Here is a 254,302-nt window from a genome sequence, read left to right as displayed (position 1 = left end):
TCTAAACTGCAACAGCCTGTCGTATTTCCACACTTTCAGTTAAGCCTGGAATGCTACAAGCAGGGCTCAAATTATGGGGGAACACAGAGGCTTTTAGTGAAACTCACTAGCCCCTCTCTTGGCTACCCATGTTTTAGCCAAATCATGAGATGCACACACGTCTTGTAGTCTTCTAAAAACAGTTGCAGGGGCGGGCATCATAAAAGGTAAGGGAGCCAGCCAGCCTCTTCTGGCCCCTCTGCAATGCAAGCAGGATCTGTTACTTGCAATCCCCTCACCCCATGAGACTTGAAGTAACCAGGGCAATATCTACACAAATGGGCATTCTCCCATGGCATCTGAGTAGATCACATGGCCTCCAACCTCCAGCTCTTAGTGGAACACGCAAAAGTGAGAACTTGGTTGGCAACCTTCAGTCTCGAAAGACTATGGTATAAGCCGACAGCACCTGGTATTCCCAGGCGGTCTCCCATCCAAGTACTAACCAGGCTTGAGCAAAAGTGAGAAGAGCCCTGCTGAATCAGGCCAAAAGTCCACCTCGCCCAAGCATTCTGTTTCAGCAGTGGCCAACCAGTCTGATGCCTCTGAAAGCCCAAATTCATCTGGTATTTGATATTTGGAGGTTATTTATCTGGTATTTCGGTATTTGGAGGTTATTTATCTGGTATTTCGGTATTTGGCCAGCATCTGGTATTTGGAGGCAAATGCTACTGGAGAGGGAAATTCCTGATCATTGCTGCTGAAGTTCCATTATATCTTCTGCTGATTAGCCTTGGGTTTGCTCCTGGATGTCCACAGAGCAAACCCAAGACTGGTGCACCTTTCTCCCCTGGAGACTTGTTCAGCACCTGCTTCTGTTCCTGAAGAATGCTCTGGCCAGTGTCATGTGCATACCTCAGTTAGCTCCAGACTGTCTTGCACTTATGTGAGCTGGCCCTTGCAAAAGTGATCCCAGCCCAGAATATCACTGTCAGGCTGTTAACAAGGAGCATAATCCGTTGTATGCTGATGACCACCCAGTCCAGGTTTCTGTTCCCAGTTCACGGTGTGGGTTCCAAGATAACATCCAGAGCAGGAATTATTACTTCTTCTCTTACACTCTATTCATACTCAGCCTCCTTTGGAGGTGGATAGGAGAGAGCAGGAACTGCACTTCTGAATACAATGTGTGTGAAGATGGTATAAGTGTCAGGCAGTCAGCAGCACATAACACTCTTTGCCTTTGCTCAGGTGAGTGTAGTTTTGAAAACAAAGCAGCAGGATCACTTGCGGCTGTATCACATCCCTGTGGAAGCCACAGCAAAATATGTCTCCTGCTGACAGGGGCTTTTTTGATATCTTGAAACACTGCATGCTCCATCAGCCTTCACCCATATACCTGGCTAAGAAGAGCCTTCAGTACCTTAGTTATTGCATAATGACATCATGTTTGTTTGTGCTGCAATACAGGTTGATGAAAGAGAACTGGAAAGGAGAAGTTGAACATGCATTTTAAAATACATAACAGAGTTACAGTATAGGATGCGGGGGTGTTTTTTGTGAAGAAAAAATCTTGCTATAGCTGCTGGTCAACCTTTTTGCTTGTTTGTTGTGAGGACAACTGCTGATTTTTATTCCAGAACAGTCATCTGATGGTAGAGTGTAGATGATGTGTAGAACGATAACTGGGTATCTCTCTGTGTTGGGAGTTTTCTCAACCATGGCTAATAGCACTGTGAGGCTGGAAGAGGTTACATTTGGAGATTGGCACAAGGGAAAGGAGATCAATCCCACCCTCACCAATGGCCCCAACCTAAACTGCCCCCCCCCCACAACTGCTTTGGTGGAAAGAAAAAGCCCCTCTTCGTATATTATTCTCCCCACATTCACTGAACATGAGGGAACCTGGCCACATCCTTCACACCAATGCACCCCTTGGTCATGGCCTGTGGCCTCCTTGCATTCAGTGCTTGTCTGCAGAGGCAAACACTGAATATGGGGCCAGGAGTGTAGCAGGGGAGCATGTTAGTACACTGGGTGGGGGTGTAGCTAACTGGCAACTACCATTTCTCCCATGTATTCCTTATACATGGGCAGAGTCAAATCCAACAACACTTGTGTTCTTTGTAAGCCTCCTCACCATATATCTGCACTCCAGATTTAAACTGGTTTAAGCCATTTCTGCCTAACACTGCAGATATGCAACAGGGATCAAATGTGTACACCTGTGGGGTGGGCAGAGACGGGTTAACTGTCATTCACTTTCCTCAGAGAATCCTGGGATCTGTAGCTCTGGGGAATGGGGGACCATTAATCTCCAATATACAATTTTCAGCCCCTTCACTCAACCACAATAGTGTGAGTTCTGCACAGGAGTGACCAGAGCTCAATGGTAGAGCACATGGCTGCAAGGATTCCAGGTGGCAGTGCTGGGAAAGGGTCTGCTCTGAGACCTTGGGATCACTGCTGTCAGTTAGAGCAGGCCCTGGACCAATGGGTCAACTCACTGCAAGGCAGGCTTCTATGTTTCAGAAGCAGCCCTTCCCGCAACTTTAGGAAGTTTTCCCTTTAATAGTTAAGATCATGGTCAGTGCATCCAGAGTTTCAAGTTATAGGTCTTGGTGCCAGTAGAAGATCATGTGAACTGGATGTCTTTTCACACAATATGTTTATAAAGGCAACAGATATGCATTTTGCTGTCTTTATTTACACATCAAACCCACTCTTTAAAAAAAAAAAACCACCCTATCAGTTCTTGGCCATGACTTTTTTTTAAGAAGCTACCTAGTTTGCCAGCTGCAGACTTTTGGCCATGTGTTTCCTGCTGATAAGGAACAAGGACTTCACATTCTTACCAGCTGTAATTAGTTTAAGGATATGGTTGAAGAGGTGGTTTTGCCATAATTGTATTTTCGTTCAAAGCACTGTGACATCTGTGCAGTGACTCTTTGAAAACTCTTAGTTTGACAAAGGGGTGTACTAAGGAGGGACACAGCAAAGGTTTTACAAAATTCTGAACTGCAAGGAGAGTAGAACAAGAAAAAGGTTCCTGTCTCATAACACAGAGCTTGAGAGGGTCACCTGATCAAATTAATTAAGGGTAAATGCAAGTCGTACAAGGAAAAGTATTTCTTTGCACAGTGCATAATTCACTTGAGGAACTCATGACCACAAGAGTGATGGCTACTAGCTTTGATGGGTTTTTCAAAAGAATGACAAACCCATAGTGGATAAGTCAAACAATGGCTGTTGTTACCCTTGAGAGCTAAGGGCCAACCTAGGTGTTATGTGGGAAATCCATTAACAAATCTTCCTGTGTTTTTCTTATTTGCTTAAAAGTAGCTGTGAGGGGAGATTTGATTAGCACACAGTGCTGAGGTGCTGAAGTAAAGGGGTTTAACCCTTCCCCCATGCCACTTCTCCAACTTAACTCCTGCCCCCAAGCTACTACTAGCTTCAGAAGGAAAACTGATGGATACAGTATACCAGTGGTTCTTACTCCTTTAGCATCGGGACCCACTTTTTAGAATGAGAATCTGTCAGGACCTAACAAAAGTGATGTCATGACCGGAAGTGACATCATCAAATAGGAACATTTTAACAATCCTAGGCTGCAATCCTACCCACTCTTACCCAGGAGTAAGTCCCATTTACTATCATTGTTAAAAGCATCTTCATAGTAGCCTGTTAAATGTCCAGATCTGTGACATTTTTCCAAATGCAGTCACTTACCAGGGTAGCAGCAAGTCTAATATATTAAAAATAAAATATTGAAATGATTGGGGGCCCACCTGAAATTGGCTCGTGACCCACCTAGTGGGTCCAGACCCACAGTTTGAGAAACACTGCGTACTGTACCTGTCTTTTTTTCCCCCAGCAGCTAAGAGCAGTGGGGGGATGTCAATCAGAGAAACAGCATAGACTAGAGGAAGCACTGTAGGTTTTGGAAAATGGTTTAGGGCGCAATCCTAAACAAATTTCCAGCACTGAGGTAAGGGCAATGCAACTCTGAGGTAAGGGAACAAACATTGCCCTACCTTGAGGAGGCCTCCGTGACTGCCCCCCAACTGCAGGATGCAGCACATTCCCCACTGGCACAGCTATGCCAGTGTTGGAAAGTTGGTTAGGATTGTGCCCTTAATCCCACTTGGCCCATTGGTGAAGGGTGGTGGCTGCTATATTTTGAACCAGAATGAAGGCTCTGGAAAGAGAAACTTCACAATTTCCAGTTCCTCTTTTCTTCTTCGGTTGCAAAATGTTTGTTTTGTCAGAGCAGTTCAGTGCAAATGCTTCTCAAGGCAATCACTGACAACCAAGAATGATTTACAGAATGATTTGTATTTCTTTTGTCCAACTTTGGGGATGAATCCTTTGCCAATGGTAACTTGATTCATTGTTTTCCAGAATAACCTCCCAGCACCTCCTCCCTATTTAGGGCCCAATCCTATCCAACTTTCCAGCACCGGTGCAGCCACAATGCAGCCCTGAGGTAAGAGAACAAAGGTTCCTTTACCTTGAGGAGGCCTCTGTGACTGCCTCTCCACTACAGGATGCAGTGCACACCCCACTGGCACAGCAGCACCAGCACTGGAAAATTGGATAGGATTGGGCCCTCTGAAGCCTCTCAAAATCCCTGGTGCTTTTGCCACAGGCTGAAGAGACAGTCTGTAACAACCTGCTGCAGGGGATGGCAAAGTACTAATTCACCGCCTGTGTTTTCCTAAAAGCTTCCCAGTTCAACTGAGTTTAGGACAGTGGTGTTCCATTAATGTTCCAGGTTACTCTGAGTAGGGCCTCTGAGAGGAATTTTATTAGGGGGCACAAAGTTTCTTTTGGGCTCCTCCCTTTCACCACTGGATCATAATTTTATACAATCATTGGATCATACTTTCTACAAATTACGATATAAAAAATATGTAGGCTTCCACAAAATGTGAGTGCTAGTCTTTACACAATGTATATGCAAACTTTTTTTTTTTTTTTTGAGATTCCAGCAAATTTCACACACCCTTCTTTTGGCTCCTGGGCAGTGGCGTAGCTAAGGAGGTGCAGGGGGTAGCAACTACACTGGGCAACAAGCTTTAGGGGGGCAACAAGCTGAGCTTGATGCTAGTGGCCAAAATTGTGAAAACCTTGGCATGTACGAATAATGCCATCACATTATATATCATTGGAAAGGTAATTTAATGCAGAATGCAATGCGGCAAACCACATTAGAATATCTGCATACCATCAAAAGTTATGGCCAATTAACCAGAAAATGAAAACTCAACTGCCTTATGGAACAAAAACTCGATTTCTTTAACTCAAAACTGATCTATGAGACTGATTATCCTGAGAGCCAATGAGATGTTATTATCTCAGGGAATCAATAAGGTGTTAATATGAGTCAGCTCCCATTTCCATGTATCATAATACAGTTACCCCTGCTAACTGGGTAAAGAGGCACTTTTTTCAAGTGGTGCTTTGATTATCTTTAGCAAGGGGAGAATAACTGTCCCTTTTTACTCCTGCATAGTGTCTCTAACCAATAAGGGGCACACTTTTTATTTATTTACTTAATTAAATTTGATTTTGTTGTGGGGGGGCTAACAAAATCTGACCCCAGGTAGCAGATACATGCCTTAGCTCCCCCCCCCCCCAGTGGCTGGGGGAGGTTGCAGAGCAAGTGGGTGGCAAGCTGCTGGGGGAGGAGGCGAGTTTTCCCCCCAATATTCACATTTTAAAACCCGGGTATGAAGTCACTTCTGGTTGTGACATCACTTCTGGGACGTTGAGCTCAGCATCAGGCTACAAAATCATTAGCGATGCCACTGCTCCTGGGCCCCCATTTTGTTCCTGGGCCCAGGTATGATGTACCCCCTGAACCTCCCCTCATAGGCCCTGGGGAGACTGGAAAATGAAAGATCCCAAGACATTTTTGGGGCCCCCTCTTTTGGCTCCTGGGCCCCTTTTAAAACCCTGGTACAATTACCCCCTGCATCCCCCTCTCATGGGCCCTGACTGAGATTCCTTTGAAATTTATCAGGGGATCCTTACTGAGAAGCTCAGTAACAGCAGACAATCTCTCCTGCAAATACAGGATAAATTCTGTAAATTGGGTTACATCAGTCCCAGGCTTTTTTCCTAACTCTGCACCACCCACCCTGCCTGCAAACAGTTTCTGCTGTGTCAAACAGTGCACTGCTAGGTAAATCTATTCAGAAGTAAATCTCAGAAGCTCAGTGGGTCTGTTCACAGGTATACATAGGGATGCAGCTTGATAGCCCAATCCTATGCATGTTTACTCAGAAGTAAATCTCACTGTAATCAAGTAGGGCTTGATTAGAGATGGCAGAGAAATTATATGAGTTCTTTGCATCTGTCTTCACGGCAGAAGACCTCGGGCAGATACCGCTGCCCGAACGGCCCCTCCTAACCGAGGAGTTAAGTCAGATAGAGGTTAAAAGAGAGGATGTTTCAGACCTCATTGATAAATTAAAGATCAATAAGTCACCGGGCCCTGATGGCATACACCCAAGGGTTATTAAGGAATTGAAGAATGAAGTTGCAGATCTCTTGACTAAGGTATGCAACTTGTCCCTCAAAAGGGCCACGGTACCAGAAGATTGGAGGATAGCAAATGTCACGCCTATTTTTAAAAAGGGAAAGAGGGGGGACCCGGGAAACTATAGGCCGGTCAGCCTAACATCCATACCGGGTAAGATGGTGGAATGCCTCATCAAAGATAGGATCTCAAAACACATAGACGAACAGGCCTTGCTGAGGGAGAGTCAGCATGGCTTCTGTAAGGGTAAGTCTTGCCTCACGAACCTTATAGAATTCTTTGAAAAGGTCAACAGGCATGTGGATGCGGGAGAACCCGTGGACATTATATATCTGGACTTTCAGAAGGCGTTTGACACGGTCCCTCACCAAAGGCTACTGAAAAAACTCCACAGTCAGGGAATTAGAGGACAGGTCCTCTCGTGGATTGAGAACTGGTTGGAGGCCAGGAAGCAGAGAGTGGGTGTCAATGGGCAATTTTCACAATGGAGAGAGGTGAAAAGCGGTGTGCCCCAAGGATCTGTCCTGGGACCGGTGCTTTTCAACCTCTTCATAAATGACCTGGAGACAGGGTTGAGCAGTGAAGTGGCTAAGTTTGCAGACGACACCAAACTTTTCCAAGTGGTAAAGACCAGAAGTGATTGTGAGGAGCTCCAGAAGGATCTCTCCAGACTGGCAGAATGGGCAGCAAAATGGCAGATGCGCTTCAATGTCAGTAAGTGTAAAGTCATGCACATTGGGGCAAAAAATCAAAACTTTAGATATAGGCTGATGGGTTCTGAGCTGTCTGTGACAGATCAGGAGAGAGATCTTGGGGTGGTGGTGGACAGGTCGATGAAAGTGTCGACCCAATGTGCGGTGGCAGTGAAGAAGGCCAATTCTATGCTTGGGATCATTAGGAAGGGTATTGAGAACAAAACGGTTAGTATTATAATGCCGTTGTACAAATCGATGGTAAGGCCACACCTGGAGTATTGTGTCCAGTTCTGGTCGCCGCATCTCAAAAAAGACATAGTGGAAATGGAAAAGGTGCAAAAGAGAGCGACTAAGATGATTACGGGGCTGGGGCACCTTCCTTATGAGGAAAGGCTACGGCGTTTGGGCCTCTTCAGCCTAGAAAAGAGACGCTTGAGGGGGGACATGATTGAGACATACAAAATTATGCAGGGGATGGACAGAGTGGATAGGGAGATGCTCTTTACACTCTCACATAATACCAGAACCAGGGGACATCCACTAAAATTGAGTGTTGGGCGGGTTAGGACAGACAAAAGAAAATATTTCTTTACTCAGCGCATGGTCGGTCTGTGGAACTCCTTGCCACAGGATGTGTTGCTGGCGTCTAGCCTAGACGCCTTTAAAAGGGGATTGGACGAGTTTCTGGAGGAAAAATCCATTATGGGGTACAAGCCATGATGTATATGCGCAACCTCCTGATTTTAGGAATGGGTTAAGTCAGAATGCCAGATGTAGGGGAGAGCACCAGGATGAGGTCTCTTGTTATCTGGTGTGCTCCCTGGGGCATTTGGTGGGCCGCTGTGAGATACAGGAAGCTGGACTAGATGGGCCTATGGCCTGATCCAGTGGGGCTGTTCTTATGTTCTTATGGCTTATTCCTGGGTAAGTGTGCAGAGGATTACAACCTAAGACAAGGTACCTCCAGGATTCAACTGGAGTCTTGAGAATGCAGCCCCAGTGTTCAGGTGACTACTCAAAGCAATCCTGGAGATTTTAGCAGGGCTTCCTTGGCTTAATGGGGGTCACACTATGATGGAAAAACCCTGACCAGCTTCAGCCAGAGCTGGCAGCCATAAATCAGTCCACCCCTTTTCTGGTTGTGACTGTTCTGCTACATCATGACATGCATCCCATTTTTCTGAGTAATAAAAAAATTCCAGGATTTCCTCCCACATTAGAGACTTGTAGTGTCTTTGAAATATCTCAGGCAACCCTCTTTTCTCCCTGTCTAGTGAACAATTCCTGTTTGAAAAGCTCTCATCTTTGTGGTTCTGTATATAGCCCCACTGAGATCTTCAATGAGAATGCAATGGGGGGGGGGGGGATTGCAGCAAAACTCTTGAGTGGACAGAGCACCCATCTGTTAGATTCTTATAGCCCAATCCTATGCATGTCTGCTCAGAAGTAAGTTCCATTATAGTCAATGGGGCTTACTCCCAAGTAAGTGTGGCTAGGATTGCAGCCTTATTTTATTTCACATTTTTTTTACTGCCCTTCCTCCAAGCAGCTCAGGATGGTGTACATAGTGCCGCCCCTCCTTTTGTCCTCACAACAACCCTGTGGTGTAGGCAAGGCTGTGAGACAGTGACTGGTCCAAGGTCACCCAGGAAGCTTTCGGTTGAGCAGGATTTGAACCTGGATCTTCCAGGTCTAACTCGTGAACCAGCACCCCATCTTGTAGGCTCTGCTCAGCCCGCCTGCGGAGACAGAGGTGAGGGCTTGCCCTGCCACAGTGATGTTCCCCTCCCCTTTAGCGCATCCCGTGTATTAGCCCAGAACGTCGGAAACCGTCTACACGTGTCCCGGTTGGAGCGCTCCTCGCAGCTCTGCAGCCGCCCCTTGTCCAGGGCTCTCCAAAGGCTGCCCGGCCAGCAGCCGTGCCAGGCTCCTCCCTCCGCGCCAGCCCAGAGGGCAGCCCAGGGGGCCGGCAGGCAGGGGGCGGGCGGGGCGGCCGCCTTATCTCCCCGCGCGCGGACAGGCGCCGGGTAGCCGCAATCTGGCAGCCTCCCCGGAGCAGCCCCTCCATGGCCATGCGCCAGCCCGGACGCCTCCTGCTGCTGCTGCTCGGCGTGGGCGCCGCCGCTGCCGGCATCTACCTCCAGGAGGGGCACAGCTGCCACCGGCCGCGCCTGCCCAGGCCCCCCCCGCTCAGGTGAGACCGAGGCGGCCAGGCGCGCGGGGCTGCCCTGCTGCGCCTTTACGCGCCTGCCCTGCGCACCCACCTGCGCGCCAGGGAAGGCAGCCAGGCTGGAGGCCCCCGGCTCTGCCCCGCCCCGCCCCTTGCGAGAGACGGCCCGCAGCGCCCGGGCAGCCTCCTCCCAGGGAGCGCGCGCCCCACCGCAGGCAGGGGGCTCGCTCTTCTTCCTACGCGCCCGCAGGCAAGGGACATGTACTGGCGGGGAGGCAGGTGAGGCAGAGCCTCTCCACTGGAGCCCTTCGAAAAGCACCGACGCCTTCCGAGGCGCCCAGGCACCCACAACCCAGCGCTCTACACACTTCACACTCTCCATGCTCTGCGCGTGGGTTGCGGGCACTTGGGCGCCAAACACTGCAGCGGCGCTTTTAGAAGGAATACTATTTCTTTACTCAGCGTGTGGTTGGTCTGTGGAACTCCTTGCCACAGGATGTGGTGACGGCATCTGTCCTGGACGCCTTTAAAAGGGGATTGGACAAGTTTCTGGAGGAAAAATCCATTACTGGTTACAAGCCATGATGTGTATGAGCAACCTCCTGATTTTAGAAATGGGTTATGTCAGAATGCCAGATGCAAGGGAGGGCACCAGGATGCAGGTCTCTTGTTATCTGGTGTGCTCCCTGGGGCATTTGGTGGGCCGCTGTGAGATACAGGAAGCTGGACTAGATGGGCCTGTGGCCTGATCCAGTGGGGCTGTTCTGATGTTCTTACTGCAGTGGGGAGGCTCTGCCCCACCTTCCTCCCCATCCACTGCGCATCCCTGGCCCAGAGCGCATGGGCTGTGTTTGCTGGCACACTTCACACGGCAGTGGCACTTTTCACAGTGGGGAAGCTCTGCCTCACCTGCCTCTCCACCTACTGCACATCCCTAGCCTTCAGGCTTGGCATGGTGAGGCTGTCCTGTGAGGGCCTGTTGCCACTCCCCTGCCTGGGCCTCGGGCTTCTGGGCATGTGCCTCCCTTTCCCAGAGAATGGGCACTTCTGGCACTTCCTGACCATCTGGCCCTCCTGCACACTGTGCTTTATTCTACATCCGTTGCCCACTGAGGCGAATGCTTCATGCACCTGAGTGGGTACAGCACAATGTGTCTTTCAGGGACATGCGGTGGATGGGGAGGCCGGTGAGGCAGAGTCTCCCCACCAGAGTCCTTCAAAAAGCGCTGCTGCTGTGTGATGCGCCCAAGCACCCACAACCCATGTGCAGAGTGTATATGTTAAGATGTACAAAATTATGCAGGGAATGGATAGAACGATGTTCTTTTCCTTCTCCACACAACACCAGAACCAGGGGACATCCACTCAAATTGAGTGTTGGGAGAATTAGAACAGACAAAGAGAAATAGTTCTTTACCCAGTTTGTAATTAGTCTGTGGAACTCCTTGCCGCAGGATGTGGTGATGGCATCTGGACTAGATCCCTTTAAAAGGGAATTGGACACATTCCTGGAGATACAGGAAGCTGGACTAGAAGGGCCTTTGGCCTGATCCATCAGGGCTCTTCTTATGTTCTTATGTTGCTGCTGCTTTTTGAGAGACTCCAGTGGGGAGACCCTGCCTCACCCACTGCATGTCCCTGGTGTCTTTAGGGTGCTGAAGGATTCCTTGGGTTGTCCACAAAGAAGCTGCTTGCAGCTCTTGCTGCGCTCATGAGGCTTCAGAAGAAAGTTGGCTCTTAGGACATGTGGCTGCCAGCCAAGCAAGAGGGTTACATAAATCATTACGTGCACTGGAAGATTGTCATTTCTTCCCAGACAAGAGGGAAAAAAGTGCTAACTTGCTCTCCTTCCCTCACTTCCCCACAGAACATACCCTCGCCCTCATGAATATTTGGACATCTCTAAACTCCCCAAGAGCTGGGACTGGCGAAATATAGACGGTGTCAACTATGCAAGCACCACACGCAATCAGCACATCCCTCAGTACTGTGGATCCTGTTGGGCTCATGGCAGCACCAGTGCCTTAGCAGGTATAGTAACCCAGATGGTAACAATCACCTGTTGCTTGTTCCTGCACCTGCTGATTGGAAGTAGATTTCCATTGCATAGGTTAATTCCTAGCTGTTAGGGGCATGCAGAAAACCAAACAAGTGGGTTGGAATTATTTCCCTTGGCAAGCTTGGTTTTCTGTGGCACTTCTGCTGCTACCTTTTGGGCAGCAGGCAAAGACCTCTTTACTCTCCAGGCCTGCTGAGATTTTAATTGTACTACCATTTTCAACTGCTACATTAGCATTGTCATGGTACTGCTTTTTATGTTTTTACTTATAAACTGCCTTGATAAAGTTCTCGAAAGGCATTAGATACCTTTAAGGCATCCATTTCTACAACCAGGATAAATTATACCTATCCAGGAAGCTCAAAACCGACAAGAGATTCTTACGATTCCTGCTCCCACATTTGTGTTGGCTTCTTGAAGAAATACCTTTTAGTAAGAAGTGAGATTAATATGGGAGGTGTTTTGGTAAAGAAAAAATCTTGCGTAAGTGTGTGGTAACTGAGACACGGAAGAGGAAGTGATATACCAGCTGCACAGAGAGAATCAGAGCTTCCAGGTGTTACAGTGGTTCCTGGTTCCTCATGTCAGCCTTTGTCCCCTCACTTGGTGTCTGCTTTTTTTCAGCCCTAGGCTTTTCTTCTATGAATGTATTTATGTTACAGTATTTTTCCCGAAGCATTTCAAATTGAATTTATAGTATAAAAACATTACCACTTATCTGAACATCCTAATCTGGTCTATTTCTAATCCTAATCTATTATGAAAAACAGACGTTTTTGTTCAAGACCTTTTTTTAAACTTTTTAAACTTTCTCCGAGGTGGTGCAGCAGCCTGACACTGCGCCAGATTGCCTGGAAGTTGGGTTAGGATTCGGTCCAAGTGCCGGATCCTGGCTCCACTCCCTGCTTAGCCCTGGGCCACCCATGGGCTTGCTTGCCCTCCTCTCGCCCTGGAACGTCCCTGTTCTACCCTCCCAAAACCACCATGCCAGTCCAACACACCTGGTGTGAGTTCTCCTGTCTCAGGCAGGGATCTGGCGTGGGGAGGCCAGCAAGCGTCCTTGTGCTAACCTCCCTGACTCACAAGGAGGCACAAACATGCCTTATGGCACGTTTGTGACACTCCTGGGCCAGCCAAAGGGCTAGGATTGTGCTCTCAATGGATCTAAGCACATTTTAATATAAATAAGTCTACAAGTAAACAAAGGGCACAGTGCTATCTAGCACTTTCTAGCACTGATGTGGCTGTGCCAATGGGGCGTGTGCTGCATCCTGCTCTGGGAGGGGGCAGTCACAAAGGCCTCCTTAAGGTAAAGGAATGTTTATTCTCTTCAGGACTGCATTGTGGCTGCCTCAGCATTGGAAAGTTGGATAGGGTTGGTCCCAAAATGTTTAGATTACCTTCGAAAAGGAAATAGATACAAAATAGATACTTGTTTCAGTGACTGTGAAATGATTTAGTAAAAAAATATTGATTTTCTTTTTTGTTTAGAAAAATAAATTCAAAATGTCCATTGCCATGTGTATTTGACAAGTCTAGAGTAGGTTACTCTACAAGGGGTAATGCTTAAGGGTGGGGTCCAATTGGGAGCAATTTGTCCAATTGGTCCTGTTTGAGCAGGCCCTCTTTAGTCGATCTCATAGGGCAGGTGGAGGTGTGATGCATCTGGGCACAAATTCTGTCAAGGGAGGTAAAATGTTGGTGGAATTGCCAGTGCATTTATGATCCCCATTATGCAAGCTGTTTGGTTTCTTTCCCTCTCAGATCGTGTTAACATCAAGAGGAAGGGTGCTTGGCCCTCAGCCTACCTCTCTGTTCAGCATGTTCTTGACTGTGCCGATGCTGGGACTTGCCATGGAGGAGACCACATTGCTGTATGGAAGTATGCCCACGATCATGGCATCCCAGATGAGACCTGCAACAATTACCAAGCTAAAGATCAAAGTATGTAACTCTGTTTTGTTTGTTCTGCTTATTCCCTGACTTCTAGTGAAGGTTGATCTCCAAAGTGGGGGATCAGAGCAGCTACACATGCATAAAAGCTTGCAATCACTTAAAAAAAAAAAAAAAAGGTGTGGACAAAGGCTTTGAAGGACTCATCAAATGGTGGGAGGAAAGGGGTCATTTTAATTTGTATTTTTAAAATACAATGCTAAACTGTCAATGACTACAGCTGTTGAGAAGGTTGGGCCTAGATCAGTTGGATCAAAGCAGGTAATTTGAGGCTGGCATAATTGGGCAGTTGCCAAGACCTGGCTAAGGACCCACTGCAGCTGTCAACACAGGGTGCTGACATCTCTGCTAGGTTGTACTAAGGTGATTTAAGCTTCCATTGTTGCTCTGTAGCATTGGGCTTGGCATGATGGAAGCAAGTTTAATGACAGAAGTCTGCTTGGGGTTTATGGTGGTAATCTCATCTGCTTTGGGTTTATGGTGGCAGCTGTGCTGCTAAACTCTAGCCAGCTTTGGTTATGTGCAGTTCTGGGGAGTCTCATTTACTATACTATTAGACGGAAAGGTCTGGAGTATAATAATAATAATAATAATACAGGTATTTCTATACCGCCTTTCTTGGTCCTCAGATTTCTCTTCGGACTTTATTCAAGGCGGTTTACATAGGCAGGCAAAGTAAATCCCTGTAGGGATTTTTACAATTTGAAAGAAGGTTTCTACCTTTCAAGAAACCACAACATTCAGATGTTTCTTTCTTGATCTGGTCGCACATTCTGGCATCCATCCTCCCACGCTCAGAGCAGATGGAATAGCTCAGCTCAGCTTGTCAGCTGCTTCAAGGTCGCAGGGTGCCAGTGGCCTCGAACTGGTGACCTTCGGATGTTATTTTCAGGCAAATGGAGGCTCAACCCTCTAGACCAGACCTCCTGCCTTGTTGTATCCTGTTTTAGTGTGCAGATGTGTGACTTGGTGGCTTGCAGGGCTAACTCCAGGCTTTGGAATAGGGGCCAATGTGTCTGTTCCTGGCCCACAATTAAAGGAAATTAGAATGTAGAAGGACAGGGGATGTTGCTCAAGGTTAGATACTGGGAACAGCTAAAATGCAAATATTCACATGACAGGGAGGTTGTATGGGACTAGGGTTACATCATAGGCACAATCAGGAGGTTACATTGTGACATAAGCTGATAAAATGCAGATATTGATATAGGGAAACAAAGGAGGTTACATTTTATGGGGATAATACAGATAGGAGGTCACACAAATCAGAGTATCTTCTTCATTCCAGGGTGTGACTGCAGGGAACAGCACAGTCATAGGGTCTTGAGGCCTGACCAGAGTTCTCTGGGAATTTAGCCTGTGGCTCAGAAAGGCAGTGTCCTGGTGTCCATTTAATGTGTATGAATTCTGGGTGAAATAGTTTATCATGTTAGGCTAGCATCCATATATGTTGGCACACAAAGCTGGTGCTTGCTTGTCTTACCTGGCAGCAACATTTATATTGACATTTATGAGGACATGGCATAGGCATTAAAGGGAAATAATGATAAATGGTTGATCCGTAATATCTGGGGTGCTGCCTTAGAGCCCAATCCTATCCAATTTTCCAGCGCTGGTGCAGCCACAATGGGAGTCCATGGTTAGGGAAAAAACATTCCCTTATCTTGAGGAGGCCTCTGTCACTGCCTCCCCACCACAGGATGCAGCGCATGCTGCATTGGCACAGCTGCAGCAGCACTGGAAAACTGGATAGGATTGGGCCCTTCGTAGACAGGCCCTATTGCCCTTTGCCCCTTTCACCACTACTCCAAGATCTCTCTCCTCATCTGTCACAGACAGCTCAGAACCTGTTATTGTATTTGTGACATTTTATTTCTTGCTCCAATGTGCATCTTACACTTATGAAGTGCGTGTGTGCCATTTTGCTTTCCATTCCCCCAGTCTGGAGAGACCCTTCTGGAGCTCTTCATAAACTCTTATGGACTTCACCACACTGAAAAATTTAGAACGATCTACAGATTTGTCCACATCACTGCTTGTCCCCCAACTCCAGCTCATTTATGAACAAACTGAAAGCGCTGGTCCTGTGACTGATTTTGGGGGACACTTCACCTCTCTCCATTGTGAAAATTGCTCATTTACACTTACTCTCTGTTTCCTATTATTCAACCAGTTCCTAATCCGTATGAAGACCTGTCCTCTTATTCCCTTACTGTTGAGTTTTCTCAGGAGCCTTTGGGGAGGGACTGTATCAAATGCCTTCTGAAAGTCCAGATATATAATAGCAACAGGTTCACCCATGTCCACATGCCTGTTGACCTTTTCAAAGAACTCAAAAAGATTAATGAGGCAAAACCCTTGCCCTTATAGGAGCCATGTGGATTTTCTCTTGACAAAGCTTATTCTTCTGTATACGCTCCAAGATTTTATCCTTGATTAGCCTTTCCATCATCTTACTTTTCCTTCCTTTGCTGCAAAAATTCTGCTATAGCAGTAAATTACACATCAGCTATAGAAATGAGGGAGAATAACCTGCTCCCAGACACCAGCCAATCACCCTCAAACAGAAACATATGCACCCATTGTCAGAGTTGCAATTATGGTTTTGAATATTTAGAAAAGTTCCATTGGGGGTGGGGAGTTTAAGCCCATCAAAGTTGCATAAGCCAATCATAGCATTTAGCAAAGACCAGAATGTGAACTGACCTGCTCAGAAAACAAAGTGTTGCAAAAATGAATTTCCACTAGTTTTTGCCACAGGCTGAAAGGTAACTTTCCCATATCCCTGCTTGATTTTGTAGAGTGCAAGAAGTTTAACCAGTGTGGAACATGTGTTACTTTCGGTAAATGCCATATGATAAAAAACTACACCACCTGGAAAGTTGGGGATTACGGAAATGTCAGTGGACGAGAAAAAATGATGGCAGAAATCTATGCAAATGGTCCAATAAGGTAAGGAAATGCAGCAGTGAAGAGTTTAATAACCAGCAGAAACCTGTGAATGTTTGCAGAGTATTTCGAACATGTCACAGTATTACAATAAAAGGACAAGCTCAGCAGCATTGCTTGTGTGGGTTTGGACTTTGTCATGTCTACTTGAGACATTTTGTATTGGCAACCTTCAGTCTCGAAAGACTATGGTATCGCGCTCTGAAAGGTGGTTCTGGCACAGCGTCTAGTGTGGCTGAAAAGGCCAATCCAGGAGTGACAATCCCTTCCACACCGGGAGCAAGTGCAGTCTGTCCCTGGTCTGTCTCCCTGGCTATGGGCCTTCCTTCTTTGCCTCTTTGCCTCAGACTGTTGGCAAAGTGTCTCTTCAAACTGGGAAAGGCCATGCTGCACAGCCTGCCTCCAAGCGGGCCGCTCAGAGGCCAGGGTTTCTTAAACTAATTATTAAACTGGGCAGGAGGTCTGGTCTTAGAGGGTTGAGCCTCCATTTACCTGAAGATAACATCTGAAGGTCGCCAGTTCAAGGCCGGCACCGTGCGACCTTGAAGCAGCTGACAAGCTGAGCCGAGCTATTCCATCTGCTCTGAGCGTGGAAGGATGGAGGCCAGAATGTGAAGCCAGATCGGAATGAAACACCTGAATGTAGTGGTTCTTGAAAGAAAGAACCTTCTTTCAAATTGTAAAAATCCCTACGGGGATTTAATTTGCCTGCCTATGTAAACCGTCTTGAATAAAGTCTAAGGAGAAATCTGAGGACCAAGAAAGGCGGTATAGAAATACCTGTATTATTATTATTATTATTATTATTATTATTATTAAATAACTATTGTCATCTGAGAACTTCAGCCAAAATCCCATCCAGAACTGGAGGCTTTTAAGTTCACTGAGTCAGTAGGTTTAATTCTACGTTGGTTGTAAGGTAACAAGCCAGGAGCTCAAGTCCTTCCTGAAAGAGATCTTAAGAAAAGTTCTGACACAGGGAAACCTGTGTTTATCACCTGATCTTGTGAGTGGGTGAAGTGCTGATATTTACATACCAAGGCTGTTTGTAAAGTTGCCTGAAGAGGGTGGAGAGCTTCTGATCAAAGTGACAGGAAGGATGAATTTGCTCCTTCCTGCAACCATTTTCTCCTTTTGTCTTTGGCAATGTATCCTCAGGGCTTAGGGAGCTCAAAACTCTTATCATGGAGTTGATGTTTTCTAGAGTGAATGCTCAGAGCTATTAGCTTTTATCAGCAAGCTAAACAACATTTTTTTTAAAATTACATGTTTATACAGTTGTGGAATCATGGCCACTCCGAAGTTGGAAAACTACACTGGAGGACTTTATGCAGAATACCAATCCTCACCTGAAATAAACCACATCATCTCTGTTGCTGGCTGGGGGATAGAAAATGAAAATGAATACTGGATTGTTCGGAACTCCTGGGGCCAGCCGTGGGTAAGCAGGAAATGGAACAGCAGGTAGTGAGATGTGGTGCTTTTGAGCAGCAGTCTCCAAGCCACGGACTGCTGAGTAGCAAAAAAGCACTCCCTGTCCTGCACGGTACCTATCGTTCTGCATTACTGACTCTTTATCTTTTCAGCCTTGTCAGTAAGTCACACTGGGTATTTGCCTCTGCCCCGAAATCAGAGCGCAGAGTCTGCTGGGGCGATGAGTAAGTGGAAGTGACTGCCCGGTATGACTTTCTGACAAGATAGGCTGGAAAGAGGCAGCAGCATAGAACAGTAAGCACTGCGCAGGATGGGGAAGGCTTTTTCTAGTTGCTGGATCCAGCCTGTGTGCCTGGATTTGGTGCCTGCTACTTTTGATGAGTTCTGCTGGGTGAGGAGGTTGCGTTGCAAGATGTGAAGGTAGATTTTATTTCTCTAGGTAGTCTAGAACAGCGATTTTCAACTGCTGTGCCGTGGCACATTGGTATGCTGTGGGAGTTTGGAGAAGAGTGGTTGAAAATAGCTGAAAAACTCTTCTGTGGCTCTGTTTCTAGGACAAGTGTCTGTAGTAAAGAATCGTCTGTCCCTCTTCCACCACTGGCAGAGTAGCTGTCATTACTACAGACAGTTGCCCTAGAAACAGAGCCACAGAACCAAGAAGGGTCTTTCAGAAGCCAGAAGTGACATCATGAGAGGCGAAGACCATAGAGAAGATCATAGAGGTCAGTGTGCCAAGAGAAGAAAAGTATTGAAAATTACTGGTCTAAAAGAGCAATTTATATGTGGCTTGACCCTCTGAAAGAAGCCATGCACGCACGCAAACGTACTGCATTTTCCCAAATGGCCCTAAGGTAATAAGAACAGTCCTGCTGGATCAGGCCAAAGGCCCATCTAGTCCAGCTTCCTGTACCTCACAGTGGCCCACCAAATGCTACAGGGAGCACAAAAGGCAGCAAGACACAACCTGTGTCCTGTTGCCCTCCCCTGCATCTTGCATTCCGAGGTAGTCTACTTCTAAAATCAGGAGCTTGCACATACCTATCATGACTTGTAACCGTTGATAGACTTTTCCTCCAGAAATTTGTCCAGTCCCCTCTTAAAGGCATATAGACAAGATGCCATCACCACTTCCTGTGGCAAGGAGTTCCACAGACTAATTACACCCTAGGTGAATAAATCTTTTGTTTGTCCTAACTCTCCCAACGCTCAATTTGAGTGGATGTCCCCTAGTTCTGGTGTAATGTGAGAGGGAAAAGAGCATCTCTCTATCCACCCCCTGCATAATTTTGTATGTCTCAGTCATGTCCCCCATCAGGCGTCTCTTCTAGACTGAAGAACCCCAAATGCTGTAGCCTTTCCTCATAGGGAAGGTGCCCCAGCCTAGTAATCATTTTGGTTGCTTTCTTCTGTACTTTTTCCATTTCCACAATATTCTTTTTGAGATGTGGTGACCAGAACTGGACACAATACTCCAGGTGTGGCCTTACCATCGATTTGTACAATGGCATCATAATACTGTCTTATTCTCAATTCCTTTTCTAATAATCCCAAGCATGGAATTAGCCTTCTTCACTGCCACCGCACATGGGTTGGCACTTCTGAGTTTTCCACCAGCATCCCAAGGTCTCTTTCCTGATCCATCAGACAGCTCAGAACCCATTAGCCTATATGTAAAGTTTTGATTCTTTGTCCCAATGTGCATGACTTGACATTTACTTAAATTGAAACACATCTGCCATCTTGCTGCCCACTCTCCCATTTTGGAGAGATCCTTCTGGAGCTCTTCACAATTGCTTGTGGTCTTCACCACTCAGAAAAGTTTGGTGTCGTCTGCAAACTTGGCCATCTCGCTGCTCATCCCTGTCTCCAGGTCATTTATGAATAGGTTGAAAAACACCAGTCCCAGGACAGATCCTTTTCACCTCTTTCTACTGTGAAAGTTGGCCATTGACACCCACTCTCTACTTCCTGGTCCTCATCTAGTTCCTAATCCAGGAGAGGATTTCTTCTGATTCCCTTCTAATTCCCTGACTGTGGAGTTTCCTCATTAGCCTCTGATGAGGGACCATATGAAATGCCTTCTGAAAGGCTTATAACAAACTCCTTTAGGGCAGTTACGCATGTAGGCAAATGCATGTTTTCAACCCAGGACCAAAACATGAGCACTTCACCCTCACTGAAGTTTCTAGCCTGATTGCCACCTGACTGGGGTTTTTTTTTTTAAAGTTTCTGTTTGGCTTTCAAGCTCATTATGTTATGCCTATACCAATGCAACTTAATGTCTTGCAGGGGGAGAGTGGCTGGCTCAGAATTGTGACAAGTGCATACAAAGGAGGAAAAGGACAAGATTTCAATTTGGCCATTGAACAAGATTGTGCCTACGGAGATGCAATACTTCCCTGAGTCTACCATAGGGCTTTATTTGAATTCATGCATCTGAAATGAAAGGGATCTTCCAGCAGGAGTTTTCTTTGTCTGAAAGAAGATAGCTTTTCAATAGTGCACACCCACCAGTGGTTGATTATTATTAACGGTATTTATAAAGCACTTTTCAACAAAAAGTTCGCAAAGCGGTTTACAGAGAAAAATCAAATAACTAATGGCTCCCTGTCCCAAAAGGGCTCACAATCTAAAAAGATACAAATGGCATACTATGACATATTAGCACCAATAAGACAGTTGACTTTGGGCCCAGTCTTATCCAACTTTCCAGTGTCAATTCAGCCCCCAAATAAGGAACAAAATGTTACCTTACCTTGAAAAAGCTCTGTGACTTCCCCCCCCCCCCCGCAAGATGCAGCGCATGCCCCATTGGCACGGCTGCATCAGTGCTGGAAAGCTGGATAGGACTGGACCCTCAGTAACCCTTTGAATTTAAACTTGTCTGTGAAATCCTGGATAAAAGATAAGTATTGACTGTGTTGAAAGAAAGTACACTTTTTTTTTTGGCAAACATTTATTGATTATAACTAAATATTCAAAAATGGCTTTACAATTTACTTGAAAGTATGGGCCCTGATCCACTTGAAACTAGTCATGATTACCAAAAGTCATGATTTAAACACGATACTGGGAACAGGAAAAAAAACTTTGCACATGGCTTTCCATGCAGCTTGTGTCTAATTTAAGCCAGGGCACTCCAGCACAGGAGCTGGAACCTGGAGCATTATAAAGAATGGAGCAGAGCCTGTCCTTGGTTGATGACTGATTTGCAGTGCCAGTTTCTTGCCCTCTTTTTTGTGCTTTCAAAATATGATGCCTTATTAATGTCTGCCTCAATCAATCAGAGACAGAAGAGTTCTGAGACTGAAAGAATATGTTAGAGAAGGAAGGTGGTGCTAAGTTTTAGAGTGGGGGTGTAGCACATCCTTTTGGCTTTTACCTTTTTACCCTGAGATTTAAGAACCTGTCCTGGAGTCTGAAAAGGTGGTTTTTATCCTGAAAAAGGGTGTTTTTTATCCTGAAACTTCATATCAAATGCTTAGATGATGTGGTATTGGCAGACCAGGGACTTGAAACTCACACTAGTGCCATTCTGTTTACATGTGAAGCCAGCTATGTAGGATATAGTATGAGTAAGTTTTTCTTGAACACCCATTGCCAAATAGAGTCCAAATCCCAAAAATCCACTGAATTACTGTATTAATTGCTAGCCTTGTTTCTTTCAGTGGGATGGAGTCACAGCTAACTGTAAGTGAATGTGTTGGAAGGGTTCCAGAAAAGGTTTAAAGCAATGCTTCCCAAACTTTTTAGCACCAGGAACCACTTTTTAAAATGACATTTTATTTTATTTATTAATACATAAATTATTAATAATTGGGTCCTGTGGTCCTGAGGCTGCCAAATACATATAGATGTGTGCTAGACTCTCCCTGGAAATGAAGCTCATTGGCTATTCTCCCAAACCTTTACAGTCATTCCAGGTACCCAGAAGGCTTAACTGGAGAGCAAGATGTGCAGTTAGGAACTTCCATGCCACACAAAAGGCTGAAACTAGATTGACATGCCAATTATTAGGGAAAATAGGAAAATGTGACATTTTAATTTGGGGCTATGAAGACGACCTCATACCATAGGTTACCATCCTAGCTAATGATTTTCTTCTGTAAACCAGGCAAGGGTACTTGCAAAGTTTTTTCCCCAATGTTACACAACTCACCAAAAAACTGGCTTGCAGCCCAGTGGTGAGTCCCAACCCATAGTTTGGGAAACACTGGTGTAAAGGTTTCAAGCAGACCTGTTACAATTAACTTCAGAAATTAAAGTAAGATAGTGTTATATCCTAAGCATAGAAAATTATCCCAGAAATTCCTGCGTTTTTCAGTAACAATGTGGATGAGAACAGTTATCTTGACCTTTATCAACACTGCTATCTCCCAAATTACAGTGTATTGTTCTATTGGTATGAGTCATTTCAAATGGGAAAGGCCTGTGATGAAATCCTCAAGCCCCCCTGCTTCCCTTCACTAATTTCAGCCAAATTGCAGCCCACCCTCTAGCCTTTAAAACAGTGGTCAAGGAGGCCATTTCAAAACATGGTGGGTGGGATGGGATGTGTCCCCACAGTATCTCAATCACTATGCAGCAATAGCTGTTAATGTTTACCTTCTTTGTTGAAAGCACCTTTCCTAAGTTTCCTTTTCTTTCTGGCTGATGATTGGAACATAATAAAACAATAAAAATGAGAACTCACTCTACTTGTCTACATGCTATTCAGCATAGGAAACCAGGTGTGGTCTCTGGCACATACTAAGGAAACCCAAGGGCCTCAGGCAATTGTCAGTTATCACTCATGTATGTTCCAAGTACCTGACAGAGCTGGGCTCTGTGCCCCAGGAGCACCATAAGCTTTTACAGAATTGTTTGATTCCACACTTGGAATCAATGATGAATTTCTAAATTTAGCATTTAATTTATCAGGTAAATTTAGCTATCCGGTATCAAGCTAACCAGGTAAATTAAAAGGTAAATTTAGCTAATTTAATTTAGCATTCTAAATTTATCACCAGTGTTCTGGAAAAAGCAAAATAGCAACCTTTTCTGAACAAAAACAAACATGGGGTGATGCCACAAAACAGCTCAAGTTTCTGCTTACTGCCCCCCATCTCAGTGGCATAACTAGAAGGGGTGGTAAGCACTAAGTCTTGCAGGTAGCCCCTTGCCTTTGGAACTATTCTGGAGGGGGGGAGCAAAATGGAGGGGAAGGGCCCCTTGCACCCTGTGCTGAGGCTCCCTGCAAAACTTAGTGCTTTGTACCCCCTCTAGCTACGCCACTTCCCCATCTGAAAAACTTACTTTTAGCTTGTCAGGGAAGTGTTCATAGCAGGCAAAGAGGAAAATAACTTCTGTAATGCTTTATAAAGTAAAGAATGCATATTTGGAGTCAGTTTTGTGAGGAACTGAGCCTTTCCTAGTGGCTAGAGGCATTAGGTTTCAGAACATCTTCTGTTTTGCAGCTCCTCTTTTTTTGCAGCTCTAACTACTGCCATTAACTAGTCCCCATATCCTCCCTCACTAATCTCTTTTACAACCACTAGTTTACTTCTTGGACCACAAATTTCCAAGGCACTAAAGTCCTCTCTTTGAATCATGGCCACTGGAGACAAAGGGAAGCCTTGGGGATTCTCAGCCACTATCAGATGGCATCCTGGGTCTTCAAACAATGATGGCTTTAAAAGTTAGTGACACAGCTAACATGAATATTGTTCGGCATTAAGGGAGCACAGCAGTGTTTTGATAAAGAGCAAAAGGAGAAATGAAGAATTTCTCAACATTTTCTTTGCCTCCAGTTTCCAGGAAAAATGGCCTGGCTGAATTTCTCATAACCAGAAATCAGGGAGCTGGTTAAGTGCAAACGGGACACCCATCCCAGAAAGATGCTCTAAGGCAGCTTCTCTCAATGTTTGTTCCTCATGGTACCATTTTGCATGGTCCACCTATTGGACGTACCACCAGAAGTAACTGGAGATGATGTCACCACCAGTTACTTCCAGATTGGGAGGCCAAGATAGTAAGAGGCTCAGGACAGACAGCAGGGCTTCTTCAAGCATGCGAAAAGCACAAAGTGAAGCTGTGCCCATGGAGCCGAGCCTGTTTGTCGTGTTGTATTGCTGGTCTTGCTACCAGGTGTTGGGGTTCTGTTGGCAACCTTCAGTCTCGAAAGACTGGTATCGTGCTCTGAAAGGTGGTTCTGGAACAGCGTCTAGTGTGGCTGAAAAGGCCAATTCGGGAGTGACAATCCCTTCCACACTGGGAGCAAGTGCAGTCTGTCCCTGGTCTGTCTCCCTGGCTATGGGCCTTCCTTCTTTGCCTCTTAGCCTCAGACTGTTGGCCAAGTGTCTCTTCAAACTGGGAAAGGCCATGCTGCACAGCCTGCCTCCAAGTGGGCCGCTCAGAGGCCAGGGTTTCCCACTTGTTGAGGTCCACTCCTAAGGCCTCTTGCAGATGTCCTTGTATCGCAGCTGTGGTCTACCTGTAGGGCGCTTTCCTTGCACGAGTTCTCCATAGAGGAGATCCTTTGGGATCCGGCCATCATCCATTCTCACGACATGACCGAGCCAACGCAGGCATCTCTGTTTCAGTAGTGCATACATGCTAGGGATTCCAGCATGTTCCAGGACTGTGTTGTTTGGAACTTTGTCCTGCCAGGTGATGCCGAGTATGGTCGGAGGCAGCGCATGTGGAAAGCGTTCAGTTTCCTCTCCTGTTGTGAGCAAAGAGTCCATGACTTGCTGCAGTACAGAAGTGTACTCAGGACGAAAGCTCTCAGGAATCCCAATAGTACTACTGGACAGTGGTGTAGCTAGAGGGGGTGCCAAGCACTCAGATGGGCAGGGAGCGTCCCCGTGGTGTGCAAGGGGCCTCTCCCCCTCAGAGCCATTCCAGCTGGTGGGAGCAAAACGGAGGCGAATGCTCCCAGTCCCACCACCTGGAATGGCTTTAGCTACACCACTGCCACGGGACCCCACCTCAAGTACCACCACTGGTGCAAGTGCCCCTGGCTGAGAAACACAGATCTAGAGCAAGGAGCAGAACTCTCCAGACCCGAAGTGTGCGCAAGGGGCCTGCTCCTTGGTCGAAGAGCCCCATCTTCTGCATGCCTCCTCAGAAGTCAGTGCCCTTACAGCACACCTTACAGAGCCCAGGTCGGGGGGAGGCTGCTGAGCCCAGCCAGAGGCTGTGCACGGCCAGGCGCGAGGGCTGCCCCGCCGGCTAGCAGAGGCGTCCCCTGCCGCCTCGTGCCCGGGACTCCAGCCAACCCCCAGCCGCTGTTTCCGGCTCCTCCTCGCCGGGTGTGGGCCGGCAGTACTCCAGCAGGAGGCCGGCCCGCCGGGGCGCCGCAGACTCTCCTCGGCATGGCTGGGCGCTGGCTCGCCCTGCTCCTGCTGCCCCTGGGCGCTTGCCTGGCCGGCCTCCACTTCCAGGAAGGGCAGAGCTGCTTCAAGCCGCTGCCGCGCAAGCCTGCCGGGCTCAGGTAGGAGAGGGAGCCCCGCGCTGCTGAGGCGCCGGGAGGGGCGCTCCTCGCGTGGCTGCCAGATGCCGGCGAGCGGGGAGGCAGGCGAGGCTCTCCGGACTGCGCGCGCGCAATTACGCGCAGCCTCCTCAGCTGCCGCCAGGAGCAACGCAGCCCCCTGGGGCGGGAGTGCTGGGCTGTGGCAGGGGAAGCGTCTGGTCAGCTGCTGGGTGTGACAAGAGCCTCACCTGCTCAGGGGCAGGGACATGCAGTGGGTGGGGAGGCAGGTGAGGCAGAGCCTCACCACAGGAGTCCTTTGAGAAGCGCTGCCACTGTGCGAGGTGAGCAGGCACCCACAACCCATGCGCTCAGTGCCAGGAACATGTGGTGGGTGGGGTGGCAGGTGAGGCAGAGCCTCCTCACTGGAGTCCTTTGAGAAGCGCTGTCACTGTGCAAGGTGAGCAGGCACCCACAACCCACGCGCTCAGGGCCAGGGATGTGCAGTGGGTGGGGAAGCACCATGTGTGAGTTGTGTGTGCCTGCACACCTCACAGGGTGATGGTGCTTTTTGAAGGTCTCCAGTGGGGAGGCTCTGCTCACCTGCCTCCCCACCCATCGAACATCCCTACTGAGGGCTACGTGATGTGGTCAAAGGTTAGTGGAGGCGTGCAGATTAGTTTGCCAGCAGAAGGCCCCAAGTTCACTCTTGGGGCTGGGAGAGGCTCCTGCCTTGTTCTTTAGAAAGCTGTTCTCAGTCAGTCAGTGTGAGCAAGCTAGAGGGACTTGGGCCAGCGGCCCATATGAGACAGAGTCCATGCTGGGGAAGTTTCTAAAATGTACCTGTAAGAATAAAACGTAACGGGGCACTAGTTGGGGAACTGGGATTAGTTTATCTTCAGCTCTCTTAGGAATTGAGGGACAGGGTTATTTCTTCCCTTTCCCCACATCTTGTGATAAAGGAGAGCTTTAGGTTGCTGTCCTAGGCACACTTACCTTGGAGCAAGCCTCATTGTCTATAATGGGACTTACTTCTGAGTAGATGTGCATAGGATTGGACTCTTAATCCCATTTTGGGGATTATGTATATAGGAGCAGGGAGAGGGGTTGCTATGATTGAACTTACTAGAACAGATAGAAACCCTGCAGCAATCACATGACTTTTCAGAAGGAAGTTAATTCTAGCCAAGAAGAAAGTTAAACAATGTCTGCTAGATTGTAGTTTGAGCTTTTCTCCTCAGGCACAGGACAAAAGGGTAACTTGCTCTTTTCTCCCAGAACGTACCCTCGCCCTCATGAGTATTTGGACAGCTCTAAACTGCCCAAGAGCTGGGACTGGCGAAATATAGATGGGGTCAACTATGTGAGCACCACACGCAACCAGCACATCCCTCAGTACTGTGGATCCTGTTGGGCTCATGGCAGCACCAGTGCCTTAGCAGGTATGGGGATAGCCTTTGTGTGCTGCTGTTTGTCTGATACGTGGTAGTTGGAAGCCTGCTCCCGGTGCATGTGGAGGTTCTGTTCCTCTGGGGGTAAGCAGGCATCTATTGCTAAGTGTTACCTTCTTCTCTCTGCTTATTTTCCTGATTCGTATCAGAAGGAAGATGTCTGTGCTTGGGGCCAAACTAGACATAAGCTGGGAGTTCTGTGACTGAAGTTTCCTACACCTTTTTCAGAAAGCAGTTGGGGAGGGTAGTTTAGATTAAAGTCACAGCACGGGTTAACCTTTGCACCCACACTGATGTCCAAACTTTAATTGTCCCTAACAAAGCTTTATGCAGCAGAATTCTTGATTTTATACGGTTTTATTTCCACATCTGTTAGCAGCATCTGGGGGTAGGACTTGGGTCTGAATGGTATCACTGAGGAAAGGATTGGAGGCCCCCTTCCCCTGCGTTGTGGCCTTGATTCAAATCAGACTTCCCACTGACTACAGCTGCTTCTTGAAAAAGAGAACTATGTCAAGAGTTCTGGTTACACAACTCCCACATCACGTGCTGTTTGGCTGCGGTTGCTTCCTGACCTTGTGGCATTCCCTGACCCTCTGGTAGTCATGCAAGGACAACAGCTTGCAGGTTAACTGGAGCCAATGTACTCCTTATGCAAGAGAATTTTGGGAGTTACAAGATCTTTTAGTTGCCCCAGCCCAGATTTTTGAGTGACATCTCTTTCCTTTTTGGAATGCAGCCTGCAAGAAGACTGACCATGAAGAAAGCCTCCCCAGGCAGCATTAACAGCTATGCCCATTAGGGGAAATTACCTAATTACTCCAACTGTTAGCAAGTTTGGTGGATTAGTCACCCTACAGGCGGAATGGTATTCCTGTTTCAGTCAGCTAAAATGCTGTAGTTGATGTCTGAAGTGACAAGAGGCTGTAGGGAACCATTACTAATGTGCTAGTGAGGAGGAAGGGCTTCTGCACAGAGGGGATTGGGGTAAGGGGATGGACTGGTGCAATGGAGGTTCACAAGATCACAGATTTTATGAATTTTGTGGCTCATGTAGATAATCTAATTATTATTATTCTCCTTGTACTGGGGTGGATCCAGGGGGGCCATGGGTACGCCAGCAGGGAAAGGTGCCTGCCAGAATGGGGAGCAAAGTTAGGTGCCAGGGGAATGCCCACTGGGTAGAGCACCAATAGAGCAGAGTCAGAATGGGAGCCCAGGTCTACCTGCCCAGCAAACTTGGGCGTGGAAGCTGTAAATTCAAATAGGAGCCCAGGTCGATCTGTCTGGTTGACTTGGATTCTGGAATTAAGGTAATACTCATGCCCACCCCCCAGACACAAACACTGGATCTGCCCCATCCTTGTATGCATTGAGAATACTGCACTTTATTCCACATCATAACAAGTATTATTGACAGTATTTATCAACAGAGAAACTCAACCATAAACACCTGTTATGTTGGCTCTGCTGAAGAGGTGTATTGTTTTTTAAATCTCAGTGGGATGGTGAGGGGAGGAGGCTTTATATCCCTAAGCAACCTTACTGGACAAGTCTGACTCCAGACCAGTTTGGTTTGCTTCTGTTCAGCAGGTGCAAAGTTGAAATAGAAGATGTCTTCTCAGTTAATGAAACAGGGTAGTTTAACTGTGGAGTTGGGAGTTCTCAAAATGTAGCCCAGGCAGTTGTTAGGGAGGCACGAACTGCTTTTGCACATGACTTGCTTTTTTCCATTCCAAACTCAGATTGCCAGGGGATGTGAGACTTGCCTGTGACCATGTCAGGTCACGTGGTGGCCATCTGATGTGCAACCATCTCACTAATTTCTACTGATGCAGACACCATGAGTTTTAGTTAGTTTTGGTGAGGTTCTGTTCGGTTTTTATTGGCCTGGAGAGATTTTAGGAAATTAACATGTTGGTTTGGATCAAAGCCCTGCCTGGGTCGATATATTGTAGGAGGCTATGTAGAAATCTACCACTAGTGGTATTTTCAAATGTCGGTGATTATAAAAAATGTAATAATACTTAATGTGTTTTGAGTATGCAAAGTGCTTCAGAGTTTTAATTTGATGGGATTTTCAGATTTTGCCAAAAGTTGAGGCTGTGTTCTGCTAGCCTCTGTCTCTCTGTGTGGCTGTTGCCTCACAGTGTCCTTGGCCACAAAGGGAGTCTGAGCCTCCAGGTGCTGGAGTGGCTTCTGGGTCCTAACTTTCTGCTGTCTGTCCCAGTCATGGCGGCTATTCAGCCATAGGCATCATTTAACCAAAATGGTTTACATCAATCAGATGTTGGCTGCCTTGCAGCCAAACAATATGTTTCACTGGGGATCTGTGACTGGATGCCACAGCTTTTTAAATTTCTACTTAAAAATAATTCTGTGTTTGTGGGTGTGTTCCAAACAGATTTGGAGCAGTAGGGATGACATGTTAATATAATAATAATAATAATAATATACAGTATTTATATACCGCCTTTCTTGGTCTTTATTCAAGACTTTATTCAAGGCGGTTTACATAGGCAGGCTTATTAAATCCACGCAGGGATTTTTACAAATTGAAAGAAGGTTCTCTCTTTCAAGAACCACCACATTCAAGATGTTACACTCCGATCTGGTTTAACATTCTGGCCTCCATCCTCCCACGCTCCGAGCAGATGGAACAGCTCAGCTGCAGCTTGCCAGCTGCTTCAAGGTCACACGGTGCCGGTGGCCTCGAACTGGCGACCTTGTGGATGTTAATCTTCAGGCAAATGGAGGCTCTACCCTCTAGACCAGACCTCCTGCCCATGTTAACCTTTTCTCTTCCTGTTTTCTCAGTCACATATACCCTGAAACTACTGCTTGCTCTACTGCAAGACACACCCACCCCACAGGGTTGTACCCATAGGGGGAATCTGACTGGGGCTGGTATTTTTTACAGATATATCAGGACTTTTTATGAATGTTCAGATTTATTTATTTTTTTAAGAACAGTACTTCCTTATATGGAAGTATGAGGAAAATTACACAGGCAGCTTTTCAGTTTGATGTAATTTTGTGCCTACCCTCTAATATTCTGGCCAACTAAAGCAAAGGTGTTGGGATAAATGACAAGAGCTAGGCCTCAATTTTCAAATGTTAAAAAAAAATCAAGTTTATCATTTAATGCAATGATTTCAATCATATTAGGCTACCTGTATCTATAGTTGCTCTGCAATGATTCAGTGTGCCCTATCACAAAATGTCTAGATGGGGGTCTCACCTGCCAGCAAGTTTGCTGTTGTAGTCCAGTTTGGCTCCCCCTTCCCCAGAGACCTGGCTCAAGTAAAAATGAAGTGTTGGCCAGTGGCATAGCTAAGGGGGTGCAGCGGATAGCAGTTGCACCAGGCATCAAGCTTTAGGGGGGCAACAAGCTGAGCTTGACACTAGTGACCAAAATTGTGAAACTCTTGGTATGTATGAATAATACCATCATGTTATATATCACTGGAAAGGTAATTTAATGCAGAATGCAATGAAACTAATTGCATTGGAGTATCTGTATTCTATCAAAAGTTATGGCCAATTAACCAGAAAATGAAAATACAACTGCCTTATGGAAAAAAGTGGATTTTCTTAACTGATTGTTAACTGAGACTGATTGTTCTGAGAGCCAGTAACATGTTATGTTATTGACATGTTATCATGATAAAGCATGAAACCAATAAGATGTTAATATGTCAGCTCTCATTTCCATCTATCATAATACAGTTACCCCTGCTAACTAGGTAAAAAGGCACTTTTTAAAAGTGGTGCCCCTCTTTATATTTAGCAGGGGGAGAATAATCATCCCTCTTCACCCCAGCACAGTGTGTTGAACCAATCAGGGACACACTTTTCATTTATTTACTTAATTAAATCTGATTTTCTCTGGGAGAGGCTACAAATCTTCGAGGACCCCAGATAGCAGATAGATGCCTTAGCTATACCACTGAGGCAGCAGAGCAAGTGGGTGGTGAGCTGCTGGGGGGAAGAGGTGGGTTCCTCCCAGTTTTCAATTTTTAAAAAGCCCGGATGTGACGTTACTTCTGGTTGCGACATCACTTCCAGGGCAACATTTTGAGCTTGGCACTGGGCTACACGATCATTAGCTATGTCACCGGTGTTGGCAGTTCCAATTAGCCTCTGTAGCGTAGAGTTTGACCCTCAGGATGCTAAAGGCCCCAGCTGACGTTTGATATCAACTGCTTGTGTCCCTCCGTCTTGCAGATCGCATCAATATAAAAAGGAAAGGTGTCTGGCCCTCTGCTTACCTCTCTGTTCAGAATGTAATTGACTGTGCTGATGCTGGGTCCTGTGAAGGAGGGGACGATAGTGGTGTCTGGCGATATGCCCATGAGCATGGGATCCCAGATGAAACCTGCAACAACTACCAAGCTAAAGATCAAGGTATGCAAGACTAAAACACAAAGGCTTATTCTGCTGCGTCCTGCATGACACCAGTTGTAAAGAAAGCAAATAAATGCAAACAGTAATGCTTTCACACTAAACTTTCAAATAAATTCAAAAGTTAACTGGTCTGCTAGCTCACTAGTGTAAGGCCTGTGTTGGTTAGTTGTAGCACCTGTGTGGTTGCCTGGAGTACATTCTTGTGCTCAACAGGTAACCAAGTGAGTGGATATTCACAAGCCTTCTTAAAAGCAAGCTTCAAGCTTGTGGGATCTGCTTTTTTCTTAAAGCAAAACCCTACAGTCCACTAGCCAGAGCCAGATGGATAGAGCTAGATGCAAGCCCTAGTTAGATCATTGTTCTGCTTTGAGGGGGGTGTTAAACCATGAAAACTGGAGTGGATTTATGAAGCTGAGTCTTGAGCCAGCGATAGATAAAAGCAGACAACCAGCTGTAAAACGTGGTTTACCTATTGCACATGGAAGCTCAAACCATGGTGTGAATTCTTAACTATGGTTAGCTCCAACAATGGTCTTGCAATCATTGTCACAGTTATCCTTACAACAGTCCTAGTAAGGTTGTCCATTATTCATCTCCATATTGTAGATGTGGGCAGGCCAGGACCAGCTTTGGTGGGAAGACCTTTATAAGTACATTTTGGGGTTCCACAACCTCTGGAAGGCCCTGGACACCCCCAATGCTGTGAGATTTGCTTCAGAGCTGCAGGGTACAGAGGAAGGAGGAAGCATTTGGCTGAACATTTTCTACTCTTTCTCTTCTCTGGAAGCCAGTGCAACTGCTGGCCAGGGTGCCAGCAGCTGTGGGGTGAAGGGTAGAAAGAAAGGTCTACCATAGCTACCTGGCTGCCTGGGAAGTGGTGGGGGGAAGTAACTAGGAATGCAACAAGCTGCAGTGTGAGCCAGTGGGGTGTACATGCACCAAACTTGCTGGTGCCCCACAGTCCTGTGAAACCTGGTACTTCCCTGCCTTAGATCACCTAATAGTGAGTTAGTGGCAGAGATGAAATTCAAACTGGAGAGTTCTCAGTTCATGCTTCTAGCTACTAGTCCACATCAGGTCTTGTGCAAGGATGCTTCAGATCATTATTTTTGCTGCAAGATGAATACTAGACTGTGACAAACAACATCTGCTGATCCTTGCAGCCTGTCAGAAGTTTAACCAGTGTGGAACATGTGTTACTTTTGGACAATGTCACGTGATAAAGAACTACACTCTCTGGAAAGTTGGCGACTATGGTTCTGTCAGTGGGCGAGAAAAAATGATGGCAGAAATCTATGCAAATGGTCCTATCAGGTAAAAAGCATAAGGTCGTATCAGTGAAATTGATTGCACTTTCTAAAAAAAAGATTTTTTAAAAAATAACGCCAAGGAACAACCCAGAATAATATTAAAATCCCAAGAAACAGAGGTTTTAAAAAAATAAAAATACACAAAAATTGCATAGTAAGTTTGTTAACCATTGCACAAAAATGTATGTAGTGGCACAGTTAGACAATCATTTTGGTAAATTGCAAGCATATTCTAATTTTCAGAATAGTTTATAAACAGTCTTTCTACCATTGCACAATCTCATGACATAAGATATGGAGGACATAATTACACATAACGTCATCCATATAATCTTTAGCTAGTCTTTTGGATGAGGCCCTTCAGGCTGATTTCTGTTTACTAGATAATTCAATTCATGCAGTTCTGATCAGATCTTCTTGATGTCCTCTCTGTACCTGGTCTTTTGAAGAGCCACTTATTAAATTAAATTGCAGACAGCTCCATTCTGTCCCTCAGTTGTAACTGGCACCTTTTTAAAGATCTTTTTTCCTCCCCCCCCTCCCATCCACTCAAAGTTAGGAACTTGCTTTTGAAATGAAATCAAATTTTGGAAAAAAAAAATTGGATTACAAACAATCTTATGGATGCAGCAGATTCTGTAGTCATAGTTTCAGATTTTATCATGGTACCCAAACTAGTCTCTTTATCTCTGTTGTGCAACAGTTGTATATGTTACTTGAACCAGCATCTTTTCTTTCAAAACTGGTCTGAGAACTCTCGTGCTGAAAGCTGTTTGTTTCATTAACATTTTTAATTTACTTAACTTTAAACAGTTGTGGAATCATGGCTACTCCAAAACTGGACGAATACACTGGAGGCCTTTACGCTGAATACAACCCCTCAGCTGACATAAACCACGTGGTCTCTGTTGCTGGCTGGGGTGTTGACAACAAAACAGAATACTGGATTGTTCGGAATTCCTGGGGTGAGCCATGGGTAAGCAGGAGACAGAACAGCACAAACCGTTTCATTTTTTCCTGTAATTGTTATGGATGGGTGAGCAAGTGCATTGCAACTGCCTTCGTGGGCATTTTGACCCTCTAATCAAGTGGGGGGGGTGTTGAAGAGTAGCCTGAAGAGATTCTGGGATGGGGGTGGGGTGGGGAACTTGGGAATTACAGAAGTAGGAAGATTTACTTCTGAGGGAAGTTTTCAAGAGTGTGAGGGAGAGAGGTTGCACAAATGTCAGCTGACACTTTGGAGTTTACGAAACAATAATGAAGCAGCCTCTCTTGCCCTAGACCAGTGTTCTCCAAACTGAAGATCACTGTGCCCCAAAAAGTTCTCCCTAGCATGAACGGAATGCTCCGTTCTGCCAGGAAGCCTCCTTACCATGCTGCCAATCTCCCCCAAACTGTATGCCAGCCAGCCACTTCTGCCCGGAAATCTGGGTGCAAAGCCTGCTGGGGCAACTGATCCTGGAAGTAGCTGGCCGGTGCACAATTTGGGGAGATTGGTGGCACAGTAAAGAGGCTCTCCAGTGGAACAGAGCATTCAACTCACCTGGTGGATGAATTTGGCTGTGTGCTGGATCCAGCCTGCTGAACAGGGTATAGAGCACCCTGCCCTAGACCTGCTGCTTCCTATTATTTATTATTATTATTATTATTAACAGTATTTACATACCGCTTTTCAACTAAAAGTTCACAAAGCGGTTTACAGAGAAAAATCAAATAACTAATGGCTCCCTGTCCCAAAAGGGCTCACAATCTAAAAAGATGCAAAAAGAACACCAGCAGACAGCCACTAGAACACTGCTGGGGTGAGGTGGGTCAGTTACTCGCCCCCTGCTAAAAAAAGGAGCACCCACTTGAAAAAGTGCCTCTTACCCAATTCCTACTTCTCTAATTGCAGATTTTAAGTTTCTCAAGGCTGATTCTACATTCGTTTTTGCTTGTGTAAAGTGCCATATACATCAGTGATGTTAAAGAAATAATAATCATTGCTCTCTCTGTAGCAGAGATGTAGGAGTGGTTTTTACCTAAGCCCTGTGGGTGAAGTGATTGTACAACCCTGTTCATGACACCCCATGTTATCAAAACCTTCCTGTAATCAACATGTTTTGTGACTGTAAATACCACAGGTCCAATCCAGAAAACTGTACCTATTGCTCTGTGCTAGTATCTCCTCTCACCCAATACCTGCCCTGTAGCACCCCTCTGAGGACTTAATCTGATGTGATTATTAAACACGTCACTGTATTTTTTTAAGTGTCCATGTAAGAGCCTGATCTGGATTGAGACCATAGCATGGTGTTAGGAAGCATTTAATCTTTTTCCTCTGTGCCATTTTCCTGCTGGAAATCCCCCCTCCAGTTTCTGTGAGTCCCCAGAGATGCCAATTGCTGGGTCACTCCCAGCCTCTGAGCAGTAGACTTTATCTTGAACAGGCCCCTGCATAGCTCCTATTTTAAAGGGTCTCCCCCCAATACCCACATCTAGACAATGATGTGTGTTGCATCATTAGAGGTGTTTGAACATGGTATTGTTTGTTTGTTCAGAAGTAAGCCCATTGTATTCAGAAAGGGTGTATTCCTGTCTTGCTTACTGGAAACCAACACCTCTATGCATCATGTCTGGTTTGGCCCTGAGTATACAGGGACAAATCTACTGCAGCCAGCTGCAGAGGAAACCTGTTTCCACCCACTGGATCTCCCTGCAAGGCTGGATGTAGGGTTTCCAGTATGTACATAATTAGGGTTTGCTGTATTAAAAGTTGTTTTATACTTGAACACCTTTGACATGTCTTACCCTACTTCAATTATGATCTTGCAGGGTGAGAGAGGCTGGCTCAGAATTGTGACAAGCACATACAAAGGGGGGAAAGGAGCAGACTACAACCTGGCTATTGAAGAGCGGTGCACTTATGGAGACCCAATACTTCTGTGAGCTGGCACTGGGCATAATTTGGAATGTAAGGACTACTGCAAGATGTTTCTTCTATAAGGAAAGAACAACTTTTCTGCTGTATCCATCAATCAGGGACTTTACAAAATCTAAAAGTGATGGCTCAGTAAGGTTAACTTGTGTTAACTTTTAAAAGTTTAAAGCAGCATATCCAAGTTAATTACATGTACTTATTGCATTGTGAGAGAGAAAATGAATACCTTTTTGTTTTCTACATGGAAATTCTAATTTTGATTCAGTTACTGTATTTTAAAATGGGCTGGAATTGAACAGCTGGTTTTAAAAAACAATATGGTAATAATTGGGAACAGAGCTCATGTATGACCTGAAACTTAACTATGTATGATAACATAGACACAAACTACATGTATGAGTGGCAAGGTCTATCTGAACCTTTAGTTTAACACAGAAAAAACCTCAGCTAGCATGATTGCATTACTGCAGCCTTGGTAGGATAAAGATTCTTACTGATACTTTTTAAAACAAAACTTTTCAGTAAAATGGAGATGAAGTATTGAACAACTACTGATTGACTATTTTTTTCAGTATAGCCCAGGACTTGTCGTCATGCTGCAGTGAACTACTGAAATGGAAAACAGAATTAGACAGGATGCAACATCTATGTTCCAACAATGTTGCACCCTCAGAGCTGGCCTAGTTAAAAATATATTGGTGCAATAGTACAGGTAATTACCAGTACAGCAGCATCTGTAGGGGACATGATGGAGATAAGAGGTATATACACAATCCTCTAAACCAGGTGTGTCCAAAGTTTTTGGCAGGAGGGCCACATCATCTCTCTGACACTGTCGGGGGCAGGGGGGAAAAAGAATTAATTTATATTTAAAATTTGAATAAATTTACATAAATGAATATATTAAAGATGAACTTATATGAATGAATGAAGGTCTTGCAATAGATCAAGGCCTATAAAAGGCCTTGTACAAAGCAAGGCTGGCCTTTCCTTCATGACCACTGCTGCATCACAGATGTAAAACAGCAAGCAGTGGAGGGAGCACTCATCCCACAGCTCATGCAAAATATCAAACAGTTGCTCTCACGCTGAGAGCAGTTGCGTCGGGCCAGTGTGGGCTCCAACAAATCTCCGGAAGGCCAGAGGCTCATTGGGGCTGGGGGCTCCCTGAGGGCCACATTGAGAGACCTCGAGGGCCGCATGTGGCCCCAGGGCTGGGGTTTGGGCACCCCTGCTCTAAACAAGTGGTTCCTAAACTGTCAGCTGTGGTTCCATAGGGAGCCACATAAGGCAGCTAGGGGAGCCTTGGAATCCTTGCAAAAAATCTTCCACCCTGTAATGGTATACATAATGCAATGTATAGGATTGTAGCCCTAATGGGGAGTTGCAGCCAATTACCCAGTAGGTCAGCTGCCATTCAAAAAAGTTTAGGAACCACTGCCCTAAACCATTGAAGATACCAACTGGTAGACCTGAGAGCCACCCTTCACTAGTAATGGCACTGACTTCACTCCAGGTGCAAATAGCAATGCAATCCTCTTTGTGCACAAACTGATCTACAAACTGATGTGCCAGCAAGCAAGATGTGTCACTGTCCTTGTAGGTGACATCCTTACACATTAACAGAATGCTACAACCAGGCTTATACATGACTACCACTACAACATGCAGGAGGATAATACAGCTTTTGACGAGGAATGCCTGCTGTTGGGGAAGGTGGTTGCAGGTCTTGCAGCTGCTATTGTGCCATTGCTTAATATTGGGCCACCTGAACTAACTGTCCAGTGTGATCTAACATATAAAACCCTAATATCTCATAGACTAGCTTTTCACATAGTCACTGGCCTTGGTCCATAAAGTCTTTGCTCAGTGTCCAGCTCCCTGAGATGCTTGCAGATATGGTCAATTACTGACCTCAGTAAGGAAACCATGATGTCTAGATAAACTTATCAAAATCCCAGCTGTAAAGACAAATCAATAGAAATTTGATGCTTAACGAGCTAAATAGTAAAATAGATGGTGATGATGTTCCTTTTTGGGCTGGTCTTAAGAGAAGCATTATCCTTTAGCAAAAAAGCTGCAGCTCATGAAGATGTACCTCGGTGTCCAATCAGTGCTGTAACAGAAAAGTCTGAACTATGCTAACAAGTAAGCTTGGTTTGAGAATGCAAGAATGTCCTTGCCTTTCCAAAACTGGCTCCAGGGAATTGGTTTTCCCCTTGTGAAGTTCTTGGGTGAAGTTCTGCTTCATACTTAGACTTCGTATGCAACACTGCAGAGCAAGGTTGCAGCCTCCAGCTATTCTTCTCTAAGCCATGTGTGGATGATAGGCAGTTCTTGCAATACTGCTTCGGAGAAGATTGTCAAAATACATAATATGATACTTGCATGTGAACAGAGGATAGCCGAATAAAAGGTATACCTATCTTGTGTATGGTTTTTAACAGTGTGCTTTTGTGTGAGAGTGATTAGACATAGATAGCATTTAGTTAGACACACTGCAAATAGACTGGAATCTCAGAAGAAGCAGAAGGGCTGGGCAGCCTGCCCATTGCTCTGCCTGAACCAGTCATGGCATTCTTTTTCCCAGTGGAACTTAAGAAGGATTATGGCTGACTGAAATCTAGGCTTTCCTTGTCAGAAGATGAAAGACACTGTCAGGTGCATGCTCTCCAATCAGTTGAAGCTATTCTAAACTGTAAACAGCCCTGCTTCTGGGCAGAAGAGAGAATTCGTGTGGGCCCAGAGCAGCAGAAGCCTGTCACAGCAGAAAAGGAGAGTTCAGAGGGCAAGCTGACCTTGTTTTCTACCCAGGCCCCTGGAAAGAGGAACTCTAAACCTGTGCTGGATTTAGCCCTGCGTCTTTTCCCCCCACAACAGACAACTGGATGCCTCAGGAAGCCCACAAGCAAGGCTTGAAGGCAATAGCCCTCCCCTACTGCTGCTCCTCCCCACCTGGTACTATTGAGGGGCATAATGCCTGGAGGATCCATGCAGCCATCTGTCCTAGTAGCCAAGGAAAGATTTACCCTGCATTATTTTGACTATTCCAAGTTTAAACTAGTAGCAATGGCCATATCACATGGCATAGAAATCTATAAAATAATTGATGTGTTTTTTTTCATCTCACAAGTTTTAGTGCTATGAAAGAAAGAAAAAAAATCTCAATTTCCTTCATTCCCTGCCTAATTTTATATTTTAAAAAAGGAGAAAACACAATGCATAATTTTATGAACATCTATCACATCTTTTCTGAGCAAGTTGAGGTTCCCCGACTACGACTTGGTATTCAGAAAGCATCAGTGTGCTTAGCACCATGCTACAAGCAGCACTAAATGTATCCTTGTCGTTCCAGTCATGATCTGCAACTCCATGATAGGGAGATTTTATCCTTTATGCTGTTTTCTGGCTGAAAACTGCCGCTAAGCAGCAGCAATGTAATCCTAAAAGTGCTTTTGTAGTAATTTGCATTTTTAGAATGAAATGGTTGCTGTTTAGAGGAGGTTTTCATCAGGAAAACAGAACACAGGAAAAGAGTAATGTGCATTCATAATACAGTGCATATCAGAACAAAATTATCTCACAATGTGGGCTTAATGTGTGGCTTGCTTGCCATACAGGTTGGCCACCACTGGTCTTTTCTTCCCTGTCAACTTTGGGTGTGGCCCTCAAGGCTGCCTATCTTAGTCTCACAGTCTCCGTCACTTCAACAGCAGGCAGACTGGAAATCATCTGATTGAAGAAGCAAGAGCAACCATTCTGGCCCTAAATTGTCTTCATAAGCTGCAGCAGTAGCGATAGCAGTTCAGAGTTTCTTGTGAGACAGTCCTTTGCTATGTGGCAGCTATTACAACTGGCCTCCAGCAACCTCTACATCAGGGCAAAGACTGCCTGCACCATTTGTGATGCATCAAGTCAAATGTAGCCCACAGCAGCTTCTATTTCCCCCCCCACCCAACCCATCAGGTTTCGTGTTTCCCAGTGGGGTCACGAAGCCTCAGTTGTGGGGTCATGGCAACTTAGGGGAATAAAAAAGGTTGAAGACTACTCGACTAGAGTACCACCAGGTAAAGGGGCAGCCACCTGGTATATTCCATCTGGTACCAGGAGATTGTGTCTCAGTCCTGCGCAGATTCTTAGCAATTGTACTAAAACAGCTTTCACTAGTGCCAGGCTTGATGGTAACTTTTCCTGCCCTCTCTAATAAGAATATTTGGTTATATTGAACAGTGCTGGGAGGGAATTATGGGGCAAGGAGTGGGCAGATAGTGTCTGGGGTGGTGATGGGAACAACGGTGGGTCCCCAGTCTCATACTTTATTTACTGGTGTTGTGGCACAAAGAAGGTTGAAGACTACTGTTCTAGTTCATACACTCCAAGTGCAACACAGACTTTTCCAGTGCCTTGAATGAACTGAGCATGCTTACAAGTTTGGCTAAACATTCCTGAATGAACCTACTCAATGTGATGAAAGAAATCCATCATAAAGAATGAATGCTGAGTCAATAAGATGATTGCTTTTACATTGAATGAGTCAAGGGCAGCCTTCTTTTCCACATTAAAAGCTGCTGAAGGGGGGAGTGGTTGCACAGGCAGCTCATATCTGAGGAATTCCAAGTTTGTCTTCATTCCAGGCAACACAAATAATTCAGCAAAATGCTGAAGGAATCAATGCCGAGAACCTACCAACTTTCACCTCTTTGGTGGCACTTTCACCTCTTTGGTGACAGCCATTTTCAACCACTGTGCAGTGCCACACTTGTGTGCCACGAATGGACCCCCGGTGTGCCGTGGGAATTTGGGAGAGGGTCATTTATCAATAGAACCATCAGATGTGAGCCCCCAGTAACAGCACAGTGTGCCTTGTCAATTGTCAAAAAGCTGATGGTGTGCCTTGACCATTTTAGTGCCTTGCCAGTGTGCCACGAGGTGAAAAAGGTTGAAAATCACTGCTAGATATTCCACTTCATCTTTTCTGGAGGCTGTTGCTAAAAGGTTTGTCTTCCACTAATGGAATTTATTCTTCAGTTAAGAGCACTGTCACAGTTTACAGTATCACCAGGTTGACAATGACATAAAAAGTGACAAGGGTCTGTCAAAGGGATGGTGAAGATGCAGCTAGGATAGAATCTTCAGGGTGTCAAGAGTTGAAATGGTACTGGCAAAATTCTTGGAGTATCATATGACGCTCCAACTAATGAAGAGAATGTCACTGAAAACTTTCATGACACCAACAACTGCTGCTGATACAGATATTATATGAAACCACCAGGTGATATGGAACTGGAAAAACCATGGCCGTGTACTAGAACCACCAGTATCCCTCATGGTTTTGTAATGACTGAAAAATATGCTCACCTGAGCCAAACGTTTATAACTGCTATTATGTATGCCATGAATCAGCATGAATGAGTGGAAGAGTGGGGTTTTGCTTCAAAGTGTATTCAATTTCATAAGGCAAGACTGAAAAGAGGATTATGGGAAATGGCACCCATAGAGGAGTGAATCAAAGCTTTACAGAGGACTCTGTATTGAACATGTACCATTTCTGACATTACTTGAACAGCATTGTTCAGACTATCAAAACACATTTAGGAGTGGATCAGCAAGGTGCCATTCAATTCCCAGATGGGACTTTTCAGACGTGTAAACATCTATGCCATCCCCCAGCATCTCCTCCCTATGTTGTTACTAAGCAGACATATTGATCAACAACTCCAGGATTATGATGGAAAGGACTATGTAAGTTGGAGGCAAATTTCAAAACACCAGCAAAGAAGAGCAACAAGGCACATCTGGAAGCTGAAAATTGTGGCTGCCATCCCTGCTTTCTTTCCAACACCTAAGCTACCCTGGACAGGTAGTTGTGCATGCTTGTGGGAGTATGAATGCTTAGCTGTAAGAACTATTATTCTGTGATTATACAGCATTCAGTGTAACATTTATCATAAATGTGTTGTTTAAAAATAAAAGCTTCTGCAAGCATTTCAGTCTGGCCATTGTAGTCCCCTTCTGTAAGATTCCATTAGTTAGAACTGTGGTCTGATCACCCACAGGCATAGAGGTAACTCTTTAATCCTTGGGAGGGGGAGGTGAACAATAAGTTTTTAAAAGAACATTGGAAATTGGTCATAATTAAAACCCACTGAACTAGGCCTGCAGGTACAGGCATGCTGGTTTAACAATCAAAATGGCCAGTTGCACGCTTCTGATGTACTGACACTGGTGCTACGCTATGGTACACTAGCCAAATCATAAGCAACATTGCTCCTATTTCTTTTTACTACAGGTGTGCATTGCTTATTGATGTTCTGATCAGTGACTGACCACATATATGACAGCAATTGCCCTCCCCTCTCCACTTCTCAAGGCACCTTTTTCACTTTTTTATTCTAAATGTTCAGGTCAAATAATACTTTCAGTGAACTAACAGATGCAGTGTATTTTTACTGTACCTTATACACACACACACACAAAATATCTATGTTCACCTTGAAACTATGATAGTTAATAACAGATTTTACAAAATTAAGCAACATTCTTTATCCTCAAAAAGAATTTATTAAAAATTATATATTGTCACGGTTTTTTCATCCTACATAAATGAGACGACAGGACTGAAAGTTATATAGTATTACATTGGCTCTATGCATTCTGATATATTTAACAATATCTATTTTACATGGTAATGAAACTTACCAGCAATGGTTAACTTTTTCAAAAGAACTAAAGGTCTGTGGCTCTTCACCACAAGCTGCAGAGAATTAGTAAAAACAATTTGTGATTCATAGCAGAAGCTTTGCAGAAGCAAACATTTAAAAAAGTAACGTACAACTATTCTTGGGAATAAAATGGGAAGCAAAAGGGTTCCAATACTTCTCTGTAACTGACAACAAACTGCTAATTCACAAGAATTCATATGGTAGGGGTGGTAGATCAGACAAATAATGTTGCAACATCTTTCCATTCACTAAAAAAGCACTTCATGGTGTTGTGGAGGAAATTCTTTGTTTGAAATCGTAGCATAGAATCAATTCTATGTACTGAAAGCAAAAAAATCACATGCTAAAAGAACACATTCTCTCCCAAAGACATCTCTTGGAGTAACACCATAACCTTTTGAATCATATTCTTTCCGCTTTGCTGTTCAAACTACAGGACATGCACCTGGAATCAAGAGCAAGGATGCTGCTCTCTTAAATGCTTCAGATTTGGAGGCTCGCAAATCAGTGACTGCAGTTGAAGTCATAACAAAGACTCCATCCTAGAGGAGTAGGATTAGGTTCCGCAAGCCCGCCAGCACAACTTTGCCTGACACGATTCAAGAAGCCGTGATTTCTGCCTTGTTCAATGCCATTGGTATTATTCTACACCGCAGCACAGAGAGTCCATGGCATCATTATTTGGCACCTTTTCCCTCGGTTCAGTTAACCATGATGAAGTTTGATTTACAATGAGCTTTAAAGAAAAACAGAAAACAAGACATGTTGACCCCATTATATAACACTTGTGACTGAATCTGGCTTACTTCAAACTGATTAACGTGTTCTCCCTGGTTTCAGTATGTGGGCGTATTTTTTAAATCTCACCTTGCAAAACTTCTTTCTACCATTCTTGGACCTACACACACAGTCCCCCCACTGTCCACAGCATGCACCTAATGAATAAGCTCTTGTCTACAAAAGCTTGTGCCACAAAAAGTTCTAGTTAGCCCAGGCATAACAACTCCTGAATGTTACCTGCCAGCATATCAAACATTTGTAGATTATAGCTTTAAAATGTTTATATCTCTGCTGCAGGCCAGCATTTGTTCTCCTGCACTGCTGACTGCCAAGTCTAGGCCAAGACCTTGAACAGATTATTGCAAAACAGCATAAGCTGCTCAGTCTTGCAACACTGATGAGGAGCATTTAAGGAAGCTCTATATTCAAAAGCCCTCTGGTTACAGGAACCCACTGTCCTTCATGTAAATCAAGCAAATTGACTGGCTACTCAAACCTGCACACACAGATTTATGTGGGAAACATTTTACCTATGAATTCTGTGACAGGATCATGCTCGCCTTCTGTCTTAATAGTTCCTGCAATGCTGTCATTTTCCAGGATTGGAAGAAAAAGCTGCACAAAGTCAGAGGTATATGGAGGGGCAATCACATCCAGCACCTGAAGGAACATCAGATATTAGAAGACTTCAGTTATCATGCCTCTAAGTGGAGCACCAAAAACATTGGCTCATTCATTTTTTCCTCTCTGAAATCAGACAAGCAGTTAGCAGAATCTTGCACATGCACCTGCAATTCTGAACACAGGTTGTATGCATGCAAGCACACTGAACCATGAAGTGGAGCACACCAACTTGCTGATGTTTCAGGCAAAGTAGATATAAGTAAGGGGTAACCACTAAATAATGAAGTAATATAGGAGGGTGATAAATAAGAAACCAAAAAAGGCAAAAATTCAAAATGGTGCAGACATGATTAATTAAAGCACCCTCACTGCTTTAGTAAAGGAAGCAAAGAGCAGAGTTCATGTGCCCAGGGAGCAGGTCTATTCATACAAGAATTACCTCTTGGTGAAAAGTCAGCTTATAAATGTGTTGCATAAGCTGTGTTTTGCACCACTCTGGACGTTTTCCTTTTTATCATTCTGCAGCCAAAGTGGGCCTTACAGCTCTTAAAGATTTGATCACAACTAGCAAAATTAGCCTTGTCACAATAATCCAATCTCTGGTAGTGTTCCTGTTGGTTAGATTACTATTAATGCAATATACGTGGGGCCACCTTTGAAGACCATTCAGAAACTTCAACTGGGTCAGAATAAAGCTGCCAGATTGTGAACTGGGACTTGTACATGTATTGCTGATATTAGGTTCAACAAACAACAATAATAACTATTAACAACTACTGCAATAACATCCGATATTGGTTTCCAGGTGCAGTTTAATGTGCGGGATTAGTGCTACAAAGCTATAAACAGCTTGTGACCAGAGTATCTGAAGTTTGTCCTGTATGAACCTTTTCCTGAAGATGATCTTCTGAGGCTCTGATCTAGGTGCTTCAGAGACTAGGCAGAGGTAACTGAGGGGATACAGTATTTTCTGTGGTGGTGCCTCAACTTTGGAATTGCTTCCCCAAAAACACCTGTTTGGTGTCAACTTTCTAAACATTTAGGAATAAAATAAAACTTTTATTCTTCTGGTTTTTTTTAAATATTTAGACCTTTGTTTTTACTTATCTGATTTATTGTAAGCATTTTGAAAGTCTGTAAACAGCATAAAGATATAAAATATATAAATACATTTATATAGAGAGAGGGAGCGCAAACGAATCACCACATAATTGGAGGTCTCCTGGACTAACGTGCCAAGGCACATGAAACCAATATGCAAAAACCGTATTCTACGTACCAGCTGTACAGGTAGTCACTGACCTCAGTCACAAAGTATCTGATCAAAGAAATGTCGGTGTCCAACTTCTCAAGACACTTGCGAATGTAGCCGACCACTGGAAGGACATACCCTCGACTCAGTAAGTGTACCATCCTGTCTAGAAGGGTTTTTTTCAATTCTAGCTGAAAGAACAAAGATGAGACAATGTGATTGATGCTTAATTAGCTAAACATAGACACTATTCAGTCCAAAAACACATCTTATAGTGTTATAACAGAGAAATAATTTTATAACAAAGAATTATAAACTGCACAGCCTTGTAAGACCCATCAACAAGGGATCTTGTGCATTGCCATCAAGACCCATCTAAGTTCAGCATTCTTTCTTTGGTCTGACTAACACAGCAACTCTGTCAACATGCACAGGTGCTTTCAGGTGCCTCCAGTAGCTCTATGTTCCAACAGCAGAAACAACTGCCTGTGGTTGAAGCACCTTTCCAATTCTCTCCTTGCTCTGGACAAGAAAAGAGCTGACAACTGTCCTCCAGCAGTGCCTTGCTTTTTCTAAAACAAACCCCCTCCCCCCCAAAATAGGAGGTCCTAGATATTTAACTGTGGCTACTTTTCTACATACTAAAGGGATGCTCACAAGCAGCACAAGATAACGGCAGTCATATTTTTGGTTCAAGCACCTGGTTATCTGACATATTCTGCCTTTGAACATGAGGTTCTAATTATCCATCATGACTCAAAGCTGTTAACAGATCCAACCTCCATTCATCTGTTAGGCAGCATCATTACATCTTACAATAGTGAATGCCATTAAATTTAAGCTGTATGTGAACTTGCCTACTGTCTACTGTCAATAAATACTATTGTGCTCTGAGACCATACTATAATTATACAAATTTGCATAATTCTCGGTGAAATAGTTACTTAATTGTAAGTTTTGGAACAATTGATAATCATGGATACTGAGGGAGGAGAAAAACATGTTAGCTCTGGGAGAGCCAGAAACACAGCTAACGAATTGGTTCAGGGACAGGTGCAGATTGCTGGAGTCGGCAGAATCAGCAAGCACCTGCGACAGCCACACCCTGGGTGTAACCAAGCCTACCCAGATTGGCCAATCGGACTACTTAAGGGTTAGTCTGATGAACCTCCAGTGCAGTAGTAGGAATGTAGTTGGAGACAACTGTGGAACTGCTGCCAAAGACTGTGGAGGCTGGATATATGTATGTATATATGTTGTTACTGACCGTGGACTGAACTTTGACTGTGTATTGTGGAAAGCTGATTTGGATTTGTTATCACTGGACTGCTTGCTCATCGTGCTGACTTGGACTGTTTACTGACTACTCTACTTGTGATATCCCTTGCTCTAAAATACAACTGCTGCATTTAAAGTACTCTGCTGTGTATGCTGTTTTGTGCACCCTGCTCACACTGGGAAGAAACCAAGGTTCCACCACCACCACTATACCCTCCTTAACCTTAACAAAACAGAGGAATGACATGAGGGGGCACAAGAGAAAATATTCCAAAGCTGTTATGGATCTAACCATAGTGTGACAGCCTCCCAGTTCCTATGTACAGGAGGACATATAGGAACAAAGAAACTATTCTTGGTCCCATCAGAAGAATACAAATGTATCCTCCACTTATGGTTATGTAGAGATGCAACTTTCTACGTCTCCTTTAGAACAGACTGTAGTGCTCAATTTGAGCCAGGAATCAGTGATATCAGACCTTCTGTTTCTGAAGCTGGGGTGCAGCTTCTAGGCTCCCCGTGTCTTTCTACTGGCAGGGACAATTTTTCCATGTTGTAGGCTATCTGGAGTGAATAGCCTCTGAAAATATGCAAAAGCCCCTCCCTTCAACACTAACTAACCCAACCAATTTCAACTATCTGGTTTTCAGACAGGCTTGGGCTTCAGCACATCTCTTTTCAGGATATTTAAATGCAGACTCAAACTCCTGCTACACATAACAATGTGTATCATTGAACACTACAGGACAACATTCTGCAGAAAGAACCCTACAATTGGTAACATCTGGCCTCCTGAATGGCTTCATTGGCTTTGCACTGCCGACCTCAGAAGCAAAAGAGGAATGTGGACCAGCAGCCATGTGTACCAACAGAATTCAGCAGCAAAACCTGAGTGAAAAGGTATAGATATCATATATCCAGATAAGGAGAAGCTCCTGCTCACTTCAGTTACTCTTTGTTGCTACCCAGGTCAGGACCTCAGCCACACACTTTCAGGGGCCTATTTCCACATAGCTAGCTGCAGGGTTGGTGTGGCAACAGCAGCACGACAAGGGCTGAGAAAAGAACTTGACACATCACTGTTCCCCCAGTATCTCTAACTACTTCCAATACTATCTGCTCTAAAGAGATCTTCAAGATTCAAGGACCATCCTTCATTCAAGGAAGAGGCAAGATGAAACTGTAGGGAAAGCTTGAGAATTAAGATGATTTAATGGCTGCTCAATTTACTTTTGTAAACTTTTTTGAGACTTTTTGCTGATAAGCAACACATAACTGTGTTAAAACAGAAAACACACACTAGTTTCTGGTCAGGGTTCAATTGGCATTTTCTACAAGAATTCTGCAACGTATTTCCTGTGGACCTCTACCAAATTCTGCAAAAAAGAAGAATTTCAATATTCAGGTGACTAGATCTACTTTTCTGGAAAGGAATTGTGGTGGTTGCAATTGTGCAAGTGGGCAAAGTATTTTAGCAGCTTCAGGAAACTACAGTTGCCAGGACTCCATGGGAAAAGCAATAACAGTTAAAACATTTCATTTCTGTAACACAGATGTGAAAAAGGAGACAAAGACATGGGCAGAACCCAAATAAAGTTTTCCTCACTTGCTCCATGACATCTAGCTGAGAGTGTTCAGTCTCGAAGAGTTTGACAAGAAGCTGCAGGACCAGAGGATGAAGCAGTTGATGGCACGTACTGATCTGCAAGACGGAAGCTAAATAAGAAAGATTCCCTGCAGTTCTAGTAACACATACACTTGGTCAAGGGACAAGTATTAAGAGGCACCTCATTCGAACACAGAATACTTATCGCTGCCACCCACTCCAGAATTCTAAAATCACCAACCAAATGGACAACCAGGCATTCTGATAAAGACTGGGTCTACAAATGCAGCAGAATGTCATGGTAGAAGGACAGCAATTTGTAAGCGGGCCACTTTAGAATGCTCCCCCACGTATATTTGCCTGCAAGTAGAAAATGGCATATCAGATAGAAAGTTTCTAGCCCAGGCCTATATATACTTTACTGTTTGCAAAGAGTTAAACACAAGGGAACATTCAAGAATTTGATTTCTTCACCTTTGCTCTGTGGTGGTGCAGTTGTTCTATGAGTTCATTCTGATGAATGTCTAAAACTAAGCTCAACTCACCCCATTACAGCTAGTAAATACCTGTCTTAAGAAGTGTTTGTGTGTTTCATCTGAACACTTCCAACATGGTTAGAGGAAATCATGCTCAAATAACTAGAACTAAGTGCAGGAGAAAAACATTTTTGACTTTTAATCTTTCAATTTTTTTTTTCCAATTAGAGGCCTTAATACTCTGATTAATCTTAACCAGCCCTATGTACATTCCACAATTCTGCACAAGTACCACACAAGTACAGAATCTCATACAGGTTTCAGAGGTCACAATTCTTACAACATTCGCTTTTATGCAAAACAATGGCCTCCCCCAAGTTTCAAGCTTTTGGTGTTCCACTGCTTTACATAACTCTTTGTCCCCTCCCAGGACCAGCAGAAACAAAATATATCAAACAAAAATCCTGAGAAGTATGATTTGTCATAGAATTTATGACATTAGTGTAGGATGCACACGCCCCTAATCTTACCTCATCCAATAATGCCAAGTGTACTGGAGTGTGATCAGTCTGAAGCTGGAAGTAGCGGGGTTCTGACACTGTCCAGTCAACCCATTTCAGCACCCCCATTGCTACTACTGGAAATCTAAAAATACAGGAAAGCGACTGCAGAGTTTGGATGTCTGTCCTGAACAAATCACAATTAATGCTTTAATCTACTCTCTATTGAAGTTTTCAGATCTGAATGTACACCAAAATTTTGGCTGGAGGCAGAGAGAGGGTGGGCAGGAGGCATGCCGGGGGAGGGAGCGGGGAGGCAGGAGGCGGGTCTGGTGGAGCTCAGCTCCACCGGATCCTGTCCGTTTGTGTAGGGCTCGGCGCCCTATATGATCGCCTTTATTTGTAGTGAGTAGCCCCATTGCCAGGCTGTTTTCCTTACCCAGGAGAAGGGGATGAAAGTCCCCTTCTCCCGAGGTGCTGCCCGCAGCACGCTGAGGTGCACAGGATGCAGTGGCAGCAGTTCTCGGTGACACTGCAGCCGTGTGCTCCGGGCAGCTCAGGATTGGGCTGCCCAACTGATACTGAAAACACAGGCCAACACACATTTTGCTTCCTTAAACGTTACACCAATTCCTGGGTATATTTGGGGTGCCGATTCCTAAAATGGCATCCGTTTTGCCCTACGACGTCTAGTTTTGGAGACACAGCACAGCCTCTTTAGTGAATGGTTCAAGCAGCTTCCTCATGAGGAAGCCTACACTATGGCTTCCTCATGAGGAAGCTGCTTGAACCATTCACTAAAGAGGCTATGCTGTGTCTCCAAAACTAGACGTGATAGGGCAAAACGGATGCCATTTTTGGAATCGGCACCCCAAATTCATATCAAACCACCATAAAGTTTGGGAAAAACTTTTCTGACCCTCATTTTTGTATCCCTGTGTAACTACAGTTCAGAAAATGATTCTGATTAAATTTCATGCCCATTAATTGAAACTTAGTCCCACTCCCTTTCCCCCTCTTGAATTCTTTTTAGGAGAATGGGTTTTTTTATTTTTATTTAATACTGTGAAGAGGAAATATTAATAATTGTTACTTCTGGATTTTTAAAAATTGTTTTGTGGAGGTTTTTTTGTCTATTCCACATAAACTAGTAAACAGTTCAGGAAACTGTTGCTCCATTTGTTACAATTACAAATAAATATTAAAAAAGTAAATTCTGTTTGTAATCATTGTTTGGATACACATACTAGTTGTTATGTGCTAGTTGTGATAATTTTATGCCAAGTCAAATTGTCCATAGTCATATTTTATGTTCCTAAAGTAACAGAATGACTTTCAATCTGGAAAGAAAAAAGTGCTAATGTAGCATTTTTTAAAATTTTTCTGAAAATTTCCATTTTTTCCCCTAAAAAACCAGGAAAAAACTGGGTTTTTTTCCGAGCTTCAAAATTTCTGGAAATTTTACATCTCTACCTTTCTAGCCTGTCAGCATGAAGTGACCCACCTTCTCCAACACAAAGCTGCTTGTTTATTGCATTTCTCACCTGAAGTGCTACTCCATGTCCCACTCTTGACTGAAGTGTAGCTGCTGTGGATGCAGGACAAGACATTCTCACTAATGGCACTGAAATTAAGGAAGCCCTTTCTTCAGGATGTCCAGGTGGCCTAGTCCTTACCAGCCTTCAGACAGGCAAAGAAAACATTTTTGTCTCAGCTAGCCTTCTGCAGATTCTTTTTACTGTAGTGTCTACTTCCATTCATGTTCCGAGCTTTGAACTTTTGAATTGCTGACTTTTTGATTGATCTGAATGTTCTTTAAATTACTAGCTTCATATTTTATTATATGACCCGAGATACTGTTTTAAACTTACATTTAGATACCCTGATGGCTTCAGTAGGACGGAAGGCAGGGAATATATTTTAATACAAATATATTTGTAACAAAACAAATAAGTAGTCTTGGGGAAGGAAGGCTGGAATACAGAAGAGTTGAAGGGAGTACAGGGCTGACTAAATTGCATTACTCCCTGATCATCAGGGCTATCTTTGAAACATATACCAAAACACATCCCACTCATACCCAAAACCTCTCTCTACAACCCTGAGGGCTAGAAACTTGCTTGTTCAGTTATTGTTTTCAAATATAGGTCAGATCTGACAACAACTGCAAGATTCCTATATTAATTGGTATAGGACTGGCCCTCCAGATTTCTCTGCTTCATTGCACTGCTGCTCTGAAATACTTTATATGCAGAAGAGAGTTGTGTGCATTCTTAAAACACAGGTTAATAAAAGTTCTGCTCTTATGAAAATGCATCAAAAATTTCATCTGATAAGGTACTTACCTGATGCACTGGTAGAGGGTGCTCAGTTCTGCCACAAGTTCAGAAGCTCCTTTATTCTCATTGCAGCAGAGATTGTGAACAGTCTCAACCGCTTTTGAAGTGGACTTGAGCTCATCTTTATTTATGCTGACTCTCTTGTTCTGTTAAAAAAATATGGGTTGTGTGGCAAAAAAAAATGCATGCATTTTTAGTTGCTTGACAGCACAATCCTATTCACACTTTTCAGTAAGCTCCATTGAACAAAATACTCAGAAGTGTCCACAGGATTGTGCATAGGCTTGTACTGTTAGGAAAGGAAACTTACTACAGACCATTTTGCCAACTTTTCTGAAAAGTGAACATACTTTATTTCTTTACATGCATTTCACTTGAGTTAGTCCACAGACTAGATTAACTCATTACTCTGCAGAAATATTCCCAATACCATGAAAAAAATGCAATAACACTGTTCTGATAGTGAAGCACTATCCAGTTGTATCTTGAAAGATATGGGGCCTATACTTGCTATCCATTTCTACGGACTATGGCCCTTTAGGGCTGGAAGGAGCGGGTGATGAAGATGTGATTTGCATGCAGAAGGTCTCCAGCATCAATTTGCAGCATCTTCAGATAAAGGTGGGAAAGTTCCCCCATCTGAAATCCTGGAGAGACTCTGCCAGTCAGTGTATACAACACTAACCCAGATGGATCAATTAATCATCTCACCTGGTCTAAGGAGCTTCCTAAGGTCTGACTAGCAATTACACCTACATACCTAAATGACCTTACAAAATTCAGTCTATAAGTCATCTACTGTGCAGCATTGCCATACTCAAAGAAGAAAAGCAAGGAAAGGGAGGGACTGTAATTTAGTGACAGAGAACCTGCTTAGGGTTGGGAAAGGCTCCTTTCTGAAACTCTAGAGGTTTCTGCTGCCACTCAATCAAAAACATAGTGCTGATCTAGATGGACCAATGGTCTGTCTCAGGCAAAGGCAGCCTCCTATATTCAAGGCATATATGGCAGATATGCCATCACAATCTTAACCAAAAAGTCATTCAGGCGGCTCAAGCAAGATACTCAAGCTCAGTCTGCCAACTATAAAAAGGGGATGTTAATTTTGGTCAAACCATGCAAGAATTTTGAAATAATTACAGCTAAAGTATATGGAAAGTGCTTTAAACATTTGCAAGATTGCTCTGTTAAATACAAAGCTTTTCATGTTTAACTCTTTCTGGAAAAAAGTTTATTTTTTCTAAATAACAACTTAATGGCATAACAATCATCTTTCATCTTCCTCATCTTGTTTTAAATGTACAATCTAACTCCTAAAGCAGCAGAACTGTGCTCTCCCAAGATTACCTTTTTCCAAGTTTCCACAACACTTGCTGCATATGCCAAAATATGGATATATTTGTGTTTATGGTCCTGGTTTATCTTAGCACCAGGCTTAAACAGTGACAGCATGAAGAGATCCAGGAAAGCAGGAACTCTGATCTGCAAAGAATGACATGAGTTAACCTGTGCAAAATCATGTTTTAAAACATAACAAAATACTGAATTTAGATAAGACGCTTTGTTCTGTTGGCAAGAAAACAGATCTCATCGCTCAGATGTAGTATGAAGCCTAATTGTGAATCATGACATTCAAACTGTCAATTTAAAATATTTAAATTTTTGATTTTACGCGCATGCATGCACAAAAAGACTCCCCCTACAACCACTGAGAAGTTTTTTTTTGAAAAACACCCCGGAGGACAAAGAGACTAAGAACATACCATTTGTTTATAACCATTCATTACTATCTAGAGCAGCGGGTGCCAAACCCTGGTCCATGAGCCATATCCCAGAAACATTCCCCAGGCCTCCCAATGCCTTTTAAGGCATTAAAAACATTACTTCTGGTTTCACAGATAAACCGGAAGTGACTTAGCTCAAGGGCTCAGAGGACCCTCTGGAGGCGAGGGGAGCAGATCTCCTCTTGGCTTTGGAGGGTGGGGGGAAGCATTCACCCGTACTCGCGGTTTCACTTAACCACAGGGGGGTTCTGGAACCACATGGGGGAATGCCTGTACATTAACTTGGACTGAATGATTATCTGGCAATCCATGAATGAAAGCTCCTTCCATTCAAGAAAGGAGAGCTGTGCTCAGAGAGGATCTCTTTCATGAGCGCAACTTTCTTTCCATGAAGAGAAGGAATTTTAATTCACAGAACACAAAGGGCAGGATTCAACCACCCGGGTTCTCTTCTTAAAAGGATACAGCAGGACTGTAACCTTGATGCTCCTGAAGTAAAACACAAGAGGAGACTTCTTCAAAAGAAAGATGGCTGCTTACCAGTTCTACTGGAGGAGGATCCATGCTTGTGAACATTTTGAATAAGACTGTAATATCAGCTGGGTTCAGGGCTCCTTTTGATAGCATGGCACCAAGGGCTTGGCAGGCTCGGGGGTATGAGGCAGCAGTACCCAGAGCTAACGTGATCTGACTAGCATCATGTCCTCTATACAAGATGTAAAAGAGAAAAAACAACAACAAAAAGAGAGTGAATTTTAAGCTGACTACAGAAGTAAGGAGTCAGACAATAAGTGAACCATCTTGCTGGGCATGCTAAAAATGCTACACAGTCAGACAATAAGTGAACCATCTTCCAAATCTTGCGGGCATCTTACTGGGCATGCTAAAAAAGGTCAAAGAGACTTCAGAGTAGTATCCTTCAGAATGGGTTTGGGGCTGACAGGCGAGTCCTACTAGAATCTAACTTGGGCTAATTAGACATGATTTACATCCTTTCTAATGTCAAATTTTACATCCTTTGTAAAATTTGTAAAGTAAAATTTTACATCCTTTGACTACCATGTTAATTCACGTATATTACTGTATTATATACATTTAGATTTATATCATGTCAGATACTAAGGTTTTAGGTTTAAAGACCTAAAAAAATACAGTGCTTAAAGTGCTTAAAAATTGAACAGATGCAAAATAACCAAAGGGCTCTAGAATGCACCCAAATAGGAGAGAAAAGCACCAGATCTGCATAATCTCAGTGATCAACCACCAATTTAAACTAAAAGGTCTTACAAAATGTCTGAAAGATGCCAGGCCAAATTGGCCATCCAACAACAGGCAGTTCTATAGTTGTGTAGCAGCTACCAAGCATGCCACTCTGTATGCTCTCATTGTTTAAACCTGATGCAGGGGGGAAGTATTCCCAGCTTATTTTAGAATGGGTCATGATGGCTGAGGATTCTGAATCATTCTGAATTGAGTGTCAAAACTCGCTAAGCCTCCATTTATGCTGATGTACAGATTTAAGGCACTCCCTATGATACATCCAAGTCAGGATGATTTATTTTACCAGGATTCCCTTGGGAAAATATAATGACTTCTGGCCTGACATTTTACCAATATTTGGGCACTATTTTTCCTGTCAGTTTCAGTTTGGGACAATCTCTCAAAATAAACTGCAAGAGTGGAACAGGCTTAGCTTCCTTTTCAAGCTGACCAGGAGTAGAGGGGAAGTGGAGTTAAATTTAAGCGAATTAACATAGCAAGAATTTACTTCTCATGAGCAAAGCGCTGAACCTCCTGAGCAATCCTGCGTACAGCAGAACCACCCTGCTCTTCCTGGGATAATATGGACATCATAGCTTGTGCAAAGAGGTAAGTATGTTCTCCATGGCACACCATTTTCTGCAAACATAATGATACACAAATTATCAGCTAGTTTTTAAAAAAGGTGTCCTTTCAACACATTTAGTTTGTCATAAGGTAGTACTAAGAATGCCTTATGAAAGTAAACACACTCTTTATTTTTGGTTTTTCTTTAAAAATAATGCTCTGTTACCATTTGCAAAAGGTGAGAAAAGCCTCCACCTTGAAGTTTAATGAGATTCCCCCCAATTTTGGCCTACTAGCTAGCAGCCCAATTCTGAGCTGCCTGGGATAGCCAGGCTCGCCAGCACCGAGAAGACCTGATGCTGGATCCTGTGCACCTTGGACTACCGCGGGAGGCACCTCAGGAGAATGGACTTTTGTCCCCTTCTCCCGGGTAAGGTAAGCCCCACAATGCCTCCCTCCCTGCCCCTGGCACACCACCATCCCTCCCCCCGCTTTCTCTCCACCCCTGCCGGCCCCCCTCCCCGGAACACCTCCTCCCCGCTTGTCAGGGTTAGAAAACAAGCCGGGGAAATTTGGCCTGGATAAGGTAGGGCCCAAGCTGTGTAAAATGCTGAATCACCAAGAGTCAGGTGGATAGAGAGCTCACTAATTGAAACAGGTGTTGAGCTAGCATCAGGAGGAGACAGCACCCTTCCTAATTCACGCACAGTGCTTTAAAAGGATTGCAAGAGCCCTCATGTGTGGGAAGGCAGGTGGTCATGTACATAGCACGCTGTGCTGTCTTTATGTTTCTTTGCTATGCTGCTGTTATATCCGTTACCTTGTAAATACAGACTGAAATAATGAAGGATTTATGTCTGAAGTGCTCTTTGTGTGGGCTGAGTCTTAGAGGCTGCATTCCGCAGGCAGCAACAAATAAGAAGCTGCTCCTTCCTCGACACCGCTCCCGCTTACCGTGCCATGGCTCGGTGCAATATAGAGGTGCAAGGGAGAGCAAGCAAATTAAGGAACTTTATTTACAATGTTAGCAATACGATCAATAATTTACACGTGTGAATAATCTTAAAAATATATTGCTAGCACTATGTCCTTCATAATTACAGCTATTTATTAATAAGAAAAATATCCCAGTGAATATTGTATAAACTACTACTTGAATGTTACTGTACAATATGAAGCTTAGTCAATGGGTGGGGATTAGAGGGAGAAATAATTTCCCTGCCCATTTCTCTACTAATTCTGGAGTACCAGGTGAATATGCCATGACTTTATGACAAGCTCCAACTTCCCTTTCTTCTTTTTTTCTCCCTCTAATCCCCACCTATTGACTAAGCTTCATATTGTACAGTAATGTTCAAGTAGTAGTTGGATCCTGGGAAATGGTCCAGGCAAGAGAGCCCCTCATACCTATTCCATATCAGATGCTTTTGGATATGGGATGCATTGTAGTGAGAAAACAAAACAAAGGAAAAGGCTCAAGGCAGGACTTACAGCAAACTCAGGTAAATTCTTCTCCAAGTTTTCTTCCCCACCATCTAAGATTGTAGCTAGAGAGGTACGTAGTACTCGAGAAAAGACCTCTAACTGCTGGCATGCAGTTGACACACTGGTTATCTCCCCTTGGTATCCAGCATCAGAAATAAGCTGTAACAACAGCAGCAGCTGAGACAACAGCAACACTACATATAACACAGAGAAACTCAGGCCCACCAGAACATCCATGTGCATGTCAATAGATACCTCTGCATTCAATGGGAGTGAAACGGAAACAAACTAGTAACTACATCTGTGTTTTAAGAATGAAGAATTTAAATTTAGACTGAAGAGGAGAGGCAACCAAGATGAACAACTATAACATTATCTTACTCTCCCAAGTGTTGGTACAAATTATTGAATTTGTGCTCAACGTATTTGCCCTGATCCCCTGCAATTTAAGATGTACAGAACTGCTGCACATGCTTGGCCTCCCTGCGCCTCAGAATACCTCTGGATGCGACCAGGAGGCACTTCCAGTTGCATCCAGAGTGTGGGTCTCAGTATTGGCAGATGGTCCAGGGACAGAGCCCCTGTGGGTACCAAGGTCCAACCTGTAGTTGTGGAAGGTTAAGGAAGCAGAGACTAACTGACAATCTGTAATTAGCATCCTATGCATAACATATTAATTAATTAATTAGATTTGTAATCCGCCTTTCTCCCTGAAGGGCACCCAAGGCAGCCAATATCACTTAAAATACATACAAATATATAAAACTATAAAAATACAATAAAATTGATAATACACAATAAAACAATAAGACCAGCAACAATAAAACCAGCAGTATAAAACAATTGTTAAAAAGCAGACATTGTACTTTCTATCAGATGTCGAAGGCTTTCTGAAATAAGATAACAAATGCTGTTCCGACAAAAGCACTCTGTATCCTGTCAACTACGCTTTCTCTCTCTCCCTAGCATGACAGTCGCAGGAACTACTTCCAGTTGACTTAAACTATGTATTAATTACCTTAACAGTGAAGTTCAGCATAAGGCAGTCTGGATGAGCTTCAGCCAGTTTGTAAAAGAGGTCCCTCCATGTAGTGTGCGCTATCATTTGCTCAAGCCATGCTGGGGTCTGACAACAGAATAACATAGTTTGATGGGTCAAAAAAACTAGTCCAAGTCTTCGATACAGCTTTTGAAATACCCATGGGAAAGATACTGTTGCCCAGTAAAAAATAAATTGGAATTTGCGCCTTGGAGATCATAAATCACGCCATAACAGAAAAAGGAAGTAATGTATAAATGGCAATACGAAAACCTTCCACTACAAATAACCAGACTGGCGAACTACTAAACGCAGTAGCTTCCTGGTCTGTGTACCCAGTGAGAGCAACACTTTGACTAAAATGCATACAAATATATTATTTATCTCCACATTGGAAAAAACTGATGAAGCAGCCTTAGGTGATGTTTACAAAACTATCTTCTTCCTCATCTGTAAAATGAAAAGCAAAGGCCCCAGTGAAGAGTCTGCAGCCCAACATGGTAAAAACCAAGGAGGTTTGTATCACTGAGCTGACCTTAGCCAACATTTATTTTGTAAGGCTTCAGGTTTTCACAGTTGGTAGAATTAAAGTTCTATGCATTACCTCTCCTTCCTCTGTGAAAATGGAATCTGCTTTTCGAGGATCAAAGTGTTTAATAAGCAAGCTTTTTAAGTGGTTTTCCACTGTCTCCTGGACCTGAATTGGCTCAACACCTGCAATGAGAGAGGTCATTGTTAAGTAACGAAACTCTGTCAAGCAGCAGCTCTTTAACATTTCCTAACACATTTCATATACCTCAGGACAAAACAGTACACATCATCTACCAAATTTAACCAGAAGGCAATTACAATCAGGAGGTGTTCATTTTACAGTAATTTGATTTTGCATGACAGCTCTCATGTGATGTTTCTATTTGCATCTTAAAGTAACAGCTACCAGCAAACACAGCCACTACAGTGCAGCAACTGTTTCCAAAAACTAAAAGAGTAGTCTTGTGTGTGTGTTTGTTTCTGTTTGATTGTCTTTGAGTGGCCAATAAGGAGTTAAGCCTGGAAAGGAAATGGTCTATAGTTACTCTTAAAAAGGAAGATAAAACTGCATAAACTGTATCAGCATATACTCCGTATATCAGCATATAACTCCATATACTGTACTGCAATGTTTCTCAAACTGTGGGTAGGAACCCACTAGGTGGGTCACGAGCCAATATCAAGTGGGTTCCCATTCATTCCAATGTGTATTTTATTTTTAATATTTTTGACTTGATGCTACCATGATATATGACTGCATTTGGGAAATGTTACAGATCTGTACTTTTAAACTGGCTACTATGTACATGCTTTAAACAATGACAGTCAATGGGCTTACTCCTTGGTAAGTATGGATAGGATTGCAGCCTTTGGGATGTTTGAGGAATTTGTTTTAAATGGATCATCAACAGCTTGGGAGGATTCTTCTTTATTTTAAATAAATTTTTAAACTTATGCTTATTGGAAACTTTTAATTTACTTAATTGATTTGATCATATGGGGGGTACTAAAGTTTTTCTTTCTTGACGATGTCACTTCCAGCCACGGCATCATTTCCATGTTAATAACATCACTCTGGTGGGTCCCAATTGTCATTTCAAAAAGTGAGTCCTGGTGCTTAAAAGTTTGAGAACCACTGCTGTACTGTATGGCTGTATTAGCAGCACTTCTGGGATAAGGTTTTGCAGAAAAGTAGCAGCTACAGAAAAAATTATTGGTAACATACCGGTTTGAATGAGCCACTCAGCCAGCAGATTTACGGTCTGAGCAACAGCAGTATAGTTCTCTGATAAGAGCTGGATCACATTCTCTGGAGAGCCACCTGCCTGGAAATACCTATGAAAAAATTCAGGTAACTTTATTTCAGACAAACTGTGAAGTAGTAACCAATCTCAAGGTAAATGTTCAACAAACTAGATACCTTTTCCAAAGTCCTGACTTCTACCCACGTCACTCCAAACTTCAAGTACTTACCTTTTTAAAGTATTAAAAATGGAAGGTTCCATTATGTAATCTCTGGTGGAAAATTTGTGCAAACATTCTTGCTGGACCTCAGCATCATCCTCTTCTCCATATTCATCATCTTGCTGCTTAAAAGAGCAAAATTGCAACAGTTAATGTTTGTACAACATTATTTCTCTTGCTGTACACTAGGTAGGTGTATGTGACATATATATTTCTTTCGCTGGAGTTCAAAGAAAGCATATACATTCACTATCCCACAATCCTGTCACTAGATTACAGGAAGGCAAACAGTAGCATATACAATGTATTTTGAACCACCTACACTGGTTACCAATACAATTCAAAGTATTGGTCTTGGCCTTTTTGCCCTTAAAAATCTGAGACCAAGTTACCTGAAGGATTTCATTCTTCCATATAGATCCGACTCCCCTGGGGGCTGGGGGATAAGAATAGGCCCTCAGTTTGGCTGTACTTTTAAGAGGCGACTAAACAGCCACCGTGTAGATGGGACTCGTCAGCCTGGGAAGGCAGCTCATCTGAGAGAAGGAAAACTCTGATCCCAAACCTCCACTGCCTTGTGGCTATATCTAGTTGTGGAAAAGGCTTCAGGAGTCAACCTCGAGGCAAAATCCGGAGCCGGAGTCCCTGAGGCAGTTCATGGCTGAACACAGTCACGTTCTGGCAACTCCTGCGACGCCGCTGGAACCAACCATATTGGCGTCTGCCTTTCCATTGGACCATTTCAGCGATGTGGAGAGGGGGGCTTTGCTGCATGGGTAACAGTCTATCCTCCACATCTACTTTACCCAGGCTCTGCGCACTGGAGAGGACACTCTGTTCCAGAACCACCATTCAGAGCGCGATACCATAGTCTTCCGAGACTGAAAGATGCCAACATAGATCTGGCTAGCCCCCAACATCTGTCTCAGAGGTCCTGCTCTCTGGCCTGCCATTGACAGAGCTCCAGCTGGCATGCACAAGAGAGCGGGCCTTTTCAGAGTAACCCTGCCATTGAGGAACTCACTTCCAAACAGACCTGAACAGCTCTCATACCTGTGCCCCACCACTTTCAATGGGTCTTACTCTTTAATGTACAGGATTATGGGGTTAATGATTACATCTTGTAGGACTGTCAACAATTCTTTTGATAAATTGACACTGACTGGTGGAAAGTGATTGTTTCAGATTTACACTGATAATGTTCTGAATCAAAGGCAGGTGACTTCAACTACATATGGATGTTTAAATAAATAAAAAGTCAGATCTTCCAAGGGCAGGCAATGGTAGTTGCCAGAGACAGAGTGCCAGTCAATCTTCCTTTAATGTTACCTTGAGGACATTTAGATAGTTCAATAATTGAGAGTCACTAAGAACTATGACAGCACAATTCTATGCATGTTTATGTAGGAGTAATTCCCATAGTGTTCAAGATGGCTTACTTCTAAGGTAAGTATGCAAAGGATTGCAGCCTTACCCAGCTTACTCTTTAATGCCAGAAGAGAAATTGCTCATAAAAGGGGGTTTAAAAAAAAAATCAAGAGGCTCTTATAAAAGATTGGTTACAGAAATCTAGAGGATACCGTTTATGGTGAAATTAACCCATTTGATTAGGTTAGGAAAAGAATGTAAAGGTGTATACAGAATACAGGTGTGCGCCACTTGACGGGGATACATTCTCCGATCCTTGCTGTTATGCAATTAGGTCATTAAGTGAACATTCAGTCCAATCTATTGCCTTGGTTGTGTAAACAGACACTCCCTGTCAGACACTAGCTGTTTGCACACACTGCTGGAGATGTATTGCCTCTTCTTTGCATTAAGAGCCTCTCTGTTGTGTAAACAGACACTCTGCTGGAGGCTAGGGGAGACATGATTGCCTCATTATTTATTTATATATTACTTATATATGCGGTCAATCATTAAGCGGCGCCTGACTGTAAATAATTCACATTAAAATAAAAACCAGAATAGGCATTTATCATAACAACCCACTAGAAATCTACCATAAAGGGCAATTGCATTTCATATGATTTCATCAACCAAATGGTCAAGGGTTGAAGTAAAGCTCTGAGTTGTAGTTAAAGACTCAACAAATAAAAAGGACTGGGGGAACAATCCTATCCAACCTTCTTGCATTGATGCAGCTGTGTCAATGGGCATGAAATGCATCCTTGTAGTGGTAGGACAATCATGGAGGCCTCAAGAGAAAGGAACATTTTCCCCTTACCTCAGGACAGCACTGTGGCTGCATCAGTACTGGAAAGCTGGATAGGATTGGCCCCTGTGAGATTACATCTTACATGCATATTTCAAGATCAATTCATAATTTTTAAGAATTAAATTCAGAATTATCAAAATAATTAAAAACAATAGATTATTAAGAAGTAATAAATTAATAAAATAATAAATAAAATTAATGTATTTATAAATTATTACAATTATTTAGTTGATGTTTATTTAATTAGTTCTAAATTATTGCAATTAATTAGATGTTTATTTAATTAATTATAAATTATTACAATTAATTAACTGATGGTTATTTAATTAATTGTTATAATTATAGTAATTAATTGGTGTTCATTTAACTATTACAATTAATTAAGTGATTTTCATTTAACTAATTATTACAATTTATTAATTGGTTTTTTATTTATTTAATTAAATTAATTAGTAAATTAATACTTATTAACATTTGCAATAATAAGAAATATTTATAAATACATTTAATTACTAACTCAAGAAATAAATGGCCTTCATCAGTGGCACCTGCTGGTTTCAGGCTCATTTCCTACTTTTTATAACTTAAAAAACTTGCATATGAAGCTTTTATAAACTTTAATAAGAACTTTTTTCCTCCTATCCAATGAAAAAGCAGGTCCAAGACGAAGAAATTCTTGTGACTAAGAGGAGAAAAGGTGAATGATGCTATGGTGATGACGTCATGGTCATTGTGATGACGTCATGAGGGCCCCTCCTTCCCCCTGCCAAGGAGCGGTTGGCCCACAAGCCGTCGCTCTCCCGCCCCGCCCGGCTCTCACCACGCCTCCATCGGTGTCGTCCCCCCACTCCGCCGCGGTGCCCCCGAAGTACTCTGGCTCCTCCATGGGCGCCTCTCGCTCCGCCTCACGTCCCTTCGACGACGCCCCGCTCCGCCTCAGGCGGCGACCAATCAGCGCCGCGCTCGCAGGGGCTTCTGGGTAACGGCAGGCGGGGGAGGGAGGGAGAATATAGAGACGGGAGAACTAGAGCGGATGCCACTATTCATAGAGATGGCAGAGGTAGAGCGGATCACATCAGCTCACCATAGAGATGGGAGATAGAGCGGGTACTCATTGAATGGGTGAGGCGCTCTAGTATTTCACCCTTCTCTCGTCTGTCGCCCCCTAGGATCTGGAGGACCGCGGTGCCTCACAGGTTGGGCAAGCTCCAGAGAAGACTGGAGGGGCTGTGGCTTTGCCTCGGAGGAGGAGCTCAGCCTGGGCAGGCTGACAGGGTGGGAGTCTCACAGGATTCAGTGGAACTTCCTTCCCAGGAGTCAGGGTTGGATTAAGGTTCCAAGCAGTTGGGAAGGGACAGAGTATTTCTGAGCATGGACAGAGTGTGCACTAAGGGCAGGGGTGGGTGGGGAGGCAGGTGAGGCAGGGCCTCCCCACTGCAATCTTTGGAAAAGTGCTACTGCATGTGAGGTGTGCAAGCACGCACAACCCACGTGCACATGCACATGTGTGTGGGTTGTAGGTGCTTGCACACCTCACAAGCAGTGGCACTTTTCCAAGGACTCGTGGGGAGGCTCTGCCTCACCTGCCTCCCCATCCACCACACATCCCTGGCCCTGCGTGCTTCGGCTGTGTGTGCTGACACATTTCACACATAGCAGCGCTTTTCAAAGGACTCCAGTGGAGAGGCTCTGCCTCATCTGTCTTCCCACCTACTGCACGTCCCTGGTCCTAAATGCGCAGGTTGTGGGTGCTTGCACACTTCACACACAGCAGATGTTCAGGGGCAGTGCATGTACCACTAGACAGACACCACCTCATGCATCAATGGTAATCTTACCAGTGGTTGAGAAACGCACAACACTCAATTGTACTCTGTTCTAAGCTTTTTCAGGAGCCCAGCTCTAGCTCCTTTGCTGGATGGACCATTTGCCTTATGCAAAATTGCGTTTCTCAAACTGTGGGTCAGGAGCCACTTGGTAGCTCATGATCCAATTTCTGGTGGGTCCTGCAGAGCTGCCAATGAAAACACAGGTGATGGAAAGATCAGATAACTAATTGCTTCAAGCCTTATTCAAAAATCAGATAGGTGCTAACTGCCCTGCAAACAGCTGAGCTCCTGCAGTTTGCAAGGAGCAGAGGTCCTGCAGTTTGTAAGCTTGTGTAAATATAGGGAGATTAATGTTTGAGCATCTTTTTTCTGGTGTATTTTTTTTCTGTCAGTGACAGGTAGTAGGGTCAGGTGAAGGCTGGGTCACATCACTTAGCTCCACAAGCCTTGAAGCTATTCATTAGGACTGCCTCATTATGAGAAATGGATGGAGTTTTCTTGCAAACAAATAACTTGTAAATAAATAAAATATTCTCTCTTTCTAGATTACCCCCCCCCCCTTTTTTTTAAGTATTGCAAAGCCATGTGGATCCCGATGGAGTGTCATCTTAAAAAGTCAGTCCTGGTACTAAAACATTTGAGATACACTGTACTATTGTTTTCAATGTTCATTTTTTGAATGTTTGGGATTCCCATTCATTCTTCAACTGTTGCAAATGTAAAACAGCTTGGTTTGCAACCTCCTATCCCTTCATCCTTCTTGGATGTGCCTTCAGTACAATCACTGCCAAGTTAAACCATTTCCTCCCAATGCTGCTTATATGCAACAGGGACCAAATGTGTACAACTATGGGCCGGGCAGAAATGGGTTAATTCAAACAGTTTTTTCCCAATACTGTCTCACATCCTCACAACTAATGACCATCCAAGCTAAATGCTACTCACCAATCACTGATGGTAACCCACCCAGGATTCAGACTGCAACCCTTTGGCTAGAGACTGAAGCAAATTCCTGGAGACTCCAGGCTAGTCCTGGGGGGATTCATGAATAGGCTGGCTCTCTAAAGCAGTGGTTCTCACACATTTAGCACTGAGACCCACTTTTTAGAATGAGAATCTGTCAGGACCCACTGGAAGTTATGTCATGACCAGAAGTGACATCATCAAGCAGGAAAATGTTTTACAATCCTAGGCTGCAATCCTACCCACGCTTAACCAGGGGTAAGTCCCGTTGACTAACATTGTTAAAAGAATATACATAGTAGCTTATTAAAAATACAGGTCTGTAACATTTCTCCAATGCAGTCACATACCATGGTAGCATCAAGTCTAATATATTAAAATATTGAAATGAGGACACACCTGAAATTGGTTCGTGACCCACCTAGTGGGTCCCGACCCATAGTTTGAGAAGCACTGCTCTAAAGGATCAAAGTTATGAAGGTGGGGTCTGCTCCCTCACATGCATCCACCAGCTAAATGGAAATTGTCCAAAATTTCCACCCAGTTATTTGCTCAGAATTGTTGTTTTCAAAATCACCAGTAGTTTAGGGTGCCCAAAAAGCTACTGCTACCTTAATTGGATGTATCTAAGAGGAGACAACTTCCTAAGGCTGCAGTACCATAACCTTACATAGCACCCCATGTACGTTAACAGGCAAATTGGATTATCTTTGTAATTCCAAGTAGCACCAGGCTTAAAAACTGTAGTACTTATGGCTTTCCTAATTAAATTTAAATATGTGCATGTGTTTACACGAAGCATCAAGTCAACTGAACCAAAGGTATTGACCTTAAAAATAGAAGTTGTGAGGACTGCTTGGTGGTGGTCTTGCATTGGGGAATACATTTTCTATTGGGAAAAAAACAGCAGGTAGAATCGAGATCTTCATAATTTTACAGTATTAAATGGGCTTTTATAATAGATATGATACATTTTAATGGAACTGGGTTACTTTTTTGGTACTTTTATATTAAACAGTTTGTTGCATATTAATATTTTGAGGGTTCTAAATTATGTTTTGGGGTAGCTGATCTGATGCCTTAGTTTGGTCAGCTGTTTACTTCCTTGAATTATTTAGAAAAGGTGCAACATAAATTTTTAAATTCGAATTGCCCATCCTCAGTTTCTTAAAACCATCAGGTAGTCACCAGAGAAATAAACTTGACACAAGATGTTATGTTCCATGCGTAATGCTAAATCCAAGTGAAGAAAGGAAAAAAGCAGGATTTGCACTTCTCCATTTTTTTTATATTTGTACACATTATTGTGCAAATAATCTACATCTGAAGACAATGACTTCTTTTCTGGCAAGATCCAATCTGGTCATGGTAATACATGCCTCAGTATATATGAATGTCTTATACCAAGTCAGAAGACCTAGTTCAGTTTTGTCTACAATTACAGGCACATCCTGACATCCAGGGTCCCTTGTTGGAGATTGTCAGGATGTCATTCAGCAAGCAGAAACCACTGCAACCACCTGCAGACCACATTGACCTTCGAGGCCAATGACGTTTCAAATGGCAACGCCTGGTACTTGTACTGGTATTGGAAGTGGCATGCCCAATAGACAAAATGCAAACATCTCTGATAAAATGGTCTTTGGGGGATGTGGAGAGAGCTACAGCTGCCAAGGATCATCCTCCTTGAGCGTCTCCAAGGATTGACCAGAGGGACTGCTTTCTCAGATGGTTGCGCCACTTCAGGTTCAGGATTGTTCCCATTCTTACTTGGGCAATGAAAATGTGGGAATAAATCTTAACGTTTACTCCCCAAGTTGATCATGGGAAACAGGTCTGATGGCTCCGATCTGTTTGGCATTGCATTTCACCCTCCTGGAATCTATGCACCTTTGCCTGGTGATCTCCAGAAGTTCCAGGACTTATCCCTCTTTCACCATCTTGTGGATCTATTGATCAGACATCAGTCTTTGGTCAATGCATTGGTGCACGGGTGAAATTTGTGAAAAATGGCATAGGCACCCCCTATGTGCAGACACGGTTCCTATGGCACCATGCTGAGTGCGACTCTTGCTTCCTCTGGAGCCAGTGGAGGTGGTGTGTTGAGAGCGGGTCTTGAAAATTGGCTTGTTTGCCACTCGGGCTTAAAGCTTCCATGATGGCTATTAAACTTGAGTCTGCAAAAGAAATTTTTTGAAGAGTGTTTCCCCTTTCTTCTGGTAGGGAGTTCCTTCTCCTTTGTTTCCACCAGGACACTGACTAATTAATTGCCAAACAATTTAGCCCCAGAAAAGGGAACATTAGCCAGCGGCACTTGAGAGTTAGGGTTCACACCCAGGTGCTTCAACCACAAGTTTCATCACACCACCATATCAGTGCCTATAGCACTGGCTAAGAATTGGACTGCAACCATCAATGAGTTTGCCAGGAAGTCGGTGGACAAGGAGATCCTACAAAGCTAGCCTTTCACTTCCTTGGGGGTAGCTACTCAACCAAAGCCAACCGAAATTCCAGCCAATCCCCTGGGAAAAGCTGAGAGTCTATGGGTAGAGGGGCATAGGTAGGCTAGGTAGGTTCCTGGGTAATGCCCTTTCTTCCATCCTGGTTGACTTACCCTCTTTGTGGTAGGAGCAGGTGTTGCTACCGTCTGCAGTGCACTTTAGACCTTTGTTCTGCTCATGGTCCCAACTAGCGCTTGCAACAGGCTCTGATGGTGGTTTGCTGCCAAGGACCTCTGAACTCCCTTGCTGACCTTCCTGGACCCACACCAGGAAGAAGTCCATATTGCCCTGGTTGGAAAAGGCCTCCGCTGCAGCCATACCACTCCCTTGGCCTTCCCTGCTGCTGGGGGGGGGGAGCGGAGGGAAGAGGCCAGAGGCTCACTGACTCCAGCTGTTCCATGTGACTTGCACAGTCTTCCTTGCCACTGGTGGGAGGGCAAAAAGGCTGGAACTGAGCAAGCTGATGCCCAGGCATTACTTTCTCATCTTTTCCCAGAGCTTACATACGAGAGACACAGGAGAAACTCTAGTTTACTTGGGGAAGCTCCTACATTTGACAAGAGAAACTTCCATGCCATTACTCTTGGGAGGGGGGGGAGGGAAGAAGAAAGGAAACAATTATCTTCTGTTCCTGGGGAAAAAATCCTCAAGCTTGGCAGGAGCTGAGCAAGGAATCTGTTGCCTGCTAGTCAGGCAAGGCCAGTCTGGGGATCAGAGGGAATCCCTCCCCTTCAAACCACTAGACATAGCCCGACTATCAAGAGAAGAAATTTCCACAACGAAACACTGAACCACCCCACAGCCACTGGAGAAATGAGTGTCTGCTTAATAGTTTGTTCACATGGCTTTGGTTGATGCCTTGTGTTGAATTAAGGCATGTTACAAGGACACCAGTTTGTACTGTGCAGTAAGTTAACAATGGAAGAGAAGTGACACTGCACATGTGGTTACAAGATTCATGCAAAGAACCAAATGCAATTAGAGGGTAGCAAGGGAAATTAGCTAGTGTGGGTAGTCAGTTCAAATGGTTTGTCCCAGCGCAGTACCACACATAACCACTTTTGCTCCACAAGGGCATGGTGCATAAGCTGTTGGCATCAGAAATCCAGGAACTGGCTACACCTACAGGAGGTTTGCCTATCCTTTAAGGTTAGGCAACCACCTACAGGAGGTTTGCCTATCTATTCTAATTCCTCCTTAGAATTCCTCCTTCGATCCATGTGTTTATAGGGAAGTCAGAATAGGGTCTTTGCTGCTGCTGGTCCCAACCTGTAAGGTCAACTTTCTTTAAAGATTTCCTTTGTCAGTCCCCTGCTGCTAATCTATGGAAATGTAAGAATGTTTCTTATTTGAAGTATGCATTTGGTAACATTGCCTGAAGAGTGCTATTAGGATATTTTAAACTGCTGTTAGCTGTGTTGGAGACCATTTGATCAAAAACCAGGGCATAAATGTTCATTACATTTTAAAATTTATTTTCAACTTAATAAAAGTTAGTTTACTTTTAAGTGTAACTTTTAATATAAAAATTATCAACTAGAGATAATTGATCAACAGTATTTTATTTCTTTGCAAATCGTCTAAATGTTATGTGAAGTAAAAATCTAAAAGCCTTTTAATAGTCAACCAAGAGTGTTTTTTTCCTGATATTTAAGACCTAATCATTTCATTTGTAAAGCAGAAGCCACTTCCAATTTCTGCTGCATCTCATAGGAGCTACATGGGATGCAGATGCAATGATGGGGTATTTCCCATATATTTCTGTTGCCCAGTCTTATGGAAAGTCATGTAGAAACTGCTCCTGCATACATGCCACTCCAGAAAAAAGAAGGCATGCTGCCATGGGGTTTTTATTTTTCCAGGTTCCCACAGCCACATAAAATCCAACCATGTAGCAGTGACTCCTGTGCATGCCATGACTGTAATGGCTTAGTGGCTGAAGTGGTGTAATGGCTTCTTCATGAGAAATAAAACTGCAGAGTGCCAGACTAAGGAATGCATTTTGGTAACCAAAATTAAATATTCTGTAAACGGTGAACATGAGTCTTGCATTGAAATGCCATAATCTGAGAGCAGGTGGTAAACCATTCGGCAAGGTAAATTAATGAGGCAACTATTAGAAGTACCACCCAAGGATGCTCCTTAACCATGATAGCATTCATTGAAGGTATGGTTCGAATGAATATTAACAGTGTTTACAGTATATACCACTTTTCAACAAAAAGTTCACAAATCGGTTTACAGACAAAATTGAATATATTTGAATTCAACAGCAACTCCCTCCCACCTCCAGGCAAATAGTTGCTTGGGAATGGGGTGATTTTTGTTGGGGCCATAGTGGGAGGGGTATGGTTTATATCTTGGTTTCCTTACAACAACCTCGAAAGGTAAGCACATATTATCCTATTGCAGATGGGGAAGCAGAGGCCAAGAAAGTGTGGCTTGCTTAAAGTCACTGAATGAGTTCATGGTTGTGATGAGAGTCAAACCAGGGAAGTCTCTTTTTAGGCCACAGCCACTACACTAGGCTTTCAATTTAAAGGATTATCGCTATGCACTGTGGTGCCAATCCTGATTCTTCCCCACCGCTATTTACACAGTAACTAGGTCTAACTAGGTTCTTAACATAACACATATCTTGGTCATAAATGCTCTTTACTTCCCAGCATATTCCCAATAAATGCACCAGATCTAATTCCTGAGTTTTATAACCTGGAGAACATCTATTTTAAGAAACACTGTTGGGATAAAATATTACCTTCATTGTATAGAAGCTGGTTTTGAAAAACCACAACATTTCCACAATTTATTATTTGTACAAAATACCTAAGCTGTTCAGACCAGCTTGCAGGAGACAGGTTTGCCAAAGGTTATGTTTGAAGATCAAAGAGTTTCAAGTTATATAATTGCCAAAATTGATCTTTAACCACTAATTTAAACAGAGAACTCACCAAAGTGAGACCACCCAACAAAGGATTTGCAGACTTTACCCCCTCGCAAAATCCCCTTAAATACTTTTGGAAGAGGGGCATGAGCAACAGGAAATGTTTAGCTCAGGGAAATGAAGACTTTCATATTGGCTTTATAGTGATAATAGAGATGATGCAGATGTGCCCCTAAAACACTGAGTTCGTTTTATTGGTAGAAGTAGTGGCATTTACATTTGTGGGTTTTGTACATGTCAGTATTTTGAGGACTAAACTGAGTAGATAAGAATTTTGGCTATTAAGGTAGGACACTTCTAAAATGGGTTGACAGCAGCAAGTTCAGAGTCCTCAATCATGACAACTATTTGAACAGGAAGTTCAAATAAATAAATATTAAAATAAGGCCAAGGAAAAGATGAGCATTAGGATTGGAATGGTTCAAACAACTGCAAAATTAAAGCAACTAAATCAGAGACAGAAGAAAACACGGAATTAAATAGCAAGCATTGAAGCTTTATGGTTTTTTTTGTATTAAAAATAAAAACAAAACAAAGAAAAAGCTATTAAAATAAGACTTGCGTTTATCAGGCCACCAACTGCATGAACTTAAGAGACAGACTAACAGAAGCAACATTGAGACAACACACACACCCACACACATACACAACCCCACCCGATACATGTGTGGCCCAAACTGTTTTCAGTACATTGCCTTCCCCCACCCCAACTTAAAAAGGCATCTCAATGTTTCCATTCATATAAAGCTTTATAGGAAGTTTAAAAAATGGTGTGTCTGCATACACAGTAAACACACACAAGTGCACACACCCCTATACACACACACACATTTTGTTACATATGCTTGCCTATTCTCTTTGCCAAAGGAAGGTATTGTTACAGGAAGTGATGCTTTGTTTTGCTTAGATCACATATGACATTCTTTGCAAATAGCTTGTTTTTTTAATTCAGATTCTAGTATCATCTTCCTCCAGGCTTGAAGAGTTAATAGGTTTGGCACTCAACCTCAAAGATTTTGGCTTTTGTAATAAAAATTAAGGCCCACATTCTATACTTTCTTTTTGTGTGCCCCCCTCTCATGTCTTTAAGAACTGAAATTCTAAAAACAGGCACAAGCTAAAGTGTTATACTGGCAAAGGAGTATTTCTGGGTCAGACTTTGCCACTAATTCCAAATACTCACAAGGCAGTTCCTCTTACATTGAAATGGGTAGTCTGGTCATCTGAATTGGCTGAACAGGCTGCAATCCAAAGGAGCTATTTATGGGCCTGGGAGAGAATTGCAGACAGCCAGAGTTTCCTCATTGTTGCAGCTCCACAACTGATGAAGCAAGGTAGTTTTAGTTTCAGAAGTGGCTTGACTCTTGTTAATCTTGGGCACTGTAGCAACAGAAACTAGAAAGGAAGCCTCAACACCATTGGCAGTTTTGCTTGCGCATGCAATGACCGTGGCAATGTATTTTAGTTTTGCAATCATTTCTGTTTCAGTGGGGAAGAGCCATTACGACCAGTTCATTTGTTTTGCATTATGGGAATGCAGACAGAAAAATTCATTTTCTCACCAGAGATTTAGAACCCAATCCTATGCATGTCTACCCAGAAGTAAGTCCCATTACAGTCAATGGGGTTTACTCCCAGGAAAGTGTGGATAGGATTGTAGCCTCAACCACAAAGTTATCTGTCTCTTCAAGACCCTCAACACCTGTGGTTTTTCATATTACAGAGCACCTGTAAAAATTCTTGGCAATGGTGCATCTTCTAACAGAGGAGCTCTTTCTAAGAAAATAAATATGATGTCTTGTGAGGAAAAAAGCTATTGTGTAATTTTTTCCCCCATTTCAGGGTGGCTTGAGTAATATAGGCTAACACTGCTCTAGATGTGTCATTACAACTGTAATTTTAAATTTTGTACAAATTTGTACACGTAGGTTTAGACACATGAAAAAGTAACACGCTCACAGACATAAAACACCTAAGTATAAAATATAAAGCCGTGTAGCAGTTTCTAAAATTACATGCTCTCTTATTGCTACAGTGATTTTTGCTTTTTTTAACTGTACCACATTGTTCTAAGCATATAATTTGCATAAATTATTCAAGTTTAAGAAAAATTCACACAACTTTAAGCTATTATATAGTTAATATAAAACAAAGTTTTAAGGTCTCTATTAAAAGAGAAACAAAAACGACATTTGAAACTGCAACTCAGTGGCCAAATCTTGGGCTTGGTATGCCTTGTCATTAGGGGAGTCTTATGCCCATGTAGAAATAAGGGGGTGGTAGTAAGATATATGACCCAGCATACAGAAAGCCACCAGGTCTGTGCAATGCCTGTTGTGTTCGCTTTTTTGTCTTTTTTGAAAAAACAAAACAAAACAAAAAACTATGAATGACAAAGACTAACATTTATAATTTGTAGCAAAATTTGGTTTATGTAGAAACAAGCCATGTTTTGCATTTGGATAGAGATTTAAATGAGTTAAAGCTAAAAATTAAAAAGCATGATACTGCAACATCTGGTCACTCGTAGACCTCACTTTTAAAGTGGTTAAGTTTGCACAATGTGTACTTTTTTTTTTAACTAAACAGTATTTTTCCTCCTTCTTTTATAAACCAGAAAAAAAGAACTAAACTACAGATAAATTTTCCCTACCTTGAGCGAATGCTGCTGATAGGGTTGACAAAGCTGTACAGCGCAATCAAACATACTTACATCTTAGCTCATTGCACAGGTACAGCCATAATCAAGGCACAAAGATCTTCTACAAGTTATTTTTTTCAATAAAGTTGTACAAAATAATACATTTTACAGTCTGTACAAGAATAATAATCCAGCAGTAAAATAAAAATTGGGGAGAAAGAGGCAGGGAGTGGGATGGGAGGAGGGAAAGGAAGAGAGAAAGAAGGGAAAGATTGTGAGGGCTACAGTCCAGATAATGATTTGTTGTTTATAGCAGACAGGATCATCAGTGGACAAACTGAAAACAGTGTGTGGTTAACTCTTTCTGCAATCATAGGCCATAATGCAGTTCATTTTGCAATGTCCCCAGTTACTTTAAGATCGCCAAGGTTCAACAACACCTTTCTGAAGGTAGCAGTTGGTTTTGCACTGTCTAGGTTTGTTGGAGTATTGTCAGTATTTCCACTCAAAGTCACATTTAGAGGCAGAGAACCAAACTCAAGCATCTGTCCTTTCAACTTGGTCTGTGACTTGGCACCTTCTTTTGTCTGATGCAGTGAATGGATACAAAGTTGAAATCATGGGATATATGATTATGCCCACAACAGTGCTAATTACCTAAAGTTCTCTCTCCCTTATTCTTTTTGTTTGCTTTTTAATATTTAATTTAATCCCCAAATTCTTTCAGGTGCTCCACATTCAGGGTGTTGTTATTTTTTATTTTTTTTGTTAATGACAGTGTTAGAGAAACCCTCCCCCTCTCACAGAAATGGCCTTTTACATTTCAAGAGCCATCTCAAACTGTTCCAAGGGGGTGAAACAAGCAAGCTTAGAAGTGCTGCCATTTGTCCAGCAAGGAGAAAAGGGTGAGGGATGCAAATCAGAGGGAGATTGCAACAGTTCTCTTCCACCCTATGTGGGCAAGGGATTTTTTCTTTTTAATAAGGAGTCCAAAACAGAGAAAAGTGCTCTCCATCACAATAATTCGTATTGGCGAAGGTGCATCCGTTGTATAATGTCCCGACAGTCATTGAAAACCCTCCGAATATTTTCTGTATCCACTGCACACGTGAAATGAGGATAGCAGTAGTGCCTTCCATCTCCACTTGCTGTGCTGATTCTCTATAGGAGTAGAAGATACACAGCATATATCAAAAATATGGCAGACTGTGAAATAGGGTAGTAACATTTGCCCCTCTTATCTCTTCTTCCTCCACCCTCCCCCAAGTTCAAAGAATTTGATTACACTCCTTTAGTCCCATTAACAAGAATGGGATCACAAAACCGGAAGCAAGACCAGTCTAAAACTATCAATACAAGCACATTATTCAAGAAGAGGGCACCAATGTCCCTGGCAATGCTGCACAGGGTGTTGTGGCACAGCACCCAGACTGTCTGCTCCTTCACTGTTGCCCTAATAAGCCACTTGGATTGCTTGTGCATCAGGTGGGCTCTGGTAGCTATTGAATGTCTTCTCATTCACACAGACAAACACACACACCCCTATAAATATTAGACCAAAGAGTGTAAAAGCAGAGAAATGAACAGCGTACGCTGAAACAACCAAGGTGCAGAGTGGGAAAGACATATTTAGAAATGCTGAAGAAAGTGTACTTACAAGAAATTCATCTCTAATAAAATACTTGGCCCTTGTAACTCTAGGATCCTCACCAGGTTCCGGTGTTGCTGCTCAAATTTAAAAAACAAAAAATTTATCTTAAAACAGGAATTAAAGTAAACATAGCTGTAAACAAACATATAATTTGTTACAATATTCTAGCATTTCACCTAACAGACAGACGGGGGAATCCATGACTCAAGGTGCAATCCCAATCTATGCTGGTAGAGTCAGGCTGCATGGTTTGCACTTTATCCAGCACAGGTTGCAAGGCTGCTGGAGGTCACCTTGGGGTAAGGGTTATTTTCTCCCTTATCCTGTTTCGAGCCCCAGGCTAAACCCTAAGGGGCTATTCAGATCAAATCTGAGCAGCATGTGAAAGGCTGCGGAGCCCACGAGTGAGGATACAGCGTACACTGCCGAAGCCAATCCCACCCTCTCCTGGACCCGATCCTCTCCCCCTGCTGAGAAACACCACTTCTCCATTGCCAGAACACCCTCTCCCATCCCCTGCACTGCCTGGCACAAACTCACCTCCCTTGGCTGATGCAGGGATGGGATCTGGTGCCGGCAGACAGGCACATGTTGTGCCAGTGCAACCAACTCATGAGGGGCCTATGCTGGCACAAGTAAATGTTTGGATTGGACTGCCAGAATATTAGTGGTTCTATTCTGACTTAACAAATCAGTCACTTGATTTGAATGGCAGCCTTTACAACTGAAGGTGAAAAGGAGTTGCGTCAAAGCAATGTAGATGCAATTTGTTGTTGCACATTGAAAAGAGTATGCAGGGTCTCTTTCTATTAAAAAAAATTAACACATCAAATTACTGAGCATATAGCCACCTGCTGTATTAGGATTACAGGACAAGAGAAACTCCTAACAGAGTATCCTCCACCTTGTCCTCTTCCCTGCACACCCCTGAAGTAATTGAACACCACAATGCTGCTTTTAAAAATTAAATTAAAAAATGAAGAAGTGCAGAATGTTGCATTTCTTACCATCATCTGGGGTAGTGTAGCGAGCAAATTCTGGGAAGTAGTCTTCAATTTTAGATTTTCCTGCCAAAACTTTCTCTGCTAGTAAATCCTGCTTGTTCAGGAAAAGAATTACTGAAATGGTCCGTAGCCACCTATAGAACAGAAGACCACACTGTTAATATATGGCAAAGTAAACAGTACTGTATAAATAACAACATGATATACTCCAGAGACAACTTTCAAGCATTGCATGGCATAGAAGTCTATACTTCTCAATAATTTCCATTTCACTGCATGGACATTTTATATTTATTAATTATATTGATTAATTTTATACTTCTGTATTATATTAGCACTGTTTCAGAGTTAATACAACACTTCTACTGTTGAAAATCAAAATAGTAATGGACGGGATTGATCAAATATGGAGGGCTGGACCTGTTGTTCCAGATACTCTTGAAAAGATTTAATGCTTCTTGAAGTCGGTTGGTCTGATTGTCCTCTCGTATAACCATGTTGTAGCTACTGCTGGCCACCACAAATATGATAGCAGTCACATCTGAAAACCAAACAACAAACAGGTAGTAAGAACCAAGAACTCCACAAAATCTTCAGAAATGTTCTATGTGGTCTTAATTCTGACCTTCTGCCCTCTAAGGAGGAAAGATATAGGAGAATATGAAAACAGATGGAGAAGGATTAAATAGAAAGTTGTTCATACAGAGAAAGCAAGCGTGCTGACAGAGAACAGAAATTAAGGGATGCACAAGAGTACAAAAGAAAGATAGTCAAAGGAGTGAATGTGAATAATGGAACAGAGCTAAAGGACAATAAAGATGCTGAAGATTGGAAAAAAGTCAAAGTATTAAAGTTGAAGTTCTAATGAGCCTTGAGAAAGAGATAAGGTAGCATTGCCTCTTAGACAAATATCCCTTTCCTTTTAGTTACACATTGATAGCATATATACACAAACTTCAAAACTACACGTCTCCTGTCAAATTCTGTCCAAAGCTGCAGTTCTTGGAGTCCACAATGGAAAAAGAAATGGTGATGAATTGAGAGAAACAGACAGCAATGAAGAAGACATATGCTGCAAAATAATGACAGCATTTTTTTCCATTTAATACTATACCTCACACAGGACATTCTCTCTTTCCTGGGAGACACAGACTCATAGGATCCACGATTCTATGAGTCTATGTAGCTGAATTGCTCCAGACCCCCATACTGCTTCCCAAGCTCCTATGCTTTTGACATCAATAAGAGAAATGAGGCAGAGAATGACTGAGGCAACTCGAAGAGGAAGTAGCAGAGGTGAAAACTAAATGGGCCTATTAGGGAAGTGCAAGGAAACACAGTACAGTAGCTTCCTGAGTATAAGCACAGGGGTTGAATTACTGCAGTAACCATTTGCAAGACTGATTAGTTGAAAGAGGTTTAAATTAGCAAATGGGGAATCTCTTCAGATATACGTCTACTATTTGTACAGTATCAGCCACTAATGTGTGAGTGAAAATATAATTTTACTGATTTACTAAACAATTTAAAGCCTGCACTCTGCACCATAAAGGCCCTCAGGGCAGATCTTGCACCATACCTTCGTGTTGTTTTCATAATTCTCATTAGAGATTCAAGAACAGTTATTAGAAAGTTATACAAGTGACTAGCATTTTAGGAAAAATCACTAGGTGTTTGTGTGGTATGTACCCTGTGCTCTGCCTTAATTCTGAGCTGCATTCCTTCAATTTTTAAAAAACAGTCATAGCAATATCGTACAAAGTAGATATTTACAATAAACAATACATTACAATATCCTTCAGTGCTAGCAAGGGTTGCTTGGACAAGCATTTCATACTTCTTCCTGTTTAGCCATGTTACATTTCACTATTAGTTACTATAAGTTACTATTACTATAACCCCTGCTAATTGGGTAATAACCCCTGCTAATTGGGTAAGAGGCACTTTTTCAAGTGAGTGCTCCTTTTTTTTAGCAGGGGGAGAGTAACTGGCCCACCTTACCCAAGCACTGTCTGTTCTAGTGGCTGTCCGCTGGTATTCATTTGCATCTTTTTAGATTGTGAGCCCTTTTGGGACAGGGAGCCATTTAGTTATTTGGTTTTTCTCTGTAAACCGCTTTGTAAACTTTTAGTTGAAAAGCGGTATATAAATACTGTTAATCATCATCATCATCATCACTATTAGTTATAAACCGTTACCACATGTGTAGCTGCTGCAGAACATGACAGCCAATGCTTGTTCACAAATTGCAAAAAAATTTCCCATGAAATCACACAAGTAATTGGACTATAAACAGGGTATTCAATGCATGCTCAGGAATCAATGCATTAGGGGAAAAAAAAATTTGTGGTGATATGTCAAGTGTGGGCACAGCCTCAATGTTGACAAGTTCCGGTTAGTATTTATTTTTATTCATCTAAAACAAGGGTGCCCAAACCCCGGCCCTGGGGCCACATGCAGCCCTCGAGGCTTCTCAATGCGGCCCTCAGGGAGCCCCCAGCCTCCAATTAGCCTCTGGCCCTCCGGAGATTTATTGGAGCCTGCACTGGCCCGATGCAACTGCTCTCAGCGTGAGGACAACTGTTTGACATCTCGCGTGAGCTGTGGGATGAGGGCTCCCTCCACTGCTTGCTGTTTCATGTCTGTGATGCTGCAGCAAAGGAAAGGCCAGCCTTGCTTTGTGCAAGGGCTTTTACTGGCCTTGAGCTATTGCAAGAACTTCATTCATTCATATAAGTTCATCTTTAATATATTCATTTATGTAAACTTATGCAAATTTATTCAAATTTTAAATGTAAATTAATTCTTTTTTCCCTGGCTCCGACATAGTGTCAGAGAGATGATGTGGCCCTCCAGCCAGAAATTTTGGACACCCCTGATCTAAAATGAATAGGCCCCCAAAAGACCCCCAGAGTGTCTCAAACCTAAGCATATCTACCAAACAAAGCAGTAGCTTTGGTGCTTCTTTGTTTAGCAGGAGCAAGCAGAGATGACTCGTACTTCTTTCCTCTTTCCTCCATGCCAGAGCCAAAATCCAGCAAATTCCATTGTCACCACAAAAACAAAGCCAGACAGAGAGACCACCCTTGAAAGTATCCCTGCCAGTTCTGTAGAGAACCTCCCCGAATCCTATCCAACAACATGCATCAAACAGGAAGACTGGGGCACAGCTATGATTAAGTTCAGCCAACTGTGGGCATATAAAGAGTTCAGTAAAAATATTGGGGGAGGGAAAAGAAGGGTTGGGAAATACAGAAAAGAAGCAAAATTGGAAACTCTTTGACTTAGAAGCGCCCAGAAAAAACCTTAGTAAAGATACAAGCAGGCAATTATATGTCAGCTTAAAAAGTAAAGTAATTCCCCCAATGTGTCTAAATCTCACTATTCCCTAACTGTACTTATTGCAGTATAATCTTGAGGAGTCCATTTGACCTCTCAGATCTCCGGGGAGGCAGTGATAACTTTAACCACAGAGAGATGAATTCTTAGAAAGCTGAGAGGAACACACAAAAGCATCCTTGGGCTTAATACCTTAGGAAGTCTAAGTTCAATGTCACCATCAGTCCATCCAAATTGACTGTTTATGAGTACCTGAGCATTCTGTACTTGCCCCTTGACTAGTTCAGATGGGCTTAGATGCCTATGGTTGCCACATACCAGCTCCAGAAAGTGGGCCGGCTAGAACATATGCTTCTTAGAGAAACCAGATGAAGGCAACAGGGAATACATAAAACAGCCTGCCTGCTCAGCTATCAATTTTTTCTGTAATAAGAATATACTCTTAGACTTTCTCAAGGAGATCTCTTTCTAATTGAATCTTACACTGAGGCTTTCCTTAAGGGAAACTTATGAAGAAAAGGAAGGGAACAAAGGTCAACCAAAGGTCAATGCACTGGCAATGATATAGTTTAGATGAAAATAAAAAAATTCATTATACTGCTAGTTTAATGCATGCTGAATCTTACCATTAAAACACTGGATCCATTTTCGGCGTTCATCTCGCTGCCCACCAACATCAAACATACTACAAAGGAAAACAAAAATGTGAGCCACTCATGAGTTTGTGTCCCCTATTTACAGCAAAATCCTATGTGTCCCTTATTTACAGCAAAATCCTATGCACAACTGCTCAGAAGTAAGCCCTACTGAACTCATTGGTAATTACTCCCAAACAAATGTGTATAGCTTTGCAGTCTTAATTATGTTGGCCTGAGCCAGTGGAACAGTACTGTTTAAGACAACCTGTGAAGAATTTAGACCCTGCCCCACACTCCAGCCAGAAAACAAAAAATTAAATTAGGAGGAGCTGTGTAGGTTTATAGAGACCTCAACAAACTCTTCCAATCATGAGTTTTACAAATTGAAGTATTTTTGCAAAAATACATGATTTTCCCCACAGGTTTCAGCTTTTAAATTTGAAGAGACGGGGAACCAGATTAAAACACAACAAGTGAAGGAGACTGGTTTTTTTGGATACAAGTAATCTAAATTGCATTCCCAATACAATTTGAATTACTAAGGTTTTAAAATGAAGAAAGCAGCTGTCAATTCTCTTAACCAGCGTTTAAAACTATAACAAGTCGCTTTAAACCAAGAAAAAGATGGAAATAGTTCCAATGAAAACAAAATCCATTATTACATATTAAAAAGTTACTTCCAGAAGACATTTGACATGAAATCAAATTTCACAATGTGCCAACCAAAGAATCAAGTGCCATAGCAATAGTTGAAAATCTTACTACAAAACCAGCCCTTCCCCTAAGTGGTGTGCACTTCTTACAATGCAATGGCACTGTCTGAAACAGTTGATATCACTATCAGATGAGACGTCAGGCTGTATAAACTGGCCATTTGTTTAGCTGTGGTCTGTGATCTGAACTTAAGCACTACTTTTACTAATACTTACTGAAAGTTTACTTTGTCCACCTGAAACTTGGTTTCAAATATTCCTGATGTCAGGACTCTGCATCTAAGAAGGTCCTTAAAATAAAGCAAGAGTCAGTTAATGAGGTGCTTTTTTCTTCATTAATACACAAAAACATGCTTAGTTAGAAAAGAACACAAAGTTACAAAGTTTAAGTAACTTCAGAGAAGGTAAAAGCTGCACTACCAAAGGGTTGGACAACTGACTGTGCTTGTGGTTTGTAAGTAGTATGAGAGAACAAGGGGGGGGATGGACCTTCACACACAAATGAATTTATAGGAGCCTCCACTTTAGCTTTTTTTTCTTAGCAAGATACTTATTTGTTAAAGCCACACAGAAAATTAGAAATGCCACATAGAACTGCACAAGGTAGTGAAGCCTGTTATGAGTTAAATCTTTTCAGGAAGTAACAACTTCCTGAACATTTTACTCACCTGGTCAGACGGGGTGTATTCATTTTGCTTGACTATGTCAATCTTGTCTAGAAAACTGAAGAGAAAAAATGTCTCTGTAAATTTGCATAAGAGTCAAAATTAAAACTCATTTATAATATAAACGGAGAGTTTATCAAATTTCTATTGCCTCCAATATTTCCTATTTTAAGTTTTCTATGTGCCAAGGAAAGCTTGCATTATTATATATCATAGGTATGCTGTGAAAGCCACAAGAAAATGCATTTATCATGATCAACCAGCAGAGGGCCAAAAACATAGCTTTCTCATAGAAATGTATTGAGAATGAATGTTAGCTATAAATAAAGCAAAACTTCAAATTATGTTATACGTGTAAAAAATTCTTAGGTATCACTTGCTCGAGTTCCAAGAACTATAGGGTTCTTCTGCATGATATATACTAGAATACTGAGGTTTGATACATACATAAACCTTGGAAAACAGGTATTGGGGGAAAAAGTCTGAAAATTGGATAACCGTGCATTTTATTCTTAAAATGGGAGATTAAAGTATACTCCCAAATAATTAAAGTTCTACCACTAGGTGAAGGCAGAAAGGTACTGTAGTCACAAACTCTTATTACAAATTTTGTAAGATCATCTGGTGCATGGTGGGTAATAAAGAGAAGAGCCCTGTCCTGAAGTGTTCTTCATTTTTAAAATTACTGGAAAAGTTTGAATTTTTTTTTTTTTTAATATAACAAACTCCAGGCATGATATACTAAGGGATTTATAGCTTAGGAAAAAACTACCTAGACAGGTCACAATACAGGAAGTTGTTCACCTATTGTGTTATTACACTGTGGAACTTCGTGCCTGCAACATGATATTGTGACAGCCAGTAATGAGAACTGCTTTAAAAACTGCAAATAAGTTTTTTTGCTTGCCAGGACAGTCAAAATCACAATCTCTGATTCTGGATGTACAGGAGTAACATCACAGAATGAATAACCAACCCTATATGGCATTCTTGGCCATTGTCAGCAGACAGAAAACCAGGAGGGAGGAAGAAGCCCAACTTGCCTAACCCAACAGAGCAATTCAATTCTGCAAGCCCCATTAAATCAAACAACAAATTATTACCGATTAAATGCGGAGGTGAAACCAAACTACAGTGAATGAAAAATTTAAGCAGTACTGCATTAAAATTATGGCCATAATTGGCCAAAAATAAAGAGATAGAAAGAGGAAGGATTTTTTTATTTGTTGGCAGTTCATGTATCAAAAAAGGTGAGTGTAAATTCAGAACCAGGCATGCATCACGCCGAATAAGTAACAGAGTTAACAAACCAATGTAAGATCACCTTTTTTAGAAACCCTTTTATGCATTTTGACATGGGATCACTACATAAAAGCTAAAGGCATCACACAACTCTTGAACTGCTCATTCATAAAATTCTCCTGTCAGAACTGCTTTAACCTGTACTGCAGCAATAAACTACAATAAGCTTTGAAAAATCTGATGACAACGTGCATGGGGAAGTCGCTATTTTCTCTCATATCCTCAGATTTTATGGCAATACTGCCAAAAGCAATATCGCAAGATAGAAGCATCTTCTGTATACTTTGTTTTTTACAGCAAGTAGAGTTTCATACATCTTACATATAAGTATGTAAACCTTACATATAAGGTTTAACTGCTTACTGGAATACTAGATGTATGTTTCTTTTTCTTTCATTCATTCATTATTTTAAAAGTATCACACTCTTGGCAGTTGAATACTTCTATGATGTAGGATCAGAAAATATTAAATAAACACAAGGTATTCCTTCTCAATTAATCAAACATGTTGAACATATGAAACTGCCTTATATAGAGTTACACCGCTGGCCCATCTAGATCACAATTACTCTGGCTGGCAGAGGCTCTCCATGGTTTCAGATGGATCTTTCTCCATCCTGTCTGGAGATGTCAGGAGTTGAACCTGGGACATTTCATGCAAACCATTTTTCTGCCACTGAACTACAGCTCCATACCTGTAGTTTTGTTTCACATGTTTAATAATGTGGACTCTGATGTTCATATCCTGCAGTAAGAAACTGGCTCAGTTTACTATGCAGAAACATGTGGATGTGTGGGAAGTTTTACAGCGCTATTTCAAAAAAAAGAGGCTGTGCAAATCAGACTTCTGGTATGTATATGTATTGGCAACCTTCAGTCTCGAAAGACTATGGTATCGCGCTCTGAAAGGTGGTTCTGGCACAGCGTCTAGTGTGGCTGAAAAGGCCAATCCGGGAGTGACAATCCCTTCCACACCGGGAGCAAGTGCAGTCTGTCCCTGGTCTGTCTCCCTGGCTATGGGCCTTCCTTCTTTGCCTCTTAGCCTCAGACTGTTGGCAAAGTGTCTCTTCAAACTGGGAAAGGCCATGCTGCACAGCCTGCCTCCAAGCGGGCCGCTCAGAGGCCAGGGTCTCCCACTTGTTGAGGTCCATCCCTAAGGCCTTCAGATCCCTCTTGCAGATGTCCTTGTATCGCAGCTGTGGTCTACCTGTAGGGCACTTTCCTTGCACGAGTTCTCCATAGAGGAGATCCTTTGGGATCCGGCCATCATCCATTCTCACGACATGACCAAGCCAACGCAGGCGTCTCTGTTTCAGCAGTGAATACATGCTAGGGATTCCAGCACGTTCCAGGACTGTGTTGTTTGGAACTTTGTCCTGCCAGGTGATGCCGAGGATGCGTCGGAGGCAGCGCATGTGGAAAGCGTTCAGTTTCCTCTCCTGTTGTGAGCGAAGAGTCCATGACTCGCTGCAGTACAGAAGTGTACTCAGGACGCAAGCTCTGTAGACCTGGATCTTGGTATGTTCCGTCAGCTTCTTGTTGGACCAGACTCTCTTTGTGAGTCTGGAAAACGTGGTAGCTGCTTTACCGATGCGCTTGTTTAGCTCGGTATCGAGAGAATGAGTGTCGGAGATCGTTGAGCCAAGGTACACAAAGTCATGGACAACCTCCAGTTCATGCTCAGAGATTGTAATGCAGGGAGGTGAGTCCACATCCTGAACCATGACCTGTGTGTTCTTCAGGCTGATTGTCAGTCCAAAATCTTGGCAGGCCTTGCTAAAACGATCCATGAGCTGCTGGAGATCTTTGGCAGAGTGGGTAGTGACAGCTGCATCGTCGGCAAAGAGGAAGTCACGCAGACATTTCAGCTGGACTTTGGATTTTGCTCTCAGTCTGGAGAGGTTGAAGAGCTTTCCTTCTGATCTGGTCCGGAGATAGATGCCTTCTGTTGCAGTTCCAAAGGCCTGCTTCAGCAGGACAGCGAAGAAAATCCCAAACAAGGTTGGTGCAAGAACACAGCCCTGCTTCACTCCGCTTCGGTGAAAGCGAAAACCGACAAGCGGATGAAAACCGCTTGTCTATGGTGACAACCATAGGGTGAAAACCGACAAGCGGATCGACAACTCTGCACCATGCAACAGAAAACAGAAAACTACTGCCCTAAAGCTGGGCACCTGGAACGTTAGGACAATGACACCTGGCTTCACTGATGACCTGCAAGAAATAGACGACGCACGCAAAACAGCTGTCATCGACATGGAGCTGAGCAGACTGCAGATGGACATCGTCGCCCTTCAAGAGACTAGGCTGCCAGATTCCGGATCTGTCAAGGAGAGAAATTTCTCATTTTTCTGGCAGGGAAAACCACCAAACGAAGCCAGGGAACATGGCGTTGGCTTTGCGGTCAGAAATACCCAGACTTCTGGTATTAATTTGCAAATTTTGCTATTTCAAAAGTGTGTGAATTAAGATCGTGTAAATCCAGAGCTGCCAGTATTAACACATGAAACGCATGCTGAACACTCCTAAGACTAGGATCCTAAGGAGTGCTTGTGTAAGCCATCTTCTCACCCCCTCCTCAAGAAGGCAATTGAGCTCTCTGAAAAAAAAATGATCCTAAGGGTCAGGAGACCCTTGGGAATGATGGGAAATGGTGCAGAAGATTGCTTACACACTGTTTTCTGCCTTTCACAGCCATTTTTTCCTACCATAAGAGCCTCCCTATGCCATTCTTGAGGGTCAGGGACCTTCAGGAGCTTTTTCCAGGCAGCTCAGTGGCCTCCTACAGGGGTTAGGGTATGAAGAAGATAGCTGCCTTAGAGAAAAAGCATAAATAAATCTATTAGTAGCCTTGCTTCCAGTTCTTCAGGATTCTTCCCTCAGTTTTTAAAAATCAATCTTTCTGCAACTTTTTGAGTGCTAGAAAAGAATGTGTGTGAAAGAAATCTGGAATTCTGGCAGGATTCTCAGTGGGATTTTGCTAGACAGCACTCCACAATTATGCTAATCAAAATAAGTCTTCAAGTGAGAGGGTTTTTTTGGGGGGGAGGGGAGTTGTTGTTAAAAGTGAGAAGGCATACCCGGCAAATGTCTATGCTAGATCATGGAAAGTTACTCTGGATTTAAGTTGCATTAACTGCAAGTTAAACTGCAGTGACTGATCTATGTTTCTTTCAGTTGCAGGAAATGGGCACTGGTAGTCACGCTAGGTTATGGGGGCTCTCACTGTTGGCACCTCGTTTTTCATACTATATTCAAGATTCATTTTTGCAGCGAGAGTCTAGAAATTTTTCTTTCCAACTAAACTAAACTCATTTCTGGACATGCTAGCAGTTTGTTTTCTAAGAAGTGATTTCCAAAAACTGACGTAGAAAAAAGCACAACAGTCTTGCTGTTGTTTTTATAGACTATTTTTAGGCCTGTGATTTCCTTGAAAAACACCAGCTACATAGGAGAAGCAGCACCAGAGCGCTCCCCTGGAGATGGACTCTGATGGCTATATGCACACTAGGTAAAACAAGTTTGAATACCATAAACATTCCTTCTGCCTCAAACAAGTCCCAACGTTTAACAGGCAACATTCAAAAACAAAACGCATTCAGAGGAAGCCTGTCACTGTGTTGGAAGCTACCAGCCAAACCCTCCAAAAGCAACATTTCTGCTTAGAAATGAAAGAGAAAGTTGTTAAAAATAATAAGATGAAATTCATTTAAGAGGCCTTGTTTATAAGAAGTGGGAGAAAAAAATGCCCCAAAGCAGCAAAGGACATGTACCGCTGTCAAAGAAAAGGGGAGCAATATTCTTAGGTGCTCCAAGAGGTGTTTGCCAGGATCCCTCGATATGCTGCAGATGATGCTTAGTTGTGCATGCTCCAAGAATTGTTTCTGACACTGCAGATTCCGACACTGCAAAGAATCCTTGAGCTGCTTATGTGCAGTGCAATGCGTGTTGGCAATTGTTTCAAGTTGACTGTGGGGAGCATAATAAATGTGTCCATTCTCCTCTTAGACCAAGAGTTACTCACAGGGTAACAAGAATTCTTCTGTGTCCAGAGTTCATGCTTTCATTGCAGAAAAAAATCCCATGTTCCATTCTTAGAATTTCCATGTTAAGGTAAGAATAAAGCCCCATCTTATTCTAGCTGCTGCCAGCAGGGGTGCACAAGTCTAGACCAGTGTTTCTCAAACTGTGGGTCAGGACGCACTAGGTGGGTCACAAGCCAATTTCAGGTGGTTCCCCACTCATTTCAATATTTTATTTTTAATATATTAGACTTGCTGCTACCATAGCATGTGACTGCATTTGGGGAAATGTTACAGTCCTGTACTTTTAACAAGCTACTATGTATATTCTTTTAACAATGATAGTCAATGGGACCACACTCCTGGGTAAGTATGGGTAAGATTGTAGACTAGGAGTGTGTCTTGCCACGGCTTCTCCCCACTGGGCCTCGTGCCCGCTTAAGGCTGATTAGTTTCCCTTGTTAGACTCACAAGTGCAGCAAGCAAAAGGCAGAGTCCAGTCCCAGTCCACAGATTCCAAGCCAGTCAGTCCAATCAGTTAAAGTTGCCAAATCAGAGTCCAGAGCCAATAAGCCAAGCCACAGTCCAAGGTCAGATGTCAGTCAGTCAAATCAGTCAGAGTATCCAAGTCACAGTCGAAAGTCAATAAGCCAAGTCACAGTCCAAGGTCAGATTCCAAATTCAATAAGCCAAGTCAGTCTCCTCTCCTACCTCCAACCTGCACTCCTTCTACAACCCACCCCCACTAGTTCCTCCAGGTTCTGTTTATATGCTCCCAGGTTCACTTTAGCCTCTACTGGCTGCAACTGTGCAGCACACCTCCAGCTACCACCTGGGCTTTAACCCTGCATTTACTTGGAGCAAGGGGCACTGTGGACACCACATTCTACCTCCTCACCAGATCTTCCGCTATTCCACTACAGCGTGCTAAAAAAATTTCTTGCTTGACGTCGTCACTTCCAGTCATGACATCACTTCACATGCTTTTATTACATGCGAAATTGGTAACAAGGGTAGCGTATTATGAAGTTTAGGCCTCTACCTTCTCTGAGCAAGAGGAAGGAGGTTGTCACTGGCACAATGTTTCAGATATTTATGATTTACCTATACCCAGTTAAAGCAGTTGATTTGGCTGCGGTAAAGTTTTACATCCTTGAACTAAGCTTTATGATGACAACCAAGAAAGAAACCATCATATTAAATTCATATTTCAGTCATTTCTGAGTTTTTTTCCCCTTGCAATGTAGTCCTACTGGACTGAAATAAACAGCACCAGATCTTGTAGTAGAACGCATGCACAAGAAAAAGCACAGTATCCAGAAAAAGAAAATACAAATGAAGATGGGGAGGCACTATCCTCTAGCTTGGAGGACAGCTAAAAATGGCTTTAAGAGCATCTTGCGGTGCACTAACTAAAGTGAAGGATTATTAGATTTTTAATAGCATCCTCTACTGATTTCCAGATTAAAAGATCTGTTCCTTTTGATTTTCTCTTCAACAGTTATGGCATATGCTGAAGTCCCTTCATAATGTTTACGTTCACATTGAGGATCTGAGTGACACTGTGCTAAAATGATTATTATGGAGCTATTCCAGAGTGGTAGAAATGTTTGTTGTATCTTTAAGACAAACACATTTATTCATAATTTTTTTTAAATTAAAATTTATTTCAGCATAAGTTTCAAAAACTAAACTCTAGTTCAGTAATTCCAAAACTTTTTAGCACCTTTTTTTTGTAATAAGAACGAAAGGAATCTATTTAGAGTTACCATATAGATAGGTTCTTCAGTTTCCACAATACTTTTTTCCAAAGAAAAAAGAAAAAAAAACTTTTTAGCACCTAGATCCACTTTTTAAAACAACACTATTGGGACCCACCTAGTTTTACCAGACTAAAAAAAATAGTTCACTTTACCAGCTGCTCAAGCCTCTGCTTTCATCCATTTTACTAAGGGGGAGGAGACCACCTTCTGGAGCATTTGCTGAGCTCCACGTTTATCAGTCAGGGCCATTCTGGTGGCCTTGCATTCCTCTTTGCCTGGCCTTCGACAAGAGCCAAGCCATGCTCACCAACTCATGAATAAATGCACGTTTGGGTCGGTTTTGCTTTCCATAGGCTTCAACACATTTTCCTTGTCAGTTTTTTTCTGGGGGGCGGAAGGGGACAACTTCCTTCTTGAGAGCTTGTTGAGACCTGTGTTCACTGGATTGGGACCACTCTGGTAGTGCTGTAATCTTCTTGGCTTGCCCTTTCAAATGGACCAAGGCAGGTTTGCCTACTCACAAATAAATGCACATGTGCTAAATTGTTTCTGTTTCCATAGGGTTCCATTCCTTTTTCCTTGTCAGCTTGTCGGTTTTGCAATCCACCAAAACTCAGATTGTGACCCACTGCTGGGTTGCAACCCATGGTTTGAGAACTGCTGCCCTAGTTCATCAGTTGAATGAAGAGCTATCTGAGTTGGCAGGGACGTGGTGAGTTTGCACGCGTACATGACAAGAAAAATAAAAAGTTGTGAATTGTTAGGGTCAGGGGGTTATTGGGTGAAAAGCTATTCATTCTAATTTGATTCTGTTCATCTGGCTTGAATAAAGATGATGGTTTCTTGCCTAACTACATTGTTAAATAACTTATTTCAAGCAGAAATACTACGTTAACACCTATTATTGCAGATGCAAGTCGTCATATCTCCATTGCATTTCTTCACATAGCAGTCACCCATTGTATCTTTCTCATTCAGTGGACAGGACATTTAGTCCCTTCATTCATAAGTCTAGACTCACCCCACCTAAGCTCTAACAGACAACAATTGATCCTGCCTCAATTAGTTAATTAACTCAACACAGTTAGGAAGATTGCTTTATTTTCTATGATAGTCAGTGTAAATCCTTATTGTAATTTATAGAATAAATGACCACTGACTGTACTTCAATTCCACAGCCCTTGAATCTCATTTTTTTTCCTTTTTCTCCATCACCATGATATACTACACAAGTGTATGCACACAAACACTTATAGATTGAAAACAGCATTTCATGCATTTGATGAAAAATCCACAAAACGTTATGCCGAAATAAACATATTAATCTTTAGGATGCTGTAAGCCAATTATTTTCATGAAGAAAACAGATGCTCCAGTCCTGAAGAGAAAGAACCACCCATTTTCCTCAACACAAAAAAAGAAAAAAGCATAGCTTCACAGTGTTACTATCAGACTCTAGTACTTTTAAAGGGTGTGTGAGTGTGTGTGTGTGTGTGAAGAAAATACAATCCCACCAAAACAGCTTAAATTTTGCTAACCCTTTCAATAAACAGTCACTTAACTTTTACTCTTTGTGACCTCATTAGAGGATGCAAGATATGCAAAATTTCTATGTCATTGTGTAAAATAGCCTTTTCTTCCTGGAGTATATACAAAAATTTTCTCTCAACAGCTAATGTACACGATTAGAGAGAGATAAGTCAGTTTTATTTCTACTGATACTGCTTATTGGATGAACACAAACAAAATGCTGAAATTTCCAGTCTTTTCTGATGTTTCTAGATCAGGGGTTCTCACCTATTTAGCACTGGGACCCACTTTTTAGAATGAGAATCTGCCAGGACCCATTGGAAATGGTGTCATGACCGGAAGTAACAGCATCAAGCAGGAACATTTTTTAACAATCCTAGGCTGCAATCCTACCCACACTTACCCAGCAGTAAGTCCATTTACTATCATTGTTAAAAGAATATACATAGTAGCTTGTTAAAAGTACAGGTCTGTAACATTTCCCCAAATGCAGTCACATACCACGGTAGCACCAAGTCTAATATATTAAAAATAGAATACTGAAATGAACGGGGACCCACTTGAAATTGGCTTGCAACCCACCTAGTGTGTCCCAACCCACAATTTAAGACTGTTCTAGATCTTTTTTAGTGCTCCACTGCTGCATTTGAATGATAACAGTTTCAGTTTAATGTTCAGCTCTCACTTAAAAATATCCCATACACAATACCATTGGGTGATTCTTTTTCTTCAACTATAACAATTTTTAAAAATTTCCAATATCCCTTCAAATAATTAATTATGTGTATTGATGCCTTCCTACTAGGACACACTCACTGACTGCCTGGTGCTGGGTATCCATAAGAAAATAACCTATCATTAAACAATTTCTTTCTTGTGTGCAGAAATAAAGCATCTGGGGTATAGCATTACTCCAGAAATGAACAGGATTTCCCATTGGGGTAACAATGCACTCTGGCTAAGATTTATTAGGTTAACCCCACTAACTTTCATTCTTCTATTCCACTTAGTTTCTTTACCCCGCCACACCATTTCTTTATACATGGACAATATTCTGAACAACTCCAAATATTCTCTTTTCAAACACAAAATGTGAACGGTTGCTCCAAATTGATTCATGTTAAGAGGGAGCAGCTCTGATTTTTAAACTCTACTAGAGTTCTAGATACATACTCACTCATCTGGAAGCAAGTCCAACTGAAATCTGTAGGAGTAATTTCTAAGTAGACATGCAGAGGGCTACACTATAGCTATAACTTGAATAGGAGGAACAAATGTACACCACAAGACACCACATGCGTTCCTTTACAGCAGGGGTGCTCACACTTTTTTGGCTCGAGAGCTACTCTGAAACCCAGCAAGGCCCGGAGATCTACCAGGGGGGAAGGAAGCGTCTGACAGACACCCCCTTTAATGTATGGAGCCCCTGCTGGAGTCTAGTCAGTTTAGTCAGTTTTGTTGCTGCATGCCTGAAGAGCAGCTAATGTGTCAGTTTCAGTGTCAGTTTAGTGTCAGCTAAATATGTCAGTTTCATCTAGTCACTGGACGAAACTGACATACTAACAGTTTGGAGAGACAGGGCTCCGCGATCTACTCATTTTGCCTCGCGATCTACCGGTAGATCGCGATCCACCTATTGAGCACCCCTGCTTTACAGAATATATAATGGTGTACAGCGTATACTGTGACACTTGCCAATTTCAAATGTCAAATATAATTAAATTTTCTTGGAGCACATTTCTAAACACCACAAAATCTATCTGGGGTAACCAATTACTCCTTTAAGCAAAAAAATAAAATTTCCTTTTTCTGTTTTGAATAAGGGCTAAGGTCAATGACTTTGTGGGTGAAGGAAGATTTGCACTGAGGGCTTCCCCACTCACACTCCTAACCACTATGCTACCAGCAATCTTAAAAATGTTCACAATGACTAAAACATTTAGAAGGCGGGGGGGAGGGGGGAAAGTTTCTCAGTAGGAAATACCTGCCAAATGCTTAAAAACCACAAATAAGCTAAAAGTAGAAATAATAATAACTACTAAAATAATTCCCTATATTTAGAGTTTTGAGATGAATCACTCTTTTGCTGCTCAGTAAATTAGCACATAAGAGACACCAATTTTCAGAGCAATTGTGGCACTAATAAAATATTCTCACTGTGGTATTTATAGTATTGCAAGCAGAAAAGTTGATATTATCTATAGAAATAAAAGCATCCCTTCTATTCTAACTGTTATTATACACTCCAAGCAGTTCATGTTCATTATTTCAAGCTGATTATATGCAACAGCTAATAAGTGAAACAGACATGCAGCTCTGAACAACATTTTTAAAAGCATTGTTATGGAGGAAAAAAGCATAGTCTCATTGGAAGTTATAGATAAAATATATTTTGGGTTTGCATTTAAGACACCGCAAATGTGGCAGCAACATAAAAATAGCTACCACAGAGGAATTGGCTTTAATTACAGAACTGGAATGCATTCCAGCCACTTGGAGGCGAAGGGGCACCACTGGTCACAATTTCGAGCAAATAACGAGAAAACAGCACAGAGTGACTTTATATATTTGGAATCGTCTTGCGTTAATCATTTTGCAGTTCCTTACATGGTGTACAAATGTACAAACAGTATATATTTTTTTAAATGCGGAATTAGAACTGTTGAATGTGACACGTATATCTGAGAAGATAACTATTGTGTTACATTGCACGAAAAAAACAGCAAAAGAGGCATTCGTTGAACGGCAGCAGTCTGGTTATACTTTACTACTCCTTTCTTGACTGCGTAGTTAAAAATGCAACAGGGGCAGCAAATATTGTGCTTAGTTTCTGCAGGAGAGAAGATTATCCATGTCTTTTACAAATTGCTGGAGGGCCTAAAGAGCAGACAGACAGAGAAAGGCAAGAAGAGAAAAGGAAAGTCTATTTAAAGAAACTGTAGATGCCTTTCTTTTTTCTTGTTCTGCCTGTCTAAAGTTAGTATTTCCTAAGGATGCACTAACTTTCCCAATCAGTTTTACATTACAGCACAAGTCCAGAAATAGCTCCCAGCCGCCTTGGCCTCTAGCACGGTTGCCATGACAATGGAACCACAATTCTATAAATAGATCATCAGCACCAAATCTTGTGAGACACATCTGGAACGAGGCCAGCCTAGCCCCAGCTTGACAAATAAAAATAGGCACAGGCAGTTGGAGAGGCTGGAAAGGTACAATGCATCTCTCAACTGGAACACAAAGACAATCTGAACTAGGCAGGGAAATAACTCTGATTGCTTTTTAATGCAGGATTGGTTTTATGGTAGGGTTATAAAAACATGCAGGCTACATTATTCATACAAAAGCTGTAGTTATGTGTTCATGCCGACTCCCCCCCATTCCCTCTTGCAGTCTGTGGCAAACCATGTCATTTTGAGACTCTTAACAGTATAATTTCTTGCCTGTGAGGGAGTGAGTGTGCAAATATACACACACAAACTCCAGGGTGCTTTTCTAGTTCTCAGTGTTTTGGACTAGATCCAGGCCACTCTGTTGCTTGCAAGACACCAACACCGTTGTTTTAAATGGAGGGAGGGATGTGCTAGAACAGTTAACAAGTTTCCATACCACAGTTCAAAAGAGGTTAAAGACAATGTGCTCCTGTCCATGCTTCACCTGGCTTCCCCCCCCCCCCCAATCTGAAGCCCTCAAAGCAATTCCTAATGTTTTTAAATAAAATGCTTAACATAATATGACACATGGTAACTCGTTCATACGTAAGTTTGTCCAGGATACAAAACTAAAATACAAAAGGTGATTTAGATCAAATCAACCTTTTACGGGGTGATTTTAAATTGCCTTCCAAACAATCCACCCTATGGGAAAGCAACAGCATTTGACACAGGTCAGGTGATACTACAAAGAGGAAGAAATTGATATGATTGTGCCTTTTTTGGCAACAGGCCTGTGTCTCCAGTAATAGAAAAATAACTGTCAGAAAGAAGTAGTTAGGTTATTTACTTGAACAGCAAGCCATGCAGTCATTAACAAACACTGAGTAGTATGGAAGTGTAATTTTTAAAACACATGCACCATAAGGGGTCCTCTTTATAAGTCGGTATAGGCACTGGAAAGCTTTGGTTTCTAGCAAAACTATGTGTAAGGGGGAATTTTCCTCTATAAAAAACATAAGAGTTGGAAGGTACCTATAAGGTCATCTAGTCCAACCCCTAGCTGTAGCAGGAAATTCTTCTACAGCAGTGGTTTTCAACCTGGGGTAGGTGCATCCTCAGGGGTACTTGCCAGGACCTTTAGGGGTACTCAAAAAAGATGTGAATTGTGGAAAGAAGGCAGGTCTGGCAATACAGGAAGGACAGCAGTTAGCTGGCTGAAAAAGCCCCACCAATAGCTAGTTCATGGTCAAGAGTATTATTAGATATTATTAGATATCTAATTATTTTAGATATCTAATCTATAGATTATTAGATTAGAAAACAAGCACAGCAAAAAAATGGAAACACAAAGTGGAATGTGATCTTTGTTTTCAATGTGTTTTTCAAGTGGGTGCTCCTCTTCTATTTAGTAGGGGGAGAGTAACTGGCCCACCTCACCCCAGCAGTATCTTTTCTAGTGGCTGTCTGCTTGTGCTGCATCTTTTTAGACTGTGAGCCTTTTTGGGACAGGGAGCCATAGTTATTTGATTTTTTCTGTAAACCACTTTGATAAGTTTTTGTTGAAAAACGGTATATAAATACTGTTGTTATTATTGTTATCAATCACTAAGAATTCCTTAGGACATGTCTACAAATTTGGTGCAAAACAGTGAAAACGCAGTCTTCAGATATTCAAACAGGTAAAAAGAGAAAATATCATGATGAATACATGAAGTAAGGGTTTTTGTATACAGGAGATGAGGACTAAGCCCCAGTGTGTGGGATAGTATGGAACCTTCCTTACTCTTTTGGCATTTTCAAACAAAATATGCCGGCTATACAAACAAGAATACGGAGTTTGTGGAGTGGGCTTTCTCTTCTTATGCCTTCACAAAAAATAAATACTGAAGTAAGCTGAATGCAGCTCTGAATGCACAAAAGAGCTCTGTGCCTCAAAACAAGCTCAAGGATCATACTGAACATTTGTTGTGGGTTTTATCAAAATTATTCCATTGCTTTTAAATCTCATTATTGGGTCATTTATCTACAGTTAAAACATATATTTGCTGTTATTTCAAATTTAAATTATAAACATTTAGCTAATATAAGGGGTAGAATTTATGGAAATGGGCTGCCAAGGGTAAGCAAGTGAAAAAAGGTTGGGAACCACTGTCCTAGAGCATCTCTAGCAGGTGATTGTTGAGCTTCTACCTGAAGATCTCCAGTGAGGGAGGATCCACCACATCCCTGGACAATCTGTCCCACTGCCGAACCGCCCATACTGTCAGGAATTTTTTCCTGATGTCTAATTAGAATCTCTTCTCTTGGACTTTGTACCGGTTGAATCTAGTTCTACTTCCAGAGGCAGTTGAGAACAAATTTGTCTCTTCTTTCATATGACAGCCCTTTAGGTATTCTTATATATAAGAAATAATGTAATGGGGACTGTACATACATTCATGCTCCTCATTGCACATAAAGGGGGAAATTTTATATCATAAGAAACAATGGTATGGTAGGGTTAGATACTGTACAGAATGGCATGCAGTTCTGAATGCATATAAACCAGTATGCTGTCACCACAGAGGCAGCTAGTGAATGACTCGAGATGAGAGCTTTATCTCAGATGGCAAACTGGAGATGACAGCAAGTTGAGGTGTACCCCGCACCCATCTGCCTCCACCACCCCCAGCCTGCTACCTCCATGGAGCCCAGACCAGCTCCATCCTCTTCTTGTGCTGTAGTGCATTAGTGAGGATGGGGGGATATTACCTCTCTCCCTTAGCAACCAGCATCACCATTGCTTCCTCCTCCTCTTCCAATGGCCAGTGGAGCTAATGGTCTGTCGGACTGCTGCTCTGGAAACTATCTGGTCCACTGGTTTGCTACTGGGCCCAATCAATGCTTTGACCTTTAAAGCCCCTTACAAATTAGGACCGGGATACCAGAGGGAATGCTACTCCCATACATTTCAGCTCACTCCCTGAGATCATTAGAGGGGGCCCTCTTGCATGTGCCACCCCCTCAACAAAAGTGAGGGGCAGCAAATAGGAGTTCAGCCTTCTCAGCTGTGGCATGGCAGTTATGGAACTCCCCTCCCTTTGGAGTTATGAACTGCCTCCTCCCTTGAAGCCTTCTGATGGCAACCAATGACATTTTTATTTAGATAGGCATTTATGTAGTGTTGTTTTGAGGTAGGGTTTTCTGTGTTTTTAGTATTTTGTGTCTGCTTTTATTGATATCTGTAATTGTAGTTTTTTAAAAAGACATTTTATTGATGACACCTTTGATGGCTATCTTATTGTTTTATTATAATTTCTTGCTGCTTTTATTTTTCTGTTCTGCTATATTTTTGTGTTCCTATAATTTATACTTTAATATTGCTGAAGTTCCTTAACACTGTATATTTATGCTGATGCCTCTGGCTTTTTTCTCGTTTAATTAATGCATTGTTGTTATATTGTTGGTTTTTATGTTTAAACCGCCGTGGGCACCCATGGGGGAAAGGCAAGGTAAAAATGTATTTTTTAAAAATGGGGAAAATGCTGGGCTCTTTCCCATTTAAAAAAATACATTTTTACCTTGCTTTCCCCCCCACTAACATGGGTGCCAAGAAGGAGAGGGGTAAGCCCTCCAGCTCTTGGCATCTAGTACCACCACTGCAACTGCCTCTAATGACCAGTGGAGGAAATGCTGAGAACCCAGCATTCCCTCTGTGGCAATTATTGGAGGTTGCAGCATTGGATGCTGAGGGAAAATGGTAAATAGGGTCCTTACCCCTAAGGCAGGGTTCGGAGGCTTACCTCTCTCACTCAGCATCCAGCATTGTTGCCTCTTTCTCTGATGACCACAGACTGAATGCTGGCCTCCCAGCATTCCATTCCACCATTCAGAGGAGGTGGTGTCAGCTGCAGTGCTGTATGCCAATAAGAGGTTCAGGAGGGCTTTCCTTGGCACTCAAGTCCACAAGCTCCTCTTCCTCCTCTGGTTGCGAGAAGCTCCATCTCTGCAGCTATTACAAAAAGTGGTGGCAGTGGTGCTTGATGCAAAGGAAGAAAGCTAAATCCTTCAGCCTTTCCCTCTTAACTTAACTCTGCACTGCACTGCACCCCCTATGGAGATCTCTGGGTGTATCTTCAAACACCCACAGCATCATGGAGGGTGGATATGCCACCCCAATTGCCCTCTTGTATGCTACTGGGTGGTGCCCCCGTGATCCGGAGCCCCCCTTCAAGTGATGCCCAGGGCACATGTCTGATTTTTACACCCCTAGATACACCTCTGACTTCCACTTACCATGTGATCAGAATTTAAAAGTTAATGTTAAGTGAAAGTTTACATATCAAAACTACCTTTTGCATGAATGTTGTTCTGACACAATCACCAATTTTTGTATTACCAATTGGTGACACAGATCACCAATCTGATCACAATCACATGGAACTCCCAATCTCAGCAAGCCACTGCACAGAACCATCCTAGACCCACATTATATTCTACATTCCATTCTTTTAACAAACAGTTATTGTATTTTTAGAATATGGTCTTGGTCAATATGTTCACTTATGAAAATATCAGTTCACAGGATGAGGATTTTAAAAGAGTCTGTAGGCCTACCATCACTTGAGGTCAAAGGCAACAAGCCAATTTATGGGCAGGTGTGAAAATGTAACTGCTCTGCTGATTGCAACCTAAATCTATACAATATGCAAGCTATGCCAATGTAAGTAACTCTGACTCAAGGTGATAATAAAAAACGCAAAATAAATTTCATTAAGGAGTTCAGAAAACATTATCATTACAATTTAAATAGCCACGAAAGTTAGGCAGGCATATGTCAAAACTGCTCTTGTAACTATTACACTGAAGTGGCAAAGCAACCCACGAAATATTAAGGCTAAAAAGACTGTGTTTTCAGTCAGTCTGACTGCAGATGGAATGAAACCAGTGCAGCTGTAACAAACATTTAAACAAGAATAATAACTGTCTGAAACACTTTGAAGTAACTAATGTAAGCATTCAATAAGAACTGCACCATCAGCCCACAGGATTCCTTTAGGTCCCTACATGGATATTTTCATTTCTAAAAATTGTAGAGTAAGCTTCCTACATTTTTAAATCTATGTGCAAGTCTTCAACAAACACCGGCCAGCAACCACATACAATTTTGTCTACTTGCAATCTGAACAATGTACATTTCAAAAAGTGGCAGCTTCTACATAAATACCTTGGAAAATTTTACACTAACATACCGCTACATGTGCATTCAGAATTTCCATTTGTTTGTTTTCAAGAGATCCTAACATGACCAAATGCCAAAAGTTTAAAGGACTGAGAAATCAAAGCCAAGTCCTATTTTGAAAAAGCATTTAACAGTCAAAAATGAGCTTTTCAAGTTATTTGTCAAGAGAAAAGTCTTATTTCAGTTCTTTAGTTTTGTATGCAAAAATACAGAAGTGGGTGAAAATGCTTCTGCTCTTCTCTTATGGTAATGCTTCAGGAGTGTTAAGTGTCCATTTTGTTCCATTTTAAATGGCTGGTGCCAACTGCTGCAATGGCTGCACAACACTCGTTCTCTACATCAGGCAGTGAGGACAAAACCTCGAGTTATACATTTTGGTTTGTGGGAAGGGGGGGCCATATTCACAGATCCTGTATCTGCGGATTGGGTCCGGGTCCCCAGTGTGTGCACTCCCGCATGGACCCCCTCTGGAGGCGAGCGGAGCTCTGCTCACCTCTGGAGGGACCTCTGAGCTCGGCAGAGGCCAAGGACATCTCAGTCTCTGCTGAACTCAGACTGAGCTCTTGTTAAAAAAAAAATGCAACTTCCAGTTTCATGGAGAAACCGGAAGTGATGTTTTTAATGCCTTCTAAGGTCATGCATTAGCTTCTAGCAAATTCAAACAAAATTTTAAAAAAATTATTCTTGTTTATTAAAAAGAGTACGTGAACCTTCCATACCTGCAGATACAGAGGGTCCATGTGGGTGCTTCTGGAGGCTCTACGCAATTATTTACCTGGAGCATCCAGAGACTTGTGCCACTATAAGAACTGATTCACAAGCATTCAGAGGTCTGGTTTACCTGTAGCTCTTGTACTTCAGACAGATAACAGTTACAGGTACAATACACACACACACACACACACACACACACACACACACACACACACACACACACAATTCCAGGATTTCCATTTGTTTTGCACTACTATAATTAGACCTTCCAGATTATGACTTCAATTCTAAAGAACAGCAGGGATTCTGACAAGAGTGGAAGTGAAACAAAAAAGTGTGGAATTTAGCATTAAAAAGGAAAGTGCAACTCCGCAATCCCATGTTTAACTTGCATGCAGACGGTCTAAATAATGCATTAGAATCCTTAGAATTACCTGCTAGTTATTATAAGTCTATATACAGACATTAACTCCTGGTGTGTCAACCAAGAAATCAAATGCAATGTTAAAACCGAAATCAGAGTGGATTGAAGGGAAATTTTTAATTAGGATTTCAAGCCTCAAGGGAGGTTCTGAAGAGAACAACCACTTACTTCATCTGGCAAGTGCATATAAGTCTTTGGTATCCTGTTTCTATTAACACTTCAAGGTATATTAGCAACCCAAGTTAAACTGCTACTTATTATTTCATCTAGTGGGCATGCCCCAAGTGAAATAAAACTGTGGAAGAACAGAGGTTACAATGTTAACCATTAATGAGAACCTTAGAACTTATGCTTATATAACAATTTCTGTGACAAAAATCTCAGGGCAATTTAAAGTTATTTGGAGTCTCAGAGAGCCAATGCACATGTGGAGTCTCTGAAAGTCCCAGAATGCAAGTGCATGAGCAAAGGGGTGCAGGGTGCGTGTTTCTGAAGCCCCTGAAGGGGTCTCATGGAGCCCTAGGGTTCTTAGGATCACACTTAGAGAAATGCTGGTATACAGGTTTCAAGCTTGCGCCAGCTACCACACCCTTTCCTTGTTCTCTTTGATGGAGGAAAAGTGAACAAATAAATGCCTCCTTAATCTTGCACGGTAAAGATTTGGCAAAAGGCCACTTTGGGCTTCATGGTCAAAGAATGCCTCACTTTTAGCTTAGCGCGGTAAGCCATTTATCCTAAATATTCCTTTGGTTTGACCCAAGGGTGCCCAAACCCCGGCCCTGGGGCCACTTACGGCCCTTGTGGTGTCTCGATGCGGCTCTCGGGGAGCCCCTAGTCTCCAATGAGCCTCTGGAGATTTGTTGGAGCCCACACTGGCCTGCCGCAACTGCTCTCAGCGTGAGGACAACTGTTTGACGTCTCACCTGAGCTGTGGATGAGGGCTCCCTCCACTGCTTGTTGTTTCACATCTGTGATGCAGTAGCGGTAGCAAAGGAAAGGCCAGCATTGCTTTGTGCAAGGCCTTTTATGGGCCTTGAGCTATTGCAAGACCTTCACTCATTCATATAAGTTCCATCTTTAATATATTCATTTATGTAAACTGATGTAAATTTATTCAAACATTAAATGTAAATTAATTCCCCCCCCCGGTCCCTGACACAGTGTCAGAGAGACAATGTAGCCCTCCTGCCAAAAACTTTGGACACCCCTGGTTTGACCCAACAGGATTATTTGTTTTTTATAATGATAATGGGAAAATTTGGTCTTACCTGTGCGTTCTCCTTCTCAGAGGTTTTAGGTTAGCTTAGTCTTTTTGCATATGGGAAGCTTCTCCTCTTGGTAGTAGGAAAGGTCACATGATCTGACCAGCACCAAGGAGAGAGGCTCCCCTTGATCCTCTAACTGAACTGAGCATCTAGAGCCCCTTCTCGCAGCAATAAGAACCAACTAGGACAGTGATTTTCAAACTTTTTCATTTCACGGCACACTGACAAGGCACTAAAATTACACAGGCCAACTCACATTTTGCTTCCTTAAATGTTACACCAATTCCTGGGTAGATTTGGGGTGCTGATTCAAAAAATGGCATCTGTTTTGCCCTAACGTCTAGTTTTGGAGACACGGCATAGCCTCTTTAGTGAATGGTTCAAGCAGCTTCCTCGTGAAGAAGCCTTCACCATGGCTTCCTCATGAGGAAGCTACTTGAACCATTCACTAATGAGGCTATACTATATCTCCAAAACTAGATGAGATAGGGCAAAATGGATTCCATTTTTTGAATTGGCACCCCAAATTCATATCAAACCACCATAAAGTTTGGGAAAAACTTTTCTGACCCTCAATTCTTTAGGCCTGTGTTATCAAGGCATACCATTATTTTTTTGACCATTGACAAGGCATACCATGGTAGGGGGCTCAAACCCCTAACTGAGCTACTAATAAATGACTCTCCCCAAAGTCCTGCGGCACACCTGAGGACCATCTGAGGCACACCAGTGCACCATGGCACAGTGGTTGAAAATAGCTGAACTAGGACCTCCATACAAAAATATATACCAACAAAAGGACAACTCATAGGATTCTTACTGTTTAAGCTGACAGTCAAGGCATTGGGCTCTCCGAAGTCGTGCACACAATGACTTGACCAGAGCTGAGCCACCCTGGAACCACTGAGAAGGGGAATTCACAGGTTAAGACCAAATTTCCCCATTTCCTAATGGTTCTAGGGTGGCTCATTCTTTGCACATGGGGTTCTATCACTGTTGTTTTAAACAGCTTCCATGCACTGGAGAGACTGGACCCTCTTTACCTTCCCTTTCAACTTCTTCCTAACTAGCCTCCTCATTTGGGGGAAGTTCGCCCTTCAGATGTCCAGCGTTTTTGTGTTAGATTTGTTTGGCATTCTTCCCCCTACATGCATGGTGAAATTAATTGCAGCATGGTCACTGTTCCCCAATGGCTCAGTAACATTTACCTCTCTCACCAGGTCCTGAGTGCTACACAATATTAAATCCAGTCGCCTGTCCTCTGGTGGGCTCCATGACTAGTTGCTCTAAAGCACAGCCATTTAGCATATCAAGAAAACTGGTTTCTCATTCCTGACCAGAGCACAACCCAGTCAATGTGAGGATAGTTGAAGTCCCCCATGATTACAACCCTGTACCTCCTCATCACCTCCCCGATTTGTTTTCTCATTTCAAGGTCCCCTTCTAGTTTCTGGTCCTGGTCTAGAGGACGATAGCATGCCCCCAGTATTACATCATTCTTCGAACCTGGTAATTTAACCCATAGCGATTCTATGGTGGAGTCAGACCCGCCTTCAATTTCTACTTTGCTGGATTCCACCCCTTCTTTAACATAAATGGCTACCCCACCACCAACATGCCCTTCTCTGTCCCTCCTATAGAATTTATAGTCCGGGATTGCGATATCCCACTGGTTCTCTGCATTCCACCATGTCAATGTTTTCCCTAGTCACCAAACATTCCAGCTCTCCCATCTTTGCTCGGAGACTTCGGGCATTTGCATAAAAGCACTTGTATATGAAGTCCCTCAAGATGGACTGCTTATTCTCTCCTTTATTCTTGCAGTCTCTCATTTTGTTGGATGGGCTTCACATCCCATCATGTTTCCACTCCCAATTCCTACTCCTATTCTGTCCCTGCCTTGTTGTTCTCTAAGCTCCCTGTCCTCATTTCATAGGGATGAGAAGTCCCGAACTGGATGCCCCTCGGCTTCTGTTGGCTTTCCCCCAGGGATCAGTTTAAAAGCTGCTCTGCCACTTTTTTAATATTATGTGCCAGCAGTCTGGTTCCATTCTGGTTCCAGAGAAGTCTATGCCTCTTGTACAGGCTCCGCTTGTCCCAAAATGTTCCCCAGTTCCTAACGAATAAACCCCTCCTCCCTACACCACCATCTCATCCATGCATTGAGACCCCTGATCTCAGCCTGCCTAGCTGGCCCTGCGTGTGGAACAGGCACCCCTGTTTGGGTACCCCTGAAATAATCTATTGTGAGTTTACCTCATAGCCAGAAACACTGTCCAGCAATTTGTTGTATTTGAGTAGCTTCATGTGATGCTAAATTGGCAAGAAAGATTGGAATTATGTTAACTGCCTGCCCTGCCACCCAACAGTCCTCTTGTCTGAGATAGCCTGGTGATTGCTGGTGTGGCATCAGAGTGTCCCCAATTATTGGATCTTGGAGACACTGATCATGCTAAGGCCCCTGCAGTGGGGGGGAGCTCAGGATTTCATGGCAACTCACGCCTGTCTCAGGCAACTTCTGACTATGTGTCAAGACATATGGTGGACCTTATGTTTACTACTAGGTAGGTAGATGGTGACATGGGTATGGAGGTGATCAGTCTTTTGTCATGGATAGATTACTAACTGTTGGGATTTAGATTGGTCATGGCACCTTACCTTGCAGGGGTGGGGGCCTGACTTGTATGGTGCAACATCCTGAGACTTATGGATTCAGATTTCTAATGGCTCTAGGGGAGTTTCCTGTTGCTAGGGCTGGTGACTCACCTGTGGCTCTGGCTGACCACTGGAATGAGGAAATGGCCAGGGTGGTAGATCAGGTTGTTCCTGAGTGGCTTCACCATAGAGGAAAGCTGGCTCCCTGGTTTTCTGGAGGGATGTGTGCTATATAATAAATTTGTAAGACCTAGAGTGATTGTGGAGGAAAACTCATGATAAGCCTGAGCAAATACAAGCTTAAGGAATAACTTTTCTAAGCACACAATAGACTCTTGAAAAAAGGAAGAGTCAGAGGGTCTGTTGCCTGAGTAGCACTTTGGTTGCATTTCTTTGGATCCAGACCAGAAACATGTGCTTGGAGGTTTGTTTCTTTACAAAAGTAAGATAACAAGAAGTTGTAAGAATGTAAGAGCCCTGCTGGATCAGGCCAAAGGTCCATGTAATCAAGTTTCCTATATTTGTTTTTTTGTGATGTGTGCCTAATGATGGCTGGTCACAGCCACACTACCATAACAGACTTAATGTTCAAAGGTGGGAAGAGGTTCTAACCCAGGGGTGCTCAATAGGTGGATCGCGATCTACCGGTAGATCGCGAAGCAAAATGAGTAGATCGCGGAGTGCCAACCCCCCCTTCAGGTGCCTCTGGGAGGAAGCGCCGGGAGTAGGGCCCTCCTGTACTCAATGGGGCTTACTCCCAGGTAAGTGTGGCTAGGATTGCAGCCTCACAGCCTAATCCTAGGCATGTCTACTCAGGAGTAAGTCCTGTTATACTCAGTAGGGCTCAAGGTACACCAGCATACATTGTACACATAAATCAATCAATCAATCAACAGTATTTATATACCGCTTTTCAACTAAAAGTTCACAAAGCGGTTTACAGAGAAAAATCAAATAACTAAGTGGCTCCCTGTCCCAAAAGGGCTCACAATCTAAAAAGATGCAAATGAATACCAGCAGACAGCCACTATACCAGCATATAAATGTTATATGTTATGATGGCGCGAACACCGTAAAAAAAACTCTGGTAGATCTCCGGGCCTTGCTGGGTTTCAAAGTAGCTCTCAAGCCAAAAAAGTGTGAGCACCCCTGTTCTAACCCATTCAGAGTTCCTGGAGGAATGCAAGGGGTCTGGTATTTGGAGATGTTAGCAGAGGCTGAGCTCCACGACATTCTGATGCAGCAGGCAGCATAAGTTTTGAGGGTATGTTAGGTGGCACTAGCACAGTGCACTGAGCTAGCTCAGTGACTGGGTGATTTTCTGAGTGACAGATGACATGACTTGCTCAAAGGGTCGGGGAGGATGGCAGCTGTCTGTTTCCTTCATGTAAGAAGACTGTTCTAAAGGAAGGGGGTTATGAGTGAGAGTTAGGTTCCATTGCAAAGTTTGTTTGAATTGGCTATATGCACTAATAAACTGCAGCCCTAAATTACCCCAAATGCCTTATCTAATGTGTTTTTTGGGGGCTCAAGGTAAAGCTCCAGTTGCTATTAACATACAGCAGTAGAGATGCCAACTTATTTTCAGCCTTTTAGTATAAGAAAAAAATAAAAAGCTGATGAAAAACACTTTGAGTCAAATGTAATAGTGTGTACATTAAATTACTAAATATAGTAACTGTCAAGTCATTTTCAAAAAATGGGAAATGTATCTCTGAACTATTGCATTCAAGGGCCCGCTGAACACACTGTACCGGGAAAGTGATCAATCAATGCTTACTTTCACAGAGTTGGCTGCAAGCTACTTATAACTTCTGAAACTGGTTTTGCTTGCACCAATCCTATGGACATCTTGACACCTCTGGTGTTATTCCCTGCTATGCTTTAAGTTGGGAAAGATGCTCTTCTTTGTATACAGGATGAATATGCTAAAAATTATTTTTGAAAAAAAAATCTATGAAGCATCAGAAAATTTTGCACCTTTCCCCATGATTAAAGGACCACCTCTAGCCTACAAACAATCCAGTCAAGGTTCTGAAATGGAAGTATCCAAATTATTCTGAAATAGAATGTTTCTGTAAAGAAAGAAGCTGAGTGTCAGCAGAATCAACCTGAAAACTGTTTTTGGGAAAACTGGTAATGTAAAATTTATAACCATTTATGCAGTGCTGGTGATAGGGCTCCAGGGGCAGAATCCTGCTTAAGCCTCCCATGGTACCCCCTACGGACACACTGAGCACTATTGTTACCACCTGTACTGAGGGTTCAGGTGATAACCCAGGTGGATGGGCACTATGATGCGTAGGAGTTCTTGTGCAAGGGCTCATCTGGCTGACGCAATGCCATCCCAGCCTCTACAGACTAGGTCACACAACTGCTGGTTGGAAATGCATACATTATGCATGCTTCCCCGTCACCATGCTCATGATACAATGTGTAATTCCAGCACAGTGTTCCTCCCAGCAACTGTTGCAATTTCCTTGCATTTCTTTTTAGACTATGAACCCCTTGGAGTGGAAACAACTTTGTTTTTCTTATCTGCTTTTCTTCTGCTATGCAAACACTGATAATTTTTGTTGTAGAAAAGCAAGTACATCAGCATTTGTTTCCTTCTTCTGAGGTGCATGCATGCACCTCAAAATGTTTACATGTGCAATTCCAATTGCATTTCCATTGTGTTCATGAGTGGGAAGAATCAGAGAGATTGTGCATAGCAATATATGGATATACACCCTGTGCCATGTGTTATATCCTGTATGGCTCAGGTCTGTTGCTCTGAGACACCTTCAAGATTTCCAGCTAGACATTTTACAAACCAGTTCTTTATTCATCTAGTACAGGGGTGTCCAAACATTTTGGCAGGAGGGCCACATCATCTCTCTGACACTGTGTCAAGGGCGGGGGGGGGGGGGGGGGAAAGAATTAATTTACATTTAAAATTTGAATAAATTTACATAAATGAATATATTAGAGATGGAACTTGTATGAATGAATGAAGATCTTGCAGTAGCTCAAGGTCTATTAAAGGCCTTGCACAAAGCAAGTAGCCTTTCCTTCGCTGCCACTGCTGCATCACAGACGTGAAACAGCAAGTAGTGGAGGGAGCCCTTGTCCCACAGCTCAGGTGAGAGGTCAAACAGTTGTCCTCACACTGAGAACAGTTGCGTCAGGTCAGCACAGGCTCCAGCAAATCTCCCGAAAGCCAGAGGCTCATTGGAGACTGGGGGCTTCCCGCGGGCCAGATTGGGAGTCTCTGAGGGCCACAAGTGATCCCTGGGCCAGGGTTTGGGTACCCCTGTAACCCAAAACAAGTAAACCTAGTTTTTGTTGAATAGATAACTGCATGATAAAAACAGATTTTTTAATGGAACGTTATTTAAAGCAATCTTGCAAACTCATGGAAGTAAAGTAATTATACTCATACTGCACTACGTAAAGGTGGACACAGAAGATAACTATGATAAAATACTAAGATCTGGTGGCCGTAACAGATGAAGAGCCCAGGGCTTCCACTGGCACATCTACCAGTGGTCAGCTTTGCCATGACATCTGTGGGAGCATACAGAAATTGGAGACTTGTCTGTGGATAGCCTTGCTCCTAGTGGAGGAGGTCCACAAGCCTGGAAAGGGGACAACAGCGGAAGCCTCAGGCCTCTGAGGGAAAGCTGCCCTGGATCTTAGAAACTTGGCTTTGGGTCCAGTGGTAGTCTCTTTATCCTCTGTTCCCTGTGGGCACTCTAGGACTCTCATCTTTGGACACAGTAATGGAGTTGGGATGTCCCGGCCCCTTGTTTCTGCCCACTTGGGAGCCTGGATGGTGGCAATGTGATTGCCCTTTTGCTCTTCCCACGGCTAGTGAAGGGTGCAAGGGCAAACACATTGACACCATCAAGGCTTCCAAGTGGCAAAAACAAAGGGCCAGGATCCTGTGAACTAAGGTTATAAGGTCAAGGAGAGTTTGGGCATGGCTAGGGAGAGGCACACATCTCTGGTGGTGAGTTGTTGGAGCCATGTCATGAAGGAAGGTTGAGTCCAAGCCATCCCTGGGGTAGCTGGCTCAGCTGAATTTATAGGAGTGGACTGACTGAAGTGTTTGGAAAGACCTGGACTACCTGTGGTGCGGTTAGTCCTCTAACCGCTTATGTCTGAGAAAGCAATGATTTAGCAATCTCTCCATTCATGGATTTCTGTGGCAGGCCAGTGGAGGCAGCTAACTCTCCCAAGGTCCTCTGTCTCTCTCTCCCCCTTTTGGGGGTGGGTGGGACCTGATCACAGAGGGCAGTCACTATCCTGGCCTCAGTCTAGATGCTCTAGACCTGGGCTCAGGGGCAGAGCTGGGACATCCTAGATTGCAGCCCTACTAGAATGAGAAGGTGATGAGCACTTAGCAGGAAGGGCCAGTGGAAGATGGCACTGGAATCTTGCTGGGTCCTCTATGAGCCTCCACTGCTCTACTGGTGAGGCCTGGCTGGTGATCTCCCACTATAGGATAGAGGAGACAGACCAGTGCTGAGGCTGCAAGCTCCTTCCCACTGCATATAGGGGAATGCCCCCAGGCTGCTATGGCCCATTCCAGAAGGCAACGGACATTATTTGCCCCACTGCAATGATGAACACGCTGCTTCATTAGCAGGGTCTTCTCTCCCAAGCCTGGGGAAGATACTGTGTCCAAGGTGGCAAGAACATGCTGTCTAAAGCTGCAACTTTGATTGCTTGACAGTGCTGAGCAAAAACCCTGTGCCTCACGCAGGTCAGTCTGGAGAACCTAATACAGCCTTTCCCCCTTGGAAGACTCTGGCTCATCCAACCCTTCCTGTTGCTCCCAGATGCTTCCCAGATGCTCAAGACTGAGACACACTCAAACCACTGGAGACAAGTAACACTTCCAACTGCCTTTTCTTTGCAATATATCAACTTGTCTTATGTGAATTGAAATCCTTCAGATTCATATTGGGGCAAGGAAACAATGGTCCACCATGACTAGGGAAAGGAAGAGGGGGAGGGGCTGGCATGCACACACTTGAGTACATGTTTGTGATGTTACTACCAGGCCTAAAAGTATCATCAAACCATGACTGTTTTATTTCTACGTCTTGTGCAGAGAGCTCACCAGTCAACAGTGCAAGTCCTCACGAAATGAAGGCTGCACAGAGACAGCATTTCATAGCCAGCCACTACCAGCTATTTGACAGCAGTACTAATAGAGGAGTTTAACCATAAGCTTCACTGAATTGCATTTACAATGTCACTAGTTGACTAAGTGAAATTCCATCTTTCAACATCAAGCTCTCATGGCTTTGAGGCTGAGGCATGGACATAAATATCAAAACTTGAACATAACAAAAGCTAAACAGATACTAAACTATGCTTTTATTAATTAACAGAAAAGATATAATGATAAGAATAAGTGATGTAATTTCAATACAGGAGGTCTCCTTTATAAATCAGGATTAGGAACTGGAGAGCTTTGACTTAAAGGAGAATTTCACTCCAAAAGAAAAATGTTAATAGAGGCCATACTTACAACCATGTCCTTTCATGAGGCTTAAAGGGATTGTTCTCTCATAAGAAGTAGTGGAAAAGGGTAGGAATAGGGACGGTAGAGAGTGATATGTGGTCCTAGGAACATACTTGCAAAATGGCTGCCATACAAGGTGCAGACAGTAAGGTCAGCAAAGGCACTGCCTTCACATCCCACAGCCACCAATGGGATAGCCCAGTGGTTCCCAAACTTTTCAGCATTGGGACCTACCTAAAAATAAAGTTTCACTTGATTAGCTGCTCAAACCTCTGTGGTTACAATGGTGACTGGGCAGCAGTGCTCCCCCCAAGTAGCAGGTTGTTGAACCCTTGATGCAGATAACCTAATCTGTCTTGTCAGTTTTGCAGTCCACCAAATTGGGTCCTGACCACTGGTAGGCCTTGGACCCACAGTTTGGGAGCTGCTGGTTTAGCCAACAAACTCTTGCACGATGAGGAGGCTAACCAAAAGTGATCCTCATGTGCAAGGATTGGGAAAACCAGCATGCCCCCCTCTCACAAGGGCAGTCATCAATAACACAAGTTGTGGGCTTTGTATCAGGAAGTGACATAGTGGCGGTCTGGATAAATCCTGGATTTATCTGTTGCCTCCCTCAGCCTGCCAACTCCATGGAATCTCAGATGAGCTCCATCTCCTTCTACTGCTGCTGCATGCGAGCGAGAGAAGGATGGGAAGAGCTTACCTCTCTTCTTCAGGATCCACTGCCACCACCACCACCTCCTCTAATGCTTGGTGAAGGGAATGCTCGAGTCCAGCATTCCCTTTGCAGACATTTCACGAAGTTGTGCCGGCACTGGATGCCAAGGGAGAGAGGTAAATGAAATGGGCAGAAGCTGCGACTACTCTCCCTCTTATTCCAACAGATGACAACAAAATGCCAAAATTGACAATACTGTAATAAATGAGGATGGGGGAAGAGAAGATTATACAAGCCCAGCAATGGGAATGTCTAAATATCAGGTACATCTCTTTAAAAGAGCTTGGAAAAGAAAGATATGCAGGCAAGGCTATAATCATAAAGGATTAAAGCACACGGAATTTTTGCCACTTAGTTCCTCAGAAGGTATTGACTTAAATGTGGGGAAACAAATAACGGAGACCTCCATTACCGTAAAACACCATTACAGTATTTCATTGCTGGCTTATTTCATCATTCTTTCAAAAACCAAATTCTGCTCTGGAACCTATAGACTGGGTCATGACATAGGACAGGAGTGTCAAACTCATTTCAAACCAAGGTTCAAATAGCATTTATGATGCCTGCTGAGAGCTGGAAGTGATGTCATTAGGCAGGAAATGAGACCCATAGGTGTCAGCAGCCCTTACCCAGGGGTAAGGAGAAAAGTTTCCCCTTGCTTCTGGCTAAGTTGCTTCTGGCCAGAATCCTGCACTGGATACAGCGCAAGCCTCCTGGCTTGCCTGTTCCAGTGCAAGTTAGGATTGCACCCTTAGTGACAGACATTTAAGTATCTTGCCTTTGTGCTGCTAACACAGTTCTGACGCTTCCCAGTTTCATGTTTCAGCAAAGTCACGTGTTCCTGGAATTTTCTTTTTTAACAATTTTACTGATGATTATTTTCAAACCCTCCACAGACTGGAATTTCTTAAGCGAGTACAATCTATCCATATACTTGAAGCACTTGCCATTGAAAAAAAATTTTCTAGAGAGCAACAGGCCCGGTTCAGACATCAAACTACACCAATTCTTTCCTCCTTTTCCTAGTTAGTAACAAATATAGTTAATAAGCAATGGATTGTGTAAATGTGTTCAATAGCACTTGGCTGAGCTTCAGTGCTGTGAGGATGCTTGACGGCAATTTTATGCATGAAGTTCCAGTAGTGTACTTAATAAGAACAATTATTAACAACATTATGGTTTACTGCAATGTTTCTCAAACTGTGGGTCGGGACCCACTAGGTGGGTTGCGAGCCTATTTCAGGTGGGTCCCCATTCATTTCAATGTTTTATTTTTAATATATTAGACTTGGATGCTGCCATGCTATGTGACTGCATTTGGGGAAATATTACAGATCTGTACTTTTAACATGCTACTATGCATATGCTTTTAACAATGATAGTCAGTAGGACTACTCCTGGGTATGTGCGGGTAGGATTGCAGCCTAGGATCGTTAAAAATTTTCCTGCTTGATGATGTCACTTCCGGTCATGACATCACATCCAGTGGGTCCAGACAGATTCTCATTCTAAAAAAGTGGGTCCTGGTGCTAAAAGTGTGACAACCACTGGTTTACTGTGTTGTCTGACTTGCTGTAACTGCGGTTACTACTAACATAATTCGCTCTTGAACCAGATACTAAAATAAGTATTGGAGCCTAGTTTCACTCTGGTTACTGAACATTATGCTGGTTCAGACTTTATGGTAAACTATGGCTATTGCTAACTAGTAATGGAGTGGAAAGGAGCACATGAGGCCAATGGACATTCCTGATTGCCAAACCACACTGTTTGGTAATTGAGATACTCAATTTTTTCTGTAATGAAGTCAGGAATTCTTAAGAAGGGTGTAATGGATCTTGCTCCAACAGCTTTCTCTTAAACAAATAATGAAAGAGAGCCGCTCCATATTCTGTTATTCCAGAGAAAGTGATGTTAACTAGATCTTGCTTTTCTAATGTTATGTAAAACATAACCTGACCGAGGAGTTAAGTCAGATAGCGGTTAAAAGAGAAGATGTTTCAGACCTCATTGATAAATTAAAGATAAATAAGTCACCGGGCCCTGATGGCATCCACCCAAGAGTTATTAAGGAATTGAAGAATGAAGTTGCAGATCTCTTGACTAAAATATGCAACTTGTCCCTCAAAACGGCCACAGTGCCAGAGGATTGGAGGATAGCAAATGTCACGCCTATTTTTAAAAAGGGAAAGAGGGGGGACCCGGGAAACTATAGGCCAGTCAGCCTAACATCCATACCGGGTAAGATGGTGGAATGCCTCATCAAAGATAGGATCTCAAAACACATAGACGAACAGCCTTGCTGAGGGAGAGTCAGCATAGCTTCTGTAAGGGTAAGTCTTGCCTCACGAACCTTATAGAATTCTTTGAAAAGGTGAACAGGCATGTGGATGTGGGAGAACCCGTGGACATTATATATCTGGACTTTCAGAAGGCGTTTGACATGGTCCCTCACCAAAGGCTACTGAAAAAAACTCCACAGTCAGGGAATTAGAGGACAGGTCCTCTCATGGATTGAGAACTGGTTGGAGGCCAGGAAGCAGAGAGTGGGTGTCAATGGGCAATTTTCACAATGGAGAGAGGTGAAAAGCAGTGTGCTCCAAGGATCTGTCCTGGGACCGGTGCTTTTCAACCTCTTCATAAATGACCTGGAGACAGGGATGAGCAGTGAAGTGGCTAAGTTTGCAGACGACACCAAACTTTTCCAAGTGGTGAAGACCAGAAGTGATTATGAGGAGCTCCAGAAGGATCTCTCCAGACTGACAGAATGGGCAGCAAAATGGCAGATGCGCTTCAATGTCAGTAAGTGTAAAGTCATGCACATTGGGGCAAAAAATCAAAACTTTAGATATAGGCTGATGGGTTCTGAGCTGTCTGTGACAAATCAGGAAAGAGATCTTGGGGTGGTGGTGGACAGGTCGATGAAAGTGTCGACCCAATGTGCGGCAGCAGTGAAGAAGGCCAATTCTATGCTTGGGATCATTAGGAAGGGTATTGAGAACAAAACGGCTAGTATTATAATGCTGTTGTACAAATCTATGGTAAGGCCACACCTGGAGTATTGTGTCCAGTTCTGGTCGCCGCATCTCAAAAAAGACATAGTGGAAATGGAAAAGGTGCAAAAGAGAGCGACTAAGATGATTTCGGGGCTGGGGCACCTTCCTTATGAGGAAAGGCTACGGCGTTTGGGCCTCTTCAGCCTAGAAAAGAGACGCCTGAGGGGGGACATGATTGAGACATACAAAACTATGCATGGGATGGACAGAGTGGATAGGGAAATGCTCTTTACACTCTCACATAATACCAGAACCAGGGGACATCCACTAAAATTGAGTGTTGGGCGGGTTAGGACAGACAAAAGAAAATATTTCTTTACTCAGTGTGTGGTCGGTCTGTGGAACTCCTTACCACAGGATGTGGTGCTGGCGTCTAGCCTAGATGCCTTTAAAAGGGGATTGGACAAGTTTCTGGAGGGAATATCCATTATGGGTTACAAGCCATGATGTGTATGCGCAACCTCCTGATTTTAGAAATGGGTTATGTCAGAATGCCAGATGCAAGGGAGGGCACCAGGATGAGGTCTCTTGTTATCTGGTGTGCTCCCTGGGGCATTTGGTAGGCCGCTGTGAGATATAGGAAGCTGGACTAGATGGGCCTGTGGCCTGATCCAGTGGGGCTGTTCTTATGTTCTTATGAAAAGAGAGAAGAATCAACACCAAGCTAAGATCATTACAATGGACTTATAAACCATGGACTAGTAAACTGTAACCTTCCCAAAATAGCAGCATTTACCAATTATCCATTTTTATTACTATAAAAATTCCATCTTTATTACTTTTAAACGAATCATACTGTCTTAGGGCCCAATCCTAAGCAAGCCTAGCGCTGACACTGAGCTCCAGCCCTGGTGCCATAAAGCATGTTAAGGCACCCTTAGAGTAAGCAGCGCCAGTGCTGGGCACATGCCAGTTGGCGCTGGACCTCAGTGCTGAGCAGAGGGCACTTGGCCACCAATCTGAACCAGATAAGACTGCTGGACAGCAGAGCGGCGTTTTGGGGTGGGGGAGGGGAGGATAGGGGTCTGGGCGGGACGTGGAACCAGTGGAGGAGGCCTCTGTTGGATCCTATGCTCCATGTAGGGTTGAAAAGTTAAATAGCCGGTGTTGACTGGAGGAGATCAATTGCAGGGCCTACACCCTTCCCCCAAGGAGACTCCGGCATCCGCCACAGTTCCCATAAGATGCAGCAGTAGCAATTTCGGATGCACCTCTGGGCACTGGGCCATTTAGGATTGGAGTGTCAGAAACCTTCTCTGATAGTTCTAATGCTGGGCTGAATTGTCACTCACAAAACTTTTCAGGACTAATATGTATATTTTGAGGGGCCTAAAATGCCTCCAATACATTCCAAATAAATTTGCGTGTAGTTGTGTGTCCCCTCTTACACACATACTTTAAATGACAGCCTCCAAGCCTGAAAAGCCTACAAGTGTTGCTCTGGGCAACATTTTCTCTTCTATTTCACAGTGTTATTTCAGCCATTACGTAGATATGAAATAGATTGTTTTGCTACTGTTTCTCATGTCTGGCAGTACAACATGTTATTTATTTTTGATTGTGAGCCACGTTGACTCTTAACAGGAGAAAGACGGGATGGAAAACTTTTAAATAAAGAGATACAATTTATTTAAAAAGGTACAATACTCATTTGGCTACATGGTAAACAAAACCCACATACTATCCCCACTTTGTGCTTAAACCTGCAGCTCAGGTTAACCAGCGGCTGGAATTAGCAACCGTTCAATCGTTTCAAAAATGAAGTAAATTAATGGATTGCATGAACGTGTCCAATAGGACTTGATTGAGCTTGCTGGCAATTTTATGCATAAAGTTTCAGCAATTTACTTTATCTTCTACATATACCACCTAACAAGCCTGTCAAGCCAAGACTTTTTGAGAAAAAACTCCAGTAGCTGGAAGATGAAAAGGATTTACATCAGCCCACTACACTGTCATGCTTCTGAGTTGGCATCCTTCAGTCTCGGAAGACTATGGTGTCACGCTCTGAATGGTGGTTCTGGAACAGAGTGTCCTCTCCAGTGCGCGAAGCCTGGGTAAAGTAGGTATGGAGGATAGGCTGTTACCCATGCAGCAAATCCCCCCTCTCCACGTCGCTGAAATGGTCCAATGGAAAGACAGAGGTCAATACGGTTAGTTCCAGCGGCGTCGCAGGAGTTGCCAGAACGTGACTGTGTTCCGCCATGAACTGCCTCAGGGACTCCGGCTCTGGATTTTGCCTCGAGGTTGACTCCTGAAGCCTTTTCCATAACTGGATGTAGCCACAAGGCAGTGGAGGTTTGGGGCAGTGGAGGTTTGGGATCAGAGTTTTCCTTCTCTTAGATGAGCTGCCTTCCCAGGCTGACGAGCCCCATCTACCCGGTAGATGTAGATTACCCGGTAGATCTACCCAGTAGATGTTTGTTAATCATGCTTCTATGATTAACAAATCCAGTAAGCTACGATATTAACCAATACGGGAACCAGGATGGCAAGATCTCAGAAGCACTTTTAATAGCCTAAATATTTACATCCCAACTGAAGCACAAATTTTATAGCCCAGTAATCTTACCATCGGATGCAGTTTCAAGCACAAATTAGAAAATTAGATCATGGCTTAGCCTGTTAATCTCAGCAGGACTGTAATAAAGGTTGGTGCTGTTAAGATTCACAAGTGGAAAGCCGCAATTACATCAGGCAAAAAGGGTTCCTTGCAAAACAATTCTGCATTATGTTGCATGGCTTCTAGAACAGTATTTACATTTGGTAAAGAACCTTTTAAGGTAATACTTTGGCAAATCTGATTAACTATTTGAATAGGTTACACACATTTAACCATAACCTAGAATATATCCATAAAAATTCAAATTTGCACATAGTTTCAAGCAAACTTAGACAATAGCACACAAAGGGTCTAATGTCAAAGAAATTAATGTGAATATGTCAATAACCTCATCACTATCTCTCAGTGAATCTGATCAGGTGGGTTAAGGGAGCAAATAGTTGACAAAATTAAGATTTTTATTCTAGCTTGATGGTTGTTAATTCAATACATCTGTTGTGCATCAGGACTAGACGAACCAAAGCTTTGACATTTGGTGGAATTTCCAAAAAACTGAAATCAGACAAGCTTCTCAAACCAAAAAGCAGAAAATACTTCCTAAAATTCTTGATAACTGCTTCTAATTAACTGGTACGTAAATGTTAATTCTTAACAGAAAAGCAATACATACAGTATTTCAAAGTTTTCAGCTACCTATAAAATTAAAAATATTTCAATTTTCCAGCTCTATGGTGCTTAAATAAAAATTGATCCATAAAATGTTACAATAAATGTGTGCCAGTTTTAGTTTACACTGCCACTGCAGTTATACCAAATTGTTTATTTTAGGGTAAGCCACTTGGTTCAAATATTGTAATAGATCAGAACCCACCAAATTCAATCACATTTGCACAACTGATAAAATCTTCCTACATAATGTAGGATTAAGAGCTGTCCTACTGGAGTCTGAACAGTGGTTTATGGGCCATTCTGTAAAATCTATACCAAACCTGTTCTCTCAACCTTTGGTCAAAGCTGGAAAATTGCAACCCAAAATAAACAATGCTCTTTCTATTAATCTGGAATATTTTGGTCATCCATCTCTATGACTGATCTACAGCATCATGGCAGAAGTTAAAGAAAGAGATTAAGCAAATGAGCTGTTATGACCCAGTACAAAAGTAACCAAACTACGGTTTAGTGCAGAGCTGCCACACATCTAAGGGAGCCCCATTCACATGGGAAGGAGGAAGAATGCTGGTGATGTGTCACTGCTGGAGAAAGGGGCTCCTTTTTCTAAAGTGCACAAAGGCACCCTTTTCTAATTTGTGCAAAATGTCATAGGGGCTAGTGGTGGCCCTGGTTCAGTGTTTTGAGAACAAGCCATGGTGAACTTCGGCTCTCAAATTGCATGTTCCTCCCTTTCCTTCTCTGCTGTATGCAAAGGAAGGAAGAAGAGCGCGAAGGGGAAAGCAGCGTGGAAGCAGAGCGCAATCTCTCCATTCTTACTTTCCCTGACCTGAGGAGCCCTGCAGGTGCTTGTGCATGGCTCCCCGCACCCAGGGATGACTGCTGCAGGGACTGGAGGGTGTACCCCAGTCCCTGCAGCCCCGTCAGAAGGGAAAGTGGAGCGATCGTGTTCCGCTTCCAGTTTAGCAGAGGCAAGGCGTGATCACCCAACTCTCATTTTCCCTGACCTGGGGAGCCCTGCCGAAGGTTGCGCAGGGCTCCCCACACCCCCAGGAGGCTGCAGGAGGCTTGGGCAAGTGTACCCAAGCTCCTGAAGCCCTCCTCCCTGCCTCCTGGTTGCCCCTGCCCCTTAAGAGGAAGGAGACCAGGATCCTCAGGCTGGGGCGTTGCAACGCCCCAGTTTGAATACCACTGGGATAAACAAACCAGGATCAAACAGCAGTTTCAGACCCTGATTTATTTAATCATATGATTCTTGGGTGGTAGATACAATTTATGCAAAATTGTAAGTGGAAGCTTTCGACTGCCTCCCCTTGCATGAAAAAAGGAAGGAGTGAGTATGTCAGTTCAAGCTGTCTGACAGATCAGGAGAGAGATCTAGGGGTGGTGGTAAAAAACTTGATGAACATGTTGACCCAGTGCGCAGTATCCCAGGTCAATTCCAAGCCTAGGATAATTTAAAATTGGATTAAGAATAAAACGGCCAATATTAGTATACCATTGTACAAATTGATGGTAAAGGTCACATCCAGAGTACAGTGTCCAGTTGTGGATGCCACTCTCAAAAAGGTTATTGTGGAATGGGAGAAGGTGTAGAAGAAAGTGATCGAAATGATTAGTGGGCTGGGTCACCCTCTTACAAGGTACAGTTACAATATTTGGGGTTGTTCAATCCAGAAAGAAGGTGCTGGGTGGGGGGCAGACGACACAATTCAGACACACAGAATTATGCACGGGGTTGACAGAGGCAAGTTCTTTTCCCTCTTGCACAACACCAGAACCAGGGAACATCCACTGAAAATGACTGGCGAAAGTCAGAACTGACAAAAGGAAATACAGTATTTCTTTACCCAGCATGTAATTAATCTGCAGAACTCCTTGCCACAGGTTGTGGAGATGGCCTACCTAGCCTAGATGCCTTTAAAATCTGGACAGATTTATGGAGGAAAAGTCCATCAAAGGTTACAAAGTCATGATGATTATATGCAACCTCCAGGAATGAATGCCAGGTGCAAGGGAGAGGCAACAGGATACAGGTATCTTGTTGCCTTGAGTGTTCCCAGAGGCATCTTGTGGGACATTGTGAGATACAGGAATCTGGACAAAATGGGCCCTTGGCCTGATCCAGTGGGGCTCTTCATATGTTCAAGGTTGGTCACATCTCTTTCTTTTGACACTAAACCATGTTTCAGCATTGTGTCTGAATTAATGTCGCCATGAAGCAAACCCCTGGGGGCTGGGGATTAGAATAGGCCCTCAGTTTGGCTGTACTTGTCGTAAGAGGTGACTAAACAGCCACCGGGTAGATGGGACTCGTCAGCCTGGGAAGGCAGCTCATCTGAGAGAAGGAAAACTCTGATCCCAAACCTCCACTGCCTTGTGGCTACATCCAGTTATGGAAAAGGCTTCAGGAGTCAACCTCGAGGCAAAATCCGGAGCCGGAGTCCCTGAGGCAGTTCGTGGCTGAACACAGTCACGTTCTGGCAACTCCTGCGACACTGCTGGAACCAACCGTATTGGTCTCTGCCTTTCCATTGGACCATTTCAGCGACGTGGAGAGGGGGGATTTGCTGCATGGGTAACAGCCTATCCTCCATACCTACTTTACCCAGGCTTCGCGCACTGGAGAGGACACTCTGTTCCAGAACCACCATTCAGAGCATGACACCATAGTCTTCCGAGACTGAAGGATGCCAACAAGAATCAAAGAATAAATTGTAGGAATTAAAGCTATTCCTGCCGAACGTTGCATATATGCAACAGGGATTAAATGTGTACACCAGTGGGCTAGGCAGAAATGGGTTAATAGTCTGGGAAATGGGGTGAGTAGGACTGAAGAGGAACATCAGAGGTTCATAAAACAGAGTAGTAGTATGAAGGGTGTCAATAGGAAAAAAGTTAGCGTAGGTGACCACAAGTTTTGTATTTTAAAATTGATGGACAGCAGGTTTTAAAAAAACTGAAGGTCATTCTTCACACAATACATGGTTGCCCTATAGAGTTCATTGTTATGGGATGTTATTATAGCCAATGTTGTTAATATAACTTGTTTTTAACTAGACCACACAATGCAATTGCTATTATTATATTCTAGTAAAGTTTGATTAACCTGGCTGTTGTAAATTCAGTTTGCTTATAACGAGGATATAGTCATTTAGTGATGGCTCCATGAAGTAACAATTATTCTGACAATGGTTCTTTCCATCTCAGTTTAACCAATTCATGAACACTTGCTTTTCTTTTTGTCAATGAACTATTTTAAGGGAACATTAATTTTATAATAATGGAAAAAACAAGGCACATAACAGTCCCACTTCAGTTTGTGAAATCTTGCCTAAATTAACCTTCTTTTAGTACTACATCATTCTATTTAAATACAATTCTGCTAGGCTAATCTTCATGGAGCTTACACACATTTAATCACAATCTCCTCTAACATCAGCTCTGATTTTTGAAACTCTTTAACATGAACCAAAATGATCTTTTGAAGTAACTCCAGGGAAACTATTCACTACCCATAACAGGATGATGAGAGCACTATACACAAGGATCTGTGGCCCATTATAGCCCCTTCTCTCAAATCAATTTCAGTGATGGTATGAAAAGTATTATTAACATAATGTTCTCATACCCTTCGCAGATACCGATACCCGTGGGTAATGGAATCCATTGTTTCGGCCCCTTTAAGCCTTTGGGAGGTTGCCTCTGGAGGGCTTTCTGAAGTCGGGCTTTTCAGAGGCCATGTGCATCCTCCTGCAGCCTGCAGAATTGACATTTTGGCAAAAAAACCTGCAACTCTGGTTTCCCTTCAGAAACTGGAAGTTGCGCTTTTGTTTTTTGCCAAGATAGCCATTCCTTAAGGTTGCAGGTAGATGCTCATGGCGTCTGCAGGCTTCAGTAAGCCCTCCGGAGGCGACCAGAGCACAGTTTTGGCCGCTTCCAGAGGGCTTAAAGGGATTGAAACCATGGATTACATTACCCTTGGCTTTCTGTATCTATGGGGGGGGGGGTCAGAGAACGGATCTCCACGGATACCGAGACCCCACCTGAAATGCATAGTGGGGCAAAAAAATCTAAACTTCATGTATAGGCTAATGAGTTCTAAGCTATCTGTGACAGCTCAGAAAAGATTTTGGGGTGCTGGTGGACAGCTCGATGAAAGTGTCGACTCAGTGTGTGGCAGCAGTGAAGAAGGCCAATTCCATTCTTGGGATCATTAAAAAGGGGATTGAGAATAAAACAGCTAATATTATAATACCATTGTACAAATTGGTATTACCATTATAATGTCAGGTCTATGTTCTGGATAAGGCAGAAACACAGCCAACAAGGTGGTTCAGGAACAGGTGCAGATTGCTGGAGTCAGCAGGATCAGCAAACACCTGTGACTGCCTCACCCTGGGTGTGGCTTAGCCCACAATGATTGGCCACTCCAACTACTTAATGTTTGGTCTGTTGAGCTTCCAGGGCAGCGGTAGGAGTGTAGTAGGAGACTACTGAACTTCTGCCAGTAACTTGGGAGGCTGGATGTGAGTATATACATGTTGTTACTGACCATGGAATGAACTTTGACTATGTATCTTGGAAAACTGATTTGGATTTGTTGTTTATGGACTGACTGCTCATCGTGCTGACTAGGACTGTTTACTGATTACTCTACCTGTGATAACCCTTGCTCTGAAATATAACCACTGCATTCAAAGAACTCTGCTGGTATATGCTGTTTTGTGTGCCTGCTCATCCAAGGTTCCATACAACTCTTTACCAGACGAAGGGTTGCAACTCTAACATATAATACCATTGTACAAATGGTCACATCTGAACTACTGTGTTCAGTTCTGGTCACAATATCTTAAAAAAGATGTAGTGTAACTAGAAAAGGTGCAGAAGAGAGCAACCAAAATGACTGGGGCAATGATTGGGGCAAAACGGCTGGGGTACCTCCCTTACAAGGAAAGGTTACAGTACTTTTTTTAGATTGTGAGCCCTTTTAGAACAGGGAGCCATTAGTTATTTGGTTTTTTTTCCTGTAAACCGCTTTGGGAACTTTTTGTCAAAAAGCAGTATATAAAAAGTTATTATTATTACTGAGTGTCTTCAGTCTAGAAAAGAGGCACCTGAGGGGGTACATGATTGAGACATACATGCAGGGGATGGACAGAGTGGATAGAGAGGTGCTCTTTTCCCTCTCACACAACAATAGAAGTAGGGAACATCCACTAAAATTGAGTGTTGGAAGGGTTAGAACAGAGAAAGAAAGTATTTCTTTCTCAGCATGTAATTAGTCTGTGGAACTCATTGCTGCAGGATGGCCTAGATGCCTTTAAATGGGGATTGGACAGATTTCTGGAAGAAAACTCCATCACAGGCTTCATGCCATGATGGGTGTGTACAGTCTGAGATTAGCTGGTCACTCATCATGAGGGCTGGGTAAAAAAAATTTTCTGTCATCTGAACTGGCCACGGATAGCAGTTTTTTATGCCTACTCTAGACTGGCGAGGGAGAGAAGGCGGGTTCATTAGGTTTCATACTTTAAAAATTGGTCACTTGTGATTAACAAGGTGGCCCAAGCTAAACTCAAATGCAGTCTGGTGTTTTTGTTGGGGGGTATGAGGGTAAACAGAATGCCAGATGAAGGGGAGTGGCAGTAAGATGCAAGTATCTTGTGGCCTTGTACGCACCCTGAGGCATCTGGAGGGTTGCTATGAGATATAGGAAGATGGGCTAGATGGGCCCTGAGTCTGATCCAGCAAGTCTTTTCTTACAGGAGAGGAAGAAATGCCCCATAATTAGGTTTTTTTAGATTTTAAGGGACTGTTAATATTTATTTTTTATATTGTGTTTTATGTTTTATTGACTTTTTGTAAGTCGCTTTAAATGCCTACTTGGGAGATAGTGGGAAATAAATAAACACTCTAACACAATCTTTCCTTCTTCTAGCCCTGCTCTCCTAATCAGCTTTCTTTACTAGCTTAATTAGCTTTCTCCCAAGCCTCTGGCATTATTGCAGAGGCTTGGGGAAACACCAACCTGGCGTGTGAGGAAGGAATGCTCTGTGAAGCTCTCTTCCATGTTCCCATCCTCCATGGATGGGAGAGGAGAAGCAATTGCTGCCCAGTACACTGTAAGCATGGGGAAAAAAAATTGTCAGAAGTGACATAGGCCACATGGCCCAATGCAACTTGGAACAAGTCCTGTTTGATAATACTGGTTTGTTAAATTATGGTTTGCACAAAGCAGCTTCCTGTATTGGTCCAAAGTGGGAAAACTGTGGTTTGTTAAAAACTGCAAATGAAAACCTCATATTTCCTTTTATTACAGGCAAAGAAGGGAGTGCACAAGCCTGAAGTTCACCAAAGTGTTCATGTAAAAACCCATTATTGTTGCATCTAAACGCAACCAACAGGGGTAAGGAAGCTATTCTCCCCCTGCCAGGCATATTTCAAAACAGTTTTCAGCCACACAAGCAACAATAAGCAACCTGTCCAAAAAAAATCACTAAAAAGGTTAGGAAGTACATGAGCCTGAAAGGGTGTTGTGAAGAACCTAAGTGCAACTTTCATGAAGACAAAGATCTACCTTCATAATAAAAGACATTTCAAGCAATTTATACTGTAGCATTTAGCTTATTCTCTCTCACATGAAATATTCAAAGGAAAGTCCAGAAGAATCAGAGTATGACTCTGCCATCTAGCCAATAATTAAGAATTTCTATATAATGCTGTTCAACAAAAAGTAGTTCACAAAGTGGTTTACATAGCTAAACATACCCTGTCCCAAAAGAAATCACAGTCCAAAAACTTGGTTATTGTCAACCTCTACTGTTGTAATGAACATGCTAGATTTTGCGTAGCTATTCTCCTCTCTCTCCAACTCTCTTCCCAAGGCTGTGATTCTACCTGAACACAAAAATGTTCTGCAAATGTATTGTTCATATGGTTCCTCTGGGGCTACCGAGCTCTTTTTCAGGCTATCACTGCTATTCTACTGGTGAGAAACTAAGAGTAATGCTGCCTGCTATACCTAGAGCACTAGCCACCTAAGCTTCCTCCTCCCTTACCAAAAAGGCAGGCAACAAGGCAAACTTGCAGGAAACAGCATGAGAATAAGCTCTCTCACACTTACTTCCGGTCCTTCCTGAAGTCGGAGGGGTGTGAAACAGCTTGTGAATGGCTTCCCTTGCCCTATTTCCTTTTCCACACCAGTTAAAATACAGGAAGCATGAAACAGAGAGATATGCATAGAACGCCTTTTGCACTAAAAATGGAGGAATGAATAAAGTTATCAGGAAAATATGATGACTATAGAGAGGAAAACAGTCTTTTAAATATATTACACAGGGGCATCTGTAAGGCTTACAACAGACCCAGGACCCAGATCCTTAATGAAATAAAAATATTCATGAATACTACCACTTCACCTTTTTAAAATGACAACCGAGTGCTTTACACAAGGAGAGGGATTGGGCAAAGAGATTGGTGTGCTAGAAATTACAATGATTAGGTTACAAAGAACATCTTTAAAAAAAACAGTTGAACACATTTTTAGGTACAATGATTTCCTGGTGAGTCAAATTCAGTTTCACTTCATTTACTTAGTCTGGTCTTAGAGTGCCTACTACTCAGCCCCCTCTATATAATCTTTGTTATTCTTTCCATCAGCACCAGAGAGGGGGAGGGTGGTGAGTGGAGGTCCATGTGTCCCTGGATAGGTTGCCTTTGGCTCTCCTCTGTTTTGGGGCAGTTCTGAATCCCCTGCTCTGTGCGTTTTTGCCCCTCATTTATTTGCTGCTGTAGTTCTGAGTGAGTGGTGAGTCATGAGTGCTTCAGGGTCCCCTAGGGGCCGGGGGATAAGATTAGGCCCTCCGTTCGACTGTACTTGTCATGAGGCGACTAAACAGCCACCAGGTAGGTGGGACTCGTTAGCCTGGGAAGGCAGCTCATCTAAGAGAAGGAAAACTCTGATTCCACAGCCTTGTGGCTAAATCCAATTGTGGAAAAGGCTTCAGGAGTCAACCTCGAGGCAAAATCAGGAGCCGGAGTCCCTGAAGCAATTTGCGGCTGTATACAGTCATGCACTGGTAACTCCTGCGACGCCACTGGAACCAACCGTATTGGCTTCTGCCTTTCCATTGGACCATTCCAGCGATGTGGAGAGGGGGGATTTACTGCATGGGAAACAGCCTTTCCTCCATACCTTCTTTACCCAGGCTTTGCGCACTGGAGAGGACACTCCAACTTCGTCATACAGCGTCAGCACAACACGGGAAGCACCAGTTTACCGGTTATCTTATCTCGATTGGCATAGAATGTGACGCCAGGTACTGCTTCAGACAGTGGGAGATATCATTGTGTCTCATTGGGCAGCTACCACCTGCCTTAAGCTGGGCAGTCCCCAGCCAGTAAGGTGCTGCCGTGCCACGGTCCGTCAACTTCATGGGGTGTGTGGGGTTTAGGGTGAAAACCGACAAGCAGATCGACAACTCTGCACCAGGCAACAGAAAACTCCTGCCCTAAAGCTGGGCACCTGGAACGTTAGGACAATGACACCTGGCTTTTCTGACGACCTGCAAGAAATAGACAACGCACACAAAACAGCTGTCATTGATATGCAGCTGAACAGACTGCAGATGGACATTGTTGCCCTTCAAGAGACGAGGCTGCCAGATTCAGGATCTGTCAAGGAGAGAAATTTCTCATTTTTCTGGCAAGGAAAACCACTAAACGAGACCAGGGAACATGACGTTGGCTTTGTGGTCAGAAATACCCTGCTGGACTCCATCATCCCACCTACTGCGGGAAGTGAAAAATTTTTGTCCCTGCAGCTCCACTCATCAGCAGGACTTGTCACTCTCATCAGTGCATATGCACCGACTCTGCCATCTCCAGCAAAAGATAAAGACAAATTCTACGACAACCTGGCCACCACTATCAAGAAAGTCACTGAGAAAGAGCCATTGTTCATCCTTGGAGACTTCAATGCTAGAGTTGGTGCTGACCACAGTTCGTGGCCCACTTGCTTAGGTCAGTTCGGCACTGGGAAGATGAACGAAAATGGCCAACACCTGCTAGAGTTTTGCTGTCATCAAGGTCTCTGTTTCAGCAACACATTCTTCAACACGAAGCTCCAACATAGAGTCTCTTGGAGACACCCACGATCAAAGCACTGGCACCAGCTTGACTTGATCCTCACCAGACACTCCAGCCTTCCCAGCATCAAGATCACACGCAGTTATCAGGGTGCTGCCTGCGACACTGACCTCTCCCTGGTGTGCAGCAGAGTGAAACTGTGAACAAAGCAACAGTATCACACGAAAAGGAAGGAAGACCTCGCACTGACACCAGCAAGACCCGCGATCAGGGAAAAGTGGGGGAATTTGCACGAGCGCTTGAGGAATCTCTTCTAGGCCTGGCTGATGCAGATGTATCCAATAGATGGGAACATTTCAAGAATGCTGTTTACAACAACGCCTTGTCCATATTCAGCAAGAAGACCAACAAGATGGCAGACTGGTTTGAATCCCACTCTGAGGAGTTGACACCAATCATTGAGGAAAAGAGGAGAGCTCTAGCAGCATACAAAGCCTGTCCCAGTGAGTGCAACCTGCAGGTCCTCCGAGCTGCTTGCAACAAAATCCAGCAGACTGCCAGGAGATGTGCTAATGACTACTGGCTCCAACTCTGTTCCCAGATACAGATAGCAGCTGACACAGGCAACATCAAGGGGATGTATGATGGTATCAAGCAGGCCCTAGGTCCAATACAGAAGAAAATTGCCCCTCTGAAGTCTGCCGCAGGCGAGGTCATCCAGGACCACGCACAGCAGATGGAACGCTGGGTGCAGCACTACTCTGAGCTGTATTCCAGAGAAAATGTAGTTACCGAAGAAGCGCTGAACAACATTGAGTGCTTGCCTGTGTTGGAGGAGCTTGACAGTGAACCAACCCTAGAAGAACTTCACGTGGCCCTGGACTCCCTTGCCTCTGGCAAGACACGTGGGAAAGACAGCATCCCTGCTGAAGTGCTGTCCTAAAGTGCTGCAAAGAGATCATCGCCACTGAGCTGCATGAAATTCTCTGTCTCTGCTGGACAGAAGGTGGAGTACCACAGGACATGAGGGATGCAAACATCGTCACGCTGTACAAGAACAAAGGTGACAGGGGTGACTGCAATAACTACCGTGGCATCTCTCTCCTTAGCGTTGTAGGAAAGCTGTTTGCCCAAGTTGCACTAAAGAGGCTCCAGGTACTTGCAGAATGAGTCTATTCAGAATCGCAGTGCGGATTCCGAGTCAACAGGTGCACCACTTATATGGTATTCTCCCTTAGACAGCTGCAGGAGAAACGCAGGGAACAACGACAGCCACTCTTTATAGCCTTCATAGATCTCACAAAGGCTTTCGACCTGGTCAGCAGGGACGGCCTCTTCAAGATTCTCCCCAAGATCAGATGTCCACCCAGGCTCCTCAGCGTCATCAGGTCTTTCCATGAGGACATGAAGGGCATTGAAGTCTTTGATGGCTCCACATCAGACCCCTTTGACATTCGAGTGAAGCAGGGCTGTGTTCTTGTGCTGACCTTGTTTGGGATTTTCTTCATTGTCCTGTTGAAGCAGGCCTTTGGAACTGCAACAGAAGACATCTATCTCCGGACCAGATCTGATGGAAAGCTCTTCAACCTCTCCAGACTGAGAGCAAAATCCAAAGTCCAGCTGAAATGTCTGTGTGACTTCCTCTTTGCCCACAATGCAACTGTCACCGCCCACTCTACCAAAGATCTTCAGCAGCTCATGAATTGTTTTAGCAAGGCCTGCCAAGACTTTGGAATGACAATCAGCCTGAAGAAAACATAGGTCATGGTTCAGGATGTGGACTCACCTCCCTGCATTACAATCTCTGTGCATGAACTGGAGGTTGTCCATGACTTTGTGTACCTTGGCTCAACAATCTCCAACACTCTTTCTCTTGACACCGAGCTAAACAAACGCATCAGTAAAGCAGCTACCACATTTTCCAGACTCACAAAGAGAGTATGGTGCAACAAGAAGCTGACGGAACATAACAAGATCCAGGTCTATAGAGCTTGTGTCTTGAGTACACTTCTGTACTGCAGCGAGTCATGGACTCTTTGCTCACAACAGGAGAGGAAACTGAACACTTTCCACATGTGCTGCCTCTGACACATCCTCAGTATCACCTGGCAGGACAAAGTTCCAAACACCACAGTCCTGGAACGAGCTGGAATCCCTAGCATGTATGTACTGCTGAAACAGAGACGACTGCGTTGGCTTGGTCATGTCATGAGAATGGGCGATGGCTGGATCCCAAAGGATCTCCTCTATGGAGAACCATGCAGGGAAAGTGCCCTAAAGGTAGACCACAGCTGCGATACAAAGATATCTGCAAGAGGGATCTGAAGGCCTTAGGAATGCACCTCTATAGGTGGGAAACCTTGGCCTCTGATCATTCTTGGAGGCAGGCTGTGCAGCATGGCCTCTCCCAGTTTGAAGAGACACTTGGCCAACACACTGAGGAAAAGAAGCAAAGAAGGAAGGCCCGTAGCCAGGGAGACACACCAGGGACAGACTACATTTGCTTCCAGTGTGGAAGGGATTGTCACTTCCGCATTGGTCTTTTCATTCACCAGAACCACTGCCAGAACCACTTTTCAGAGTGTGATACCATAGTCTTCTGAGACTGAAGGATGCCAATGATTCTCTCCATGAAAAGTGGCAATGAAAACCTATTGAGATTGCATACATGTTCCAGTGCACTTGTTAGAGCAAGGCTGTCCAACTCAATTCATACAGTGGGCCAAATAGCATTCTTGGTGCCTGCTGAGGGCTGGAAGTGATATCATTAAGCAGGAAGTGATATCATTAAGCAGGTCATGACAAATGACAGATCATTCTGCAAAGGATGAAAGAGAAAATGCACAAAGTCTGATCATATTTTCAAGATATGGGGCAGCCCAATTATCATGCAGGTTGTCCTTTCAGAAGTGCTGCTTTTGCCACAATGTCATTCCGCTGATCAACTGAGAGGTGCTCTGTGAAGTGATGCCTTGCTAGAAGCAGCACTGCTGAAAGGGAATTCTGGGAGAGTCCAATTATATTGGGGAGTGGATAAAGAGCTTCTGGGGACCACATCCAGCCTGTAGCTCTTATGTCTGACACCCCGTGCTACAGTTTTGATTAAGTTATTACCTGGATCTCATAGCAAAACCACCAACATTGCATCTCAGAGTCCAAGGATTCAAAGTTCTCTGGAGAACTGACTGTACAGGGTCAGACACATTATTATCAGAATGTGAGTGCTGCACAGGACAATTTTCAGGTGACATGGAAATGCTGCCAAGTCGGGGGACACATGTTATTAAGTATATTTATATACCACTTTGCAACAAAGAAAAACTGCTTCAGAAAGTGGTTTACATAGGAAAGTGGCCACACCTGCATGACCAGCATGGACAACGTCCTGTGTAAACTATTAACATGTTCTAAGAATGTAAGGAAATGGAAATATTATATTGAAACTAGTCCTCATGAGAGACATTTCTGAGACCTAAAAATGATACTTGCAACAATGCAGCCTCAGTATACTAGTTCCTATATTTCTGTGAAGAGCAGGTTTTTGTTTTTTTTAATTGAAAGGAACTCTACAAAGAAAGATAAAGTGTGAATTATTTCCAACTTTCCATCAGATATCTTGTTTGTGGAAAGGCTCAAGCTCTAAGCAAATTCACTTTTTAAAAGCCTCTGAAAGAACAGAGGTTATGAGAGGTCATGGGTCAGAGCCCAGCTCTGTCATCTTGGCAGGCCAGAAGAGTGCAACTGAGAGCAAACAAAACTCCACTGCCAAGAGCAGGGAATGCAAAGATCAAGTTATGACTGCACAGCAACTGCTCCTTGATATTCATTCATCCCAGTATGCAGGAACCATTCACACCCCTGTCCAATCCCGAAAAGGTTCCTCTCTTGCCAGCATGGGAGGAAGAAAATAATCTACATGACCTGTTAAATGTATTACCCTAAGTAAGGCCTGTCAAACTTACAGTTCCAGGTAACATGCAGCAGGTCAGTCATACAGTGCAACCTGTAACATGCTCAAGGTTGTCATTCTAAAAAGTGGGTCCTGGTGCTAAAGAGTTTGAGAGCCACTATATAGATCTTAATACAGGCACACATACAAATTGGCCTAACCAAAATCAAAAAAATTCATCACATGCAGCAAAGATCAATGAAGGTAACTAAACTGACAAAATATTTGCTAAGGCTTTCTAGTCTTTATTTTCCCACAGCCCAAAGACTTCATATTCTTATTCCAAGATAGAGGCCTTCCACTGTGTCCTGGCACTCATTCACATATACCTTTAGAACACTAAACAAGTATGCACAACACCTAGCTAGACCACCATAAAGACACACATTTACACCCTTCTGGTAGGAGAGCACCAGAATCTAGAGCAGGAATGTCAAACTCGTTTCATACAGAGGACGGAAGTTAGCATTCAGGGCTCCAGCTGAGGGTCGGAAGTGATGTAATTAAGCTGAAAGTGACATCATTAAGCATCTAATGGCCAGAAACCAGACCTTGCACTCATATAGAAACTCATTAACTGCAAATGACAGAAGAAAAAAATACGCAGATCTCGAACATATTTCAAGATTTGGGAAAGTTCAATTTTCATGCGGGCTGCCATTTCAGCGGTAACACCTCAGCAGCTGAGAGTCTGAGGGCCAGATAAAAAGCTTCTGGGGGCCGCATTCGGCCCCCGGGCCTTATGTTTGACACCCCTGAACTAAAGTATCAAAAATTAGAGTGTGAACTTGAATCCAGGAGCCAACTGAGCCAGGTAGCAGTATCATGCACTCTTCTGCCAATAAGGCAAGAAATTTCTAAGAATAAATCAAGCGTAGATCATATCTTCGCCTTATGCGTGGGTCACTCAGGCGTTAGGGCTCTTCAGGCATATCACGGTAGCCAGGAGAGCAAAAGGACATGGAGAAGTTCTTTCCTCCTTCCCCTCTGGGCTGCGCCATTATGTAGAAGGGGGGAATGGCACACAGTACTGCATAAGCACCTTGATAATCTATATAAAAACACTGGCATGGCTCAGATTCAATCAGGTTACACGGCGATCCATCTCCAGGGCAAGCTGCAGCCAAAGTTAACATTTTCACTCCTCCTGAGAAAAAAGCAAGCAAGGTCTCAACGCTTCCATTAAAATCAAGCGTGCCTCATTCTCTTTGGCAGGATAACACCTGACCCTTCTATATCCTCCTTCCATTTTGCAAATGTTTGGCAGAGGTCTGGTTTTTTAAACATACGGATGTAAGCCTCATTTCCATCTGAAACAAAGTCTGAGGCTACAATTCAGTGCACCATTATTTAAGAACACCATCCATGGAAAGCAATGTGGTCTACTTCTGAGTAAGCAGGGTTGCAACAATGCCTGCGCTTGTTTATGCTCATTCCTTGTCTCTCTGCTGTGAACTGAATTGCACACTCCTAGTTATATGTTGTATGCAGAGCCACTGGCTTAACACACCAGGCACCTGTTCTGCCAAATCCCAATCCAATGGGCCTCGTGCCCGCTTAAGGCTGATCAGTCCCCCTTGTGAAACTCAACAGTGCAGCAAGCAAAAGTCAAAGTCCAGTTCCAGTCCACAGATTCCAAGTAAACCAGTCCAATCAATTAGAGTTGCCAAATCAGAGTCCAGAGCCAATAAGCCAAGTTACAGTCCAAGGTCAGGTTCCAGGTAGGTCAGTCAAATCCATCAGGGTATCCAAGTCCAAGTCCAAAGCCAAAGTCCAGTCACAATCCACAGTCAGATTCCAAATTCAATAAGCCAAGTCAGTCTCCTCTCCAACCTGCACTCCTTCAAAACCCACAAACCTTTTCTGCCTCAGGTGCTCCTTATATCCCTGAGGGCCCTATTGCCTTCCAGTGGCTGCAGCTGTGCAGCACACTCTGCTGGATGCCCAGGTCTTACCCTTAAAGGGGCCACTGCTGACATCACATCTACCTCCTCGCCAGTTCTTCCAGATTCCAATACAGCACCTCAAAGAAGGATTTGATTACAGTGCACTTACACTGACAGTGATTACAAAAAGGATGTGAAGGTCAGAATTTTAAAAGTATCTTATGATCATTTACTATATTTTTAAAAATTAGAGATTGTACAGCTCTTAGGTAACAATTACTGGTAGTATTATTTAATACCAATTACACAAGCCAACATACATTTTGCTTCCTTAAACATTACACCAATTCCTGGGTATACTTGGGGTGCTGATTCAAAAAATGGCATCCATTTTGCCCTATCACGTCTAGTTTTGGAGACTCGGCACAGCCTCTTTAGTGAATGGTTCAAGCAGCTTCCTCATCAGGAAGCCTACACCATGGCTTCCTCATAAGGAAGCTGCATGAACCATTCACTAAAGAGGCTATGCTGTGTCTCCAAAACTAGACGTGATAGGGCAAAACGGATGCCATTTTTTGAATCGGCACCCCAAATTCATATCAAACCACCATAAAGTTTGGGAAAAACTTTTCTGACCCTCAATTTTGTAGGCCTATGTTATTTTCAGGATCTGGCCTCGGGTAAAAATCAAACAAAATTATAGATAGACAAGGCCCCCTAAGTTTAACCCCCTGACTTGTTCAAGGGTCAGAAAATTCTACATTTTTGACTCAAAACCTGCCCTCGATTTATCTCAGAGATTGACTTATACTCGAGTGTCTATGGTAGATCCATGCTGCTTCTCCTTTTTCATCTTACCCCTGCAATTTGTAATTCCAAAGTAGACTGAAGACTGCACAAGCTGCCCCCCTCCCATTGAAAACATTTCTTATCTACTATTATGGCAATACAAATGGCCGAAGACCATAAATGCTGGCTTGGATTACCCATTTATGGGTATATGCAAATAGTTTCAGGGAGAGGCAAGGTCTTCTCTAATTTGTTCTAGGACAAGATAATACTCAGTAGGAGTGTCACCTGCCATTTCTTACTTTTGCCAAATGACAGTGCAAATGAGAGCACTGGTGAAGGCTGAGTACCACTCAGTGCACTGCCCATCAAAGGTGAGCAGATTACTGGCTGCTTAAAAGAGAAATATCAAACTATTAAAAAGGAATCAGGTCTCTATTATTAGCTAAGATGTTATGATGAATTTTACACTGAAAAGAAACTTTCCTTTTATATGAAAAAAAGAAAAGACACAGCAAAATACATTCAGTATACCTTTTACTAATATGACAGAATTTGACTCCTTCTAACCAATGTGCTGTCTAAACAAACTGTCAATGAGAATAAGGGGCAAATCCTATTCAATTTTCCAGTGCCAGTGCTGCTGTGCCAATGGGGCATGTGCTGCATCCTGTGGTGGGAAGGTAATCACAGAGGCCTCCTCAAGGTGAGGGAACATTTGTTTCCTTACCTTGGGACTGCATCGCGGCTACACTGGTGCTGGAAAGTTGGATAGGATTGGGCCCTAAAATGGTAAAAAGAGTCAAAAGGCAATTCCTGCTTTCTAACCTCAACACAAAGCCTAAACCCACTGAAGGTTTCTTGATTTTTCTCCTTAACCAAGGTTGTGGGGGTGAGAAGCCAAATAAAATGCTGTGAACTATCTGTTTCCAAACCAAACACAGAAGAAATAACCCAATACTGAAACTGTACAGGACATTGCTTAAATAGAAGATGTTGTTCTAAACAATACTGGAAAATGTGTTTTTAAGAATGTGAAGATTATACTGTAATATCTCCCATAATGCTACTTCCTTTAGTGGTGATTCGTAACAATGCTGTTTGATAGCTATTCTAGCCAATGGGAGAAGTGTATTCTGGGATTCATGAGTGTCAGTCAGCGCTAGTTTCCTGCCTTAACTATAATGAAGTCTTCTATAGTTCTGTTTCACTCAACTTTCTAGAACAGAAAAGAACTTTCTAGAAACAGAACATCCCTTAAGTTATGAGAGGTGTTACATCAGTAATTACCTCAATATTGTACCTCAATGAATACCTCAACAAAATATCTCAAGTTTGGACTGAAGTATGCTTTGCTTCAACATTTTCAGTCTAGCAAAAGGTCCATTACAGATACATTTAAAAACTTACAACATCTCTCAGAGGCTCCCACTGTAACTTGAATAATTCAAAATCCAAATCAACCAAAACACTGAAAAGTTATGTATAGAAATCAATTCACAGTTTCACTCCAGATTTCATGTTCTAGGTACAGAGGGAAAACTCAAAATATTAAATAGCTGAATACTAGATAAATTCTGACTGGCCTTGAACCTAGATTCTGCAGCTGACCAACAAAGTGGCTGTTCCCCACTTCAACTGCATTAACTAAAAAACTGAAAACATTAACATTCAAAAGCAATTCCAAAATACACTTCTCATGAAAAATTGCTAGTATTCTGCAAGTATCACACTGCGCACCAAAGTAAATAAAAATATTACAGAACAGAAAGAGATGCCTGAACAAAATCACATTGCTTATCAAGCTCACCATGCTCATGGTTTTCATATATTTATCCAACTATGTGCATCAAACAAAAGCAAGTTATGCTGTTTTTTTGAACGGATGTTACAGACATTTTCCCTGTTTATGCTTTGTCCTGCTTCACAACAGACAACAATCAAAAGTAAGAAAAACTGTACTTACTACTGTGCACAGTCGATCAACTGATACTCATTAGATCTTTCGTAGCAGGCTCTCACACCTTCATCTTGCCAAAGTGTTTTTGTATGTTCATAGAACTCCTGAAAGCAAAGCAAAGGGATAGCCTGCATCAGCTGGGATAATCCACAAGAACAACCAAACAAAAATGGCAGTCTGTTTTTACATAACAAGCATCTACTAAACACACACATTTCTGCAGACGTTTTCAAGGCAACTTTCAACTCTAAATATCCTGGATATCCAATTATGTTCAGCACAGAATACAGTAAAATTTATAAAAAGGATTGTAATATATTCTCAAGTCTCAGAAACAAGAGGCACGCACATTGACAGCCCCACCAAAGAAAAAGTATGCCCCACCCAGTGCAATTAATGCTTATGTAAAAGTATTTTGGACTTTTGTAGCTGTGAATATCTACATGAAGGACAGAATGAAAAAATGGCTGTGTTAAGCCATTCTGTGTAATGACCTTCTTCTGTATGTAATGGCCTTTTTTGTAGTTATACTGCAAACAAATTATTTGCTATATGGAAACAATGTGAGAATTTCATATTTTTAAGATAAAAAGGAATGTTTTTATCTATAACAAGTAGAAACTGATGTGCGGCAGCAATGTATGGGCACAGTAACATTACCGGAGATTATTGAGAAAAGGACAAGCAAAGGGAAAGAAAAAAAAAAAGAGTACCACTCAAGGGTCTTATTCTTTTTAGTGTCATAAGAAGCTGTACACATAGAACATTCCCAAAGCTTTCAGTGCAGCTTCACAAGCACATGAGAAGCACTCCATACACACCACGTACGTATCAGGGTGGCAGGTTACATTTATAAATGCATTGAAGAACATTAGATGTATGCTTTTCCCATTTCAATATCAACACTGAACGGTCGAAAGAATTTGCATTCAGTTTTAGATTCTATGTTAGATTCCTCCTGCATAGAAACATAGAAGACTGGTGTGCTCTTTAAGACTGATTCTCTATCATTGCTCCAAACAAACAAACTTGGTTATCCATTTAAGTTAAGGAAAATGGATAGCTTTTAATCAACAAAATGTAACTGTGACAAGGATATTTTCAGTATTCAATGGATAACAGAACACAAAATAACTAGGCTTTACCAATCAATAAGATGACCTACACAAGTAAAGGAATGCATTTTTTAAAAATGTATTTTAGAAAATGTTAAAGAACACTGGAAATTTCCAAAGAGGAAAAAATGCAGTACAATTCACTTGTATTGACTTGTTCTGGAATCCATTCATAATGGGAGAGTACAAAGGACTGGATTTTCAGGTTCCAAGAAGGAAAGGGCTCTCTGGAATGAATTCCAAGAAAGACAGAAAAAATAGTTGTCTGAACCTTTTAACATCTTGCAGCCCATACCCACATAGTAAAAGATTTGAATAACTTTTAGCCATGTAGCAACATGCAAGACCCCACATTAGAATCAGCTGTGCTCTCAGCACTGAGAATAAATTAAACACTGCTGACTTTTAACCATGGTTAAGAGATCAGACATGTACCAGTACTTCCTTTCCCTCCCTCTTCTCTCCACTAAGAATTTATCTTCCTTCCCCTGTTGACCTTAATCATGGTTCAATGTTACATCTACACCAGGGGTGTCCAAAGTTTTTGGCAGGAGGGCCGCATCATCTCTCTGACATTGCGTCTGGGGCCGGGGAAAGAAAGAATTAATTTACATTTAAAATTTGAATAAATTTACATAAGTTTAGATAAATGAATATATTAAAGATGAACTTATATGAATGAATGAAGGTCTTGCAATAGCTCAAGGCCTATAAAAGGCTTTGCACAAAGCAAGGCTGGCCTTTCCTTTGCTGCCACTACTGCATCACAGACGTGAAACAGCAAGCAGAGGAGGAAGCCCTAATCCCACAGCTCACGCAAAAAGGTCAAAATTTCAAAAGGTCAAAAAGGCCTTCACTCTGAGAGCAGTTGTGTTGGGCCAGTGCAGGCTACAACAAATCTCTGGAGGGCCAGAGGCTCATTGGAGACTGGGGGCTCACTGAGGGCCGCATTGAGAGGCCTCGAGGGCCGTATGTGGCCCCAGGGCCGGGGTTTGGGCACCCCTGATCTACACAAACACAAACTATTATGAACACTAATCTTCTCAACCAGGATGTGCTTGTGCAACCACAAAGATAGCAACATTAATGATGACTAGCATGTGTTGAAAGCCATCACAAATCATATACCCCTGAAGGAGTTTATGTACTGCTTGACATCACAACCTGGATTTGTAGCACTACATTTTTTATTTCTACCGTAAAAATACTATTAATAATAATAATAATAATAATAATAATAATAATAATAATAATAATAATTCTAAATGAAGATTACAGTCACAAATATGTGAAACACTGTGAGAGAACATTAGTGAAAATTAGTTCCCCTTTGATGCTCCTTAGTAAACTGTTTGTTTCCACTGAGTAAGACAGGATTACAGCTTAAGTATAACTAAACACAAGTAAAAAACCACCAAGTTCAAACACCTCTACTCATTAAGTTTTGTACAAGACAATAAGGGTCACTGAACAGTATAAGGACCTGATATGCTTTGTACCAGAAGGAAGTGTTCCAGTGGAACAACAATTCCATTTCTGTGCATTATATGTATAAAAGCAGCAGGCAATTTCTTTTCTTATTATTCTGACACAGGTGAGCATGACTATGAATACATTATCACAGAAGACTACAGGCAGGCATAGGTAAAACCAAAACTCCATAGATTTTATGAGAAACAGTACCCTGGAAGATCCATGACTTTCCCAAGATCCACAAATGTGAAGCTCTTTTACATTTGACTAGAAGGCAATAACAAAGTAACTCAAAACTCTGATAAAAGCAAAGTTGGGTTTGCACTTAGATGTGGTAACCCTTCCATAGGTGTCCTGACACACTCCAGCTCATTGAAACTTGTGAAAATGAATAAAATGTCAGACCCCAATTCAACTGGTCTCTGGTTGGCAACCTTCAGTCTTGAAAGACTATGGTATAAGCCTACAGCACCCAGTATTCCCAGGCGGTCTCCCATCCAAGTACTAACCAGGCCTGATCCTGAATTCAACAGTGTTTACCAAAGCTATATATTTGTGTCTATATTACAAGAAAAACAGAAGTAAAATGCTTTAACACAATGAATCTGTGTTAGATCTACCCAAGATATGCACTTTTCCAATTCTTTACCATTCAGTCTATCTTCCTGTGTTTTTTGACACCAAGTAGTCTACATCATTCAGTGCCAAAACACCTATTCTAGAACATCCTTGTTACACAGGACTAGTTCCCAAGAACAGCAGTCACTATGCATCTGGGCTGTACCAGTTCAGACTGCAGGGTGAACGCTCCCACAACAGTTACCTACACATAGAAAACTAGAGTACTGGAGAGAAGACTAGATGAGACTTCGCCTTTCTGACATGATAAATTTTTGAGTATAGACAATTTCTTGTATGAAAAATCATTCAGTTGTATAAGCTCCCACCTGCAATATGGAGTGGTACAATCTAAACACATATCATGTAATGTTTTGTGAGAAATGAAATTGCTGACAGCAAAGCAGTACAGGGTAGATAGCAGAATGTTTGCACATTTTTTAAAAGGGACAGTGACGCTAGAAATTATGTTGGAGAGCAAAGGCACAAAATGATAAATGATTCATTCAGAGCGCAATCTTAACCAACTTCCTAGCACTGACATAGCTGTGCCAATGTGGCATGCACTGCATCCTGCATTGGGGAGGCAGTCAAGGAGGCCTCCTCAAGGTAAAGGCATGTTTGTAACCTTACCTTGGGGCTGCATTGAGGCTAGGTCAGTGCTGGAAAGTTGGTTAGGATCGCACCCTCTGTCTTTTGTAATGAGAGAAGAACCGTAAACCTGTTTTAAGTCCTGGTTTTAAACAACTATACTTTTCTTTCTATTTTTCAATTTCTATTTTGCCATCTCACAGTTCTGTACAGTCACCAGAACTGATTTTTTTAAACTAGCTCCTGAGCTCGTGTATTCAATGTCTTGTGAGTACTGAAATACTCACATTTTTGTTTTATGTACAGTCAAGCATTGTTAACCACACACTTTGGTCCTGCGGATTCACTTAACAAACATGTGACTTACCTCACATCATTTGTAGTCTATTCTCAGCTTCTGCAGTGGCCATCCTGAAACTATCCTTTGCTGGCAAGTTAGCTGCTCCTCCCCCTAAACCCAGGGGTTCCCAGTGTGTCACAGTACACTCACAGGGGCTCCAAGGGATGTCCCTGGTGACCCCCTCCTACCTGTACTCTAGGCACCACCACTTTGGATCTTGCAGAATCTCATGAGGTCCAAGATGGCAGCACCCAAGCCTCACAAGATTTGGGTGCCATCATTTTAGATCTCTCAAAATCTTGCAAGATTTGGGTGCTGCCATCTTGAATCTCATGAGATTTTGCAAGATCCAAGATGGAAGCACCAGGCTGAGCTGGGGAGAAGGGACTGCAGGGTAAGTTTCAGGTAACCCGGGTAAGTTTCAGAACCACTGCCCTAACCTCACTGTTACATAGGATTAATGACTCCATATCCACTGGGCTTTCCAGGAATCCAAACCCAGCGGATAATAATTGACTGTATGTACTAGTTTACTTTTGAGTGCACATCTGTTTATTATTATTAAATATTTAATAAAGCTTAAGTGATGGCAGGTGCTAGAAATAAGGAAGTACAAAAGATAAAAGTATGATTCAGTGACAGTAACAGTGCACCAGCTAAGAGCGAGATCTCTGTTAAATAGTTTTCACTGTAAATATCATCAGAAGAATTACCTGGGTTGAATAACAGGTAACAAATAAGCCATATAAATCAAGAGATAGCAAATAGTTAATGCAACAGTATTAGAATGCAGAAAAGCATGACCTACTTCTGCATATAAAAAGTAGGTTGCAGTTTATGCTATATTATTAAGTGAGTAACTAGTTTATTCTACATTATAAAGAATATTTATATACCACTTTTCAACAGAGCATATTGGACTGAAAAATGCTTGTAATCCTGTACTTTAAATGGGATTCTATGTCACCCTATAGTAACAACTTCCCAAGGGCTGACATAGGACTAGCCAAGCCTTCCCTCCTGCTAAGTAGGATTTGAATTCAAGTGTGCATCAGTCTCTAAATAAAAAGACACATGCACCCAAGCACTGTTCTTTCCTGAGCTATTCCCATCCGAAAGTGAGAAGAACATGAGGATAAGGAGATAGCACAAATGGAGACTGTCCTGAGATACTGTAGGATATGATTTATTTAACTGAATGAGCATGATGATCCTCAACCAAGTTTGAGGATTATTGTCAAATGTTTGATCAATGGGAAATACTACTCTGCTTGATGTCATCTTCTAATCTGAACTATATCCCAGCAGGTTAACTTAATGTGGTTATTAATTATCCACATTTGATGGAAAAATAATCTAGGTCCACATTCTTTGAACTTTTTGAGTAGAATTTCAAAATCAGGACCTACAATTAAAACTGTACTAACATTTAGATTACTGGATTATAGTCAATGGTCTGCGATACCAGTTGCATAAATACTACCTTTTAGTAGGAAGTTTTCCACTCAGATTAAACTTCACTCCCAAAGTAGAGTTTAAACACCACCTGCCCAGCTGGAAGCTGTTTTTCAACAGTGACAAATTTGATAGTGTTTTGGGGAGTTCTTGTTTTTTGGCTATGCAAGGTTCATTACTTTGGTTAGTTTATCCCTAATTATCTGGTATAATTACAACATTCACAAGACACAGTATCCATTCAGTTCCTTCAAATGTACAGAAAGAAAGGAGCAACAGTGAGGCTTATAAAAGAAGATTCCAAAGAATACCTGCCCTCTCCCTGCTCTAATTCAAGAACACACCATTTCTGTGCATCCACAATATGGTGGTCAATCGCATCAAGCTGAGACTCTCACACACCTCACCTAAAAGCAGCTAGCATCCCTTCTCCTCCACCAGCCTTCATGCACAGCAGCACTCCTGCTGCAATCAGCCTGCACATTCCATGCAAAAGCAGCATGACAGGAGAAAAGAGGATATAGCAGAATCATGGCTCAACATATTAACATCAGACTTTACTTGTTTCTGTTGCTAAAAAGAAACAGTGCAGCAAGGTACAGAAAGAGAGAATGCAGCATTTGAGAACACTCTGAATTACTTCAGGTATTCGGCAGCAACAAACTAAAACCTGCATTTTTTAAAAATGCATGGTCTCAATAAATCAGAGGCCAATTCTGCTTTTTTAATTTTTAAGGCCAGATTTACTAGCAGTAATTTTCTGCAAAAGAAAACATAAGCACAGGTTGGAGCGTGCATATCCGTGGATTTTACGTCCACGGATACAGCTCAACGCAGGTCCCCCAGACCTGTGTTGAGCCAGACTGGGCTCTACCTGAACTCTCTGAAGGGGACTGGAGCTGCACTGGAGCTCCATGGCCTCTGCGGGCTTCAAATCTCCCTGTAATGCAAAAAAAAAAAAAAAAAAAAAAAAAAAGCTACTTCTGGTTTTTGGAAGAGCAAAAACGTTTTTCCTGTAGGATCCCATGTTATAATTTCTGATTGGTTCCCAAGTCTAAAAATTCACTCCCAAGAGCCAAGAATTAACCCAGATCATAGAGCAATACCTAAATATGTAAGCAACACAATACCTACACAACTGTTTATGTCAGTGATTCTCAAACTGTGGGTCACGACCCACTTGGTGGGTTGCGAAAAGCTGGGCAATGCCAACTTGGATACTGGCAAAATGAGCTGGGCAGTGCCATCTTGGAATCTGGCAGTGGGCACTGCCGTTTTCCAAGACCGCATCAGTCCTGCAGAGAGAGAGAGAGAGAGAGGCTTTTCTTCCTCTGGGTCTAAAAGAGTGGCCTGCACAGGCGCAAAAGAGCGAGACAGCACCTGTTTGATTTCTCCAGTGAGCGTAGCTGTATTGGCAGAGCAGATACAGGTGAATTTCAGGTGGGAGTCTGAAGTTTCCCCTTCCCCCCCTTGCCTCAGATGGGCTCCTTAGAAAAGATTCTTGCAACAAAGTTTGGGAAGGGAGGATTCACGGTTCAGAAAAGGATCTTTCTCCCATAATGAAGGATTCGCTTGGTGAAAGTTTTGATGAGCATCAAATACAGAAACAAAAGCACTGAGACACCCAGGAGAGGGAGGGGTGGGGGAACTGGGGTGAGTGGACTGAGCATGTGGGTGATCTGCAGGGCTACTAGGTGAGATGAAACGCTCCTGTCTTATAGGTGTGCAGACAAGTCTGGTTTTGCTGGGTCTGTGGGAGGGTTCAGGTTAGTTCAGGGGTTGGCAACCTTAAACATTCAAAGAGCCATTTGGACCTGTTTTCTGGAGAAAAGAAAACCTCGGGAGACACAAAACCCTTTTGACATCTAAAATGAAGATAACACTGCATATATAGTTTTTTTTTTTACCTTTATGCTATGTATAAAAAAACTATAGTGTGCTGCATTTTTGAAATGAATGAACTGCTACAGAGAAAACAATATGTAACATATTTTAATGTTACAAGATTACCATAATCTTAAATTTAGAATTACATATAAAAAACGAAAGAGTTAAAACAAAATACATTTAAATTAAATACTAATTTATTTTCCCAGGGCCTGCCCTAGCCAATTTGGTGCTACAGGCAAGACTTGGGCTGGTGCCCTCCCTAGCAGAAAATCCTGACCAACAGTAAATAGTCATCTTTGTGTCTTTTCCACAGTAATGTAAAAGAGGTACAATGAAATACAAAATCTAATGACTAGTATTTTTCAATACAATAAAGAGATTTATAGTTATTACTCCCCTTTGTATGTCCCAATTTATAATGCACTCCCCTCTTGTATATGCAACTTTTATAATGCGCTCCCCTCTTACAGGTTCCATTTTTATAATGTAGCCCCTTCTTGTAGCTCCCTTGTAGGTGCTGGGGCACCTTCCTTATGAGGAAAGGATATGGCGTTTGGGCCTCTTCAGCCTAGAAAAGAGGCGCCTGAGGGGGGACATGATTGAGACATACAAAATTATGCAGGGGATGGACAGAGTGGATAGGGAGATGCTCTTTACACTCTCACCAAAACCAGGGGACATCCTCTACCTCTCTCCTCAGAAGTCAGTCTCAGAACAGTGAACGGGGCTTCCTCCCAGGGAAGTGTGGACAGGCTCCTCTCCCTGTCTACTTAGAAGTCAGCCCCAGTAGAGGGACAAGGGCTTCCTCCCAGGGAAGTGTGGACAGGCTCCTCTCCCTGTCTACTCAGAAGTCAGCCCCAGTAGAGGGACCAGGGCTTCCTCCCAGGGAAGTGTGGACAGGCTCCTCTGCCTGTCTACTCAGAAGTCAGCCCCAGTAGAGGGACAAGGGCTTCCTCCCAGGGAAGTGTGGACAGGCTCCTCTCCCTGTCTACTCAGAAGTCAGCCCCAGTAGAGGGACCAGGGCTTCCTCCCAGGGAAGTGTGGACAGGCTCCTCTGCCTGTCTACTCAGAAGTCAGCCCCAGTAGAGTGAACGGGGCTTACTCCCAGGGAAGCGTGGACAGGCTCCTCTGCCTGTCTACTCAGAAGTCAGCTTCAGTAGAGTGAACGGGGCTTACTCCCAGGGAAGTGTGGACAGGCTCCTCTGCCTGTCTACTCAGAAGTCAGCCCCAGTAGAGGGACTGGGGCTTCCTCCCAGGGAAGTGTGAAAAGGAATGCAGCTCACCTCGCTCCTTCCTGCCCATTGCCTCAGCAGCGCTGCGTCTCCCGTGCTTCTCCGACCAGCCTCGCCTCTTCTGTTCAGCCCCCTGCCCGCTGCAGGGCGAAGGAAGGAAGAGCGCAGGGAAGAGGTGCCCGGCTGCCCCCCCCCACACCTGCTCGCAGTGGGGTGGGGAGAGCAGGTCCAGGAGTGCGCAGCTGCCCCTGCCTGCCTGCTGAGGAAGGAGCTGCTGTGCACGCGTGGGGGGGCACTTTGCAGGGAAGGAGCTGCAGCTTTGCAGGGAGGAGCGGCGCCCCTCATTCACCAGCAGCCACCCGCAGCACATCGCTGGCTGGGCGGAGGCCAAGGGGAAGGGCGCCCCACTTCCAGCCCCCACTGGGGAGCCGCATCAGAGGACTGAAAGAGCCGCATGCGGCTCTGAAAACACAGGTTGCCGACCCCAGGGTTAGTTAGTTTGCAAGGTGCCATGAATACTGATGGGCATATTCACATTAATGGTGTACTCAACACTAGCCAGAAGCAAGCACACCCCTCACACACAACTCATTACAAGAAGTATATTGAATTTTACAGGTGGAATGCTTGGTAGCAATGGTACCATGGGACAGAAAATTGGGAAAAGCTTCTGCGCTGGAATGTTTTTTCTTGTCATTTGAAGTTTATGAATTCCTAGGTGAGAACCTGAAAGCGATGTCATTTCCTGCTTAATGACATCACTTCCAGCACTGGCATCACAGTGATGTCACTTCCTGCTTGATGATGTCACTTCCGGGCACGACATCACTTCCAGGTTAAGGACATCACTTCCAGTGGGTCCCAGACAGATTGTCATCATGAAAAGTGGGTCCTGGTCCACTGGTTCATGCAATTAACTTAGTGCAGTTATTTTCAATCTTTTTCATCTCATGGCACACTGACAAGGCACTAAAATTGTCAAGGTACACTCTTCAGGTTTTTGACAACTGACAAGGCACACCATGCTGCCAGTGGGGGGCTCACATCCCCCATTGGCCCTACTAATAAATGACCTTCTCCCAAATTCCTGGGGCACACCTGTGAACCACCCACGGCACAGTGGTTAAAAATGGCTGCCTTAGTGAAACACTCCTTAGTGAAACACCTTAGTTAACACTCAACAAACAGATGATGCTCTGGTCATCTGCAAAGGTGTGATGTCTGGTATTGGTTTTCAATGAGCACAACACGCAGTGTGTAAGACTAATACACACACTAAACAGTACAACATGCAGTTCAAGCGCTATGAGAGCAACATGCTGGAAACTCATGCTGGCACTCAAGATGATGCTAGGAATATCCTTCTTGCATCTTTGAATGACAACATGAGTTCCCTGCATGCTTCCATCATAACACATGGGAACTATACTGTTTTGTAAATATCAAGTAGCCACTGATGAGCTGAAATGTCATATAATCAAGATTATGCTTATATAGTAAATTTTCAGGTATGATTTGTATACCTCATTATGCTAAGATCTCATAAAGCAATTGCTTATATAATGAGGGATTGTTGGTTGAAACACCGCTGTCACATAGATTTTTTAATATATAAATAAAAGCAGGCAGTTCAGCAACCAGTCAGTGAGTTCCTGCATTTTTGCTTGAGCAAAGACCAGTTAACATAGGAGTCTGTGAACCTCAATGTGTACAGAAGTCGGTGCTGCAGCAACTACTGATACAATCAAACAGTGATCCCATTCTAATCCTTTCCGTGGCATCAGTCACCGCTCCACAGCTGTTCACAACCCTCATCAGCAACTGGTTTTTCCGACCAGTGGACAGGAGAAGCAGGTAATTTACTTCTGCTTGAAGGAGTCAGGTGGTGCCAAGGAGACTGGTACGGAAAGCAATGATGGCAGCAGAGACTGAAAAGGGCTGAAATGAGGCTCTCCAGAGAGCTACAGTAATAGCTAAAGCCAATAAGAAACAGAGTTCAGAAGTTCCTGTTACACCCAAACAGCCCAAGTCCTACTCTACCTCTGTAGAGATATACCACAGGATGTTAAAACTCAAGGCATGGCAACGATATATGTGGAAAAATGTTTTGTGTCACATGGTGCTCAGTAAGTGTGAAACAGCAGCAGAGCACTATTTCTTAAATCACATGTCTATTTGAGCTTCTTCGGGCTCAGAAACACATGTCAACTAAAAGAGACAAGAGATACAAGGGAAAGAGAGTGGAAGCTTTACTGATAACACTCACTCCTGCTTCAAGTCAGAAGCCTTGCAATAAACATGCAAATAAAAATAAAACATGGCCAATGGGGGTGCCAAGAAAGCAAAAAAGCCCACAAGAGAGCCAAAGATACTGGCATTGTGCCAACTTTGACCTCCTTTACACTTGTTTTAGCAGCCCAAGTGCCATGACCCACATGAAAGGGTTTGTACCCACACGGTTTGGTCTTGCAGCATGTTTACAAGCCACAGGAGTAATGCACCTCCTAAGTGGCCTGACATCACACATAAGGTTTATAAACTCCTGAGAAGCTACAGCAGCACACACAATATACACATAAATGGAGGCGGTTGGAGCAGAAAAAAGTTGGTTATTCACACACTCAAAAAGCTAACAACAAATTGCTAGGAAAGAACCTGAGCCATTACTATGTTACACGATCAATGTATCATTTCTGCTTAAGATGTGTAGGGAACATGCATTGAAACAAGTGTACTTGGTGCAAGGTGCCAGCTTGGAGAGCAAAGGATCAAGTCAGTAATGTGTCTATTTAAAGGGACTGATGGCAAAAGGCCATAAATTCACAGGCCAGAAAGGTACACTTTTCTTTGGAACATGTAATCGCCTCCTCTCCTTCAATCCATGCATATCAGTGTTCCAAATCTGAACATATTGCTGGCTACCCTTTAAATGTAAATGGAGTTTTCACAGCTTCAAAACGCAGGTGAAGCCTTCCAGCGCCAAATCCTAATGAAACAGCGTATCTGATGCTTTGTAACCAGAGCCATCTCCCTAAAGTCCTGAAGCTGGGAAAAATGAAAGAAAACCTTTACACCTTCCTATGGTCCTCACCAACTCCATGATTATACTCAAGCTAGGAATAATTCAACAGACCATCCAACTAGCTACTTCAGCCTCAACTAGGTGAAAAAACAAAGGCAGAACTGAGCAGGGGTCCTTGACTAGTAATAGAGGACCTCCTGATCTGCACCTAAGTAACAGAGTTCATTGCACCTAAGAATCTCTATGGGGCAAAACCTCATAGCCACCCTCGGTGATGGAACCTCATGTTCTTTGTTCTCCACTTACTCTTTGTCTGCTCTTCTGCCTTGTTGTCCATTTGTTGAGCATTAACTCACTGCTGCTGCATCACATTTATATTTCCCTCCCATACCAGCCTCCATCTGAGAACCACCATGTCAGGGAGCACCCCAGATGGTAACCACACAACCACCATTTCAACCTAGAGTTGGTACAGGCTGGTCAACTAATCTTTTGGGCCACTTTTCTTGCTCCAAGCACCCTCCCTTTGTTCTTCTGAGATGCAGCTTGGCTCCCTTGTCCTGTAAGGGCTTGCTTCAGAGCTCTCTGCCTTTGAGAACCCTCTTTGCCAAGGGATGCTTTCTCATTCAGCAATTTGCCACTGTGACCCCTGCAACTCAACATTCCCAGGCCTCTCAGAAATGGGAATCTTGCCCCATGGCACAGCCTTGCTAGAGAGCCATCAAATCCCTGCTATCTTTCTTTTCTTGTCATCTCATGTGAAGTCAAGCTGACCTCACACTTGGTGATAGTCTCTGTCTTTCCTTTCTCAGAATGCTGCAAGTGCACATATATTTTTTCTACTTTTGTATTGTTTGTTGAAGGTCAAGATCAGACTTATGCCTCCTTTTCCAGGACAGACTCCCCTGAATGATCCAGCAAGTCCTCAGAACAAGGGGAATCTCTGCTGCCAGTGGCAACCTCCCTCCAGAGGCTTGGAGCATTGGTCAAGAGCACTTATCCAGTGGGAGTGACTAGCTCCTCATTACAAGCAGCTGGTGCATTCACAGCCTGTTTCTAGACTCACCCCTTGCCTGTAGCCCTACCGACTATGGCAAGCCACTCCCAGACACAGCCTAAACTGCCAAAGTCCTTCTCTTTTCCCCACCAATCTTCCTTTCGTTTTTCCTTTCTGAACCAGACCTCCCTTTTCTTCCCCCAGGTTATTCTGGAAAGCCCAGTTAATCTCCTTTTGTTCCTTCTTCCCCCTCCTTCTGCATATTCTCCCTCTGTGCCCCTTCACCTCCTAAGGAGTTCCTCTCTCTTCCTCCTGACTGCTTTCTCTAGGACTGCACTGTTATATGAATGTTAGCTGTAGAGCAGGGATACCCAAACCCTGGCCCAGGGGCCATTTGCGGCCCTCAGAGATCCCAGAAACAGCCCATGGGAAGCCCCCAATCTCCAAGCCTCTGGCCTGCTGGAGACTTACTGGAGCCTGCATTGACCTGATGCAACTGCTCGACGTGAGCTGTGGGCAGAGCTCTCTCTCCGCTGCTTGACATCCGGTGAAGCAGTAGCGGCACCAAAGGAAAAGCCGATCTCACTTTGTACAAGGCCTTTTATAGGCCTTGAGCTATTGTGAGACCTTTAGGTCTCTGTGGCTGCCATTTCAGGTTCTTTGGAGCTGCCCACGTGCTCGCCCCCCTTATAGAGGAATGGCTAGTCTGACAGCACATCCCCGAGTGGCATTTTAATCACTCCCATGTCCCATGTGTATCATTGCCTCTGAACAATTTGTCTCCCCATGGGTTTTATTTCTGCACAAGAGGTATGTGGTCAAGAGTTGTTACCACCCCCCTTTCTGGCTTGGCCTGTATGTTTGGTAAAAGCACATCCCTGATTGAATTTTACCATTGCCTCAGTAAAATTCATTTATATGTTCCATCTCCAATGTATTCATTTATGTAAAATTTATTCAATTTCAAAATGTAAATTAATTTTTTCCAGACCACTGCCACAGTGGCCCTCCTGTCAAAAAGTATGGGTGTTTCAAAAAGTGCTGCTGGTAACACCTAACCACATACTATACATAGCTGTTCATACAGATCAGAAACTTTGCCTTATTGGTTACAAAGCTCACCAAGTTATCTCTGTCATACTTTACAGTAGGCATATTACCTCAAAAGAAAACAGCCAAAACAGCCCTTGTATGTTGGAATTATATTGCTGTAACATCAATTGATCTACTCACACACCACTACAGTACATGATGCATCAGCAGCAATACAGTTTATTTCTACAACCATATACAGTCAGTTCTTGTTATCACTGGGGTTAAGTTCCTGGAAACCCTAGCAGATACTGAATCAGTGGACTTGGAGGTACCCCAGGAGAATTTTTCAGCACAGTAATACATTGAAGTGGACAGGGCTACGGCTAAAAAAAGAAAATGCCATTAGCTTCACCACCTACATATGCATATTTCCAGTGTTCCACCTACTGTGTCTCTAAGTTTGGTCTACATCCCATCCCCTTTCACAGGGGACAAAGAAACACCAACTGCCTTAAGGAGCAGAAGAAAAAGACTGATATTTTTATGTTTTGTAATTGTATTTGTATTTTACAATTTTAACATTTTATCATTGTATTTGTATAGTTTAGTTGATGTGAGCCACCTTGGGAGCCTCTTTCAAGGTCAAAAGGCAGAAAAGAAAGGCTTTCTAATTTACTTATAAAGAACCTGGAGCTGGGAATAAACAATGAGGTGGCCAAGATCGTGGATGACACTAAACCCGGTTGTGAAGTCCAAAATGGATTGTGAAGAGCTCCAGAAGGATCTCTCTAAACTGGTGGTATGGGCTGCAAACTGGCAGGTGCATTTTGCTATAAATAAGTTTAAAGTAATGCACATTGGGGTAAGAAATAAAAATGTCACATAAAGGAACACCTTGGACTTTCGTCTAGTTAGGAACCAGAGGATGGACAAAAGTAAAAAAAATGTCAAAGCATAGTATAATCTATTGAGTTCTATGGAAAGTGAAACAGCCACATGTGTGCATTTACTCATGAGTAGGCAGCCATACCTTGGTTCTTATGGAAGGCCTGGCGAAGAGGAACACTTGGCCACCATTAGCATACAGTGATTATTTTGTGCAGTAGAAACAGAGGAACGAGACAGTCAGAACTTAAGAGAAATTCTGAGATGACTCCAATATGCAACACCACTGGGGGAAAGAGGGCAAAACCATCCCCAGACACTGATCCAAGATTTGCTAATCGTACTACATCATAACAAAATTTGTTACATATCATAAACAAGTTTATCCTGTAAATGAGAAAATGTCACAATCCCCAACATGCTAAACGTTTATATGGGAAAAGCTACATCCATATAGAAGATCCTAACAGGAGGTAAAATATGCAAGACTTGAAAGATGCCGCCAAGATGACACCATCTCAGCAGTTGATACTTGTCCATCAGATGTCCAGGTTTAGTCACCAATACTTTGATGTTCTGGGAAAAGGTACCCATCTCACTATTGATGAATCAGTCCATCTAACATCTGCCAAGAATTACAGGTGCACACAGGAACCTCTGTGGTTGATTGTAAGGTGCCTCCCAACAATCATCCTTTGCCTCCAACGATAGGGTGGCTGTGGGGAACAGGTTTTACTGGTTTCCTTCAAGTTCTTCCTCCCATGACGGAGCCAGGTCTCTTCTTTGAGTCTACCTCCCCCTCCCTTCTTGGAAAGGAAGCCTTTTTAAGGCTCCCAGCTTGCCTATACACTGGCATTGGCAGCATCATATCAGTTCTGGCTCAGTTACCTATAACTCTTATTTAGAGTTACCTATAACGGTTGTAGATGGTTGTACCATCTGAATCACAGAATAATGTAGCTCTGGATATCTCATTTCCTCACTTGGCCACAGAATTGTCCCAATTTGATAAACAAGGAACTCAAACACCCACAAGGCAGTCTCTGTCTCTCTCTTTCTCCCCCCCCCCAGTAAAAAAAAGTTAGATAGAGGCTTGAGTGGCTGTGAAACTTTTTTTTCTCCTAAAGCTAGGTGGGTTTAGCAACCAGTAGTCCTGATAATTTAAAGTTTAGGCTGTTTGTGCTAACTTGCATACTGAGAAATGAAGCAATTCTGATGGAATTCCTTCTAAACAAGCTTCTACCAGATGCCATTATGAAAAATAGCTGAGAGCAGCCAGGCAGTTGCAATTCATCCCTCAGTCCAGCATATCTGGTTGATGCCAGGGTAATGGATTTCCCCACACTGTACAGTATTTCCCTAGGCTGGCAGTTAACCGGATTTTGCAATTATGGCTAACCCAGCTCCTTATGCATTGAGGAGTTGGATGAAATTGGACAAAAGAGGAAAGCACATGGATGAAACTTGAAATAAGCGTATAAATGTAAACAGTCGAAAGAGCAAAGTGACAAAAGTTAAGAGGATGAAAAGTCAAGTTATGCCTGTATATGCTGATGGGTTCTGATCTGTCTGCGACAGATCAGGAGAAAGGTCTTGGTGTGGTGGTGGACAGCTCAATAAAAGTGTTGATTCACTATGTGGCAACTGTGAAGGTCAATTTCAGGATCAGGATAATTAAAAAGGATTGAGAATAAATATTACAGCATTGAATAAATTGATAGTTAAGTAAACATCTGGAATATAATGGCCAGGTCTGGTCACCATATCTCAAAAAGGATATAATGGAAAGATGATTAGTGGATTGAAGAACCTCCCTTTTGAGGAAAGGCTACAACGGCTGGGGCTCTTCAGTTTAGAAAGGAGGGGAGGGACATGAATGAGATATAAAATTATGCACGGGATGGATAGAGGAATTTCTTTTCCCTTCTGCACAATACTAGAACCAGGGTACATCCACTGAAATTGACTGGTGAGAGAACAGATAAGAGGAAATATATATTTACAAAGTGTGTGCTTAAACTGCGGAACTCCTGGTCACAGGATATGGTGATAGCACCAGGCTGAGACGCCTTTAAAAGTGGATTGGAGAGATTTACGGAAGGTCATCACATGCTACAGGTTATGACAATCATATGCAACTTCTGGGTTTTAGTAGCGGTCTATCTCTGAATGCCAAATGCAAGGGAGTGGCAACAAGATAGAGATATCTTGTCATCTTATGTTCTCCCATAGGCATGTAATGAGCCAAAGTGAGATACAGGAAGCTTGATTAGATGGGCCCTTGGTTTAATTCATCAAGGGTGTTCTTATGCTCTTAACAACAATTTTCAGAATACATACATAGCACCTTTGAAAACAAAGCAGAGTTACTAAGCTACAAAGAAGTTTCTCACATCAGCTCACTCAACCCTTGATTTAAAGAACTAAATAGGAGATGGGTTGCCACTTCTGGAGTGACTGGGTGGAGAGAAGAGCAGTAGCAACAACAGAACTCTCCAAGGTACAAAAAAATGCAAGAGAGCTGAGGGCAGACTTAACTACAGCTTCAAAGACTCCCTCAGAGATGGCAGTAGCACTGCCACGCTCTGCCCTCAAGCAGGGCACTCTAGGAATGGAGAGTTTCTCAGGAAATAAGCCTAATTCCCAGAGAAACTCTCCATTCTTACAGCAGTCTTGGGAATTGAGAGGTATCTTCATTCCTAGAGCACTTTGCTTGAAGACAAAAGAGAGAGGGGCAGTGCCAGCACCAAGCAAGTCCTGGAATGTAGGACTGCTCTAAGCACTTAACCTACAGAGCTCCCCCGGCACTGTTGAAGGAGCTCTGTAAGGTAGGGATTAAAACAGACCTCTGTGGACACTGTTCCATTATTTTCAAAGTTCACTGAATTGAGGTCCATTAAGTTGAGAGTTTAGTGTATTATAATAAAAACATTTGTATTTGAGAAACCAAACTAATTTTCTCTCTGTTATAGTGTATAAATGAATATTCAGAGATGGTTGTGCAAAGAAAATTTTAACTTAGTGAGACAAGCCAGGATCTGCTGACACTTCAAATTCTAGTTGTCCTAACCATAATTTAGAGTTAGTGTAGCACAGTGGCTAGAAGACTGACACTGCAATCCTATCTTTGTCCTTGGTCAGTGCAGGAGTCACTGTGCCTGCAGAATGTATTACAAATGTGCTATAAAGCACCTTTGCAGCACCTGGAGCATAGGCTGCGCTGGAGGGGAAGCCTGCACCGCCCTCCCCCAACAACATATTCAGACCTTGGGCTGCGGTTGCAAGCAGGTAAGGCACCGTGAGGCACATGGGTGTGGGGAGGGTGCCAGAAGAGTGTTCTGGAGTGGGGGAGAGCAGAACAGGGTGGGTGGGGGGGACAGGCCTGGGGGGACAGGAGGCCTCTGCCATATTTTAAATCCTCCCCCTCCCCCACGTTACACAAGGCTCCTCAGATTTGCACCAGCTGTATAGCTGGTGCAGATCTGAGAAGCTCCATAGGGCAGGCTGGGGTGTTACTCGGGGTGAGGAGAAATATATCTCCTTACCCTGAGGTGACATTCAGCCACCTCCTAACCTTCATAGTATACAGTGCAGGTCATGCAGCCTGGCTGGGCACTGACACCCCTGGTTCAAATATCACATCTGCCATAAATGCATAAAGATTGCCTTAGGCAAGCCACCCCCTCTCACCATCAACTATTCTACATATGGGGACAGTACTGCTTACTTGCCTGACAAAGTTCCTGCAAGAACAATGGCAAGGTAATGCACTGTAAAGTACTTTGCAGACATTCTACAAGTTTAGAAAAAAGCCAAAATATGATACTTGGAGGGGAGAGTGACCAAGTCTCAGGAACCATGTGTGGAATCAGGATTAAAATCATGGTTCTGCATGGCAACTGAACCAAGACACAGCATCACATACCAGAAGTTAGGATGCCCAACTTCATGGAATGATAGAAGAATGATCTTGGTGTCTTTTGAAACTGATCGCAAAGTAAGGGGTACAGACCATGTTGTGTTTTTTTTTCCAAATGGACAAAACAGCATGGGGAACACACAGTGACATCAGAGGCACTGTAAAACAGACAATATCAACAGTTACTCAGCTGATTGCCTTCTTGTGCGCAAGAACTATCTTCAGATGATCAGGCAGGGAAGCGTTTCTACATTGGGAGAGCTGTTCTTTTTCTGTGTCAAGCCATCAGTGTGCCACAAACATTGTTATCTATGGGCAATCAGGCTCTGGTAGAAGAAAGGTGGGGTATAAATCTTTTAGATAATAAATAACTGAAGGCTAGAAAAAGTTGTGGACGTGTCTGAAGGGCTGAAATAGGTTCCTGTGACACTTCTGCAATCATCTTCCTGGCAAAACACTTGCAAAAGCAATGGATACACTTGTAGGGGAATATCTGCATTCTTCCTTGGTGACAAAGTATTGCTGTTTCAATGCTGGGAAAATGCAAAACTCACAAAAGCAGCATTACTGTGGAAGAAAGAACACCTGACGTAGTCTTTTACAAGATTACATTTACTGTGTTATAAGGACCCTTTGAACTGATACATAAAACTTTGTAAATAAAAACATAGGGCAGAAATGTAATTCAAGAGTTTTTCATTTACCAATTACAGCTTAAGAAGTTGATGTTGCTTAAAAAAGCCCACAAATGCACACACACCCTATTGAAAGGTGTGTGCAGAAGTTACACAACATTGCAGTTAACACAAGAGATTCAATTTTGTTAGGACAAAGTTCAGTACCCCATGAAACTACATGTTTCATAACAGGAGATTTAAATAGGTCATTGCCTAGTAAACTTTACAGTTAAAGGTCAAACAAAGTCAAATTCTACACTGAAATAACAATTTAGCTTGGTATATAGGGCTCTCCCCCTTCACCTCATTAGTTTTTTGGAAAAAAAAACCTCTAAGCCAGGACTGCAAGACTCCTTTACAAGTATGTTTTATAAAAACAATGGACTGTAAACGTTTACTTTCTGTTCGTTCAGTAGCTCCATTCCAGTAGAAAGAAGATACCTCCTTAGTTCATAGTGGTATCACGGCAGGATCTTCGAAAGATGGCTTTGCCCATCCTGCAGCACATTATACTGAACGCTGCATGTCTCTACCCTGTTCGGGAACACTAGACAGGACAATCACTGCCTAACACTTTCTGGACATTTTCTGGATGATGTTGGATTGACTGAACCGATGACACTATCAAAGGAAGAACGTAAGAGCTCTCTTTTGAACAACATAACAAGGAGAATAGAAACTATTCATAGGTCCTGGGATGTCTGAAGGGCCTAGGAGAGCCAGAGATTTGTTAACGTCTCATTTTCTGGTAGATAATTTTATTGGTGAATGAATGCTTAGTGATGAAGGCAGTGGTGGTATGAGCTGATTTGCACAACTGCCACTGCAAGGTGGTCTGTCAGACCATGTGTGGATGGGAGTGTGTTCTAGTTCAGGTGTTCCTGCAGTTTCATCTAAATGACTTGGTGGTATTCCAGAAAGTATTCAGAATATATATATCACTATGTAAATATCCTTAAGCTGCCTTTATCCCTTATATCATACAATGTAATTCATTTTTTTCTTTCCTTCTGAAAAGAATATTGAGCATGCTCAATGAGACTCTTGAAGATTGTATATTCTGCTAGAATCCAGGGAGCTGCTGCCAGTCATTGTACTCTATACTAAATTAGATCAGGAATGTCCAAACTTTTTGGCAAGTGGGCCACATCATCTCTGACACTGTGTCAGGGGGGCTGGGGAAAAAAAGAATTTACATTTCAAATTTGAATAAATTTACATAACTGAATATATTAGAGATGGAATTTATATGAATGAAGGTCTTGAAATAACTCAAGGCCTATAAAAGGCCTTGCACAAAACAAGGATGACCTTTCCTTTGCTGCCGCTGCTGCATCACAGACATGAAACAAGCAGTGGAAGGAGCCCTTGTCCCACAGCTCACGTGAGTGGTCAAACAGACGCCCTCATGCTGAGAGCAGTTGCTTGAACCCGTGCTGCCCTAATGCAAGTTTCTGGAGAGACAGAGTCTCATTGGAGACTGGGGTCTCCGCATGGGCCAGAATGGGGGTCCCCAAGGGCTGCAAGTGGCCCCCGGGGTCAGGGTTGGGGCACCCCTGAATTAGATGGACAAATAGTCACTAGGTATAGAAAAGCTTTCTGTTTTCTGTTGCATGGTGCAGAGTTGTCGATCCGCTTGTTGGTTTTCACCCTAAACCCCACGCACTCCGTGAGGTTAACAGACTGTGGCGAGGCAACACCTTACTGGCTAGGGACTGCCCAGCTTAAGGCGAGTGGTAGCTGCCCAATGAGATGCAATGATCTCTCCCACCATCAGAAGCAGCCCCTGGCGTCACGCTCTACGCCAATCGAGTGAAGACTTATAACCGGTAAACTGCTGCTTCCCGTGTTGTGCCGAAGCTGTATGGCGAAGTTGGAGTGTCCTCCAGTGCGCAAAGGCTGGGTAAAGAAGGTATGGAGAATAAGCTGTTACCCATGCAGCAAATCCCCCCCTCTCCACGTCGCTGAAATGGTCCAATGGAAAGGCAGAAGCCAATACAGTTGGTTCTAGCGGCGTCGCAGGAGTTGCCAGAGCGTGACTGTGTACAGTCACAAACTGCCTTAGGGACTCCGGCTCCTGATTTTGCCTTGAGGTTGACTCCTGAAGCCTTTTCCACAACTGGATATAGCTACAAGGCAGTGGAGGTTTGAGGTCAGAGTTTTCCTTCTCTTAGATGAGTTGCCTTCCCAGGCTGACGAGTCCCACCTACCCAGTGCCCTAAACTTCTAACTTCTGCCCTAAAGTTGGGCACCTGGAACGTAAGGACAATGACACCTGGCTTCTCTGACGACCTGCAAGAAATAGACGACGCACACAAAAAAGCTGCCATTGACATGGAGCTGAGCAGACTGCAGATGGACATCGTCGCCCTTCAAGAGACGAGGCTGCCAGATTCCGGATCTGTCAAGGAGAGAAATTTCTCATTTTTCTGGCAGGGAAAACCACCAAACGAAACCAGGGAACATGGCGTTGGCTTTGCGGTCAGAAATACCCTGCTGAAATCCATCATCCCACCTACTGTGGGAAGTGAAAGAATTTTGTCCCTGCAGCTCCAGTCATCAGTAGGATGACCTGTCACTATCATCAGTGCTTATGCACCGACTCTGTCATCTCCAGCAGAACCCAAAGACAAATTCTACAATGACCTGGCCACCACTATCAAGAAGATCCCCGTAAAAGAGCCATTGTTCATCCTCGGCGATTTCAATGCTAGAGTTGGTGCTGATCACAGTTCGTGGCCCACTTGCTTAGACCAGTTCGGCACTGGGAAAATGAACGAAAATGGCCAATGCCTGCTAGAGTTTTGCTGTCATCACGGTCTCTGTGTCAGCAACACGTTCTTCAACACGAAGCCCCAACATAGAGTCTCTTGGAGACACCCATGATCAAAACACTGGCACCAGCTCGACCTGATTCTCACCAGACGTTCCAGCCTTCCCAGCATCAAGATCATACACAGTTATCAGGGTGCTGCCTGCAACACTGACCACTCCCTGGTGTGCAGCAGAGTGAAACTGTGAACAAAGCGACTGTATCACACGAAAAGGAAGGAAGACCTCGCACTGACACCAGCAAGACCCGGGATCAGAGAAAAGTGGGGGAATTTGCACGAGCGCTTGAGGAATCTTTTCCAGGCCCGGCTGATGCAAACGCATCCAACAGATGGGAACATTTCAAGAATGCTGTTTACAACACCGCCTTGTCCATATTTGGCAAGAAGACCAACAAGGCGGCAGACTGGTTTGAATCCCACTCTGAGGAGTTGACACCAGTCACTGAGGAAAACAGGAGAGCTCAAGCAGCATACAAGGCCTGTCCCAGTGAGCATAACCTGCAGGTCCTCCGTGCTGCTCGAAGCAAAGTTCAGCAGACTGCCAGGAGATGTGCTGACGACTACCTGCTCCAGCTCTGTTCCCAGATACAGATAGCAGCTGACACAGGCAACATCAAGGGGATGTATGATGGTATCAAGCAGGCCCTAGGTCCAACACAGAAGAAAATTGCCCCTCTGAAGTCTGCCGCAGGCGAGGTCATCCAGGACCACGCACAGCAGATGGAACGCTGGGTGCAGCACTACTCTGAGCTGTATTCCAGAGAAAATGTAGTTACCGAAGAAGCGCTGAACAACATTGAGTGCTTGCCTGTGTTGGAGGAGCTTGACAGTGAACCAACCCTAGAAGAACTTCACGTGGCCCTGGACTCCCTCGCCTTAGGCAAGGCACCTGGAAAAGACAGCATCCCTGCTGAAGTCCTAAAGTGCTGCAAAGAGATTGTCACTGAGCTGCATGAAATCCTGTTTCTGCTGGAGAAGGTGGAGTACCTCAAGACATGAGGGATGCAAACATCGTCACGCCGTACAAGAACAAAGGTGACAGGGGTGACTGCAATAACTTCTGCAGCATCTCTCTCCTTAGCACTGTAGGAAAGCTGTTTGCCCAAGTTGCACTAAAGAGGCTCCAGGTACTTCCAGAGAGCGTCTATCCAGAATCGCAGTGCGGATTCCAAGCAAACAGGTCCACCACTGATATGGTATTCTCCCTTAGACAACTGCAGGAGAAATGCAGGGAACAACGTCAGCCACTCTTTATAGCCTTCATAGATCTCACGAAGCCTTTCGACCTGGTCAGCAGGGACGGCCTCTTCAAGATTCTCCCCAAGATCAGATGTCCACCCAGGCTCCTCAGCATCATCAGATCTTTCCACAAGGACATGAAGGGAACTGTTGTCTTTGATGGCTCCACATCAGACCCCTTTGACATCCGAAGCAGAGTGAAGCAGGGCTGTGTTCTTGCGCCAACCTTGTTTGGGATCTTCTTCGCTGTCCTGCTGAAGCAGGCCTTTGGAACTGCAACAGAAGGCATCTATCTCCGGACCAGATCAGACGGAAAGAACTTCAACCTCTCCAGACTGAGAGCAAAGTCCAAAGTTCAGCTGAAATGTCTGCGTGACTTCCTCTTTGCCGATGATGCAGCTGTCACTACTCACTCTGCCAAAGATCTCCAGCAGCTCATGAATTGTTTTAGCAAGGCCTGCCAAGATTTTGGACTGACAATCAGCCTGAAGAAAACACAGGTCATAGTTCAGGATGTGGACTCACCTCCCTGCATTACAATCTCTGCACATGAACTGGAGGTTGTCCATGACTTTGTGTACCTTGGCTCAACGATCTCCAACACTCTTTCTCTCGATACCGAGCTAAACAGGCACATAGGTAAAGCAGCTACCATGTTTTCCAGACTCACAAAGAGAGTCTGGTCCAACAAGAAGCTGACGGAACATACCAAGATCCAGGTCTATAGAGCTTGCGTCCTGAGTACACTTCTGTACTGCAGCGAGTCATGGACTCTTCGCTCACAACAGGAGAGGAAACTGAACGCTTTCCACATGCGCTGCCTCTGGCGCATCCTCGGCATCACCTGGCAGGACAAAGTTCCAAACAACACAGTCCTGGAACGAGCTGGAATCCCTAGCATGTATGCACTGCTGAAACAGAGACGCCTGCGTTGGCTTGGTCATGTCGTGAGAATGGGCGATGGCCGGATCCCAAAGGATCTCCTCTATGGAGAACTCGTGCAAGGAAAGTGCCCTATAGGTAGACCACAGCTGCGATACAAGGACATCTGCAAGAGGGATCTGAAGGCCTTAGGAGTGGACCTCAATAGGTGGGAAATCCTGGCCTCTGAGCGGCCTGCTTGGAGGCAGGCTGTGCAGCATGGCCTTTCCCAGTTTGAAGAGACACTTGGCCAACAGTCTGAGGCAAAGAAGGAAGGCCCATAGCCAGGGAGACAGACCAGGGACAGACTGCACTTGCTCCCAGTGTGGAAGGGATTGTCACTCCTGAATCGGCCTTTTCAGCCACACTAGACGCTGTTCCAGAACAACCATTCAGAGTGCGATACCATAGTCTTTCGAGACTGAAGGTTGCCAACTACTAACTACTATAGAAAAGCTTCAGATGTTCATCTTTAGGAGATTTAAGCTCACATTTTTATTTTTCCCAAACAAGTTTTTCCATTGCTGCTTTAAATTTAGATCCTACACTTTTAATTATCAAAATGTTTATTGAACTAATCTTATTCACAAGCACTTTCCAAATCACTTTAAATCTTAGGTGGTGGGGGAGATTAGCCATGGGAAGAAAGACGTGTGAAAAAGAAAAAAAAACTAACCCACAGACGTTGAATTGTGAGCAAATACTAGGAACAGGACAGATGAAGCAGAGATGGAAGGGAAGAAAAGGGCTCAACTTGTGTTATTTCAGATTTTCAAAAATCCTTAGGATTTCTCTCCAAATCCACCTACTCACATTTGTTTCTAGAGAGCTATTCTAAGCATGCTTTGCTCAAAGAACAGTTTGTATAAAGAGGACAAAGTGCACATGCAATTTGGAAGGCAGAACTGGAGACAAACACTGAAGCAAGGACATAGAGAAGGGAGGACTCCCTTGTGCTCCCTGCAACACCATGAGCTTTCTCTTTCTGCTACTTTAATAAACAGAGAAATAAAGGAATAATTTTAACTGTGGCTTTCTATTTTGCAATAGTAATAAAGAACCACAGACAAGAATAAATAGAATCCTTTCAGTTTGCAGCAGTTTCTTAGTTTCAAATAGAAGCCTTAGAGTTTATACTAGCAAAGATCAGTGCTTGGACTGGATGCACTCTTTTGAAAAGCGAAGCTGCTTCAAGTCACATATATTGGGTGTGCTCATTTGTGTTTGAAGCTGGCCAGCATCTATGTAGCTGTAATGTGCACATAGCTGACAAAGTTTTGTATTTGCTCTCAGACCAATTTTAGGAACTGCTATCTGCTTTGTAGAATTGAGAGATCAAGCATGATCACTCACCATTTTGAATGGGTGCTGGAAACTGACTCTAACCCCAATGAGAATGCAGCTGCTGCTGGTACTGGTGAAGTAGCACCTCTATTCCCACCCCCCTTCTGCTTCACGAGATTGGTGTGAGAATGGTTCCTATTACTACACTTGAATAAAAATAGGCATGTGTACAAATTCAGTGAAGACAGTTGCTTAAGGATTAGACCAAATATGAAATTGCATCTTTGAGGAGCCTAAATACTTGGCTTTTAGGAGAGAGTGAGTATACCATTGCTCTGAGGTCAACATTTAGTAGCTAAAGAGCGAAAATTTGACAAAACATTGTTGTATGTAAAAGGAAGTGATTGAGTATTTATATATGGGTATACAGTCAAAGATACAATTCAAACACAAGTTGAACCTGTGAAGTGTGACTACAGCTATGTTTACTACTTATGTGATCTCAAAAAGCCCATTAAAACTAGATAGTTATCCATCCATTCTCAACTTATACAAACACAGCCTTGAAACCAAAGGGACACATGTGGTGTCCTGTGCATCCACTGGGTTTTCTACTGCAGGCCCTCATATCCACAAAAAGCTGCTCCTGTAAGAGACTCAACATGGTGCAAAGGGCTGCAGTCACAAAGCAAAATTGGCAATGCACATGTGGAAGTGCTTTCTGCTTGGATCCCTGCCAAGATGATGCAAAACATGAGCACCTAACACACATGGGATCTGAGCACTTGCTAGGTTGAACCATGATGCTCCTTAGTAACATGCCTGTGTGAAGAACATTTTGTTCTATTAAAAAGATGCCCCTTGCTAACAAGGCACCTTTTAAAGTGGTGTCCTCTTATACTTCACAGTGGAAGAGTAATTGTCTCTTTTCGCAAGGCGTCTTTTCCAGTGGCTGTTGCCTGTGCCTCTTCTGCATCTCTTTTTGACTGTAAGCACTTTGGGGACAGGGAAGCATGCACTGATTTATTTTGTTTAGTAAACATTATGAATTACTTTTTGTTGAAAAGCAGTATATAAATATTCAGTGGCGTAGCTAGGTCACTTGATACCCAGAGCCCATAAATTTTTGACACCCCCCAAACTACAAATTTATTTAATTAATTATTCACATTTTTAAACCATCCTTTCTTGAGCTCAGGGTTCCTCTCCTTTTTTGGTCCTCACAACCTTGTGAAGTAGGTGGGGCTGAGAAACAGTAACAGTCATGACAAGAAATGAATAATAATGACAAGAAAATACAGCGAATATTTCCCCCATAAGGAATGGATGATCAGTGCTCTCCCCTGCACATAGTACTCAGTGACATACTGTCCTTGCATCTACAACAGGGGTGCCCTGGAGTCACTTGCAGCCCTCGAGGACTCCGAATTTGGCCCTCAGGGAGCCCCCAGTCTCCATTGAGCCTCTGGTCCTCCGGAGACTTGTGGGAGCCCGCACTGGCCTGATGCAACTGTTCTCAGCTCTCAGCTAACTGTTTGACCTCTCGCGAGCTGTGGGACAAGGGCTCCCTCACACTGCTTGCTGTTTCATGTCTATGCTGCAGCAGCAGCAACAAAAGGAAGGTTGGCCTTGCTTTGCGCAAGGCCTTTTATATTGCAAGACCTTCATTCATTCATATAAGTTCCATCTCTAATATATTAATTTATGTAAGTTTATTCAAATTTGAAATGTAAATTAATTCTTTTTTTCCCCAGCCCCGACACAGTGTCAGAGAGATAATGTGGCTCTCCTGTCAAAAATTTTGGACACCCCTGATTTAGAGGTTCAATGTAGCAGGACAAAAGGAGGGGAGCAGCTGTGTACATTGCCCTGAGCTCTTTGGAGAAAGGGCAGTATAAAAATGTGAAAAAACCATGGTGGACTATAGTCCATTATAAATGTTTAGCATCCACTTTAAAGGCAATCTAAGCCAGCGGCCAAAACCCAACCTTCCCGCCAGTAGCATCACCAGGGTTGGTGCCACCCATTCTTGTAACTCCTGATGTCACCCCCATTAACTTTAGTTTACTATAGAACAGACAGGTCATTCAACCAATCAGTAATAAAAAAAAGTGACCAACTTGATAACATTCACACAACTGAATAGGAGTTTGAGTATTAGCTCAAACACGTCTGCAGCTACATGAAAAAGGGAGATAACTCATTAAAACATCTTATTGATTGCTTGCTCTGTTATAACACCTTGTAAGCTCTCAGGTTAGTTCTCGGAACACTCCAACTCACTGCCCAGTTTTGAGTTAAGGAAATCCACTTTGGGCACAATCCTAACCAAGTCTACTCAGAAGTAAGTCCTATTTTGTTCAATGGGGCTTACTCTCAGGAAAGTATGGTTCATTGCATTCTGCTGTAAATTATGCATCAAATGGTATTTAATATGATGATATTCCTAACAACCGCACTTTTGGTCACTACTGTAGTCACACAGACAACTGAGGGTGGCACCTGGGGTGACATGCCCACCGATAGGTTCATCATTGTAAATATTAATACTAATAACACACTAGTTTCCTTATTCCCAGACTGTCTAAAGGAAAAAAAATGCTTCTATATTACTCCTACAGTTAGTGACCAGCTGGGAAATGTATTTGCCTATGCTCTTAGTGTTGTTGTTTTTTTAATCCTGTACTTTGACTTGAGACTTTCACAAGTTAAATACTTATGCTTGCAACTCTGATTTTAATGCTTGCTACTATGCTAACTGTGTCTGCTGTGTCTATAATTGTTAATAATAATAACAATAATAACAACAACAGCAACTTACACTGGGATCTTACACACTTACACAATAAGTTACACTGGGATCTCCTTAACACTTACTGAGGAGCTGAAGTAAAGGTCATGAGCTGTGAATCAAAAGCTCCCAGTTCAAACATGAAGTGGTTTGAGTCAAACTATTACCTCTTAGCCTCAGCACTCAATCTGTAACACAAGGAAGCCAAGGCAAATACATCACAGAAATATGTTAGTCAAAAGAACAAATACAAGATTCTGACATGTTCAGCATACTTTTTCACTATATAATTTACAAAGCACTCTGGTTTATCTCAACATCCTCTCCGTTTACTGTCCTTTTCTTTTCTCTCTAATGTGAATTCTCTTTATTCTTAGGTAAGTTTGTAAGTCCCTGGGCAGGGGCTATGCTTTTTTTTTCTTTTTTAAATTTTTACTCAGCATATATGACTAGTACTACTATCCACAGTTGTTCATATCTCTGCCTCAAGAATCTTACAGTCAGACACTGGTGGGCAGGGGCCCACAGCAAAGGAAAGGCAAAGGCAAAGGAAATGACTGAAAAATGGGCTGAAACAGGAGAGGTAAGGTGAAAATCTAATCACATACAATAAATGGGACTTGAGTTTTGATTCATTCATAGCATGGCAGGAAAAGTGCCCACAACCCAACAACTGTGAAATCTTCTGACTTTATAGTGATAAAAAATTACAATTATTAAATTAAATATTAAAAATTATTAAAAGAAAGGAGCTAAAAGATGGAGTTTGGAGATCCATTTTTTTTCTTCATGAGTCCTTCAATTGTTAGGTAGATATATGCTAACAACAGTATCATTCTGAAGTCTGGAAAAGGTTATCATTAATAGCTTTGCAACTGGTAGCATCTGTATATGCTGCACCCCTATTAGTATTTATATAAAGCAAAGAAGGGCCTGTGCTGTGCTGCTCATTTCCCAAACCTCAGTTCAACTGGAAATTGCCATCACCAGCCAAACTGTTCGGATGATTCAACACAAAAGGTGAGGCTATACATCCAGTTCCGCAGGTGCTGTCATATTTATTTAGCAGCAAAATGAGAGGCTTTTTTTAGAAACAGGAAGTATGTTTAGTAAGCCAGCCAGCCAACTCACTCCTGGAGAAAAAAAAGCAACAGTGTTACATAGGCTCTCTAGATGTCAAACAGGCCGTCATTTCATGTCTGAGCACAAAAAAAGGCAGCCCTTCCTTATCGAGTGTCTAACTGTGCATATGGTTCAGAAACAAAGTGGTTCAGGCAAACCTTTCATAGCATCAACTATTCTAAATTATATGTATAACGTAGCAAGCCAGTGAATGTATCAAGATTCCTGTACAGTATTACTAGAATCAGGCTATGAGTAGAAATTTTTTTTAAGAGAACAGAAATTTAAAAGAGCAATAATTTGCACAATACAGGCACAGTTTGACCAATATTAATTTTTAAATCTCACCTATTTCACAGGAGAGTAAAACATATACTTTGCTCTCTCCCATGGAGACCAACAAGATCTAAGCACATTTAACTTGGGTTGAGCTGCACCTTACACTTGTTACAAAACACTTAAATGTGCTTATTAAAAATATTTATACCACAATTAACCATTCAGTTTAACTCGTCTGTATCAGGCAATCTTTGAATAGCAAGAAAGATGATTCCACTTAAAGGCAAAGTGGTTTACTGTGTGAATCTCAAAAAGGCAACAAAATAGGTTGTCCACAAATGAGAAGGAACTTTTGCACATCCAGAAGAAAGTCTAGTTATGAATTTGATTTCCCCCTTCAAGAGGAATAATTCATCAAAAAACTATTGGGGAGGAGAGAAAGAATGCAATGAGTGTGCATGCAGCCATGGAGCCCTGGCAAGATGGGGGCATAGCACAGATGCAAACTTTTGCTTGATGTGGTGACTGACAGATAAACAAGCGCCTGCCTATAGCATAATGGGAAACTGGGGTTGTGCACAGCGCAGCAGATGGTGGGCATATCCCAATCCCAATTCTATCTCCCCACCTAAACTGCAAAGGAAAAGGCCCTTTAAAAGAAGAAAGACACTTTCTTCAATGCCAATTAATCTCCTCAGAAGGCCAACATAAAAAGGACTAGAGCAGTGGTTTCCAAATTGTGCACCGCGGTACCTAAGGCTGCCACAGCAAATTCACTGGGACACTGTGGGATTTCCCCGGCGGCCTATACTTCCTGGCTGTTCCGGGTGCCTCCATCTTGGGTTGCATGGGATGTTGTAACAATTGCACAAGATACCATGCAAGCCAAGATGGCGGCACCTGGGAAAGCCGGGAAGACAATGCTGCAGCAAATGAAGGATTTCATGGAGAAACTGGAAGTGGTGTTTTTAAATCCTTATAAAGCATTAGGATGCCCAAGGAAGCCCTTAGGGTTTAACAGAGAAACTGGAAGTTACTTTCTTTTACCTTAAGGCTCAGTCTGAGTCCAGTAGAGGCTGCGGACAGACATTTGTGGCCTCTGCTGGGCTCAGAGGACTCTGCAGTGGCAAGGGGAGCTGCGCTCCCATTGACTCCAGAGGGTGGGGTGGGGGTTTCACTTAACCCCCTCAGATATGGGAACATACTTGTAGTCAATTCTCCTACAAAATTAAGTCACAACAGCCAAATATATACAATATTATATCTGTAATATGGGATGAAAGAAATGCAAGGGAGAAGTTAGATATTTCTGCATTTTCAGTGCAGAAGTCAATGTAGTACATGCTGGAAGCTCAGGATTAGAGTTGCTTCCGAGTTCATTTTCTCCTTACAGTTGGGTCATTTTCTCCTTACAGCACAGTTGGGTCAAGTTAATCAGAGCAAAACCAAAACCAGGGTGGGTGGGGGAAGATAAACATATTACAACTTGGATAAGTATGACTGAAGTTCATTTAAGTCAGCCCTTGCCTACACACGCAGTAGAATGAGATGTTAGAATGGAATGAACCACCTCAGAATGCAGGTATAGAGGTTTGTTTCTTAATGCTCCCCTAGATCAACAATTTCTTAGCATTTATCCCCCGCCATACCACTCTGCATGAAGTACCACCAGAACTAACTGATGATGTCATTGCCAGTTACTTCTGCATTGAGAGGCCAGATGCGACATGACAAACACAAGTAATTGGTTCAGGGTGAGCAGTAGGGCTTTTTAAGGTGCATGAAAAGCATGTTTTGTAGTTCTACCCACCAAGTCTCCTGTTCACGTTTGTCATGTCACATCACTCATCTCGCTTCCAGGCAGAAGATATCTGGGGGTTCCACAAGTACTATCAAGGACCACGTCAAGTACCACCTGGTAATACCTGTACCACAGGTTGAGAAACACTGCTGATGAAAATAGCCAAAAAATAGAAAAGTAGTGCAAGAACAAAGGGCTGGGCTAGAATCTCTCTCCCAATGTGCTCATTTTCTATTTGCAGAGAGAAGGAACATATCAAAGTGCTATGCCACAGCTGAAATGTGAAGTGGTATCATTCAGTCTCTAGGCTTCACACATGCAGCAGAGTGGACTCAGACAGTCACTCCTTTTCAAGAGAAAAGTGAATGCTTCCATTTCCAGAAATACCAGCACTTCCTGGGAATAAGCAGTAGGTGGAAGGAAATAATCCCAGGAGGTCCTTTACAGGGAATTTACAAACGTATGTACTAAAGAGAAACAGTATTCTTTTTTTAATGCCAAGACAAGGGAAAACTCAAAATTGAAACAACTATTTTAATACAGAAGGTAAGCTGTAGGGACTCCTCTATTTCTTGTCTATCCTTAGTTAAGTGTCTTAACTCAAACTGAGATAGTGGCGAGTGAATGAAAAAATCCACCCGCGACCATCTGTTGCTAACTACTTTATACCCCACTTTCTAATATCCTAGTAGAGCTCATTCAATGGCAATAGGAGAAAGGGTAGAAAGTGGTCAAAGATTGACTCACATATTTTGGTATGTATGGAAAAAATAACTTGACATCTATATATTAATAAGAGTGTTGATTAAAAAGCCAATATTTGGAAGAATAAGATGCTTGTGGATTTACCACCACCACAACATGAACTCAACTCGTTTTTTCCCCTCACAAGAATATAAGCAGTCTGGATATAATTGTCCATTAGCATACAGTGATTTTGTGCAGTAGAAACAGAGCAACGAGATAGTCAGACCTTTTCTGAGATGGCTCGAATATGCAACACCATTGGGGCAAAGAGGGGAAAACCACCCCCAGACACTGATGCAAGATTTGCTAATCGTACTGCATCATAAGAAAATATGTCACATATCATAAGTAAAACTTATCTTGTAAATGAGAAAAGAGCAAATTTCCCAACATGCTAAACATTTATATGGGAAAAACTACATCCATATAGAAGTTCCTAAAAGAGGTAAAATAAGCAAGGCAGTAACTGTTACCCTGCACATGCCTGATCTCGGAAGCTAAGCAGGGTCAGGCCTGGTTAGTACTTGGATGGGAGACCGCCTGGGAATACCAGGTGCTGTAGGCTTATACCATAGTCTTTCGAGACTGAAGGTTGCCAACCATGTAAGACTCAAAATATGCCACCAGATGACACAATCTCAGCAGTTGACACGAGAGATGCCCAGGTTTAGCCATCAATACCTTGATGTTCTGGGAAAAAGTACTTATCTCATTAATTGACTAATCCGTCCACCTAACATCTCCCAAGAATTACAGGTGCACACAGAAACCTCTATGGTTGACTGTAAGGTTGCCCTCCAGATGCCTCCCAACAATTAAGCTCTGCCCCCTAACGATGGGGTGGCTGTGGGGGACAGGTTTTACTGGTTTCCTCCATGTTCTTCCTCCTGTGACAGAGCCAGGTCTCTTCTTTGTGTCTCTTCTCCCCCTCCCTTCCTGGAAAGGAAGCTTTTTTAAGGCTCCCAGGTTGCTTGCATGCTTGTATGGACAGCATCATATCAGTTCTGGCTCAGTTGCCTAAACCTCCAGTTGCACCATCTGAATCACAGAATAATGCAGCTCTGGATATCTCATCTCCTGCAAAGAGATGAACTGTAAAACTTCAGTTTCAAAACAATGTGCATACACAAAAATGTGATACATAAACATTACTTCTGACTGCACAGGGATCTTACCTTCCCAACGCAACAGCAATCATCATGCATGTGCACTATGCAAGGGCAACAGCATGCTGCTTCTGGCACCAAAGCAGAGAGGGGAGCTCTGCACATACAATAACGGAACTACCCAGATATTTGCACTGACCAAAAGTCCAGAACTATGCATCTACATAGGGGATTTGTCAAACGTCCTGCAGAACCCCAAACTTCTTTAAAGTTTTAGAAATAGTGTTTGGAGGATTTGGCTTAGTGTATTCAAAAACACTAATATAGACATGAAATAAAAATTGCATTTTTGGGGATAAAAAGTGCTGAATGAAGCATTCCACATAGGTAGGTGGCAATAAGAGGTAGGGTCTTCTCTGTGGCAGCACTACAACTAGGAACTCATCAATATTTTGAACTGAGATATGTACCTTCCCTAATTGTTTTCAGGAAGGGTTTGAAAACATTTCTTTTTTGTTTGGCCTTTTCATGGCACAGTAATATGGTGTGGTTGTTTTTTTTTTGAAGGGGGGGTATGCTGCTGCCTTGAATACTGTCATTCTATTTCCCTTTTATTGCTGTTTTTATCTGTGGTGCTTTGAATTTATGCTGCTGTTTGATTGCTCTTTTTTATGCTGCTGGGATTGTTTTTATGCTCTTAACATAAGTTGCCTTGGGCACCCCCTTTGCAGAGTAAAAACTGTTTAAATAAATAAGTAATCCTGCACCAAATAAGCTATGGCACAGCTGCAGATGTGTAAGAATGTGGAATGGTCACAATCATGTATTTCCTTTGGAGCACTTATCTGCATGCTCATCACACAAAGCTCCAGATTATGGCATGTGTGTTTAGTATCGCAAACAGGTCCCAATTAGTTGCAAATCAACAGTTTAACTGCCAAACTAGTCTGTATCTTTCTTTAGAAAAAAATACTGTATAAAAAGCTTGATTCGAATTCCATTTCAAGAGGCAACAGAATACATACATCTCCATCCATATGATTCATAAAGTAAAAACAAGCCTCTAATTAGTTTTGTATCATTCACTTTAAAATTATGTTTATTACATTTAATTTATAGACATAAAATTAGATGTAAAAAGTAGCCTTCTTTAAATAGCTAGAATCCCAAGAGAGCCATCCAACTACATTCATATGCCCAATGAAATTTGAGCAGCTCTCTCAAGACATAGAGAAATACAATTGAAAACTAGAAGATTTTCAAGAGCAGTTTGTGGTGGCAAAGAAGCAGAGTCCTGCTAATTAACAACACAAAAAACCAATTAAACACAATCCTGGTCAGTTATTTTGATCATTACTTGTCTTTTGTGAATTAAAGCTCCTTTATAGGAAGTTACTCCAACAGCAAATGCCCAACTCTTGCACCAGACTTCTGTCCCCTCTCCCATTTCTACTATAATTGCTTTGCTTGGAAATTCAAGGAGGCAAAAGGAAGCAACACAATGCTGGCTTCTCAGATGGAGTGGGAGCAGCTCCCCAACATCAATTTGTTTCAAACAGCCACTAGTTCTTGAGGTCAAAGGTAGACAACACGGCCAATGTAGTGAAACAGTTGTGGTCAATTTTGACTCTTGACTGAAGCTGTGCACAAAACTGGCAAAAGGCTACATAGTATGCAACCTGAGTGCTTCACCTAAGACAAATCATCATCATTCCAGCTTTACAAGGCTGATATTTGCTGCCATCTAATTATCCAGGAGCGGTCTGTGGAATATCCAGCTTAAGCAAAGACAGACTTGACCATAGTAGTCCATGCATCAGTGACACCAAGGGACTACTGTAATGCATGCTATAAGGTGCTGCCCTTGAAAACGCCCGGAAACTGCAGCGGGTGAAGTATGTAATAGCCTGTCTGGTCATGGGGATTCAGTGGTTTGACTATCAGACTGCTACTACTGCCGGCACTGACTGCCGGTTCATTTCCAGACACAATTAAAGGTCATAGTTTTGACCTTCAAAGCCCTTTATGGCTTAGGACCAGAGAACCCAAGAGATCATCTCCCCAACATGAGACAACTTCTCTCCTGATGTCATCTGGGGGGCCTTCCTATGTGTATCAACATTAGCTGAGGGTAGATTGGTGGCAATGGGACAACTTCTCTCCTGATGTCATCTGGGGGGCCTTCCTATGTGTATCAACATTAGCTGAGGGTAGATTGGTGGCTATGAGGGGGAGGACCACAGTTGAATAACTTCATCCCATTTGAGCTAAGAACTACCCCCTCCCTGTTGACCTTTCAACAGGGGTTGAAAATACTTATTTACTGAGTCTGAATAACCCCACTAAGAGAATTAAGTATAAATTAAGAATAAATGAAGAGTTCCTTCTGTTAAAATTGTTGAGAACAAGGAAAGCAGTTTTGCCCCATGTTGCATATACCATGTTTCCCTGAAAATAAAACATTGTCTTATTTTTTTTTTGCCTAAAAAAACACACTAGGTCTTATTTTCGGGGTAGGTCTTATTTTTTTTTAATGTACAACAATCCACAGTCATTCATGTATAAAAATATACTGTACAAAAATATCCCCTCAGCACCCAGGAGGATGCCCGTCTACTCAGAAGTCAGCCCCTTTATAGTTAATGGGACTTACTCCCTGGAAGGTGTAGAGAGGGTGTCCCCTCAGCACCCAGGAGGATCCCTGCCTGCCTGTCTACTCAGAAGTCAGTCCCTTTATAGTTAATGGGACTTACTCCCTGGAAAGTGTGGAGAGCTGCAGAGCCTGGTAGGCAGGGTTGCCTCGCTTGCTGCTTCCTGCTTCAGCTCCTCCTCAGTGTCCTCTGCCCAAGGCAGCACAGCAGGCGCTTTCTAGGTGGCGCACACAGAATGCAGTGGTCACATTTTCCACCCGGCCCCCTACCCAAGGACCCCTTCCAAGTCCGTCCCCCCATCCTGGCCCTGATCACAACTAGGTCTTATTTTGGGGGCAGGTCTTATATTTCAGCAGTTCTCAAAAACACACTAGGTCTTATTTTTGGGGAAACACGGTATACGGCAGGGATCAAATGTATACACCTGTGGGCTGGGCAAAAATGGGTTTAACTTGGGGCGGAGTTAACACTCAGTGCAGTAGCAGGGAACCTCGGAGGACTCTGGGGGGACGACACGACAACTGCTAAATAGGTGTGTTTCCAGAGGACCTCAGCAATGAGGGACTCTTCATTGTCTAAGAAGACAACATGAAGGCTGAGAGCTTGAGCTTGGAGAATCTCTAGGGACGGCAGTCGCAGAGGAAACCCCCAGATATTGCTCTAAGCTGGATCACATCGTATACCGGACGCCATCTTTGGAGAAGATTCAGAGAAGACAGATTCGGATAGCTGGGTACCCCCCCCCCCACGGCCTAGATGCAACAACATGACAGCGAAAAAAGCTTTAAACTGTGAGTAACCAGTTCATTAAAAGGCAATAGAAAGAACTGCAATCAAGAGATTGGAAGGAGGGAAAGATAACTTTAAGATTATTCATGTTGGTTGGTAGCCACCCAGAGAGGAAAAGAGCAAACCTAGATTTAAAGAAGCCCCTGCTGGAGTATTTTTTTCTTTTTTGTAATAAGGGTAACTGGAAGAAAAGGCGAGAGATAAGACAAGATAAATAAGGGAAGATAAAAGATCACCCTGCTGAAATGGTATGCATGGAAAAGGAATAAATAAATAACCTTTAACAGTTGAAATAACTTTTACTTTTGCTTTCCTAGCAAGAAGGCAAGATTCCAGCCTGGTCATTTAAAGGCATACTAAATATAGTGTTATTGACCTGGATTACTGATCAACCCCTTTTGGATATTAAAAATTAAGGATTACCTTGGACAAGAAGGGATGCAAGATAATAAGACTTGGATGACTCCTTAATTGTTTGACTGATTTGACATTGTTATTGACTGGAAGTGGAATATTGACTTACCCCTTTTGGATATAAAACTTGGAAATTTTGGAAAATGATATATAAACTGTTACAAGAGATATTGAAGTATTACCATTCAAACTGGAAATATTCCTCTTAAAGGTGACATCAGAAATTAAGAACCAGATAAGAAATATTTTCTTCTAAATATTAGTTTAGTGGCAAGAATGGTGTATAAGTAAAATTTGAAGCCTTTTTATGATTGGATAGATAATTTTAGATAAATATTGATGTTTAGTTAAATTATTAATCAGTAGATTAACAAATATGATAATGTTTGCATTGATGAATAATTTTGTTTTTAGTCATTATCAATTTTTCTTTTGATTCTTCAATTTTTTTTTACTAATTTTTGTTGTAATCGATGGCCAATAACCTCATGTGTAACCTGTCTAGTTGCAGCCCTAAGTCTAACCTATTTTCCTTACCTGTATCTGTAAAAAATAAATAAACTTCGTTGCAAAAAAAAAAAATAGTTTAACTTGAAAAAGACTTGAAATATTCATTAAATAAGAGTGCCTATATGGGGGTTGACCCTCATTAAATTCACACACCTACCTAAGGTAAATTCATATCTACTTAAGATGAATTCAGAACTTATTTCACACTGTGTTTATATAAGAAAAGTATGATTTTGCAGAGAAGAAAGAATCTAAAGTGCTTTTCACAAGAAAAAAAGAACAAAAGTGTGACATGCCCAGAAAGCTCTGACTCCCTATCCATCACGACCTAGGTTTAACCACTGTCAAGAACTTTATATTCACATTCACTATTATGCAACAGCCTTCTATGAGGATAAAGGGGGAGTAAGAATATATTTTTCTGAACTCAAAATACATCAGATTGGGGGGCAGGGAAGAACAGTAACATTTTCCTACAGAGGAAAATGCAATTCCCACTTATATAAATTGGACAGGTTTTAGAGGAAAGTTTAAAGTAGTGCTAAAACTTTGACCACTATACTCTGCCTATTTCAGCAAAGTTCTTTTGCAGGAAGGCACTCCTTTTCTTGAAAAGGATTTTTGTCAATTCTCTTTATGTTAAAATGAAAGTATACAGAAGAACAATCTTTAACATATTCTAACATCCCATCAATACCACAAAATGCTACACGGGAGAGGAAAGTTGGCATTCATCTTCACAATCTGTAATTTTCCCTACATCTCAGGGTCCTACTGCTGACATATGATATTCAAGTGAGGAGGAAGGCATGTTTAACCTTGAGAAAAATGACCCTGGGTGGAGAACTGGACATGGTAACTGTTCTGAAATACTGAGAGGCATGCAGAAAGGATAAGAACCACTACTCACAATGTTCACTAAATAGAACAAAAGGCAATGGGTCTAAATTACAAGGAAGGTGGAACAGACTCAGAAGACCTAATGGTCAAAGCAATTCAGCACTATGTCATCTTTTCAGAATGTCTTCCAGAGAACAAAACACAGCGTACACAGAGTTATTCATTTTATCATAGAAACTACTGAAGTAGGTGAACAGAGACTGGCCCAAGATCCCGAGGAACTGCACTGTTTAGCGAGGACCTGAATCCTAATCACACTGACAGCCATGCTGATACAGTCCAACAGTATATCAGCCATATATAGGTTTTCACATTAGTAACGGGGCATCATCACAAGAAAGGTGATGACGTTTCCAAGATAATTGAAGAATGATTCCCCAACTAACTATATACATTTATATTTGGAGTTTTAAGAGTTTTTCTACATCTAAATATAATTTTTCAAAAACTTCACATTTCCTCTGAACAAGATATTGTTTGTAGTGCAACCCAAACCGCAAATTATTAGTATTGCACAACCAGGGATGAAAAGGCAAGATGATAGAACATAAGCATTCCAGCACTCAAATGGAGTGTGGTGTGAAAATTTTTAAAATTTTGTTGCTGTTTTTTCTCAGATATAAAAAGGTCACTATTTCCTTCCCTTTCAAAAGCAGACCACAAATGCAAGCTATGAAATATAAAAATCTAGGAACCAATGCATATTGTTTCCATTCACTGGGTGGCAATCAGAAGCCTCAATCATTATAGGTCAGAACATAGACCAAAACTGAAGCAAATGGAGAGGCATATCTTTTTTCAATTACATTTTTATTTCCCCTTTCAGCAAGTTGCCCAATTTTAGCTCCACAATTATTCTGACATATGGTGTACAGAGTTTACAAACTTCCCAAACCCAGCAAGCTTCATGGAAGAATCTGTTTGAATCCAGGTATTCCTGATTTAAGTCCAACACATTAATCCCATTTTTTTTTAACTAGCACTACTAGTGAAACTTCACAGTACGGCAGGTCATGAGGCCCCACTGTCACGAGGACTACATCACTGATCTGTCTGGCCTGAAGAAGCCAGGGCAGTGTTACAACTGCCATATTAGACAGTGGAACAAAAATGAAAGAGTTCTGTGGTACAATGTATTTCAGCATCAGCTTTTTTGGTGTACTGTACATAAGGTGTCCTTGCTGTGTCATTCTCTGCAGTAGTATACCCCCTCCAAAAGTCTGAATCAAATTAAAACAGTCATTTTTATGACATAAAGTTCAACAACTACGGCCCAAATGCTTAGTTAACTTGTACAATAAAGAATTTGGTTACCTTTGGACAAAGTCTTCCCTGAAAAACATTACTGGAATTAGCTGATGAAATAAAAAAAACAAAACAGGCCAAGAGAGAATTATGTTCTTCATATCCTTTTAGAAAGTAGCCAGAAGGAAACACATAGAAGAGCAATACTAGTTCTGAGGCAGCAGATAATTAAAAACATGCCACTAGTGAACAATAGAAGCAAAAGAATCACTTGTAATATACATTACATGAGACTGGTGCAATGCCAATTTGAATTCAAACTGAACAAGAAACAGTGGAGAAGCTTTCAAACATTTATCAGTATTTAAGCAACAAGGCACATTTCTGGAGGTCAGATGAAAGCGAGAAAATTCTTAAGCCTAGGAAATGTCACCAACATGGGAACCAAAACCCATTTATAGGTTTTTTATTCTGCTAATATGAAAGTGATATGTCACATCAAGAAATGCAAAAATGATACTCTTGGTATCTCTCAAAATAGTATTTGTTTCTCTTATTAGAGGACAATTGAACAAGGTTCAACTCTGGAAAATTTAACTGGATGACTGATAAGAGTAGCGAAAATATTACGGGTTAAACAAAATCTAACTCAGCAAGATCACTCACTTAGCAAGATTTTTTACAAATACCACAAACTAAAATATTTCTGCCTAATACTTTAAAAAAATAATCTGTGTGACAAATCTTTATTCTAATCTAAAATAAACCTCCCTAGCAATGCAAAATGTTTGCCAGTGAGCAGCCTCTGAGAAGGTGAAAGACTCACCATTAGAGGTCTTTACTTAAAGACTGGTTAGCCATCTGCTGGGGATGTTATACAGTTGTGTGGCACTTGATGGGGATCAGGACCGCGATTCCCATCATTAAGCTGTGCTTGACACAATGCAGAATCTCCGCAGATAAGGGGATGCTCTGCTCTACTCAGCTCCCCTCCCAAGAGTTATCTGAGCCTCCCAGAGCACCGTGTCTCTTGCATGACATCTGGTTTCACCGAGGAAATCCTCCAGAAGCGAGCAAAAAGGAGCATCACCTCACATTTGGAGGGTGGGGAGTGTGCATCCCAACAACCATGTGACCACATGTGACACCCCAACAACCACATGACCACATGTGGTCGTCGGATATGCGATCCCAGTGTAAGCTGGAATGTCACAAAGGGGCACACACCCGTAATTGTGGGCATCTTGCATTGGTGGGAGGAGGTAGACCAGATCTTTTAAGTCCCTTCCAAGACTGAATCTACTTAATATCCTAACCAAAGTCAAAACATATAATCTCATGATCAAGTTCTAAATTCCTTTTTGAAGCAACAAAAGCTAGAGCAACACATACTTATCTTTGTTTAGGACTTTATAGTAGAAATTATTCTTATTAGTTTAATTAAAACCAATGAGTACAACCACAAATATTTTACCATTAACTGTTCCACTTCAACTAGCTCTTTTTTCACAGATTTTTTTTTCTTAAAAGGTTATTCATCTATAACAGGGGTGCCCAAACCCCCAGCCCTGGGGTCACTTGCAACCCTCGAGGACTCCCAATCCAGCCCACGGGGAACCCTCAGTCTCTAAAGAGTCTCTGGCCCTCTGGAGACTTGCTAGAGCCTGCACTGGCTTGACACAACTGCTCTCAGTGTGACAGCCAATAGTTCGACCTCTCGTGTGAGCTGTGAGACGAGGGGTCCTCCACTGCTTGCTGTTTCACGTCTGTGATTTGGCAGTGGTAGCAAAGGAATGGCCGGCATTGCTTTGTGCAAGGCCTTTTATAGGCCTTGAGCTATTGCAAGACCTTCATTCATTCATTCATTCATTCATTCATTCATTCAAGTTCCATCTCTAATGTATTCATCTATGTTATTCAAATCTGAAATGTAAATTAACTCTTTTTTTCCTGGCCCCCGACTTAGTGTCAGAGAGATGATGTGGCCCTCCTGCCAAAAAGTTTGGGCACCCCTGATCTATAACATAAAAGCACTAATTTCTATGTCACTTAAAATGAGTGGCCAATTATGATATGATTTTGTAACTGGGGCTGTTCAACTATTGAAATCCATGGAATTCCACAGCACATTCAGACTATACTGCACATTGTTTTGCCAGAAATACTGAACTGTTTGAATTATACAATCCTTTATTGGTCTAGCAGGTTTTGGTTATGTGGCAGAACTGAAGGGGAAGTAGATTCAAGAAGGAATGCTCATCCCCCTCCCCCTCAGTAACCTGCTCTGGTATTTCATTTCAGACAAGTTACCTTTTAAAAACAAATTCTGATACACATGCAGCTATTAACAAGTGCATTACAACAAAGGAACCATGGAATACCATAGCATTCTGCAGGTATTACCATAAAACAAAGTTACAGTATCAAGGAGCTCATTAATGTTTTATACTTCTTGTTTCAGAATTAAATATTTAACACTGACAGCACCAGTGTTTCAAGGATACACACACTTATAGGTGCACATGCCAAGAAACTTATTCTTCAAGTCTGCACTAAATTTCCAGAGTGTATTTTCTCTGAACTGAATTTTGCTCTCAAATGCATAAAGCATTTGACAAATGATGGTTCAAGTTTAAAAAATGCCAATTTTCCTTATTCGGTGACACAGCCCAATCAAAACAAAAATAAAACGTAGTTGGGAGTTCCTGAATGCTGATTTTAAAAAGCATATTACAGACTTACAAAATTGCCTTTACACATTTTTTGCCGGTGATTCAATAATACTGCTAAAATCATACTCTAAAACTGTGTAATAAAGGGTGCAATCCTAACCCACTTTCCAGCACCAGCATAAGGGCAATGCAGCTCCTAGGTAAGGTAAGGTAAGGTAAGGTAAGGAAGGTAATTTCATTCAGGTAAGGAAACAAACATTCCCTTACCTTGAAGAGGCCTCCATGAGTGCCCCCCAATTGCAGGATGCAGCACATGTCTCATTGGCACCGCTATGCCAGTGCTGGAAAGTGAGTTAGGATTTGGGCCAAAGTGTCAGAAGTTAAAATAGAATTGATATTCTATTTTGGCTTATTTGCTCTCTATACTAGTCCTGTTTTAAAACTCAATAAAAATAAAAATAACAACAACAACAACTAGGTATTTATATACCGCCTTTCTGGTCATCGGATTACTCCTCTGACTTTATTCAAGGTGGTTTACATAGGCAGGAGTTTCTAAATCCCTCAAGGGGATTTTTACAATCATAGAGGTTCTCTCTTTCAAGAACCAACAACATTTCAGAATGGATCATCCTGGTTTGGTCTCACTTCTGGCCTCCAGTTCTCCCACACAGGCTGACAAGCAGCTCCATCTCTCACATGGAGGGCAGCCAAGACGCTTCTTGCCCATACCAAGAGCAGGTGGAATCTCTCAGCTCGGCTTGTCAGCTGCTTCAAGGTCTTGCCATTCTCAGCCGTTCAGGGAGCTGCCAGTGTCCTCGAACTGGAGACCTTCTGATGTTATCTTCAGGCTAACGGAGGCTCTACCCTCTAGACCAGATCTCCTGCCCATATTATACACCTTAAAGGTAGGTCCTAGAGAGTTAAACCCACTGTTTATACATTAAACTTAGACTACAAATCATTTACTGAGAAGGACTACTTTAAGGATGAAAGATTTTTCAGTCCTCACATTCATTCAGTCCTTTATATTTAGAAAGGCTTTTCATAAAATTAAATTACTGTATTAACCATGTCAATTTAAGTCTTTTTTTACATGTGCTACCAAAATCGTATTTCTGATTTTCACTTATTACTGCCCCAAGCTGAGAGTTTAGAACCCTGGGATTGTCAAGTTGTGCATACATGGTTAAGAAAATCAGTTTGTCAAACAGGATGCTGCTGTGGGGAGGGTTTTTCCCCCCCAACTTACCAGATAGAGCAGTAGTTCTCACACATTTAGCACCAGGACCCACTTTCTAGAATTAGAACCTGTCAGGACCCACCAGAAGTGATGCCATGACTGGAAGTGACATCATCAAGTAGGAAAATTTTAACAATCCTAGGCTGCAATTCTACCCATACTTACCCAGGAGTTAGTTCCATTGACTATCAATGTTAAAAGAATATACATAATAGCTTGTTAAAAGTACAGGTCTGTAACATTTCCCCAAATGCAGTCACATACCATGGTGGCATCAAGTCTAATATACTAAAAATAAAATATTGAAATGAATGGGGACCCACCTGAAATTGCCTCACGACCCACCTAGCAGGTCCACCCCACAGTTTGAGAAACACTGAAATAGAGAGTTGGCTTCTGAAAAAGGGAGGGAGGGTTGCAGGGAGTCCTGCAGACACCTCTATAATAGTAAAGAAAGGTTGATTGAAAGCCGGTTTTTGATCGAGAACAGGAAGTGGCTTTCAATTTCTTTTACTATTTCAGAGGCTTGGGGAATCCTGCAGAGGTATCTGCAGGGTGCCCTGCACCCCGGCACTCCATCTGGTGGAGAAAACCCCCTCCCCCCTGGAGCAGTGCAATCCTGGGGATTGTGTTGCTGCCTTCCCCCCTCCACAGCATACATTTACAGCGCTTCCCCCCCTACCCTGAGGAGTTTCAAATCCCTTGTAGGAGTTTGGGAAGCACTGACTTTTATTATTTAAAGAAAGGAGGGTTTGCCCTTACATGTCCTTCATGATCAGTAATCTGGCCATTATGGTTTTACAATATCCAGTCACACTTTAAAATGTTTAATTGCTTGCTGACAAACTTTTAAACACCACTGGTTACTAGTGGTTTATTAGGTATACTTAAACAGGAAGCAAAAAGGGGATGTTACTGTCATCTATTAAGCTCCTAAATTCCTCGTTATTTTGCAAGTCACAGCTAATACAAGACCCAAATCATTTGAGTTCAGGAAGTCTAGTAATCCATTACCAAATGCATTCAATTTTTAACTATCTTGCATCACCAAACACTACTATTCTTTCAGTAGAAGGTCATGTCAAACACTATCCTCTGTTGAGCACAAATTTATGCCCGAAATTGCACGCACTGTAATGTGGCATAAACCACATCCATACTTCGACCTCAGTATCACAGCATACATACGTTTCAAACTTGCCTTTCTCACATATCTGAGATGGTCCCAATTACCCAATTCATTCCTACAGTTATGTCCTCATATGGGGCATTCTACACATTATGATGAAAGTATGAGATTAAATGTTTTGTTGTTCACAAAAATAAAATACCATTGTGGTGGAACAGAGTGAAACTGCCAATGGGAGAGGGGGCTTTATTATTTTTGTCCCTACCTTGGTTCCAATCCAGATCTTCCTCACATATACCCCATGCTATGTACAGTAGTAAAAGAAAAAGATAACATTGGTTTCAAACACTTAAAACAACAAACTTACATACAGGCTGATTAAAGTGCTTCCAGGAGGAAAAAAAGAAAAAGAGGTATTTGATTCCACAATCAAAATAAGTGCTCGATGAAACAATGCGTTTCAAATGGTAGGTGACTTCCACACTCAGAAGTAACAGTATTTGTTGCATGCACAACTTTCAAGATAGTCAAGTAATTGCTGAAATTTAATCACGCAATGGAAACATGATCAGCTGTACTGCAAAGTTTACATGCAGCAGGATTCAGTTTTTCTCTACTTGTTCACTGCATTATGAAGAAATCTACGTAATTTTAAGGCTTATAAAGTCTACGCTTTTCTCCAAGGACGACTCATTTCACTTAATATGTCTAGGGAGACTGAGCACTGGGATATTCTGAGGTATGAAATTACTTTAACACATAATTAATACACAGGTTCATTTTTTCCAGTACCAGAGGAATACAACAAACACTTAAATGATTTCAGGTGAGACTACCATTTGAGTCCTCAAGGAAGGCACACTTGTCAGAAGACAGTGACTATGAACAAACTATAACAGCACAGGTCTCATTACCATAACAGCAACATTGCAGAAATGACACCTCCTATCTCAACACTGCTGTCATTTTACTCACAACCTCTTTCCCCCAGTTGAAAGCAACCATGCTTAAAAACCAATTTTACTTCACAACTGGAGACAAGAGTAGGGAGATGAGCAGAATAAAGCAGCTTCCCCCTGACTGAATCACTGGAACAGCAGCAAAATCTTCCTGTAGTGAGGGTAATTTCACTTGTCCAGACTTTGCTGTATTCTACCAGCAATAAAGGTACAGTTCTTATTTCCAGCCAGCATGGCAGAGAAACAGGAGTCTTTAATGAAGCAGCATACAACAGTCCTACTGTAGAACATTGTCAGTTTTTGGGTAGGGCTATTTGCAGCTGGTAAGACACTGACTGCCCAACAGTTAGACAATGTATTTGTGGAAAGCTACACTCATACCTGGAAATGTGTAGTGCCAACTGGACCTACTCAATCTCTAACTAGTGCAAGATTATTAACTATGACTTCCTGAGAAGCTTTAGCCTAGTTGGAAATCTCTGCCTCTTGTCCTGACTAGCTATGCAGCCATGGCAGGGTCAGCAGAAGCTTCTTGTCAGCAAGCCACAGAGTGGCAATCTGAGGATCGGAAACAGTGCATAGGTCCCTAAATTGCCAACCACTTAATCTTTTTATAATTAAGATGTATAAGAAGATTCCCTCCAAATATTTAATCTGAGTTTTCATAGTGGTGTTTAGAAATAAAGCCACAAATTAATGAAGGGAAAATCTTACAACTGCGGTATAAGAGACCTTTTAATCTGTAAAATAAACAAAACTCAAACAGGAGTTTGAGTTACTATCAAACAGGAATTTGAATATACTATCAGTATACTATAGACTTCCACACAATCAGTTACTAAACTAATAGCATCAGATAATGCTTTCCATTGTGAACATATAAACCAGTATAAACCTAAAATATATAAATATATTGGCAGTTCCCTGCTTAAGTACAGGTTCAGTTCTGGAGGTCTGTACTTAAGTTGAAACATTTAAAAAAATTTGAACTACTTTCTTAAGTGTTAAAAAAAAACACTGTATAGAAATACTTCTATACATAATCTATAAAATAGATCATTCACTCCCTAGCGATGTACACTATGTAATTTTGCTTTTTGTAATGTAAAGTACAAAATGGGCCTGACAGCATCTTAGATGGGGGGCTACACTTGTATGAGTTGCATTTTACAAGAAGTTACAATTCATATTACCATAGTTGGAGAGGAACAACAGTACAGTTCTATTAAGGGCACAATCCTAGCCCCTTATGTCAGTGCTTTCCAGCACTGACGTAAGGGCAGTGCAGCTCTGAGGCAAGGGAACAAACATTCCCTTACTTTGAGGAGGCCTCTGTGAGTGACACCCAACTGCAGGAGGCAGCATATGTCCCATTGACACTGCTATGCCAGTGCTGGAAAGCACTCACATAAGGGGTTATGAGTGCACCCTTACTCTCATTTACCCACCACTTCAATGTCTCCAAAATGCAGCTTTCTCTCTCATCATAAATACAGCACTACCATGCATGTGCAGAAATGTCTGTGCTACAACTTGGATGACTTCAAGTTGGAGACTACCTGTATAGCTGAACACATGTCTCAAGACGCAGGATTTTACTTCCTTGGACACAATCTCTTTCATGCAATTATGAAACATGACACAAGTATTGGCAAGGTTAATTTTAAAACTAAAGTTTAAATTTAGCCTTGAAAGAGGGGCTCAAACTAAAGATGTACCAAAACATGCTACAAGGACTCAGTATCAAGGTCCAGCTCAAGTAATGTAATAGCTCTCATCTTTCTCTTTCTTTGGTATTTTAATCGGATCCATGGGTTTCAGTATCAAACCAAGTGAAGGTGAAAGAACTTAATATGAAAGAACTGAATATGGATCTAGGTTCAATTCCTAGTTTAACCATGGACCTTCTTGTATGGCTATGACCATGTTCCTATCCCCTCAGTCTGCAATATGAGATTTAGTTATCTGCACCTCAAGAGTGTAAGTGATACTAGAATTGCAAAGCACTTTCTGCACCAGGCATGCTATAAAATTACAGTTACTACTAGGTACATCAGCATTCCTAGTCCTGGAGATCATTCTGTAATGCTAGTCATATTTTCAAAATTAAGAGCAAGAAAGAAAAACCAATGGAAAGCTCCAAATGATTTTGGATGACAGTTTGCAATGCCTGTACATTAATGACACTGACTTCAAAACAATCTATTACAGCATTATCTCTGACAGCACTGTTTCATACAGAACTTGACTTTCAGGGAACATATCCCCTGTGCTGTTGGAGATATTATTTTCTACAAGACAGGCAGCAACGTTCTGGGAAGTGTTACCATAATTCATTTAACTTTGCTAAAAGCCATTCTTAAATGCACCTTACTCAGAGCAAGGAATTGTCAACCAATACCACCACGACTATGGGAGTAGAATGGATTGTGCAACACAGCTGTAAAACAAAGGCAGCTATGTCCTAACCCTACATCACATCAGTACTTGGCCAAGCTGTCAAGCCATGCACATCTGAAATCTTAACAGAACATTCTCTAAGAAATTTCACTAAACTGCAACCGTGTCTAACAATTAGCAGTGAAAAATAGGAATAAAAACAAAACACCAACCCAGAGTAAACCTGTTGTCAATAAGAATTTAATACTTACTGGTGGGAAGTCAAAATCTATCTGGTTTGCTAGGTTTAATATATAGTCGATTCGAAATTGATTCTCTGGATTGGCTAGCTCAACTGGAGGTGCCAGATTTCCCATTGCTGTCACTATTGTCTGTGCAAAATGGAATAAAAAGAAGTTATCAAAAAGTGATGGGTTAAAAGAGTAGTTCAAAGCAATCCAGAGGCTTATAGACTTACCTCTATAGCTTCTTTAATATTGTTTTTAATATCCTGAATTTTCATTTTTTTCTCCCTGTAACCAAGAAAACACAGTGAATTAAAATTTCTAGATTGCAAAAAGTATCTTTTTGAAAGGGAAAACAAATGTCAGAACTTTTATCAAGACAAATATTCTTGCTAGCCAGTTGCTAGCCACTGAAAACATATGCATACCCAGTCAGCTAATCTAGTTTTCCCTTCTGTAAAGCCGCCTTGAATGCTCCTTTCTGGAGTGGAAAGGCGGGATATAAACTCTACAAATAAATAAATATTTATTATTTTAATAATATATTATTTTTAATAATATAATAATAATAATATAAATAAATATTTATTTGTAGAATTTATATCCCACCTTTCCACTCCAGAAAGGAGCATTCTAGGCGGCTTTACAGAAGGGAAAACTACTCTGTATTTCAAACCCATTCACAGAAGCTAAACAAAGTTGTCTAGTCTACAATGGAGGAAATCACTTTCAAAGTTTTTGGGTGGATACTATACTAGGAAGAGTTAAAGTGGCAGGACAGGCTTCAACCTTCCCTCCAAACACATACTCGTATAACAGAAGACTATACTGCAATATTTCCAAACAGAGCAGGGGTTACATTCCCGAAAAGCCTAGTGCTGTGTGAAACAGTGCTATAGGAGACATTGTTGAACTATTAGGCAGGATAATAGTGCTACCCAAAATGCATTATTCCCACTGGTTCCAACTGCTGTCAATCACACCCAGGTATCACTATAGTGGTAAAACAGTGTGAAAGGAAGTGGCATTAGGAGAGTATTTCTATATTTAAAAGTTGTGGTTGCCTGCTATGTACTTTCAGTTTCACTTCTGGAAAACAAAAAACAAAAAAATGAGTTTCTTTCCCTCCCACACCAATAGGTAATAGAATACATGTTTGAGGCTCTTGGATATACTTACAATCAAAGTTGCTTGGTGCAGTCAGTTTTTAATTAAAAAAAACAAACACAGACACATACACCAACTTGCTTTCAAGTGGTTTTTTTTTTGTTTTGTTTTTTAACTTTTCTACCTTGAAAGACTACACCTAATTGTTGACTGCATTGTTGACTGCATTGAAGTATTTTAATCTTTGGTACATCTAAGATCCAATGAAAACATTTTGCACAAAAAACTGCAGACTGGGTTGTTTTGGATTTGGGGGTAGAAATAGATATTAAATTATTCACCTGTTTCAATCAAAAATAAACCAATTCAACCAAGAGGAGGGAAATCCTCATATACTCTGTGTGTATGTATTATAGGCAGCCGTTTCCTGAAACTCATTCCTGGTAAATCACCACCCCTATTTTGGGGGGTATTTGGGGGATACTTTAACAACTTTGACAGCATTCTATTTTTAATGTGCAGGCACACATGCTAGAATTGCTGCTTTTGAGGTTTCAGTCCCCTCTCTCAGTCTGCAGAAATTAAATCTCAGTAGTGCATGCAAATGCAGTCGCATGGATACCTTAAGATGCACAACCTGACACTAGACATTCTGCAACACTGAGACAGACTCTCAAACTTGCAGCAGGCAAAGTCATCGTCCAATTCCAAGACAGAAAGACCTAGAAGACTTCAAAATCGGCATAAGGCAGAATTTAAGACAGCATTAATACTGAAAATCTTCCCAACCCCAAAGAACCAGTGCCTGCATTCAGATGCAGACTGAAATTTGAAAACTGATAGACCTAATCTTCCTTTATTTTAAAGATAAATGTCTAATCTTCAGTATTTTAGAAAAAGTCTGGAAAAGTTAGGCATAATTTCTACTTTGGAATCAGAAGTCACCCCAACTCTTATTCTATAAGCCTCATAATTCCTTCTCACAAATCTCAGTATTTGATGCAGAATACCTCACCATGTTCTATTAAACTCACGTTCTATTGCCCTTCTTCCTGGTCCTTGACAATTAAAGTTCCTGCTAATTTAATGGGCTGTGTTTAAGCCTCTAAGCCTTTACTACAACTGTTCTCAGGAACACATTTCAAAGTCACTGCGATGCTGTAAACACCTCTCTATTTTTTAAGCCACCCCTTCTTTAGGATGGTCAAATATAAAAGTCAATACAAGAAATTGGCCAAAGAGTTGCATTCACACCTACTTCTCAATAAAGGTTTTCTACCTCTCACCATTTGCTATAACATGATGCTCCATCTTCCCACACAGATTTGAAAGGTACTTTTTTTAAAAGGTACTTTCCCAATTCACATTAATCACTTTGTTTACTTACTTACCTATCTAAATCACACACTAATTTTTCTAAGTGAATCAATAATTTGATGGAAGGAAATAACTGATAGAAGGAAATAAATTGAGGAAATAAATTAAATTGCTAGTTAACATGTTTGCTAAAAGTGGCCTACAACATACAACCAGTATCCATGTCAAGGAGAAAAACTTGGGTATTCCAGGAATGAGGCAAAGACTGACAGTCTGATCCTATGAGTGCAATGCACACAGGTCAGCAGTGCACTAAAATGCACAGAAAGCTCCCAAAATAGTTCAGAAAAACTTCCTCAAATACTTCCTTACACTTTGGCACCCCATTATTACTATTGATCTTTATTTTAGAATTGTCTGGTATGCAATGCTTTCTACACCTTAAGTAATTCATTACAATTTTGTGAGATAGATGACCTGTTTGCTCCCTTACAGAGCTAATTTATCTCCCCTTGGCTTTCCTAAGAGCTGGGAACAATTATTACGAGTATTTATATACCGCTTTTCAGTAAAAGTTCACAAAGTAGCATAATCAAATTATCAAAATCAAATAACACAGGCCTGCAAAATGGAAGCCACGGCATAGGCTTCCTCACAAGGATCTATTTGAACCATTCACTAACAAGTCTATACCAAATCTCTGAAACTAGACATGACAGAGCAAAACCGATGCCATTTTTGGAATCCGCACCCCAACTATACATAGGCATAGGTCTAACAAGACAGTAAAATGTGCATTGCCCTGTGAAATTAAAAAGCTCCCTAATGCAAAGGAATCACAACCTAAAAAGATGCAGAACACCACCAGCAATAGCCACTAGAAAAGACACTCTGCCAGGGTGAAGGGATAATTACTCTCCCCCTGCTAAATATAAGAGGAACACCACTTGAAAAAATGTGCCTTTGCTTAGGTAGCAGGGATGAAGCAAAAGGGTAGATAGAGCATCAATGGAGATAGTTGCACAATAATAAAACAACTAGAGTGCGTACTCTGAAAGTGAAGCAGCTTTTCAACAGTTCAGTTGTGCCTAGCAGAGGTGCTGCAACTGAGCAGGTGGAACCCTCTAAGGTTCACTGTGATGAATCTGATGAATTATTGTAAAGGGAGAAGTGGCATGATTTAGCAACAGACTAAATATGGACAACAAAAGGGAGAGGTCAAAAATAAACACCAGGCTTCAATCCTATTTTATAGAGCAGGGGTCACTAAACTTTTCAGCCGAAGGGCCGCATCAGATATCTGGTACAGTGTCAAGGGCCAGAAGAAGAAATTAAATAATAAAATTTAAATAAATACATTAGAGATGGACCTTAGATGAATGAATGTATGGGCTCAAATGCTCAGGATTTCTCCAAGCACCAACACAATCCAAGAAATAAAGCACATGCCTAAATGGAGCCCCGTTCCCCTACCCCACAAGCACAACTCTGGTTATGTTTGGTCAACTGGGCCAGAGGCTCTCAGGGATCAGAGGCTGGCTGTGGGCCAGATAGAGGCTGGTCACAGGCTGCATCTGGCCCCCGGGCCAGGGTTTGGAGACCCCTATTATAGGGTGAATGGTCATATTGCCAATGACTAAGGAGGAGGACCTGGCATCACCTCTTACAAGATCATCACAGAAACATTTAACTCATTAGCAAAATATCTATATACAAAAATAATCTGTCAAAGGGGAGAGAGAGCATCCCGATACTGTAACTCCAAAAATAAAATCCACAGTGCTGTAAATTTAATCTTACATTCTTCATCTAAGTACATTTCATTTTTTAAAGTCCAGATTTCTGAATACAGTTCAACAAAGGTAGATTAGACAACTTCCAATGGAATGCTATACAAAAACACAGCATCTGTGAGAGGACCAGTAATCATATTCATCCAAGTTTTTTTTAATATTTAAATTATAATCTTGGGGTCATAAGGGGTTATAAGGACTGCTTTGTCCATCATTTCAGTTGTCCTGAGAAGCACAAACATACTTATAATTTGTCAAATAACGTAAGCTGGAGTGGTAAAGTACCATCAGTGAACAGTTACAACATACAGTATTGTCCAATAATAGAAAAGTTTTGGATTTATTAAGAGCTTGTACCAGAGGTCAAAGTTATTGACCAGAGCATTAAGCAATGATGTATTTCAAAGTGGTGCAGGATTCCTGCAGTTGACAAACTGCTAGGCAGTCATCATAGTCTTTATGACAGGACTATTCAAGTCCCTATTTTGGTCTGTGTTACCATAGCCCTATGACATCTTCAGTAAACAAAGAATCTTATTACAGCAACGAACATCTCATTTTGTGTTTTGTAATGTTTACTAAGTGTATGCTTTCCATGAGTGGAAAATGGCACACTGGATTTCCTAAAGGGTGAAGTATGTCAAGAGTTTAGACTAATAACTTACTTTCAAGTGCAATTTAGGATCAAGGATTTAAAAATACAGTAAATCCATTGCTTAACTGAAGTGCTAAGCATTAAAATCTTAGTTTGCTGACTTCCAAGGTGTGAAATCAACACACCATTTCAAAAACTATTATTAAAAGAATACTGGCAGATCATATCTGTCCTTTCCAAGTAGCAAGGAATCAAGATCATACAAAGATTTTTATCTTTGATTATAAGACATTGCACTCTCTCTTTCCTTGCTGTACCTTTTAAAACAAAACATATGAACACACATAAGTTTGGCCCACTGTGGAAGCATATTCACCACACTTGAGAGAGTTTTCACCCCGGATAGAATTCAGAGGAACTCATACTTCCTGTTTACAGTTGAAGGAGTTCTGCACAGAACTGATCGGCTGGCATTTGGGACAATCAGAAAGCCACCTCTATCCCACTTAGAATAATTTAAGTTTAAAAAAAACTGACTGGGTTTTGGTTTAACAAAACAACAACTGCTGAGCAAACATTTGATCAGACAAACATGCAGGGCAGTAAAAAAAAGCAGATTGCCTTTTCACCCCCATGTTTCAGGCTATCAGCATTTGATCTGGAGCCTGTATATAGTCCTTATGAGGAGCAAATGTGGGGGGGAAGCAGGGCTCACCCTGCTCCTGTTTGCATGTATAGGCCTAATAAGGGGAGGTGAAATGGCCACCACAGAGAGTGGCCTGTGCCCATTGCATCATCACACCTGTCTCCACACCACCTCCTCATCCTGAATGGCTTCAGCTTCTCTGCCATTAAAAAAAGAGGAGCAAAGAGATAAAAGGAGGAATTCAGTCTTCCCCCCACCTGGTCAAAACTTTTTTATTCAAGGAGGCATTTTACTTAAGTGTATGTGCACCATAATGATGGCTTTCCCCTGAGCTTTCAGTTTTAGTTAGTTTGGGGTTTTTATCTGTTGCTTTGAATTGTTCTGTTAATTGGATAACTGCTAACTAGGTGAAGAGGCACTTTTGCAAGTGGTGCTCCTCTTATACCAGTATTTAGCAGGGGGAAAGTAACTGGCCCTCCTCACCCTAGCACAGTATCATTTCTAGTGGCTGTTTGCTGGTGGTGTTCTGCCTTTTTTTTTCTTTTTGCTTTTTTTTTTAAGATTGTAAGCCCTTTTGGACAGTTATTTGATTCTTTTCTGTAAAATGGTTTGATAACTTTTTTGTTGAAAAGCGGTATATAAATACTGATGTTGATGACAGTTCTGTTTATTTATGCTATCAATTGTATCTTTTGGTATATCATGAGGGCCCCTTTGGGAGCAGAAAGGGAGGTTAAAAATATCTGAATAAATGAAACTGAACTAGACTAGAAAACTGCTATTCAAAACCACACTTCTCTATTTTTCCCTCAGTTCCCAGGACCTCCCTACCTTTGAAGTCAGAAGGAGGAGGCGGAGGGTGGTGGCAGGAGCAAGGAGGAAGAAACAGAAGAACAGAGGGAAAGGGAATCCGAGGGAAGACCAGCTGACTGCTAGGAAAAATGCACAACACGCAAAGCACACTGGGGGGGGGGAGAATTTCCACATCTCACCACCTGAGGCAGTGATGGGATTTCGGTCAGGTTGGCTCAAGACTTGCTTCCCACCTTCTTTTAACACTAGGAAAGAAGGCCAAAAAATGCATCATATCCATCTAGTTACTACTCATTCTTACCCCAAGTTTTTGCATAAAATCTGAACCATAAATTAATACTCCTGTAACTCATACAGGCATGCCCTCATATCTGTGGGGTTAAGTGAAACCATGGATGAGTGAACTCTGCCCCCCACCCTCCACAGGGCCGCTTGAGCCCAGCAGAGGTCATGCATAAAAAAAAAAAAGAGCAGGAACTCACAACTTGTTAATCTTTTATTTATTTATTTTTAAATCATTTTTTTATTGGAGAAATAAAATATTTTTTATGTGCTTCCCCCCTAAAGATGAACTTACTTCTGAGTAGACATGCATAGGATTGGGCTGTCAATCTCCACATCCCTTTCCCCTAGCTACTTTGTCTACACATAGGGAAAAATACTGTACAGGTGCACTTGTAGCATGTAGTATGTAGTGTGGCATTACTTCGAGGAGAGGAAGCAGTGAATGGATTCCAAAAAATGGCTTACATGAGTTCCATGTAGTAAAATTACTCTAAGCAACTGTGGGAGTAAGAACAAAAAAGGAATTCTTACATGAGAGGGGTCCTTAGGTGCACATAGAAACAGCTACGTTTGCAAACAAGCGATTAAATATGGTTTAATTCAGGTATCAGAATACTCTGTGTCTTTGGGAAGGCGCTTGGCATGCAATTGTATGTTCTCTGCTGCCCTGAGCAGCTGCTTTGCACTGCTGGAGAGGAGCGGCAAACGCTGGCTGGCGGAGGGCATGCTGTAATGGAAGATCAGAAGATCATCAGGTGGATGATGTGGTGCTGACAGCGATTCCCTGTTTTGACAGCTGTTTGACAGCTCAGGGAATGGCAGGGCTGGCTCCACAGCTGTAATCAATCAAGGCCAATGGAGACATGGATGGACACCTGAGCTTCATTTGACCTTGATGGGACTTTGAATGGACATGGACTGAAGGGATGGCTCACCTGAGCCTAATTTGGAGCTAATGAGGTAGCTCACAGCTGAGCTGCATTTGGATCATGAGACATCCAAGGATAAAAGGCAGCTTTGGAAGGAGACAGGGCTACCCTGACCCAGGACCAAGAGCGGGACGCTAACCCAGCCGGAAGCTGGACCCTGACCCAGAGCCAGGAGCAGCACGCTGACCAGAGGGAGGACCCTGACCCAGAGCCAGAAGCCGGACGATGACCCAGAGGAAGCCGGACGATGACCCAGAGGGAAACCCGGATGGACCCACACTGGGAGAAGGAGACTGCCAGAACTCTGCTGGAGGACACAGAAGAGAGGACTGCCAGGACCCTGCTAGAGGAGACACTCTGCTGGAGAGAACACTACTGGAGAGGAGGAACTCTACTGCAGAAGATTGGACTGGGAATACTGGACTGGGAAGACTGGACTGTGCTTTGGAGACTGGATTGGACTTCGACTGGAGGCTTCAGACCTCTACCCACTAAGTTAAGTGGAGTTTTGGGGAGGGAAAGCCTCTGGACAAGAGGACTTGCAGGGAGTGTATGTGTTTGTAGCAATAAATTCTTGTTAATTGCTATAGATAAGAAGTTCTGTGTTTATTCCTTTGCACAACACAGCTATGCTCCTTGGAAAAGGGGGGTGTTAATTAGCCAAAAAAGCGGGCATTAGAAGGGAGTTGAGATATTTGGCAGAACACATGCTTGTGGGGGAAGGACAAGGAGGATCTCTGGCAAGGCTGGACAGCACATTGTACACATGTAGAATCCCTTTTCACCTGCCCTTAGCATGTGAAAACGGGTGCAGATATATATCTCTGCCAGGATTAAGAGCCCAATCCTAGGTATGTCTACTCTGAAGTAAGTCTCGTTCTAGTCAATGGAGCTTACTCCCAGGAAAGTGCCTAGGACTGCAGCCTAATTCTATGCATGTCTACTCAGAAGTCCACTTTAGTGAATAGGGCTTACTGTGGATAGGATGGCAGCCTCAGAGTCCAATCCTGTGCCTGTCTCCTCAGAAGTCAGTCCCATTAGAGTCAGTGGGGCTTCCTCCCAGGAAAGTGTGGAGAGGACTGTAGCCTCAGAGCCAAAGCCTATGGCTGTCTCCTCAGAATCTCAGTCCCATTAGAGGCAGTGGGGCTTCCTCCCAGGAAAGTGTGGAGAGGACTGCAGCCTCAGAGCCCTTCCTCTGCCTACTCAGGCTGCAAGGCTATGACACTTTCCTGGGAGTAAGCCCCATTGAACACAATGGAACTTACTTATGAGTAGACATGCACAGGCTTGGGCTCTCAGGTTGCAAGGCTATGCACCCTTTCCCAGGAGCAAGCCCCACTGAGCACAATGAGACTTACTTCTGAGTAGACATGCCTAGGCTTGTGCTGCAGATTGGCACGGGGGATGCACCAGCCAGCTTCCTTCCCCCCCTCCTCCAAACCAGTACCTGGGCATTCTGTGGGTGCCGCAGCCCATCTGCCTGGCTGGCTGGCTGTCCGTCCTCTTCCTCGGCACGTGTTCCCCGCACCCTCCACCGGCTTGGAAGCTGTGCTGGGAAGCAGAGCGCGGGGGGAGGGGAGGCGGGCTAGGCTCAGGAGAGAGCTTGGAGATGGGGGTCGTTGTGCGGTCAGGCAGGGGCCAGGCGCCCGCCCACCCTGCACCCTCCAGCACCCACCCATCAAATGCCTCTGTTCTGCTCCTCCCCTCCTGGAATGCCTCCGAAGGGGAGGGGCCCCTGCAAAAAGGTGCCGGAACGCCGTCCCCAGCGTTCCATTAGAAAAAAAGCCCTGTGCATAACTATTCGCAGCCTCTGCCAGGCTCAGAATAAGCCTTATATTAAAAAACACTTGACTTGTGGTTTTTTAAAAACAACACAGAACTATAAGCGATGTTTTTAATGCCATATGAAGCATTGGGAGGCAGGAGGCTTCCCGATGCCTTATATGGCATTAAAACATCACTTTTGGTTTTTTTGAAAAAATCAGAAATTATGTTTTTCACTCTAAGGCAGGGGTGCCCAAACCCCGGCCCTGGGGCCACATGTGGCCCTCGAGGCCTCTCAATGCAGCCCTCAGGGAGCCCCCAGTCTCCAATGAGCCTCTGGCCCTCCGGAGACTTACTGGAGCCTACACTGGCCGGACGCAACTTCTCTCAGCATGAGGGACAAAAGGACTGTTTGACCTTTCGCCTGAGCTGTGGGATGAGGGCTTCCTCCACTGCTTGCTGTTTCACATTTGTGATGCAGTAGCGGCAGCAAAGGAAAGGCCAGCCTTGCTTTGTGCAAGGCCTTTTATAGGCCTTGAGCTATTGCAAGACCTTCATTCTTTCATATAAGTTACATCTAATAAATTCATTTATGTAAATTTATTCAAATTTTAAATGTAAATGAATTTTTTTCCTCCAGCCCCCAACACAGTGTCAGAGAGATGATGTGGCCATCCTGCCAAAAACTTTGGACACCCTGCTCTAAGGCTTAGTCTAGCCATGCAGAGGCCACAGATTGACATGCACGGCCTCTGCTGGGTTCGCGCAGCCCTCCGGAGGCAAAGGGAACAGAGTTCCACTCACCTCAAGTGGATGCACATGGATTGCAGGCCACGCAGACCCGATCCAGGGATAAATGAATCCACGGATATGGGGGCCCCCTGTATTGAGATGAACCCACAGAAAAAACAAACATTTTAAAGCATATTTTATAACTAGAGGTAGACTAAAACGGTTTTTTTTTTTTTTGAAAGGTGGTGCTATCCTAAAAAAGGGCTGAAAGCAGTGCTGTGTTTTATTCCAAATTACTATTTTAATCAATTTTAAAGCATTTTTATCAAGTGTAATCACTGTCATATATGTGTTTTATGCCTGCCACAACTACATAGTCAACTACTTGAATTAGGGCACAATCCTAACCAGGTCTACTCAGAAGTAAGTCCTATTTTGGTCAATCGGGCTTACTCTCAGGAAAGTGCCGTTAGGATTGCAGCCTTAAGCTTACAGGAACCATTTAAGGTTTACATGCTACTTGTATGAACAACTACAATGAACCTAATGCTGCCTAACACAAACAAATTAACACATTGCCAAATGTTTGCCATTTCTGCCCAACGTTGCATATACACAGCAGGGATCAAACGTGTATACCTGTGAGTCGGGCAGAAATGGGTTAAATCATTAAGACAGCAACTTGAAACAACATAATTGAACATTGCATTGAATTACTATGGAAAAAAGCTGGTTTTAAAGTGCAGGAAAAAAGCATAACAACATAGTAAGGAACCATTAAAGATTTGCTTATTGGCAAGTAAATACAGCTATGTAGCTCAGTTTCACTTTCCATAGGGTTCAATACATTTATCTGGAGGGAGCGTCTTTCTTCTCAAGTGTTTTTAGGGCTTGCATTCATCAGATTGGAACAAATCTGGTGGTGCTGCATTCTTCCAATGGACAAAAGCATGTTTGTCTACTCGTGAGTAAATGTGCACTGTGGCTCAGTTTCACTTTCCACAGGGCTCCATGAATCTTCATAGGCAGCCTCTGAGCATGCTCAGAAGACGCTATAGAGTCTTTTAAAGCTGACTCTATATAGTCAGTTAAAGCAACAGAGCTTCGAGAGACTCAGCGGCTTAGAAAAACAGTCAGAAGCTTTCACGACAATCCACAGACACTCCACAGCCACTTTAATAGGTACACATCAGTGTTTCACTAATTGAACAAGTTATCGTGTTTTGCCCAATTTTGCGTTATAGTAGTATTATTTCATTTTAACCATTTTAGATTGCCCCTAACGTTATCCTGTCTCACTCAAAACCTAGTTAAATTCAACTGCAGCTTTTCAACTTGTAACACTGATCAGACTCTTGTTCCACCTAGTTCAGAAGGGCCACCCTAAAGCAATCTTCATTGGGTTGTCAGGGAGGTCATGAAGACCGCTTGAGACACCAAAGAGGAAGAACAAGTTACGATTTGAAACAGCTTTGAAAACAGAGAGTTACATCTAAGCTATGTCGAAGGTCATGACATTAAAGCCTGACTATGAGTGAAGCTTTAAATCAGTGTTCTCCAACCAGTGATATGGGTACCACCAGCGGTACTTAAGAAGGTACTCATGGGACCCCTGGACATCTGCCACCCAGCACCGAAACCAGGAATGTGACACAAACAGCAGTAGGAGGCTCTGTTCAGCAGGAAGAGTTACAAAGCGTGCTTTTCTGCACTTGAAAAAGCGCTCCTGTCCATCCTGAGCCTCTTACTGATGTTTGTCATGTCACATCTGGTCTCCCAACCATCTCGCATCTGGCCTGGTGATGATGCTATCACCAGTTACTTCTAGTGCTACTTTGAATAGATGGAAGTGGGCAGAGGACAAATGTTGAGGAACACTAGTTTAAACTGTTAAAAGTAAAATGCACGCTTGCTTCATAAAGAGTGCAGAAACCCTCAATACCAATCTGTAAATACCTTAGAAGGGTTGTATATTGTGTCACACATGATGGGCCCTTTCTAAGATTCTTCTAGTCTTTCCCCCTAAAACTCACACAAAGAGAGATTAAAAGCCAATTTCTTGCTGTTGTATCTGAAACGGAAACAACCCAGGAGGACAACTGGATCACATTAGCTGTCATTCTGGAAAACTGCCATGCTTAAATGGCCGCCCCATGCTTCAGACACTTATCCATTTAAAATACAGTCACCTCACACATTGTGGGGTTCACTGCAGAACACCATAGGAAAGATCAGTGTTTACACTTTGTTAACCCGCTGAGAACCTCTCAATTCAAAATAGAATTTGTGTGTATACACCTTTTTAGAGCATTTACTGTACTCTGATATTAACATGTCAAATTAAAGCACAAAATCTGCAGATTAGTTGTTCGCCTGAAAGTTATAAAAACTGAGTTAGGAACATCTAAGTTAAAATTCTCACTTACTAACCAAACTGCTACAACTACAAAGAAGCTTGAATATAAACACTACTAGAGCTCCGGCTTTAGTCTAATTCAGGGGCAGTCCAGCCCTTAAGAGGATCTACCTGGCTGCCCAACTGCAACAAGTTTCAATAAAATTTTAATACTAATAGATGTTCCTTTAACTGATATTTCAACATACATCCATATGAAAAGCATAAATTTTAAATACTACTTAATAAAGGTGGTTCATAACAGACTCAATTAAAAGTAAAAAATAAACTCTAAAATCCAAATGCAGCTGTGCAACTCATCACAGCAGCAATCAAATTCTCGTTTTGACTAGGTCAGGAAGGGCACCACAAATGGCACAAGATAGCTGTGGATGAACAAATTCTATAGCAGGTACTGGGAAGCACTTCCTATTAATTATTTTTATTTCCTTGCTTCCCAGCTTCACTTTTTCTCCAAAAATTCAGAACACTAATTATATCCCTGAGCTTCCAATTCCCTCAGAAACAGATTTGCAGATCAAAACTGATTCAGTTTCGCCTTCTAGAATTTGTTAGCACTTTTCTAGAAAACAATTTCAAAGTTAAGATGCATCAAAATATTCACTTCAAACAGGAATTTTTACTGGTGTTTGAATTTTAAATTCAAACTGACTCTGGCTGTGCTTATCACCATTATGTTTGTTTTGTACAAATATCCAACAGTTCTGCTAATATTATTATTATTAACAGTATTTATATACCGCTTTTCAACAAAAGTTCATAAAGCGGTTTACAGAGAAAAATCAAAGAACTAATGGCTCCCTGTCCCAAAAGGGCTCACAATCTAAAAAATACAAAACACCAGCAGACAGCCACTAGAAAAGACACTGCTGGGGTGAGGAGGGTCAGTTACTCTTCCCCTGCTAAATAAAAGAGGAGCACCCACTTGAAAAAGTGCCTCTTACCCAATTAGCAAGGATAATAGGAAGGTTTCAGGAACATTTACAGGCTTAAAGTACATGCAGATGTTTATTGGAAACCTAAACAAAAAATGCAGAAGGTAATTTTTATATTAAAAAATTTAAAACTGTCAAAGTGCCCCAGTTGTCACAGTGTCCCAGTCTGGACAAAATACTACTGTTTTTAAACATAAGATAATGCAAGTATGCCATAGGAACACATGCTCTTCTTTCCAGACACAGGCTGCAATCCTAATCTCACTTTCCTGGGAGTAAGTCCCATTGAACACAGTAGGACTTACTTCTGAGTAGACCTGCTTAGGATTGTGCCCTCAGACTCTCCCCACCTTGCTACTATTAATATACCACTTTTCAACAAAACTTAGTTAACAAAGGCTGCAATCCTAACCACACTTACCTGAAAGTAAGCCCCACTGAACAAAATAGGACTTACTTCTGAGTAGACCTGGTTAGGATTGTGTCTAAAGTGGTTTACATAGTAAAATAAATCAATAAATGGGTGCCTGTCCTCAATGGCTCACAATCTCTTATGCATAGTTTCAAGTGGACTTATAAATGCTTATGTCTGCCGTGGATCAAAAGATTACCTAAGAGAATCTCGTCTTGGCAAACACCATTCTGTAAGCTTTATGGCTCTTCCATCCAAAATGAATAGGCTACTTATTCATTACTGTATGTATGTACAGCTAGTCTCGTAGACTCAAGGTGGTTTACATAGGCTCTAAGTTTTAGTCTATGAGAGAAACTCATGGAACCCTCCATTCCTCCAAATGTTTCCCTTCATAGTGCAGTCGCTGCCCTGGCTATATAACTCTTGCTTTCCAAGCATCCACAGCCAGCTGCAAATCATGCCTCATGTTGGTTCTCAAGATGTTATCCATTTCTTGCCAGTTGACCCCTTCACATTCCTTCATCTCTAGCCACTGGCTTCTGGTCACACAGGCAAGGCAAGACACAAGCTGATACTGTTTAGCTTTCTCAGGCAAGGCAACAGCTCCATCTCCAGACCAAACGCTCAGTGGAAAGGTATGGACATCAGGCACCTTCATATTTCAACCCTCCACCTTTAGAATTTTTGTTAATAAAAATAGGTGCCCTTAAGCTAATTATCTCTTAGCTAATGCCTCCTACATTACAACCACTGGCATCCTTCAGTCTCAGAAGACTATATTACAACACAGGCAATCCTACCACACACGTGGGATTACTGAAACTGTCATAGCACGAATGTACAAAAAATGTTCAACATAGTCAATATATATTCATCAAATAAAGAGAGACAAGGGCATTGAGACAACAGCTATGATCTCCTAAACACACTTATCTGGCGATAAGCCCCACAGAAAACACCAAGACTTACTTATGAGCAAACATGCTAAGGATCGTACTACGAAAATTCAAAAACATGCAGGCACTGCCTGATTACAACTACTGAAGTTATCAAACCTACACTTCTAGTTCCAAATCATTCTGTCTCTCTCTCCTCCAACATGCAAGTTTCAGTCACAGAATCCCAAAATTTACAACATGCATCAAGAAGAATAACTTGGGTAAAGAAGATATGGGAGTAAGTCATACACCAGTGGTAAGTAAATTGTAGAACTTTGAATGTAGACAGTTCCAAAGTAGGACACAGAAAAATTATTCCTGAAACCCTGAAGACCCAACAGGTGGCTTTCAACACAAGTGGCCCTCAATATCTGCAAGGGTTCTGTTTACTGAACTCCTACAGATAAGGAAAACTGCAGGTATTGAAAACCTATGATTTTGGGGCCTCCCCTGTGAACCTGACTGGAGCAGAGCACCCACTGGGTCCAGAGGTGGTTTTGAAGCCTGCAGAGGCTGCTCGCATGCTTCCACCTGTGGCCTTTGCAGGCTTCAGAATGAAAAACCAAGCATTAAAAACATAATTTAAAACAAGATAAAAACAGATATCTTAAAAAAACAGCAATCAGATAAAAAAAGTTTAAAAGAGCGACCAGCAGCAATTTATAAAAAGGACCCATGGCCTATAACCAGGTGTTAAAAGGTTAAAAGGTGTAATAATTGAATACAAGGCACAATGAACACAAAGAAAATGAAATAAAATTATAGCTTGTGCATGCATTGCATTTTATTCCTTCCCTGCATTATCCACTTACCTCCATTCCTTACTTGCATTGTCTACCTAACTTTAGGAAGCTTCAAGTCCACATTCAAATAGTGGCTAAAATAAGTTCACTAGAGACAAATAATTCAAATCTATTTTACTAGAATGTAAATAACATTCTAACAAGGTACGTCACCTTACTCATCCCCAGACCTTGCTCACTCTCTCCATACAACATCTTTGTTTCTTATACTCATGCAGTAGAGTGCCTTTAATGGAGAACAACGGTATGTCCACACAAGTTTATCCTCCACCTTGCCTGCCATCTACGTAGTCAAGCGCTACTACCCCTTCCTAATTCACATCAACTCTATGAATCCTCCGCACCTTTCTGTCACTTGATTCCCCATTAACACCTGCCTCTCCCCACTTCTGCTGCCTGAGTTCGGCATCACAACCTGTCTAGCTCCTCCCCAACTGCATTCAAACATACCACTATCTCAAAACAACAACAACAACAACAACAACAAAAGGCCTGCTGGCCAGATCAAGCATTCAACTAGTCCAGCATCCTTCCGCCCCCCCCCCCGCCATGGTGCACACCTGGGAAGCTCCACAAGCAGGAGGACACATTTCTCTTCCACCACTGCTCCCCTGCAACTGGTATTCAAACAAAAACAACTTCTGATTTGCACAGATTTAGTGCACAATGGCAAGTAGTCACCATGTATTTGTCCCTCTCCAATGTCTGCCCAAATTCCCTTCTACCCTTTGCCTTCAAGCTCCCAGAACTGCCTACTCCCACTGACTTTTTCTCAGCCAATTCTTCTCTTGACCCACTCCAATCTGGCTTCTGCCCACTGTACTCCACTGAAACTGCACTCACAAAAGTCTGTACTCCACTGAAACTGCACTCACAAAAGTCAGTTATAATCTCCTTGCTGCCAAAGCTGCAACATTTGATGGCCTTCAATTAAGCACTCCCTCATTGACTCTTTGTGATTTAAGTCTCTGTGATTCTTAAGCCCTCCTCCCTTTCTACCCTCTTTATACACTGACAATGACACAATCCACATGGTGTTCTCCCTCTCCTTTACTTCCCATATTCAGTCTGTTTCATTCTCCTCCCACAATATTTTAAAAAATGACAACAGTCTGGCCATTTCTTTGTCTCTCCTTGGCAAGAACTCTAGTTTACACTGTGGTAGACTCTCACCTTGTTTACTCCAACCTTCTTCTTGCTGGCCTTCTAGCGGCTGATTTTTTGTTCCTCACTTTCATCTAACACTCCGCTGCCTAGATCATTCATCTTGCCCATTAAAGTCATAATGCCGCATCCCTCCTGAAATTCTTTCACCAGCTTCCTGTCCATTCTCAAATCCACCACAAGTTCCTTGACCCTGCCTTCAAAGACCTCTGTGGTCTTCTGAACTTTCAGCTCTCTTACTGTGTTACATTCCTGTTAGAAACCATCACTCTAAATTATCTGAAGATATCCTGCTCTCTTGAAGTGGTCCACCTTTTGTCCCTTGCTATCCTTATGCCTGGAGCAATCCTATGAGTGAGAGAGCATCCAACAATCTTCAAATCCCTTCTGAAAAAACCATCTTTTCCATGAAGCCTTTAGTACCATGCCATAGCCCCTACTGTAACAAAACTAAATCTGAAATGATTTTCAATCTCAAATTATTCCCTTGCTTATCCTTGCCCCATCCTCCCTTTATCGCACCTCCTGCATCAATTTCTAGATTGGAAGCCCCTTGGAGAAGGAGCTTGCCTTTCTACTCTGTGTAAAGCACAATGTGAACTAAAGGAGACATAATAATATACTATTGTTATTAATAGTCAACCAGGTCTACACAAAAGGATGCTAAGAGCAATACTTTGCTCCTTGACACTATAAAGAAACAGGATTCAACTTCCCCAACACCTGCTTTTTAACTATAGTCCAACTCACCTAGTACCGTAAAATTATATTTTTTGAAAATGAGTTCAAAAACATAAGTGTAAAAAAAGAAGTATATATTGAAATATAAGAGCTAGGCAACAAAATGTAACGGAGTTATTGCATTTATGAAGATAACTTATATCATATATTCCGGTGATTACTGGCCATTTTCTAGCACAACAAATGCCTCATTCTACCAAGAGTGCTCAAAACAACCTCTTGTGTATTATATTTTTAAAAAATATTTGTGTGTGAACTACTACAGACATTGGTCATAAATATTTCAGCCATAACTGAAATACTTTTTATTTCAGTCATAACTAAAATTAAAAAATGAGAAAATGGGGAAAAATGGGAAAATACTGGAGGTCTCCTGGATTAGTAAAGGGCCATACTTACAGGAAGTGAAACCAAAGCATAAGCAAGCAGCAGCAACACTATAAAATCAAACAGTTAAATTGCTAAATCTAGCCAGACCAGAACGGACTTCCAAGTTAACTGCTATGAACATGGACCTGTGGTGCTCTTATTGGAACATAAGAGCAAGGAACTGAAGCTTCTATCTAACCATTCATCAGACAAGAGAAGCCACCAGTTGTTCACACTCATGAAAATAGTCTCAGTGAACAGAAATTAATGAAATATTCACCAGTAAATGCTATGATTAAGCTGAAGTTTATCATGAAACAACAGTTAAGTGGAAAACAAAAGTCACATGGGCATCTATACTAAAAGACCTTCCTCAAGCTATTTTGAAATCTCTGCTACTATAAGTGCTCTCAAAGTGCCAACTATTTCTTTATTTACAGAATTCTCTTATCCCACCTCTCTCCCCAAAGGATTAACAAGTTTATCCTTTTCTCTTCAGGATTCTAACACAGTGTGTGACTTTATAACAATTACATGCATTACTAGATACTTTTGCTACGTATTAATGCTAATTTCTTCTAGAAGCAATATCCTTGAGAGAACAGAAAGGTTATGTTTTAAAAAGGCATGTCTTTTTTTCAAAATGAGATGGATCAACTGAATGATGGAATGACCAGTTGAAATTCTTAACAAAAAGTATTCCACTCTGATTCCTGCAGAAGCCTGAGATCTGCATAAAACAGTCCCCACCTAATTTTCCAGTTAAGATATGATGGTTATGGTGTGACGTACACAAGAGTTGCTGGAGGCATTCTGCTGGCAAGGTTGTGCCTCTTGGGAAATGTTCAAGGTAACTATTTGACGCAGCTGCATATTTGTTACTGAATGCCCACTATCAAAACAAAGAAAAAGAAAGTCAGCAGGGTAAAGCTTTTCACCTTAGGCCATCTGTCTTAATAGTGGCCATTAATATAATAGAAAAATTGCTGAAACACATTTTATTACCCCATGCCAGAGTATCTTACTGCATTTTAAAAGAGATAAGGACAGGGTCTTTTATAGCAGTAAACTCTAGCAGTTGGGGCAAATATGATAAAAGTTCATATTTAGGCTAATATCAAGAGCTGAAATTCATTTGTCACTTTAACACTCAGTTATTTGAGACACAGGCCACTGCTGCACATGAATAACAATACCATTTTATGCAGGTCCTGTTTATTTCCCCCTCCTCAAAAACTTGTTCTTAACAAGGCAGTTAGCAAAATAAATTAATGCAACAAAAATACAAGCCTCAAAAAAGACTAACAAGATAAAACAGGTAAAAGCATTAATTTAAGAGGCTTCTATCACCTCCTCCTTCCTGAAAAGTACAGCCGAACACTACTTTGACTTGTTACCAAAAAGAAAGTAAGCAGCAACCCCTTTGGACAGGAAATTCCAAAACCTGGGTGCTACCCACCAAGGTGGTCTGTGCCGGGTTGTCATATGTTTCATGCACAATGGACTTGTGCACCCTATCAAGTGCACAAGTTAATACTAGAGAAGGCAGTTCTCTAGATACTCCAAGTTGCAGATCAGTGAAGTTGTAGACCAGTGAAGACTTTATAGGTCAAAAGCAGCATTCTTAATTGTACTCAACAAAAATCATGAGCCAGTACAATATCTTGAAACAAAGGAGTAATAAGCATACAACAATAAACTCCAGTTAACGTATTACTACCACTACAAATTGATGCAGTTTCTGAATGCTTTTCAAGAGCATGCCCATTTACAGCACACTGTAATGGTCTAACCTGGAATTTACCAAGGCATAGAAAAGGGTGTGAAAAATCTTCCTTTCTCAGGAGGGGAAAATATTCCTCAGTCAGTACATCAATTGCAACTGATGAAACTAGTTCAGAGCCATAAATATGTACTGGCATCCAGGAGAAAAGCCAGTCCAGTAATACAAGCATCCCCAAATATCAGTGGGGGTTCTTCTTTTGGAACTCCCTGTGGTAAAGTGAAACCGCAGATACGGGTGAACTCTCTAGAGCCACCCTCTAGAGCCAAGGGGAGCTCCACTTCTCTCACCTCCAGAGGGCCTTCTGAGCGCAGCAGAGGCCATGCATGTCCTTCCACAGCCTCTGCCGGGCTCAGACTGATTCTTAAGAGTCAAAAATACGTGACTTCCAGTTTTTTAAAATCGGAAGTCACATGCTTTAACTCTAAGAAACAGTCTAAGCCTGGCAGAGGCCTTGGATGGGTATACACAGCCTCAGCTGCGCTCAGAAGATTCTCCAGAGGTAAGAAGAGTGGAGCTCCCCTTGCCTCCAGAGAGGTCAGACACAGGACCCGACCCACAGATAAGTGAATCTGCGGATACAGGATCCGCCGATATGGGGGCACCCCTATTCTCCAAAACTGTGATCACCTCAGGGGGAGTGAAACCCCACTGAGAGCAGACCTCCAGGGTCAATTGAGCCACACATCTTCAACATCCTGTCAGGCCTGAGCATGTTAGCCAACATAATGTTCCATTACCACTTCCAGGCATATTCAGAAGATGCATTGTTGCATATGAATTATATTAAAAGGAGAAATAGGGCTGGTATCATCACCATATTGATGACATCTCATCCCCAAATTGCTGAACAACTTTAACCAGAAGTTTCAAGAAGATGTTCAACTAAGGGCACAATCCTAACCAACTTTCCAGCACTGGCATAGCTATGCCAGTGGGGCATTTGCTGCATCCTAAAGTCAGGGGGTAGTCATGGAGACCTCTTCAAGGTAAGGCAATGTTCATTCCCTTACCATGGAGTTGCACTGCCCTTATGTTAGGACTGGCAAATTGGTTAGGATTGCGGCCTAAGTGACATTTAAACAGATGCTAAGTCATCAAAGACAAGCAGATAATATAAAAAACATCAGAAGTAAGATCAGTTAGAAAAATTAGGAATTGGTATTTGCTCAAATAAAGAAATACACAAGCCCAGTGGCGTCACTAGGGGGGTGCGGACCGCACCGGTTGATGCGCCACGCCCGGGGGGTGACACACTAAAATCACGCCATTAGGAGCTACCACTTCATGCCATACACCATTGGATGCGGAATGGCCAGCAGAACACAACACAAAAAATCCCACTGATATAGCTCCTTTCCTTCAAAAGTTATGGCCAAAATACCAGAAGGAAAAAAAGGAATGGAGCCCTGTAGAAAGGGGAAGTGAGGCGTATCGTGCATTTACTCGTGAGTAGGCAAACATGCCTTAGTGCATTGGAAAGGGCAGGCTGAGAGGAATCCAATGACACCTGAATGGTCCCGGTCCAATAAATGCAGCCCCCAAAAAACACCCGAGAAGGAGGTCCCTATTCAGCCCTATGGAAAGCAAGCGAAACCACGTGACCGTGTTTACTCGCAAATAGGCACGCTTGCCTTAGTCCATCGGAAAGGGCAGGCTGAGAGGACTCCAAGGACGTCAGAATGGTCCTGATCCAATGAGTGCAGCCCCCCAAAAACACCCGAGAAGGAGGTCCCTCCCCCCCAGCTGCGAGTGTATGGAGCTCTATGGGAAGCGAAGCAGCCTCACACAGCATTTACTCGTGAGTAGGCAGACGTGCCTTGGCTGGTGGTCAGGCCAAGCAAAGGGGAATGTGAGGACACCAGAATGGTCCCGATCTGATGGGACTGGAGTGCAACAAAAGCCCCAGAAGGCAGCCTCCCCCCCACTAGAAAGGACCAACAAAGAGGCTTGAACTGGTAAGGGGAATGTTTTCTATTTTGCACTTGCAGTTTGCCTCACAGCCCAATCCTACCCACACTTTCCTGTGAGTAAGCCCAACTGACTCTAATGGAACTTACTTCTGAGTAGACATGCATAGAATTGGGCTCTGAGGCTGGACTCCTATCCCCACTTTTCTGGAAGTAAGCCCAACTGACTCTAATGGAACTTACTTCTGAGTAGACTGGCATAGGACTGGGCTCTCAGACTTGTAAAGCCAGGTGGGTCTTTGTATTGATGTGCTTGAAATAGAAGGACTTTAAACTGGGCACTGGGGAGTGCTGAAGATCTCACTGATTCTTTTGGGGGGGAGGTTATTGCAGGCAGACTATAGAGAAAACTCACTTGGTGGAACAGGACTGGCTCCCCCTTATTTAATTATTTCTTACATTTTAATTTAACCATTTATAATTATTTATTTAATTTATAATAATTTAATAATTTATAATTATTATTTGCTTGATGATGTCACTTCTGGCCATGACATCACTGCCAGTGGATACTGGACAGCTTGTCATTCTAAAAAGTAGATCCAGGTGATAAAAGTGTGAGAACTGCTGCAATAAGGTGTTAGTAAGTTGACACGTGTGTGTGTGTGTGTGTGTGTGTGTGTGTGTGTGTGTGTGTGTGTGTGTGTGAGAGAGAGAGAGAGAGAGAGAGAGAGACCAACCCTATAAGTTTTCAAAATCACTAAAATCAGAGTCTAGAGGAATAACACCATCATGTTATATATCAATGTGTAATTTCATGCAGAATGCAATGAAACAAACCACTTTGAAATATCTGTGTTCTATCAAAAGGTACTGCCAAAAAACCAGTGGGGGTAGGGCGATGGTACATCACCATGCCCACCACCTGGGGTGTTGCTTCGCCCACTGCATGGGGTGATGCGCAGGCCTCCTGCACCGGGTGACACGAATCCTAGTGACGACACTGCACAAACCACTAAAATGAATTCTTACCCCTTGGGACAAAGTTTTGCCCTCAACTGCAGGAAGCATATAAGCAACTTGACAGCGTTCTTTAGCCAAAGGAAAAATAGCCCTTTATGTAGCTGCTATATGATTGCTTTTTTGCAACTTTGAAGATGAAAAAATACTAAGTAAACAGATATCAATCTGCTATTTCTGTACAGCAGATAAAAATAACTCATATTTTACACAACAGTAACCCAACAAGTTCCATTACAGGTGTGATACAAGGACATCTGCAAGAGGGATCTGAAGGCCTTAGGAGTGGACCTCAACAAGTGGGAAACCCTGGCCTCTGAGCGGCCCGCTTGGAGGCAGGCTGTGCAGCATGGCCTTTCCCAGTTTGAAGAGACACTTGGCCAACAGTCTGAGGCAAAGAAGTAAGGCCCATAGCCAGGGAGACAGACCAGGGACAGACTGCACTTGCTCCCAGTGTGGAAGGGACTGTCACTCCCGAATTGGCCTTTTCAGCCACACTAGACGCTGTTCCAGAACCACCATTCAGAGCGCGATACCATAGTCTTTCGAGACTGAAGGTTGCCAACATAACATAACATTCACATGTGCCAAAGTTGGGACAGGTTTCCGATATTGCTTCACAACCTTTTTACTTCCCACCCACCACCACAAGTCATGGATGAAGCCATGTCTGTTAGCAGCAACAGCGGAAGATCTAGTATTAATTATTTAACCACATTATAGCTAGGTAGCTTAACAAATGAAAGCAAATGCAGCCTGCCTGAAGGCTTACAGTCAAAGGCAATGAAAGAGGGAGAGATTTGCTTAAAAGAAAAAAAGATTTTTTTTCAAAAAAATTTCAAGGTGACTTAAAACAACGAAAGAAAAAAAGAGCACAGTAAGATACTAAAACAGACAGCTGCGGACCTCTGCAGCCCCACAGCCCCAGGATGGCGCCGCTACGCTATTGCCGTCCCCGCACAGAAATCCACCCCCCCCCCACTCACCAGAGGCTCACAAAGCCTCACACAACTTCCTCCAACACTGGGAAAACCTCTGTGAGGTTCCCCGGCACTATAAACTGCTCCCAGCAAACCGGAAGCACAGTTTCCACCCCCGTAAGGAGCCTCAGAGAGGCTTCCATGGGGTCCTAGCGGCCGGCGCCTGGGGCGTTTGCAGGCAGGCACACAACTGAAAATAGCAAAATAAATTTAAGCAAGCTTTAAAAATGGCAGGGTGATTTTTGGCTTAAAAATCTCACAGTTTATCTCCGAGATTGACTTATACACAAGTATATATGGTAGTATATAAATGACCATGCCTCTTTCCAATGCCTCTTCCAACCAATGGAGTTCGAGTGACTCTAGTGAGATCTCCTCTAGACTGAAGCTGCTGCTTTTTAAGATATCAGACCAGTGCATAGTAAGACATACTCCATTCAAGATTTATCTGGTATGCATAACTGTGATCTGGCTGGACAAAGAAAAAGGGTGGGTCTCTTTCCACTTTTGCCCCATAGTTTGCAGAGTTTTGCAGTTTAGGAAACTGATTCTCTGAGACCAATCACAGAAGTCTTCTTGCAGAAGTTCATTTGGTGGCGACATTTAAAAAGGCATTTTCTGCAGCAGTTATGGAACTCCTTGTTCCTGGATGCCAGGCTGGCTCCATCACTTCCAAATGCCCCAGTGGTTACTGAACACGAATCTGTTCAGCTTTCAGGGACAACATTTCTGTTAATCTATTTTTTCTTCTCACTAAGAAAGTTCTCTCATGGGTCACTGCCAAGTGAACCAAGACAGTCTTCCTAAATTATCTTATTATCTTAAAACAGATACTTGTGGAGGAGGGTGGTCTTTTCAGTACCTTTCAAGTCCTTAATGTAGTAATACCAACACCTTGAAACTGTGCCCAGAAACAGACTGGTAACGAATGCAATTAAACTAGCAATCAGGGAAGAGAAGGTAGAAAGACAAGAGTCGGGGTCAGGTAGAGCCCATGATAAAGGATGGAGCTTCATTTTTTCATTTAAACATTGCAACTGAGAGAAAGTCAGAAGACAACATGAAAGGAATTCCAGAATTCTGGTACTGCAAGAGAAAAGTATGCAAGCAGGAAACATAAGTGGAAACATAAAATTTGAAAAGGTATTCAAAGAACAGAGAGAAGTATGGAGAAGCATAATTAACTTATGCTTAAACATAAATTAACATATTAAAGACAACATTAAAATGCAAACGGAAGCAAGCTGAAAACAATGTAAAGGAAAAAGGGTGTAGAGAGGTCAAAATGGCAAACTGAAAAAATGGTGTATATAATTATCAATTATACCAAATACAAGAAGGACAAAAGTTGAAGAGTGACCACCAAGAGGGACCTGCCAAGGAACAGATTGACAATGTAAATTAAAGTCCCTTTTGTGAAATGGTAACTGTGAGAATGGGACTGATAAACTGAAACAGGTAAAATAAAAGAACAACTTTATACTATTTTAAGGGGGAAAGTTAATAGGGCTTGGAGAAACCCAATGAACAAATAAGATAGGACTGTATGCTTTAAAATAAGGTAGATTAAAACTACAAAGGCAAGAGCCCACATCAGGGGAATATGAAGCACACATGGAACAACAGGAGCAATATTCTTCAGAAATCAAGAAGGGGCAGAATCAAGAGTAAAAGTTGTAGCAAAATGATGTGAAACCATAACTATCACCACACAAACCAGACTGCAACAATTATTATTATTGGCAACCTTCAGTCTCGAAAGACTATGGTATCGCGCTCTGAAAGGTGGTTCTGGCACAGCGTCTTAAAGTGCTGCAAAGAGATCATCGTCACTGAGCTGCATGAAATCCTCTGTCTCTGCTGGAGAGAAGGTGGAGTACCTCAAGACATGAGGGATGCAAACATCATCACGCTGTACAAGAACAAAGGTGACAGGGGTGACTGCAACAACTACCGTGGCATCTGTCTCCTTAGCGTTGTAGGAAAGTTGTTTGCCCAAGTTGCACTAAAGAGGCTCCAGGTACTTGCAGAGAGCGTCTATCCAGAATCGCAGTGCGGATTCCGAGCCAACAGGTCCACCACTGATATGGTATTCTCCCTTAGACAACTGCAGGAAAAATGCAGGGAACAACGACTGCAACAATAGACTTGCTGGTATGGCAAAGGGTGCCACTGTGCTTCAGCAGTGATCTGAGATCTTCAGACTAGCTAGACCAAAAGAAATATTAGGCATTCTAGTGCACAAACGAATCAGAACATTAGATTTTCACTATTATCTTTCTTACTGTCAGCATAAAAAGGAACCAAACAGACACACACAAGAGTAGACTATCAGGATCATTCCAAACAAAAGCTGAGGTAAAATGTGGAATAAGCCCTTTAACAGTGGTATGGCAGCAGTTCCCAAACTGTGCATTGCAATACCCTGAGGCACTTGCTGGGGTGTTGCGAGATGCCTGCTGCCCAGCAGGGAGACAATGTTGGCGCCACTTCACTTCAAACAGTGGTTGGAGGTTTGGCATGGAAAGAACTCCAGCATGCAAAAACTGTTTGGTGGGAAAAGTCCTCCCGCCTATCCTGGCTCCCTTACCTTTGTTTGTGGTGGCCTTTTAGATCTCTGAACGCAGAAGTAACTGGTAATGATGTTATTGCCAGTCACTTCCAGGAACCATACACTACATTCGCAGTGCTTGGGGGGGGGGGGGCTGTCACAGTCCCAAGAGTCTGGGAACGGCTGGGGTATGGGCTAGAACTAGACAATATGTCTCCTGCACAAAACAAGCATGCTTGATATTTCTAACAAATGGTATGCATGTAGGAGCCCTGATCTGGACCATGGTAGAGGGTGCCCTTTAACCCTTGGACTCCTATCATGATCATAGTTCAGATTGTTGCATAGTTATTTGCCCCATTAAAAAAAAGCTGTCATTGGCACCAGTGGTGGCTTTTCGCCTGAGGCAAATGGGAGGCATAAGTGGAGGGATGATCTGGATCAAAATGTGAGGAAGGTAGATGACTAAAGCTCCTGCCCCCACAGTTCCTATCCAAACAGACACCTTGCAAGTGCTATTTATTAGTGTAAAGATACTAATCATGCAACAGACATATGGTTTAGTTGAGTCCTTCAAGTTAGGCAAAAGCAAAACCTGCAAACTTCAAAATTTGTCAGTTCATGTTTCTTGCTTTACATTTCTAAGGGTGCAATCCTAACCCCTTATGTCAGTGCTTTCCAGCACTGATATAAGGGCAATGCAGCTCCAAGGTAAGGGAACAAACCTTCCCTTACTTTGAGGAGGCCTCCGTGAGTGACACCCAACTGCAGGATGCAGCACATGTCCCATTGGCACCACTATGCCAGTGCTGGAAAGCACCGCCATAAGGGGTTAGGGTTGCGCCCTAAGCCACCAAAGTTCTAGAAATCACTAACTTTTTTTCATGATGTCCCAGGGCCATCATAAAAACTGAAGACCAGTTAAAAAGCTTGCTTGCTTTTGTATTTTCTTTTCAGCAGCAAATCACTCTCCTTTACATAGAATGGTTTAGAAGCCTCCTGATGAAAACAATTTTGTGTATATTAGCAAATTCCCTAGGACTGCCCAATTCAGGCAGAGGCAGAACATTGTGGATTAGATCAAATGCACTACTGAAAAATGTAATGTCTTACAGCAGTGGTTCCCAAACTGTGGGTCAGGACACAATTTTTGGTGGGTCACGAAACTGACAAGCTGATATGGAAAATGTATTTAGCCTTATGGAAACTAAAAGGAGCAACATGTGCAGGTTTACTCAAGATCAGGCAGACGTGCTTCAGCTCTTATCGAAGGCAAAGGGGAACGCAAGACCAACAGAATGGTACTGATCCAATGAATGTTGGGCTCAAATGCTCCGGAAGGTGCCCCCCCACCATAGTAGAAAGGATTAAAACAGAAGCTCAAGTGGCTGGTAAAGTTAAACTTTTTAAAGTCTCATAAAGCTAGGCGGGTCCCGACAGAGTGCCATTAAAAAAAAGAGGGTCCTGGTGCCAAAATGTGTCGGAACCACTACTTCACACAGTTAATATGGAGTCAAAATGTTTCCTGATCTGAAAAAATCAATTTCCTGGTTAATCCTCTGACAAATAGATTTGCATTCTCCTCACCACCAATGGACTCTGGGACTTGGAAAAAGTTACTTTACATACTATAAACAAATCAAAATTTTTCTGGGCCCAAAACAAACTATTCCTTATTAAGTAGAAAGTTAAGTTGTAAGCTGCCTTGGGTATCTTAATGGGTGGTAGAAAAGTGGGGTAGAAATTCTTTAAATAAATAAAATAATAAGTACCCCAATTGCCTGACATGATTAGAAAATTATGGACAATCAGAATAAACAACACAGATGCACACATTTTGCCTGCTCACCAGTGAGCCAACTCACAGTTTGGAGCTGCCACTGATCCTTCTCCCAAGTCCTTGGTAAATGACAAAGAACTAGGGAAGGGGGAAAGAGGCCCTCTCATATTCTACTAAAGTTTGGACAAGACAGAACCAGCAAGTCTCACCTTGAGTGCTTTGCCTGCAATCAAGTTAGCAGGGTACAACTCCAACACCACCCCACACATGCTGTTACCCAGAGTCCGTGGAAGAGAGAGCCCTTGTTGCATTATATGCTAATCTAGAGCTTAGGACCAAGTTCTCCTCACAGGATTGAGCTACACAGTTATGCTCCCTTCACATCAGCTTTCCAAAAGATCCATGGAAGGCTTCTGTTCTCTAATTACACAACAGGAACTAGGCTACATAGTTCTATTCCTGAAGTGTGCTACCCTGAGCTTTTTGATGGGACAAAAAAATCATAATTTAATCATCAACAGGCTCAAATATAATATTTCTCAGACACTGATACAATCAAGACTGTTACTATATTACAATTTGCAAAATGGATTAGAGTTTCAATAATTACATAGTAATGACACAGCAATTCAGAACTTACATAATGCTCTTTCAATTTACAAGCCGTATACCATGTGTAAAAAATGCATATTCACCTTAGAGCTCATTTCTGATGAAGCCAGCTGTATGAAGCAATATTACATAACAAAATCAGAGCTGCCTAAGAGTGACACTTGTTGAAAAGATCAAAATTATCTATTTGTAAGAGCTAAAGCTATCTTGAAGCACAATGGTCCTTTACTCAGTTTAAAGCTACAATTCCAGACACAACAGTATATACAGTCTTTTAAGTGACTACTCCTCACTTCCAAAGCTACCATTATTTCTGTGCCTTGGGAGTCTCAAAGAATGCAGCAGGGACGGATAATTATTTTCTTGAGTCAAGATTCCAGAAAGGAGCAAGCAGAACAGCCTATTCAGTAATTCACTGGAGAGGGAGGCAAGTTAAAAGGTTGTTAATTTATAATTTGTTTTAATAGTAAATTCGGATAGTTGAGTACCTCTCAGTTTGGAAGCTAAATGGGACCACTCAACAAAAAAGTAGTGATTTCTACATATTCAGAGAACTTCTTAAGTTCAAAGAAGCATAAAAGCCTGTAAATTAAAAGAAGGCAGTCACATACCTCAAGCCCTGTGAACTTCTAAAATAATAAGTGTTCAACACAAAGTCAGCTGGTCTTTATTCTCTCTCTTTTTTAAAGAGCATTTTAAATTTATGTTCACATAATATACAAAAATGAAATAGTTTTGCTTTAATATTTCAAGTCAATTTGTACCATAATTTTTGGGAAAACAGGGTATTTTTTAAGTAGAATTAAAAATAATTTTTAAAAATGTGGGGAATGAAGGAAATTGTCCAGCTTAAACAAGTTATAGTCAGTTTTAGGGAAGGACAAAAAGGGTGTGTGTTATGAAGAAAACTCCCCTCACAAGGTTGTTTTAAGAGGAAGAGAACATCTTTTCCCAGTCTCACGCTCCAGATCCTCCTCTACAACATATCAATAAAATGCTCTGGTTCAGGGGTGGTGGCAGTCAAGATCAAACCAACCCTTTAGAGCAGCCATTTTCAACCACTGTGCCATGGCACACTAGTGTGCTGCGAGTGGTCCACAGGTGTGCCACCGGAATTTGGAGGAAGATCATTTATTAGTAGGGCCAATGGAGATGTGAGCCCCCCACTGGCAGCATGGTGTGCCTTGTCAATTGTCAAAAACCTGATGCTGTGCCTTCATAATTTTACTGCCTTATCAGTGTGCCACGATTTGAAACAGGTTGAAAATCACTGCTTTAGAGTTGCACATGCATTGGGAGAAGGCCTCAACTGAGTTGGAAAGAAACAAAGTGTCTTTTTACCTTTCTGCCCTTCTTGAAACTTCCCCCATCCCACCACATCGCCTCAATCGTCTACAACACTTCTGTTTCAAGATCAGGGGACCCCTGAATAGGATCACAGCTCTTGGGGACAGGGATGTACTATGCTTTTTTGTGGCAGTTCCCATTGTCCAATCCCATTTGGTTTTTGACCTCACCACAGATCTCCTATGCAAACTATAACACCTGATTAACAAGAGTCACTATATCTCCATCTAACTTACCTCGCAGGGTTATTTTGAGGACAGGAGGAGGGGAGGAACTACGTACACCACACTGATCTCCTTGGAGAAGAGTGGCATAAAAATGTGAAAAATTAAAAAAAAAAAGCTATTCAGACTGCACTAGTCACCAGTGAGCACAACTATGAAGCAATTACAGTGGGCCTTCCTTATCCTTGGGTTCAGCACCTGTGGAACTGACTCAACGTGGGTGTTGCCCTTATTCCTGAAGGACCTCAAGAACGTCCCAGATGAGACCAGAACAGGTTCTGAGGCCTGAGGAGGACGCGCGCAGCCTCCCCGAGCCTCAGAACACCTCCTGGAGGTCCCTAAAAGGCACTTCCAGTTTTCACCAAAAACAGGAAATGGCTTCTACCTTCTAAGACCTGGGGAGGCTGTATGGGGCCACCTGAGGCCTCAGAACACCTCCTGGACATGACCAGAAGATGCTTCTGATCGCATCCAAGAGGTCCTTTGAGGACTTTTCCAGAGATTTAATTATCTGTGGAAACTGTAACAGCTATAGTATTTCTAAAGAGGTTAAAATCTCAATTATTGCAACGAGAAGAGGAAAAAGCAATAGACAAACCAAAATGTTCTCCATTCTTTTCTCAAGTCCTACATTAAGAACCTTGTTATTTTTTTACCTACATAAGTCTGCCCAAGGCAATTAATCTCAACTGGTCCCAGCACATATCTGAGCACCAAAGCATTCACAATCTTGACAGTTGGGTACCTACCTGAAGCCAATGGGAACAGCCTTTTGGCATTTTACCTTCATCAAGACTGACACTCCATCTGAATGCAGCATCAAAAGCAGCCAAACTGAACATCCAAAACAGTGAAGATTATTAAGCCGATTACAGATCCTGCTCACAAAAGCAACTGGGGGAATTTCAAACATGCTGCAATGCAGGGGAGTCAAACATGAAGCCTGTAGGCCAGATACAGCCCCTGGAAGCATTTTATCCATCATGATAACTGGGCTCTCCCACCCCCACCATCAGCTGCTCTCACTTGTAGAGCTGTGAAATGACACGGTGGCAGAGATGGCACAGCTGAAAGGGTGGCCTGTGTGATAATTGGGCTCTCCCATATCTTGAGAGCATGATCAAGGTTTTCACATTTTCTCTTCTCATTTGCAGCTAATGAGTTCATGAGAATGAAGTGCTTATTTCTGGTCACCTCCTGCTTAATGACATAACTTCCAACCCTCAGCAGGCACACTGAATGCTACTTGGCCTGCTGTACAAAATGAATTTGACATCCCTGCTCTAAAGCACTTTGCTCACCTAAACATAAACAGGTGGAGCCTGTTTATTTGTGGTATTTCTATCAGTGAATCTGGCCCAGGACTTTCGTGGAGTCAGACTTGGCCCCACCTGAGCCTTCTAGCTCCCTACCTGAGCCCTCTGGGCTCTTCTGAGGCCTATGGAGGTAGCATGGATCCTCCATGAGCCTTAGAAAGGCCTTCGGCGATTCTAGAAAGGCACTTCCAGTTTTCAGGCTAAAACTCCAAGTGCTCTTCTAGGACCTCCAGAGGCCATTTTGAGGCTCGTGGAGGCTGCGTGTAACCAGTGGTTCCCAACCTGGGGTACGTCATTTAGACCAGCAGTTCCCCATCCCAGGGGTACTTGCCAGGACCTTAAGGGGTACTCAAAAAAAACTGAATAATGGTGGAAAAGGGCAGGTCCGTATTAGAATTACTTGTGGGGCTGGCAAGGCAGGAAGGAAGGCATCTAGCTGGTTGCAAAAGCACGCGATGCACATGTTAACTGGCTGAGCCAGCAAAGCACCACTATGAGCTAGTTTTTGGTCATCAATTCATGTATTATCAGATATGGAACAGTGGAAAGTGATCAATCACCAATAATTTATCATGACATGTCTAACACTTTAGTGCAAAATTGTGAAAAGGCATAGCCTTTAGTTCTTCAAACAGGCAAAAAAAAAGAGAGAGAAAATACTGCGAAGAATACATGAAGTAACAGTTTTCGTATGTAGGAGATGTGGACTATCCTAATCCATAGTGCGAGGGGTAGCACAAAACCTTCCTTACTCTTCTGGCGTTTACGAACAAAACATCTCAGCTATACAAACAAGGATACAAACTGCTGGAAGCAGTTCCTGATTTAAGGCAGAATCTTACATCAGTGGAACCTGATCTCAAAAAACTATGTGCCTCAAAACAAATTCAAGGATCACACCGAGACATTTTTTGAGTATAAAATATTTGCTGTGCGTTTTTAAAAATTATTCCATTGCTGTTTAACCCCATTACTGGGCCATTTATTTAAAGTCACAACATATTAATTTGGAATCACAGCAACCATATTAATTACAAACAGTTTACTAATACAAGGGGTACAATTTATGGAAATAGGCCTGCCAAGGACTCTGCAAGGACTCTGCAAGTGAAGAAAAAAAAATTGGGGAACTACTGATTTACAACTATAACAGATTCTGAACCGCTTTGGGACACTGAGCATTTTTAGATTTAAGCAGAACTGTCCACAGCACCAGCCCCCCCCCCGCACACCCCAGCGGGCTTCCCCAGGCCTCCTAATGCCTTATAAGGATTGGACTAGATGACCTATTATGTCCCTTCCAACTCTATGATTCTATGAAAACAACATATCTGGTTTTACAAAAAAAACTGAAGTGACATTTTTAAATTCTAGGGCTCAGCCTGATAGGACATCTGCTGTGGATAGACATCTGCAGTCTCTGCTGGGCTCAGAGGACCCTCGGGAGGAAAGGGGAGCAGAGTTTACCTCTGGAGGGTGGGGACATTTGCCAGTATCTGCGATTTCAGTCAACTGAAGGAGTTTCCAGAATGGAACCCCCGTGGATACCAGGGCACATCTGCATTTGAAGCTTAGTGCCCTCAAACCTGACTTTTCTGGGGAGAAGGAAAATTAGCATCCAAACAGCAACAGAAGATGGGCTAAGTTTTCAACCAGAGTAAGGGGTGGTTTTTTCTCCTGAAAGCAAAGAAGTGCGCTTTAGAGAAACTGCGACAGTTCTAATACTGTAGCTAAATCAAACAAGAGCCCAGCCTCCAAACAGTTTTAAGATTTACCTTTGCAAGACATTAAATTAAAAATAATATGACAGCCTTGGGTCATGGGAGCAAAACACACCACTGTTGCATGCCCCAGTTCCTCACACCCACTCCCTGGATAACTTACATTCTGCAATTGCAACTCGAGGCTATGGAAAAGATCTCTGAACTTAAATCCTTGGGAACCTTACAGCACAAGGCATCAGTTAGCTGTTTAGCAGGTTAGCATTACATGAAAAGAAAAGTGGCAAAAACTTAATATGTCATCATGAGGAGAAGCTGAAGGTTTGAAATCAGCTCAGGAAGGAGCATCTACAATTTCTCAGCACAAGTTGATAGGCTTTTTGTGAAACAATGTATTTCATTGACTATTTTTCTCTATACCTCCTGTTCCCTTCAGGGTGCCATCTTCTCTCCTCTTCAATGGCTAGAAGTTATATCTTATCTTTCAGACTTCCCTGCGACATTCCACTTCTGTGCTGCACCTTGAATGACTGAGCAGCTCTGATCCTGCCAAGAGGACTCAAGCCACAACAGTAATCTGGCACATTACTTGCATTTTTTCCTCTTTTCATTACTCATGTTTACGCCACTATGTGCAATTTTAATCATTGTTACCATCAATTCTGAAGCAAACATTTAATGATTTTCTTCTTCTTAGACAAGTCTTTTCCATTACAAAGCAGAACGCAGGTTTTAACAGCTCAGTTCTCCTTCTAAAGAATGAATGAAATATGCAATCTAGCAAGTGCATGGATTCTCTCATGGGAAACAAAAAATCAAAGAAACATGATGACCAAAAACAAATCAGTATAATCTGCAAATAAAGGAATGCTAGCTAGCAACATACGGTACTTTGAAAACTGTTTGAACTACTTTTCCATTTTAAAGTGCATTTTAACCACTAAAAAACTATCCCAGAATTATACAAGATAGACTGTTTCATAAAACCTGTCATTCAAAATTTACTTAAGACCTCCCACCTTTAAAATGGGATTGGACAGATTTCTAGAAGAAAAGTCCATCACAGGTTACCAGCCATGATGGGTATGTGCCACTTCTTGTTTTTAGACATAGGCTACCTCAGAATGCAAGGAAGTGGCTGCAAGAGGGAGGTATCTTGTCTTGTGTGCTCAAGAGGCAGGTATCTTGTCTAGTGGTCCACTGTGAGGTACAGGAAGCAGGACTAGATAGGCCTTTGGCCTGATCCAGTGGGGCTCTTCTTATGTTCTTAGAATGTAACTAACAACTGAGAGTTCACTTTCCACTCAGGCATGACCAAACAAAGCAATGGAAAAGGAACAGAGAACTGTACATTTCCTAGAAGCCAAGAACCCTGACAAAGGAAAAAAAATTAAAGAAAAGGAAAAATCATTAAAAAATAGTGTTCAACTAGTTTCCAAGATCATCAAGAAACACAGCTAACCATGTTAAATTACATGGCTTAAGAGAGAGAATCTACATGCTGCCTCGCAATCTGATCACATCCTTTAATTGCAGCACTTATAGACTCACATAAGTGACCAACATGGACCTGAGTCAGTTCAAACATGTCTCCTGTTGACCTTCCATGCATAGTTGGGCAGGTTACATTTGTTCATCTCTTTACCCTTCAAATACACCAGAATGTGTAGGTGGGGCAGTTTTTTCCCCTCTATTATCTTTAGAATAAAAGTACCTGGCTAGATAAATGAAGAAAAAGCTGTCCAACCTACATGGCTCCAGTCGCTAGCATACACTGTTCCCTTTTTCCTCCTGGTTACTAAGGGTCCAACCCTATCCAATTTTCCAGTGCATGTGCAACCGAGCCAATGGGGCATGCACTGCATCCTGTGATGGTGGGGCAGTCACAGAAGCCTCCTTAAGGTACAGGGACATTTGTTCCTCAGGGCTGCATTGAGGCTGCACCAGGGCTGGAAAGCTGGACAGCATTGGACCCCAAGTCCTCTCCCTATTTTCTATTGGCCGACTTTGAATTTGTAGGCGCTCTTTTTTTCAATTAGACCTCTAAATCCACAATCAAAGTCAGGTGCAAAATAGTGACAGGGAGCAGAACAAGAGGCAGAGCCAACTAACCACTACAACCTATGAGCTGCACATTTCAGATAACTCAGATGTTTTAAACTTTACAATTGCAGGTTACTACAGATCAGACCAAATGTCCATCTAGTTTAGCATCTTGCTTCCTACAGTGGCCAAGCACCTGTCTTTGGGAAGCCCACAATAAGGAGAGAAGGCATACTTTTCTCCCACCATTACTCCCCCACAGCTGGTATTCACAGATAATACTGCCACTGAACCTGCAGGCAACACTTAGCCATCATGACTAGTAACCAGTTTCAGACTTGTCTTCCATGAATTTGGACATAACAGCTGCACAAAGACCTAATCAAAGGCAACCACCAAACACTCCTATTTCACCCATTTCATTCAGGTGAGGAACACTGAAGCTCAGGAAGAAGCAATTTGCACATTACCAGGGGCAGCAGAGAAATCTTGGGTTTAGTTGCAATTTTACACCCTAACATTAAACGAGAGTAAAAAAAATTATTGCCCTCATGCAGATAACTTTACAATCTGCTAGTAGATCCTAATCTACTTTCTGCTCACCCCTAGTCTATTTAACTGAAGTATCCATTAGCACAGGGGTGCCCTGGGGCCACTTGCGGCCCTCAAGAACTCCCAATGCGGCCCTCAGGGAGCCCCCAGTCTCCAATGAGCCTCTGGCCCTCCAGAGATTTGCTGGAGCCCACACTGGCCCAACGCAACTGCTGTCAGCGTGATGGTGACTGTTTGATCTCTTGCATGAGCTATGGGATGAGGGCTCACTCCACTGCTTTCACATCTGTGATGCAGTAGTGGCAGCAAAGGAAAGGATAGCCTTGCAAGACCTTCATTCATTCATATAAGTTCATCTTTAATACATACATTTATGTAAACGTATGTAGATTTATTCAAATTTTAAATGTAAATTAATTCTTTTCCCCCCCTGGTCCCTGACACAGTATCAGAGAGATGATGTGGCCCTCCTGCCAAAAACTTCGGACACCCCTGCACTAGTGCCTAACAACACAGAAGGCCTAAAGGGGGTGAAAAAAAAACAACCAGTTGTCCTTTTGCTTTCCCCCTCTTCTGACTTACTGCCTTCCCCTATGATGCGGAGGCCTGAACAGCACTACAAATTCAAATGGAAAATGACTGCTTCCTCTTCTTAGTAATGCCTTGCCCTTAAAAAGAGTTCTCCTTAGGTGCGGGTTTAACTGACATGAAGTGGATTCTCTTCTTGTCTGGTCAATTTCAGCAGTTCTTTGGAATGGGATGAAAAGAAGTAGCCGCAGTTTGGAAGTTGGATAGAAATTATTAGGCTTTTCCTTGCATAGTGAGACTCCCTGCAGTGTTCTTTCTGCTATAAATTAGAAATCTACCATTGCCAGTTTGGGGCTAGTTTCATGATGGTAAGTGGCTTTAGGCTCAATCCTAACCAACTTTCTAGTGCTGATATACCTATGCCAATGTGATGTGCTCTGCCTCCTGCAGTGGGGAGGCAGTCAGGGGGGCCTCTTCAAGGTAAGGGCATGTTTGTTACCTTACCTTGGAGCTACAATGGGGCTAGGTCAGTGCTGGAAAGTTGGTAAGGATTGCATTCTTTCATTACTGTTCGGGAATGGTTGTCTATGCAAGCCTTCTGAGTGATAAGAAGAACAAGAGCGGGTGGCAATGCACCCAGACAAGAAATGATCTCTTCCTGTACCCTAAAGGAAGTGCTAACCAGGTGGCACATCAAGTAGTCCACATATAACACTTTTCTTATGACACATGAACTGCACAAGGAACAGGAAGCCCAGGGCTGTGTGCTATAAAAGTCCTGGGCATCAGGGCAGATCCTCAGATCACTCAGTAGAGAGCTGACACCATGAAGGTCCGACTCTTGGCATTCCTCTTCCTCATTTCAGGCATACGCGTCCCACAGATACATGGGAAAGCATGAATTGATAAGGACAATGAAGCAACTTGGAATGGATGGTTTTAATGGCTTCCCCTTGGGTATGTGTGAGTTCTGTTCTCTGGGTGCACAAACTTTTTAATTGAAATGCTTATGTGCACCACTTGCTGTTTTAGTCTTTCTAAAAAGGAAGTATTTTTGGAGAATGAATAATGTCAATTTCTAAAACTAAAAATATTTAATTTGTAGCTAAATGTGATTAACATACGCAATTAACATACATTTCTGTTTCAAGGATTTGTGGCTGACACCTTTAATACAAAAATCGGACACTACAGCCTTATGCAAATTTTCACCTAACGTTAATTGTCACATTATTCCTTTTTGCCAGGGGTGTGTTTGGGGAAATATTCAACACGCTTGGATACCCAGTACCAAATTATTGAGGCTGGTCGACCATACTATGGGACATTCCAAATCAGTGCGCTGAAGTGGTGTGATAATGGGAAGATTCCCACAGAAAACAGATGCGGACTTTCCTGTCATTGTGAGTTTTTTTTGTCATTAGAAAGTCATTATTTATTCTTTAAACAAAGCCTCTGAGGTTTTCCTGTCAATCATAAATGTGTGAAGTCTGGTTCTACTGTTTTAGTGGTGGGGTACATTTCTCTCTCTCTCTCTCTCTCTCTCTCTCTCTCTCTCATTCAATACTAAGCAGGGTGGAAAAAATCTATTCCTACTGTAAGAAACTCAGATCTTGAGCGTTAAGACTGAAACCAAAATGGGTTCATCCAAAGAGAAAGTAGAGATTTCCGAGTACAATACTTATTGAACTCTAGTGGTTTGTAGAATACCAAAAACCAAACCCTCACAAAGGGCTCAATAAGTTTCCAAATGTTTTGCTTTCTGGAGAGTTTAAGGGGTAAAGAGAAAGAGACTTGCAGCCCAATCCTGAGCTGCCTGGAGTCAGGGGCTGCCACGGCAGCAAAACGGCTACCGCAGCATCCAGCACATCCCAGGCAGCCACTGCCACCTCCTCAGGAGAAGGGGATGTTTGTCCCCTTCTCCTGAGTAAAGGAAGTTCTCACAATGCAGCTACTTGATTTTACTGCAGCTTTGGAGCTGTCACAGAATCAGAGAGCTCCATGTCGGGTCGCATGGCCCAACATGGGACTTAGGATCTGGTGGAGATCCCGCCCCTTCCCAACACCACATCTCCTCCCTGCGCTCTCCTCTGCCCCAGAATGCCTTCCTTCCACATTCCCCCACACCCCCACTCACCTTTCCGCTGCTTGGTGGTCTAGGCCAGGGGTGCCCAAACCCCGGCCCTAGGGCCATTTGCGGCCCTCAAGGCCTCTCAATGCAGCCTTTAGGGAGCCCCCAGTCTCCAATGAGCCTCTGGCCCTCTGGAGATTTGTTGGAGCCTACATTGGCCCAACGCAACTGCTCTCAGCATGAAGACAACTGTTTGACCTCTTGTGCAAGCTGTGGGGTGAGGGCTTCCTCCACTGCTTGTTGTTTCACATCTGTTATGCAGTAGCAGCAGCAGCAAAGGAAAGGCCAATCTTGCTTTGTGCAAGGCCTTTTATAGGCCTTGAGCTAATTGAAAGCATTCATTCACATAAGTTCATCTTTAATATATTCATTTATGTAAACTTATGTAAATTTATTCAAATTTTAAATGTAAATTAATTCTCCCCCCCAGGTCAGAGACACAATGAGGCCCTCCTGCCAAAAACTTTGGACAGCCCTGTATCAGCTGTGAACAGCAGTTTTATAATAACTGATAAACTGCACATCCTCTGAAGCCAAGGCCACACTCCTGACTTAAGAGTAAACCATACCTAATACAATGGGACTTACCTCTGAGTAAACATGTTGTGCACTGCACTTTGTGTTTGAAGATGACAAATGTACTAACACTGTGTTATTCACCATTATATTACTTTTGCAATTCTAAACAAGAGCACACCCTCTCTCGGTTTTGTATACCTAACTTCAGCTGACTGACCTAAACTAAATTCCTCAGAAGAATATGTATAGGCACCCAACATTCTATGTAACACAAGAACAGCCCCACTGGATCAGGCCAAAGGCCCATCTAGTCCAGCTTCCTGTATCGCACAGTGGCCCACCAAATGCTTCAGGGAGCACACAAGACAACAAGTAACATTTGTGTCACTGTCTTCTTCAAGTTGGACCTGAAGAAAAGGAAGATGGTATCATTGACAGTAAGTCACCGCTTCTTGCAACTACACATCTATAACATGCAAGACCATGCACATCCATAGATTGTAAATCATGGCTCCGTCACATGAGAACTTGAAGGGCAGAACATTTATGCAATGCAAAAGTTAGGGTACAGTCTATGTTTCAGAAAAGTGTACTGTTCAGTCCAATTATCATGCAAGATGCTAAACTTAACAAATGCCTCTCCATATAGCCCACCAGGATAAGTTATAATTTCATGGGAAATGCCTGTCTCTCTTCAGGAAAAGCTGCAAAACATTCAAATCTGACTCTAAAATCTGTTTTGTTCAACTACTTTAAGAAGTGTGCATTAAATATATTTTGAGCATTACAATCCATAAAATCCAGAAGAGAAATTGAAGCACAGAAGAACCGCTTTACTTTGAAGATCACCTAGGCCAGAAAGCCACATAAATCCTTCCTGCACAGCACATAAGATCCAAAAGTATGATGGAATCCTGGCAGAAACAAAACAAAATCAGAACACACTCTTCCTTGCATTAATTGCCCAAACTGTAGTTCTCTAACCTTAATCAAAATTCACCCCTTCTCTATATAGATTGCCACCTATTTCCATAGTGCTTTGGGGCCAACCTGCAAAGAACACTTCCATAAATAGCAAAATCAGAGACCAAAGTCACATCAGTTTTTCCTCAAGTAGAACACTGGCCTGATGAAATATAAAAGTAAAGGCAAGAAAGGCACAAACTCTCCAGACTTTACATAGGCATTCATTACAATGCAGGGGATCCAACTCCTTTGGCATTCTCATGGAAATCAACAGAACATGAACAATTCCCAAGGACTACTTATACAAATTTAAGACAAAATTCATTGGACTAACAGGTTGCAGAAGCTTCAATGCTTACTGCATCACCAATGACATACTGGTGGTGACGTTGGCACTATGTCAGAATTATTTTAATAATTTGGTTTTTACATTTTTTACCACACTTCCTCCAAGGAGCTCAGGGTGATATACATAGTTCCTCCCCTGTGACGTAGGTGAGGCTGGCCCAAGGTCACCCAGAAAGCTTCACGGCTGAGCAGAATTTGAACCTGGCTCTTCCAGGTCTAACTCCCAAACCACTATGCCATCCTGGTTCTCTTATACTATTGATTCCTGCAACAGAACATTGCTTGCCTCCAACCCTAAAGCCCAATAGCAAGCTAATTCCCTCTGTCTGTCATTCCCCCAATATTCTACGGTTCCTGGGACCACTGAAAATACTTAGTTCACATAACACACTTTTTGGAAAGGGCAGAGTTATTTTTCTTTTAAATTATCTACTTCCGCATACCTATGGAGCCCCACCACCTAAGTAGGCAGAAACCACCACATTGTCTGTGGCTGGTCTCATTTCATATACACAGAAATTCTATCTTTAGCATAACCTGAGTTAGCTAGGAGAGTATATGATATGAGGAGGTACTGAAGTTTCCCATGCTAAGCTTTCCCAACACTGCCTAATTTGGAGCAAAGGCACTGAGAGTCCAGAGAGTCCAGTGAACAGTTAGGCTGATTAAAACTATGTGAAACCATGCCACCCAAGTACACTAACATGACTACAATCATTTCAGTCAGTGGATTAAGAACCCTAGATTCTTTATTGCAGGGGGAGCAATTTGGACCCTATCAGTCTAATTGTATACCTTTTAATGATTCACTATCAAACACAAACAACCTCTTAACAATGCTATTCTTGTACTAGGTTTGAGCAACAAGGGCATATAAAAAGGCATGTTCTCAGCAGTCACTTCCTAGCTTTATAATATTTCTTTCAAAATTTGCCAAAAGACTGAATATATCCTGAAAATTTGAAACAGTTAGGCAAGCATTTAGAAGGTTAGGACACACAAAGGTTTATACTGAGAGGATAATCTTACTACTGTATAAAAATATATACAGGTCATCCTGCGTTATCCACTGGATAAAAAAAGTGGAAAAATAGATTTAAAGACCCACTTCCACGTTTCTTGCCTCTCCGTTGTTCCTAATGAAATAAATTTGTGCCTCGACGTTCACAGGGGTTTGATTCTGGGAGACCCTGCTGATATCATAAAATGTGTTAAATAAAAGCAGTTTTAAAAAATTACAAAGTGCGTCCCTGTACAATTGTGGTTTAAAAACAGGTTTTCTTACAGTTGTAGAGAGGCAGTCAGCAATTAGAAATGCATAGGCCCCCTGCTTTTGCCTCGCTCAGATGAAGAATGGAATGATTGCTTGCATGACTGTCTCTCTACAGCAGTAAGAAAAGCAGTTTTTATTTAAGGCTGTGATTTTAAAGGGATGCATTTTTCCCCTTCTTAAAGGATCAGCACATTCCCTCCCATTTGCAGCAGCCATTCGTGTTGAGTCAAATCCATGTATAAAAAATCTGTGTAGAATAAGGCTGAACCTGTACACAGATCTAAACATGCAGATTGCCACTTGTCAGGAGCAAATAATTTTTCTGAGACAAGCAAGAAATACAAGACACTATCCCTTATTTACATTCTCACTGAACACCTAAGACTGTACAGTAAGAGATCTACTTGTTGAAACCCCAGTTTGACGCTTCATTCTCATCTCTTTTTCCTCAATGGTCAAACACTCCAAGAAGGAATAACTTTCAATTGGCAAGGAAAAAGAGGAAATGAAAGCAGTAAGGGGAAACTTTACATTGTGCAGAGTACATTCAAGATGCATAATTTGTGGAATCCTAAGTAAAAAGTATCAGTTTATGAACAAGTGTCCCATGCCAACACACACACAGAATACTATGCTGTGGGGAATTATAGTTTAGAATTCATTTGTACTCTTCATTCTCTATACTAGGTGCTCCTTTTCATAAGAACAGCCCCACTGGATCAGGCCATAGGCCCATCTAGTCCAGCTTCCTGTATCTCACAGCGGCCCACCAAATGCCCCAGGGAGCACACCAGATAACAAGAGACCTGCATCCTGGTACCCTCCCTTGCATTGGTGTTCTGACATAGCCCATTTCTAAAATCAGGAGGTTGCACATATACATCATGGCTTGTAACCCATAATGGATTTTTCCTCCAGAAACTTGTCCCCTTTTAAAGGCATCCAGGCCAGATGCTGTCACCACATCCTGCAGCAAGGAGTTCCACAGACCAACCACACGCTGAGTAAAGAAATATTTTCTTTTGTCTGTTCTAACTCTCCTAACACTCAATTTTAGCAGATGTCCCCTGGTTCTGGTGTTATGTGAGAGTGTAAAGAGCATCTCCCTATCCACTTTATCCTTCCCCATGCATAATTGTGTATGTCTCAATCATGTTCCCCCTCAGGCATCTCTTTTCTAGGCTGAAGAGGCCCAAACGCCGTAGCCTTTCCTCATAAGGAAGGTGCCCCAGCCCAGTAATAATCTTAGTAGCTCTATTTTGCACCTTTTCCATTTCCACTATGTCAGCTTTGAGATGTGGCGACCAGAACTGGACACAATACTCCAGGTGTGGCCTTACCATCGATTTGTACAACAGCATTATAATATTAGCCGTTTTGTTCTCAATACCCTTCCTAATGATCCCAAGCATAGAATTGGCCTTCTTTACTGCTGCCGCACATTGGGTCGACACTTTCATCGACCTGTCCACCACCACCCCAAGATCTCTCTCCTGATCTGTCACAGACAGCTCAGAACCCATTAGCCTATATGTGAAGTTTTGATTTTTTGCCCCAATGTGCATGACTTTACACTTACTTACATTGAAAGGCATCTGCCATTTTGCTGCCCATTCTGCCAGTCTGGAGAGATCCTTTTGGAGCTCCTCACAATCACGTCTGGTTTTCACCACTTGGCAAAGTTTGGTGTCGTCTGCAAACTTTGTCACCTCACTGCTCACCCCGGTCTCCAGGTCATTTATGAAGAGGTTGAAAAGCACTGGTCCCAGGACAGATCCTTGGGGCACACCGCTTTTCACCTCTCTCCATTCTGAAAATTGCCCATTGATACCCACTCTCTGTGTCCTGCTCTGCAACCAGGTTTCAATCCAGGAGAGGACCTGTCCTCTGAATGTGGAGTTTTTTCAGTAGCCTTTGGTGAGGGACTGTGTCGAACGCCTTCTGAAAGTCCAGATATATAATGTCCATGGGTTCTCCTGCATCCATATGCCTGTTGACCTTTTCAAAGAATTCTATAAGTTTTGTGAGGCAAGACTTACCCTTACAGAAGCCATGCTGATTCTCCCTCAGCAAGGCCTGTTCATCTATGTGTTTTGAGATTCTATCTTTGATGAGGCATTCCACCATCTTACCCGGTATAGATGTTAGGCTGACCGGCCTATAGTTTCCCGGTCCCCCTTCTTTTCCTTTTTAAAGATTGGTATGACATTTGCTATTCTCCAATCCTCTGGCACCATGGCCGTTTTGAGGGACAAGTTACATATTTTAGTTAAGATATCAGCAACTTCATTCCCTAAAAACTCTTGGGTGGATGCCATCAGGGCCCGGTGACTTATTGATCTTTAATTTATCAATGAGGTCTGAAACATCTTCTCTTTCAAACTCTATCTGACTTAATTCCTTGGTCAGGAGGGGCCGTTCGGGCAGCGGTATTTGCCTGAGGTCTTCTGCCGTGAAGACAGATGCAAAGAACTCATTTAATTTATCTGCCATCTCTAAGTCTCCTTTTATCTCCCCTTTCCCTCCCTCACCATCCAGAGGGCCAACCGCTTCTCTGGCGGGTTTCCTGCTTCTAACATATTTGAAGAAGCTTTTATTATTCCCCTTAATGTTGCTGGCCATGCATTCCTCATAGTCTCGTTTGGCCTCCCGTATCACCTTCTTACATTTCTTTTGCCAGTTTATGTTCCTTTTTATTCTACTCATTAGGGCAAGACTTCCATTTACAGAAGGAAGCTTCGCTGCCCTTTACGGCCTCTCTAACTTGACTGGTTAGCCAAGCGGGCACCCTCCTGGATTTCGTGGAGCCCTTCTTTCTCTGCCGTAAACACCTCCGCTGGGCCTCTATTACTGTTGTTTTAAGCAGCCTCCATACACTCTGGAGAGATTGGACTCTTTTTAATAATAACAACAACAACAGGTATTTATATACCGCCTTTCTTGGTCTTTATTCAAGACTTTATTCAAGGCGGTTGACATAGGCAGGCTTTTTATTTAAATCCCGTATTAATTAGGGATTTTTACAATTTGAAAGAAGGTTCCTTCTTTCAAGAACCACTACATTCAAGGTGTTTCATTCCGATCTGGCTTCACATTCTGGCCTCCATCCTCCCACGCTCAGAGCAGATGGAATGGCTCGGCTTCAGCTTGTCAGCTGCTTCAAGGTCGCACGGTGCCGGTGGCCTCAAACTGGCGACCTTGTGGATGTTATCTTCAGGCAGACGGAGGCTCTACCCTCTAGACCTTTACCTTCCCTTTTAACCTCCTTCTAACCAGCCTCCTCATTTGAGGGAAGTCCGCTTGTTGGAAGTCAAGGGTTTTTGTGAGAGATTTGCCTAGAAAAAAAAATGGCTTGGTCCTGCCAGTTTTCCCACCAACCTTTCACTTTATCAAGAGTGCCTGTACACATGCATGCACACATGCATCTAGGTACAGAAGGGCTAACATGTAAGCTAAGAACTTCTGTACTTTTTTCTAAGGATGCACTGACTGGGTTATAATCAACACTGCATATTGAAACAATACGCTTTGTAGTTGTACAAAGACAAAGCGTCTTTGTATAGATGCTTTGTAGGGTCTCTGTGACTGGAAGAAAACATGAAACACATATACTTAGTTAAAGCTGCAGATTATCCTACCATCCCCAAATGAGCTAAGGCACTGTTTGTCAATCTGTGGGTTGGGACCCACTAAGTGGGTCATAAGCCAATTTCTGGTGGGTCCCCATACATTTCAATATTTTATTTTTAATATATTAAACTTGATACTCACATGGTATGCCACTGCATTTGGGGAAATGTTACAGACCTGTACTTTTAACAAGCTACTATGTATATGTTTTTAACAATGATAGTAAATGGGACTTACTCCTGGGTAAGTGTGGGTAGGATTGCAGCCTAGGATTGCTAAAAATTTTCCTGCCTGATGATGTCTCTTCCGGTGTGTCCTGACAGATTCTCATTCTAAAAAGTGGGTGCCTGTGCTAAATGTGTGAGAATCACTGGTCTAGACAATTGGTACTGCCTGTACCGTCGATTGCCTGATGTAACTGTTCTGTTTTAAGTTTGCTAGTAGGTACTTTCTACTCTCTCCTTTCCCTGTATATGTTCAAATGACTCTAAACAAAATACTCAAAAGACAAAAAATATACTTTAAAATGTATTACTTAAGTTTCCTCTGTTTACATTGCAATTTTAAGTTGTGATAACCTATATCTATAACAATAAACTTCATTTGTCTAGTATCTTGCTACTAACCACTCATGGGGTAGTGGGGCTATGCAGCTGTAATACTAACAACTTCTTTTCCATGGTTTTTAGCCAAAGTGAAAAAGGCAAACACCATGCTAGATATTATTAAACAAGTGACTGAAAAAAGAAGATACGTATCATTGCACCTTTCATGTCTATCTACAATAGAGTCATACAGTATTTGGATAATTGTGTACAATTCTAATTACTCCATCTCAAAAAGGTTGTCAGAGCTGGAAAAATGAAAGAAAAAGAGCAACCAAAATTATCAAGAGGATGGAGCATCTTTCCCATGATGGTGATGATGATGATGATGATAATGATGATGATGATAAACTTTATTTATATCCCGCCCTTCTCCCCAAAGGGACCCAGGGCGGCTTACAACATGTTAAAAACAGATTTAAAAACATAATTTAACAGCAAATAAAAACGTATTAAAACACATTAACAGATACCATAAAAACAGTAGTCAGATAAAAAGTCAGATAAAAAGAGCAAAACGCAGCAAATCATAGAGGAACCAGGCCTGTAAAAATACTAAAAGATATAGAAAAGATGTTAAAAAGGCCATGAACTCAGAAGGCTTGTTTAAACAAAAGGGTCTTCAGGCCTCGCTGAAAAGTCTCAAGAGAGGGAGCCATTCTCAAGTCAAGGGGAAGGGAGTTCCATAACGTTGGTGCCACTACTGAGAAGGCCCTGTTTCTTGCCGCCACCCCACATACCTCCTTAGGCGGCGGCACTTGTAAAAAGGCCTTCTCTGATGACCTAAGAGGACAAGCCGGATTGTACGGAAGTAGGCGATCTCTAAGATACCCTGGCCCAGAGCAGTATAGGGCTTTAAAGGTCAAAACCAGCACCTTGAATTGGGCCCAGAAACGAATGGGCAGCCAATGCAGCCCCCGGAGAAGCAGGCTGACAGAGTCAAACCGCCTACCTCCAGTGACCACACGGGCCACCGCATTCTGCACTAATTGCAGTTTCCGAACCATCTTCAGGGGCAAAGTCTACAGTGCTTTTAAATTATTTGTCTCTTCTTTCCCCTCTAAAGACGGATGATATACCTGTACATATATAAACATTATAAACAGTATGGAGAAAAAATTTTCTTCTTTCCCATAGCATTAGAACTTGGAGTTATCCAAGAAGTTGACTGGCAATATATTTTGGGACAGTCAAACTAGTGACTAATTTCTGATTGTAATTTATGGCAGGAATTCCATAAGATGCAGCAATGTCCACTAGCCAAGACTGCTTAAAAACGGATTAGACATATTCATGGAAAATAGGTCTATCAATCTATCAGCAGCAATAAGTATGTATAACTTCCAAATTCAGACGTATCGCACTGATTACTAGATTTTGGGGGGAGGGGAGAAGACATTGCACTGCCCACTGTAGAAAACATGATATGAGACTAAATAGCTCTTTCGTCTCATCACTCAGGGCTCTTATGATGTTGCTCCAAGCCATGGTGCACAATGGGAAATCAGAGACTGGGATCCAAATCTCTCATTCAAGTTAGTCAAAAGTTGATGCTCACTACCTTACATTATTGACATTACTTTAAGAAAACCTTCCCTCACAAACTGGGTTCGAAGTCCTCTTTCCCTCCTCTCCTCTTTCAAGAGCCTTATTATGCAACAGTTTCTATTCAAGAAACACAAGATCAAAACACCCTGAGGTGTACTGAACTGGATGAGCAGGTCTTTGAATCCTGGCCTGACATTCCCCCCCCCCCAAAAGTAAACACAATGGTGATTGGAGTTACTGTGGAAATGATTAAGAAAGTAATATTCTGCAAAAATATAATATGATTTGTTGGCCTGCTTTATCAAGATTTGGGGTCCTATTTTTCCTCTGTACAGGGTACAGAATGCTAACACATGATATCAATTTAAGAACTCTCAAAACTTAATCTTACTGTAAAAGTTGACAGAAAAATAACTGGACCATATCTTTTGCTTCTGGTTACTTGATGATAGTGGCCAAGTTTGTCAAGTTTAAGTACTAAATTACTGAACAGGTTTTCACACTTTATTATATTTGTCCACCAAAGTGACAAGCAACAGAAAAAAGAAAACCAAAGACTTTTTAAAATAAATTTGTCCCAACTGTGGAAATCAACGCGAAACCCCACAATGACCGAAACTTCATAGCAGTGCATAATAAACAGTATATATTGAAGGAAGTGTGAATGCATCTTCATAAAGCATACGTAATTCATTTTGTGTGTTGCCCTTCTACGAAAGAGGATGTTGAGAGCAGCACAAATCAATGTGCTACAGCATAGGTTGATGTGTCAGCCATATTGAGGGAAAAACTGCAGCAAAACTTGCTTTCATCAAGTCTGACAGGTGAAATCTTGATATTAGCTATCTCTTTGCATATTTGTAAAATCCAATTCCCAAAATCCAATTTTGCAAAACATCGCAAAAAAATTTTTTTGACACATGCAATTTCTCAATAACTCATTAACATTAGGAAAAAAAGCACAGTAATTTTCAAACAGTAAAAATATAAATGCACTTACTCTGCATTAAATCCATTCACATGCAAAATTCGCATTTGTTTGACAATTGTGCTTTTACCAGATTCACCAGCACCTAGAAAACAAAAATAAATCCATTTCAGAAGAAAGCAGGAAAGATCCAGGGGCACGTGAGTTGCCTCTATTCAAGAAACAAGAATCCAGAAACCTGGGTTATTCACCACAAGACAGAAAACTGAAAGGAAAAAAAGCAGCAATTGCCATTGGAAACTGCAGCTGAAGCTAAAAATAAATGTCCAGCTGAAGTCATGTGTCAGAGCTGAAGCCTGGAATACTTCACTATCCAATTTTTTTTTTCCAGTCTCAACATCAAAACAAGTAGAAAAGGGAAACTAAGGCAGGGGCAATTTCAGTATCTTAGAAGAAAAAGGGAGTCACCTCAAAATGAAGGAAAATGAGTAAATTGCTGCAGTTCACATTAAACACAGCACTTGCCAGTTCTGCAGATTTTACATGCACACACACACACTCCTTATAATCACACCAAAAACTGAAGACAGGCAATTTGAAAACAGAAAGCCCCTTCCAGCACTCTGCTACTGTGCTGTGTAAAAACCTCCTCCTGCTTTTCACCTCCCATCTGCATCCTGAAAGCAGCTTCCCCATCACTTCCACATTCCCTACACCCCCACATGCATACCTGCCAAACTGCACATTGAGCCTGCATCTTGAAAATGGCACCTTGTTCACCTCATGTCCTTCATTCTGCTTCCTACAAGTTATCCGCTTCTCATTCTCCCACTTCACACACAAGAAAGCCCTTTTCTCCTTATCCAGTCAGCATGCTGCACCCATTCAGACTGCATAGCGGAGAGGTAGAATGGCAAAATCGGACTGAGATATTCCCCAGTCAGTGTTCTCTGTACAAAGTTGAGTTTTCTTTTGCACAAAAACAAATTCTCTTGCAAAGGTACAGATGCTATAGGATCTACTTGCAGTTTATTTTCCTATAGAACTAACATGGAGCTCAGAAAGCGGCATTATTGAGAACTAAGCAAGACAAGACTCATGGAGGCAGTTATTTGTGTTCTCCAATGCCAGGCTTTCCCCAGCACTCACTGACAGAACAAGCCTCCATTTTGAGCCTCACATAAAAAACTAAATTTAAGCTGCTATACATCAAAGCACATTTTTCTGGGGAAGTCTCTCCTTTCATCCTTTTCTCTCACTCGCTACATTTGTACAAGCCATCCACATCCCCCTTCAAGCTAACACACTATTTACCACCTCCAAATCTACCTTCTGAAAATTTTACTACCAAGGTGTGAAATCCTCACTCCTGTCCCCCTTTCCTTTATAAATATTGGTGAAAAACAGGTTCAGTAGAATTTCAGCAAGGCAGACATATAATTACATAAAATGTTTGCCAGTCACAACACCGTAATGGGTCAGGTATAATGCCATGCAAAAGAAAATTATCAATTTATCAAAAGCAAGGACTGTTTCCCCCATCCTCCTACCCTGAAGATGCACCAGGATACTCTATTATGGGGGTGATCCTATAACCATCACAGAGCAGTCCTTCAGCAAGTACCAATTTAATTTCACCCTTAACAGCTCTTTCTAGAAAAGACAATTAAAAGGTCCTATTTTCCTCTATTATGTTTTAAAACATAGTGTAAATACAAAGTATAAAATGTGTGCTGTGTCAAATAAATCTACGAACCACTTATACTGAGAACCCCCTAACTGTGCAATCCTAAACATGTTACTCAGAAGTAAGGCTGTCTGTGTTCAGTGAAACTTACTCCCGTGCATAGGACTGCAGTCTTAAAATTTATATAGCCTTGCGGGCAAGCTTGCTAGATAAAAGCTGTTATTTCTATTACCTTATTTTTACTAGGTCTACAACATACGAAATTACTAATGCTGTGAACTTGTGCTTATCACCTATGGACTTCACAATTCTCACTATAACACCAGTTTTCCAGCCATTGGATTATGTGTTTTAAGGATTGCGTATAACTACAGTTTTAATTCACCACATCTATGCCAATTGTATTTACAGTCACATAAGGAACCCATATGCAAATTATGAAGACCCTTCCAACCTTTTCAGAGTAGTTGTCCAATAACCAAGTTTTAAAAGTAAATAAAGTGTCTATATGCTTCTGTTTGGAATATTAAAGCTGCAAAACTGATTTACACCCCAGATTAAAGCACAATTATGTGGAAATAAATCCAGCTGATTTAAAATGGAACTTCCGTTCAAGTAAGTTTCAAGTATGCATTCTTAAGACCACTAACCTTGTGGCAATTCTCTACACATGCACTGTACAACACATTACAGTCAACACATTACATTCCTTTCCACTTAGACTAAGTGGAGAGACCTTAATAAGAAATGCTCCTAAAATTCTTCAATTTTTTAAATTTTAACCGCATCCCTTCTCCACATTACCGATTAAATTAATCTCTCTTCCCCCTGGTATTCCCATAGCAGATCCTAAATTTACACAGTCAATTTCGACAATTCCAAGCACCACCAAATATGTTACACAGCAAGCCTACTTCAATTCTTCCTCCTTCTCCAAAAATCTTAACGTGTTCATAAGCAATACTCCAGTGGATACTACTATTCTTATAAATGTATTTCAGGAAATTGAATGATACTTATTTTGTTAGCTCAGAGGTTTCAGTTGCTCCTTTAGAAGGAACATATAACTGAAAATGCATCAAATAAATAAAATAGGATAACATTTGATATTAAAGGCTATATGGAGCCTTTCCCAGTTTGAAGAGACACTTGGCCAACAGTCTGAGGCTAAGAGGCAAAGAAGGAAGGCCCATAGCCAGGGAGACAGGCCAGGGACAGACTGCACTTGCTCCCAGTCTGGAAGGGATTGTCACTCCCGAATCGGCCTTTTCAGCCACACTAGACGCTGTTCCAGAACCACCTTTCAGAGCGCGATACCATAGTCTTTCGAGACTGAAGGTTGCCAACTATCACTATGGAGCTAAAATTGCAGCTCAATATTCATGCTCTCCAGTTCTGTTTTTCCAATAAAAATAACAAGGAATGGAGGTGTGATGGAACAGCTGGTCACAATATTAAAAATAAACCTTTCCTTCCCCTACCTTCAGAAGCCTCCTTTTCCACTTCCTGTTTTAGTCCCCTTTGTCTCAAAGTCCTCTCAAAAGTATCATATCTTCTCCCACTTATCCAGAGGACCCTCCACTCTTTTCCCACCTCTAATTCTACAGCATACTGCAAAACCCCACACACTTCCTGAAAAGAGGGGGAGGATGTGTACATTCCCAATGAGCAAAAGGGGGGGGGGAGGCCTGCTTCTCAGCATCTCTCCATGTCCCTCTCCATTCATTTCGCTCTCTACCCAGGGTCCATAGAAATGAAGCACCTTAAAAGAAATCTTAGGTGCCCTGCTGCCTCTATTCATTAAATCCTCCCACCAGCACAGCCCCTGCCTCAAGTATACTCCATATATTAGAGTGACTTCCCCCTCAAAACCTATCTTCCCTAAGATTAGGTTACCCCCTCATGCCACACCAGTGCTAGTATGGTCTGGATAGAAGAGTACTCCACACAACCCCTTTTACTAGTTGTTGACTGAGCAGATAAGGGGGAGAAGAGTTAGAAGCAGCACCTTTGGTATGTTAATACCCTTGATGTGTTAACCATGTCTGAGTGCCAGGGAGTCTCCAACATAGCAACTGCAGATAATTTTGGACAACTAATATGCCTTAAGAATTGTTTTTAAAACCCTTTCTATCCCACTGGGGGGGGGGGTGGAGACAACTCCCACTGAGCTTATCTTCCCCTCAAAACATATCTTCCCTAAGAGGAGGTGCCCCCTCATGCCACAGTAGTAGTACTAGAATGGTCTGAAGAGAGGGATACTCCACACAACCCCTAGTTGTACACTGAGCAGGTAATGGGGGGGGGGGGAGAGAGACAGAAACAGCACCCTTGATATGTTAGCCATGTCTGGGTGCCAGGGAGTCTCCAACATAAAAGGGCACAGCAGCTGCAGAGGATTTTGTGCAACTAATGTGCCTTACAAATTAAAAAAACAACCCTCCTTCTGTGTGCCTCCCCCCAAGAGTGTGTCAAGCCCCACTGAGCTTATTACACATGGGGGGGTTCAAAACACCCTCCTCCTGTGTGTGCCCCCAGGAGTGTGTCAAGTCCCACTGAGCTTATTACACATGGGGGGGTTCAAAACACCCTCCTCCTGTGTATCCCCCCCCAGAATGTGTCAAGCCCACTGAGCTTATTACACATGGGGAGGTTCAAAACACCCTCCACCTATGTATCCCCCCAGAAATGGGTCAAGCCCCCTAAGCTTATTACACATGCAGGGGATTCAAAACACCCTTCTGTCTGTCCCCCCAGGAATGGGTCAAGCTCAGTGGAGCTTGTCCCTCCTCCTCCTCCTGTGTGCCCCCTAGGAGTGAGACAAGCCCCCCTGGGCTTATTACACATGGGGGAGTTCAAATAAAGTCCATAATAAATGAGCCACTGAGGCCATTTTCTCCAGGGTGGGGCACACCAGGACACCCCTTCCATGCTGCACCCACGGAGGGAGGAAGAGGGGCCACAAAAAACGGGGGGAGGGACAGGAGGGGGTGACGACCCTCCTCTCCGGCGCCTCAGGGCCCTCAGTGCTACCCCCCCACACACAGGGCGCGAGGCCTAGTCGGCTGCCAGGCCCCCACAGGGCCTTTCCCTCCCCACCACAGGGGGAGGGGGGAGCGGCTTCCTCTCCCTCTCCCCGCCCGGTGGGTGGCCCGGCCCTGTAAAGCCCGGCGAGGGATGCACCTTCCCGGCCTGGCCTGCCCGGTGGGGCCCGCTTCCTACAGCACTACGACAAGGCAGACGGGCGGGCCCCACCTCTCCTCTTGCCCAGTCACGGCTGGGCCGCTGCGGCCACCCAGGCCGGCCCCAGCCCTGCAGGGAAGCCTGGGGGCTGCCGCCTGCTCCCCCACCCACCCCGGGCGCTCTTACCCAGCAGCAGGAGCCGGTGCGTGGCCCGGTAGACCTGCTTGTCCTTCTGCAGCTGCTTCTCGATCTTCTTGTTGGCCTCTCGCTGCGCCTTCTCCTCGTTGCGCTGGTCCTCAGTCTTGCTGTTCCCCAGGCAGCCCATCTTGGGGGGTGGGTGGGTGGGGGGAGAGGGGGTGGGGAGGGGGCACAGTAAGCAGCACCCCGGGGGGCTTGCTGTGGGGAAGGAGGTGCAGGAATGGGTGGGGGAGCCCTCTCTCTCTACTCACCCCCCAGCACCCAGGGGTCTGGCTGTGGGGAAGGGGGTGCAAAAATAGGTGGGGGGAACCCTCTCTCTACTCACCCCCCAGCACCCAGGGGTCTGGCTGTGGGGGTGCAAAAATGGGTGGGGGAAGCTCTCTCTACTCACCCCCCCCTGTTTTTACTCACAGCTGCCCAAATGCATGGGGGCAGAGCACAGCCTACTATGAGGTTGGGGTAGGTGGGGGGGAAGAAGGAGGGTGAGTAGGGGGTAAGACAGAGCGATGACTTTGCTACTGCTCAACCCCAGGCCTGCACCACCTCCTTTCCCCACGCCTCAAACCAGATCCTCCCCCAATGCAGATCTTTTTATATATATATAAATATATATTTCTATATAAAGGACAAAGGGGGGGAAGGTGGGGTGGGATGGGGAAGGAAGGTTGGCAGTCACCAAAAAAAACCACACACTCACAAATCAGCAGAATCACAGGGTTGGACAAGGGGGGGATCTGCCTCCCTTTTTCTTCCTCCTGCTCCCCCCAAACCCTGCAACAGTAGCCAGGAAAAAAAAATAAGTGTGTCTTTTTATATCTCCAGTTTGCAGGCCAGCTCCACTGGTGGGGAGGACAGGATCAGGACCAGGCGCCTCTCTCTGCCCCAGCCCTAGATAATCCAAGGCAGCCAGCAGAGAAGCCTCCCCAAATCCTGGGCAGGGAGGCTCTAGCAGTGTCTCTTTCTTCTTCCTTGGCTGCCTTTGCCTCCTCCTCCTCCTCCTTCTCCTTGCGGGCTGCTGCTTGCCCCTTGCAGGGCGCGCACCGCCTCTCCCCCAAAGGGTGACGCGCCCCAAGGGGTCTGCGCCGCCAACCCGGGCTGGGAGCAAGGAGTCCCCGCTCTCCTCCTCCTCCTCCCTGGGCTGGGTAGGTCTTCCTCCTTGCGGCGGCAGTCGCTGTTTCTTCCTCCCCTAATGGTGGCTGCTGTGCTGCTCCCAGGCCTATTTCGCATTAGGTTTCCAGGCTGCTGCTGCTGAGCCCTCCTTGGCTTCTCCAGGGAGCGGAGGGGGGAGGAGGGGGCGCGAGGGAGAGGAAAGGGGGTCTCCTTCCCAGCCACAGACCCCTCTGCTGGGAGAAGAGGCTTCCCCGGCCCCCTAGTTCATTTTTCCTCCCCTGCCTCGCAGCCTCTGCTCGCCTTTCTCCAGGACGCATTCGATTTTTTTGATGCCGAGGAGGGAGCAGGATGGGGTGGGGCGAGCGCGCTCACACTGAACCCTGGGAGCTCGCCCCATTCACATGATGCCCCAACGTCAGGAGTGGAGTGGCCAGAGGCGCCCTCTTCAAACACCCACTGGGAGGAGATAGGGGCGCGGGCGGGGGCTGTGCGCCTTCGATTGCCTGCGCCCTGCTTGGACGCGCCACGCCCGCTCTGGGGCTTTGGGGCACGTTTCCCTCTTTGCATGCAAGCCTTTGCATGGTGCCTGCAGGGCGCAACCCGGAGCCCTGCCCAGGATCAGGCCCTTCTGCACAGGATCAGGAACCCCTCTGGTGCGCTGCAGTGCGCGCAGCGCTGAACTCTGCGCGTGCCTCGTGTGTGCGATCTTGAAAAGCCTTCCAGAGTTTGGGACGAATTCAGAAATCCAGGGGAGGCAGCAGCCAACTCTATAAGACACTCTGGAGCCCCGGAGGCAATTAAAGCAGGCGAACAGAAATCATCAAGAAGAAAGAATGTCCGGGGGGGGGGCAGGGCTGGGGATCAGGGGTCAGGCTGGCTGATGGAAACTAGGCGGCAGCAGCACTTGTAGCCCACATGTGCCTGGGGAGAGGAAGAGGCCCATGAGAGAGAGCAGAGGAAGGGACACACACACACACCAGAGGCTGTTTTTTTGGGGGGGGGGAGTAGCAGGAGCCTTTGGGAAGTGAACCTGTGCTAGCTGCTGGACTGGGAAGCTCCACAGTAAGGAGTGACTGGCTAATTTTGGGCCCAATCCTATCCAATTTTCCAGTGCTGGTGCCGTTGTGCCAGTGGGGCATGCACTGCATCTTGTGGTGGGGCGGCAGTCACAGAAGCCTCCTTAAGGTATGGGAACATTTGTTCCCTTACCATGGGACTGCATTGTGGCTGCACCAGGGCTGGAAACTTGGATAGGATTGGACCCTAACTAAGCTGTATTTAACACTTAGGCTCTAACACAGGGTTTCTCAAACTGTGGGTCAGGACCTACTAGGTGGGTCACAAGCCAATTTCAGGTGGGTCACATAGCACCTTAGCTGAGCCGCCGCTGAAAATACAGGGTACAGAGCTGCTGGGCAGGGTGGGCTGGAGAGAGGCTTGGTGCTTTGCCCTGAAAAGGTGGGAAGATGGGAAGCTGGAAAGGGGGGAGGGATGTGAGGTTGGAGAAGGATCCAAGTCTGCATTCTGCTTTGACTTCGGAGCTGCAATGTTTGAATTCTGAGCTATGCAAAATAACAACATGAGTGCACTGTGCAATGGGACCTTTGGCTGAATGCAGCTTAAGTTTTAAGCCTGAATTAATGATGTCACTACTGGCCATGACATTACTTCTGGTGGGTCCTGACAAACTGTCATTTTATAAAGTGGGTCCCAGTGATAAAAGGTTTGAGAACCACTGCTCTAACGCACATACACACCCACAAAATCTGCAAATAGGATTACTTAAAAAAAAAAAATTTAATCTGTCCCTGTACCTTTAACAGCAGGTGATGCTTTCCCCATCACCTTTGACTTCATGCCAGGAAAAGCATCACTTGTTTAATTTCTGCATGTCAAACAGCTACATAGGAGCAGGGTCAGGAAAATGGGATGACAACCCTCTTTGCAGAATAAAAATATTTTAATATTAGCAATCTGTCTCAGAAACAAGGAAGTGACAAGGAAGGAAGGAAGAGATCATGATTGCAATGCATTCTGCTTACTGATACATACTATAGAAAAATGGTCATGTCAGGCTAGTGGAAATGAATTCCTAAGGCTTTTTCTAGCCCAAGAGATATCACTAGGGTTTGCATTACCCAGTGCAAGTTCATTGCATTACCCCCAAGATGGACCTCCTCCCATACCAGACCAACCATACAGGATAAATTACGATATCATATGCAGCACCTAAATGCAGTGGCATCACTAGAGTAGGTGTAACCCCCATTGATTTTATTATGTAACTTTATTTTAACAATTAACTTATTTTCATATGTAACAGTACAGGTCACCCAACAAATCAGTAACCAACAAAAAAACAGTGGCCAACTTAATGGCACTCACACAACTGAATAAGAGTTCTAGTATTAGATCTGATACATGGAAATGAGAGCTGACTCGTACTAACACCTCATTGATTTCCTGCTGTGTCATAGCAACACCTCATTGGCTTTCAGAATAATCAGTCTCATTGGTCAGTTTTGAGTTAAAGAAATCCACTTTTTGTTACATAATGCAGTTGTGTTTTCCTTTTCTGGTTATTTGGCAATAACACTTGATATTTCAATGTGGTTTGTTTCAGTGCATTCTGCATTAAATTGCGCATTGAACTGTATATATCATGATGGTATTATTCAAAAATACCAAGATTTTCACAATTTTGATCAGTAGTGGTATGCCCCCGCTGAGTGCTTCTCGCAGTGTGGTCTCCCCCCCCCCGTGACTCCACTGTATACCCCAAACATGCTGTCATTGGTCATTTATTGTGCTGACTTTACAATGCAACCCTATGAATATCTACTCAGAAATAAACCCATTGAGTTCAATAGATTTACTCCCAAGTAAGTGTACATAGAACTGCAGCCTCAGATGTCTTTCCTAGAAGGAAATAGTTCTATTTTGGGGAAACAGTGTTTTCCAAGCATTCAAACTGCAATTTATTATTTCAAGGAAAATGCACTACTTTCCCCACTGAATTAAGGACATTACAATTTCGAGTGCTACTCAATGTGATGCGCAAAGCGGTGGCCCAGGACCAGTGCCAGCTTGCATCCAGTTCACAGGCTGCTGTTGCACAGCAAGTTTCCAAGAAAGAAATAAACCATTAGCAGTTTAGTTAGTAAAAACCATCTTTTTTAATGGTTTGACGATATGGGAGTTCATGGGCCTGTTTGTCCAATGCCTGCTAAAAGGCCTAAAATGTTACAGTTCCACCATTGGCTGCCTTTCGAACAGTAAAATATTCCAAAGCAAGATTTAAGAGGCCTTGCTTCAGAATAATTACCGTAGATACTTACCTATAGTAGGTGAAATTTTTGCCAAGTAATCAAGCTCCAAATCTCACTTCGCCTGATCTCCTGGTCAACCAGAGGGCAGAGGCTTTCAACTCTGAACAGTTTCCTTTCTCAAGCGGCAGACAGGCAGGCGCCAAGTTTCTCAAGCAGCAGGCAGGCACCAGGCAGGCAGGGCAGAGATCCTTTCTACAGCAACTGGGAAATTCCAGTCAAAGTTAACCTTCCTTCTGCAAATCTCCTTCCTTCTGCTACAGCCTGGTTCTGCTTGGCAAATGCTTGCAAAGCAGGTCTGTTTTTTGAAACACCAGGATGGGACCCTCCTTCCCAGGCTACAATTCAGTGCACCCTTACTTAAGAATAACACCCATGGAAAGCAGTGGGTCTACTTCTAAGTAAAAAGGGCTGCAAATAAATGCAGCTGCATCTCTCTGCTGTGAATTGAACTGCACACTGCCAGTTATGTGTTATATGCTGTATGTAGAGCTTCTGGCTTAACACACCGGATACCTTAAAGGTGGATTTGATTTATGGTTCAACCTTTTTCACTTGCATATCCCTTGGCAGCCCATTTCCATAAATTGTACCCTTCCTATTAGCAAAATGTTTGTAATTAGTAAGACAAGCCCTCATCTCCTCCTTATGAAAGCCCAGACTTCATGTATTCATCACATATTTTCTCTTTTCATCTGTCTGAAGAACAGAAGACTCTGCCTTTGCACTGTTTTGCACCAGAAGTGTGCTGAGAAATTCTGGCTGATGGATCACTTTCCATATTATGTTTCAGCTTTTTTACTGTGCTGGTTTTCAATCACTGGTTCATACATGAATTGATGACCAAGAACTAGCTATTGGTGGGGCTTTCACAGCCAACTAGCTACCTCCCTTCCAGGCCTTGCATTCTGGAGCACGGCCTGCCTTTTTCTGCCATTATTCCATTCTTTTTCAAGTACCCCTAAAGGTCCTGTTGAGTGTCCCTAGAGGTACATGAATACCAGGTTGGGAACCACTGGTATGTTGTTTACAGTGCACTTACTCTGATAGTGTTTACAAAAAGGTGGTGAAGACCAGAATTTTTAAAAGAATAAAAATGTATCTTATGATCTTTTACTGTGTTGTTAATAAATTAGAGACTACTGTTCTTAGGTAACAATTAGTGGTAGGTTATTTTTCAGGATCTGGCCTCAGGTAAAATCAGACAAAACTATAGTCAGACACCCCTCTAAGATTAACCCCCCGACTTATCCGAGGGTCATAGAAAATTCCATGATTGTTGGCTCAAAACTTGCCCTCGACTTATCTGTGGGGTCGACTTATAGGTGGTTGTCTGCGGTAGATACGTTCTCTTTTCTTTTTTGCAGTGGTTCTCAAACTTTACACTGCTGCAACCTACCTCAGCAGCAGCAGTAGCTGTGTTGCACCCCAGAATGCTTTGCTGCTGCTGGGTCATGCCAGCCCCACGACCCACCCAAAATCAGGTCACGACCCACAGTTTGAGAACCACTGTTTTATTGTATTTTAATGTTCAAAACTTTCAGCAGGTTGAAGAGTCCTGACTTATTACAAAAGTATGTTTGAGATCTTTCTTGTCCCCCCTCAAAAAAGGCTAGTGTATGAAGCTAGCATATGAACTTGAAATGCAATGGATAAGCATGAGAAGTTGCAGGTCCAACATCTCCTCTGCCATGAGATCTGTGATCTGATACAAGCTACTCTCTGTGAAAGTTTTCCATGTGCAATATGTAAATACTAATGCTGACCTACCTTATTTATGGGATTTATATCCCACCTTTTTCCTGTGGTGGAACTCAAGGCAACATACATGCAGTTTTAAGACAATCAACCATCCAGACACTGACTACCCCAGACCTGCTTAGTTTCTGCAAGCTGACTCTGTCCTGTGCCTTTAGACTATGTTCTGGAAATTTAGGAGGCTACAACCCCTCTGAAAATAGCAAGACTTACTTCAATTGTCCCCAAAGCACTACATAAATACAAGAGGTTATCTCATGAATGCTTATTTTCTAAGCATTGCCTGCAGCATATGCTAAACACAGTTGGAAGAATAATGTGGGTGGAAGCCTTGAGATGGATCCTGGCTGACATGGGAGTGGCCATGGAGACAACAGCAACCACGATGCTCAGGACAACACGGATTGATTCACCCGCTCTGTTCACATAGGAACCCACTGCATGTCAAAACAATCGAGACAAGGAGAAAGGTTGCAGCCCAGTCCACGTCCTGCTGTGTTCATTTTATTGCATTTTTTAAAATGTAAGTTCTGCTCTTCAGAAGAAACCGCAGTGGTTGACAATCCAAAATAAAACAATAAATAAATATAAGGTAATAATTATACAGTAAGAGAAAAAGTCATATTATCAAAGGCTGCTCTTCTAGTGGTGGGGAGGAGAAGCATTCAAAACTATCTTCCACATCTCCTGTGTGAAGTGCTGCAGGCCATTCCACCACTACATTCTGCACTGTAGCAGAACCAAAAATGCAGTCTGGGACATGGTTAGGGGAAGACTAACCTTGCATTTCTTCCCAGAAGCTGGGGGTTACAAGGGGTAAGGAGCAGGCTTAGAGCCCAATCCTGAGCTTGTTGCAATGGCCTTATGCTGGTGCTGGGTGTTGCAAACATGCCATAAGGCACGTCCATGACACTCAGCGCAGGATCAGTGTTGGCACTGCCCAGTGCCAATCTGTGCGGAGCCCAGCAACAGCTGCAAGCCAGCCACATGCCACCCGGAGCAAGGGACAAGCTCCAGATGGCAGAGAGGTTTGTTGGGGGGGGGAGAAGCAGGGTGGGACAGACAGAGCTCTACTCTACCGGATCCAGAACTCCATGTCGGGCTGAAAGTTCAACACTAAGAGCGCAATCCTAACCCCTTATGTCAGTGCTTTCCAGCACTGACATAACAGCAATGCAGCTCTGAGGTAAGGGAACAAACATTCACTTCCTTTCAGGAGGCCCCCATGAGTGACACTCAATTGTAGGATGCAGCAAATGTCCCACTGGCACTGCTATGCCAGTGCTTGAAAGCACTAACATAAGGGGTTAGGATTGTGCCCTAAGTCTCTCAAGTCTGCGCTGGGAAAATAGCCAGTGCAGACATGAGAAGCCCCATTGTAGCTTTGGGGCTTCCCCCAAGGAGACGTCCAGCTGCTTCCCTGTGCTTGATGGATGCAGCAGAAACCATCTGTTAGGGGGACCCCCCCCCCCCACACTTCTACTGATGGCTGTTTTGGTTGTTTGCAATTAATATGCACAACCCCTGACTTCTTTAGAAGTCAGCAGTATGTGTGGAGGTTCATACTTTATTAAAATTAATCTCAAAGATGCAATGCATTCAGGTATACATTTCAGACTTTACATAATTGCAATCTAAGACTAGCATGACTATATCAGTATGCATTTCTTGTGATTTTTGCAGCTATCACAGGTTAGTCTTTCCATTTTACATTATTAACTTCTACCATATATTCAACACAAAATAGGCTTCTCACCTTTAAAGGAAATAAATCTTGCAGCCAATGAAACTGTTTCAACAACCTATTCACAGCATGATCATTTATCTGAAGCCAGCTTAGGGCGCAATCCTAACACTCCAGCACTGAGGTAAGGACAATGCAACTCTGAGTTGAGGGAACAAACATTCCCTTACCTTGAGGAGACTTCCCTGACTGCCACCCAACTGCAGGAGACAGCACATACCCCACTGACAAGGCTGTGTCAGTGCTGAAAAACTGGTTAGGATTTGGGCCTTAAGTACCCAGGGGAGCATTTTTTGAAACACAAAAGCAGAACACTAGAACTCAAGGAGAACACCACCATACATTACCATCCAGTGTTTGAGAATGTCTTGATATCTGCCAATCTATAAAAGCCAGTTCCCCACATTTGGTCTTGCCCACCTAACATCCTGTCACTTTCTAGCATGAGCAACAAGCATGACGTAGCTATGCAGGCAAAAGGCAAAAGCATGGAAATTCTCCATGGCTGGGCTCACCAAGAGCAGGGAAAAGACTTAGCCCCCCAACCCAGTTATGTCTCCAAATGCTCTATTTCAGTGTGGGTCAGGAAAGTGTGGGTCAAGTCGAAAGCCAATTTCAGGAGGGTCCCCATTCATTTCAATATTTTATTTTTAATATATTAGACTTGCTGCTACCATAGCATGTGACTGCATTTGGGGAAATATTACAGACCTGTACTTTTAACAGGCTGCTATGTATATGCTTTTAACAGTGATAGTAAACACTCCTGGGTAAGTGTAGGTAGGATTGCAGCCTAGGATTGTTAAAAATTTCCCTGCTTGATGATGTCACTTCCAGTCATGACATCACTTCCAGTGGGTCCCGACAAGATTCTTTTTCTAAAAAGTGGGTTCCAATGCTAAATGTGTGCGAACCACTGCTCTATTTAATTATCTCATATTAACAACAGTGTTGCACTTTGACACACAATTGTAGTGAGGCTTCCACCCTGACACCCAGTGGTCCAGCCATCACACAGATCCTGTTTTAGATTGTATTTGAAAAGAGACAAAAGGAGAAGTGGATAAGATTCTCAGTGACAGTCACCTAGACTTACAGAGAGGCTGAGGGTGGAAAACTGCCAGCTCCCAACACTTTAGAAAGGAAGCAAAAGTTGCCATCTACCTTGAGACTATTTTTAATTTTCTTGGCCAGCAGACCTTTCCAGATTTAATGCACTTTGATTTTAAAGTGCATTAAAATCAGTTAGACTAGTAGTTTGATTTTTAAAAAGGTAGCAATTCTGTGTGGGAAAAGGCTTCAAATTCTGCTTTGAGCTACATATAGACTAGACATGTTGCTTGGATGAATTACCATAAGTAGCAGGGCAATTAAATGTTAACATCTTTTCAGCAAATTGAACTCTTGAGGTGTCATGCTTTTTTGCTTCTTTTTTTTTTTTAAATTTGGCTACATAGTCTTGAACCAGGAAGCTTAAAGCTTGGTGGGCCAGGCTAGATGAACATTTATGCTGTATGCTGTACATTTATGCTGTATTATAATGCCGTTGTACAAATCTATGGTAAGGCCACACCTGGAGTATTGTGTCCAGTTCTGGTCGCCGCATCTCAAAAAAGACATAGTGGAAATGGAAAAGGTGCAAAAGAGAGCGACTAAGATGATTACGGGGCTGGGGCACCTTCCTTATGAGGAAAGGCTACGGCGTTTGGGCCTCTTCAGCCTAGAAAAGAGACGCTTGAGGGGGGACATGATTGAGACATACAAAATTATGCAGGGGATGGACAGAGTGGATAGGGAGATGCTCTTTACACTCTCACATAATACCAGAACCAGGGGACATCCACTAAAATTGAGTGTTGGGCGGGTTAGGACAGACAAAAGAAAATATTTCTTTACTCAGCGCGTGGTCGGTCTGTGGAACTCCTTGCCACAGGATGTGGTGCTGGCGTCTAGCCTAGACGCCTTTAAAAGGGGATTGGACGAGTTTCTGGAGGAAAAATCCATTATGGGGTACAAGCCATGATGTGTATGCGCAACCTCCTGATTTTAGGAATGGGTTAAGTCAGAATGCCAGATGTAGGGGAGAGCACCAGGATGAGGTCTCTTGTTATCTGGTGTGCTCCCTGGGGCATTTGGTGGGCCGCTGTGAGATACAGGAAGCTGGACTAGATGGGCCTATGGCCTGATCCAGTGGGGCTGTTCTTATATTCTTATGTTATGTTCTTATGCTACTGACAATGGCCTTGGCTAGGAGACCCTGGTCTAGTGTCACAATGTGAGAGAATGTGTGGAGCATGGAGACTGTCCTGGTAGACTGGACTTTTATGTTTATTTATTATATTTATATTCCCATTTTCAGCCAAGATTGTCTCTCAGAAGTAGTTTACTGTTAAGCCACACCCAAGTACAATATAGTTTAGGTTGTGTTGGTGTGTTGGGTCATCTCTTTTGGCCCTGGAGCTTGATAATCAGTCTAGGTTCCAGGTTCTTCCCTCTAGAGGGGGAGGGAAGAAGTTGCTGCAAGAGGCAACCTGATGGTAAAAAAGTTACTGTCCTGCTCCTGACACTGCAGCAAATGAGCTCAAATGCTGAATCCCCAACAGAGATACACACTTCACTGCTTGTGTCCAATTGCCTAACCCAGGGGTGCTCACACTTTTTTGGCTCGAGAGCTACTTTGAAACCCAGCAAGGCCCGGAGATCTACCAGAGTTTTTTTTACAATGTTCGCACCATCATAACATATAACATTTATGTGTACAATGTATGTTGGTGTACCTTGAGCCCCACTGAGTATAACAGGACTTACTCCTGAGTAGACATGCCTAGGATTAGGCTGTGAGGCTGCAATCCTAGCCACACCTACCTGGGAGTAAGCCCCATTGAGTACAATGGGCCTTACTCCCAGCGTTTCCTCCCAGATCTACTCCGCAATCTACTCATTTTGCTTTGCGATCTACTGGTAGATCGCGATCCACCTATTGAGCACCCCTGGCCTAACCCATCAGCATCCTTTTGTCACATTTCCAGCAACTGTGTGGTAGGTATTATTGAAAACCCACTTTAAAAATCAGAACTATTAATATGTTATTTAAAATACTGTATCCTATCTAGGACCCCAGGGCAGCTACCAACAAAGTCAATGACACAATAAAAAGCAGAACCAACAAAGCAACACAAACAAACCAGTCGTCCACAACAAGCAAGTAGAAAATGAATCACAATAAGAACAAAACGACATTTGTTCATTTATTTCAATTGTCTTCAAGCCTGAACACCCCTGAAAAAGTAGTGTCTGGACCAGCTAGTGTCTGGACTGCTAAAAACAAGCAGAGAAGGAGGCATTTACTCATTCCGAACAAGCCAAAAATGCAACAGACATTTAAAACATCCAGATGCGCCCCATTTTTTTCTCATTGTACCAGAAAAATTCTGAGCGCATGCCTGAATTTAATGTATGCATGCATGGGCAAAAATATAATCAATTGCTTTTTAATTTACAGTTTTTTGGAGATTTGCAAATACAAGATACACAAAATAAAGCACTAAACAATGTTAACTTGCCTTTTTCAGTTATAACACGCCAAAATATTTTTGATGCTCCACAATCCTTCTAGACAGTCACAGGAAGGGATCGAGCCAGCCCAAAAAGAGTCAACACCTGGGAACAGTATGTAAGAACTGTCCTGGAGGTGGCTCCCCCAGCCTGAGCTTCTCATCTTGAGAGAGGAGCTGCTAACAGATGTGCCTCAGGGCACAATCCTAACCCAATTTCCAGCACTGAAATAAGGGCAATGCAGCTCCTAGATAAGGAAACAAACATTCCCTTATTTTGAGGAGGCCTCTGTGAGTGCCCCGCAACTGCAGGATGCAGCACATGTCCTGTTGGCACAGCTATGCAAGTGCTGGAAAGTGGGTTAGGATTTGGGCCTCATAGTATCATGCTACTAAGAAGATAAGAACAGCCCCACTGGATCAGGCCAATCTGCCCTGAAGATGACCAGCAGCAGTGGCGTAGCTGGAGGGGGGTGGAGCGCTCAGGCTGGCGGGGAGGCTCAGCGGGGCGGGCAAGCGGCCCCTCCCTTCAGAGCCATTCCCGGCAGGGGGAACCGTATGGCCACCAACCAGCAGTCTGCTGTAGGATATATTATCTACCTTTGATCCTTAAATCCTTGTTTGTCTCTTCCAGAATCTCGAACCCTGGCTTTTTGGAAGATAGCTTACCTGCTCTGGAACACAGCCACCAACTTGTTTTGACCATGCCATTTGCTTCAAACCTTGCCAGGCCATGACATTCTGTAATCTGTAAGATCTCAGGCAGTCTGCAGACCATTATTACTGCACTTGTGAGCACTCCCAGCACATGTACAAACAGGTGCTCATAGCATCACATCCTTTCCAACAGATTTTCCAGTGATTTTTCTCTGTCTCCAAGGGGTAAGAAATCACCCACATTTCACCTTGCATTGAGTCTGTATCTGTGTTAAGCACATAGCAAAAACACATTCTGTACTGCACACAAACTGCTAAAAACACTCATCTGCATTACCTAATTTTCTGTCCCAGGGCTTCACTTAGTTAACCTCTGTATTGTTAAGATTTACTAATACTTTATAGGTCTTGGATCTATTTCCTCTAGCTCCGTGTTTCTCAAACTGTGGGTGGGGACTCACTAGGTGGGCTGTGAGCCAATTTCAGGTGGGTCCCCATTCATTTCAATATATATATTTTTAAATAAAGTAGACGATGCATTTGGGGAAATGTTACAGATCTATACTTTTAACAGGCTACTATGTATATGCTTTGAACAATGAAAGTAAATGGGACTTACTCCTGGGTAAGTGTGAGTAGGATTGCAAGCTAGGATTGGAAAAAATTTTCCTGCTTGATGATGTCACTTCCAGTCATAACATCACTCCAGGTGGGTCCTGACGGATTCTCATTCTAAAAAGTGGGTCCTGGTGCTAAAAGTTTAAGAACCACTGGTTTAGCTTTCCACAAGATTTATTAGTCAAATATTGTCAGTTTTATACATCTATTCTGATGTATTTAATACTGTAATTGAAAGTACCAGTAAAGAGGAATTATTTAATCAGAATATGAGCAGAAGCATCAGCAAAAAATAACAGTTATAATATAAGCAATTGCCACTTGAGTCAAAGAATCCTGAAACTCTGATCCCAAAATAATAGGGAACATTATTGGAGCACCAAGGGCATACACTTTTGCCATGCAGTAATTTGATGGGCAAAAGCACTTTGGCTTTGCATTCAGACTGCTGGCTTGAACACTCTTTCCTCTAATGTAGACAAACCTTGGATGGGAGGATGTGTTTTGCAGAAAGGGAAACTTGGCACACCAGCTATTTGAATATATACTGACAACTGAGTCATTGTTAGGAAAGCCCTCGCCTTTGCGTGTGATGGAACCAAATGCCTCGCTAAGTGCCAGACCTGAATTAAGTTTGTGATGAAATCGTCATGACAGACTTTGCACCTGCCCCAGGTGTAGAAGAAAAAAAGCTCGTGTTCCAGTCATCCTCTATTTCAGAGACTCCTAGGACTGAATACAGCTGCAGTCCTGTATACACTCACCTGGGAATATGGCCCATTGAACTTTGTGAGGCTTACTTCTGAGTAGATACACCCAGAATTGTACACAATGCAGTGGTAACCCAAGGAAAACAATGCTGCTATCTCCTTCCCTAAACTTTCACTGACCTGCAGTAGAATCATAGCTTGTAGTACTGCATGAAAGGAAAATGAACTATCTGTCTGGTTTCTTAAAACTGTAAATCAACCAATGGAAAGGTCACTGAAGAATTTTTGTTTATCAGTAAGCTATCTTAAGGGTCTTCCCAAATACATCATCATAATTCCTTCTCTTTTTTTAATTTATTAAGACAACTAAAATTAACAAACCACTTTGTTGTCGGTATAATTCCACTGCTTTGTATGGTGTAGAAGAACCTGTCCCTGTTCTTCCCCAACCAGAAAACTCCTGAAATGTTCTTTAAATGCAGCAGTGCCATTTAGTGGAGGGAAGGAGAGCAAATATTTTAGTAAAGGAAGCAAGAGTCAGAAAAATTCAAATTATTTATTTGGCATATACGTAGAGTTAATTTTTCTTTAAGTGTATTTTAAGATCATGTAATTTTGTGAGTGTGATAACAGTCAACACAGGGGCAGTTGCTTTCTCAACACAGGGAAATTGCTCCCCTTCTCACCAAAGGGATTTGTGCTTTGGCCATGCATACCTAGTAAAGTAATAACAATGGAATTATTTATAACAATTGTCATTTAGCATGTAGAGCCAGTGAACTGGCCAGAAATACAAGTGGATTCCAGGAATAATCACAGATTGAAACCCAGAGGTCAGGAGAGGGGCTGTGCCCCCAATGGTGCACCTGTCAATATGGAACTTGGTAATAATGTCAACAATGATGTCACAACCATGTATTTTGAATCTATTTACACATGAAACTACTGTATGCTTGAAACAGACCATTTAAGTCACTATTATCTACACCAGGGGTGTCCAAACATTTTAGCAGGAGGGCCACATCATCTCTCTGACACTGTGTCAGGGGCTGGGAAAGAAAGAATTAATTTACAATTTAATATTTGAATAAATTTACATAAATGAATATATTAGAGATGGAACTTATATGAATGAATGAAGGTCTTGGAATAGCTCAAGGCCCATAAAAGGCCTTGCACAAAGCAAGGCCAGCCTTTCCTTAGCTGCTACTGCTGCATCACAGATGTGATACAGCAAGTAGGGGAGGGAGCCCTCGTCCTACAGCTCAGATGAGAGGTTGAACAGTTGTCCTCATGCTGAGAGCAGTTGCGTTGGTCCAGTACAGGCTCCAGCAAGTCTCCAGAGGGCAAGAGGCTCATTGGAGACTGGGGGCTCCCCAAGGGCCTGATTGGGAGCTTCTGAGGGCCACAAGTGGCCCCCGGGCCGGGGTTTGAGCACCCATGGTCTACACTGACTGGCAGCAGCTCTCCTAGTTTCAGTCAGGGATCTCTCCCAGCCCTACCTGGAGATGCTGCCAGGGATGGACAAAGAACCTTAATTATGCAAATTATGCAAAATTAAGGCAGACAAAGAACTACTGAGCCCTATCCTCAGTATGAAGGAGATGCTGCAGTTTAGGATTCTTGAGAAACTGGGTACTTAGGCTTAAATAGCTCAAACCTGAAGAGCAGCAGCACTGTTCTGTTGCCCAAACAAAGGGATAGACCACCAGTCTGGCCAATGTGAAGTCTTCCTACTGCCTGCCTTTTTAGGATCACACACTTTTATTCTCTGCATTTGCGCCAATCGAAGGCTAACAGGGCAAACCTGGTCACTCAAACATCAGCCCTACTGAGTTCAGTGGGACTCACTGCCACCTAAGTGTGTATAAGATTGCAGCCTCAAGAGGTCTGACCATACACCGTAGGTTTCCACTTTGAGAGGCATGACCTGCATGCTTCAACACCAACAACAACCTGACTACAAGAAGGAAACTGCAAAATCAATGTATATAACCCAGCATTTGCAGCTGATGGTCCAAGCACCACCACTGTCTGCTCGATATTGTATTGTATTGGCAACCTTCAGTCTCGAAAGACTATGGTATCGCGCTCTGAAAGGTGGTTCTGGCACAGCGTCTAGTGTGGCTGAAAAGGCCAATCCGGGAGTGACAATCCCTTCCACACCGGGAGCAAGTGCAGTCTTTCCCTGGTCTGTCTCCCTGGCTATGGGCCTTCCTTCTTTGCCTCTTTGCCTCAGACTGCTGGCAAAGTGTCTCTTCAAACTAGGAAAGGCCATGCTACACAGCCTGCCTCCAAGTGGATGGCTCAGAGGCCAGGGTTTCCCACTTGTTGAGGTCCATCCCTAAGGCCTTCAGATCCCTCTTGCAGATGTATCGCAGCTGTGGTCTACCTGAAGGGCGCTTTCCTTGCACGTGTTCTCCATAGAGGAGATCCTTTGGGATCTGGCCATCATCCATTCTCACAACATGACCGAGCCAACGCAGGCGTCTCTGTTTCAGCAGTGCATACATGCTAGGGATTCCAGCACGTTACAGGACTGTGTTGTTAGGAACTTTGTCCTGCCAGGTGATGCCGAGAATGCGTCGGAGGCAGCGCATGGGGAAAGCGCTCAGTTTCCTCTCCTGTTGTGAGCGGAGAGTCCATGACTCGCTGCAGTACAGAAGTGTACTCAGGACGCAAGCTCTGTAGACCTGGATCTTGGTATGTTCTGTCAGCTTCTTGTTGGACCAGACTCTCTTTGTGAGTCTGGAAAACGTGGTAGCTGCTTTACCGATGCGTTTGTTTAGCTCAGTATCGAGAGAAAGAGTGTTGGAGATCGTTGAGCCAAGGTACACAAAGTCATGGACAACCTCCAGTTCATGTGCAGAGATTGTAATGCAGGGAGGTGAGTCCACATCCTGAACCATGACCTGTGTTTTCTGCTAGATAGCTGATGAGGAATTTGGGGTGTCAGTGTGCCCTCCCCAACACCTGCACTGTATGCACAGGCAGATTCAAAGAAATAATAACTAAACAGGTTCCATGGCATCACTGCATGGTGGAATGTCATTTAACAACTCTTAGAATTTGAGCAGGTCGAGGTAGGTATAAACCTTTTCAACCTAGGTGGCCATGGTTTTGACTGAAACAATTACTAATCAAAAAGTGGTTCTCAAACTTTTTAGCACCAGGACCCACTTTTTAGAATGACAATCTGTTGGTACCCACCAGAAGTGATGTTGTTAACCTGGAAGTGATATCATGGACAGAAGTGACACCATCAATTTAGGATTCAAACCTAAGCTGCTATCACCCAAAGGTCCTATTACACAGCACGCTTGTGCTGTTATTTTGCATAGTGCAGAATTCAACCATTCCAACTTGGAAGTAAAAGCAGAATGCAGGCTTGGATTCTTCTCCAACCACACAGCCCTCCACCCTTTCTAGCACCCATCTTTTCACCTATTCAGGGCAAAGCACCATGCCTCTCTCCCACTGGGAGCATGCCCTACCCAGCAGCTCTGTACTCTGCATTTTCAGTTCTGTATTTTCAATGGCAGCTGAGCTAGGTGCTACATAACCCACCTGAAGCTGGCTCATGACCCACCAAGTGGGTCCCAAGCCACAGTTTGAGAAACACTGAATTAGATGAACCTGTGGCTGCTGGCCATGCCCCTTGATAGCAATGCACCTGTTGAACATGCCCAGAGCACGCACTCATACATACAGTGCTTGTGTGCAAGGGGTTGAGGTTCCACGTGTGAACCCACTTCCCGTTATGCATGGGAAGATGCACATTTATACCATCACTGGAAAGACCAAATTTGGATTTTCAGATTCAGGTATCAAAATGTCTTGAGCCATCTCCAATTTTCTCCCCCTGGCCCTTTGTCACATGGTGCCCCTTCCTTCAGAAGCTGGTCCTTCCTGGAGCCCCAGAGCTGAGAAAGGCTTGCCCCAAGCTTGGTTCTCTGCTGGACAATCTCTTTCAGCATTTTAAATTCTTCTAACTGAGAAGAACAACAAATGATAACACCAACATCATTTGCAATGACAGTCATATATAAAACCATTTCATGTGACTTTTTAACCTCATTGGCTGAAAATCTGTTCTAATAAAACCCAGAATGCTAACTTGTTAAGAACGAATACTGCTCAAATTCAGTTCTGTAAATTGGTGAGCATTAGCTAGGGGAAAAAAAAACAACACAATGCAGCTATTTTTACATCTGAAATCCCTTTTGTCAAAATAAAATAGGCAGGGGGAGTTACACTGATATATCCCAGATGAGGATCTGGCACTCTGTCTAATGCTGGAGCGAACAAAATTGATGCTAAAGTTTTATTTTTGGAACAGCCCTCCCCCATCTCTGTTACTATAGTGTTAACAAGAATATGTGCTTTTGCCTAAATTAGACAGAGTAGACATTTATCTCTGGAGTTGTTTAAATATAGATTACAGACGCACACAGAGATGCATGTGTGTATATTAATTCATGTTATTCACATATGAATACTGACAATCCAAAATTAATTTTATGGATGTCTAAGACCTCAGACATCCAAATGATTTTTGACAGTACCCTAAATGCAGTTTTCAGAACTAACTAAGTTTTCAGAGTGTATTATCTGACAAATGGGGACATACATAAGTGAATGCCAATATTCACAAAATTAGAACAAGATTGTTGACACTCATCAAATATTTGAACATCAGCAGTAATAAAATATAATTTGTGTCAACAGTGGCAGGAATACAAATACAATTATTTAAAGGAAAAAATTTACAAACAGTCCAAAATGGACTTTCAAACTGATCCAATGATCAGGTAGTTTTAGCAAATATGTATTCATTTGTACAGATAAAAAAAACCACCCACATTTTCATATGCTGATAATTAGAACAGGCAATCCAAATGTCTTTATCCTTTCCTTTATTTACAGTTTTGTCAATGCAGTCAAATATGTCTAGATATATTCTCCGTCTGTCAAGCAGGATCACTACCCTGGTTCAAGAAGCATGGGAGGGGGGCAGAAAATTCTTCCTTTTACTTATTGCTGTTAGTGCTGCCTTCAAAGGGAACCATGGCATGAGAGATCAGTAGGAAGTTGTACAGTAAGTTCTAAGGAGGGAGAAGATCCTGCCTCAACCTTCTTGGTAGCTAAAATGTGATCTTGCAGTAATCCCATCTCTATGCTTTAGATTCTCGATCTTAGCATCTGAGAATCTAAGATGCAGAGATGCATGTGTGTATATTAAAGCATGTTATTCATGTATGAATACTGGTGTAACTAGGGCATTACACCCTAGTTGTAACTAGGTGTAAACTAGGTGTAACTAGGGCAGAGCCTGAGGGGCACCTGCCCTGAAGGCTACATCAAGAGGCGCATGACTGCGCCTTAGGCTCTGCCCCTAGTTTTGGAGGAGGTGCTGAAAGCTTTGTGCCCCCCCATTCCTTCTCCTTCAAAGAGGAGCCTCCACAAGAGAAGGAACGGGGGCACATAGTTGCCACAGCAAGTGCTCCCTATTCCAGGCAGAACCCGGAAGTGACGTCATGATGTCACTCGATGTTGTGACATCATTGCCCCAGGCACTAGGGCAATGCATTACGCCTCTGGCTACACACATAGAAATGGGGGTAGTCCAAGTGTGAGCAACTGTTGCTGCGTGTATCAAGTGGGTGAGATGTGAGGAGCTGCCTTCCATGGAGTGGGGTGGGGGGGGAGGAATGGTGGTGACAGTTTGGGAGGTGGATCAGTTTCTCCCCCTATGAATATAAGATTCAACTTATAGTAAGATCAAGAAGAGAGGCTTTCTTGCATGCCCCACCTCCCCCCAAGCTTCAGCAGGCAGCAACATGTGAGGGCCTTCTCAGGGGTGACAAAATGTGGAATTTTTGGTGGGTCTTGGACTGTGTTGGTATTCCCTGCTGGTTTTTTGTCAGAGGTTGACAACCTGACTCTCCACACATTTTTTCTGACTCTGACTTTTTGTTCTTCTTTTGAACCTTGTTTTAATTCCTACTGTGTTATACTTTTTTGTAAAAACATTGTTTATAAATGTGTTTTAATTTTTATTGCAAGTTGCCTTGAGTCCCCCAAAAGGAGAGATGATGATGGTGATAATAATAATAAATAATAAAACTTTATTTTTATCCCGCCCTTCTCCCAAAAAGGGACCCAGGGCGGCTAACAACATATAAAACAGATTAAAACATAATTTCACAAACAGATAAAAACATATTAAAAAACACATTAGCAGAACCCATAAAAACAGTAGTCAGAAGAGTCAGAATAAAAGAGCATAAAACAGCAGTTCTTAGAGGAATCGGGCCTGTAAAAAAACAACTAAAAGATATATAAAAGATGTTAAAAAGTCCATAACGTCAGAAGGCTTGGTTAAACAACAAGGTCTTCAGGCCTCGCCGAAAGGTCTCGAGGGAGGGAGGGAGTGATGATGATATACAGATAGTGACATGCTCAACTTTGGAAGAAATGGTTGGTGCTCATTTAAGAGCTGGCAGAAACTAAATTAAATTTAGCAGGGGGTTCTGAGTTCAGAAAGCATGACAGCCAGCACCTGTCAAAGAAAATGGCACCTGCCACAGAAAGTGCTGCATCTAGCACAGCCTAGCAAATCACCACAAATAAAAGGCATGCAGGCACAGCACATAGTCCATGTCATTGATGTTCAGTGACCAGGGTGGGGAAGCTCCTAGTGCGATGACCCCAACTCATGAGTTGCACAACATAGCCAGGAAATTCACTACAGGGATATAGAGCCCAGTGGTTAGAATAATATA

General features: G+C 42.9%; 4 protein-coding genes across 9 annotated transcripts; 2 read left to right on the top strand and 2 right to left on the bottom strand.

The window, feature by feature from the left end:
* Positions 1–9,219: 9,219 nt before the first annotated feature.
* On the top strand, positions 9,220–21,641 carry LOC136647884 (cathepsin Z-like). Its single transcript, XM_066623736.1, has 6 exons — positions 9,220–9,415; positions 11,259–11,422; positions 13,215–13,394; positions 16,205–16,355; positions 17,631–17,793; positions 20,076–21,641. Exons 1-6 carry the CDS (start codon positions 9,288–9,290, stop codon positions 20,187–20,189), a joined length of 900 nt encoding a protein of 299 aa, XP_066479833.1. The 5' UTR covers positions 9,220–9,287; the 3' UTR covers positions 20,190–21,641.
* A 3,449-nt stretch (positions 21,642–25,090) lies between these two features.
* LOC136649303 (cathepsin Z-like) lies at positions 25,091–37,756 on the top strand. The gene is made up of 6 exons (XM_066625838.1): positions 25,091–25,260; positions 26,515–26,678; positions 30,915–31,094; positions 32,258–32,408; positions 33,218–33,380; positions 35,219–37,756. Exons 1-6 carry the CDS (start codon positions 25,142–25,144, stop codon positions 35,330–35,332), a joined length of 891 nt encoding a protein of 296 aa, XP_066481935.1. The 5' UTR covers positions 25,091–25,141; the 3' UTR covers positions 35,333–37,756.
* Positions 37,757–41,877: 4,121 nt separating this feature from the next.
* Positions 41,878–62,164, bottom strand: NELFCD (negative elongation factor complex member C/D). Of its 5 annotated transcripts, none has more exons than XM_066624204.1 (15): positions 62,070–62,164; positions 59,041–59,156; positions 58,793–58,902; positions 57,641–57,750; positions 57,016–57,123; positions 56,004–56,156; positions 54,454–54,584; positions 53,226–53,391; positions 52,249–52,383; positions 50,908–51,047; positions 48,593–48,707; positions 47,587–47,682; positions 44,753–44,893; positions 43,357–43,486; positions 41,878–42,782 (listed from the first exon to the last, which is right to left on the bottom strand). In XM_066624204.1, the coding sequence occupies exons 1-15, from the start codon at positions 62,133–62,135 to the stop codon at positions 42,748–42,750; spliced, it is 1,752 nt and encodes a 583-aa protein (XP_066480301.1). In that variant the 5' UTR covers positions 62,136–62,164; the 3' UTR covers positions 41,878–42,747. The 5 variants fall into 5 exon arrangements, 4 of the variants coding, with proteins under 4 accessions (XP_066480301.1, XP_066480303.1, XP_066480304.1 ...); XM_066624206.1 differs by having other exon boundaries at positions 59,041–59,153; XM_066624207.1 differs by having other exon boundaries at positions 59,041–59,153; positions 62,073–62,164.
* Positions 62,165–71,891: 9,727 nt separating this feature from the next.
* On the bottom strand, positions 71,892–235,493 carry GNAS (GNAS complex locus). Of its 2 annotated transcripts, none has more exons than XM_066623104.1 (12): positions 234,029–235,493; positions 229,045–229,117; positions 181,129–181,183; positions 180,923–181,042; positions 132,393–132,490; positions 80,141–80,195; positions 79,689–79,762; positions 78,748–78,806; positions 75,203–75,323; positions 74,786–74,916; positions 73,785–73,855; positions 71,892–73,288 (listed from the first exon to the last, which is right to left on the bottom strand). In XM_066623104.1, exons 1-12 carry the CDS (start codon positions 234,165–234,167, stop codon positions 73,142–73,144), a joined length of 1,143 nt encoding a protein of 380 aa, XP_066479201.1. In that variant the 5' UTR covers positions 234,168–235,493; the 3' UTR covers positions 71,892–73,141. The 2 variants fall into 2 exon arrangements, with proteins under 2 accessions (XP_066479201.1, XP_066479202.1); XM_066623105.1 differs by having other exon boundaries at positions 73,785–73,852; positions 234,029–235,492.
* Between the last annotated feature and the right edge of the window lie 18,809 nt (positions 235,494–254,302).

This window comes from Tiliqua scincoides, chromosome 4 (genome assembly GCF_035046505.1).
Source record: "Tiliqua scincoides isolate rTilSci1 chromosome 4, rTilSci1.hap2, whole genome shotgun sequence".
Lineage (NCBI taxonomy): Eukaryota > Metazoa > Chordata > Lepidosauria > Squamata > Scincidae > Tiliqua > Tiliqua scincoides.
Note: the sequence above shows the minus strand (reverse complement) of the source record. Positions and strands in the feature narration are given on the sequence as shown.

Coding starts and splice junctions, on each gene's coding strand:
- LOC136647884 (XM_066623736.1), top strand. CDS start 9,288: ATGGCCATGCGCCAGCCCGGACGCCTCCTGCTGCTGCTGCTCGGCGTG. Junction 11,423..13,214: donor CAGCACCAGTGCCTTAGCAG/GTATAGTAACCC, acceptor TTTCCCTCTCAG/ATCGTGTTAACATCAAGAGG. Junction 17,794..20,075: donor ACTCCTGGGGCCAGCCGTGG/GTAAGCAGGAAA, acceptor AATGTCTTGCAG/GGGGAGAGTGGCTGGCTCAG.
- LOC136649303 (XM_066625838.1), top strand. CDS start 25,142: ATGGCTGGGCGCTGGCTCGCCCTGCTCCTGCTGCCCCTGGGCGCTTGC. Junction 32,409..33,217: donor TATGCAAATGGTCCTATCAG/GTAAAAAGCATA, acceptor AACTTTAAACAG/TTGTGGAATCATGGCTACTC. Junction 33,381..35,218: donor ATTCCTGGGGTGAGCCATGG/GTAAGCAGGAGA, acceptor ATGATCTTGCAG/GGTGAGAGAGGCTGGCTCAG.
- NELFCD (XM_066624204.1), bottom strand. CDS start 62,135: ATGGAGGAGCCAGAGTACTTCGGGGGCACCGCGGCGGAGTGGGGGGAC. Junction 54,585..56,003: donor AGAATTTACCTGAGTTTGCT/GTAAGTCCTGCC, acceptor TTATGTTTGCAG/AAAATGGTGTGCCATGGAGA. Junction 44,894..47,586: donor AGCTAGATGTCATGGAGCAA/GTGAGGAAAACT, acceptor TTGTTCTTTCAG/CTAGAATTGAAAAAAACCCT.
- GNAS (XM_066623104.1), bottom strand. CDS start 234,167: ATGGGCTGCCTGGGGAACAGCAAGACTGAGGACCAGCGCAACGAGGAG. Junction 79,763..80,140: donor AATACACCCCGTCTGACCAG/GTGAGTAAAATG, acceptor CTTTATTTTAAG/GACCTTCTTAGATGCAGAGT. Junction 73,289..73,784: donor TTATTAGAGATGAATTTCTT/GTAAGTACACTT, acceptor CTACTCCTATAG/AGAATCAGCACAGCAAGTGG.